This window comes from Gobius niger, assembly GCF_951799975.1.
Source record: "Gobius niger genome assembly, chromosome: 17".
Classification (NCBI taxonomy): domain Eukaryota; kingdom Metazoa; phylum Chordata; class Actinopteri; order Gobiiformes; family Gobiidae; genus Gobius; species Gobius niger.
In genome coordinates this window covers 2255340-2543697 of record NC_136868.1, presented here as the reverse complement: position 1 = coordinate 2543697, position 288358 = coordinate 2255340, and the positions used below count along the sequence as shown (strand labels likewise).

Here is a 288358-nt window from a genome sequence, read left to right as displayed (position 1 = left end):
AATATAATATGGGGTCAATATCCTATAAGTGAACAGTGCACGTTTAAGTCTTTAGGATTTGCTTTTAACTGGTCGCCCTCGAACAACTTAATGCTCTTAAAGAAGCCCTCAGCTGAAATAAGGTTGGTGACCCCTGCTCTAGAGCCAGAGGCCCTTCTGTGCTCCTCCAGAATGGACATATGGCCAGTCCGCCCCTGTGGATCGGGATTAAAGCTACAAGCAGCGATAAAGGCCAAAGGAAATCTCTATTTCTGTGAGGTGGGTCTGAGATGCTTTAAAGCCCTAACAGTGTCATGTGATAAACAAGCAGCAACTTCTCTCTCTCTTGATACAGCAGTGTTTTTTTGTACATCTTCAGTTCAGTGGATTTTTACTTAACCCTCCTGTTGTTTTGAAGATCTAGGAAAAATAGTCAGTATGAAACTTCTTCTGCTTGCCTTATTTAGTGCAGTCGTTCTCAACCTTTTAGAGCCGCGACCCCCTTTATAACAGTTAATTAGGATCGTGACCCCCACTCGGGTCAGACCATGGGAAAAACAGGGACATTAACCCCTTAACTCCCGCCTGAACCAAGCACATTTTCTCCAGTTTGGCTTTACCCCAATCCAAAAGCTTCTGGAAAAGAGCTGTGAAGATAGCAACAAAACTGAGACGAAAACAATGATGGAAATGTGACAAAAAAGTGACGAAAAAATTATGAAAAAGTGGCAAAAATGTCACAAGAAATTGACAAAAAATTGGGGGGAAAATGACAAAAATGTGACAAAAAATGACAAAAAAAATGACAAAAAAAATTACCAAAAAATGACAAAAATGTGACAAAATGTGACAAAAAAGTGATAAAAAAGTGACAAAAAAATGACAAAAATTTGATTAAAAAAATGACAAAAATGTGACAAAAAATGTCTTTTTTTTTTTTTTAAAGTCACAAAAAATGAGTTGAATACCCAACAAAAAAATTATGGAAAAAAAATCCTTTCGGTTCAGGCGGGAGTGAAGAGGTTAAACTATATAACTTTTAAAATACAAAGAAAAAACAATGGCTAAAACAAAAATGAATTAAATTCAGAACAAATAATGGCACCCTGGTAAAATAGCATGTACGCTACAACACCATAATAATATTAAAATATATATTTTATCCATATGCTCTGGCGACCCCCCAAATTTGTCTCGCGACCCCCAGGTTGAGAACCCCTGCAATAGACCCCACCAAACCCAACAGAACATCTGCAATGCTATAATCAGGATAATCAGAATATTAGGTCACATGACTGAACACAAAACCACTGGCTCTGGCTCGACTTCCTGTTTGACTGTTTTTATGTCTGTGCAAATCAATAAAAGTCTGATAAGTGAATCGGACAGAGGAGGAATGTGTTCACTCTGAAGTCAAAGCAGACGCCTCTTCATTTGATTGAAGCAGCCGTGGAGAGTGAATGTGCAGTGAGGGGTGAGAGAGCCCCCTAGAGGCTAAAAGGTAGAACAGCAGAATGTACAGACCGAAACACACTGCCTGACCACAAACATGATCGATTTAACTCACGGTTCTGATCTGGGGTCGCTGCTGCTGGCCAGGGTTCAGCTCAAAGGATGAGATCAGCTGATGACCTGAATGACCAGGTTATTCCATCCGTGGTTTCTTCTTCCCTGATGGTATTTGGCACTTTTCAAGCACAGGGGCGGCGTCTGAAATCATCAAATTATCGCCTCTAAGCACTAACACACTGCAAAAAGTGCCCGACTAAAAACAAGGAAAAAAATCTTAAAATAAGACATTTTGTTTTGTTTTAAGGAAAAAATTGTGCCAATGGGGTCAGTGTTTTTTTCTTGCTAAGAATTCTTATTTCTAGAATATTTTTCTCTTCATAAAACAAGAAAGAAACACTTAATTTAAGCAAATAAATGACTAGAATTAAGCAAAATGTCCTCAGAAAATGAATAATTTAAGGAAAACATTCTTATTTAGTGAAAAATTGTCTTAAATGTTGCTTGATTTAAGTAAAATGTTCTAAATTACTCACATTTTGGAGCAAAATGTTCTTAATAAATACTAATATTTAAGGAAAGTATTGCCGGCGCCCGGAGACCCGTCTCCATGATGTGGAGCCAGGCTGATGGTCAGAATCACCTGCTGGAGGATTCACCTATTGTACATGTTTTTAGTGGTAGACACGGGGAGAACATGCTCCACACAGAAAGGCCCCTTTGGGAATCGAACCCAGGACCTTCGAGCTGTGAAGCTGAGGCTCTAACCGCTGTGCCACCGAGCCGCCCACTTTAAAGAATGGAATGTTTTATCTCTCTGTGAGAATCAGTTCTTACATTAAGAGTTGTTGATCTTAGTTTTTCCTAAAATAAGAAAAAATATTCTTTGTCTAAAACTGAAGAAGATTCAAAAAGTTTTCCTTTCTTGTTACAAGAAAAATTCACATGTTTTTAGCAAATTTATCTGAACAAGAAATGGCTCGATTTTATTTCCTAAAATAAGATTTTTTTTCTCAAGAAAACTTTGCTCGGCAAAACATTATTACTTTTTAGGGAAAAAATATGAACTTATTTCTTAAAGACATTTTTTACTTGCTTAGAATCCACTTTTTGCAGTGCACTCACAACTAATCCTGAACCTTTCATGGGGTCGTTAGATCTGTGCAGTTTGTGAACTAGAGCTTCAGCAGAATTTGCACAATCTGTCCATCCTTAAACAGGGGAAAGGGAAGTGACATCACCAACAGCTGTTTTTCTTCTTCTTTAAAGTTATTGGTGGAGTGCAGGCCAAACAAAAGTGCATGTCGCCCGTACAAAAAAACAGCGGCGAAACTCAACTACGAACAAAGTGCAGTTTCTTTATTTAATCTCAAGTGTTTTGTTTTTTTTTCTTCTTTTTGCCTGGACAAATAACAAAGCTTCATGTTTTTGGCTTTTCTCAAAATGACAGCTGCAAAAAAAGAAAAAAAAAAACCCCAACATATTGGCATTTATAAATACAGTATCGTCTTTCTCATATTCTACTATTTTTCTACTGTGTTCATCTGAAGTGAAAGGCCATTAACGGAAACAAAACACTGTAGAGGACTGAACCGTTTAGCCCTGAGACTTTCCAAAGTCCACGGAAGGAAAACGAGAGCTTAATGAGAGCAATAATACATATTTTTTTATATCCTCAACCCCCCACATTTCTAGAACATGTTTCGTATAAATATTTAACATTTTTCTGTACAGCATTTCCCGTAAAGTGGAGACTATGATGGCAACTTTTGAGCCATACGGTGATAGTAGATTTATCGCTCGGCTACTCTACATATCTTTGCACACTGAACTTGGCTTGAGAGTAAAAAAAGTAGGTTTTTGACTTAAACTTATTCTGCAAAATGGACTTTTTCAAGCTTTCCATCATGTTATTCTGTCACTCCCTCATTAAAAACATGGCTGAAGTGTTGCCTTGGCACATTCACGTATTTCTGAGTCATCTGTAAAAACTCTGATGGCGGCCATTTTAGGGATAGGTTTGCCCGAGTCCTCCTAGGAACGCCCCCACCTCCTGGAGACGCCTCCGAGCTTTCGGAAAGGCTCAGAGGTTCTTAAAGAGACAGAGGCCTATTTCAAGACATTCACCACAGCCATTTTGAGAGAGACATTTTATACAAGGCAGTTATTCTAATTTACTGCATTTACAGACCAACAGAAGGTTTGCTCATCAGTGTAGTGAGATATAGACTGGTGCTGTGGGACTGAAAAAAGCAGAACACCCCCTCTTTAAACTAAAGTTGAGCTGATTAACACCCGTCCTGGTGCGGATTGGTTTAAACTAAAGAGGATACTTTTACAATGTGTCGGCCACTGTCAGACTTGTGCTTTCTTACTTAATTCCTTCAAGGTAAAGTATCGCAGTACGTACAGTATCGGGCTACGTATTTTGCATCGTCCCAGCCCTCGTGAACGCCAGTCGTTTTAGGCAGCCCTTAAAGTTTAAGTCTTTGTCACATTTTAGTCATTCCTTTAGGGCAGGGGTGACAAACAGATGATTTAATCCGGCCCCGGCCCTGTAGAGCAGTGATTCTAGAGTATGTATATAAAAAAAACAAAAAAAAAACAAAAAAACAATTGTCTCTAGCCCATTCCTGTGCGGAGTTATTGATTTTTAAAGAATAACCAGCTCATTCTAGCCATTAGGGGGCATTAAGTTAAAAAAGGGGCCATACCAAGTTCCACACGTGTCCAGCAGAGGGCTTGTAAAGTGCAAAACAAGTGCAAACCGTCGTTATTAATGAAGCTACAGTTTAAGTTGGGGCTTTGACCAAATTAGGGCTGCACGATATCGAAGTGACTTGCGATATGCGATACGGCTGTGCAATATCGCGATAACGATATTATTGCGATATTTCACCAAACACGATATGTAACATTTTTTTTCAGCAAATTGTGTCAAAAGAAGACTTAAAAAACACCCAATCAGGACCAAAACAAGGGTAGAATTTAACAAAGCGAGTAAATGTTAAACTAAAAGTGAACTTTTACACATGACTTCAATGCATGAGTTTGAGTTTACAAAAAGAAATGGGTGGATCTCAGTCAGATGAAGGCTATGGTGATGTTGCGATATATTGTGGCTTCTCGCGATACAGATATTGCATCAGCTAATATCGCGGTACGATATTTTTCGCGATATATTGTGCAGCCCTAGACCAAATCACAGCTTATTATTATTTATTGGAAACATTTTCTCTATTATATTTGGGACCCATGATGAGTTTGACACCCCCGCGATAAACGAGGGACCACTGCACCGAAAAGAAATATCTCATCTTTATATTGAAGCTTTGATGCTGTTGTCCAACAAAAACAATAAAGAAAAAGTGTGGAAAAATTGTCAATTTGGGAAAAATTGGGGAAACATTTAGAAAAAAAAAGAGAAAAAAAAGAAAGAAAATATTGCGGGAAAAAACTTAAATAATTTTGGGAAATTTAAGATTTTTTTGGGGGAAAAAATAGGAAAAATTAGGCGGGAAAAATGTCTTTAAAATGGGGGAAAATGCAAGAAATTAAATGGAAGGAAAAGGAAAAGGAAACACTAGTCAGTTTGATGGTTCTATATAACAATTAACTTAGGTATCTCGGTATCGTTCAGAAAATCGTTGAGGCATCTCTATTGAAAACAAACCCAGCCCTGCTCTTACTCTATTTCCTTTTTTTCTTCCTTGACTAGTTTATTTTTTCAAACAAAAAGCATAAATCAAGCCCAGTTTTCGTCCCTCTGAGGCCACCATAGTCTGCTCCTTTAACGGGCAACACCGCTTTGCTAAACTAAATCGCAATTAATGATAAGAAAGACGCAGGAAACCGATGGGAGTGTTTTAAACTTCAGCGTGGATCGGTTTCGAAGCCAGTTTTTTGTCACCACAGTGATGCCTTTTGATAAACCGCGCTCTGCAGTGCCGGTCCAGTGCAGCTGCAGAAAAGGCCAGTCTCTCCCCCGAGCACTTCTTCAGGCTTTTGTCGCCCCCTAGAGGCTTGATTCGACACCACCTCGAGAAGCAAAGCCCGATCTTTCCAGTGTCTGAAACCAGCGTCTCCGTTCTCGTCTTTGGCTTGTGCGGCGATCGTGAGCTCCGGAGTTGAGCCTGTGGGAAAACAGTGGCGACCCGTGGGGGTGGGGTGAGGGGGGGGGGGGTGGCGTTAATCCCAGTGCACTTGAGCGCCGGTGGAGTGGCGTTTGGCCTCGCGGATGGTGAAGGCCTCCTGCTCCTCGCTCAGCTCCGTCAGCCTCTTCTCCTCCAGGAACGACACCAGGGAGTCCCTCATGTCCACCACCTCCAGCATCTGCTGCAGGATGCTCTCCTCCTCGGCCTCCTGCTCCGCCGTTTTGTCTGGCGAGAAAGAAACAGGAATGGGCGGAGGTAAATGTAAACGTAAAGGGCTGGGAGCCAATTGTACAACTACGCACTTCACTGCCCAATCCTTTACTCAAAAATGAAATCACCCATTACAACACTGGAATTACTTTACTTTATTTGACTAAGACCCAGATCCTCTCTTTTTCTCTAGTTTCATGGATTCACTCCACTTGATCCTGAAGAGCACTCTGTTACTGATGCTCTCACCTTCTCTCCTCACCATTTAAATACTAGCTGAAAAAAGCAACACTCCAGATATTTTAATGGACAAAGACTAAATAGAAATGAAAAGAAGGGACTAAAACCTGTGAACCTCATATCCCTTAAATTAATAAGAAAGAAACACATATATGGTCATGTTTAGATCTTTCTCCTCTTTGTTTCCCCCCCCCCCCCCCCCCAACTGCTTTAAACTTTCTCCAATTATTCAAAAACTGCTTTAACAAATACTGAATTATAACTACAGATTTCTACTAAATAAACATACTAAGACATATCCTATAAATACATAAATAACTCATGCTACATGCTAATTCCAGCTACTACAGCTGTTTGTTTGTGTCTTCTGTACAATCTGCTGTGACAAAACATCCATGTGGACCTGATTTAGACCTGACTTTATTTGCGTGTGATAAACAAGTTTAGATTACGCCAGAAAACGGCCAGAAAGAGTGAAAAATGTTGTTTCTCTAAAGATTCTATTTTCCCCCTTGGCGAGGCCACGCCCCCTTCTATGACGAGATGCCGTCTGTATCTACAGGGTTCTAGACTGCGACCAAAATGCTCGCATATGCGACTATTTTTAGAGAATGTGCGAGTAAAAAAAATAAGTGGTAGCATCTGTGCGAGCAAAAAAAAAAAGAAAGTCTAATAGGCTTTAAGAGGAGTGCTGCAAATAACGTTATAAACAGCGTCTCCAGAGCACTCCTCTGAGAACACACACACACGCGCACACGCGCGCACACGCGCGCACACGCGCGCACACACGCGCACACACGCGCACACACGCGCACACACGCGCACACACACGCACACACCACCCAAGCTTCCACTATTATTGAAGAAGTCAGCTGGCAGTTTAGGCTAAACGTTTTGTCCAGGCAAGTGCCCCGCTCTCCCTGTTTGTCCGAGGGACAGGTGAAATACAGACAGCAACAGAAGCCACATGTCCCGACATGAATTGACCTTCTATTACTTTCTGCCAATGCGCACTTTCCGACAGTTTATTCCCCAAAGAAGTGTCTATTTTCACTTTTATGTTCGCCTTTTGGGGCGGTAGCGCTGCAGCCGAGCAGCGAGCTCACGAGCGCCGGTCAGAGAGAAGCACGAGCACGAGAGGAGACCGGAGAGACTGGAGAGGAGGAGACAGGAGCAGAAAGAGTTTAGCGGTTTATGTTCCTACCTGAGCTCGCTCTGATCTCCTCGCGGTCAGAAAAAGCTTGTTTTAGAGCGCAAACGTAAAGCTAACAGAGAGCTAACGTAAAGCTAACAGAGAGCTAACGTAAAGCTAACGGAGAGCTAACGTAAAGCTAACGGAGAGCTAACAGCTGCTCTTGTGGCCCGCCCTCCCTCAGCCGCAGCAGCAGATTCAGCTCCTGTATTTTATTTAGGCTTTAGGCTAAAACAGGTACTTTTTTGCCTGTGGTTAATACAGTCTTTATTGGCAGTAATACATAATTTTATAAGTGAATATCCTGCAAGTGACAGTGATATTGCAGATTTGGAAAGAAAGAGACAAACAATTGTCTAGGAAGATGAATAATAATGGATTGAAAACACAAAATTAAAGCAGAACAATGCAAAAAAATATATAATAAAACTATATAAAATCACTATTATTAATATGAAAAACTCAATTTTAAAAAGTTTTAACACTATTTTAATCATTGTTAGGATCAATTATAAGTTATATCGAACATGTTTATAATTGTCCTTGTTTTAATTTATTAAAATGGTGAATTTTGATATTGTGTCTCGAGTCTGTGCGACCAAAATATATTGTCTGTGCGACCAAATGAAAAAGTTGGTAGCACCAGCGCTACCAAAATAAAAGTTAGTCTTGAGCCCTGATCTATGTCACTTCCTGTCAGTGTCCAATAAGGAAGTGAAACTATAAACATCACAAAAATGGTCAAACTAAAGAAAGCTGACCGCTAAATCTGAAATATAATTGTGCTAACTATGTTTTAGTCAAACATCTGTCTAATATATCCTGCACTTTAAGTAAGGGATAATGTATAGAACGCTGGTCATTATCAGGAAAATAAGTAGGCCTACCTGTCGGTACTTATTTTCCCAATAATGACCAGCGTTCTATACATTATCTGCTTATTATTCGGCCATTTGCCAACTGAACACACACAACATAAACTTCGTACACTTTTAAGGTCGAAAGGTTTATTTAATGACTTCCGCGACAAATAGTTCCCAAAAGTTTGCGCGTTGCTCGGTAACGTTTGGCTAGGCTAGAAGCAGCAAGGCTAGTAGCTAGCCTAGCTACATAGCTGAAGGCGCAGTTGGAGGAATGGTGGTGAATCTCTGGGTAAGTTGAAAGTCAGACTCACGCTAACTTTACGAGCGATTCCCCGACTTCTCTCTCAGTGACGGGACAGATAGTGTCGCTGCTACGTACGTGAGGAGTGATATGAAAGAACCAACTCTGTTAACATTGGCAGCGTCATTATTTTTCTCAGAGGTCCTTTATCAGAAAATAATGACCGGGAGAACGTTGGGAAATCCCATTCAAATCAACGGAGCTTCTACTTACGTTGTGAAGAGCCGGATAATAAGGCCATATATAAAAGTACTGAGAAGAAGAATATGTGACATGACAGAAAGTGAGCTCTGTACCAGCGATCTCCATGTATTTGCGGAGCTCCAGTTCCAACGCGCTCTGCTTGTCCTCCAGCTCGAGCTGACGAGACCTGAGTGGAAACAAACAAACAGAGTCAAGCCAAGGTCCGGGGGCTTTGTGCATGTGGATTTTTCAGTCAAAAATGTACGTTCCTTTTACTACACCTCTCTCTATCTCTGTGGTGAGTTTTATCATTTCATTGCCTAAATCTACAGTGGGATCATTTGGTTGGTTTTGAGAAGTTTATTTGCGTTGCAGTCGCGAGAGGAACCTCCTTAACGGGACGCACATTTTAAGGTTGTTTAGTAATTGTACAAAAGTTCCATCAAGTTGTAAACGACAAGATTAAAGCGTTGAGTGCTATGAGGGGTTAGCTTGAATTCGGCAGGAACACGGTCTTGACCCAAAAGTCCTGGGCCGATTTTTCCTGCCAGTCCAGCCCTGACGGTGGAAACTTTCCAACATCACGGCAATGATGAGGAATTTTAAAAACTGTATATATTTAGGGTCAGAAAGTCTCTGTGACCAGCGTTTCCTGCCGCACCACAGATCAGATCAGAGGTGCTAATATTAGTGCTCGGCTTCTGTCCTCGTGTGAACGTGTGACTGCCGCTCTGTGCCGGTACAAAGCTCCGCTGTGTCGCCCGAGCACCCGACAGAGGCGCTCTGTGCTGCCACTTACGCCACCATGAGCTCAGACTCCTCCGACACCAGCGCGTTCTTCTCGTGCACCAGCTGGATCCAGTGCTCGATCATGTCCGAGGAACCGTTACTGCCTGAGAGACGAGAGGAAAGACATTTAGAGGCTTTTTCAAGAAGTAGCAATAACAAGGCAGTTTCAGATTAAGATCAAGAGCAGAATATGCAGCAAGATGCTTGAAACTCTGCAATATCTTGATACTGAATCATTTTTGTCACATCATTGTTTTCGTTTCAGTTTTGTCGCTATTTTCACAGCTTTTTTCCAGAAACTTTTGGAATGGGGGTAAAGCCAAACTGGAGAAAATGTGCTCGGTTCAGGTGGGAGTTAAGGGCTTAAAAGAAAAGCATCCAAAAACAAAAATGCGCTGGAAAAGCAACAAAAAAGTGACAAAAACACAACAAAATGTGACGAAAACGTGACGACAAAGTAATGAAAAAAGCGATGAAAAACAACAATAACATGACAAAAAAAAACGAAACGAAAAAGTGACAAAAAAGTGACGAAAACACGGCAAAAAGCCACAAAAAAGTAATGAAAAAGCAACAAAAACATGACAAAAATGCAGCGACAACGTGACAAAAAGTTACCATCACTTTTCTAGATTTTAGCTTTCAAATGAGGCGTTACAGTGTTGCTCTCCAGTTGAGAAGCTTTTAGATTTGGGCAAAGCCGAACAGGAGGAAATGCTCTCGGTTAAGGCGGGGGGTCAGAGGTTCACATATGTATTTGTGGAAGTGTCACATTTACGCTAATTTGGGCCAGGCTGACCAGAGTCCAGGGCTGGTTTTCAGTCCCAGTCCGACCTTGGATAAATGTCGCAGATGCCAAACTAGACGCCGACAGTGTTATTTGGCAGAGGATTAGCAAAATAAAGGATTTTTGAGGTTGGCTGTAACATCTCCATGGAGACGAGTTGGTGAGGTCCCATTAAAGTTACGAGTCGGAGGAAAAGTGAGCCGCTCTCATTGATGTGAAGTAAGTACCTGTTATACTAAATAATTATTAAGCCCCTCCCTTTGCTGATCTCAGTGACTAATTAGAATCCCAGGTGCCACAACATCGACCAATGAGACGACGTTTTCCTATAAACTGTCCCGTCAGCTGACAGCTCACTTTTTAAATATCTCTCTCTCTCCTCATATTACAAACAGATAATGACCAGCGTTCTATACATTATCCCGCTTATTATTCGGCCATTTGCCAACTGAACACACACAACATAAACTTCGTACGCTTTTATGAAGGTCGAAAGGTTTATTTAATGACTTCCGCGACAAATAGTTCCCAAAAGTTTGCGCGTTGCTCGGCAACGTTTTGCTAGGCTAGAAGCAGCAAGGCTAGCAGCTAGCCTAGCTACTTAGCTGAAGGTGCAGTTGGAGGAATGGTGGTGAATCTCTGGGTAAGTTGAAAGTCAGACTCACGCTAACTTCACGAGCGATTCCCCGACTTCTCTCTCAGTGACGGGACAGATAGTGTCGCTGCTACGTACGTGCGGAGTGATATGAAAACACCAACTCCGTTGCCATTGGCAGCGTCATTATTTTTCTCAGAGGTCCTTTATCAGAAAATAATGACCGGTAGAACGTTGGGAAATCCCATTCAAATCAACGGAGCTTCTACTTACGTTGTGAAGAGCCGGATAATAAAATGCAATAACTTTTAGTACTTTTTATTTCTGAATTTGTATGTGGTTACTGTGTTTAACTTTTTTCAGAGAGACTTCCTGGCTGAATGAGATAAATATACTGTATATTTGTTTTTAACAAACACAAATGCATTTCAGATCATGTTTGTAAAGGTCTAAACGACAGGGTTGCCAGGTCTTACAATCAGTAAGACGAGCCCTATGGTTGTCTGGCTATGTTTTGACATAAATAATTACAGAGGAGGACAGTGAAGTTCTTACCAGCCTCCCCACGAAGACTCCTCTCCAGGTGAACGCCTTTCACTTCCAAATCCTTAAACGTGACCTCGATCTCCTCCAGTCGCCTCTGGATGGACTGCACAGAAGACATTTAAATAGATCAGATATGAAAGCATGTGCTACACCGCAACAACATGATCGGTAAAAGAGGCTGACCTGGGCATTCCTCAGCCGCTGCAGTTCGCTCGTTTTAGCTCTTCGCTCCAGAGTCCTCATCTTCCGCAGCTCGAACTTCTGCGCTTCCACAGGATCCGACGGCGAAGACTGGAACTGGGCAGACAAGTCGAGTCAGTGAGCGAACGCATCCCATTTCCCCTTGATTTTTGGGGACAATAAAGCAAACCGAAAGACTCTGCCCTGACTTCCCAAAGCTCCTTGTTTTGGTCTTACCTTATCGTCGAACATGTCGAGGTCAGGAAACATGTCGTCCTCCTCTTCGTCGTCGTCATCCGCGTCGTTCTCCGAGACGCAGTGAGCGTGTCCGAACGTGGTTTCTGTGGGAGACAAAAGGGCACATGTGAAGTCTGCAGTGACACACACACACATGACAAAACAAAAACTAAGTGCTCTGACAGGAGAGCGACCAACCGGCGAAGCAAAACGTTTCCAAGGAAGGAAAAGACAAGCTAGTTTTCCATTAGAAAGCATTGCACTTTAGACGTGTACGTTCTGTAAAGCCTTTAAACCTATATATTGCTCCTGTGATAACACCGAGTTGGTTACAATTAAAGGAATCCGCACAGTAAAGTGAAGATTACTGCGCGAATTTCAAATTACTCCTGGTATTATTACGCCTTACAATATAGTCCACCCTTTTATCCGCTTAGAAAATCCACATTGTTTAATTTTGTGCAATTATACTTTGTAGTGGAACACTTCACGTAACCATATTTAAATAGGGAAAACGTGGAAGAGCTTGGTAGCTTCTATCTTGACCTGTTTTGGAGCTATAGAGGAGAGAGGGAGAGGCTAAATGCTAACGCCGTCTGCGCTGTGTTTACGTGACTGAAGATCAGACAGGTCCTAAAGAACTCGTCAAAGCTCAGGTAAGAACATATCTCAGTGTGTAAAAACTATTCCTTTAAGTGTAAATATCTGGTCAGATTTCTTAAGACTTTCAAGGACAAAAGCACTTATTTCAACATTACTTTCTGCAGTGTAATGATAATGGGACATAAGTGCCTGCAAAAAAGCACAATTTTATTGAAATTATCAAGTTTGTCCTCCTTGAGTAATTATTTAGAAATCTATCTTTCTCTGAAGTCACCAGCTGGTTTTACTGCTTTGTAACGAGGAACAATGGCAATAAACGCCTTATCTTTGAGACGACTTCTATCTCCAGTGTCTGCTTCGGCGATATCCAAATATCTCTTCTCGCGTGATACAAAAGAACCAGGTCCTAACAATGGCCAAAACCTGACATTTAGTTGGTTCATTTATATACATAGAGTAGCCAAAACAATACTTAAAGGGACTATACGGAGTTTAAACATGTGTTAAAACCAAGCACAAGCTTAATATAGAAACTGCAGGTATGCGTAAAACCTGAGGTGGCAGTAGTGAGTATTAAGAGACCAACTTGCTCTGTAAAAAGTGAATGAATGGGGTACATTATTTCCCAGCACATCCCAGTCTTATATTTTTGTTGCACCAGTGTCACCTTGTAAAGTCGAAACCCACTCACCCAGTCTCCCGGGATGGCTGAGGACGCTGAGCTTGCCGTCGCGGCTGATTCTGGGCGAAGACAGATTCCACGGTGAGAATTTGGACCTGGATTTGGTCTGCCCCCCCGGGATCTCTTTCCTTTTGAAGCAGCGCCTGTTCCTCTTCTCCCTGAAGTTGCTGGCCGTGCTGCCGCTCCAGTATCCGTCCTCCTCCTGCGATTTCGTCACCGTGGCCGACGACGAGGAGCAGGAAGACGACCCGCACGGCGTCTCCGAGTCCGAGTCGGCGCTGAAGAAGTTCTGCAGACTCACGAGCTGGCTCTTCTCCTCGTCGGTCAGCTGGAGCTTCTTCATGGATTGCTTGGGATTGGGTTCCTTCGACGGCGAGGACAGGTCGTTGCTGCTGAGGTGGATCGTCCGCGGTTTGGCCACCGGGGTCGGAGGGCTCGCCTGTCGGGATAACCGCGGTTTGGGGACGGGGTAACACGCCGCCTCCTCCTCTTTGTGGGGTCCCGATGGAGAGGTCAGCAGTTTAGGGTCTGGTGGAGGCGGCTGCGGCTCGGTCAGGGTTATAGATTTAAGATTGTCCGGCACTTTTAGCGATCGTCTGGACGGAGGGCAGTCCAGAGTGTGTTCGTATTCTTCTTCGTCAGACGGAGAGGGAGTGTAGTCGCTGGACGCGTCGTTTTCGTCATTTGTGTTTTTGTGATTGTCCGAGACCTGAGGACAGAGGAGGTACATTCAGTTTGATCATCAGATTTCCATGATGTTGCTCAGACTTTTGTAGCCCCGGTCACCAGTACGAAAGAGAAAGAAGTGTTCCCTCAGCCCAAACCTAGTGGTATTTTCTAGACTTATACATTATCTACAAACTGCACTATATAGTAGACTTTATAGTGCACTGATTTTGTTGGCAATTAAGCAGTGTTAATTTTGACAACATATTTTAATTTAGTTTTAGTCTTTTGATGAAAATGTAATTTAATTTTAGTCTAGACTAAAATTGAAGATATTTTTTTGACTAAAACTAGTCAAACTAGTTTTTATAATATTCATTATAATCATATTTAATGTTGTTCCTCTGCTTCATGTTTCTGCTCCACATGAACAAAGCTCAGAGCTGATCCTTTGGCAGAGAATTTACCTGATCTGAGGCTCTTTCAGACGCTCAATACAAGTTTGGATGATTTTAGTCTCTCCTTTTCATTTTTATTTCGTCTTATTTTAGTCGACTAAAATATTTGGACATTTTAGTCAAAGTTTTAGTCTCAAGAGAAGCTTTTAATTTAGTTTTAGTCCAATTTTAGTCGTCAAAAATAACACTGATATTAGATCAGCTTCATTTAATATGGATTTTACATGAATGAAGAAAACTGCTTGGATAATTGTATTTTGGTCTGAGTGGGGCGCTATCGATCCTTCGTTAGCAACTTTTCACCATAACAATTTATATTCAAGTGGTGCATTTGGTAATAATACCGGAGTAGTTCGATATCCGTGCAGTAATCTTCACTTTACTGCGCGGATGCCAAACTACTCCTGGTATTATTACGCCTTACAATATAGTTCCCCCTTTTATCCGCTTAGAAAATCCACATTGTTTAATTTTGTGTAATTATACTTTGTAGTGGAACACTTCACGTAACCATATTTAAATAGGGAAAACGTGGAAGAGCTTGGTAGCTTCTATCTTGGTTAGTGCTAGATCGTATGCTCCAGAGGGACGGTCTGCTGTGAGTTTGTATAGATTTATGAGTTGGTTTGTCTAAAAATGCAAATAATCCTAATCCTTAAGGTTAACCCCTTAACTCCCACCTGAACCGAGCACATTTTCTCCAGTTTGGCTTTACCCCAGTCCAAAAGCTTCTGGAAAAAAGCTGTGAAAATAGCAACAAAACAATGATGGAAATGTGACAAAAAAGTGAGAAAACATTGACAAAAAGTGATGAAAAATTTATGAAAAAGTGGCAAAAAATGTCACAAGAAATTGACAAAAAAATGGACGAAAAAATGACAAAAATGTGACAAAAAAAATTGATAAACAATTGACAGAAAAATGTCAAAAATATGACAAAAATGTGACAAAAAATTGATTAAAAATGGACGAAAAAATGGACGGAAAAAAAAAGACAAAAATGTGATAAATTACAAAAAAGTTACAAAAATGAGTTGAACACCCAACAAAAAAATGTTGGAAGAAAAAATCTGATGACGTGAGGAAAAAGATCCTCTCGGTTCAGGTGGGAGTTAAGAGGTGAACCATTTCCCTGGCCCTAATTTGTGTCATGATATCTCACGTTTTCACAGCAGACTGTCCCTCCGGAGCATACGATCTAGCACTAACCTTCTATCTTGACCTGTTTTGGAGCTATAGAGGAGAGAGGGAGAGGCTAAATGCTAACGCCGTCTGCGCTGTGTTTACGTGACTGAAGGCACGGGGGAAGATCAGACAGGTCCTAAAGAACTCGTCAAAGCTCAGGTAAGAACATATCTCAGTAAAAACGGTGGCCTATTCCTTTAAGCCCCTTGATCAGAACGCAGCACCATATAAATACAGACAAAACAGAACATGTATGGAGCAACTAGAAGCTAAATCATTTTGTCGTCTCATCTAAAAAAAGGAACCAATTTAATTATTTAACTAAATATAAAGCGCCACAGCGGAATCTACTGTATCGTTTACTGCATTTGTCTCAAAGCTGTTACACAATCCAATATTGCTCACTGCACATTGAATAAAGCACGCTGTATTGAGTGTGCAGTGAGCGGCTCTCGGCTCAGTGACCCACCTCACACGGCGCTTCTGCAGGAAACACCAACGCTTCTGAGTGCAGTTCACAGTAAAACCTCCCTGTGGGAACATCACACACGCCACCGTCACAAAAGAAAGAGGAGAAAACTCTTTAGGTTATGAAAGATGCATGTTCACCCACTTCTACCAACGCCACCACGAATTATTCAGCAGCGAGGCCACATAAAAGCATGGAAAATTACAATTACGTCTTTGCGTCGGTACCTGTGGCCTGGTCGTAGGTGTACCCCCCGAGCCGGAGCGTGAGGGAACAGCGATGGCACTTGAAGCAGCTGCGGTGGAAGAACAGCCCCTCCGCGCTGATCCTCTCCAGAACGTACACCCGCTTCCCACAGAAGTAACACTCCTCGCTGTGGGCCAGGGAGTCAGAGGCTGGAGAAGGAGTTTCCCGGGCTGAAGAGTCCCGGGCTGAAGCGTCCCGGGCTGGAGCGTCCCGGGCTGGAGCGTCCCGGGCTGGAGCGTCCCGGGCTGAAGCGTCCCGGGCTGGAGCGTCCGGGGCAGCAGGGGACTCATGAAGACCCCCGGGGGAGGGCTCCGGCACTGGGTCAGGTTTGGGCTTGGGCTCGGCAGGCACGCTGGGTGTCTACAAGAGGCACAAAGTCACAGTTGAAGGGACGTGATCATGACAATGCACAGACCAGAGCCGTGGGAAGATGTTTTAGTTTAGGGGGCGCTGAGGGACAAAATTTACCCCCAAAATTCTTTTTCTGTGGATAAATCCTAATTATTAACCTTAACTCCCGCCTGAAACGAGAGCATTTTCTCCAGTTCAGCTTTACCCAAATCCTGTAGGCCAGTGTAACGCCTCATTTGAAAGACCTACAAAACTAAATGGATCTTTTTCCTCACATCAGACTTTTTTTCACCACTTTTTTGTCACTTTTTCGTCAAATTATTCACATTTTTTTATGTCAAATTCTTATCATTTTTTCGTCCATTTTTTCCTCCATTTTTCTTCAAATTTTCTCACTTTGACAAAAAAAATGAATAATTTGACGCAAAAGTGACAAAAAATTTACAAAAAATGACAAAAATGGACAAAAAATGGACAAATTCTTATCACTTTTTCGTCCTTTTTTTCCGCAATTTTTCTCACTTTTTTTTGTCAAATTTTTGTCCATTTTTGTAATTTTTTGTAAATTTTTTGTCACTTTTTCGTCAATGTTTTCTCACTTTTTTCACATTTTCATCCTTGTTTCCGTCTCAGTTTTGTTGCTATTTTCACACCTTTTTTCCAGAAGCTTTTGGACTGGGGTAAAGCTGGAGAAAATGTGCTCGGTTCAGGTGGGAGTTAAGGGGGTAATATTGCCTGCAGTTCATTAGCTATCCACCAGGGGGTGCTGCAGCGCCCTCAGCACCCTGGGTTCCCATGGCCTTGGCACAGAGTAATGTTAATGGGGCATGAAAGCCAGCAAAAAGTCGAGTCGAGATATCTACATTGAAACAAAATACTCCTTTTTAATTTAAGTGTAAAAACTTGCCTCTTGGACTGATTTCCTGAGGTTGTTTACTCAAGTCAGGGGCAAATTCATTTATTTCATGTAAATTTTACTAGATTAAATGAGTGGTTTACTGGAAAGAACAAGAGCCCTGAAGAAGGCTGAAGCTAACCAGAGGATGAGTAATGAACACATGAGCGTGATGAAGCCTTTTGATTGAGAGGCAAAATGTCTCCTCCTCAAACAACCCAGTCCAGCTGACAAAGTGAGTGCTTAGTGGCCACATAGATTTTTGGGGGGGTCCATTTCAACATGAAAAGGGACCGACTGAATGAAACGTCTGTGCATTAGCCTGCAGAAACAAACTAAGGCTACAGGCACAACATACTTACATTGACCTCATCCCCCATTCTCCTGTCTCTCAGCGTGGAGCGTTTCTGAGAGGCCAACTTCTCCTGCAAGAACAGAATCATCATGTTTTTGTTGTGAACGGCTGATTTACGCGACAGAGAGTTCCTGGAAACTCCTTGTTTAACATAGAACTCCCTCATAATGAATTGTTTTGTTCAGCTCCATGTGATTTCTATTAAGAGGCTAAAGAAGCAATAAATTAACTATGAAGGTGTCCTCATTTAGCTTCACTTCTTGAGCTAAACAAGTGGAGACTTTTTAAAATCCGCTGACCGACTAAAGAAACAAAACACGCTGAAACTAGGGAGAGAAAAAATAAGTGGTTCAGTAACGTTCCATGAATTTTACACAAATGGCACCAAAACGAGGAAAATCATGACTAAAACTGAACAAAATAAACTAGAGGACATTTTTAAATGGATAAAAGTTCTCTCTGACTGTGCCATATATTGTGGCGTTCATGGATGTTGCTATAACGAACATTTGGAGGTTTGGTGTGGGGGAATTGTTCCAAACTCCAACATATAAATGACTGTAAAGGACATAAATACCTTCTGTCTCTGTAGCGAGTTGTGCTTGAGTTTGTTGAGGAAGAAAACGGCGGATTGTGTTTGCGAGAGGGTCAGGGGCTTCTTTGATAGAGCCTGGACACCCACTGGGCCTGCAGTCAACAAGCACAAGCAGAGAGAGGGTTAAGAAAGGCACTTAGAAGCCAATTCATCCCATCTAAAAATAACATACAGGGGAGTTTACAAAAGCACAAAAGAGATGATATCAGCGTTTCAGGAAAGACAACATCCGGGGTAGTACAAGAGTCAACTGAATCGATGCAGTTGTGACATTTCTACACTAACGGGGCAGACGTTTCATGAAAAAACTAAATAAATCTCTTCACAAGGCCAAAGATGTTAAGTCCCACCAGGTATAGATACAGACGGCATCTCTGGAATCGCCCATATATGGTCATGTTTGAAAACAGTTAAGGGGGAAAACAATTTTGAAAAAAATCTAAACTTTCTCTAATTATTCAAAAACTACTTTTACAAATGCTGAATTATGAATATAGTTTCTACTAAAGAAAGATACAAAGACATGGGGAGGAGCAAAGTGGTTCAACAGCCCATAAATACATAAAAAAAACTGAGAATGCTAACAGGATGCTACATGTTAGCATCGGGCTAATGCTAACTGTTCTCGTTGTATGTGATAAATAAGTTCATATTCCACCAGAAAATGGCTAAAAAGAGGGAAAATTTGTGTTTCCTAAAAGATTCTATTTTCCCCCTCGGCGAAGCCACGCCCCCTTCTATGACGAGTTGCCGTCTGTATCTGTACGTGAGTTTCCAATGACATCAAGGATACTTTTGGCTTCCATTTTGAATACCAAAGTAGAATTATGCAGCACTACAACATATATATATCTGTACTCGGGATGAAAATGAAAGACAATTGAGCGACAGAGGCATTTTTATGGACTCGGAATCATTGCTCAAGAAGGAAACGGTTAAAACACGGCCACAGAGACTCACCTTTTTATGTGATACAAGCAGCAAATGTGTCACAGACGAAGCAGCTCTGTCTGTCGAGCTACAGCAGGATTTACTAAAGATCTGCTTCACTCTGAAGACTAAATGAACACATCAAAGAGAAAACATTTCTCTGTGATTTTTACAGTTTGTCACGTCAACAGAGTCAGTTAAGCTGCTCAAGACGTTAGCATGTTACCGGTTAGCAACTGTCAATAGATACAGACGCATCTCGTCATAGAAGGGGGCGTGGCTTCGCCGAGGGGGAAAATAGAATCTTTAGAGAAACACAATTTTTCCCTCTTTTTAGCCATTTTCTGGTGGAATATCAACCTATTTAACACATAAAGTCAAGTGTAAATCAGGCCCATATGGATATTTTCTCACAGCAGATTGTTCAGTAGAAGTGAAAAAACGGCAGTTGTAGCAAGCGCTAGCTAACCGTTAGCATTAGCCTGATGCTAACATGTAGCATCAAGTTAGCATTCTCCGTTATTCATGTATTTATGGGCCGTTGAACCACTTTGCTCCTCCCCATGTCTTTGTATCATTATTTAGTAGAAACTATATTCATATTTCAGCGTTTGTTACAGTAGTTTTTGAATAATTAGAGAAAATTTAAATTTTTTCAAAATTGTTTTCCCCCTTAACTGTTTTCAAACATGACCATATATGGGCGATTCCAGAGATGCCGTCTGTATCTATGGCGTCAACAGTAAACACATGTGTGGCTCACATACGAACACTGAGGAAACACTACAGTAACAGCTCTGACCTCTGTCACATGTTGTATCCAAGGCCAGATGTTTGAGGTTCAGGGCTTTCTCTTGGAGAGGTCAGAGCTGAGCTGTTGAAGCTAGATGCTAACCGGTAGCATGCTAACGTCTTGAGCAGTTTCTTCACATAAACGTGCGTCTCTGGGGTCGTGTTTTTACCGTTTTCTTCTTGAGCAATGATTACGAGTACATAAAAACGCCACTGTCAATCAGTCGTCTTTCATTTTCATCCTGAGTAGAGATGTTGTTGCATGTTGTAGTACTTCGTAATGCTACTTCGGTATTCAAAATGGCCGCCATAACAACAGAAGTCACATGATTGAAAGGGGGCGGTGCACATTCCGGGGCACAGGTGTTGAGAATTGCCAGAAATTCAAATTCAAGCCAGAAATCTCACTCGTAAAGAACAAACATTACATCGAATCGATCACGGCTGGACATTTCTACATTCAGTTTGTGATTAGACCCAGTGTATGTTTTCAAATCCGTGTTGAAATCGGAGGACACATCCATTATAAGACCCCACTAGATGTTTGACTGATGTTTGCAGGAGACATGATGTAGAAGATCTTAAAACAAATGCAGTCTTGGCTTTTTGCAACCTTTAAAATACCAATCATTCAGTTGAAATTAACCGTCCATCCCCACCAGCCTTGTAAACGAGCATCAGCCTCATGAATTTGCGTCATTTTCCCCCTCGCACGTTGCACTCGGCGGCATCCTCAGGTTAAATAATCCCACTGACAGCTCCCTCCTGCTGCACATCAGTGAAGGGAGCACAGCACTGCACCTCTCACACCCACCTCCAGCTCAGCCACTGCATCTCAGCGGCTGCAAACGCCGCACACGCTCTCAGAAAATACATACCGAGGCCGGGGAAGACGATCCTGTCCTCGTGCGCGGCGTGAACAGCCTCCTCCTCCTCCTCCCCCCCCCCTAAAGCCGCTCGTCCCCCGTCAGGCGCCGCTTAAGCCCCGCACCGCTCGGACACAGCCTGCTCCGCCTGCTCCAGCTTCAATGCAGGAGAGCAGCAGCAGAGCAGAGGGACGAGCCACTTAGAGCTGAGGGATTGTGGGTAACAGGCTCTTAAAGGGGCAGCACGGCTTGTTTTCTTCACTAGAGGTCTGTGTGACATTGGGTTTTGATAACGCAATAAGTCTTTTGTCGACAACGTGTTAAATTCATAAACCTTAGTCAACTTAAGATGTATTTAATTGAAACAAATCAAATTGCACTGCTTGCTTCTCCCGCATGAACAAAGGTCTGTTACTTTGCCAGTGGATTTAAATGACATGAGGCTCGACAGAAATATCTGGAGATTTGTGTCATGGTTTTAGTCTCATGAACTACTTTTGATTTAATTTTAGTCAAAAACAATATTACTTTGACTAAAATGAGGATAGTTGACACAGTTAACACTTTGTTTTAAAATTAAGTTTCAGATTGCGCACATTAAAGGGGCTAGATGCAAGTTGGCCATTTTATACTCACTACTGCCACCTCAGGTCATACGTGTAACTGCAGCTTCTATATTAAGCTCGTGCATGACGGCACTTCGGACCCGAATGAACACCTTTGGGCTCATTCTACACATTAGGACATTATTGAAACATGTAGGGGGCATTTTTAAACTCCGTATAGTCCCTTTAAAAGAAAAACAAAAAAAACAGCACAAGAATAGCAAGCATTTCGGAATAAGAACATGTTTGTGGAGATCTAAACTAGACCTCCACCTATTCCTGCTTTTTTTGCTTCTGATACCGATACTGGGAATCGTGAGTATCAGCCAGTATCCGATATTAACCGATACCGAGAGACTTCTTAAAAGTGGCTGCTGTGAGTGAAAAGTGAATCGTCCTCTTTTCTCCATTGTGAGATCTATAAAGTCTGATCTTTTCTTGCAAACGAAATGTTATTAATTACAACTATCTATTAAAGGCACACTGCGCAACATTTGGGACTATACTGTTGCCATCAGTACAAAACATGCTTCTAATGAGCAGCTCCACACAGAAAACTGCAGTAATCAAAGAATGGATTTGGATTTAAATCTCAAATACTGCTGACTTTAGTCACATCTCCATGGAGACGAGTTGGAGACAGGACAAAAGAAGAAGAAGAAGAAGAAGATCTTTATTTGTTTGCTGTTACTTGTATTTAAATTTTATCTATAGGGTAAAATTCTACGCGCTGCGGCTTTAAGAAACTGTAATGGAAAAACATTTAAGAATGACTGGACTTTTCCACACTATCCTCTGGTATGTATGACAGGCATTAATATAAACTACTCTATGTAACAAATATGCCAGATCAGTTAAATACAAACACTCGGCCACTTATTAGGCTAATTTAGGTGATCCAATTTGATTAGTTGACATTAGCATTAGCATACTGCCTCTAGCATTCGCATACTGTTGCAGCATTTTGCGCAGCAATCAAAAATACATTTGCGGAGGTTGAAACTAACTGAGCGATTGAATTCTCCAGGTTCTGCCCTTCAAAATGAGGTACACATGCCCATATTCACTAGATTTAGTTGGTGAAAGTTGTGTTTTTAGCCAATAGCCATGTATATTTTCCAGTCTCGGTTCTGATATCCGATACCAGTGTCGTTTCGGTGCGTCCCTAGTCTAAACTATGGAGGCTGTGAACAAAATAAGAACCTATGAAACTTTTTTTCCAGAATTGGAATGTGGCAACTGATTTCTATACACATTAATCAAGGACAGGAGTTGAAAATCAGTGCGTAAAGTTCTCTTTACGCTTCACTCAGGCTGCAAACTTTGAAGCGACAGTATGTCCGACTGGTTGAGGTTACTTTGTTCCCTTAGTTGGATATTTTGAGCATAACTGAATAAAGTGACAAAAATAAACTAACAGTTAAACTTAACTATCCCGGGTTAGTTTTGTTTATTTGTTTGGGTGATATTTCACTTAAAGCATCACACAGACAATATATAGTTTAAAATCTGTATTTTGTTCAAAATGTTCCTTTAGTTTGTAAAGCATTGAACTCATCACAAATGGGTAACACTTACCACCTGGTCCACAAAGAGGAGGTGTGTCCTCGTTGGCGGCCATTTTAAAATCTCGGGGCATTCCATGAACAAGTCCATGTACAGGGGGGAACTGGTTTTGTGTTTATTGAACATTTGTTTGATTTTGTTTCGGTATTTTGTGTTTGATTGTTTTCAAAGTCTAAACACATAATTGGGATGGAAGAAACCCGTGAGAATATTATAGTAAAAGAAACCTAACCTGTACATGTAAACCGTATACTTACCTCTTGGTAGGATGTACTTACCGGGGGGAGGGGCTTCCTGCTATAAGAAAGGTCTCGCAATCAGTCAGGAAGACACATGTAGCTGCTGGGTGCACGGGGAGGTTTCCTGAGTTCTGTTTGGTTGATTTTGTTTACATTTTTTTGACAGTTCTTTTTTCGTAAATATGTAAAGTTTGATTTTTTCCCACGGTGCAATAAATGGGAGTTTTGGGTTTGCCTACTTGACCGCATTGGCCAGCTTCCCCACACAGGGTTTATACAGAAAACAGCAAGTCAAATGTAATGCTTTTGTATGTCATTTTTAAAATATTGTATTTTTATCCAGCAAACTCAAGAAAACTGCTTTTCTGTTCCATCCAGCAGAGAGATGATGGGAAAGGGGCCACTTTAGACCAAAAAACTACAATTCGAAAGTACAGGTCGAAGGTATTATTGGGACATATTTGTTTAATTCCCAAAGAATGTCGCTTAATGCCAGATGGAATGAAATTAGATGCCATTTAAGGCCACAATTAATTTTCCTATTAAGGCGAGACACTGCAGGTGAATAGGGAAAATAAATAAATGTAGAGATGTCAATTTGAAGCTTTTGCTGAACATCACAGATATAAATATGAGAAAAAAATGTATTGCATTTTTTCTGTCATTTTATGTTTTCACATAAAAAATAAGGCATTTTGAGCATTAAAATGGCCAAAATTGCCTATATTTTGGGCAACGAAATCAAAATAATGAATTGAGCCAGATTAAATTTTATGGCTTTATTTTATTGACATATTAGTAACTAAGATTTTTTCAGAGGGGATTTTGGATATTTTGTTTAGTTTTTCAATAAACGAATCATCAGTGAAAAAATCAGTAAAAACTCAAATTCCGCCTGTTTTTTTGGTTTCAAAGCTGAATAAATCAGGCTAGGAATTAGATATTAAAAAATCCCTCTGAAAAAACCTTCAAAATGTTGTTGTGTCTCAGCCTGTAAAGTTTGGAGTCTGTGGGAGCTTCTATAAGGGCTCAGGCTCTGCCCGAGTGCGGCTTCTCTCATTCAGAGAAAACCAGCCCTGAAGTTTTGTAGCGAGTGCTCATGCTCGGCCCGTTCTTCCACTTTTCCGCTCCAGCGTCTCGTAGGAGGAAAAACACCATATTTGGGTGAAAGCGTCATCACGGGGCCCCTTAGCAGGACACGTGGATGTCAAATCTGTCAATATTTATGAATGAAAACCCACGGGAAAGACGGCCTTTCTACTTCCGGGTCGCCCCCACCTCGCAGACAAAACATCATAAAATAAACATCATCATTTTTATATCTGACATGAAAACTAAGATGTAAAGGGAGGAAAATAGATACAAATCTCCACTTCCACCACTGCGTGAAAAATCAATACTTTCACCTGCCGCGTCTCGCCTTAATATGAAAACCCTGACAATAAATTAATACATTAAAGAAAAAGCTACAGGTTATTAAATGGGAGTAGATTTATGCAACAAAAAGTTAAACAAAAATTATAATTAAAAGTTAAGTTTCAACTTCAGAGAGTCAAAACAATAAGTCTGTCACTGGAGGGAAAAACCACATCCTCATTAATCAATATTTACAGTCCCCCAGTCTCTTAAAGGGAAGGTGCTGATCGACTCACTCACTAACGCAGTCCAGTGGGAGGACGTTGCGCCTGCTCCTTTTACGGAGGTGCTGTGTATCTAAGCAACACAATTACGTAAGATCTGTCACTTCTTACAAAGCGTTTTTTCAAAGAGGAAACAAACATTCCATTTCAAAGGGATCACTGTAACACTCGACATGAAAGTGGGGCTGAATGAGTAATTACGATTTGAAAGGTTGCAATTATCCAAGTTGTGTTCTGTCCTCTGCAAACGATAATATCATTTCCTTTTTCCCACAATGCTGCTGACCTTTGGCGGGAGCGGAGACAGCCTTCTGGATCTGGGTGAGGTACAGGACCATGGAGAGTTTGTCGACTTTGCCCCCGTTGGCGAAGTCGTCCGGGGACATGACGCGGGGAACGCCCAGCTCCTTCTCCACGACGCTGAAGGCCAGCTGGTTGTTCTGAACGCCGTGGGACTCGTTGAGAGCGGACATGTCTCTGTGGGAACATCATCCACAAAAGATCAGTTTGAAATAACAGGAAAATGACTTGAGATTTGCATTTTATGGAGGTGGCATTGTAATAGAGGTCGACCGATATATTAGGCCGATATTTGGGTGTTTTACGATCTCCAAAACTGAAAGGGAGAGCCAGTTGTGTAGGAAAAAGCTCAGCCTTAAAATGAGCCTCCCACAACTTGCTAGGCCTCATGGGAGCGAAGAAAAGTCAGTGAAAATCCGTCAAGTTCCTCGGATCATATTTAATATTTTATGTTGCAGACTTTTGCTCATAAATTTTGGAACCATAAGAAATAGAGACTTACTGTTTTTGGTTTTGGAATCTGCTGATTTGTGTGTGTGAAGTATCTACTAAACATGAATATCCAGAATAAATCAGCCCTATATCTCCAATAAAGCGCCCCCTGCAGTCACAGTTCAACACTGATACATTTTATTGTTAAAGGGGCTGGATGCAAGTTGGCCATTTTATGCTCACTACTGCCACCTCAGGTCATATGTGTATCTGCACCTTCTATTAAGCTTGTGCATGATGGTTGCCTGGCTCTGCCACACTCTTCCCTGTCTATTCCACGCAGGGAATTAGTCTGGTCACGGAACAATTGGAGCAGTTTGAAGGGGCGGGGCCTAACGCGCACAGATTGTCAGTGAAATAAACCAATAAGCTTGTTGCACAATGTGGCTACGCTAGTTCCTCTGAGCTGAAGCTGTGGGCGCTAGCACTTCCTGTCTGTATTAATTTCCATTAAGATGAGCTTAGACTCGTTCGAATCATCGTATTTCCTACAGACTCTGGTGGACAGTGAGTTCCTGGTAGATGATCACTTACTTCAGGTTAATGAGTTGCTGTACAATGTAAATTAGTGATGCACGATAATGCCAATTTGAACCGATAACCGATAATTCCGCATGTCCCGATACCGATAACCGATAATGACACCGATAATTATGTATATATATTTGCACTTTATTTTTTGACAAGAACTCACTGTAACAGTTCACAGTTCTGCCCAAAATATATTAACTCTACCAAGCAATATACAAGTGTATAAATATAAATCAAATAATGAGTTTTCCTTTGGGTTTGGGTCTCCACCTTTTTCTAAAGCTCTGTCTTATTTAAAAAAAGAAAAGAAAAAAAAGAATAATATTACTACTACTACTTAATTCCCAGTATTTTTCTTTTTGTTGACATCATACTAATGAATTCTTATTTACAATGCTGGAATATAATCCTGCATTGGGCTCATTTATGCATTTGTGCCTCGTGTGGTAAAAAAAAAAAAAAAACACGAGCAGCGTGGCTCATTTCATCAATGTAAAACATCTCTCGTTCATAGCACTTTAATCGCGGGGCTATCGTGTTTATTTGATCAGAAATGCTAAGATAATACATGGGTGTTCAGGCCCCGCTGTGTTCCAGTAATGCTCACTTACGTGAGTGCGGGTCCGCGGTTCACATTTCCTCGTCTTTTTCTCATTTTGTTGCGGTGCTAATGTTGAAGTTACTTCGATGTAAAAAGTCGAAAAACTCTTCCTTCACGGAGAGCGCCTGCACAGCTGTTTCGCTGGAACACTCGTCGCATTTTTCAGCTAAAGCCGTGCAAAAGTCGGCCGTGGAGAGCGTATATCTGCTGCTGTAAACGTGCTGTCCTGAGTCTGCAGCAGCTCCGGGCTGCAGGACGTGCGGGGCGGCGCCGCCGAGAGAAAGGCAGCGAGCTGGAGCCGCAGATTCAATGTAATTTGAGTTTATAATTATCGGGCCTAATTATCGGCCGAATTTTTTTTATCGGCTTTATCGGGGATGGCGCCAAAATGCCGATAAATGCCGATAATTATCGGCGGCCGATATTATCGTGCATCCCTAATGTAAATATTTCCGTAGAGGAGACGTCTGTGTTTATAAGGATCAGTGAGTTTGTCTTGAAGCTAAAGACTAACATTCATTTCATTCATATTTGTATTTTATTATAAAATTTGAAATAGTGCCTCAAATATAAACTAATCTGCATATAAACCATCTTGTCCTACTTTAATTTTTTTATCGCTATATATTTTTATTCCATTTTTTATAGCATGTTAGCCTTTAGCTTCAAGACAAACTATCAATCCTTTATGATCACAGGCGTCTCCTCTGAACTCGTTACAACAACATTTGAACACACAGTAAATGATCATCTACGAGGAAACTCACTGCCCACAACATAATCTTTACACAATATGATTATTATTCCAGCAGGTCTGAGCTAATCTCTATAGGAAAAGAATACAGACAGGAAGTACTGGCGCTCACAACTTCAGGTCAGAGGAACTAGTATAGCCATACTGTGCAACAAGCCAATTAGCGATTAGCGGACGTGACGACAGCTGTGTCCAATTAAAAAAAATATGAAGTGAATATAAACTCACGCGGAGAACACGAGGCAAAATCCTCGACTACTTCATCCATGATTAGTTTTGGCTGATGTTAACGTTAATTGAACTAAAAACATAGTGGTGCAGCGAGAGACGTAACCTTCTCATTTCTCTGTGACGGTCGTGATTGGTTCGGCCTTAGCCGCCAATCAACAACTTGTTTACCGTATGTGGCCAGACCCCTTTCTTTCGTGCAGAAAGAGGTGGGTGTGGTTTATCAGGCTAGCATGACGGCACTTCGGACCCGAAGTAACAACTTTCTGAGTGACAGGGCAGGATTTTAGAGGCAGTTGTGGTGAACAGGTCTGAGCTCATTCTACACATTAGGACATTGTTGAAACATGTAGGGGGACAAAAATACATAATTTTAACATTTTTAAACTCTGTATAGTTCCTTTAAGCTTCATACAAAGGATTATAGACAAGACTTTTGGAAAAATCGACCAAACATTTGGCCGAGATCTATCGCATATCGGCGTTAGAAAAAGCAATATCGGTCAATCTCTAATTGTAATGGTGCATTTTCTTCATTCTGCACAATATATTTGCAAATGATTACTACAACACTAGCTGACGCAACATCCATGTTACAAGAAGCCTCAAAATATGGCAAAATCATCAGTTACAAAAACACCACACACTGTATCGCTCAGAAGAGTGTGTTGAGCTGAGTGTGGCTGCGCTCACATGAGTTTGGGTCTGAAGTGGTGGATGAGAGCGCACAGAGCCAGTCCAGACCTCCAGGACTGAGTGAAGTCTGTCACGCTGACGTTCCTGTACCCGGCCGTGTGCTTCTGACACCAGCGCAGCAGCTCCTCGAACCCACTCACCGAATCTGAAACACCGTTCACACACGTTTGTTTGTTTTTTCCCACAAAGGCAATAAGCAAACTTTCAGAGCCGAGACTCGAACTCACGACGCTGCAGCCTTAACCACTAGACTCTCACATACACCTGTATAACAAAACATTTATCTTGATTTTTCAATTCTGTAATGTTTAATTCAAGAGACTAAATGCAAGTTGGCCATGTTATACTCACTACTGCCACCTCAGGTCATATGTGTAACTGCACCTTCTATATTAACATTTTTAAACTCCGTATAGTCCCTTTAATGTTTAAGCTATTCTCTAGCCATCTTTTGTCAGTAGGTGTCAGGAGTAAACCCTGCTCTGCATCCCCCTCACTCTACCCCCTCACCCACTCCCCTCCACATACTGCTCTGATGGTGCGTTCACAGGGAAAGAGAGATCAGATTTGAATAAATAAGAAAAGTAAACAATTTGAAACTCACATTTATTTTCTAAGCTACAACTAAGACTTTAATGACAATGAAGAAATGTAAACTCTATTCATTATTGTGCTGTGTTTAACCTCTTAACTCCCGCCTGAACCGAGAGATCTTTTTCCTCACGTCATCAGATTTTTTTTTCTTTTTTTGGGGGGTATTCAACTCATTTTTGTAACTTTTTCATCAAATTTTTGTCATTTTTTTGGCAAATTTTTGTCATTTTTTCGTCCATTTTTGTCACATTTTTGTCATTTTTTCGTATTTTTTTCATACAATTTTTGTCATTTTTTTGTCAAATTTTTGTCTTTTTTTCGTAATTTTTTCATCAATTTTTTGTCTTTTTTTGTCAATTTTTTGGCGTTTTTTCGTTCATTTTTTGTCACATTTTGTAATTTTTTTGTAATTTTTTCATCAATTTTTTGTCTTTTTTTGGTCATTTTTTCGCAATTTTTTCATCACATTTTTGTCAAATTTTTGTCATTTTTTTGGGTCATTTTTTCGTCCATTTTTTGTCACATTTCTGTCATTTTTTTGTAATTTTTTCATCAAATTTTTGTAATTTTTTTGTCACTTTTTTGTAATTTTTTCGCAATTTTTTAATAATGTTTTTGTCATTTAAAAAAAAAAAATTGGTCATTTTTTCGTCCATTTTTTCGTCAATTCCTTGTGGCATTTTTATGACATTTTGCCACTTTTTCATCCATTTTTCCTCACTTTTTTGCCAATGTTTTCTCACTTTTTTGTCACATTCCCATCATTGTTTTCGTCTCAGTTTTGTTGCTATTTTCACACCTTTTTTTCCAGAAGCTTTTGGACTGGGGTAAAGCCAAACTGGAGGAAATGTGCTCGGTTCAGGTGGGAGTTAAGGGGTTAACAGAGACTGTGCACAGGTTTGTAGCTAACGAGCAGATTTCAAAGAGAGATCGGATACATTTGGCAACTTGTTACAAATATAAATCTTCATTCAACAACGGTCTTGAATCTTTTACTGTACATGTATCTGAAACCAGAAAATCAGGTTTGCTTTATTGTAGCTACGGTCGATTGTCTTTTGACTGCAGGGAACCTCTCCACTCATTTAAATACAATGAATGAAAATATCAAACAATGTCCTTTAAATGTAGAACAGCTGAGGAACTGACCTTGTCTCACGGGACTCGGTTTGTTCTTCTGTTTATTGTTCAGCGAGCCGCCTTTGTCCACGTCGTAGAGATGCTGCACCTGAAATGACGAGCAGAAGCAGAAACTGAAGCGGCTTTCTTCTTCTTCTCTGCTTTATTTGTCAGAAACACGGTGGAATTGTTCAGTGTGTGTGAAGCGAGCGCTGACCTGGTGAGGCTGGATGGACGAGGGGTTGATTCGCGTGTACCGTGTCTTGGGGTTCAGGCTGTAGGCGGCGTAGTTTTTACTGGTGTTTTCTGGCGTGGTCTGAGACAGGAGCTGGTACATGCTTTCCCTTTAAACAAGAAAGATGAGAAGACATGTGGTTTAACTGACTGACGACGGGCCTCCCAGACGGTGCAGTGGCCCAGTCAAAGAGGGAAGAACAAGGTGGATAGTTTGTGAACTGCAGGCAATGTTAACCCCTTAAACTCCCACCTGAACCGAGCACATTTTCTCCAGCTTTACCCCAAGTCCAAAAGCTTCTGGGAAAAAGGTGTGAAAATAGCGACAAAACTGAGACGAAAACGAGGATGACAATGTGTAAAAAGTGAGAAAACAATGGCGAAAAAGTGACAAAAAATTTACAAAAAATGACAAAAATGGAAAAAAAAAATCACGGAAAATTGCGAAAAAAGGACGAAAAAGTAATGAGAATTTGACAAAAAAATGTGAATAATTTTACGAAAAAATGACAAAAAATGACAAAAATGGACAAAAATTTGACAAAAAAGTGAGAAAAATGTGACGAAAAATTGCAGAAAAAAAAGGACCAAAAAGTGAAAGGAATTTGACAAAAAAAATGTGAATAATTTGACGAAAAAATGACAAAAAATTGACAAAAAATTGACAAAAATGGACAAAAATTTGACGAAAAATTTAGAAAAAATGGACGAAAAAATGATACGAATTTGACAAAAAATTGGAATAATTTGACGAAAAAGTGACAAAGAAGTCACGAAAATTTGACAAAAATGAGACGACTGCCGAACAAAAAAAGTGATGAAAAAAATCCGATGTGAGGAAAAAGATCCATTTAGTTTTGTAGGTCTTTCAAATGAGGTGTTACACTGGCCTACAGGATTTGGGTAAAGCTGAACTGGAGAAAATGCTCTCAGTTCAGGCGGGAGTTAAGAGGTTAATAAACAGGATTTATGCACAGAAAAAGTATTTTCAGGGTAAATTTTGTCCCTCAGCGCCCCCTAACTAAAACATCTTCCCACGGCTCTGGTGAAGAACGTTAAAGTGAACATGCATCATAATGAGGCACCAGCATTAATAGCTTACATTTTACGACACTTGCACTGAGAGATGGGGTCCACAAACCGAGAACATCGTTGGCTACCGAGGGTGTTCATGATTATTCGTCATTTTGGGCAAAATATTGAATCGTTCTGCTTCATGTTAGGGGAAATTGTAGTATAATCGAAGTGCAAATAGGCATAAAATGTGGTATCTGCGGAAGTTTACAAACCTATACGTTTGTGCTTCCGGGTCCGCAGATGTGCGAGAAACTACAGCTAATAAGTATTGCATCTGTTTTTAGGATCTCATGTGCAGCACTTTGGAAACTATACAAATAAAGTGGATTGGATTGGATTAAAACTACAAAAAAACTCTTTAATACCACAATCAATATTTCTGAAACTCAACAGAGAGTTTCTGAACATACTTATTTATCAGGCCCATTAGCCAAAAGTGCTGCACCTACTGCTAGAAAAGCAATACTTACCAAAATCGCTACATCCAGGTTAGTGAGATAAATGCTAACAGCAGCTACGCTAACCCCGCTAAACTCCTTTTTTAACCCCTTAACTCCCACCGAGCACATTTTCTTCTTTACAAAAATATGACAAAAATTTGATAAAAATTAGGCAAAAAAGTGACAAAAAATTGATTAAAAAACCCAACAAAAAAAAATCTTTTTAACGATGTTTCATGATTATTACTGGTACCATATGGAATCGCAATGAACAAAAGTTTGCCCTGGTGAAGACACGTCTGAGGCAATATGTGTAGGCAGTCCACGTGAATAAAGGACTTTCATCACACATTGAATTTTTCTGACCTCATCCTTGAAGAGGATCCGTGGGCGACATTTGAACACATACAGTGGACGTGTATTTTCTACTGTAATGAGCACACCTTTGGGGGTCATTTACCAAGCGTTTGCTCACGTACAAAATGAGTAGCACTAGCATTCTCTCATATGACTGGGCAATTAATCCAATTTTAACAAGGGTCGATCTCGGGATCTCGAGGAAATTTATGGCTGGATTTTTGAGGCTGCAGCTGAAAGAAGAGTGGATTAGCTGGACTTCTGACCGTGAATTGCAAGATTGAGCCGTCTTTTATACTTATAAATGTGCTGTATGTCTTTATGTACCAACTAAGCAGAAGTCGTGGCCCTGTGAGACCAAAATAATCACCCAGCCCTCATTTACGTATCAGATTTGCAGCCTCACGCAACCTCAAAAGGTAAATTAACAGCAACACGAGCTCAGAACCGATCACATGTTGCATTACGGCTTTAAAAATGTGGAGGAAGGTTTTGTGTTTCTTCCGAGTGTGACACAACGTCGTGAGCTGAAGCAAGCGGTGCACAAGATTACTCAAACTCTGTGAATAATATACTCAATCTCCTTCCTGTTTGGTAGGTTTTTCACAATTCAGACGAAAATAAACAATGAAAAAGAAAACTGAAAGCAAGAGACATTATCTATAGGTTGTAATGTTGATAAGAATGAAGTCAATGATTAACTGGACTGGAAAAGTTGAACCGACACGGAAAAGACCAGGTGACTCACAGGACTTTCCAAGCACAATCAGGAAACTCATGACGTTCTGACGTAAAAGATGAATTTGCCAATTGATAAGAGCGTCAGACGGGAAAAACACGACATGTTAACGGCAAAACCATGGATTGAATGATTGATAAAGTCAGGATTAGCATAAGAGCTGTGTGTTTTAGGAGAGTGTAATGTGTTGCGATGTGACAGAAGGCTCACCTCTCTGCCAGGATCTTCAGGTGCGGCGTTCCCAAGCCCCAACTCCGGACCATCCAGGCCGTGTCGAACGCAGCCAGGAACCCTCGGGCGATTCCGGTCCCGAGCGGCCAGAATGGCTGAAAAATAAATAAATCACATCAAAACAACAACCATCTACACACGCGGTTACCTAATGACCATTTTAGACTAAAAATATGTATAAAAAGCGGAGTGGAGCCTCACAAGGCCACAAATTCACAGGGTTTTGTGTGATTATGACTATAGAGAAACAACAATGCATTTAAAACTTATAATACAGGGTTTCTAAAAGGTGGCAGCAAGTCAAGTTTAATGCTTTTCAAGCTCTTAACTTCCACCTTTTCTCCAGTTTGGCTTTGCCCAAATCTAAAAGATTCTCCACTGGAGCTTACAGCCTATAGGCCAGTGTCACGCCTCATGTGAAAGGCCGACAAAAGTGATTGATCTTTTTCCTTGCATTGTTGCCATGTTGCCGTCACTTTCGAGGTTATTTTTCACATTTTTTAATCAATTTTTGTCACTTTTTTGTTTAATTTTGTCATTTTTTTGTTTAATTTTTGTCACTTTTTGATTAATTTTTGTCACTTTTTTGATTAATTTTTGTCACTTTTTTTGTTTAATTTTTGTCACTTTTTTGTTTAATATTTGTCACTTTTTTGTTTAATATTTGTCACTTTTTTGTTTAATATTTGTCACTTTTTTGTTTAATATTTGTCACTTTTTTGTTTAATATTTGTCACTTTTTTGTTTAATATTTGTCACTTTTTGTCACTTTTTTTGCATAATTTTTGTTTAATTTTTGTTTAATTTTTGTCACTTTTTGATTAATTTTTGTCACTTTTTTGTTTAATTTTTGTCACTTTTTTGTTTAATTTTTGTCACTTTTTTGTTTAATTTTTGTCACTTTTTTGTTTAATATTTGTCACTTTTTTGTTTAATTTTTGTCACTTTTTTGTTTAATTTTTGTCACTTTTTTGTTTAATATTTGTCACTTTTTTGTTTAATATTTGTCACTTTTTGTTGAATTTTTGTCACTTTTTTTGCATAATTTTTGTTTAATTTTTGTTGAATTTTTGTCACTTTTTGATTAATTTTTGTCACTTTTTTGTTTAATTTTTGTCACTTTTTTTGTTTAATTTTTGTCACTTTTTTGTTTAATTTTTGTCACTTTTTTGTTTAATATTTGTCACTTTTTTGTTGCATTTTCGCCACTTTCTCATTTGGCTTTGACTTTTAGGGTAATGCCGAACTGGAGAAAATGTGCTCGGTTAAGATGGGGGTTAAGAGGTTAATAAATACTAAATACTTTATTTTTCTGTCTCTAATGCCAGCTTTAATAATACTTTATAATGGAAACCATAAATCCATATCATGACACTTTATATCCCTTGTGATCCTTTGACAGCTCGTCCGTGGCCATATGCATGTCTCACTGTGTGGTTTACATTAATCGCAAAGTCAACAGGCTGATTCTCTTCCCCCGCCAAAGTCTGACTTCCTATTGGTCATGAAGCCAGAGAACTGACAACTTCACCGTAACAAAAAGAACCAACTGAGGCTTAAACAACTGGAAAGCCTTGGCGTTGCATCTGTACGCACCTCCACCAGGCAGTCTCCCACCAGAGCCACCAGCAGCTTCTTGCCCCTCCTCTCCCGGACGATGGAGGCGTTCTCCGCGCGGTGCATGCAGGTGAAGTCGAACATGGCCACGTCCTTCCTCCCCTTGCTGTTCTGGACGAACTGCAGGTCGGGCAGTTTCCCTCCGGTGGAGAAGTCGGCGGCGTCGTGCGCGTACTGGCACAGGGCCTCGTAGTCCACGTTAGCGGGAGAGAGGAGGTCTTCTGCGTCGCTGTGGTCCTACGAGGAGATCAGAGACGTTTTAACAGAGGACAGGAGCACCGTGCATGGACGTGGTGTGTGAGTGAGCTGTAAAGGACATTGGCAGAGAATAAGAGGCCCGGATAAATGGACTACACGCTTTTCCCTCCTTTACAAAAGACGTGTTGGCCCTCTTCTGCCAAATCCACAGGCAAACAATTTTAATTAAGTGTGAGAGAAGTTCTGAGAGTCTTTTGAACGAGTGCCATGGAACAAATTTGCATCTGTGATCGGAGATGCAAAGGTTTTGGGATTGGCTGCAGGCAAACTCCCAGACACTCCTGCATTCAAACAGAAAGCGGGAGAGGCTGGTCGGGCTAGTAAAGAAGCTTTAATCTAGAACCGAGCTGGCCAGATTAGGTCACTGCGCATGGTTTAGGTTGATGGGAAAAACCAGAGCACCCAGAAGATACAAACAGAGCAGCCTTTGATTAAGCAAGATGGATCATATTTAATAGAGGTCGACCACTATATTCGGCCGATATTTGGATATATTACAATATCGGCCCAAATAATGCCGATAAAAAGGCAGATATCTCCGGAACCGAAAGTAAGTACCGAGGCCACAGGGGAAAAAAGGGCCAAAAGTTTGTATACCTCGGAGGCTGTAAATGTATTGGATGTATTTGATGTATAAATAAAACGTAAAAAATATCTGTTTTATTTTTTTCCGTATTTAACCTCTTAACTCCCGCCTGAACCGAGAGGATCTGTTTCCTCACGTCATCAGATTTTTTTCCCCATCATTTTTTTGTTGGGTATTCAACTCATTTTTGTAGCTTTTTTGTTGTTGTTTTTTTTGTCATTTTTTTGTCAATTTTTTTTGTCAAAATTTTATCAATTTTTTGTCATTTTTTGGTCAAATTTTGTCATTTTTTTTCGTCCATTTTTTGTCATTTTTTTGTCATTTTTGGGTCAAATTTTCATCACATTTTTGTAATTTTTTTTGTCACATTTTTGTAATTTTTTTGTCACATTTTGCTCATTTTTTGTCACATTTTGGTCATTTTTTGTCACATTTTTGTCATTTTTTGGGTCAAATTTTCATCACATTTTTGTCATTTTTTGTCACATTTTTGTCCATTTTTTGGTCAAATTTTTATCACATTTTTGTCATTTTTTCATCAATTTTTCGTCACTTTTTTGTCAATGTTTTCTCACTTTTTTGTCACATTTCCATCATTGTTTTCATCTCAGTTTTGTTGCTATTTTCACAGCTTTCTTCCAGAAGCTTTTGGACTGGGGTAAAGCCAAACTGGAGAAAATGTAATCGGTTCAGGTGGGAGTTAAGGGGTTAAAGCAGTACTAAGTAACTCTTCCCCCTAGAGGCCAAAAGCGCAACTGCAGGTGTTGTAGCAAGTTACGATTTTTTAACTCATTAATTGTCCGTGAGAGTAAATACTACGCTGACAGAAAAGGCGAAGGGAGAGAGGGTTACTGTGCATCCAATTACACAATAAAATATTTTTTTTCACTCAAACTTGGCTGTAAATACTGTTTAAAGTGACGTTAGCCCGCAGTTAGCTTTGCCCGTTAGCCTGTTAGCTTCTTCTTCGTGATTCTATTAGTGTGTATTGGTGTCTCCGGTCCGGTGGCAGTCAAGTTGCAATTGTGGTTTTCTGGCAAGAGACACCGGGGGGAGATGAAAGACCCTCCAATCATCCCATCAACACTTGTATTACCCCCAGAGGGACTACGGAAAGGATTTATTATGGTAAACATAGTATTGCTTTAAAATGAGCTCACTCTGAACATGAATGTCCCTCTGGCCCTAACGAAGCGCTCCTGCCGTCACAGTTCAACACGGACACATCTTACAGTTTAGAAGCATCATGCACCATATAGGACAATAATGATACAGACCCAGTGTTCTTCTATTTCATGTCCTCTGAGTCAGGGAACATTACGGGCCTAATTCTCACACTTGGACACCCGCTCGTGTTTTGTCTCACGCTCTGCCTCGGTGATGAAGTGCTGCGGGGGCTTTACCTGTTTAATGACCCCCTTCTTCAGCAGGCTCTTCTTCTTGGCCGTCATCACAAAGTAGTGCGTGTCGTCTTTATAGTAGACGATGTTCTCCAGATCGATGCCTGAGGGGAAGAGCAGCAAAGTGCTATTGTGAATAATACATGTGTCTAAATTACTTCAGATGTGAGTGGGAACAAAAGGTAGCACGCCATTCCCCGATCTTTCTACAACGAACCAAGACTCCCAACCTTTAATGTCTTCATTGATTAAACGTTTGCTGGGTGCGTGAGGTTTTTATCGATACTGGCACTTTAACGATACTTGGTTTCGATACCGACGCCTGAACGATACTTTCTCCGATATCTAGACTACAATATTTGTCGTCTAGAACCAGAAAACGGAACAATAATGTGTGGAAGGTACATCTCCAATGTCAGGAAATGTGTGGAAAACGGGGAATGGTTTGGGGAAAAAATGTGGGAAAATTGGGAGGAATTGTGGCAAAAAAAAGGGAAAAATGTGTAAAAGACATGGGGAGAAAACAGTGAAAAATGTTGGGAAAATTGAGGGAAATATTACAAAAAAAAGAGCAAAAATGAGGGAAAAAATCTTGTAAAAAAAAATTATAAAATGAGGCTAAACAAATTTAAACAAATAGAAAAAAATAAAACAAAAATTGGGCAAAATGGGGGAAATAATTGGGAGAAAAAAAATCTTATATTTGAGCTGAAACAACCAAGTCACTTCCTTTAAAGTGCATATGACAGGCTTTTGAACATATGCCTTATTTAGATGATTATAATCTGTTTTCTCTCTTTTACTTCAGTGAAGCAGCATTTTAATAAACAAAACTTAGGCAGAAAAGTTTTTTTTTAAGCTACCGGGGAGGTGACATAGAGAGAGGTAAAGCTCCATAGCAGTTTGACTCATTGGCCATTAGCATAACACGGTCGGCACAGCAACAGTTTAAAATAGTTGTCCTCTATCTATATCACTTCCTGTCAGTGTCAAATAAGGAAGTGAAACTTTAAACATCACAAAAATGGTCAAACTAAAGGAAGCTGGGTACAATCTTTAGCAACATCTAAATATAATAGATACAGACGGCATCTCTGGATTCGCCCATATATGGTCATGTTTAGGGGGAAAACAATTTGGAGAAAAATCTAAACTTTCTCTAAAGGGGGGGTATTATGCAAAATGGACTTTTTCAATCTTTCCATCATGTTATTATGTCATTCCCTCATTAAAAACATGGCTGAAGTGTTGCCTTGGCACATTCACGTATTTCTGAGTAATCTGTAAAAACTCTGATGGCGGCCATTTTAGGGATAGGTTTGCCTGAGTCCTCCTAGGAACGCCCCCACCTCCTGGAGACGCCTCCGAGCTTTCGTCACCAGCCGAGTAACCAACCACTGCTCCTCAGCAGAGCCCCCTCCCCACTGATGCCACAGACAGCGTGTGGAGGGGGCGTGTCTAAAGGCTCAGAGGTTCTTAAAGAGACAGAGGCCTATTTCAAGACATTCACTACAGCCATTTTGAGAGAGACATTTTATACAAGGCAGTTATTCTAATTTACTGCATTTACAGACCAACAGAAGGTTTGTCATCATTGTAGTGTGATATAGACTGGTGCTATGGGACTGAAAAAAGCAGAATACCCCCTCTTTAATTATTCAAAAACTACTTTAACAAACACTGACATATGAATTTAGTTTTGTACTAAATAATGATACAAAGACATGGGGAGGAGCAAAGTGGTTCAACAGCCCAAAAATACATAAATAACGGAGAATGCTAACTTGATGCTTCATGTTAGCATCGGGCTAATGCTAACGGTTAGCTAGCGCTAGCTACAACTGCCGTTTTTTCCACTTCTACTGAACAATCTGCTGTGAGAAAATATCCATATGGGCCCGATTTACACTTGACTTTATTCATGTGATAAATAAGTTCATATTCCACCAGAAAATGGCTAAAAAGAGTGGAAAAAATTGTGTTTCTCTAAAGACTCTATTTTCCCCCTCGGCAAAGCCACGCCCCCTTCTATGACGAGATGCCGTCTGTATCTATTGGATCTAAACCTGCTTTCAATACTTTCGTTAGTTTCAATACCCGTAGTACCAGACTGGTATTGTTAAATGGTGACCCTACCCTACATATAAAACCCATCCACTTCTCTGTCGTTTTGCTCCAGCTATGGCTACAGGACGATATTAATAATCAACAACACAGAAAAATGGATGTTTCCCCTCTCGCTCTGTAAATGGGAAAACAAGCACGAGCATGACTAATGTGTTCTGTTCTCCACGGTGCAAATTATGTCACAACAAACTCTGACCTCCCCGTTCTCGTCATCCATTTCTCATTTCCTGCTCGTGACTAAAAGTAGCGACCGGCCGTCCTCATGTAAATCTGGCCGCTGCAGAGAGGAAGTCGTGAAGTCATTTTTTACTCGTGTGAGTCGTTCCTCCTTTGCGGTGTTCAAAAATATCTAGGGCTGAAACGACTAATCGACGACTAATTGATTATTGAAAGAGTCGACAACTATTTTAGTAATCGATTAATCGTTTTCTGGCTCACACAGACTAAAATGGAGCAAAAATGACCAAAAAAATGTAGTATTTTTGATGAAAACCTACTTTGATTTTATATTTAGGGTCTGTAGTGTTTTGTACAATGTAAATGTCATGAATAGAGCCTTCAAAAAACATTTCCCTTTAGTTTACTCCATCAGCACTTCCTTAACCCCTTAACCCCCGCCTGAACCGAGAGGATCTTTTTCCTCACGTCATCAGATTTTTTTTCAACTCATTTTTGTAACTTTTTTGTAATTTGTTTTGTCATTTTTTATCACATTTTTGTAATTTTTTTTGTCACATTTTTGTAATTTTTTTGTCCATTTTTAATCAAATTTTGGTAATTTTTTTGTCATATTTTTGTCACATTTTTGTCATTTTTTCAGCAATTTTTTTTGTCAATTTCTTGTGACATTTTTGCCACTTTTTCATCAATTTTTCGTCACTTTTTTGTCAATGTTTTCTCACTTTTTTGTCACATTTCCATCATTGTCTCAGTTTTGTTGCTATTTTCACAGCTTTTTTCCAGAAGCTTTTGGACTGGGGTAAAGCTCGGTTCAGGTGGGAGTTAAGGGGTTAAACAGCGCGACTTAAGCTATAATGTGATAAAAAAAATTGAAAAAATAAAACTTTACTACACCATTCACAGCCAAGCGATTAATCGATTAATCGTAAAAATGATCGTGAGACTAATCGATTACAAAATAATCGTTAGTTGCAGCCCTAAAAATATCCTTCGTCTCTTCCGGTTCTCACGTGTTAATTAATCGACTCCTGAGGTCAAAGAATATCTCAAACTACAGAGACTCTATCTGTGGGACTGCGCTACAAGCAAAGGCATTGTGTAAGTAATCATCCCAAGCCAAATGTGGACCTCTTGTTGTGTGCAGTTCCTGGAAGAACTTCTGGTTGTAGATGCGGGCGACTCCGCTGATCTCCTCCACCTGAGCCTCCGCCGCTGACTTCTTGTTGACGAAGTTGGCAGTGATCCCAATGGCCAGTTTCCCTCTCAGCTCCTTACGCTTAAACCCTGTCACAACAAACAGATTTAAGCAAACACTGTGTAGAGCCAGCGAGGGCGGGACGCTGCTATAATGCTACTATGCTATTATAGGGCAGTGCGGCCTTTCTCGAACTTTTCACCTTGTGTGAACTACATTTACTGGATAAAAACAGCAGAAACTATGGCCCCTTCTGAAACGAGCAGATTGGTAAGAGGTCTTAAGCAAAACCGGATGTGCATGAACGCCCGCCATGATGAGAAGCGTCCGAATTGGGCTGGCAATTAGGAAGGAGTTAGGAAAAGACGCCTTGATGCTAACTATCATAGCCACTTTAGCATAGGGAATCTGATGATAACTGACCGGTGATTAGGAGCTATGTGCCATCCCATAAGCCACTGCGCCACCAATCCCGCCACCCCCCTCGCCCCCACCCTCCAGTGATTCATGCACAACCACTATTGATTAAAGGGGGAAAATTTAATAATTAAAATAATTAAAGGGGGGGTATTATGCAAAATGGCCTTTTTCAAGCTTTCCGTCATGTTATTCTGTCACTCCCTCATTAAAAACATGGCTGAAGTGTTGCCTTGGCACATTCACATATTTTTGAGTAATCTGTAAAGACTCTGATGGCAGCCATTTTAGGGATAGGTTTGCCTGAGTCCTCCTAGGAACGCCCCCACCTCCTGGAGACGCCTCCGAGCTTTGGTCACCAGCCGAGTAACCAACCACTGCTCCTCAGCAGAACCCCCTCCCCACTGATGCCACAGACAGCGTGTGGAGGGGGCGTGTCTAAAGGCTCAGAGGTTCTTAAAGAGACAGAGGCCTATTTCAAGACATTCCCTACAGCCATTTTGAGAGAGACATTTTATACAAGGCAGTTATTCTAATTTACTGCATTTACAGACCAACAGAAGGTTTGTCATCATTGTAGTGTGATATAGACTGGTGCTATGGGACTGAAAAAAGCAGAATACCCCCTCTTTAAAAAAAAATAAGATTCTGCACAAGCCAAACTTTATAAAAGTGAAAAAATACATGTTGTCGTCCCCACAGCTCGGTCACATGTCAGTGTTAAAGAGTAAACTCGGGAAACGGATTAAATGAAGGCAGTTTGTGCTTTTGTTTTCATTTAGTAGAAACTTAAGCCACATGGATCATTTGCTACTGTAGCTTTATGAAACAGCTGTTGAGATAAAATAAGGGAAATGATTTTCTTTTTTTGCTGCCTTAAATGTCTTTGTTTGGACACTATGTTGTTGTTGGACACTACACAGTAGGGGGCGACATGCACTTTTGTTTGGCCTGCGCTCCACCAATAACTTTAAAGAAGAAGAAAGACAGCTGTTGGTGATGTCACCTCCCCTTCCCCTGGGTAAGGACGGTTGAATTGTCTGACCTTCAGGGAGGTAGCTTCCTCCTCCAGCAGAGATGAACACGTCGAACTGGAACGTGGAGGTGGGATGAGACGTGGGCTTTATCTGCGCCATCCAGCCTGTTACGAGGACAACACAGCTTCAGATCAGTGTTCGTTTAGTGCAGAAGCAAAGCTGTATTAGTCACAGATTCATCATTTATCATCTGACTGTTGCCAGATTCAATAGGTTCAAACTTGATAACTGCAGTTTCTGGTGCACTGATCGGGGGGGGCAGTACCGTTTTCTCCTGAAGGCTCGACCAAACCCTGGAACTCCACCCCAGTGTGCACCTCCACCCCCATCAGCAGGGCCACCTTCAGCAAGATCAACTGCAGCTGCCGAATACCTGAGCAAATGTAATGACAAAAAGATCAGGTTTTTTCAAAGGAACAGTCAGAGTTGTGCTGCACTCACTGATGTGGTCCAGGGCGCCGGAGCAGAATTTGCCGTAGAACCTTTTGGCACATAACCCGCGCAGGTCGACGATGGTGTAGGGCCAAAGGTGGAGGACGTTGTTCCTGGAGAAAGACTCTCTCTTCTCGATCACCACGACCTGAGCCCCGAGCAGAGACAGCTCTATGGCCGTCCTGAGTCCACATGGCCCCGCCCCCAACACCAGGCACTGCAACGCACAGATGGGGCAGACAGTATGTCAAATTAAGCATTATTCAGGAGTTCGAATTAGATGAGCACGTTCTCTTCTGGATTTTATCATTTAAAACAGCATTTTTGTAGAGTGGGAGAGCATGATTTTGAAAAAGATATCTGTTCTAATAATCTTTATATTATATACTTAAAGAAGAGGGTTTTACAGGCAGCAAGAAGTCAAATTTAAAGCTTGTTTATGTGAATTTAAAGGCCAAGACGCAATAATTATGATGTCACAAATGCAAGAATATAGAATGCGTTCATATTTTTTCAAGACTTGTTTGCATTCCAGTGAAGAATGAAGAATGACGGAAAATGTGGGATCAGGAAATGTGTTTTGAATCATATTGTTTTGATACAATTCTTTACCTGGGTTTGCACAGATGATGCTTTTTAATGCCTTTTAATGCCTAAACACTACATTTTAATGCCTCAAAAATAATGGAGGCATATTTGACTCCATGAGACAATCGATCAAACTGGGGAAAAAGGTGAAATTTTGATATTCAAAACTAAATTGGACACATCAGAGAGTCAAAACTGCTGCTGAATTAGTTTTAGACCAGAGTTTTTGTGAATGCAGTAAAAATAGTTGAGCAATGTTATGCAATGTTAAAGGGTTCTGCCTCCAAGGAACAACTGTATGTCCAATGAAATTTAGATTTCGTTTTAATCTGATTTAAAGGAACAGGCCACCGTTTTTACATACTGAGATATGTTCTTACCTTAGCTTAAACAATACTGCGCGGATTTCGAACTACTCCTGGTATTATTACGCCTTACAATGTAGTAGCATTGTTTAATTTTGTGTAATTATACTTTGTAGTGGAACACTTCACGTAACCGTATTTAAATAGGGAAAACGTGGAAGAGCTTGGTAGCTTCTATCTTGACCTGTTTTGGAGCTATAGAGGAGAGAGGGAGAGGCTAAATGCTAACGCCGTCTGCGCTGTGTTTACGTGACTGAAGGCACGGGGGAAGATCAGACAGGTCCTAAAGAACTCATCAAAGCTCAGGTAAGAACATATCTCAGTATGTAAAAACGGTGGCCTATTCCTTTAATGCTTTTTAATTACATTCATGGCCTTAATTCAGGCATAATTATTTACTTTTAATGCTTGTCCACCCTGTATATTAAGTTGAGTAATGTCCATATATCCAAAGAAACTTGCATTAATGGTCATTGGAATCAATGTCATTACTTTTTAAGTTGTTGTATAATGACAAATAAAGCACCTCATCCCATCCTTCCTTTTGGCACCATTCATTCACTGACTTTCAATAGCTCATGGAAAAAGTTACATTTATAAGATAAAAGAACGTTGTTACTTTTTACATGTGCATTTGATTCTATCTAGGCAAATAACATGTTACATTAATACTAATGTTAACTCAGGCAAACGCCTAGTTTTAGTCGAACAAAATCAACATCTGTAGAAATATAGCACAAAATGTAAACAACAACAGCAACACCTGTATCTGCAGCACCTACAGTGACTTTGCCTCATTCATTCAGTAACTCACAGAAAATGCCGAAGCTATTAGATCATTTTGAAAGTGTCAGTTCAGCATAAATTCTTTTATAAGTCGATTTTTAACACTTTTCTTTGTTGACGTCAACAACCTTTGAAATAAAAGTTGGAAGACTGATACTACACCGCTCTGATAAAAACCCAGACATCACAACAGTGTTTCCTTAACTTGACGAAAGGAGTGAAACAGCGCCCCCAATTTGACGCGAGTGGTCAAAAAGTGTACTGCATCCATATTTAACATTGAGAATGAATGAGAAGAGTTAGTGTTAACCATATTTTGCGTGCAAAATACCCCTGGGTTAGAGGATACTTGAAACAAAGTCAGGGCCATTTCCATACACAAAATTTTCTTATTATTTTTTTTAACCCAAACCATTTTTACAGCAGTCTTTTCTCATATTTACCAAAGGATCCAATCTCTCTTAATTGCTGGGTTGCAGGTGACATCACAGCATTCTAAAGGCCTATACTGTTATATAGAGGAAAAATTATTTTGTTTTTGAGGAAATTTTTGGTCTTGTACAGAGAGATCTTTGACCCAGTGACTGATATTAAAGATCATTTTTTAAATTCATATATTTTCTTTTTAGCTACGACTTGTGAAAGTGTAATGTTATTAATAGGAAAAACTGGCTCCTGCCCCCCGCTGGGTCCGATGACATCATCACATTCTAGAACCTGCAACCCAGCAATAGTTTAAGTTCACTCATGACAACTTAAGCGCATTAGTCACAGAAGCAGTCCTTCTGGTTCTATGAGTTCATTAGTTATATTCATATTCCAGTGACAGCATTACCTTGTTCTTGGAGCAGACCTTCCCCTGCTGGTAATCCACGTGCGACGCCCTCTTATCAAACTTGGTCCACAGCGCTTTGGCCTTCCAGAAGTTGAGCTTCTCCTTCAGCGTCCTGTAGAAGTTCCTGTAATCTCTGGGGTTAATCTCCAGCTGCCTGCAGAGCTCGGCGAAGTGCTGTCTGACTTCTTTGACAGTTTGCGCTTGGATGAAAAGCTCGAAAGTGGCGTGCGACGGGTTACTGCCGGCGTCCTCCTGACTTTGAGCCATGGCTGATGCTGGCGGGCGGCTCTCCTTCACTCGCTCTGTGGGGAATCTGTGAGAGAAGCAGTGTATATGTCAGCGCTTTAAAACAATCTTCCTGGAAAGTGAATCACGGGAGGCGACGCGCTGCTGATAATGAAGGTTTATGGCGCACTTTGCCTTTGTTGTTAGTTTTACAGCCAGGTTTGAGCAGCACGAGGCTGACTTCACACTGTGCGCTATTCCCGCCTTCTACGTATACGGTTACACTAGGCCGGGTTCATGTCACGTCATTGCTTTGTGGATTCCATATAAGCAGAAGAACAGGTAAGGGTTCTTTAGAAGGATGAATCAGACCTGTCGACTGGCTCTGTCAATATGAAAGGAAAGTGTAATGTTTCTGGAACGCACACATTACATTTTCATTTGGGGCCATGTTGTTGTTGTTGTTGTTGTTGTTGTTGTTTTTAAGATGACTTTTTAATATCTTTGTATCAATTAATTAGTCGCTTTATCACATGATTATTAAATAACGGTTCCAAGTGTTTTACATTTTACATAAACTATACTTTTTTTCCAGCACAATAATGAACCATCATAAGAAATGTTGGATCATTATTGTCTATACACACATTTTAGACCAAATTTTGTTTATTTGCGCTTCACACAGCCCTTTCATACAGCAGAACAATTCATCGTTAGTTTCTGTGAACCGATAAAGCCCTTGATGGTGATGAATTAAGCAATTAAAGGGATATTTCAGGATTTTTGACATAGGGCCTCATTTCCTAGTTATCCAGAGTGTTGCTGATTTCTGGAGTTATTTTTTTGTGTAATTCATGCAGTTCTTATATTTGAAGAGTTTCGTGGTGCTAGGCTAGTGCTAGGCTAGTGCATTTCTATGGTATCAGCTAGCCTGCATTAAAAACAGTCTGACCCGCTCCACAGAGCACCTGAGGCAAACCACTTATAACACCACGTTATAAGTGGTTTTAAATGCAAAATGGTTAAAATGATTCTATGGACACAGGTATTTATATGGTTAGTCTGGTGTTATCAGTGATTTGCCTCAGGTGCTCTGTGGAGCGGGTCACACTGTTTTTAATGTAGGCTAGCTGATACCGTAGAAATGCGCTAGCCTTGCACTAGCGCCACGAAACTCTTCAAATATAAGAACTGCATGAATTACAAAAAAAGGATCTCCAGAAATCAGCAACACTCTGGATAACTAGGAAATGAAATAAAACATAAGGGAAACTTGCCATATGCTATAACTGTAAATAGCCAAATTCACACACCAGATGACTGGGGTCTTGGTGTGGCCCTTCCTCCCCTGTCACCTGCTTTTGGACAGGTTGCATGTGGTTTAGTCCTTGGCTTGATATGAAAGTGATAGTTCTACTATTCAAAATGCACCGTGTATTTTGGTGCAGCTCTCTGACTCAGTTCAGGTTTCTGATGTGGCCCACCCCTGCTCTAGAATTCAGTCACTGAACACGTTTTACAGTCAGGAGATTTTAAGCACAGTATATGGCATAAAACAGCCCTGTTAAGACACACCATTGCTCGCTTAAAGTGCACATCAAATGCATTTATATTTATATAGCACATTTATAAACAACTCTTGTTGACCAAAGTGCTTTACAAAAGGTCTACAGTACATAAAAAAGACAATATACGAGCAGCAAAGCACTAACAGTATAAACTTCGTAACGTTCATTGTGTCTACTTGTGTTCTAGTATCACTTTTTAGGTTCGTTTTGAACTGATAAGTGACACGTCACCGCACGCCGGTGATACTTCTGATGACGGCCTGCAGATGGCGCTGAAACATGTAAAGGGAAAAGATCTTTAACATCTCTAACCTTAGTGTCTGACAAAACGAACCTCAAAAGTGATACTAAAGCACTAACAGCTCAGATTTTGGCCATGATATGCGCGAAACAGTGTTAAAAGTGCCACCATGTTATATCAATGAGAAATCAGTGAGTCAGAATTCAATGGGACCTGCATTCATGAGAACCGGGGAGCTGGTTTTCCCGAGATGTGACGTCATTGTCCCCAGTTGTTTTATGTTCATGTGGTTATATCGGAAAGTGGGGATATTTATGTGATCAAATAGAAACGCTGCATTGAACAGAGTTAACCATTTAAATTTGGAGTTAACGTCTCAAAAGCAAAACTTTCGTTTGTTAATTTGATAAAAATATCATGTGAATTTTGTTTTTTGCTAGCATAATGTTGGGCATTTCTCACAGTTATGTCACGCCGAGGACGACAGCTCACGCTAAAGTCAAGAAAGTAACTCAAAAGCTCACATTAGACGATAAATGAACAAATCAGTCGTTTTCCCCAGTTGAGAGAGTGTACATGAGCAGCTCCAGAAGAACACATGAACGCAGCATCTCACACATAACATAAACATTCATTTGCTGCTTCACTTACATAAAACTATGATTATTACTAACAACAGATGTTATCCATGTAACTAAATCTTGATTAAACATTTTACACTATACAAAGCCTGGTCACAAGTTACTATTGAGCCACTAACTTTATAAAACAACACTTTGACTTTGCCTTTTTTGCATTTTATTTTATGAAACGGCTGTAACTGATGTAACATTGCCCTATTGTAATGCATCAGGTTAAAGGAACAGGCCACCGTTTTTCCACACTGAGATATATTCTGAGCTCAGACGAGTTGCTGTCCGGTCTTTGTGTGTGCCCTCAGTCACGCAAAATGACCAAAGATGTTGCTAGCATTTGGCCTCTCCCAATGTATTCCTATGGCTCCAAACGGGGGTGAAGTTGGAAGCTACCACGCTCTTCCACAGGCACAAAGACCAGACAGGTACGCATCAACTCGTCTAAGATATAGAGTTAGAGGCGCTCACTGCAAACCAATTTGTGAGAAGAACAAGGCCTCCTGGTATCGGCTTGTATCAGGTATTGGCTAAACTAAAACCCTAAATATCGTTATTGTTAATAAAACAGCTGGATCAGAGCGTCTCTATCTCATCCTGCTGCTTCACTGTTCCACAGAGTCTCTCTTCGTGCTGTGACAGAGGGGACTTCCCGCCTCCTACCTTTATAATTACACACTCAGCTTTAGCCCAGAGCCGCCGCAATCACCTGGTCGCCTGAGTCACTCCTTCCTCAAAGCCTTTTCTTTTGATGACAGCGAGCTCCCCACACACGAAGCATGCGTCATTCTCACACACATGACTCCAGGACGCGGAAACAAGCAGTTTCAGGACAAGACGGTGTCGACAATACACATTATGTTCCCGGAGGCTGAAAATTCTAACTGCACTAATCCCTCCTCGGGCACTTTGAAACTGGAAGGAAAAACACATTATTTAACGTTGTATAGAAGAAGTAAAGCAATGTATGTGTGAAAATGGCTTGCAGGTATTTTGAGGGACAAAATCAGATATGGAGAGAGATAAGTTTAGATTTAAGGGGTTACTTAATTGCGATCAGGTACAAATAGGGATGTCACAGTTACCGGTGTAGCGGTAAACCCCGGTAAAAATGTTGGCAATAATTACCGTCTTGTTTTTGAAAAAATATTTTACCGCGGTGGATTACGGCGCCCGCGGTTTAGGCAAAATGAGCCTCATGAGGCGCCGTCTCCTCTGCTGAAGCTGCCGCAGGCGCCTCTGGAGCTACAACCAAAACTAAACTTTCTCTGAGCTGGAATCATGTCCGACACGACAGCTCAGGATCAGCCTCAGAGACCGAGCCTGAAGTCTGGACATGTTTTGTGTATTTTAAGAAGCTGAAGGACAGTTGATAGAGACAGTTTTCCTGTTTGTGGAGTGTAAAGGAATTTTTTTTTTTTTCAAAAATCGAGCAGCCCTTATTACAGGGATTTTAAATATCTTTTTTTGGAGGATTAAAAGGTCAGTAGATCAGTCAGGAAATGGGATATCAACAAAGTCTTCAATAAAAACCTTCCAAACGTTGATATTTCCGAGACTGAATGAATGTGTCTGTAGATGTTACTGCCTTTTATCATACGGCTCTTCACAACGTAAGTAGAAGCTCCGTTGATTTGAATGGGATTTCCCAACGTTCTACCGGTCATTATTTTCTGATAAAGGACGTCTGAAAAAAATAACGACGCTGCCAATGGCTACGGAGTTGGTGCTTTCATATCACTCCTCACGTACGTAGCAGCGACACTATCTGTCCCGTCACTGAGAGAGAAGTCGGGGAATCGCTCGTGAAGTTAGCGTGAGTCTGACTTTCAACTTACCCAGAGATTCACCTCCATTCCTCCAACTGCGCCTTCAGCTAAGTAGCTAGGCTAGCTGCTAGCCTTGCTGCTTCTAGCCTAGCAAAACGTTGCCTAGCAACGCGCAAACTTTTGGGAACTATTTGTCGCGGAAGTCATTAAATAAACCTTTCGACCTTCATAAAAGCGTACGAAGTTTATGTTGTGTGTGTTCAGTTGGCAAATGGCCGTATAATAAGCGCCCTTACTTAAAAGTTACAATTTCTCATTTAAATCTATGAAGGATGGTTTATTTGGTGAAAAAATAAAGAGTTAATTGTGCATCCAGGTTAAAGCACAAGTTTAGAGAATAAAAACACGTGAATAAAAACTAAACTGTGAACTGCATTTGTCCTTGTATCGTAAAGCTGTTCCTCAAACTGTTTACTCAATGCTCCCATTTCCACCTGACTAAAAACCTGCTTTCACTGGTCCACTTGATGCAGCTCATAAGGTTTCAGTCAACATTTACTCTTCACATGTGTGGCATCAGTAAAGCACAAACACAGCAGCTCCGTGTGGTTGACAGTGTTTCCTGTGAACATCGGCCACATCACTTCCGAAAGATAAATGTTTCATCACGAGTCCCCGGCACATTTCTGCACTCGGGCTGCAAAGATGTGAAAAACAACACCTCCTGGCTTTTCGTTTTGACTCTTGTACCGTAAATGAATCTCGACATCACAGAGTTAACGACTGATATCAAATATTGCACGTTGCTCTGGACCAGCCTCCACCTGAAGTGCACACGTGTCCCACTCGGAGCATGACGACACTTGTTTTGAGGCTGAACGCATTCCTTCCAAACATTTCCCCTCTGAGCAAGAAACAAGAGACGACACGAGACGAGACTCTGGATGAATCACAGAAACCCAAAACAGAACAAATAAGTGTCCATGTTTTACTCTCCATCTTTGCTGTGTTTTGTTCATTCCATATATTTGCACTTCCCACTTACTTTCTGGACTTTCCTGTCTGCGTACTGTACACTAAATCTATTAAGAACTGCCACAATATGTTTTTTTCCCACTGATTGATTAATAAAGTTTGATTATCTTGGGTACATAGTCTGTTCATGTTTATTACCTTTGGCAGAAGTTGGTTATAGATACAGACGGCATCTCGTCATAGAAGGGGGCGTGGCTTCGCCGAGGGGGAAAATAGAATCTTTAGAGAAACACAATTTTCACTCTTTTTAGCCATTTTCTGGTGGAATATGAACTTATTTATCACATAAATAAAGTCAAATGTAAATCGGGCCCATGTGGATATTTTCTCACAGCAGATTGTTCAGTAGAAGTGAAAAAACGGCAGTTGTAGCAAGCGCTAGCTAACCGTTAGCATTAGCCCGATGCTAACATTTGCTCCTCCCCATGTCTTTGTTTCTTTATTTAGTAGAAACTATATTCATAATTCAGCATTTGTTACAGTAGTTTTTGAATAATTAGACAAAGTTTAGATTTTTTTCATAATTGTTTTCCCCCTTAACTGTTTTCAAAAATGACCATATATGGGCGATTCTAGAGATGCCGTCTGTATCTATACACTACAAAAAACACCTGAACATTGGTCATTCCATCAGTGGATTCTTTCTCCCTCATGACAGGCATATTCCAACATGACAATGCCAGGATTCGTGAGGCTCACATTGTCAAAGAGTGGATCAGGGAGCATGAGACGGCTTTGCTTTGCGCTCACACTCTCCCATCATCAATTTAATCATTTCATCATTTGGTTTGAGCAATAAATTACTATAATTATTAGGGCTGGGACAAAATATCGCATCGCATGGCAATACTTTTTGTTGCAATACCAAGTATCCGTGTTTTATTAAGCGTTAAAGGAACAGGCCACCGTTTTTACATACTGAGATATGTTCTAAGGCGTAATAGTACCAGGAGTAATTTGGCATCTGCACAGTAAAGTGAAGATTACTGCGCTGATTTCAAACTACTCCTGGTATTATTACGCCTTACAATATAGTTCCCCCTTTTATCCGCTTAGAAAATCCACATTGTTTAATTTTGTGTAATTATACTTTGTAGTGGAACACTTCACGTAACCATATTTAAATAGGGAAAACGTGGAAGAGCTTGGTAGCTTCTATCTTGACCAGTTTTGGAGCTATAGAGGAGAGAGGGAGAGGCTAAATGCTAACGCCGTCTGTGCTGTGTTTACGTGACTGAAGGCACGGGGGAAGATCAGACAGGTCCTAAAGAACTCGTCAAAGCTCAGGTAAGAACATATCTCAGTATGGAAAAACGGCGGCCTGTTCCTTTAATACTTTCAAGATTTGTATTTGGAGGAATTTTTATCACGTGCTTTGTTTTCCAGTAACTGCTACACAGCCCTGTGGGGATCACTTTATTTTACAGTACCTTGACACAAAAAATGACAAAAAATGACAAATAAAATGCAGAAAAAATGACAAAAAATGACAAAAAAAATGCAGAAAAAATGACAAAAAATGACAAAAAAATGACAAAAAAATGACAAAAAAATTACAAAAAAAATGACAAAAAATGACAAAAAAATGACAAAAATGGACAAAAAAAATGACAAAAATGTGACAAAAATAATTTAAATATGAGAAGTATTTCACAACAAATTTTATGACATTTGTCTATTTGAAAACTAAAAATAAATAAAACAGTTAATGGGATGAGTGGGGGGTCTTTCATCTCCCCCTGATGTCTCTGGCCAGAAAACCCCAATTGCAACTTGACTGCCCCCGGACCGGAGTCACCAATACACACTAATAGAATCATGAAGCAGAAGATGCTAACGGGCAAAGCTAACTTTGGGCTAGCGCCACTTTAGCAGCATTTACAGCCAAGTTTGAGAGAAAAAAATGATCTCCATTGTGTAACTGGATGTACAATATCCCTCTGTCCCTTTGCCTTTTCTGTCAGCGTAGTATTTACTCTCACGGACAATTAATACGCTATAAAGAGTTACTTAGCACTGCTTTAACTTCATGAAATGATAAAAGTGTATCGTCGCTAATAAATACATGTACACATTTCAAACAGTGCATGAAATATTAATGACTGTGATGATTTATGAACATGTTTCTGATCAATATAATGATTTGTAAACAGATTGATGTAACAGAGCACATGTCTGAAGCGTTACGTGGCCTGTTAGCTATAAGTTTGTTATATTATATACATCGCGCCTCCTTTCAAAGCCTTACTTTGTAGAAAACAATGGTAAAGCCGTAAGACTGGTCAGACTGGGCCGAGGGATAAAGGGAAATATGACCTGTTAAACTCATACAAGCATCACTTTTCAGTTTCAGAAGTCCCACAGATAGAGGATGTTGTATCTCCGCACAGGACTGTATTATCTAATCCAGGGGTGTCCAAAGTGCGGCGCGAGGGCCAAATGCGGCCCTCAGACTAATTTTTGGTGGCCCTCAGGCTTCTTGTTTTATTGACACATGGCCAGAGATGATAATTTCCCGGTAATTTGAATCATTCCGCACAATTAAAACCTCAAAAATTAAGTTTTATTGTGAGACTGAGCTGGCATAATGCAGGGCCGGACTGGGACTGAAAACCAGCCCTGGACTCTGGTCAGTCTGGCCCAAATTAGCGTAAATGTGACACTTCCACAAATACATATGTGAACCTCTGACCCCCCGCCTTAACCCAGAGCATTTTCTCCAGTTCGGCTTTGCCCAAATCTAAAAGCTTCTTGACTGGAGAGCAACACTGTGACGCCTCATTTTTTTGTGGCTTTTTCGTTGTGTTTTCGTCTCTTGTTATTCGTGGGTTTTTTTTCATGTTATTGTTGTTTTTTCATCGCTTTGTCGTCACGTTTTCGTCACTTTTTTGTTGCTTTTCCAGCACGTTTTTGTTTTTGGATGCTTTTCTTTTAACCCCTTAACTCCCGCCTGAACCGAGCACATTTTCTCCAGTTTCGGCTTTACCCCAATCCAAAAGCTTCTGGAAAAAAGATGTGAAAATAGCGACAAAACTGAGACGAAAACAATGATGGAAATGTGACAAAAAAGTGAGAAAAGTTTGACAAAAAAGTGACGAAAAATTGATGAAAAAGTGGCAAAAATGTCACAAAAATGACAAAAGAAATGACAAAAAAAGGACAAAAATGTGACAAAAATGTGACAAAAATGTGACAAAAATGTGATAAAAATGTGACCAAAAAATGACAAAAATTAGACGAAAAAATTGCTAAAAAATGACTAAAATGTGAAAAAAAATGAACAAAAAAATGAGTTCCAAAAATGAGTTGAATATCCAACCAAAAAATTATGGAAAAAAAATCTGATGACGTGAGGAAAAAGATCCTCTCGGTTCAGGCGGAAGTTAAGAGGAGATGCAGCTTTGGGATTGTGGTTTGTGACATGATTTAACAGAGCAGTCGTCCAAAACAAGGCACCAGTAAATATCAGTGGATACATCTCAGGTACAATGTCTGATCTTGATCATTAACTACTGCAGAAGTTGCCAAGCACGTAACGCACGCACCTTTGCTCCAAAGTGACAAACCTCCATGTCCAGGAAGAGCTTCCCCTCCCACCAGGCAGACAGTGCAACACGATGTAACCAAAGCTGTAGAACACGACCAGTGTGTGTTTTTGAGAAGTGGCCCACGGAGACGAGCTGTCGGGCTAAAAATAACTCCGACCATCAAACTGACTCATGTTTTGTTTTTTTTAATAATTGCTTTAGCGAAGGCATTGTGGCCTATTTATACTCTGGCCTACATTTGGGTCTGGAAAACAAAAGACAGCGAGTTAAAAGATACTATTATCGCTCAGCTGCTTTGCTAAAATTAGTTGAGTGCACGCAATATTAATATTCATAAGCCCAGAACACAAGAGGAACTTACATATTGTCAGGATAAATCTGTTTTTATTTGACTTGATTGAGCCAATTCACATTAACAACATAATACAACAACACAAAATGCCCAAAAAGTTCAGTTTGAGGATTAAAAGTGTAATACAAAACCTATTTACAATGGGTTTGTGGAATTACAGTGTAGCCTTGACCTATTTAAAAGCATTGGTAGTTCTTAAATGGGCTAGACTGAGTTTAAAAATGTTAAAATGAAGTATTTTCTTAAGGTGTAGAATGAGCTCAGACCTGTTCACCACAACTGCCTCTAAAATCCTGCACTGTCACTCAGAAAGGTTTTAATTTGTGTCTGAAGTGCCGTCATGCACGAGCTTAATATAGAAGGTGCAGTTACACGTATGACCTGAGGTGGCAGTAGTGAGTATAAAGTGGCCAACTTGCATCTAGTCCCTTTTAAAATGATGAAAATGCAACAATAACAAAAATACAACAAAAATGTGACCCAAAAGTGACAAATATGTGACAAAAAAGTTGATAAAAATATTGAAAAAGTGACAAAAATGCGACAAAAAAGTGACAAGAATGCGACAAAAAAAGTGACAAAAATACAACAAAAAAGTGACAAAAATGCGACAAAAAAGTGACAAAAATGCGGCGAAAAAGTGACAAAAATACAACAAAAAAGCGGCGAAAAAGTGACAAAAATGTGGCGAAAAAGTGACAAAAATGCAACAAATAAGTGACAAAAATACAACAAAAAAGTGACAAAAATGTGACAAAAAAGTGACAAAAATGCGACAAAAATGCGTCGAAAAAGTGACAAAAATACAACAAAAAAGTGACGAAAAATGCGACAAGAAAGTGACAAAAATGCGGCGAAAAAGTGACAAAAATACAACAAAAAATGTGACAAAAAAGTGACAAAAATGCAGCGAAAAAGTGACAAAAATACTACAAAAAAGTGACAAAAATACAACAAAAAAGTGACAAAAATGCGGCGAAAAAGTGACAAAAATACAACAAAAAAGTGACAAAAATGCGGCGAAAAAGTGACAAAAATACAACAAAAAAGTGACAAAAATCGCTGAAAAAGTGACCCCAAAAAAAAGTATAAAATGGTCAACTTGCATCTTGCCCCTTTAAATATGAGGAGTATTTCACAACAAATTTTATGACTTTTGTCTATTTGAAAACTAAACATACTTGGTAATGGAGTAAGAAGCTACAGAAACTTGAAAGCTATGAAAAAGAAGAACTTAAAAGCGATAATAAACTACTAAAGTACATGATACTACACTAATCTCCATCACTGGAATCTAACAGTGGATGGAAAGTCAAGTTGCAACCTGCACTTTTGACGTTTGGGCGAAAATATAAAAACTACAGGCAACATTTTCTGGTTGGCATTAACAAGATTCTGTGGAAGTTCAAGTTGAAACATGAATCCTCCGTTAGTTCTAGCTGAATCGTAGGCAGTAAGAAGCTGTATTTAAGGCACAGCTACATCAGAGCCAGTGGACGGGATTAAGACTCACCTTTTGAACCGCGTCTCCTAAAGCTTCTGTTTATCCAGGCGTTTGGATCGAGCGAAGTGGCACCAGCGTCCATCCAAAAGGAGAGAGAGAGAGAACAAAGCTTATCAGCCACTGCAGGCATCTACACGAGACATTTCAAACATGGCATTTTCACCACGCTCCAGTGTTGACAAAGAGAGGAAGCCGCTGACAGAAGGTGCGGCAGCTGCTTCAGCGAGAGGAGGCTGTGGTCACGCCGCGTTTAAACTGTGTGCGAAGCCAACGCTTACTTTCAGAGACATCGATTATAGTAATAACCCGGCCGAGTCGCTTTAAAAAAGTATTTAGAACTTTGCACCTGACATTCATTTAACTGCTTTAAGATGGTCATTTTCAGTAATTGTTTAATTGACCCGTACAGGAAATGATTGAGTGGCAATCTAGAGGATGATAAAAGCAATAAAAAGCAAACGCCACTCAAGAAAAAACATATTTACTACAATCAGATTCATTCTAACCTTGTATGCTAAAGGTTAGTATGAGTAAAAAAGGGCTACAACATGTTAAAGGGACAATGCAGAGTTCAAAAATGTTAAAATTATGTATTTTCCTCCCCCTATATGTTCCTGCCGTGTCCTAATGTGTAGAATGAGCCCAGATCTGTTCAACACAACTGCCTCTAAAATCCTGCACTCAAAAAGTTGACAAAAAAATGACAAAAAAATGACAAAAACTGTGACAAAAAATGACAAAAAAATGACAAAAAATGACCAAAAAATGACAAAAACTGACAAAAAAATGACGAAAAAATGACGAAAAAATGACAATAAATGTGACAAAAAAAATGACAAAAAATGACAAAAACTGACAAAAAAAATGACAAAAAATGACAAAAAAATGACAAAAAATGACAAAAAATGACAAAAAATGTGACAAAAAAATGACAAAAACTGACAAAAAAATGACGAAAAAATGACAATAAATGTGACAAAAAATGACAAAAAAAATGACAAATAATTAAAAGAAAATGACAAAAAATGTGACAAAAAATGACAAAAAAAAAGACAAAAAATGACAAAAACTGACAAAAACTGACAAAAAAAATGACAAATAATAATAAAAATGACAAAAAAAATGACAAAAAATGACAAAAAAATGACGAAAAAATGACAAAAAATGTGAAAAAAATGACAAAAATGTGACAAAAAAATGACAAAAAAAATGACCAAAAAATGACAAAAACGGACAAAAAAATGACAAATAATTAAAAAATAAATGACAAAAAACGGACCAAAAAATTGACTAAAATTGACAAAAAATAACAAAAAATGACAAAAAAATGACAAAAAAAAATGACAAAAAATTGACAAAAAATAAACAAAAAATGACAAAAAAAGGACAAAAATGTGACAAAAATGTGACAAAAAAATGACAAAAAATGACAAAAATGTGACAAAACTAGTTTAAATATGAGGAGTATTTCACAACAAATTGTATGACTTTTGTCTATTTGAAAACTAAAAATACTTGATAATGGAGTAAGAAGCTACAGAAACTTGAAAGTATCTCTGGGTCCGAATTGCCGTCATGCAAGCTGCAGTTACGCGTAAGACCTGAGGTGGCAGTAGTGAGTATAAAATGACCAACTTGCAACTAGACCCTATAAAAGGTGCATTCTCCAACTTTCTATGTGGAAAAAAAAGTTGATATTTGTGCGTATTTGACCCAGTGGCATCATGAGTGGTAAACATGGCGCACAGTGGTCTCTACAAGCTCCAGGATCAACTGTCGTGAAGGTTTTCTGGTGAGAGGCTCCGTCAGCAGTGAAAACCTTCCAAACAATTGATTCTGGAGCGTCCTAAAGACCACTGTGATGGAAAGTAAAGGCGCCACGCTGACCACACATACAGCCACTGGGTCACTGAACGGTCAAATACGTGCATATATCAATGTCACTTTTTCATCAAATTATTCGCATTTTTCGTCAAATTTTTCTCACTATTTTGTTCATTTTTTGTCCATTTTTGTCATTTTTTTGTAAATTTTTTGTCACTTTTTCGTCCATTTTTCTCTCACTTTTTTCACATTTTCATCATTGTTTTCGTCTCAGTTTTGTCTCTATTTTCACACCTTTTTTCCAGAAGCTTTGGGATTGGGGTAAAGCTGGAGAAAATGTGCTGGGTTCAGGTGGGAGTTAATAAACTGGGTCTATAATGGTCTGGCACAGATACACCTAAATCTGACTAAATGAAGCCTGATCTAAACCTGGTCTAAATCAGAAAACCACCAAACTTAAATTCGTCACAAAAGCATAACCTGTGTTACTGTGACATGTGTCATTTGAGAACCTTCATTTCAATAATAGCTTAACTCACTGCTTAACTCTTTCAGGAAAATATGTTTAATCCCTTAACTCCCACCTGCACATTTTCTCCAGTTTGGCTTTACCCCAATCCAAAAGCTTCTGGAAAAAATGTGTGAAAATAGTGACAGAACTGAGACGAAAACAATGATGATGTGACAAAAAACGGACGAAGAAATGACAAAAATTTGATCAAAATGTGACAAAAACTGACAAAAAAAGATGACAAAAACTGACAAAAATGTGACAAAAAAATGACAAAAATGTGACAAAAAATGACAAAAAATTACAAAAAAATGACAAAAATTTGATAAAAAATTGATAAAAATGTGACAAAAAAAGATGAAAAAAAAAAAAGACAAAAATTGACAAAAATAACAGAGAAATGACGGAAAAAAATGACAAAAAATAACAAAAATGTGACGAAAAAATGACGAAAAAATGACAAAAATGTGAAGAAAAAATTACAAAAAATTATGACAAAAATGACGAAAAAAATGACAAAAATGTGACAAAAAATTACAAAAAAACGGACAAAAAAAAGACGAAAATGTGACAAAAACTGACAAAGAAAATGACCAAAAAAATGACCAAAAAAATGACGAAAATGTGATAAAAATGAGTTGAACCCCCCCTCAAAAAAAGATGGAATAAAATCTGACGACGTGAGGAAAAAGATCCATTCAGATGAGTTTTCTAGATCTTAGCTTTCAAATGAGTCTTTACACTGGCCTACAGGATTTGGGCAAAGCTGAACTGGAGAAAATGCCCTCGGTTCTGGTGGGAGTTAAGAGGTTAATCGACACAATGGAGAGAGAAAAAGCCCTGGACACTCGTTCCAAACACTCAAACTCGTCGTGAATACAAACCAAGCAGTTATGTAACGTTTAAAGAAGTTGATGAACTAAATGACTGAATGAAGCCTGATCTAAACCTGGTCTAAATCTGAAAACCACCAAACTTAAATTCATCACAAAAGCATAACCCGTGTTACTGTGACATGTGTCATTTGAGAACCTTCATTAACTTCCTGCTTTACTCTTTCAGGAAAATATGTTTAACCCCTTAACTCCCATCTGCACATTTTCTCCAGTTTGGCTTTACCCCAATCTAAAAGCTTCTGGAAAAAAGGTGTGAAAATAGTGACAGAACTGAGACGAAAAAATGACAAAAATTTGATAAAAATGTGACAAAAAAGATGAAAAAAATGACAAAAAATTGACGAAAAAATGACAAAAATGTGACAAAAAATAACAAAAATATAACAAAAAAATGCCGAAAAAATGACAAAAATGTGACAAAACAATGACGAAAAAATGACAAAAATGTGACAAAAATGTGACAAAACAATGACGAAAAAATGACAAAAATGTGACAAAACAATGACGAAAAAATTACAAAAAATGACGAAAAAAATGACAAAAATGTAACAAAAATTGACAAAAAATTGACAAAAAAAATGACAAAAATGTGACAAAAACTGACAAAAAACGGACAAAAAAATGACGAAAAAAGACAAAAATGTGACAAAAACTGACAAAGAAATTGACAAAAAATTGACAAAAAAAGACAAAAAAATGACAAAAATGTGACAAAAACGGACAAAAAATGACGAAAAAAGACAAAAATGTGACAAAAACTGACAAAGAAATTGACAAAAAATTGACAAAAAAAGACAAAAAAATGACAAAAATGTGACAACGGACAAAAAATAACAAAAAAATAACAAAAAAATAACAAAAAAATGCTGAAAAAATGACAAAAATGTGACAAAACAATGACGAAAAAATGACAAAAAATGACGAAAAAAATGACAAAAATGTGACAAAAAATAACAAAAAAATAACCAAAAAATGACGAAAAAATGACAAAAATGTGACAAAACAATGACAAAAAATGACATAAATATGACGAAAAAATGACAAAAAATGACAAAAAAAAAATGACAAAAATGTGACAAAAATTGACAAAAAATTGACAAAAAAACGGACAAAAAAATAACAAAAAAAGACAAAAATGTGACAAAAAAATAACAAAAAAAGACAAAAATGTGACAAAAAATAACAAAAAAATTACAAAAAAATGACAAAAAAATGCCGAAAAAATGACAAAAATGTGACAAAACAATGACGAAAAAATGTCGAAAAATTGACGAAAAAATTTCAAAAAATGACGAAAAAATTACAAAAAAAATGACCAAAAAAATGACAAAAAATGAGTTGAGTTTTGTCCCTCAAAAAAAGATGGAAACAAAACCTGATGACGTGAGGAAAAAAATCCATTCAGATGAGTTTTCTAGATCTCAGCTTTCAAATGAGTCTTTACACTGGCCTACAGGATTTGGGCAAAGCTGACCTGGAGAAAATGCCCTCGGTTCTGGTGGGAGTTAAGAGGTTAATGGACACAATGGAGAGAGAAAAAGCCCTGGACACTCGTCGTGAATACAAACCTAGCAGTTATGTAACGTTAAAGAAGTTGCTGCTGCAGGACGTTGTTGTTGACGTCTCAGAAAGGGGGAAAAAAGCCAAATATATATAAATAAAAAACACTCCAAAGCTTTAACATATGCGGCATTTTCACAGAAACTCAGTCTCTCGAGTCCCACAGAGAAAACCGAGAGACGGCAAACTTTAACCGACCAACTGAAACGTAACGACAAAACGTCACCAAACGCGTCAAATACGGGATGAAAACGCTTCCTTACGTGACCGGATGAGCTCGTGGAGTGGACCGCGGTCGGTAACGGGGCGTCTCCGGGTTCGTGTCCGTGTTTCTGGGGCATTGTTTACAGATTTTTTTTTTTCTTCACAGGTGGAGACGGAGAGAGCGCGCGGGACAGAGGCAGGTGAGCGCACGTTTGCCGACACTTCCGGGAGTTTCTGGCAACACACACCTCCACGCGCCGCGAGCAGAACACGTGACCCACAGCCACAGCGGGGGGCCCAGTGAGGCGCGCGCATGTGTGTGGTGAAGAACAAAAGAAAAAGGTATTGTTGTTTTACATGGATGGACCAAACAAACAAATGGGCAAAATATCTTCAATAAATTAATGAAAAGTTGTGACTGAAATAAAAATCTAGGCTACTCTTCATTCAAGCATGAAAATATTGAAGTCTAGCCAAGCCTGGAGGTCAATTGCAGTGTTAATTTTGACAACATATTTTAATTTAGTTTTAGTCTTAGTCTAAAATTAAATTACATTTTAGTCAAGATTTATAAATAATAATAATAATGCATTGGTTTTATATATAGCTTTTCTGGACACTCAAAGACGCTTTACATTGCACTATTCATTCACTCCATGCTCGGTGGTGGTAAGTCTTGTAAACCAAAGTTTCAAGTTTATGGTTTTGTATGGCCCAATATCACAACAGAAGTGGCCTCACAGCTGCACTGAACATTAAAACAGAGCAATAAATATGACAATTAAAAGTTCAGGTGAATCCAGGCAAATATAATGTCCAATAGGAGGTGGCGACGAGCGGCGTGGGCGTCCCCCGTCCTTAGACTCTCCATCACGGCAAGGGAAAACTCAAAAACCCGGCGGGAGAAAAGAGAAACCTTGGGGAGAACCACAGAAGGAGAGATCCACTCCCATGGACGGACAGGCTATAGAGACCCAGGGCCGAAGGATCCCTCAGCAGACGGGCCAAGATCACAGACCGTCCAGTCCTCAGATTCCAGAATGCAGGTTCCTCCGTTCGATCTAGACAGGCACTCCCGAGGGGGGGGGGGACAGGAGACACCGTGTGAATAGTGATCATGGGTTCGTTCCCCATCCATGCCTCTAAGGATTGTGGGCAAGTTCGAAACACACTCGGGTTACTGTTTCAGCACAGGCCTTTGGAATACAAATGTAAGCTACTATTTTAGCCACAGCTGCCCTGGGGTGGACTGACGGAAGCGAGGCAACCAGTCTGCGCCATCGGCCCTTCCGACCACCACCAACCACTCACTCACTCACTACATTCGCTAGGCTTCCTGGTGTTACTTAACGGTCTCCCATCCAAGTACCGACCAGGCCCTTCCCTGCTGAGCTTCCAAGGTCTGACGGGATTGGGCAGAGCAAAGGCGATTTAGTCAAAAAAAACTTTGCAATTTTAGTCTAGTTTTAGTCGACAAAAATTAAGACTAATTTAGTGGACTTTGCATTGATAATATTCCTTATAATCATATTTAATGTTGTTCCTCTGCTTCATGTTTCTGCTCCACATGAACAAAGCTCAGAGCTGATCCTTTAACATGATCTGAGGCTCTTTCAGACGCTCAATACAAGTTTGGATGATTTTAGTCTCTCCTTTTCATTTTTATTTAGTCTGATTTTAGTCGACTAAAATATCTGGACATTTTAGTCACAGTTTTAGTCTCATGAGAAACTTTTAATTTAGTTTTAGTCCAATTTTAGTCACAAAAATATCACTTTGACTAAAATTAAGACTAAATATTTTAGTCGACGAACTTCACACTGGTCAATTGCAGTCACAGAACATACAGGTGCTCGTCATATAATTAGAATATCATGAAAAGTGCATTTGCTTTTGTTATTCAACTTAAACTGTGAAACTAATATATGATATAGACCAGGGGGAGGCAAGTTTCCTCGTCGGAGGCCGATTTTCTTTATTGTACCAGTGTTAATTTTGTAATTATTTCGTAGTAAAGTGAAGATTACTGCGCGGATGCCAAACTACTCCTGGTATTATTACGCCTTACAATATAGTTCCCCCTTTTATCCGCTTAGAAAATCCACATTGTTTAATTGTGTGTAATTATACTTTGTAGTGTAACACTTCACGTAACCATATTTAAATAGGGAAAACGTGGAAGAGCTTGGTAGCTTCTATCTTGACCTGTTTTGGAGCTATAGAGGAGAGAGCGAGAGGCTAAATGCTAACGCCGTCTGCGCTGTGTTTACGTGACTGAAGGCACGGGGGAAGATCAGACAGGTCCTAAAGAACTCGTCAAAGCTCAGGTAAGAACATATCTCAGTATGTAAAAACGGTGGCCTATTCCTTTAAAACAGCTCTGCTTGTTACAAGTCTTTTCATGGTTTAGCACCAAAGTCCATCTCTGACATGTTAGAGCCGTATGAACCATCTCGGGCCCTGAGAACTTCAGGGAGGGGCCTCCTGGTGGTCCCAGAGTCAGGACTAAACACGGTGAGGCTGCGTTTCAGTTTCATGCAGCTAAAATCTGGAACAGTCTTCACGAGGATGTGAGACAGGCCTCAACTCTGACAATGTTCAAATCCAGGCTGAAAACAGCTCTTTTTACCCGAGCATATGACTGAAAGTATTTTATCTACACTCTCGCCTTTTACTGTAATTGATTAATTTTACGTTGATGTTTTCATTGATTGTATTTGTTTTCTTATATTTATGCAGCTGTGAAGCACTTTGAATTGCCTTGTGTCTGAATTGTGCTCTACAAATAAACTTGCCTTGCCTTGCCTCACTATTGCTGATAAAACACGGCTTTCTCAGCACATCAGTCTGAAAACAACAGGCCGACAAGTCTCAAAACAAATTTTATTCAAACGTATTTTCATTTTGAACAAACTCCAAATCCATGTGGACAGAATAAACAGTTCACATCCCGAAACATCATTCAAAAACAGTAGAAAATGAGTATTTAGGAATGACAAACACACTGCATAGCCTCTGAGTCTGCATACGCTTATTCATGCAGACTTTTTGATCCACATCTCACAGGCTGCTGGAGAAATGCTATGTGTGCTTGGGCGCCCTCTAGAGGAGAAGACAGACCGTTGCTGCCTCGCCACACTGCCATTAAAACATGATAGAACATAAAAGCGATGAAAGAAGCCGACCAGGTGTTATCGTTTCACAAAATCCGAACCTCGAACTCGACGTGGGCTTTTACGGTTTATTGTCAGTCATACAGAATGTACAACCAAAAGTCAATGTTACAAAAATACAGTTTATGTGCTCCAAAAATCACACTCGTAATGCAACTTATACCATGAGAGGATTTAAACATCGTTATTATTATTATCATCATCATCACCCATAGACGTACCAGAGGAAGCACTGCGGAGATACAAACCGGAGGAGGGGAAAAGGAATAAATTATAAAAATCATATGTACACAATATTAAAACAATTGTTATTTACAGTGCATAACGTTCCTGTACTGCCCTCTCCTGGCACCACTTGTATCGTGCGCTCTTGTGTCAAAACTGCAGGAGCCAGACCTACATGAGTTAAATTGATTTATTCGAGCAATTATTTACATTAATATATTCACATTCAGGTCACATGAAGCCAAAGAAAATGGTACTATTGAAATCTGCAACGACACATCTGTGAATCATTGATGGGCAAACTCAGAGTAGTGTGAGTTTGCCCATATATGAGAGAAAAAAGAAAAAGAAATAAATGATGCGTATGAACTTATTTGCAAGCAATGTGAGATTTTTCCTGCTGCTGGACTCATGCGCTTCAAAAATATTTATCTTATATTTCGGTAACACTTTACATTACGGGCCGGTAAGTCCATGGTACTTACAGTGGTAATTCTAGATACTTACGGTGGTACTTACAGTGGGAATTACTAGTAATGACAGTGGTACTTATTGTGGTACTAAAAGTGGTAAGTACTAGTAATTGGGGATAGGCTTAGGGAGTCAGAGTTACCCCTGTATCTCTCATTGGCTTGTTGCACAATGTGGCTACGCTAGTTCCTCTGAGCTGAAGCTGTGGGCGCTAGTACTTCCTGTTTGTATTAATTTCCATTAATATTAGCTTAGACCTGTGAGTTCCTGGTAGAAATATTTCCATAGAGGAGACGTTTATGTTTATAAGGATCAGGGAGTTTGTCTTGAAGCTAAAGGCTAATTTAACCTCTTAACTCCCGCCTGAACCGAGAGGATCTTTTTCCTCACGTCATCACATTTTTTTTCCATCATTTTTTGTTGGGTATTCAACTCATTTTTGTAACTTTTTCATCATTTTTTTGTCACATTTTATTTTATTTTTTTTCGTCAATTTTTTATCACATTTTTGTAATTTTTTTGTCAAATTTTTATCCTTTTCTGTCAATTTTTTTGTAATTATTTTCGTCAATGTTTTATCGCATTTTTGTCACATTTTGGTCATTTTTTTAGTCATTTTTTAAATCAAATTTTTGCCACTTTTTCATCACTTTTATGTCAATGTTGTCTCATTTCCATCATTGTTTTCGTCTCATATTTGTTGCTATTTTCACAGCTTTTTTCCAGAAGCTTTTGGATTGGGGTGAAGCCAAACTGGAGAAAATGTGCTCGGTTCAGGCGGGAGTTAAGGGGTTAATGCATTACACAATTTAAAATAGTGCCTTTTTATGTATATTTTTTCATAGCATGTTAGCCTTTAGCTTCAAAACAAACTACCAATCCTTCATGATCACAGGCGTCTCTGATCTTAACTCGTTACATCATGATTTGAACACACAGTAAAAGATCATCTACCAGGAACTCACCGCCCACAACAAAATCTTTAAAAAATATGATTATTATTCCAGGAAAAGAAAACAGACAGGAAGTACTGGCGCTCACAACTTCAGGTCAGAGGAACTAGCATAGCCACACCGTGCAACAAGCCAATTACTCGGAGACACAGGGGTAACTCTTAGTAATGAAGGTTGTACTTCTATTCACTTTGATACTTACTGGTAATTCAAGGATACTACAGCAGCAGGTAGTAAAGTAGGTAGTAAATGTGGTACTTCTACAAACAGAAGTCATTTCTAGGATTGCGTGACTATAAAACAACATAGAACAGAATTAGGGAAAACAAGAAGTACAACCTTCATTACGAAGAGTTACCACATATCTAGAAGTACATACCTTGTAATTCTCACTATAGTATCCTTTAAGTACCACAATAAGTACCTAGAAATCCCACTGTAAGTACCACCATAAGCACCACTGTAAATACCAAAATAAGTACCTAGAAGTACCACTATTATTACTAGTATTTACCACTGTAAGTACCACCATAAGCACCTAGAAATACCACTGTAAGTACCACCCATAAGCACCACTGTAAGTACCAAAATACTAGTAATGACAGTGGTACTTATTGTGGTACTAAAAGTGGTAAGTACTAGTGATTGGGGATAGGCTTAGGGAGTCACAGAGTTGCCCCTGTATCTCTCATTACTCAGAGATACAGGGGTAACTCTTAGTAATGAAGGTTGTACTTCTATTCACTTTGATGCTTACTGGTAAATTCAAGGATACTACAGCAGCAGGTAGTAAAGTAGGTAGTAAATGAGGTACTTCTACAAACAGAAGTAATTTCTAGGATTGTGTGACTATAAAACAACATAGAACAGCATTAGGGAAAACAAGAAGTACGACCTTCATTACTAAGAGTCACCACTGTATCTAGAAGTACATAACTTGTAATTCTCACTATAGTATCCTTTAAGTACCACAATAAGTACCTAGAAATCCCACTGTAAGTACCACCATAAGCACCACTGTAAGTACCAAAATAAGCGCCTAGAAGTACCACTATTATTACTTGTATTTACCACTGTAAGTACCACCATAAGTACCTAGAAATCCCACTGTAAGTACCAAAATACTAGTAATGACAGTGGTACTTATTGTGGTACTAAAAGTGGTAAGCACTAGTAATTGGGGATAGGCTTAGGGAGTCACAGAGTTACCCCTGTATCTCTCATTACTCAGAGATACAGGGGTAACTCTTAGTAATGAAGGTTGTACTTCTATTCACTTTGATACTTACTGGTAATTCAAGGATACTACAGCAGTAGGTAGTAAAGTAGGTAGTAAATGAGGTACTTCTACAAACAGAAGTCATTTCTAGGATTGTGTGACTATAAAACAACATAGAACAGCATTAGGGAAAACAAGAAGTACAACCTTCATTATTAAGAGTTACCACATATCTAGACGTACATACCTTGTAATTCTCACTATAGTATCCTTTAAGTACCACAATAAGTACCTAGAAATCCCACTGTAAGTACCACCATAAGCACCACTGTAAGTACCAAAATAAGTACCTAGAAGTACCACTATTATTACTAGTATTTACCACTGTAAGTACCACCATAAGTACCTAGAATTTCCACTGTAAGTACCAAGGACTTGCCGGCCCGTAATGTAAAGTGTTACCTATATTTCTACTGTTTGTATTCTCTCACAAATAATCCTGAAGCGCATAATAGTATCTTGAATATGGGGTCGGCACATATAAGCTTTCTTGTTTCGACTCCCTTTGGGTTATTATTTTTTCTTTGGCTTCATGTGACATGAATGTAAATATATTAATGAGTTAAATGAGTCAACCTTTTTCGATTTGTTTGGACTAATGTGTTTTCTTCTCAAAACGGATTCATCTCGACTCAAACAGCACCTGCAGATGCTGGAGCCGCTCTTGTGCCAACACAACTTTGCGGCTCTTTGAAGCCTCTTTTGATACTAGCTGATGAAACAAGTGAACCCAGAATGTATTTCAACAATTTTCATAATTTTGGCATGAATGCATTTGTTCATCATCATACTCTCAATGAAAAGTGTGCCTGCTTTGTTCTTTGTGTTCAAAACTACTACTGTGGCTCTTAAAGGAACAGGCCACCAAGCGAGATATGTTCTTGCTTGAGCTCAGACGAGTTGATGCGTACCTGACCGGTCTTTGTGCGTGCCCTCAGTCACGCAAAAACGACCAAAGATGTTGTTAGCATTTGGCCTCTCCCAATGTGTTCCTATAGCTCCAAACGGGGGTGAAGTTGGAAGCTACGATGCCCTTCCACAGGCACAAAGACACAAAGACAGGTACGTATCAACTCGTCTAATCTCAGGTAAGAACATATCACAGTGTGGAATAATGGTGGCCTGTTCCTTTAAAGCAGGGGTGCCCAAATTTGGCCCGCCGAAACAATTCTGTTGGCCCGCCAGAGAGTGACCTACTAATACAAACTCTCTCCCAGTCATTCTCAAAGGTAAATATGGATGCAGTACACGTTTTGACCACCAGCGTCAAATTGGGGGCGCTGTTTCACTCCTTTCACAGAGTTAAGGAAACACTGTTGTCTTGGTGTTTATCAATTACAGAGCGTTGTAGCATCAACTTTCACAGTTTTCCAACTTTTATTGCAAAGGTTGTTTGCATCGACAACAGTATATGTTAAAAAGTGACTTATAAAAGAATTGATGCTGAACTGACACTTTCAAAATAATCTAATGTGGCGTTTTCTTTGAGTGAATGAATGAGGTAAAGTTACTGTAGGTGCTGTAGATACGGGTGTTTATTTTTTTTGCACTATATTGCTACAATTGTTGATTTTGTTTTACTAAAACTAGGCTCACAGTTACCATTTGTTTTAATATAGCATGTTATTTGCATAGATAGAATCAAATGCAAATGTGGGCTATCGAAAAAATAAATAGTCACTTTATAATTTGCAGTTATGTGTTTTTCTTGCTCGACATCGCCGTGTTTGGCCCGCGACTCACAGGCACTTGTTAATATTGGCCCTCGGAGACAAAAAGTTTGGGCCCCCCTGCTTTAAAGGGACTTTACAGAGTTTAAAACTGCTAAAATGATGTATTTTCCTCCCACTACATGTTGCAGCCATGAGCCCAGACCTGTTCACCACAACTGCCTCTAAAATCCTGCCCAAAAGTTGTTACTTCGGGTCAGAAGTGCCGCCATGCACGAGCTTAATATAGAAGCTGCAGTCACACGTATGACCTCAGGTGGCAGTAGTGAGTATAAAATGACCAACTTGCATCCAGTCTCTTTAAAGAGTTTCTTTTGGTTTAGAACTGACCCCAGTGGCTCTTTTGATGTTGAACATTGCCGACCCCTGTTCTCGCCTGATCTTTATCCTCTGTAGAAATCTATGAAACTAAAAACCTACACATTTAAACCTGGCTCCATCCATTGTTCAGATTTCATTGACACAAATAGAGACACCGTAAGTAATTCACATGGATAAAAACACTTATCTTTGTTCTGTCATGTGTTGGAATAGCAATAAAGTACCTTGATTTGAATGAACACTTGCAATACTTTGGTTACATTTATGTCAGGAAATGTTTCAAATGGACGTCTCAAAACTCCCCCTGATTCATCTGCAGAGCCATTACCTAATAAAGAAATATATGATTCAACATTGGACTGATATTAACTCATGTAGGTGTTGGATGTTGCAGTGCGAGTCTCCAGTGTAAGGTAGTGCCCAAAAACGGCATCAAAAAACAAAAATCTAATCAAAACAATTGAACCAAACCTTAAGTGAAACACGTGATGAAATCGATAGAAAAGTTGAAGCATTTCCTGATAAAGCGGCAGGAAGTGAAACTGCCGAGGAGGAAGAATCTCAAAATAGCAGGTCATCGGTTCAAACGTTGCCTTTTTTTTTTTTGACGTGTTAGAAAGTTGTACCAAAATACTTTTTTTTTTTAAGCGTTATTAAAAACAGATTTAAATCGGCACAAACGTCCATGCAGCAGAGTCGACGTGTTCTCCAACCTGAGATGACCTTTTCGTAGCAAAAAAAAGAAAAAAACGCACAGAAGCTGCAGCGACTTGAAATTCAGAATGTTGCTTTGTTGGATTTAAAGCAGAGCTGTGGAACTTTGGGTTAAGCCGACTAGTGGTCACTGAGGGAACTGCACTGTCGCAAAACTGACCGGCTGTTTGAGAACGATGAGCGTTTGTTTTGGTTTGTAGTTGGCAGGTTATATTGTTGCTAAACTGTGTCAAACATAACCTGCTGTAGCCGGTTTTCTGTTTTTGAGACTCCAAACACAGTGTGCTAGTTTGTAGCGTTAGCTTAAGTTATTTTATTATACGGCTCTTCACAGCGTAAGTAGAAGCTCCGTTGATTTGAATGGGATTTCCCAACGTTCTACCGGTCATTATTTTCTGATAAAGGACCTCTGAAAAACATGATGACGCTGCCAATGGCACCGGAGTTTGTGCTTTCATATCACTCCGCACGTACGTAGCAGCGACACTATCTGTCCCGTCACTGAGAGAGAAGTCGGGGAATCGCTCGTGAAGTTAGCGTGAGTCTGACTTTCAACTTACCCAGAGATTCACCACCATTCCTCCAACTGCACCTTCAGCTAAGTAGCTAGGCTAACTACTAGCCTTGCTGCTTCTAGCCTAGCCAAACGTAGCCGAGCAACGCGCAAACTTTTGGGAACTATTTGTCGCGGAAGTCATTAAATAAACCTTTCGACCTTCATAAAAGTGTACGAAGTTTATGTTGTGTGTGTTCAGTTGGAAAATGGCCGAATAATAAGCAGGATAATGTATAGAACGCTGGTCATTATCGGGAAAATAAGCACCAACATTTATCCCTTACTTACAGTGAGTCAGACGTCAGCTACGTGTCTTCACTCGATGTAGAAGTTTCTCAACCTAATGTAACTACAATAGTAAATGTATTATTCCTTACTAGGGCTGGGAGCTGTTAATTGTTTTACCTATACTTTAAAGCAGCACTAAGTAACTTGTTTACCTTAATAAATCCTTTCTATGGTTCCTCTGGGGGTCATACAAGTGTTAATGAGATGATTGTCGGGGTCTTTCATCTCCCCCTGGTGTCTCTGACCAGATAAATAGAATCACGAAGAAGAAGCTAACGGGCAAAGCTAACTGCAGGCGCCACTTAAACAGTATTTACAGCCAAGTTTGAGTGAAAAAAATTATTTCCATTGTGTATCTGGATGTACAATGTCCCTCTCTCCCCCTTTGTCTTTTCTGTCAGCGCAGTATTTACTCTCACGGACAATTAATGAGTTGCGCTTATGGCCTCTAGGGGCAAGAGTTACTTAGTACTGCTTTAACAATACTTATTTCTATACCCTATACTCAAATATTTGTCATCTAGAAGCAAAACACAGAACAATAATGTTAATCTATTCCATAAAAGGCCATTTCTTTTAAAAATGTCTTTAAGTCACTTCCTTAAAAGTGTATTGATACAGACGGAATCTCTGGAATCGCCCATATATGGTCTTTTTGAAAAACAGTTAAGGGGGAAAACAATTTTGAAAAAATGTAAATTTTCTCTAATTATTCAAAAACTACTTTAACAAACGCTGAATTATGAATTTAGTTTCTACTAAATAATGAAACAAAGACATGGGGAGGAGCAAAGTGGTTGAACAGCCCATAAATACATGAATAACGGAGAATGCTAACTTCATGCTACATGTTAGCATCGGGCTAATGCTAACGGTTAGCTAGCGCGAGCTACAACTGGCGTTTTTTCACTTCTACTGAACAATCTGCTGTGAGAAAATATCCATATGGGCCCGATTTACATTTGACTTTATTTATGTGATAAATAAGTTGATATTCCACCAGAAAATGACTAAAAAGAGGGAAAATTGTGTTTCTCTAAAGATTCTATTTTCCCCCTCGGCGAAGCCACGCCCCCTACTATGACGAGATGCCGTCTGTATCCATAGAAGTGTGACATCATCACATTCTACAACCTGAAAACAACCAATATCGACTCAAACAACCCAGTCCTGTCGAAGATGCTTCAAAACGAGGGAAAACTAAATAAAAAAAACAACAACCTCAACGATACATTCTGATTCCAAGTCGTTTCAACTCATGCGGACTTTCCTTCTTTTTTTTTTTTGCAGCGCAGTGAGATCAGGAGCGATTTGTTTGGAAGTCACAAAAATGCCGCTTGAATCCTCTCTTTCTCTCTTCACGCCGGGAAGGGAAGGCGTGCGTTTGGGTCGGGCAAACGAGCATCCACAAAAATATCATTTAGAAGGAAGAAGCTAGAAAGTGAAAAGACTCCAGTTAATCCCGTTATCATTGGAAGAGTAAAAAGATTCCAAAAAAGTTGCATCAGGAAAAGTGTGAAGTGCTCTCGGTGGGATCCCAAACCGCTTTCTTTTTTTTGTGTTACAATTTAGCAAAAGTCTTTTCTGATAATCCGTTGGTCGTGGCGTCGACGAAGCGAAGCGTCCGCGTGGAAGAAGAAACGTTTCATCATCACGTCTCAGGAAGATCCTCGCTCCGACGCCAACGATAAAAAAAAACAGTCTCTTCCTCTGTTTCTGCGCAGCCCTCGTCCTTGTTAGTGATTGTACTCAAAAGTTAACATCTTACATATATAAATTAGTCCGCACGTCCGCACACGCTTACTCTGAAGTCAGAATCTTGAGTCGACTTGTTTGGAATTTTTACATTTGTTGGAGATTTCTTGATTGTGTAATTGGACAGAAAAACGCCTGAATGTGACAGAGAAGTAAATGGATCAAAAGAAAGCCCAGAGCGAGTCTGTTAAAGGACGAGATTCATGATTAATCCTGAGCCTCACCCGAAAGCATGAACTCTCCCCAGAGCCGCGGGAAGATGTTTTAGTTAGGGGGCGCTGAGGGACAAAATTTACCCCCAAAATACTTTTTCTGTGCATGAATCCTGTTTATTAACCTCTTAACTCCCGCCTGAACCGAGAGCATTTTCTCCAGTTCAGCTTTACCCAAATCCTGTAGGCCAGTGTGACGCCTCATTTGAAAGACCTACAAAACTAAATGGATCTTTTTCCTCACGTCAGATTTTTTTTCATCACTTTTTTTGTTGGGCAGTCGTCTCATTTTTGTCAAATTTTCGGGACTTTTTTGTCCGTTTTTCATCAAATTATTCGCATTTTTTTATGTCAAATTCTTATCACTTTTTCGTCAATTTTTTCTCAATTTTTCGTAAAATTTTTCTCACTTTGACAAAAAAATGCGAATAATTTGACGAAAAAGTGACAAATTCTTATCACTTTTTCGTCCTTTTTTTTCACAATTTGTAGTCAATTTTTTGTCCATATTTGTCATTTTTTGTAAACTTTTTGTCACTTTTTCCTAAATTTTTTGTCATTTTTTACACATTTTTTGTCACTTTGTCGTCAAATTATTCTCATTTTTTGATGTCAAATTCTTATAATTTTTTCGTCCATTTTTTCCTCAATTTTTCGTAATTTTTTTCTCACTTTGACAAAAAAATGTGAATTATTTGACGAAAAAGTGACAAAAAATTTACAAAAAATGACAAAAAAATGACAAATTCTTATCACTTTTTCGTCCTTTTTTTTCACAATTTGTCGTAAATTTTTTGTCCATTTTTGTCATTTTTTGTAAACTTTTTGTCACTTTTTCGTCAAATTATTCACATTTTTTTTGTCAAATTCCCATCATTTTTTCGTCTATTTTTTCCTCAATTTTTCGTAATTTTTTTGTCAAATTTTTGTAATTTTTTGTCAAGTTTTCGTCAAATTTTTCTCACTTTTTTCACATTTTCATCCTTGTTTTCATCTCAGTTTTGTTGCTATTTTCACACCTTTTTTCCAGAGGCTTTTAGATTGGGGTAAAGCTGGAGAAAATGTGCTTGGTTCAAGTGGGAGTTAAGGGGTTAATATTGCCTGCAGTTCACAAGCTATCCACCAGGGGGTGCTGCAGCGCCCTCAGCACCCCGGGTTCCCACGGCCTTGATGTCCCCCTCAAGATTCTGACTTCGAACCACTTAAACAGCAGACGTCCCTCTCCCGCAGCATTATCCGTGTGCATAGCTGATGTAGCAGGTCTGCAGCTCAGAGGTTCTCCCCGGGCTGGTACTGCGGCTCTGTGGAGGTGAAGTAGTCCTCGAGGAAGCCCTGGAGGTACTCGAAGGTGGGGCGCTCCTCCGGCTCTTTCCTCCAGCAGGTCAGCATCAGCTCGTGCATGGACTCCGGGCACTCGGCGGGGCACGGCATCCGGTAGCCGCGCTCCACCTGGTCCAGCACCTCCCGGTTCACCATGCCTGAAATGAAAACACAATGGAGTCCTCGAGGAATAAAGCGTCCACACTCCTCTTGAACACTGGCATAAAATAATGTGTTTGTGATGCTGTTTTCACATCTCCCGTATTTAAGTCTGACAATAACTTACACACTTAAAACCACACGGTAAAAAAATGCTGATTTTGAAATGTAAATCCCAAGTAAAAGTGGACATATCTTGCAAGATCCACTGTTTTGAGCTTTAAAGGAACAGGCCACCGTTTTTACATACATATGTTCTTACCTGAGCTTTGACGAGTTCTTTAGGACCTGTCTGATCTTCCCCCGTGCCTTCAGTCACGTAAACACAGCGCAGACGGCGTTAGCATTTAGCCTCTCCCTCTCTCCTCTATAGCTCCAAAACAGGTCAAGATAGAAGCTACCAAGCTCTTCCACGTTTTCCCTATTTAAATATGGTTACGTGAAGTGTTCCACTACAAAGTATAATTACACAAAATTAAACCATGTGGATTTTCTAAGCGGATAAAAGGGGGAACTATATTGTAAGGCGGAATAATACCAGGAGTAGTTTGGCATCCGCGCAGTAATCTTCACTTTACTGCGCGGATGCCAAACTACTCCTGGTATTATTACTCAACAAAAAAATTACAAAAACTCAACAAAAATGTGACAAAAATTCAACAAAAATGTGACAAAAATTCGACAAAAATTCGACAAAAAATCAACAAAAATGTGACAAAAATTCTACAAAAATGTGACAAAAATTCAACAAAAATGTGACAAAAATTCAACACAAATTCAACAAAAATGTGACAAAAATTCAACAAAAAATCAACAAAAAATCAACAAAAATGTAACCAAAACTCAATTGTGTGTAATTATACTTTGTAGTGGAACACTTCACGTAACCATATTTAAATAGGGAAAACGTGGAAGAGCTTGGTAGCTTCTATCTTGACCTGTTTTGGACCTATAGAGGAGAGAGGGAGAGGCTAAATGCTAACGCCGTCTGCGCTGTGTTTACGTGACTGAAGATCAGACAGGTCCTAAAGAACTCGTCAAAGCTCAGGTAAGAACATATCTCAGTATGGAAAAACGGTGGCCTGTTCCTTTAGAAGAGCTTTTTTAACCTAATTTGTTTTACTCTGGATATGTATTATGTATTGTTTTTATATTTGTTATGGTTTTATGTTATGCTTTTTTAACTGATTATCCAACGTGGAAGGCACTTTGTAACTATGCTTTAAAAAGTGCTATACAAACAAAATGTATTATTATTTTCATTATCATCAGCGCTTCATTCTGTACTTTCTTGTAAAAAAAAAATCATTATTAAAACCCAAAACTGTCCTCTACTTTCTTAAAGCACAAAATCCAACATTTTAGCGGTTCTGCTTAAGGTGAGTTTATGACTTTGTGCTGCAGCAGTAAAATACCCCATAAATTGAAACTGAAGGTAAGTTATCCCTACAGCTGCCAGCAGGAGGAGCCCCAAGTCTTCATCAGCTCTACTGACTGCTTTTCTTGCTATTTAATTCTTAATGTAAAACGCCAAAGCTAAGAACACCAAAATAATAGTTTTACCGTGAATGCTCTAATAGATTTACTCGAGGGCATCCAGGACCAGGCCTTTATTGGAACCAGGCCACAATTAGAGACAGGCCTTTATTTCTATTTGAGCAAAACGGACGACCAGGAAAACGAAGAAAAACGAGATTTGTGTCCATTTGCACCTAAAATATTAGGTTCATTTATTAATGAACATTTCAAACCCTCTCCCAGCAGCTGGAACATTGACGCCTTTTATTTTGTCAGGACAACAGGAAGTGTTTCGTTGCTGTTAGCGGAGCTTTGACATCAGTGTCACTGCAGGTTTCTGTTTCGTTTTTACCACAGACCGGATTATTTGTTGTTATCTTGTGTAAAAGGCGAGTTTAGACGGAGCGTTTGTGTTTGTGATCGATCATGAGACTGACCCGAGAGAAGACGAGACGCTCGCGCTGATGGGAGGAGTTATTTTGAGGCGTGGGACTGACCTGCACACGGAGCAGCTGGACGTGCTTTGAAGACGCGATGGAGACTTTATTAAAACCCTGGAGGGTCACACAACATTTGCCCTGTTTCCAAATATGGTCACAGGAGGTTTGAAAAGTGTCTAAATCTGTGTCAAAGTTACGCTCGCATCAGCTCCTCCGCAGCGTCCCCCTCGGCCCGGGTTCAGTTTGTTACTTCCTGCACGTGAGTTTTCATTTACACCAGTATGAGACAAATTCTTAACATGGGGAATATTTCTACTGTTATAGTTTCTAATAAAAGCCCCGGCCTGTTTTAGAGACCGGCTTTAATTTGCCTCCGCCAGCCGCGAACCCGGCCTCTGTCAGAGACCCGGCCTCTAATGTGATACAGGCCAGTATTAGAGAATTTACGGTATGTCTACTTTAATGCCCCATTATGCACGATAGGTCCACTTTCAGAGACACCAAATCTACTCTTCTCACTTTTCTATCATCCGAGTTGGTTATTTCGCCCAGTGATCTTACCTGGATACGGCACGCGGCCTTTCGTGGCCAGCTCGGTGAGAAGGACCCCAAAGGACCAGACGTCCGACTTGATGGTGAACCGTCCGTAGAGCGCGGCTTCAGGAGCCGTCCACTTTATGGGAAACTTGGCTCCTGCAAGAAAACATTCAGTTACTGCTTCACACAAACATGACCACAGGAGGCTCTTCTTTCCACCACTTTAGACTTGACTTCAGTGATTTTTACACATCGCGTCCCTCACCCTGCCTGGCCGTGTACTCGTTGTCCTCGATGAGCCGAGCCAGGCCAAAGTCGGCCACTTTGCAGACGAGGTTATCCCCCACCAGGATGTTCGCCGCTCGGAGGTCTCTGTGCACGTAGTTCATCCGCTCCACGTACGCCATTCCCGAAGCGATCTGATGGAATACAAGTTTCTTACCGTCATCAGCATCATGAAATATCGATAAGACGGTCTCAGAGGAAGAAGCCGTACCTGTGAAGCCATGTCCACCAGCTGAGGAAGACGGAGCATTTTCCCCATGTCTCCTTTCAGGAAGTCCAGTAAGCTCCCTGCGTGAAAGTAAAGCATCAGGAATTATTTAGAAGAACTTATCGGCCGGGCCTTGATGAGATTCTGAGTTATTACAAAGAAATGTCCAGTATAGTCCCTATAACCCGTCACTCAGTACAGCTGTAGACCCGTAGTAAGTAGACCAGTGGTTCCCAACCCATTCCAAAAACTATGGCCACTACAAATGTTTAAAATAATAATTTCAAACAAACTGCAATTGGAGTGTTTGATGCACCCGGACTCCTTTCGTATATACTACAACGACAATATGTTTGCTAAACTCAGGGAATAGAATTCAAGAGACAGTGGAATATGTAGGCCTATGGATTAATATTAGGGGTTCAGGTCTCATGGTTCGGTTCACGGTGCAGGTCCCGTGGTTTGGTGCATCACGGTGCAAGTACAATCTAAAAAATAATAAGTAGGTTTTTAAATGAAATAGCCTAATGATCGTTGTTAGACAGTATTTATAACCGGAGAATACAATTGGCAATGCTTTCAAAGCCGCTTTATAATGAAATATAGGCCCCCTCTGGGCTCACAATACGTGAAAACAAATGATACAGCAGCAAAGTTAAAAAAAGGGAAAAAAACAAGCAACGCAGAGCAGGCCATGCGCTGGTTAGTTTCGCGGTAGTTTCATTTTCTTTTTTTCCGCACACAGAGCACTCGGAGCAGCGCGTTTGATTTGAAGCTGGTGTTTGAGCAGTTGTTCGGCAACTCTCTGCCTGTACTTTTTTTCGGAGACGGAATGTGGCCAGGATTGGATCTTACGCATTCGTTTGCGCCTCCGACATTACGCAGCGGATCTATAATGAACCACAGCCACGGTCACTGCAGGAGAGACTTAAACAAAGACGCAGATGGCATGTGTTTTGGAGGACGTAACTGTAACTTTTATCCGCTTAGAAAATCCACATTGTTTAATTTTGTGTAATTATACTTTGTAGTGGAACACTTCACGTAACCATATTTAAATAGGGAAAACGTGGAAGAGCTTGGTAGCTTCTATCTTGACCTGTTTTGGAGCTATAGAGGAGAGAGGGAGAGGCTAAATGCTAACGCCGTCTGCGCTGTGTTTACGTGACTGAAGATCAGACAGGTCCTAAAGAACTCGTCTAAGCTAAGGTAAGAACATATCTCAGTGTGTAAAAACAGTGGCCTACTCCTTTAAACTTAGAGTCCAGACTCCGAGGGGAAGAAATGGCCGATGCTCATTCACCGTGGCCATGCAGTCTTGAGTCTCCCCAGGTTGAAGGACTTTCCTCAGCGTACCTTTGCTCATGTACTCCGTGACGATGTAGATGGGCTCCTCTGACACCACGGCGTACAGCTGCACCAGCTTCTCGTGTCGCAGCTTCTTCATGACCTGGGCCTCCTGCAGAAACGCCTCCGGAGACATGGTGCCCGTCTTCAGGGTCTTTATGGCCACCCGCGTCGTGCCGTTCCACGTGCCTGAAATGACAGGGATCATCAGAGACAGAAATCAAGAACTCATTCAGAGAAGTCGATGAGGCTGTGAATCAATCCTGTACTCTCGGTCTTTATAAACTACTCTGAAAAACGATCATAAAGGACTTAAAACAACTTGAATTAAAAGAAATTATCTCAACTTCGACTTCTCAGCTTTTTCTTTTTGCTCTGAAAATGTGATCATGTAACAATAACTTTAACTTATGCCTTATTTAGGCAGTCACATAGTTGGCAAGCATCAAAAGCTCATAGGAATTGATTGAAAATAGTAAAAAGAAAGAAAGAAAAGAAAAAAATAATGTGTTCTTAATGTTTTGCCGGGGAAAATGGAGGTTAAATGAAATGAATAATAACAAAAGAAGCTAAACAGTGAATTGGTAATGCAGTGGGAATTGTTCGTTGTTACAGATTTATAAAGCAACTGTTTTTAACCTCTTACCACCCGCCTAAACTAAATGCATTCTGTCCTCTTTTGGCTGCGTAACACCTCATTTGAAAGCTAAGACCCACAAAACTGATCTTTTTCCTCACGCTGTTGCTGTGTTGTGTCACCTTTTTGTATGTTTTTTTTTTTCTTTCTTTTTTTCATTTTTGTCACATTTTTGTTGAGTTTGTGTTGAATTTTTGTGAAATTTTTGTTGAATTTTTGTTGAATTTTTGTGAAATTTTTGTTGAATTTTTGTTGAATTTTTGTCACATTTTTGTTGAATTTTTGTCACATTTTTGTTGAATTTTTGTCACATTTTTGTCACATTTTTGTTGAATTTTTGTCACATTTTTGTCACATTTTTTGTTGAATTTTTGTTGAATTTTTGTCATATTTTTGTTGATTTTTTGTTGATTTTTTGTTGATTTTTAGTTGAATTTTTGTCACTTTTTTGTCACTTTTTTGTTGAATTTTTGTCACAATTTTGTTGAATTTTTGTCACATTTTTGTTGAATTTTTGTCACATTTTTGTTGAATTTTTGTCACATTTTTGTTGAATTTTTGTTACATTTTTGTTGAATTTTTGTCACTTTTTTGTTGAATTTTTGTCACAATTTTGTTGAATTTTTGTCACATTTTTGTTGAATTTTTGTCACATTTTTGTTGAATTTTTGTCACTTTTTTGTTGAATTTTTGTCACAATTTTGTTGAATTTTTGTCACATTTTTGTTGAATTTTTGTCACATTTTTGTTGAATTTTTGTCACATTTTTGTTGAATTTTTGTCACATTTTTGTTGAATTTTTGTTGAATTTTTGTCACATTTTTGTTGAATTTTTGTTACATTTTTGTTGAATTTTTGTCACATTTTTGTTGAATTTTTGTCACATTTTTGTTGAGTTTTTGTCACATTTTTGTCATATTTTTGTTGAATTTTTGTCACATTTTTGTCATATTTTTGTTGAATTTTTGTCACATTTTTGTTGAGTTTTTGTCACATTTTTGTCATATTTTTGTTGAATTTTTGTCACATTTTTGTCATATTTTTGTTGAATTTTTGTCACATTTTTGTTGAATTTTTGTCACATTTTTGTTGAATTTTTGTCACATTTTTGTTGAATTTTTGTTGAATTTTTGTCACATTTTTGTTGAATTTTTGTTACATTTTTGTTGAATTTTTGTCACATTTTTGTTGAATTTTTGTCACATTTTTGTTGAGTTTTTGTCACATTTTTGTCATATTTTTGTTGAATTTTTGTCACATTTTTGTCATATTTTTGTTGAATTTTTGTCACATTTTTGTTGAGTTTTTGTCACATTTTTGTTCAATATGCAAGAACATATCTCAGTATGTAAAAACGGTGGCCTGTTCCTTTAATCTCCGTGTTTTTGCTGTATGTTTGTGCCTGTTACAGTGGGGGAAAAAAGTATTTGGTCAGTTCCCCACAGACTTTCTATTGGATTTTCCTCCACAGTAAATGTCCTATTCTATTTGTCTTGACATCCACCATCCATGGGACTACGGATAAAAATGAGCCCATGTGGCGAACTGTTGATGTTGATCAATGTGCACTGTCACAATAAAAAAAAAAAAGTCTGTTAGGGAGGAGGGTGTGGAGTTGGGTTTGCTGGAGATGTAGAGCCGAGTGTCGTCCGCGTAGCAGTGGAAGTGAATGTGGTGCTTCCTGAAAATGCAACAAAGCAGGAGAAGGTAGATTATGGAAACCAGGGGACCAAGCACAGGGCCCTGAGGAACCCCTGAAGTGACGGGAAAGGTGATGTGAGGTGAAAGATGATCTGCACTGCCCTCGCGTGTTCATAAGAGCTGCTCTGTCAGTGACCGCAGGCTGGACTCACCCATCCAGACCTCTCCGAAGCAGCCCTGCCCGAGCTTGAGGTCCAGGCGCAGCGACTCCCGGGGGATCTCCCAGGCGTCCTTGGACAGTCCCTGAGTCTGCGGCTTCAGCACGGGGCAGATGTCCGAGAGGCTGTGGCACAGGCCGTCGGCGTGCTCTGGAGGCGGCAGGAGAAGAGGCCGGGGTTATCAGAGCTGCAGGGGGTTTAAAAAGCGACAGAGGGAGGAGGACGCTCACTGCGGTAGTGGTTGACGAGCTGCTGCAGAGTGACGAACTGCGTGCGCGACGTGATGTAGAAGCCGCCGCTGTCCAGTTTCCGGATCTTGTAGTGCTTCACGTTCAGCCCTTTGGTGTTGTCGTAGTCCAGCACTGACAGACAGTAGGCACCTGGGGGACATACACGTTATAAGTAAGAAGGAACTCACAATGCTTCATGGTGATTGGGCTCGACAGAGGGAAGGGTCTCGCTCATGGAAACATCATGATGTATTATGCGAGGATCGAACCAGCTGCTTTCAGGTTGATTTCCAACAGAATGTTAATGAAATGTAAATCAAATTAAAGCTGTAGATATACTACACTCAGCACGTGCACTCCCCCCGCAGCACCTCCCCCCCTGCGCCGCAGTCTGGGAGAACAGGACTGGAACTTTGCACTGCCTTGATATCTACTTTTCATAGTCTATTCTACACTACAAAAAGTAAATATCAAGCATTGGCTTAAATGACTTAAATTGAGGAGATGTTTCTTGTTTTGAGGGGTTTTCACTCATTTAGACACTTTTCCTGATCTGACTAAGATCATTGTGCTTGTTTGAGGACATTTCAGACCAGTTCTATGGTAAATATCACTTGAAATGAGAAAGTAAAACTGCCAATGGGACGAGACCATTTTTCTTACCCCATTGGCAGAGAAACTTACTTGAAATAACGGTGAAATGTATTGAAACGAGTCAGAAACATCTCAGAACAAGTGAAATAATGTAGATCAAATGCCCAACTAAATCTTAACTAGTCAAAATAACTAAAATGTGGATTATTGTGCTCAAATTGAGACATCTAAACTAATCTAGTAAATTACTTTTTGCAGTGTAATCTTATTGTGTTTATTTTATTTTAAATTTTGATTTTCCTATTGTGTATGTTTCTGCCCCTTGAGATTGTTGCTCCTACTCACTATTGCTGGGTTGCAGGTGACATCACAGCGTTCTAAAGGCCTATACGAGGTCACATGTTTTTTCAGATCCGGGGCTCTGTCGACACGACCCGGGGCTTGCTAGCTGCCCTGCGTGTGTTTTATGGCTGTTTTTATTTAGACTGTATTTGTCTGGATTAGTAAAGTCAAACATAAAAGTTTCAGCAGCTGTTTCCATAAACAGTTGAGCTGGTTGAGCTAGCTAGCTTTAGCTTCAGGTTAAACCTTGTAAAAGGTAAATAACTCCTGCCCACGAGTGCCGCATATCGGTGTTTCCTTCCAGGGAAAAGTGTTTCCGGGTTAGTCCTGTTGTGTTGTGATTCTGTGCTGATGTTGTGTCGTTGAGCCTGACTGAGATCCTCGTAATAGCTGCGGAGAATGACTCGCTCTGAGACCAGCCTTCAGTGACCGGCTAATAACCCACACAAAATAGTCCCGTAGTCTGGCAGATTTAGTGACTTTAGTCAATGAAAAAAACATTTATTATGAATGTTACATTTATGGGACCCTGGTATAAGCGGATTAAACAACGAGGAGCCGCGTTAGACGTTATAAAGCAGGAGGAACAACACTGCACATCGTGGTGTTCTTGACTCCGCGTCGTGCATTATAACCGTCTAATGTGGCTCCTCGTTGTTTAATCCTTACTTATTTTAGGAATAAGGGCTGAACTGCGGGACAACTCCTTCATATTATACGATATTCTGGTTGGGCTCGTGCACAAGATCTAAACTCTACGCAGTAAAGGGTAAAAATCTTTAAATTAGCCACATCACTGTATAGGCTGTGTGGTTCTGGGCATGTGAAAAAAGCAGTCAGTGCATAATTAACTTCAACATTCCATCAAACACAAGAAGGGGACATTTTCATATTCAAAAAGTAGACACAATTTGTTGCCATAAAAAGAGTTTCTTCATTATTTTCCCCATTCAATTAAATGCCAGTTGAAATCCGACTCAATAAGCCAGAAGAACGTCTGCTGGTAATAACAGTCATTTTCCCTGTAGATCAGTTTATGCAAATGAAGTCTATCAACGACCCCACGTCACCAGCAGAGGGCAGCATTCACCCACCCAGACGCTCCTCTTTCTCCGGAGCAGCCTGGGCTCTCCTCTGCCTCCCCCCCCCCCCAGTCCTCCCCATCACCCTGACGTCTGAGTGGGGCGATGTTCCCGCCCGGGGTCTTACATTCCCCCATTGACCTAATTCTGTCGAGTTCACCCTCCAATACCTCCGCTCTGCCCTTTGTCTCCTGAGCCCTTTCACTTTGTCTGCAGCTCGCCCTGTTTACACGGGGCAGGACCTGAGCTGTTACTGACATGACGACTCAGATACAGTGATGGTTTATGGAGTTTATGGAGAGCAAAAGTTGACAGGATTATCAAAACTATAGATGAAGGAAACAATTACTACAGATAGAACAGCTGACAATGTCTCCTCCAAGCGAACACAGGTCCAAAGAAAACATGTCTAGTTCTCGATCCTCAAAAACAGAGCCGTGGGAAGATGTTTTAGTTAGGGGGCGCTGAGGGACAAAATTTACCCCCAAAATACTTTTTCTGTGCATAAATCCTATTTATTAACCTCTTAACTCCCGCCTGAACCGAGAGCATTTTCCCCAGTTCAGCTTTACCCAAATCCTGTAGGCCAGTGTAACGCTTCATTTGAAAGAACTACAAAACTAAATGGATCTTTTTCCTCACGTCAGATTTTTTTTCATCACTTTTTTTGTCGGGCAGTCGACTCATTTTTGTCACATTTTCGTGACTTTTTTGTCACTTTTTCGTCAAATTTTTCATCAAATTCTTATAATTTTTTCGTACATTTTTTCGTCAAATTTTTCTCACTTTTTTGTAAATTTTTTGTCATTTTTTGGTCAAATTTTTCACATTTATTTGTCAATTTTTTGTCAATTTTTTTGTCATTTTTTGGTCAAATTATCCGCATTTTTTCGTCAATTTTTTCTCACTTTTTTGTCCAATTTTTGTCATTTTTTGTCAATTTTTTGTCACTTTTTTGCCAATGTTTTCTCACTTTTTCTCACATTTTCATCCTTGTTTTCGTCAGTTTTGTTTCTATTTTCACACCTTTTTTCCAGAAGCTTTTGGATTGGGGTAAAGCTGGAGAAAATGCGCTCGGTTCAGGTGGGAGTTAAGGGGTTAATATTGCCTGCAGTTCACAAACTATCCAACAGGGGGTGCTGCAGCGCCCTCAGCACCCTGGGTTCCCACGGCCTTGTGTGCAATGCTTTCTAATGGAAAACTAGCTTGTTTTTCCGCCAATATATGGAGGTACTAGAGCAATGGCGGCCTCCTAGCTCCTAGCGTCGTAAATAAACAAATAAACAAATAAACAAATAAAGTAAAGTAAACACAGTAAGATCGTACAGAACGTCCTCTTTAGAGTCGTACCTTTGGTGGTCTCGCTCTCTCTCACCAGGAACGTCCCTCGCCTGTTCTCCAAACTGAGCAGCAGCCGCTCCGAGTCGCGCCGAGTGATTTTGCCAAAGAACCACCTGAGAAAGAAAGAAACGCAGGAGCACACGAGAGAAGGGCGGTGAGATTCGGGAGAGACACGCAAAAGCTAGAGGTTTGTCTTATACTTTCAGACAGAAAATAGGATGATCTGCAGGTTAAAATCACAGCAATTCAGGAGAGAGTTTCAGTCGAGACGGAAGCAGCTTTTGAGGGCCATTTTATCGCCCAAATACTAAATGTGTAATGCCACAAACGCAAACATTCAATCAAACACAGGAATGGGGGGACATTTCAATATACTGGACACAACAGGCAACTTTTGAGCAAGTTTTAGACCATATTATATTCTACAACAGTGCCAGAAGTTGACTTTAAAGGAACAGGCCACCGTTTTTACATACTGAGATATGTTCTTACCTGAGCTTTGACGAGTTCTTTAGGACCTGTCTGATCTTCCCCCGTGCCTTCAGTCACGTAAACACAGCGCAGACGGCGTTAGCATTTAGCCTCTCCCTCTCTCCTCTATAGCTCCAAAACAGGTCGAGATAGAAGCTACCAAGCTCTTCCACGTTTTCCCTATTTAAATATGGTTATGTGAAGTGTTCCACTACAAAGTATAATTACACACAATTAAACAATGTGGATTTTCTAAGATTTTTTTTGTCACATTTTTGTTGAGTTTTTGTTGAATTTTTGTTGAATTTTTGTCACATTTTTGTCACATTTTTGTTGATTTTTTGTCACATTTTTGTTGAATTTTTGTTGATTTTTTGTTGATTTTTTGTCACATTTTTGTTGATTTTTTGTCACATTTTTGTTGATTTTTTGTCACATTTTTGTTGAATTTTTGTCACATTTTTGTTGAATTTTTGTTGATTTTTTGTTGATTTTTTGTCACATTTTTGTTGATTTTTTGTCACATTTTTGTTGATTTTTTGTCACATTTTTGTTGATTTTTTGTCACATTTTTGTTGATTTTTTGTCACATTTTTGTTAAATTTTTGTCACATTTTTGTTGATTTTTTGTCACATTTTTGTCGAATTTTTGTCACATTTTTGTAATATTTTTGTTGAATAATAATACCAGGAGTAGTTCGAGATCCGCGCAGTAATCTTCACTTTACTGTGCGGATGCCAAACTACTCCTGGTATTATTACGCCTTACAATATAGTCCCCCCTTTTATCCGCTTAGAAAATCCACATTGTTTAATTGTGTGTAATTATACTTTGTAGTGGAACACTTCACGTAACCATATTTAAATAGGGAAAACGTGGAAGAGCTTGGTAGCTTCTATCTTGACCTGTTTTGGAGCTATAGAGGAGAGAGGGAGAGGCTAAATGCTAACGCCGTCTGCGCTGTGTTTACGTGACTGAAGATCAGACAGGTCCTAAAGAACTCGTCACAGCTCAGGTAAGAACATATCTCAGTATGGAAAAACGGGGGCCTGTTCCTTTAAGCTACGTCATTTAGCAATTAATAGTAGAATAGGCCGCCTTATTTGACAGGTCAATGTATGAAATGATCTTAGCAGCTTGTTTCCCAAATTGCTGCTTTACAACATCTTTTATGGGAGAAAAGAAAACTCTAACACAAGGAAAACCGTAACTGCAGGAGCATTACGTTGTTTCTTTACTAGCCTAATGAGTAAATGAATCCAAATCCATCCAAACTGCTCAAACATGCAGATCGTTACAGTGAATCCAAGTCATCTGAGCTCACGTAGACGTTCTGCAGCGCGAAGCCTCTTACCTGGACTCTAGTGTTAGTCTGAGGTGACTGGAGAAGGCAAAGCAGAAGAAAGAGAAAAAATTAAGGTGGTTAGGATTAGATTCAACTGAGTGCGAGCAAAGCCGGTCACGCATGCAAGACAACGGACACGCCCGACGACAACACCAGCGACTCATTGGGGAAATGGGTTCTCACATGCAAGAGGACGACGGGCGAGACGTTAACGGGAAACACGACGGCCAGAGGTGGAAATGTATTAAAAATCTGAGAGAGCATTCGGTTTGCTTTATGTTGGCTTTATGATCCCAATAAATGTCTAATCTCTAGCTCTGAGTGGGTGGCGCCATCTTGTGTTCATGGCCAGACTGCAGGTCTAACTTGAGCTGACATAGGCTTTAATTTATGATATCGATGCATCATGTGACACTTCTGACAAACCTCACAGCCATTTAAGTGGAGTCACAACAGAAATATGGCTAAAAAATAATCCGAGGTCACATCTTCGTGTCGTCCTCCTCCTCTGTGCCACGGAAACGTATTTCCTTTGAGCTTTTTCGTGAGTTTTCTGTGTAGTCACATTTTATTTTCACACTCGTGGAAACAATTGACAACAATAATGGACGGGGCCCAGCGTTAATTTCGTCGACTAAAATATTTAGTCTTAATTTTAGTCAAAGTGATATTTTTGACGACTAAAATTGGACTAAAACTAAATTAAACGTTTCTCATGAGACTAAAACTGTGACTAAAATGTCCAGATATTTTATTCGACTAAAATAAGACTAAATAAAAATGAAAAGCAGAGACTAAAATCATCCAAACTTCTATTGAGCGTCTGAAAGAGCCTCAGATCATGTAAATTCTCTGCCAAAGGATCAGCTCTGAGCTTTGTTCATGTGGAGCAGCTCCATTAAAGGGACTATACAGAGTTTAAAAATGTTAAAATTAAGTATTTTCCTCCCCCTACATGTTCCTCCATGTCCTAATGTGTAGAATGAGCCCAGACCTGTTCACCACAACTGTCTCTAAAATCCTGCACTGTCACTAAAAAAGGCCCGAAGTGCCGTCATGCACGAGCTTCATAAAGAAGCTGCAGTTACATGTATGACCTGAGGTGGCAGTAGTGAGTATAAAAAGGCTAACTTGCATCTAGCCCCTTTAAGTCGATTAAACATGATTATAATGAATATTTTAAATGCAAAGTCGACGAAATTAGTCTTAAATTTAGTCGACTAAATTGACATGCAATTTTAGTCGACTAAAACTAGACTAAAATTGAAAAGTTTTTTTTGACTAAATGTTGACTAAAATTAACTCACATTTTAGTCAAAAGACTAAAACTAAAATAAAGTATGTTGTCAAAATTAACACTGCTGTATAGTCCCTTTAATAATAATAATCATAACATTACGATTAACAGGTAAAAGAATATTGATATTTGCCCTCTCTGAATAGAACAAGTCCAGATCTGTGTCTCATGAATCGTTATTACAAAAGAATTCCTAAACAAATGACCCGGTGATTTCCGAGCGTTGCCTCAAACAGTTTCACTTTCGTTTCACGGCTTTTAAAGCTTTTTGCTTTTTCAACCGCGGTCATTGTAAAACCGGTTAATCTTGACGTCCCTCGTGCAGATTGGCAGCCTCGCTTTCGTTAGTCGACCCCAAGGGGCAGGTGTGGCTCCAATAGCAGCTTCAGCCATTATTATTATTATACTACTGCATACACCACAAAAGTAGGCGTGGCTGAATAAGGCGAATAAGTGGAAGTCCTTAAGCAGCCATTCCCAAAGTGGGGTACGCGGTCCTCTAAAGGTTGTTTCCACATGATTTACAGGAAACTGAATAGGTCTGAAATGAAATGTATGTGTATTTGTCTTGTTTGCCAACTGTCCATTAATGATGGAAAACATTACACATTCTGTGAAGAGAATGTATCCATATTTTCGGGGGCCTGGTGGGATTTTTTGATGGAGAAGGGGGGGCCGCGATGTGCTGGACTTTGGGAAGAGCTGTCCTTAAAGGAAACTATTGTCAACTCCATTATTAATGGCGGCCCTGTACCAGACTTTTCAAATTGTCAAACTAAAAATAAATGAGCCTAGTTAAGTTTAAATTGTTACGGCCCAAACACATTCCTAACAAGATTCTCTGCGTGGATTAGTTCATGATCACGTTCCTTTCAGGAAGCAGAAAAGCACCGCAGTGTTCACAACAACAAGCCTGACCTGCACCGAGGAACTTCAGGGTTCTACAGGTGAGGGTTTTCATGCCTTTTGAAAGACTTTATCAAAGCAGTACTAAGTAACTCTTCCCTCTAGAGGCCATAAGCGCAACTACAGGTGTAGTAGCAAGTTACGATTTTTTAACTTATTAATTGTCTTGGAGAGTAAATCCTACGCTGACAGAAAAGGCGAAGGGACAGAGTGTTACTGTGCATCCAATTATATATGAAATATTTTTTTTCACACAAACTTGGCTGTAAATACTGTTTAAAGTGACGTTAGCCCGCAGTTAGCTTTGCCCGTTAGCATGTTAGCTTCTTCTTCGTGATTACATTAGTGTGTATTGGTGACTCTGGTCCGGTGGCAGTCAAGTTGCAAACATGGTTTTCTGTCCAGAGACACCAGGGGCGATGAAAGACCCTCCAATCATCCCATACACACTTGTATTACCCCCACAGGGACTACGGGGAGGGTTTATTAAGGTAAACACGTTACTTAGTACTGCTTTAATACCGCAAACAAAAAGTTGTTTATATCATTTCTATACATTTGTCTCCCTCTAGGTCAGGGGGGTCAAACTCATGTTGGGTCGCGGGCCACATATAATACAGACAATGTTTCCAATAAATGAATGATTACAAGCTGTGATTCGGTCACTGTAGTTTCATTAACACACATGCACACTTACACTTATATTGCACTTTACAAGCCTGTGTCACAAGCTCCTCAAAGTATTACATAGTCGTCATTATTCATTCACTCCACACTCGGTGGTGCTAAGCTGTTATTGAAGCCACAGCCGCCCTTGGGCAGACTGTCCATTTGCCACGTGGCTGTATAATGTGTTGTTCATATCCTGAGCTCTAATTATGTCAGTGCCCTCTGCTGGACACGTGTGGAACTCTATCCTTTTTTTTTTGTATTTAATGCCCCCTAGTGGCTGGAACAAGCATTCTTGTTATTCTTTAAAGAGGGGGTATTAAAATAAAAAAAATAAAAATCAAAGGTGTCAATGTTCCAGCCGCTGGGAGAGGGTTTGAAATGTTAATAAATGAACCTAATATTTTAGGTGCAAATGGACACAAATCTCGTTTTTCTTCGTTTTCCTGGTCGTCCGTTTTGCTCAAATAGAAATAAAGGCCTGTCTCTAACTGTGGCCTGGTTCCAATAAAGGCCTGGTCCCAGATGCCCTTGAGTAAATAAAGGCCCCGGCCTCTATTAGAGCATTTACGGACTCCTTTTTAATGCCCAGCACAAACCCCCAATTCTGACTTGGCCATCAGATCTACTTTTGGGTTTATAAAAGCTTAAATAGTTCATAAAACACAGGCTTACCCCACTGTGAAGGTCTCTTTTATCGCCCTAATACACTGCCACTCGCACTCAATTAAAAATCAGTTTGAAAAGTCTGGTAAAGAGCCTTCGATACAGTGGAAGTTTATCACATTAAATTAAATTGTTTTGTTGCAGCACAAGCTCTCGTCTCTCTCTACAGGACTCTCTCTCTCCACCTCTGGCCGGGGCGGATCGAGCTGACAGACACGGGCGGTAGTAAATCGTGGAGGTTTTTTACTCTTCTGCCTGGATGGAGTCCGACGGAGCCACGTAATTGCTGGGGATGTAACCGCTCTCTCCGGTGGTGAGGGAGCGCGCGAGCCACCAGTCGCCCTCTCTGTGAACAAAACACACACAGAAAAAACAGTCAGTTCACGGAGCAGCCGGAGCCGATCAAGGCGAATAACGAGACACACATGACGCAGAATGTGACACCCGCAAGTGGGAATATGGAATCTGGATGGAGTGTTTTAGTGGGGAGTGGGGAGGCGATCGAGTGGCTTTAGCGCTTTTCTGTGTCTACCAAGAACTTAACACATTATCACACAGTTTTAAAGCTACAGTAGATCATTTAACCAGGATCATCTACTACCAGCGCTTTGCAGACTTTACGTGGAAGCTTGACTCGATATAAATGTCTCATCGTAAATGTGTTTGGACGAATAAACAGAATGTCGTGCGCTTTTCCAAACTTGTATGTGGAATAACAGCACACTGGGAACACTTATTTAGTCCAACCCCTTTTAAGTACTCTCAGTATCTTGTCTCTTTGTCTTTTTTTTGCTGGATTTTCGTCTTTTTTTGCTGGATTTTTGTCTTTTTTTTGCTGGATTTTTACCTTTTTTGGCTGGATATTTGTCTTTTTTTTGGCTGGATTTTAGTCTTTTTTTGCTGGATTTTTGTCTTTTTTTTGCTGGATTTTTGTCTTTTTTTGGCTGAATTTTTGTCTTTTTTTTGCTGAATTTTTGTCTTTTTTTTTGCTGGATTTTTGTCTTTTTTTTGCTGGATTTTTGTCTTTTTTTTGCTGGATTTTTGTCTTTTTTTTGCTGGATTTTTGTCTTTTTTTTGCTGAATTTTTGTCTTTTTTTTGCTGGATTTTTGTCTTTTTTTTGCTGGATTTTTGTCTTTTTTTTGCTGGATTTTTGTCTTTTTTTTGCTGGATTTTTGTCTTTTTTTTGCTGGATTTTTGTCTTTTTTTTGCTGGATTTTTGTCTTTTTTTTGCTGAATTTTTGTCTTTTTTTTTGCTGGATTTTCGTCTTTTTTTGCTGGATTTTTGTCTTTTTTTTGCTGAATTTTTGTCTTTTTTTTGCCGGATTTTTGTCTTTTTTTTGCTGGATTTTCGTCTTTTTTTGCTGGATTTTTACCTTTTTTGGCTGGATATTTGTCTTTTTTTTGCTGGATTTTTACCTTTTTTTTGCTGGATTTTTGTCACTTTTTTGTTGAGTTTTTGTCATTTTTGTCACTTTTTTTGGTCAATTGAGCAGTTTTAAAAGTGATCATGCCATGAAGCTTTAGAACAGCTTAATAACGTTCATTCTGTCTACTTGTTACTACTTGTTACAAACTTGTGTGTGGAATAACAGCACACTGGGAACACTTCTTTAGTCCAACCCCTTTTAAGTACTCTCAGTATCTTGTTCTATTTACTTATTATACTTCCTCATAACAATGATCTGAGCACTGTGATCTAAATCCAAGGGATACATTGTGAATACTATAAACCAATCAACATCTGATTTACAACAGCTGAACATGAAAAGTCATGTATTTTCTTCAGATACAAACCTAGAGAAGATCCATTCTTTGTATCGATGCTTAAACTGTCTGATATTTGGACATGGTTTGAGGTGATGTAGTTTATTTTAGGAACATAAACAGAAACCTTTTCTGGATGTCCAGGCGTGGGACATTTTAAATTGATCCAAGCCCCTTATATTGTATTTTCCCTTTTCTCTTTCAGAAATCAACTGCTGCATTTTTAGAGGTAGTTGCTTATTTTTAGCTTTATACATTAACCTCTTATCACCCGGCAAAACCAAATGCATTCTCTCCTCCATGCCATTGTCGTCACTTTTGATTTCCCTTATGTGTTTTTGTCACTTTTTTATTACTTTTTTGCTGCTTTTCTGTCATTTTTTTGCTGGATTTTTGTCACTTTTTTTGCTGGATTTTTGTCACTTTTTTTGCTGGATTTTTGTCACTTTTTTTGCTGGATTTTTGTCACTTTTTTTGCTGGATTTTTGTAATTTTTTTTGCTGGATTTTTGTCACTTTTTTGCTGGATTTTTGTCATTTTTTCTGCTCAATTTTTGTCACTTTTTTGTTGAGTTTTTGTCATTTTTGTCGCTTTTTTTTTGTCACTTTTTAGCTTTTTTTTGTTTCTATACATCCTCATTTTCTTCTCGTTTTTTGCCTCTGTTTTGAAGAAGCTTTTAGATTTAGAGAATTTGGAGAAAACATGTTGTCTATGCCACTGTCGTCACTTTTTATTTCCCTTATGTGTTTTTGTCACTTTTCTGTTACTTTTTTGCTGGATTTTTGTCTTTTTTCTGCTGGATTTTAGTTTTTTTTTCCTGATGAATTTTTGTAATTTTTTCTGCTGGATTTTTGTCTTTTTTTGCTGGATTTTTGTCATTTTTCTGCTGGATTTTTGTCTTTTTTTGTTGGATTTCTGTCTTTTTTTTTGCTGGATTTTTGTCACTTTTTTTGCTGGATTTTTGTCACTTTTTTTGCTGGATTTTTGTCATTTTTCTGCTGGATTTTTGTCTTTTTTTGTTGGATTTCTGTCTTTTTTTTTGCTGGATTTTTGTCACTTTTTTTGCTGGATTTTTGTCATTTTTCTGCTGGATTTTTGTCTTTTTTGCTGGATTTTTGTCATTTTTCTGCTGGATTTTTGTCTTTTTTGCTGGATTTTTGTCTTTTTTGCTGGATTTTTGTCATTTTTTTGCTGGATTTTTGTCATTTTTTCTGCTCAATTTTTGTCACTTTTTTGTTGAGTTTTTGTCATTTTTGTCGCTTTTTTTTGTCACTTTTTAGCTTTTTTTTGTTTCTATACATCCTCATTTTCTTCTCGTTTTTTGCCTCTGTTTTGAAGAAGCTTTTAGATTTAGAGAATTTGGAGAAAACATGTTGTCTATGCCACTGTCGTCACTTTTTATTTCCCTTATGTGTTTTTGTCACTTTTCTGTTACTTTTTTGCTGGATTTTTGTCTTTTTTCTGCTGGATTTTTGTCTTTTTTTGTTGGATTTTTGTCACTTTTTTGTTGAGTTTTTGTCATTTTTGTCGCTTTTTTGGTCACTTTTTAGCTCTTTTTTTTCTTTACATCCTCATTTTCTTCTCGTTTTTTGCCTCTGTTTTGAAGAAGCTTTTAGATTTGGAGAATTTGGAGAAAACATGTTCTCTATGCCATTGTCGTCACTTTTTATTTCCCTTATGTGTTTTTGTCACTTTTTTATTACTTTTTTGCTGCTTTTCTGTCACTTTTTCTGCTGGATTTTTGTCTTTTTTTCTGCTGGATTTTTGTCAGTTTTCTGCTGGATTTTTGTCTTTTTTTCTGCTGAATTTTTGTCTTTTTTTGCTGGATTTTAGTCTTTTTTTCTGCTAAATTTTTGTCTTTTTTTGCTGGATTTTTGTCACTTTTTTGCTGGATTTTTGTCACTTTTTTGCTGGATTTTAGTCTTTTTTTGCTGGATTTTTGTCACTTTTTTGCTGGATTTTTGTCTTTTTTTCTGCTGAATTTTTGTCTTTTTTTGCTGGATTTTAGTCTTTTTTCTGCTGGATTTTTGTCTTTTTTTGCTGGATTTTTGGCACTTTTTTGCTGGATTTTTGTCACTTTTTTTGCTGGATTTTTGTCACTTTTTTGCTGGATTTTTGTCACTTTTTTGCTGGATTTTCGTCTTTTTTTCTGCTGGATTTTGTCATTTTTCTGCTGGATTTTTGTCTTTTTTTTCTGCTGAATTTTTGTCACTTTTTTGCTGAGTTTTTGACTTTTTTTCTGCTGGGTTTTGTCATTTTTCTGCTGGATTTTTGTCTTTTTTTTCTGCTGGATTTTTGTCACTTTTTTGATGGATTTTTGTCTTTTTTTGCTGGATTTTTGTCTTTTTTTGCTGGATTTTTACCTTTTTTTGGCTGGATATTTGTCACTTTTTTGTTGAGTTTTTGTCATTTTTGTCACTTTTTTGGTCAATTGAGCAGTTTTAAAAGTGATCATGTCATGAAGCTTAATAACGTTCATTCTGTCTACTTGTTACTAACATAACTTTCAAGGTTCAAGAGGTGTGACCGTCAGACTGGCCACGCCTCACCTTGAGAGTTATAGTTGATTTATACATACACCATTTCCCTCACTGTTCCACACTGAGCAGCTAAACACGCTAGCAACAATTCAGATTTGACACTCATTTGGCCTATGTTGCTATGCTGTGACATCATTTTTATTCCCTCTATAATATGACACACAAACATGTACACAGTCTTGTATTGAGGAAAGTTGGAGGGATCGGGATAGACTTTCATCATCTGAAGGAACACATGGGATGAGGTGATGGTTACGAGGTCATTTTCACATGACAAGATGGGAAAATGCAGGTGAGCAAACAGCTTAATAATCTTAGAGAAGAGCCACAAACCTGCAGTTGACCTTCCTCCTGCGACGAGGAACGCAGAAACAGAAAAGGGGAAACGGAGAGCGGAGAGAGAAGGTTAAAAAAGTGCACAGATAAAACAGCCCAGAAGAACAGCAGGGGAAACACCGGATCACGCATCTTCCAAAAGACCGACCGTGAAATATTCAAAACCGCTTCGTGATTTGTGGGTTTGAGGAAGAAAAAAAAAACAAAGCTTGAAAACATGAGACGTGACATCATGCAAATTATTAACAGCAGGAGCAGAACAGTGAGCTGAGGAGGGCGCTTGTAAATGTCACGATTAATTTTACACCGCATCACGTCACGCTAGATTACTGTACTTTCCGGACTATAAACCCACACTTTGAATCCTGTGGCTGCTTCATAGGTTTTTACACATCATGGAAAACACACGAAGGTGATGTGAAAGTGCACAGGAGGAAGATGAAGATATTATTGGCAATAGTGTTTTCAAGGGGAGGCAAAACTCAATTTTTTCAGTTCTCAGGTTTTGAGCCAAATTGGTCTCTGAACATATAAGCTTTCACCCGGAAACAGAAAATATGCCTAATCTTCACAATAACATGTTTAAATATCGCGCTGATTCAATGTTCCTCCATAGACTTATATGGGATGCTGGATTTTTGTCTTTTTTCTGCTGGATTTTTGTCTTTTTTGCTGGATTTTTGACACTTTTTTGCTGGATTTTAGTCTTTTTTTCTGCTGATTTTTTGTCTTTTTCTGCTGGATTTTTACCTTTTTTTTGCTGGATTTTTGTCACTTTTTTGCTAAGTTTTTGTCATTTTTGTCGGTTTTTTTGTCACTTTTTTGCTGGATTTTTGTCACTTTTTTGCTGGATTTTTGTCATTTTTCTGCTGGATTTTTGTCTTTTTTCTGCTGGATTTTTGTCTTTTTTCTGCTGGATTTTTGACACTTTTTTGCTGGATTTTAGTCTTTTTTTCTGCTGATTTTTTGTCTTTTTCTGCTGGATTTTTACCTTTTTTTGCTGGATTTTTGTCACTTTTTTGCTAAGTTTTTGTCATTTTTGTCGTTTTTTCTGCCACTTTTTTGCTGGATTTTTGTCTTTTTTTGCTGGATTTTTGACACTTTTTTGCTGCTTTTCTGTCACTTTTTTGCTGGATTTTTGTCTTTTTTTTGCTGGATTTTTGTCTTTTTATGGGAGACTTATATGGGAGAACACAATTTCAAGGGCCTTTTCCTCAAAACACATGTTTCTGTCATTGTGGCGACACTATGTCCACGTCAGTCGGACCTAAAGACTTCACATTTTACAGCCTTGGACTGAACAATATTTGAAAGATTTTTTCAGGGGGATTTTTTATTATTTAATCCCTTAAGCCCCATTTATTGAGTTTTGAATGTCAAAAAATGAGGCGAAAATTAAATTTTTACTAATTTTTCCACTAAAAAACAGCTTATTTTAAAACTAAACAAGAAATCCTGAATCCCCTCTGAAAAGGTCTCGGCAACTCATTCATCAATAACATTAAACAATACATTTGAATGTAGCTCTGTCCATTATTCAGATTTAGTCGCCGAAAAGATGGGAAATTTGTGGCATTTTTAGGCATAAAACACCTTGTTCTTATATGAAAAGATAAAATAACAGAAAACTTGCCATGTATTTTTTTTTAATCACATTTATGCCAGTGATCGACAGCAACAGTTTCAAATTGATATCTGTAAATATACATTTTTTCCCTATTCGCCTGCAGTGTCTCGCCTTAATTCCTTTAACCCGGCGTGTTCCTGCTGTATAATCAGGGATTCAAAGAAATCTTTCCGTGAGCCGTCTTTCTGTGTCAGCATCTCATGTTACAAGTTGGACACTTGCGGTTTACAGTGCGGCCTATATACAGCATGTAAAAATACATTTACATTGAGTTGGCCTTAATTCAGGTGTGCTCAATAGACCGAACATTACGGTTCTATAAAGAAAAGTGGAAGAAATTACCTCTCTTCAAATAACCCCATTGACACTCCCTATGTATAAACGACTGCTAGGAAAGGACTGGTGTTGACTCATAGTTAAAATAACAATGTTGAATTGAATTAGGCCTAATATTTAAGAGGAAAGTCGGTTATTTCCTACATCAGCGACTAAACCAAGTCCAAAACATGAGCTACAATGCTAATGAGGTTTAAACCTTATTAGTGTTTTTCTTTTCTTTTCTTTTCTTTTTTTTTTAAGGAAAGTAATCTTATTGTAGACAGTTCTGCATGTAATCTATACTCAGCCGTTCATATATCGACCTATTGTAGAACTCATTTTTGGAACTTTGACAAAAATGTGATAAAAAATGACATTTATTTGTCACATTTTTGTTATTTTTTGTCACATTTTTGTCATTTTTTTTGTCACATTTTTGTCACATTTTTGTCACATTTTTGTCATTTTTTGTCACATTTTTGTCATTTTTTTGTCATTTTTTTGTCACATTTTTGTTATTTTTTTGTCATTTTTTTGTCACATTTTTGTCATTTTTTTTGTCATTTTTTTGTCACATTTTTGTTATTTTTTGTCACATTTTTGTCATTTTTTTGTCAAATTTTTATCACATTTTTGTTATTTTTTGTCACATTTTTGTCACATTTTTGTTATTTTTTTGTCATTTTTTTGTCACATTTTTGTCATTTTTTTGTCATTTTTTGTCACATTTTTGTTATTTTTTTGTCACTTTTTTGTCACATTTTTGTTATTTTTTGTCACATTTTTGTCATTTTTTTGTCAAATTTTTATCACATTTTTGTCACATTTTTGTCATTTTTTGTCACATTTTTGTTATTTTTTGTCAAATTTTTGTCATTTTTTTGTCAAATTTTTGTCATTTTTTTGTCAAATTTTTATCACATTTTTGTCACATTTTTGTCATTTTTTGTCACATTTTTGTCATTTTTTTGTCAAATTTTTATCACATTTTTGTCACATTTTTGTCATTTTTTGTCACATTTTTGTCATTTTTTGTCACATTTTTGTTATTTTTTGTCAAATTTTTGTTATTTTTTGTCACATTTTTGTTATTTTTTTGTCACATTTTTGTTATTTTTTTGTCACATTTTTGTTATTTTTTGTCACATTTTTGTTATTTTTTGTCACATTTTTGTCATTTTTTGTATGTAAAATAATGTTTAAACCTTATTAGTGTTTTTCTCTTCTTTTCTTTTTTTTTTAAAGAAAGTAATCTTATTGTAGACAGTTCTGCATGTAATCTATACTCAGCCGTTCATACATCGACCTATCGTAGTGTTCTGAGATTCCACCACCTCCTGAAGTCCACTTTAACCACTTCATCGGGATAATCTTTACATTCCAGGAGCACCTCAATCATAAACGTGCACAGCTCCTCCTCCAAGGCTGGTCCCGTGTTGTGGAGTAATCTTGGTCTACGACGTCTATAGAACGAGTGACCCAGTATCATTCAGGTCCGTGGCTTAAGGCGCAGATGTACAATATTAATCCACCATTGTCCCGCTCTGGGCCTTCTAGGTCAGCGCTGGGGGGGGGGGGGCGGGGGGGGCGCACATGCTCCACTGCACCTCCACTGACGCACGGCGCGAGAATCCCATCATGGCAAACAATCAAACGCACTCTCCTCCACTCCGGGACAGGGTTTCACTGACAGAGCTGACTTTTTAGGATGTAGGAGATCATGTTTGAGAGCTCACCTGAGCAACTAGAGGGATCATCTCATTGTACGTTTTTCAGACAAAAGGTAATAAGACTTTTATTTAAAGCAGTACTAAGTAAGTCATGTCCCTAGAGGCCATAAGCGCCACTGCATGTTACGATTTTTCAGTCATTAATTGTCCGTGAGAGTAAATACTACGCTGACAGAAAAGGCGAAGGGACAGAGGGATATTGTGCATCCAATGACACAATGGACACAAGGCCATGGGAACCCAGGGTGCTGAGGGCGCTGCAGCACCCCCCCCTGGTGGATAGTTTGTGAACTGCAGGCAATATTAACCCCTTAACTCCCACCTGAACCGAGCACATTTTCTCCAGCTTTACCCTCAGTCCAAAAACTTCTGGGAAAAAGGTGTGAAAATAGCAACAAAACTGAGACGAAAACGAGGATGAAAATGTGAAAAAAGTGAGAAAACATTGACGAAAAAGTGACAAAAAATTTACAAAAAATGACAAAAATTTGACAAAAAAGTGGGAAAAATTTTACGAAAAATTGCGAAAAAAAGAACGAAAAAGTGATAAGAATTTGACAAAAAAATGTGAATAATTTGACGAAAAAGTGACAAAAAATGTACAAAAAATGTACAAAAAATGTACAAAAAATTTACGAAAAATTTACGAAAAATTTAGAAAAAATGGACGAAAAAGTGGGAAAAATTTTATGAAAAATTGCGAAAAAAAGAATGAAAAAGTGATAAGAATTTGACAAAAAAATCCGAATAATTTGACGAAAATTTGACAAAAATGAGACGACTACCCAACAAAAAAAGTGATGAAAAAATTTAGTTTTGTAGGTCTTAGCTTTCAAATGAGGCGTTACACTGGCCTACAGGATTTGGGTAAAGCTGAACTGGAGAAAATGCTCTCGGTTCAGGCGGGAGTTAAGAGGTTAATAAATAGGATTTATGCACAGAAAAAGTATTTTGGGGGTAGATTTTGTCCCTCAGCGCCCCCTAACTAAAACATCTTCCCACGGCTCTGAATGGACATCATTTTTTTCACTCAAACTTGGCTGTAAATACTGTATAAGTGGTGCTAGCCCACAGTTAGCTTTGCCCGTTAGCCTGTTAGCTTCTTCTTCCTGATTCTATTAGTGTGTATTGGTGGCTCCAGTCCGGTGGCAGGCAAGTTGCAAGTGTGGTTTTCTGGCCAAAGACACCGGGGGGAGATGAAAGACCCTCCAATCATCCCATTAACACTTGTATGACCCCCAGAGGGACGACGGAGAGGATTTATTAAGGTAAACAAGTTACTTAGTACTACTTAATGGTGAGACAGAGGCATCAATTTGAAACTTTTGCTGTAGATTATTGATATAAATATGTGGAAAAAATATATTGCAATTTTTCATTGTCATTTTATTAAAAATGGCTAAAGAGGCCGATATTCAGCTACAAAATGTAAATAATAGACCCAGGTTTAAATGTACGGTTTTGTTTAAGTATTAGCTTCAAAGATATTTTTCAGTTAAATGTTTGAATAAGTTATTTATAAGGGAATAAATGGTTAAAAATGGTTCTAAGCTCAATAAATCAGGCAAAACATTAGATATTTAAAAATCTCTCTTAACCTCTTAACTCCCGCCTGAACCGAGAGGATCTTTTTCCTCACGTCATCAGATTTTTTTTCCATAATTTTTTTGGGGGTATTCAACTCATTTTTGTTATTTTTTTGTCACATTTTTGTTATTTTTTTTTGTCACATTTTTGTTATTTTTTTGTCACAGTTTTCTTATTTTTTTGTCACATTTTATGTCATTTTTTGTCACATTTTTGTTATTTTTTTGTCAAATTTTAGTCATTTTTTCGTAAATTTTTTATCAAATTTTTGTCAAATTTTTGTTATTTTTTTGTCACATTTTTGTCATTTTTTTGTCACATTTTTGTCATTTTTTTGTCATTTTTTGGTCATTTTTTGTCACATTTTTGTCATTTTTTTGTCACATTTTTGTCATTTTTTTTGTCACATTTTTGTCATTTTTTCGTCAATTTTTTATCAAATTTTTGTCACATTTTTGTCATTTTTTTGTCACATTTTTGTCATTTTTTTGTCATTTTTTTGTCACATTTTTGTGTTTTTTTTGTCACATTTTTGTTATTTTTTTGTCACATTTTTGTCTCATTTTTGTTATTTTTTTTGTCAAATTTTTGTCATTTTTTCGTCAATTTTTTATCAAATTTTTGTTAAATTTTTGTCATTTTTTTGTCACATTTTTGTCATTTTTTGTCACATTTTTGTCATTTTTTGTCACATTTTTGTCATTTTTTTGTCACATTTTTGTTATTTTTTTGTCACATTTTTGTCATTTTTTTGTCACATTTTTGTCATTTTTTGTCACATTTTTGTCATTTTTTTTGTCACATTTTTGTCATTTTTTTGTCACATTTTTGTCATTTTTTTGTCACATTTTTGTCATTTTTTTGTCACATTTTTGTCATTTTTTCGTCAATTTTTTATCAAATTTTTGTCAATTTTTTGTCGTTTTTTTGTCACATTTTTGTCATTTTTTTGTCACATTTTTGTCACATTTTTGTCATTTTTTTGTCACATTTTTGTCATTTTTTTTGTCACATTTTTGTCATTTTTTTGTCACATTTTTGTCATTTTTTCGTCAATTTTTTATCAAGGTTTTCTAACTTTTTTGTCACATTTCCATCATTGTTTTCGTCTCAGTTTTGTTCCTATTTTCTCGGTTCAGGCGGGAGTTAAGGGGTTAAAACAAAACACTGTTAAGTTCAAGACTTGGAAGTGCGGAGTCTGTAGGAGCAACTAAAGTGGAAATACTGTTGCAGGAGTGTAAATAAAAACACATTTTGAGAACATAGAGAATATCGCTCCCGTCTTTAGCTTTAGGCACTGCCGTCTCCTATAAAGGAAATGACCATATTTGGATCACAGGGTCAGATCCTTTCGAGCTACTGTCTTTCATTCATTCATTTTTGTTTTAAATCTGACACTAAAATTAAGATTAAGGGAGAAAACTCGACCTGAACACTGATCCCTGTGACACACATCGATGTTTTCACTGTGTCTCGACTAAATCAAGCTGAAGTTTCACGTTGCTGAGTCGTTATTGCAGAAGGAGCTGTGATGAGAAGAGCGTTTGAAAAGAGAATGGGTGGCGCTCGTTTTGGGGGGCGCTGTCCATCAAGCAGCGGGGCACCTCAGCTGGAGCTCGGCCTGCATCGAAAAGCTACTTTATCATTTATGCATTTGGGGGTTTTTCAAGGGTAGAGTCGGCCTCGTGCTGCAGCGCCCGGAACAGAACTCCAGCTCGCAGGGACGACCGGGACGAGACGAGATAAGAGGTAAGATGATCCTTTATTGATCTCACAATGGAGAAACTCACTCGGGACTAAATTAGGAGTTAGAAAGTCTGAGGTCTACACTGTTAAATCAAAACCAAACTAGGGCTAAATAGAGTTGATTCAGACTCACACCCAGAACAGAGAAGAAGCCCACACATGACAGACTCGTGCGCTGGTGTAGGGATTAGAGCTAAGGCTGTCACCATAATCACTATATCGACTTATCGTTCAATAAATAACAGATAAACCATATATTTTTGGGCTCGATATTTATCGTCTGTACATTTATTAGCATTTCCCCCTCTACTTTTTCTTTGCAAAACTTAGATTTTTAACTAGGGATGCACCGATGCTGATACCAGTATCGGGTATCGGGCCGATACCACATGCTTGTACTCATGTTGTTAGTGCTGCAGCGTCTGCAGTGTTTACAACATACAGGCTAACGATGCTAACTCGCGGCTAGCAGTTTTGGCCATTCTGAAGCCGTTTTATGCCCAGGGGTTTATTCATCTGAAAAACTAACCCAGCGACTAAAAAGTCCTCAGAAAATCCAAACTAAAGACATACAGCATGTTTATATTGAGGGAAAATGAGCTGCAGCAGAACAATGAAAACGCTGTAGCTTCTCGCTAAGTTACTACAAACACACGAGAAAATCTACAGGAGCTGAAGTAAAGACGAAAAGAGACCATTTAAGGAACATCTCAATACTATTGTTAAATAAAAACACATAAATGAATAAAGCTCAGGCATTGGGAGCTTTAGGACATGGGCTTTTCTGTCTATGATGGACAGAGACATAAGAATAAAAAATTATATTGAATGAAAATAAAACTAAATAAATAAATGGCATCAGCACAATTCTAACATAACTGCTCTTAAATGTGTCGCCGACTTTACTTAAGGAAATGTACATGAGTAAATTAACTAATTACAAACCAATCTGCTGTGGAAAAGTAAGAATGTTGAAGAAAATGCCTTGTACTCGTATCGGTATTCGGTATCGGCGAGTACTTAAATCCAAGTACTCGTATCGGTTTTAGAAAAAGTGGTATCAGTGCATCCCTATTTTTAACTGAAGCAAATAGAGTTATATTATATTTCATGTTTATTGCAGCTTGTGTGGTATTGTAGGATATTATGATGCACTTTAAGAACAAAGGTTTACTGTCATTTTTATGCCTGAGAGTCGACAGTATCCAGGATCGTTGAGTCAATAATATCGTATATCGCGATACTTTCCTGCCTCAATATATGGAACTTCAAACCTAAATAAGGTTAAGGAATAGGCCGGTGTTTTTCCATACTGAGATATGTTCTTACCTGAGCTTTGACGAGTTATTTAGGACCTGTCTGATCTTCAGTCACGTAAACACAGCGCAGACGGCGTTAGCATTTAGCCTCTCCCTCTCTCCTCTATAGCTTCAAAACAGGTCAAGATAGAAGCTACCAAGCTCTTCCACGTTTTCCCTATTTAAATATGGTTACGTGAAGTGTTCCACTACAAAGTATAATTACACACAATTAAACAATGTGGATTTTCTAAGCGGATAAAAGGGGGAACTATATTGTAAGGCGTAATAATACCAGGAGTAGTTTGGCATCCGCACAGTAAAGTGAAGATTACGAACTACTCCTGGTATTATTACTCAACAAAAAAATGTGACAAAAATGTGACAAAAATGTGACAAAAATGTGACAAAAATTCAACAAAAATGTGACAAAAATGTGACAAAAATGTGACAAAAATGTGACAAAAATTCAACAAAAAATCAATAAAAATTCAACAAAAATGTGACAAAAATTCAACAAAAATGTGACAAAAATTCAACAAAAATGTGACCAAAAAAATCGTAGAAAATCCACATTGTTTAATTGTGTGTAATTATACTTTGTAGTGGAACACTTCACGTAACCATATTTAAATAGGGAAAACGTGGAAGAGCTTGGTAGCTTCTATCTTGACCTGTTTTGGAGCTATAGAGGAGAGGGGGAGAGGCTAAATGCTAACGCCGTCTGCGCTGTGTTTACGTGACTGAAGGCACGGGGGAAGATCAGACAGGTCCTAAAGAACTCGTCAAAGCTAAGGTAAGAACATATCTCAGTATGGAAAAACGGTGGCCTGTTCCTTTAAAATGGAGAAAAGTGGACCATTCACATTTTCACTCCGAGAAAGACACTTTTAAGAAGGTCTCTTGGTATCGGTTGATATCGGACATCGGCAGATCCTCAAACCTCCAAAAGTTTCACAGCTTATTTAATCTAAACTCTGTGTCCAAACAATGGCAATAAAAACTATTCTGATTCTGATCGGGGTCGAAAGCTTGATCGGTGCATCTCACAGTTCAATATTACCTTGTAGACGACATATCGGCTCTAGTTACAGGTCGACTAAAATAGGATTAAATTAAACAAATCATGACTAAAACTGCACATGTTGCCAGATCACATCCTAAATCCCTGGACTGAAGTGAACGGAGCAAATACTGATGAGAGAAGACTTTCCCTAATGACGATTGTGCAGCTCGATGATGATCTAATACACACTTTTCCTTTTCCTACAGCAGGAGTAAAGCGAGGCTAAAGTGGATCAAAAGGACAGAACTGGTGTAGAACTGGCCGGGGTCTCACATGTTGTTGACGATCTGCAGCCGCTCCCCCTTCCTGAAGGACAGGTCTGAGGCCGTCCTGGACTCGTAATCGTACAGAGCCACAAACGTCGTCACTCCCCCTGAAGAAGCACAGAAAAGAAGTGGATCACCATCATTTATCATCAAAGACAAACACTTTGTATCAGTGTTTCACCTTAAATCACAGAATATAAGGCACAGAAACCAGTACAAGCAACTCTGGCCTGTAACCAGTGTGAATGAGAATTGAGTGAATTTTAACTCGACTGAAATCTATAATCCTGACAATTACAGTCAATAACTCCTCTCACTCATGCTCCCTGAACCACTCTTTCACAACGTGAGCCCGATGAATCCTGGCTTTGTCGTCTTGAAATATATCCACGACAACAGGGATGAAGAAATCCATTGAAGATGGACTGTGGGAAGATGTTTTAGTTAGGGGGCGCTGACGGACAAAATTTACCCCCAAAATACTTTTTCTGTGCATAAATCCTGTTTATTAACCTCTTAACTCCCGCCTGAACCGAGAGCATTTTCTCCAGTTCAGCTTTACCCAAATCCTGTAGGCCAGTGTAACGCCTCATTTGAAAGACCTACAAAACTAAATGGATCTTTTTCCTCACGTCAGATTTTTTTTCAGCACTTTTTTTGTTGGGCAGTCGTCTCATTTTTGTCAAATTTTTGTGACTTTTTTGTCACTTTTTCGTCAAATTATTCACATTTGTCAAATTCTTATCACTTTTTTGTCATTTTTTTGTCAAATTTTTGTCAATTTTTTCTCAATTTTTCGTCAATGTTTTCTCACTTTTTTCACATTTTCATCCTTGTTTTCGTCTCAGTTTTGTTGCTATTTTGTTTATACTGATCTAGTTAAATACTTTTTGCAGTGCTGTTTATCGATAATGAACATAATAAACTGCAGTTGTTGTCGTTTACACTGTGACAGTGTAGCTCCGTAAAGTTGTGAATCGCACTTATGAACCCATTCCTTTTTGAAGAATTGAGATGATAGAAACGCGTTAGGAAACCTACGAATGAATTTGGACACACAGTTAAAATCTACACGCCCCCTCTTTCTTTCACTGTGTGTAAACCAACAAAGGTCAGGTAGAACTGGACACAGAGCGGACCCTCACCTGCGATGGTGCACCTGTTGGGCGAGGTCATGATGTTGTTGTCCACGCCCCCGAACAGCTTGATTTCCGGGGTGTTGCCCATGTGCTGGTTGGAGCTCAGGCCTCCGTCGACGGTGGGGCTGCGGTTGGGTACGAGGCCCTGCTGTGCGGAGTTCAGGGGGTGCCCTCCCGCCCCGGAGCCCAGCGTCCCGTCCAGGCTGCGCGTCCGCTGGCCCACATCCTTCGACTTACTCTTGGATCCCCCCATCGCCAAAACCTGCGGGACGGAGAGACGGGGGAAATGTTTAAAGCAGTACTAAGTAACTCTTCCCCCTAGAGGCCATAAGCGCAAATGCAGGTGCAGTAGCAAGTTACGATTTTTTAATTTATTAATTGTCTTGGAGAGTAAATACGACGCTGACAGGAAAGGCGAAGGGAGAGAGGGTTACTGTGCATCCAATTATACAATGGCTGTAAAAACTGTTTAAAATGACATTAGCCCGCAGTTAGCTTTGCCCATTAGCATGTTAGCTTCTTCTTCGTGATTACATTAGTGTGTATTGCTTTCTCCGCACCGGTGGCAGTCAAGTTGCAAACATGGTTTTCTGTCCAGAGACACCAGGGGGCGATGAAAGACCCTCCAATCATCCCATAAACACTTGTATCACCCCCACAGGGACTACGGGGAGGATTTATTAAGGTAAACAAGTTACTTAGTACTGCTTTAAGTACAGAGAGCAAAACGTTTAATGCTTCCTGTTTTCACCCAAAGAGAAATCGATCAGGTTTCCAAACTGACTGCCTATTTTCAAGTAGTAAAAGTTGGTGGTAGTTGAGAACATTTCTTGCAGGCCAAAATCATTATTGACTCTCACAAAACCTTCCAATTCTTCACGTAAATGTAGAAAAGCACATTGTGTATATGTGTGCGACATAGGGCTGGGCGATATATCGATATTGAAGATATATCGATATATTTTTAAATGAGATATGGAATTAGACCATGTTACATATATCGGGAATATTTGCACTTCAGGGGGCCTCCAAAGGTTGTCCAAACATAATTTATACAAAAATGAATGGGTTTAAGATTATCTTTATACCAATCACTCCTCAATCGACTTCAACTGGTACAAAACGCAGCAGCTCGTCTCCTCTCCAACACCTCCAGACACATCAGCCCAGTCCTCCGCTCTCTCCACTGGCTCCCGGTGGCGTTTAGGGCGGACTTTAAGGTCCTGATGTTTGTGTTCAAGGCCATCAATGGTCTGGCCCCGGCCGACCTCGCCGAATTAGTAACGGTCTACGAACCAGCCAGAACTCGGCGCTCCTCTGAACACACCTCCCTCGTCACTCCCAAGTTCAAATACAAAAGGTTTGGAGGCCGGTCATTCGCTGTGGAACGCACTTCCGGTCCAGCTTCGAAACATCACAGAGCTGAGTGTTTTTAAATCACAGTTGAAGACACATCTTTTCAGAAAAGCTTTCGATACAAAGCCACCGACTCGACTGCTGTTTTTATGTGTTTTTGTATTTATTGTCGTCTACTGTGATTCTTGTTTTTATCCTGGAAAGCGCTCTGGGACCTTCTGGTTGTTGTTGGGCGCTATACAAATAACATTTGATTGATTGATTGATTGATTGATTGATATATTTGTTGAATTATAATACATATTCAGCCTGTTTGCAATTGTTTTAATGTAAAATAATCAGAAATGTGTGATGAAAACCATTAGAGAAGCTTTGAAAAGAGTGAATACATAATGTTGCCCCGTGGGAACTGTGGATCGATGAAAGGGGCCGCGATGTGTTGGACTTTGGGAATGGCTGAGAGAAGCTGTTAAGTTAACAAAAAGAAACAGGTTTTTTAAACAAGTTTATCTGAGTACTTTATTTTGTTATCTTATATATAAATGCTGCCCTCAGAAAAAGATTGACCCATTTTATTTTAAAGCCATTTTCACTCATGGAGCTTTGTTATAAAGTGCATATGTTTACATTTTACAATGAGTTTTCAATAAAACTACTCGTATTTGGCTTTGACTGAACATTTCATTTCAGAGCTCTAAATTTGCGGGGGAAAAAATCGGGATATACTATATCGTATATCGATATTCAACCTAAATATATTGGGATATGAGTTTTGGTCCATATCAAGTTTCAAGTTTAATGGTTTTGTAAAGCCCGATATCACAACAGAAGTGGCCTCACAGCTGCACCAAACATCAAGGCAATAAAACAGAGCAATAAATATGACAATTAAAAGTTCAGGTGAATCCAGGCAAATATAATGTCCAATAGGAGGCAGCGACGAGCGGTGTGGGCGTCCCCCGTCCTTAGACTCTCCAGCACGGCGAGGAAAAACTCAAAAACCCGGCAGGAGAAAAGAGAAACCTTGGGGAGAACCACAGAAGGAGAGATCCACTCCCATGGACGGACAGGCTATAGAGACCCAGGGCCGAAGGATCCCTCAGCAGACGGGCCAAGATCACAGACCGTCCAGTCCTAATACTACATCAGGTACTTAATACTAATCAACACAGATGGAGAAACAGCAACAGACTTACAAATTCTAAAACTCAAGATTCAAAAGATTCAAAGATTATATTGTCAATTCATATGAACTGAAAACATGAATATAAAAAAAAGCAGCAAACCCAGGCAAACAAATGCGAACAGCACGAGGAAGTACTTAGGCCTTTATTTAGACGGCCAAGCCAACAGGGTATGTCTTTTATGTTGTTTATGATTTCAAACATGAATACACAGCGCCCCCTGCTGTCACCGTTCAACACTGACACGTATAGAAGCATCATACACAGGATTATAGACAAAACATTAAAAAAAATAAACTTAACCCGATAATATTAGCCACAAATTTCAGCGGTGAAATCAGCATCGACATCGACCCGTTATTCCATATATTTCTGTATATTAGCAAGCTATTTTAAAGATTTTTTCAAGTTAAATTACTTGAAATATCGGCTTAAATATCGACTATCGGCCAGGCCAACCCCCTTCAGTATCGGACCCCAAACCTCCACATGGCTCGGGCCCCGTTAGCGACTGTGCGTCAGTGGGTCTGGTTCTCTCCCAGTGGGAACATTCTTGTCTCGTGTCCAGATGCTGTAACCAGAGGAGGCCCGGCCCTCGCTTTAATCCCACGGAGACGCCGCGTCACTCAGGCTGCGGCGGGTTCACCAACAGCTGCTTCTCCGCGTTCCAGACGTTTCCAACAGAGATCATCCTCCTGCTGCCACCAGCGCCGAGCGAGCGCAGACCGAGAGGCAGACGGGGAGGCCGCCATGTTGGATTCCTGCCGCACGTGTGCCGCCGCAGATGCACAGGGCTGCGTTCCAGAGACGGGAATGATTTAAAAGGGTGTGAGATACAACGGCGTCAAGAGCCATCGCTACGACTACTGGAAACAGACGATTGTAGTTTTGCAGTGGTTTGTCCAGATAAAGCATTTGAAGAGGATCTGAGTGGCGAGGAAAGTTCATTTGAGGGACACGATTCCTACAAACAGTCACTCCAAATGCTTTACAGAGGAGGACTTCATCATCGTCAGGTTTAAAGCCATTTCTTTGGCAGAAACAGCGCTAAGTTTTGGAGAATGGATGAGACAAAAGAAGATTGTTTTGTGTTAAAGAGGGGGTATTCTGCTTTTCTCAGTCCCATAGCACCAGTCTATATCACACTACAATGATGACAAACCTTCTGTTGGTCTGTAAATGCAGTAAATTAGAATAACTGCCTTGTATAAAATGTCTCTCTCAAAATGGCTGTAGTGAATGTCTTGAAATAGGCCTCTGTCTCTTTAAGAACCTCTGAGCCTTTCCGACACGCCCCCTCCACACGCTGTCTGTGGCATCAGTGGGGAGGGGGTTCTGCTGAGGAGCAGTGGTTGGTTACTCGGCTGGTGACGAAAGCTCGGAGGCGTCTCCAGGAGGTGGGGGCGTTCCTAGGAGGACTCAGGCAAACCTATCCCTAAAATGGCCGCCATCAGAGTTTTTACAGATTACTCAGAAATACGTGAATGTGCCAAGGCAACACTTCAGGCATGTTTTTAATGAGGGAGTGACAGAATAACATGTTGGAAAGCTTGAAACAGTCGAGTTTGCGTAATACCCCCCCTTTAAATAAACATTTATTGGACAATTGTTTTGCTGGTTCTTCGAAAGCACACGAAAGAAAGACTAAAACACGATCATCTGCAGTTTGGGCTGAAATTGCACACTTTGCTTTGCTCCGAAGTTGCTTGTATCCAATATGGTGTTGAATATATACTGTACACTATGCCGTTCCAAAGTTTGGGGTCACCCAGGCCAGTTCTAAAGCTTCTCTCAGTTTTCAGCAGTGCTAGCATAATAGCACGAGGGTTTTCGAATCATCAATTATCCTCGAACACGATGAGCTAACACAATGCACCATTACCACCACTCCACCTGTGTATTCCATTCAAAATCACCCGTTCCAGCTAGAATAGGCTTTCACAACAATAACAATGACTGTATTTCTGATTGATTTTTCATGCTGCCCTCATTGAAAAAAATCATTTTACTTTACCCACAAACTTTTGAGCAGTCGTGTATAATTTAACCTCTTAACTCCTGAACCGAGAGGATCTTTTTCCTCACATCATCAGATTTTTTTTCCATCATTTTTTTGTTGGGTATTCAACTCATTTTTGTCACTCATTTTTTTGTCATTTTTTGTCACATTTTTGAAATTTTTTAGTCAATTTTTTATCACATTTTTATTGCATATTTGTCATTTATTTTGTAATTTTGTTGTAAATTTTTTGTCAATTTCTTGTGACATTTTTGCCACTTTTTCATCAATTTTTTGTCACTTTTGAACCGAGAGGATCTTTTTCCTCACGTCATCAGATTTTTTTCCCATCATTTTTTTGTTGGGTATTCAACTCATTTTCATAACTTTTTTGTCAATTTTTGTCATTTTTTTGTCAATTTTTGTATCACATTTTTGTCGCATATTTGTCATTTATTTTGTCATTTTTTTTGTCATTTTTTGTCAGATTTTTGTAATTTTTTGGTCCCATTTTTGTCAATTTCTTGTGACATTTTTACCACTTGGGTATTCAACTCATTTTCGTAACTTTTTTGTAAATTTTTGTCATTTTTTGTAATTTTTTGGTCAATTTTTTATCACATTTTTGTCGCATATTTGTCATTTATTTTGTCTTTTTTTTTGTAATTTTTTGTAATTTTTTTGTAATTTTTTTGGGTCATTTTTTGGTCCCATTTCTGTCATTTTTTCGGCCATTTTTTGTCAATTTCTTGTGACATTTTTGTGACATTTTCATCCATTTTTTGTCACATTTGTGTCGTTTTTTTGTCAATTTTTTATCACATTTTAGTCGCATATTTGTCATTTATTTTGTCATTTTTTTGTCATTTTTTGTCAGATTTTGTCAATTTTTTGTCAATTTCTTGTGACATTTTTGTGACATTTTTGCCACTTTTTCATCAATTTATTGTCACTTTTTTTGTCAATGTTTTCTCACTTTTTTGTCACATTTCCATCCTTGTTCCAGTTTTGTTGCTATTTTCGCAGCTTTTTTCCAGAAGCTTTTGGATTGGGGTAAAGGTGGGAGTTAAGGGGTTAAAACATTTCTCCGTTTGATAGAATGTTTGCAAATCTTAAGAAACTAAACATGAAAAGATTTCTTGCATTTGTGGCTCTAAAATCACATAGTATTTGGACATCAAAGCATCGGACAGTTGTAATTACCCGATATACAAAGATTTGATAAAACTGCTCTTCATCCTTCCACACTGAAGGTGAAGAGGGCAGCCATTGATCTGTGCTGTGGCTTTTGTTCCACATCTCCTCATTCCCCCGAGCGGCTCCGCCCACTCGCGCACACATGAAGTATCTGCGTAATCACAGCTTAGCGCGGGGAAATCATTACGCTAAGCCCCGGATCATTTAGACGCCGCGATCAGGCGTGGATGAAACCACAGGGGGCGCGGAGGAAATGCTAATTAACAGGGAAGCGCCGGGCTGTGCTGGGCTTGCACTTGGATAAGCAGATTCAATGCAAATGAGGGGAGAACGTACACACACTGCCCTGCGCTAATATGGTCCCCTCCATCCAAGCTACGCTGAGAAAAGTCACTTTGTAAGGAGACTTGGAGACTTTCTGCATAGAGGCGACTCACTTGTTCAATTCTCCAGGGACCAAACCGGAACAAAACCATAAACTTTGCCAGGACTGTCAAAGATTCAAGGCTCAAAGCAGTTGTAGTCGATGTAGGAGTCGTGTGTGTCCCAGTTTCTACCCCAGGACGGACCAGGGACAGGACAACCTTACAGTTGAGTGCAACCAATGGCTGCTCTGCTTCGTGACGACGACACTCGGGGCCGCCATTGCTGTAGTACTTCCATATAGCCGCTAGTCTCCCATTGGAAAGCATTGCACTTTAGACACGTTACAAAACAACTTTAAAGCCTGGTTTCTAGTTCCTGGTTTCTACGTAAGGATTAAACAATGAGGAGCCGCATCAGACGGTTATAATGCACGACGAGTCGAGAACACCACGACGTGCAGTGTTGTTCCTCCTGCTTTATAACGTCTAATGCGGCTCCTCGTTGTTTAATCCGCTTATACCAGGGTCCCACAAACGTAACATTTATAATAAATGTGTTTTTCATTGACTAAACTCACTAAATCTGCCAGACTACGGGACTATTTTGTGTGGGTTATTAGCCGGTCACTGAAGGCTGGTCTCAGAGCGAGTCATTCTCCGCAGCTATTACGAGGATCTCAGTCAGGCTCAACGACACAACATCAGCACAGAATCACAACACAACAGGACTAACCCGGAAACACTTTTCCCTGGAAGTAAACACCGATATGCGGCACTCGTGGGCAGGAGTTATTTACCTTTTACAAGGTTTAACCTGAAGCTAGCTAGCTAGCTCAACCAGCTCAACTGTTTATGGAAACAGCTGCGGTGGAGTCGCTCACACCTGGGCCCCCCCAACTGAAACTTTTATGTTTGACTTTACTAATCCAGACAAAGATGCTTCAATGCAGGATCATTTTATGTACGCCTGAAAATGATGAATAGCCTTAACCGTTTCCAATAGAAATGTAAAGCTCATATGTTATTAACAGTAGCTAACCTAGCTGCTCACTCTCCTCTACAAACATTTAGCAAACACTAAATCCATCTCATACGTTCCTGTCAGTCACTAATTACGCCTTTATCTGATTCAGCTGTGTCATGCGTTGCTATGGCGACGCCACAGCGGAGTGATATCCCAGTGATTTAACTACCGGACTACGTGTGCGGTTATACCAAAATAATGCACCAGCCAATCAGAATCCAGTATTCACACAGACCATGGTGTAAAGCTAGATATTCCTCCTGTGATAACGCTGGGTTAGTTACAATTAAAGAAACCAGGCTGGTGTTGGAGGAGTCTGTAAATCCGCCATGATTTCCTCCTCGAACGTAGTTATTGCGTCAAACGGGGAGGAGTGAGGAGGAGTTGTCTATTCTCTGCAACTGAATCATTATTTCTTATTGTTACTGTTTTATTCAAAGCAAAACCAGAGCTACAACAAACCAGAGTAATTATAAGAACTGTGGGCCAAGATCTCACGCGGTAATAGAAGAAATGAGAAGAAAAAGATAAGATTTTTCGTCCCCGAGAAGATTAATATTGTGGATTTATTTATTTTCCTGAGCAGCGTCCCATTATACTCACTGTAGGGTTAGGTTTAGAGCTAGAGTGCCGTGTTCCCCTGGTGTCTCCTACAATAGGTACAATAGGTTCACCTCTGGGGCCAGGACTCTCTTGGAAATGAGACGCCTCATCTCAGTGGGACTTTCCAAGTTAAATAAAAGGATGAATACAATAAAAATCAAGCTCATTGACAGCGTATATGCCAGTTATTAATGGGAAAATAAAACCAACAATAATGTAGGCTACTGGTTTGCGCTTTTTACTGAACAAGACATTTTTATCTTGTTCAGTAAAAAGAAATATTTCCTCTTTCGTACATAACAAACTGTCAACATATTGCCTCTTGTTCTCATGAATCCAATCTTATGTCTTGTCTCGTCTTGAGAACATTTTGCTTTTTACGCGAATACTTGCAAATGTTTGGGTTCAGGAATGAGAAAGTCCTGCAGAAGAATTCGTCACTGTCTAAAGCAGACTTTTCTCAGACTTTTCTCAGACTTCGTTTTAAAACTGTATTTCTCAATCATATCGAGACTCTGTTTTGGGCCCAGACATAAAACACTGGGACTGTTGCTTCCGGTGAGGAGCGTCTGGTTGGATGGAGGCTCGTTTAATTATGCATAAGATCAGGCAATGAATCTGAAATCCTTCAAATCCCCCGAGCATCAGCTGAATGGGCACAGTCTTTTCTAATACGGCTGTCGACGGGTTTTCGGCACATCTTTCTCTGGTGAGAAAAATAATGCAATGCTGCCAGTTTATTACAGTAGGCTGGTTGCCAAAACAGGCAAGAATCTGGAGTCAAATTCTAATTAATCAATCTAGGAGATGCTTTATAAAAAAAAAGACACTGCACAAATGACAAGGCTTGTGTCAGTTTACACCAAAGCTCAGCCATGAAGAAATGCCTGTTCTGGATTAACCAATCAATCAATGTTTATTTATTCTTTCTTTCTTTCTTTGTTTACGGACCTCACATTTACATTGGGCAAACCAGATGCAATGATTTTAGTGCGTTAGCAAAAGTGCTAATTTACAGCACCTGTCCATTAAAGCAACAACAGTACATATTAAAACATGACATGCATGACACGCAAGTCATGACAACAGAAGAAATCATGCATGTTAATCATATTTGTTATTTATGAGAACAATGTTGAGTGGATTTTAAGTAGTGTTTTAATTTCATCTTAAATGTGGTATCGTTTGTTTTTAGTTTTAAGTCTGTTGGTAAATTATTCCAGAGCCTCCGACAGCTGAGAAGCCGACAGACCAAAGCTCGATCTGAACATTGGAACAATACAGTTACCATTGGTGACACCTGTAGTAGTAGCTCAGAATTCAGACACTTAAAAAATAGTTTAAGAAGGTTAAAATTAATAAAGTTCCCGAAAATACTTGTGTATAATTTCACAGTGATGCCAGTGTCGCGGTTTCTTGTCAAAGACCTTAAGAGTTGTTTTGTATAGAGACCATAAGGGTTTCAATGTAGTTGAAGAGACTTGGGACCAAGTGGTGGAGCAATATGAGAAGTGTGAAAAAATCATTGCATTCATATATAATTTGGCTGTACGGTGAGTTGTATCTCTACGAATGAAACGAAAGCAATTCAAATTAGTTTTGATTTTTTTTGCCAAACATTTTGCGTGAGAATTGAATTTAAGAATTATACCAAGATACTTGATTTTTCGTTGACTTGGTGAATGTTCTCACCAAGTCAACGATGTATAGCACCTTACAACAACACGAGGAAGACCAAAGTGCTTCACAGAAAGATAAAACAATATTAAATAATCAATCAATCAATCAAATAAGTGCGATCTAAGTCTTAAAAGCTAATTTGAAAAGATGTGTCTTCAATCTAGACTTAAAGAGGGACAGCTCAGTGAGAACACGCAGACTGAGGGGCAGCTGTTCCACAGTTTTGGCGCTACAACCCTGAAAGAACCATCGCCCCACTGTTTGTACCGGGACCTGGGCACGTCCAGAACCATTTGATCGGCAGACCGGAGACTCTGCTGGGGCGATGTACGGTCACCAACTCAGTTAGACATAACGGAGCGAGGCCTGGTTATGGTTATGGAGGATATTCTAAAACATAAATAATTGCTAATTTACTCACTGCAACCATTAAAATAGCAACAGCTCAGCCCCAGACATGGCACTTTTAACACCCATTGCTTCCGCTCAATATAACAACAACAAAACAATACTAACTGTGAGATTTGTCTGTGTCACAGCTCAACTGCACCACACTCCGCCCTGGTTATTCACAAAAACTGAAGGTCCTACAACTGGGGATGAGGGGGGGGGGGGGGGGGGGGGTCTGTGGCTCTAACAGCTTATTACCCATCCAGCACCGCAGCTCAAACACACAAAGAGCGGCCGCCTCCATCTCCATCTTTGTGTCTGGCACCGTGGCTCCGCCGTGCACTCCCCTCCTGCGACCCCCTTTTCCGCCAACGTGCCCCGGGGCAGAGGGAGGAGGAGGGGGGGCGGCATCGACTGTCCCGCCCTCATTGACCCCACCCCACTTCCTCTTGCCCTCTTTAACGCAGCCTGTACTGTCCCATTGTCTCCATAGCTTAACACATCACGGGATGCTTTAAATAAGACGTTAGCGACTGTTATTGACTCAGATCAGCAGGAAAAAACAGAATAATAATGTACGTTCCAGTTTCTGAATGCATTCCTTGAGTTAAGGCGAGACACTGCAGGAATTCATTTAAAAAAAAGAGACATTTTATGCGTTTTCAGCCACAAAATCTAAGTAACGGATATCACCAGATTCATTTGTATTCATTTTGTTGCTATATTCGAAACAAAGATTTTTCCAGTTGTGGATCTGGTTCAGCTTTTGTGAATGTTTAATAAAAGCACATGTAATTCAGCAGACACAGCCCTGACCCACGCTGTGAATATCTGAAATCGTGGCCCAGACACGCTCGCGCTGATATATTATTCATCAGCATCTCCGTTTCTGATGCTCACCGACTGAAAAATGGGTGTGGACCAATATATTACATGAAACAAAGCAGATGTGCACCACCCACACACACTGATACAAACAGATGTTGTAACTAGGGCTGGGAAATTTAATCGAAATCGCAATCTCTACTTTGGTCAATCTCGATAATCGTCACGGGACTTTATAATCGTCGTTTAGGACTTTGGACGAGACAATGGAAGACTTTTGTGAGTTAAATGAGACTCTATGAAAGCAGTTGAGGTTTGAATAAAAGATGCATCTAATTTTATGAACCAGCAAGATGTATTTACTTTATTATGAAAAAATCAAATGGAAAATCGAGATTGATCAATATGAGCACATTTTCTCCAGTTTGGCTTCACCCCAGTCCAAAAGCTTCTGGGAAAAAGCTGTGAAAATAGCGACAAAACTGAGACGAAAACAATGATGGAAATGTGACAAAAAAGTGACGAAAAATTGATGAAAAAGTGGCAAAAATGTCACAAGAAATTGACAAAAAATTGGCGAAAAAATGACAAAAATGTGACAAAAAAATGACAAAAATTTGATAAAAAAAATGACCAAAATGTGACACAAATATTACAAAAATGTGATAAAACTTGACACAAAAATTACAAAAATGTGACGAAAAATTACAAAAAAATGATACAATGATACAAAAATGAGTTGATAACCCAACCAAAAAGTGATGGACAAAAAATCTGATGACGTGAGGAAAAAGATCCTCTCGGTTCAGGCGGGAGTTAAGAGGTTAAGCTATAATAAAATAAAATCGAAAATCGAGATTGATCAATACGGGAAAAATAATTGTGATTATATTTTTTTTTTTCAAAATCGTTCAGCCCTAATTGTAACTCTTGAGTTCTATAGCCCCCTCCTGGAGCCGCCACCTTAACGTGGTGGAGGGGTTTGAGCGCCCGAATGATCCTGGGAGCCAAGGCCGTGGGAACCCAGGGTGCTGAGGGCGCTGCAGCACCCCCTGATGAATAGTTTGTGAACTGCAGGCAATATTAACCCCTTAACTCCCACCTGAACCGAGCACATTTTCCCCAGCTTTACCCCAATCCAAAAGCTTCTGGAAAAAAGGTGTGAAAATAGCAACAAAACTGAGACGAAAACAATGATGGAAATGTGAAAAAAGTGAGAAAAAATTTACAAAAAATGAGAAAAAAGTGAGAAAAATTTGACAAAAAATGCGAATAATTTGACAAAAAAGTGAAGAAAAAGTCAAAAAAAATCTGACAAAAATGAGACGACTGCCCAACAAAAAAAGTAATGAAAAAAAATCTGATGTGAGGAAAAAGATCCATTTAGTTTTGTAGGTCTTTCACATGAGGTGTTACACTGGCCTACAGGATTTGGGTAAAGCTGAACTGGAGAAAACGCTCTCGGTTCAGGCGGGAGTTAAGAGGTTAATAAATAGGATTTATGCACAGAAAAAGTATTTTGGGGGTAAATTTTGTCCCTCAGCGCCCCCTAACTAAAATATCTTCCCACGGCTCTGATGGGATCTCTGTTGTCGGGGGCTTCGTGCCCCTGGTAGGCTCTCCCAGGGCAAACTGGTCCTATAGGTGACGGGTCAAACACAGAGCGGTTCAGAAGCTCCTTATGAGAGATTTTTTTTCGCAAAGCAGACTTGCATTATTTCACGGCGCTGGGATTATTTTCCCATTTCACGTGCTACGGCTCATGCTTTTGTCTGACATAAAAACAAACCGCGCTGTGTGATGATGTCATCAGGCCGCGCTGCTCAGTTTGCTTGCGCAGGTGTGAAGCAGAGACCTCTCCTTAATCGAGGCAAACTTGAAATCATTTGGATTTCAAGTTTGCTACACCACGAGTAGTTCGAAATCTGCGCAGTAATCTTCACTTTACTGCGCGGATGCCAAACAACTCCTGGTATTATTACGCCTTACAATATGGTTCCCCCTTTTATCCGCTTAGAAAATCCACATTGTTTAATTGTGTGTAATTATACTTTGTAGTGGAACACTTCACGTAACCATATTTAAATAGGGAAAACGTGGAAGAGCTTGGTAGCTTCTATCTTGACCTGTTTTGGAGCTATAGAGGAGAGAGGGAGAGGCTAAATGCTAACGCCGTCTGCGCTGTGTTTACGTGACTGAAGATCAGACAGGTCCTAAAGAACTCGTCGAAGCTCAGGTAAGAACATATCTCAGTATGTAAAAACGGTGGCCTATTCCTTTAAGACCCCAAAGCTTCACAGAGCTTCAAAGTTGGGAATCACTGCAATAGAACGTCAACGTCAAGTGTTCGGATTCGTCTAAAATGATTAATCGTTTCTTTTATGCTTTTCTAATGCCGATCTCTGCATTGAAAGTGACCGACTTTGAGGTTTGTTCAGTGTATGAAAAAACAAATCACTGCTAAGACATACGACATTTTCTTTTCCCTCAACTATTGTTCAAAAAATCAGTCTGAATCCAAGTTTGTGAGCACTTCTATCCTTGAAGTCAAGCCTGTTCTCCTTCCAGCTCAGCGCTCATAAATCTCACAATGTTAGTCAAGAAGCTGCGATGAATGATTGATTTCCCCTGCAGCAGGAATGAGATGTTTCTGTGTGCGCTCAGATAACAGAGACAAATGGTCCTTTGGTCAGTCGGCGAATGCAAAGCTTCTCGAAGTGTCTGTTCCCGCTGTGATTGATGACACAGGTGCAGGCTGCAGGCAGTTAGCCGCTCGCATGCTGCTGTCGGGCCTGGATTTGCATAAGCCAACGTCAACCGGAGTGCAATGACGTGCACGACCCGAGCGGAGCCGGAGACGTCACAGCGGACGGAGAGGGGAAGCAGTCAGGAAACAAGTGGTAAAACCTAAACAAAGGTGACTGGGGTCCTAAATATCTGCCCTTTATCATTTGAGTTGCTATAAAAAGGCCCTGAGAGATATATACACTGTGTTCCAAATTATTATTATGCAAATTACATTTTATTCTAAACCAGTCGTTCTCAACCTTTTAGAGCCGCGACCCCCATTATAACAGTTAATTAGGATCGTGACCCCCACCCGGGTCAGACCATGGGAAAAACAGGGACATTAACCCCTTAACTCCCACCTGAACCGAGCACATTTTCTCCAGTTTGGCTTCACCCCAGTCCAAAAGCTTCTGGAAAAAAGCTGTGAAGATAGTGACAAAACTGAGACAAAAACAATGATGGAAATGTGACAAAAAAGTGACAAAACATTGACAAAAAAGTGACGAAAAATGGATGAAAAAGTGGCTAAAATGTCACAAGAAATTGACAAAAAATGCACAAAAAAAATCACAAAAAATTCACAAAAAAATGACAAAAATGTGACAAAAAATGACAAAAAAATGACCAAAATGTGACACAAAAATAACAAAAATGTGATAAAAATTTGACAAAAAAATTACCAAAAATTGACAAAAAATGACAAAAAATTTGACAAAAACGTGACGAAAAATCACCAAAAAATGATGAAAAAGTCACAAAAATGAGTTGAATACCCAACCAAAAAGTGATGGACAAAAAATCTGCTGACGTGAGGAAAAAGATCCTCTCGGTTCAGGCGGGAGTTAAGAGGTTAAACGATATAACGCTTAAAAAACAAAGAAAAAACAATGGCTAAAACAAAAATGAATTAAATTTAGAACAAACAATGGCACCCTGGTAAAATAGCACGTATGCTACGACACCATAATAATAATATTAAAATATATATTTTATCTATATGCTCTGGCAACCCCCCAAATTTGTCTCGCGACCCCCTAGTGGGTCCCGACCCCCAGGTTGGGAAGCCCTGCTCTAAACTGTCAACTCAAATGAGAGTCAGCATAATTTTCAAGTCTTTAACTGGTAGAGGATCATTTAAATGTGGTGGAAAAAACCTCCCAGTGAAAACTGTGCTTAAACCACAATAAATATAGTAAAAATCTCAAAATCCACTGTTCCAAATTATTTTGCAACTCATCGTTTCAATACATTTTAAAGCTTGTAATAACTGAAAATGGTCATTTGTTGAATTTGTAGCATTAGGATGAATATTTACTGAAATCAAAATCTATTTCAATCAAATACATCTTAACAGGTCAAGTTATATATAGAGTTTCTGCTTGGATTTCTTTGCAGGATGTCAGAATAGCCTCAAAGAGCTGCTGTTTGGACGAAAACTGCCTCCCGCCCTCATAGAAGTTTTGCTTTTCCAAAGGTTCTCGATAAGGTTGAGTTCAGGGGAGGAGGGGGTCCACATCATGAGTTTTTCTCCTTTTATGTCCATAGCAGCCAGTGATGCAGAGGTTTTCTTTACATTCTGGCCCAAAACATGACTCCGCCCCCTCCTTACTGACGTCACAGCCTTGTTGGGACATTGTGGCCATTCACCAACTATCCACTACTCCGTCCATCTGACCATCCAGGGTCACACGGCCTCATCAGTGAACAAGACTGTTTGAAAATGAGTCTCATGTATTTCTGAGCCACTGCAGCCGTTTCTGCTCATCAGCTTCAATGAACAGTTTAGGGGAGGCCCGGATAGAAGGTTTATGCACAACTGCAGCCTCTGGAGGGTCCTACACCTTCATGTTCTGGAGACTCCAGAGGCACCAGCAGCTTCAAATACCTGTATGCTGCTTTGTAGCATCTGTTCTCTTAATCTGATGCGTTTGTCTGGCAGAAACCGTCCTCATTGTGCCTGTGTGTGTCTGAATCAGCCACAAATCTGTTAACAGTGCGATGATTAAGCTTAATCTTTGGTGAAATATCGAAGGTTTTCATACCTAGTCCAAGGTATTCAATTATTTCATGCTTTTCAACAGAGAGATCATTTTTCTTTCCCTTATTGCTTGAAAATGGTGGTCTGCTTCATAATATAAAATGTCCTTTTTCAGTAGTTCTTCCCTTAAGGACTTGAATGGCTAAATAAACTTAATCACATAAATTCAGAAGAAAAAAAAAAACAGATGATTCATGTCTAAATTGCACATCTGTTTTGGCTCCAGATGTAACTTTAAGCAAAGCCAAAAGGACAGTTACACAAAGCAGTTCATCGTGATTTGATCAATTACCGACACCGGCCATCTGTTTGTCCCGTATCGTCTCCATCTCTGGCAGGAGCGTGAGCAGAGCCCGGCCCGGGACGTGAGCGGGGGCCTCTGTGAGCGACATTCAAGGGCCTGATCCGCAGATGCATCTCTTAAAACACATTAAACGGCAGCAGAAGCCGGTGACCTGTGGCTTACGGGGGTTTAACATGTAACATAGACACGTGCCCAGGAGAGATCGAGTGCATGTGATCTGATCCGGGACGAGCGTTTCCTCAGCGCACACTACAAAAACAGGTCTAAAGTGGGGTGATTTGTATCTGTTTTCCTCCCTTTACATCTTAGTTTTCATGTCAGATATAAAAATGATGATGTTTATTTGATGATGTTTTGTCTGCGAGGTGGGGGCGACCCGGAAGTAGAAAGGCCGTCTTTCCCGCGGGTTTTCATTCATAAATATTGACAGATTTGACATCCACGTGTCCTGCTAAGGGGCCCCGTGATGACGCTTTCACCCAAATATGGTGTTTTTCCTCCTACGAGACGCTGGAGCGGAAAAGTGGAAGAACGGGCCGAGCATGCGCACTCGCTACAAAACTTCAGGGCTGGTTTTCTCTGAATGAGAGAAGCCGCACTCGGGCAGAGCCTGAGCCCTTATAGAAGCTCCCACAGACTCCAAACTTTACAGGCTGAGACACAACAAGATTCTGAAGGTTTTTTCAGAGGGATTTTTTAATATCTAATTCCAAACCTGATTTATTCAACTTTGAACCCAAAAAAACAGGCGGAATTTGAGTTTTTACAGATTTTTTCACTGATGATTAGTTTATTGAAAAACTAAACAAAATATCCAAAATCCTCTCTGGAAAAATCTTAGTTACTAATATGTCAATAAAATAAAACCATAACATTTAATCTGGCTCAATTCATTATTTTGATTTCCTTGCCCAAAATATAGGCAATTACAGTACAGTACAGCCTCACCACCCATAATACTTTACATAGTTTAGTTTTGGTTTTAGTTTTAGTTTATTTCTTATTTGGTGTCTTGCACCTGCGCATGGGCTTATAAGACACAAATGCAGGCAGACGTCAGAAAAGCATTAAACAAAGAACGTCCTTTTCCGTGTAAGCGCTTAACAAAAACTTAGACAAGTGAAATGGCTGATACTTGAACAAGAACTTAAGCCTTTCCTCATCGGACATTTCAAACAAACGTAACATCAGACAGTTTACAAAATAACTGCCTTCTCGGTTCATGATACAAAGGACAATAAAACACAAAATGCGATTAATTTTCAATATCATTTAACTGACACAAACAACAAGTCGCTCCTCCTCTGGGACCGAGTGGAATCGTCCCGTCTCCAGAGCCAGGGGCAGAGTCCCGGACCTCAGCTGAGCACAGACTGACCTCTGACCTCTGACCTCTGGACAGGTTCAGGGTCACGTAGGGCTCAGGACCAAAATGATCTTTAATCAAAATATAAGTTCTCAACTTTGGCTTAAACAAGACATCCTTTAACCATTTAAGTTTATACTTTTCAAAGTAGACTTTACTAGGGCTGGGCAATTAATCGAACTTTAATCTAATCTAATTGTGATTTTAATAAAGGTCGAACCCGATAATCGCGTGGTGCGTTTTATGCTTCAATGCTGCAGCGCCTGTCAGGTCAATCCCAGGGAAACACTCGGCCCAAACACACAGGAAGCACAGGATGGCCCGCTACAAAGTTGAGCTAATTCGTAAATGGCAAAACAAAAACATGCGGTGAGCCTCAGAGGACCCGGACGCACAGGGGAGGAAGAGTTTACCTGGAAAGAGGTCGAACTATCGATCTCTATTTGGACCTGGTGTGATTTTTTCATTTCTAACATCCCTCCTCTTCACAGGGATGAGTTTATAACACCGTTTCACAACTTTCAAGGTCTCTGTATCAATAACGCCAACAACAGCTCGCCTGCTACACATTTCTACATCCACAATCTCATTCAACACCATCAGGGCCTTCACGTGTTAATTGTCGTCCAAGCTCTTTCTTAAACCTTCCTGACACATTCCAAACATCCAGATTCTTCGACTGGCCTGGACACTGTGCCGCTTTCTGGTTTATAATCACTTTTTCCCCACTCACAATACACAACAAGACAGAGCTGTGGGAAGATGTTTTAGTTAGGGGGCGCTGAGGGACAAAATTTACCCCCAAAATACTTTTTCTGTGCTTAAATCCTATTTATTAACCTCTTAACTCCCGCCTGAACCGAGAGCATTTTCTCCAGTTCAGCTTTACCCAAATCCTGTAGGCCAGTGTAACACCTCCTTTGAAAGACCTACAAAACTAAATGGAGCTTTTTCCTCACATCACATTTTTTTTCATCACTTTTTGTGTCGGGCAGTCGTCAAATTTTCGTGACTTTTTTGTCACTTTTTCGTCAAATTATTCGCATTTTTTTGTCAAATTCGTATCACTTTTTCGTCCATTTTTTCTCCATTTTTCGTCCATTTTTTCGTCAAATTTTTCTCACTTTTTTGTCAAATTTTGGTCCATTTTTGTCATTTTTCATACATTTTTTGTCACTTTGTCGTCAAATTATTCGCATTTTTTTGTCAAATTCTTATCACTTTTTCGTCAATTTTTTTGCAATTTTTCGTCAAATTTTTCTCACTTTTTTTGTCAATTTTTTGTCATTTTTTGTCACTTTTTCGTCAACGTTTTGGTCTCAGTTTTGTTGCTATTTTCACACCTTTTTTCCAGAAGCTTTTGGATTGGGGTGAAGCCAAACTGGAGAAAATGTGCTCTGTTCAGGTGGGAGTTAAGGGGTTAACATTGCCTGCACTTCACAAACTATCCACCAGGGGGTGCTGCGGCGCCCTCAGCACCCTGGGTTCCCACGGCCTTGCAACAAGATGGACGTTTGGCCATTACATGAACGTAAACGAGCCAACAGCTACTGAACAAGTCTGTTTGTGCAGCTTCAGCAACAGGAAACCGGCAGATGCTGTGGTAGAAACCAGACAAGCGGCGCTCGCATGGGAGGTGCATGAAAGGCAAGTCTTTCATCTCAAAAGATATTCTATTATAATTAAAGCTCTTATTAACGCTCTTTAATCAGAGCATTTTGAGCAACACTTACTTAAACCCTCTGACTTTGTTCAAGAGCAGAGCCGTGGGAAGATGTTTTAGTTAGGGGGCGCTGAGGGACAAAATTTACCCCCAAAATACTTTTTCTGTGCTTAAATCCTGTTTATTAACCTCTTAACTCCCGCCTGAACCGAGAGCATTTTCTCCAGTTCAGCTTTACCCAAATCCTGTAGGAACTGTGTAACGCCTCATTTGAAAGACCTACAAAACTAAATGGATCTTTTTCCTCACGTCAGATTTTTTTTTCATCACTTTTTTTTGTTGGGCAGTCGTCTCATTTTTGTCAAATTTTCGGGACTTTTTTGTCACTTTTTTGTCAAATTTTTCTCACTTTTTTGTCAAATTTTTGTCCATTTTTGTTTTTTGGTCACTTTTTCGTCAAATTATTTACATTTTTTCGTCAATTTTTTGTCATTTTTTGTAATTTTCTTGTCACTTTTTCGTCAAATTATTCACATTTTTTTGTCAATTTTTTGTCATTTTTTCGTCAAATTTTTCTCACTTTTTTGTCAAATTTTTGTAATTTTTTTTTTAATTTTTTGTCACTTTTTCGTCAATGTTTTCTCACTTTTTTCACATTTCCATCATTGTTTTCATCTCAGTTTTGTTGCTATTTTCACACCTTTTCTCCAGAAGCTTTTGGATTGGGGTAAAGCTGGAGAAAATGTGCTCGATTCAGGCGGGAATTAAGGGGTTAATATTGCCTGCACTTCACAAACTATCCACCATGGGGTGCTGCAGCGCCCTCAGCACCCTGGGTTCCCACGGCCTTGCAACAAGATGGACGTTTGGCCCTTACATGAACGTAAACGAGCCAACAGCTACTGAACAAGTCTGTTTGTGCAGCTTCAGCAACAGGAAGACGGCAGATGCTGTGGTAGAAACCAGACAAGCGGCGCTCGCATGGGAGGTGCATGAAAGGCCGATATCTGCAAGTCTTTCATCTCAAAAGATATATTATAATTAAAGCTCTTATTAACGCTCTTTAATCAGAGCATTTTGAGCAACACTTACTTAAACCCTCTGACTTTGTTCAAGACCAGAGCCGTGGGAAGATGTTTTAGTTAGGGGGCGCTGAGGGACAAAATTTACCCCCAAAATACTTTTTCTGTGCATAAATCCTATTTATTAACCTCTTAACTCCCGCCTGAACCGAGAGCGTTTTCTCCAGTTCAGCTTTAACCAAATCCTGTAGGCCAGTGTAACGCCTCATTTGAAAGACCTACAAAACTAAATGGATCTTTTTCCTCACGTCAGATTTTTTTTTCATCACTTTTTTTTGTTGGGCAGTCGTCTCATTTTTGTCAAATTTTCGTGACTTTTTTGTCACTTTTTCGTCAAATTATTCCCATTTTTTTATGTCAAATTCTTATCACTTTTTCGTCCATTTTTCGTCCATTTTTTCTCAATTTTTCGTCAAATTTTTCTCACTTTTTTGTCAAATTTTGGTCCATTTTTGTCATTTTTTGTAATTTTTTTGTCACTTTTTCGTCAAATTATTCGCATTTTTTTGTCAAATTCTTATCACTTTTTCATCCATTTTTTTGTGCAATTTTTCATCACATTTTTCTTACTTTTTTTGTCAATTTTTTGTAAATTTTTTGTCACTTTTTCGTCAATGTTTTCTCACTTTTTTCACATTTTCATCCTCGTTTTCGTCTCAGTTTTGTTGCTATTTTCACACCTTTTTTCCAGAAGCTTTTGGATTGGGGTAAAGCTGGAGAAAATGTGCTCGGTTCAGGTGGGAGTTAAGGGGTTAACATTGCCTGCAGTTCACAAGCTATCCACCAGGGGGGGGGGCTGCAGCGCCCTCAGCACCCTGGGTTCCCACGGCCTTGTTCAAGATGCTACGTTTACAGGTGTTTTAAGCACACACGGAGCGGAAAGGTAGAAATCGCAGCAAACCAGGTCAACAAATCTGGAAAAAGTGGAATAAAATACGTCATCGCGCTGAATTCAAATCATGTTCAGTCACGTTGCTTTTTACAGTGCACCATAATCCTTTGCTTTTCCGCGCAGATTATCGTCAGCATCTCCGCTTTCCCTTTAATCCCATTCACCGAACCCAGGGATGACCCTCCATCTGGGAGCGGGAAACAACCCGGCCATCGCCCGCCGTAGCGAGGGAGGCGGGGCAAACCGGTCAGACCGAACCTGCCCCGACACGGAGGCACGGGGAGGTGAAGACAGACAGTAAACTCCTCAGATGACATCACATTCTTTAGGCCAGTGGTTTAACAGCTGCAGGTGAACACGTCTCTTGCTATTCTGGTGGTTTGTGATGTAGTGTTTAGTTTTAGTTTAGTTTATTTCAGGCAGTATCTTCACACAGACACGACTGACTACAAAACATGAAAACACAGAAACAATGACTGAAAAGGGTTTTGGCTGAAGTGAAACTGATCTAAAGCCAAACCCTATATCAACTTAATTGCAACTTAGAGTCTACAGCAGTTTTAGCATCTGCAAGACGAGGACAAAATGATTGTGTTTCTGTATCAATTAGTTACAAAATTAATTCGCACAAGTCAAACATCAATCAATAATGTAATGTAAAGACAGAATATAGTGCACACAGGAGAGTTTATATGTGAGTTAGCGCTTGTGCCTTATAACTACTAATTACATTAAATTTAAACATTTTTTTGAAAGCGAAAGAGTTTTTGAAGGTGTCATTCAGAATATTCCAGACGTTTCCTCCTCTGACTGAGACACATCTGGCTTTGGTGTTTGTTCCAAATGCACTTTTCTGATAGATGTGAGTTCCTCTGAGATTATAGCCAGTTTCTCTGGTTTTAAACCTTTCTTGTTACATTCAGGAAGCTCATGGTTATGCACCTTATACACAACAATACCTGTGCCAAGATCAACTAAGTCGTGTAGTTTTAGTGTTTTTAATTTTATGAACAAAGGATTTGTTGGGGAATAATAATCTGCACAGCTGACTATTCTGACCCAATGGCCGCTGGCTGCTCTGCTTTATGACCACGACACTGGGGGCCGCCATTGCTGTAGTACCTCCATATCGCCACCTGGCCCCCATTGAAAAGCATTGGAGTTTAGACACCTTAAAAACTACTTTAACGCCTGGTTTCTGTTTTTTCAACACTAGACCAGATCTTCCTCATGAGATAACGCTGGGTTAATCACAATATATGAAACCAGGCTGGTTTTCGTAATATGAATTTTTGAAATCTCGTACTTAATGAGGCTCGGACTGTTAGCATTGGAGCAGCGCGAGCTACACGTCACGCAAGGGCCGAGTCTACGGTGAAAATCCCGCCCTTATGCCCTTTTTAGGAACATGAGAGCTGGGGAGGAGGAGTCTGTGAATCCGCCATGACTTCCCCCTTGACCGTGGTCATTATAGTAAACGGGGAGGAGTGAGGAGAAGACGTCCATTATTTTTAAAGTCTATGTTCTGACCGCTTTTTTTTGTAGGATAAAAATGGGTTGGATTGTACTTTTATAATTATCATACCACACCATCATTTAGGTATGGAAGAATGAGAGCATTGTATAATAAATGGAGTGATTTTTGATTTACGACTGCTTTGATTTTACACAATATGCCAATTATTTCACATAATTTACATTCTTTCATCAACATGTGCTCCCAAAAACTTTGTATGACACACCCTCTCAATTTCCATTTGGTTGATTTTTAGTGTTGTTGGATTATCGATTCTCTTATTACCGAACATAATATATTTTGTTTTATTCACATTCATTGATAATTTATTATAGTCAAACCATCTTTTTAGTAATTCTAGTTCCTTTTCAACTGTGTGCATTAACGGTTCAACATTTTGAGAGTGAGTTGTGTGAGTGCTGTAAATCAGAAGTGACGGCAGAAGAATCTGGTTTGTCGACTCTGCAGTCGCTATAAACAAACCCAACGTGCAAACGATTCCCACCGCTGTGAACAAACAAGTGCGCGCATGTCGTTGTGCTAGGGCTGGGTACCAATAAACGAGACATATTCGGTGTTGGGGAAAAAAGTGTAGGTACTACTGCACTGCAAAAAGTGCCCTACTAAAAACAAGGGAAACAAATCTCAAAATAAGACATTTTTTCTTGCTTTAAGGAAAAAATTCTGCCAATGGGGTCAGCATTTTTTTCTTGCTAAGAATTCTTATTTCTAGAATATTTTTCTTCAAGAAAGAAACACTAAATTTAAGCAAATAAAAAGCTAGAATTAAGCAAAACGTCCTCAGAAAACGGAATAATTTAAGGAAAACATTCTTATTTAGTGAAAAATTGTGGATATTTTACTTAAATGTTGCTTGATTTAAGTAAAATGTTCTAAATTACTCACATTTTTGAGAAAAATGTTCTTAATAAATACTAATATTTAAGGAAAGTATTGCCGCGCCCGGAGACCCGTCCCCATGATGTGGAGCCAGGCTGATGGTCAGAATCACCTGCTGGAGGATTCACCTATTGTACATGTTTTTAGTGGTAGACACGGGGAGAACATGCTCCACACAGAAAGGCCCCGTCCTGGTGGGAATCGAACCCAGGACCTTCGAGCTGTGAAGCTGAGGCTCTAACCGCTGTGCCACCGAGCCGCCCACTTTAAAGAATGGAATGTTTTATCTCTCTGTGAGAAGCAGTTCTTACATTAAGAGTTGTTGATCTTAGTTTAAAAACTGAAGAAGATTTAAAAAGCTTTTCTTTCTTGTTACAGGAAAAATTCACATGTTTTTAGCAAATATATCTGAACAAGAAATGGCTCGATTTTATTTCCTAAAACAAGAATTTTTTTCTCAAGAAAACTTTGCTCGGCAAAACATTATTACTTTTTAGGGAAAAAATAAGAACTTATTTCTTAAAGTGAGACATTTTTTACTTGCTTAGAATCCACTTTTTGCAGTGTGGAATATATTTTAAAAAAAACAGGTATCAAAAATATATAAATGCATATCTTTAGATCCAAGTTTTGATGCTCTGGATCCAGGAACAGCGTTAAAGGAAGCGACTTCAGCTCAAATAAATGATTTTTTCCCCCAAAATTTTTATATTTCTTTCCCCTACTTTTTTTTCTCCAAATGTTTGCCCCATTTCTCAATTTTTTTCTCGTTTTCCCTTTGTTCCCCCTCGTTTTTGCTCATTTATTATTCTCCGTTTTCTCCTTATTTTTGCCCCCATTTCTTTTTTTCTTCTTCAAGATTTCTCCCATTTTTCCCCTGACATTGGAGATGAACCCGATATTGTAAATCTGCAGATCTTCCACACATCATTGTTCTGTTTTCTGGATCTAGACGACAACATTTTTTGTATAAATATCGGAAAAAGTATCGTTCAGGTATCGGTATCGAAAGTGACGTAATTATGAGGTGGACTTTCTGTTCTGTAGCTGAACAGGGAGGGAGTGGTGAGATTTAAACTAGGGATGTTTTTCTGAACTCCATAAATGACTCTGTAAACACTGAGCACCACAGTGTTTAAAAACTGTAAAAGTGTATCTGCAGTTCAAGGCCGTGGGAACCCAGGGTGCTGAGGGCGCTGCAGCACCCCCTGGTGGATAGGTTGTGAACTGCTGGCAATATCAACCCCTTAACTCCCACCTGAACCGAGCACATTTTCTCCAGTTTTACCCCAGTCCAAAAGCTTCTGGGAAAAAGGTGTGAAAATAGCAACAAAACTGAGATGAAAACAAGGATGAAAATGTGAAAAAAGTGAGAAAACATTGACGAAAAATTGACAAAAATTTGACAGAAAAAGTGAAAAAAACTTTACGAAAAATTTAGAAAAAATGGACGAAAAAGTGATAAGAATTTGACATGAAAAAATGCGAATAATTCGACGAAAAAGTGACAAAAATGAGACGACTGCCCAACAAAAAAAGTGATGAAAAATAATCTGATGTGAGGAAAAAGATCAGTTTAGTTTTGTAGGTCTTTCAAATGAGGCGTTACACTGGCCTACAGGATTTGGGTAAAGCTGAACTGGAGAAAATGCTCTCGGTTCAGGCGGGAGTTAAGAGGTTAATAAATAGGATTTATGCACAGGAAAAGTATTTGGGGGGTAAATTTTGTCCCTCAGCGCCCCCTAACTAAAACATCTTCCCACGGCTCTGCTGCAGTTCAATGCTCAGTTGCATGAAAAATTAAACTTTATATGTTTTATTTTGGTCAGGAGGGCCAGCTCCGTCCTGGGGCCCCCTGGACTCTGTGGAGGAGGTGAGCGACAGGAGGGTGTTAGCCAAGCTCACCTCCATCATGGACAACACCTCCCACCCACAGCACGGGACTGTAGAAGAGCTGAGCAGCTCTTTCAGTGGCAGACTGAGACACCCTCAGTGCAAGAATGAGCAGGTCCTTCATCCCCACTGCTGTCAGACTGAACAACAAGACTGTAAAGTAACATGTGCAATAACCCCCCCTTTGCAAAACTACGTGCAATATCGCTGCATCAGCACCACTTTAATCTCTGTATTAGCTTCACTTATGAACAACCTGCACTAGGACTGTAACTGTGCACTGATATCTACTTTTATCATGATATCTACTTTTCATAGTCTATTCTAATCTTACTGTATTTTTCTTTTATCTTTTTCTTTTCTCATTGTTTAGATTCCTGCCCTTTAAGATTCTTGCTCGTACTCATTGCACATAAGTGACCTCCTTTTCTATTTAACTGCACACTTCCTGTCTATTTTGCAAACCTTGAGAGATCTTGAGAGCCGAATGTAACAAGCCCTTGTGAGATCAATAAAGGATTATCTTACACTGCAAAAAGTGGATTCTAAGCAAGTAAAAAATGTCTTACTTTAAGAAATATGTTCTTATTTTTCCCCGAAAAAGTAATAATGTTTTGCCTTATTTTAGGAAATAAAATCTAGCCATTTCTTGTTCAGATACATTTGCTAAAAAACATGCTATTTTTTTCTTCAGCATTAGACAAAGACAACAACTCTTCATTTAAGACCTGCTTCTCACAGAGAGATAATACATTCCATTCCTTACAGTGGGTGGCTCGGTGGCACAGCACACTGGAAAAAATGAAATCTTATCTGAGACAAAAATGACTTAAAAGTGCTTGAAATAAGACTTTTAATGCTGCTTCTGATACGGTTTTGACTTGTCTTGAAACAAGATTGCCAATGGAACTAGACAGATTTTTCTTGTCTTTGACCATTTTGTCTCATTTCAGGTTTTTTTTGTCTTATTTTAAGCGTTCAAGTTAATTTGTCTTATTTTGAGCAAATTAATGCTTGTTCCATTGGCAATCTTGTTTCAAGACGAATCGAAACCTAGTCAAAATCAGCATCAAAAGTCTTATTTCAAGTAGAAATCAAGCTATTTTTCTAAGATAAGATGGCATTTTTTCCAGTGCAGTTAGAGCCTCAGCTTCACAGCTCGAAGGTTCTGGGTTTGATTCCGACCAGGACGGGGCCTTTCTGTGTGGAGCATGTTCTTCCGTGCTTGCATACAAATAGGAATATTTTCCTTAAATATTAGTATCTATTAAGAACATTTTGCTCAAAAATGGGTAGAATTTAGATCATTTTGCTTAAATCAAGCAACATTTAAGTAAAATATCCAAAAAATTTTCACTAAATAAGAATGTTTTTCTTAAATATTCCATTTTCTGAGGACATTTTGCTTAATTCGAGCTATTTATTTGCTTAAATTTAGTGTTTCTTTCTTATTTTATAATAACAAAAATAGTCTGGAAATAAGAATTCTTTGCAAGAAAAAAATGCTGACCCCATTGGCAGATTTTTTTCCTTAAAACAAGACAAAATGTCTTTTTTTCCTTGTTTTTAATAGGGTACTTTTTGCAGTGTATCTTACATAAAATATAAAAGTGGCTTTATCTTTCAGAAAGCCCGACTAACTGCATGATGTAATTGCAGTTGTAGCTATTTCATAACAGAAATGACTCAATGCTCGGTCTACATTCCTGCTGAGTAATGCGAAGGTTGAGAAACTGCAGAACCACCCATGGATTAAAGGTCAAGTGACCTAAAAATGAAAAGAAGATTTAGACATTGTTCAGTATTGCTCAGTTGCAGGGCTGGCTGTGGGCAAAGGCGACCCGGGCGCCATCTGAACCGGCAATATCTACATCAACATCGCTGACTTTTGCACAAAAGCATAGAACGGAAAGCGACGCAGACTTGTGGCCTTTTTGTGCCGGAAACGACTCCCCCGAGAAGCTGCAAGACACCGTGGTGAAACTCTGTGTAACATTCACATCAGAAGTGGAGGCTCGCCCTCAATTATTACAACGATAAGAACATGAAACTAGACTTTTCCAAATCAAACGTGTGTCTGAAAAACAGCAAGGAACCTTTGAAGGAAATAAAATACTGCAAATACTTCAGATCAGTGGTTCCCGACCGTTTGTGTCTCGCGTTCTCCTTTAGTCGTTCATTTAAGCAACAAGTACCATCCATGAGTATCCAATATTCTAACCAAGCGATCAGCTAAACTCAGTGTGAAAGCAACATGGAAATCTACTCAGGAATTATTTTGGATTGATAAAAGGTGGAACTAAGTCGAAAAGCGCAAATGTAATGAAAGTCTCCACAGCCACATTCACACATCATCCTCCACAAAGAAAACCATGTCATCTGGTAAAGACTGTGTGTCTCAAAGGTCTTTAAGGGGAGACACTACAGGCAAAACTCAATTTTTTCAGTTTTCAGGTTTTGGGCCAAATCTGTCTCTGAACATACAAGTTTTCACCCGGAAACAAAAAACATGCCTAATCTTCACAAAAACATGTTCAAATATTGCGCTGATTCAATGTTCCCCCATAGACTTATATGGGAGAACACAATTTCAAGGGCCTTTTTCTCAAAACACATGTTTCTGTCATTGTGGCGACACTATGTCCACGTCAGTCGGACCTAAAGACTTCACATTTTCCAGCCTTGGACTGAACAATATTTGGAAGATTTTTTCAGAGGGATTTTTTATTATTTCATCCCTTAAGCCCCATTTATTGAGTTTTGAAAGTCAAAAAATGAGGTGGAAATTACATTTTTACACATTTTTACACTGAAAAACAGATTATTTTAAAACTAAACAAGAAATCCTAAATCCCCTCTGAAAACGTCTTGGTAACTCATTTATCAATAAAATGAAACCATAAATTTGAATGTAGCTCTATCCATTATTCAGATTTTGTCGCCGAAAAGATGGGAAATTTGGGGCATTTTCAGGCATAAAACACCTTGTTCTTATATGAAAAGATAAAATGACAGAAAACTTGCCATGTACTTTTTTCTCACATTTATGCCAGTGATTGACAGCAACAGTTTCAAATTGATATCTGTAAATATACATTTTTTCCTATTCACCTGCAGTGTCTCGCCTTAATAAAACTCTCGATAGGACGTCATACGTTGTCATACGTTGGAATGAATGGCAATGACAGAAAAATACATTTTTCTCACATTTATATCTGTAATGTTCAGCAAAAGTTTAAAATTGATATCTCTACATTTTTTTTTTTCCCTATTCACCTGCAGTGTCTCGCCTTAAGAGTTTGTGTGTTTTTTTCTTGCATGATGCTTCATGTTAGCATCGTGCTAATGCTAACGGCTAACTAGCGCTAGCTACAACTGCCGTTTTTTCACTTCTACTGAACAATCTGCTGTAAGAAAAAATCCATATGGGCCCGATTCACACTTGACTTTATTTAAGTGTGGTAAATAAGTTCATATTCCACCAAAATGGCAAAAAAAAAATGTGTGTTTCCCAAAAGATTCTATTTTCCCCCTTGGCGAAGCCACGCCCCCTCCTATGACGCGATGCCGTCTGTGTCTATAGTTTCTTTAAGCCTATGTTTCCACAATAACATATTGTAGTGTTGATTTTATTGCTTTCATTCACTTTTTTTTTTTAGCAGATTACAAATACCCAAAATGACAACATAAATATAAACGTGTGAGGGTAAATATCCAAGTGTGATGCAAACTAACACCAGGTTCACAGGGAACATCGAAAACACGGCGCTCCCTAAAATCAGACATTGTTGCTTCTAAAATCTTAGAAATGTAAACCTTGTGTAAACCTGATCCACCCCCCAGACATCCTTAAATAACCGACATCAATGAGGAACAAAAACCATCGTGACTGACTCGATGACTTGTACTCGCGCTGCTCTCGGCCCACCTGTGTCTAAATGTCAGTGCAGTTTCTCTGAGCAAACATAAATAAAGGAAATGTCTGTTTGCACACGCCCACGCGCTGCAGAGACACTTCCCATTTACACGGCAGAGCAGAGACCCAGATCACGGCACGGAAGTCCCAGCACAGACCTCGAACAGAACAGAGCCTTTTACTGTCTATTAAATCATGATCTAAACTGGAAGTCACAGATTAATAATATCAGAATGAAATGATCAAAAGTTTTAGTTTAGTTTAGTTTAGTTTATTTGAGCAATTTCAAGTTCCAAGTTTTTACAAAAGAAAAGAAACACAATAATGCCCAAAAGGGAGTCGGCTGAAGCAAACAATGCTTATTTATGCCGACCCCTTTCAACGTATTTACAAACTTTACAACTGCCGTTCTTTTACATTCCGGTTTGTTCTCTGAGACCAGCTCATTATGGTACAATTAAGGTACAAACATAGGAAATAAGTTTACATTGTCTTTGGTACAGAATAGGAAATAACATAGGAAATAAGTTTATATTGTCTTTGGTACAGAAACAGGTTTGGAATACTGTCTTATTGTACATTCTTAAATATGGAATGGAATGGTGACAGGTTATTGCTGCCGTCTGATGCTGCCCCATATAGAACCATCATTGCTATATTTATATACACTTGTACATGGACAGTACGTGCATATATAAACATATGGTTTCCTTCTTGTGTGTCTTAAATATTTGTCATCTGTGAGTACATTTCAGTGTGTCCTGGTCTATGCGTTAAAGAAGCAAGATTTGGGAAGCTGTTGCCAAAAGGGGGCGCCCTTCGAGCACCAGCTCCAACTCAACCTGTTCTTCATTGTACATTTGGAGGAGGAGCCTTTGGGTGTCCTGGTCTGTGCATTAAAAGAGCGAGATTTTGGCGACCCGGTACCAGGGCGGTCCCACTCGAGCACCGGTTACCTCTTGCTTGCCCTAATATTTTGCTGTATGTATTTGATATATTTATTTAGGTAGGAGAGTAAAAAAGCAATAGCGATGTTATATAAATCCAGATATATCTTAAACAAAGAGAGCTTAATTCTTATATATAACTCATTAATCATGCCATATATCACTTATTGTTTCGAAATTTGGGGAAATAACTATAAATCAAACACAAAAAAAACGTTTCACCCTAAAGAAAGGCAATAAGACTCATCACAGTCTCAACCTACAACCAACCAACCCCTTCCCCCATTCCTAAACCTGCAAACATTGAAATTCAATGATTTAGTAGATTTGTATTTCAAAAAAGCAAAAGCTAAAAAGAATAAAAAGAGTCGTCGTATTTCTGTAAGAGGTGTTAATCTGTGGAAGATCAGTTAAAACTGTCCCAAACAGTCAAAACTTTCAAAAAGTATATTGAAATATTGAAATTTATGTGACTAACTTCAGATAAAGGCTCATTTCTCTTCTGTTTAACACTTGATACTGTTCACTATTAATGTTTGTGTTTTGTTTTTGTTTGTCTCTCGTGGAAGTCTGTAAACTGGGTTAGGGCGTTATAAGTTTTCACTTCAGCCTAAACCCTTTCGGTCGTGTTGTCCACAAAGAATTGGAAATGTTTTTTAACGTTTAAAGGAATGAATGAACTGACCGAATAAACTACTACTACTACTACTCATGATATATACAATAAAATACAAAATCTGTTCACCCTCAGACAGAGTATGAGCTCAGAGGAGATGTTCATAAAGAAAACATTTCAAACAAACACCATGAGATTTTGTGTTTCCATTAAAGCGGTCGATCTCTGGAGTGACTGTACAGAGGATCTCACATCATGTCCCTCTCTCTTCCATCTAAAGGGAATGTATAAAAGGATTATACTTGAAAAATACCTTCATTCTGTTTACTAGTTTGTTTAAGACTGTCAACTTGCTTAATAAAATAAAATCCTTTTGAATGTCTGATGTTATGTTAGAAAGTTTAACAAAAGCACGTGCTGTAAGTTTAAAAAAACCAAGGGTAGGCAAAACAAGCATTAGCTTCAGCCTGTACCTTTTCGGTCATTTTGTATGTTATGTTATGAAGAAGTAAACTTAACTGAATGTAAATCTTATGTCATGATTTTGACCGAATAAACTGAAAACTGAAAGGAATTAGTTGCTCACAAAGAAGGGCCACGTGAAGAAGGAAAAAGACATTTGTGTGATTTAAGTCAATGCACATTTTAAACACAAGAGCGTTGAGAGAAAAGGGAAATATGAACTATGTACTTTAAAATCTAGTCATTATTTGTGCATTTTAGAGTCATTACTAATAGAGACAGAACATTTGAGAATAAACAGAACCTGGGCAGAGACACGTGACATCTGTACAGACTGTGCTCTTCCAGGACGATCAACAGATTAAATAAATGATGATAAATTACTTAACAAAGGTAGGGCTAACTAAGTAGTCCAAGGCTGACTGAATGAAAGTCGTTTATACTGAACATGCAGTAAAAAAATTAAAGCAGAACTAAGAAACTTAAAGGCACACTGTGTAACATTTTGCCGTACAAAACCTGCTCTGAATGACCAGCTCGACACAGAAAATGCTGTTTCTGCAGTGGGTAATCAAAGAAAGCATTTGGGTGACAACCTAACCTGGTAAAATCTCAAATCCTGCCGACTTTAATCAACATCTCCATGGCGACGAGCTGGAGACGCACCCACTCCCGGTAAAGTTAGTCGTGTAGGAGAGGTTCACTGCAAAAGCACAAGTTTGTACTTTTATTTTTCAATATTGAAAACATCGGTCATAAAAGAAATGCTCATTTTTCAATTTTAAATTAAAATTCTAGCTTTGATTATTTTGTTTAGTTTAGATGGCAAAGACCTTTAGACCTGCATAAACCCTTCAATTTTCACAGTTAACTTTGTAACTCACTATCGGGAACGAAGAACTACACTACAAAAAGTGAATACTTTGCTTGTTTGAGGACATTTCAGACCAGTTCCAGGGTAAATCTCGCTTGAAATAAGAAAGTAAAATTGCCAATGAGATAAGACCAATTTTCTTTCCCCATTGGCAAAGAAAATGACCTGAAATAAGAACGAAATGTATCGAAACGAGTCAGAAACATCTCAGAACAAGGGAAATAATCTGGGACAAACGCCCAACAACTTCTTAACTCGTCAAAACAACTAAAATTTGGATTATTGTGCTCAAATTGAGATGTTTATACTGATCTAGTTAAATAAAATGATGTACTTTCCTCCCCCTACATGTTCCAGTCCTAATGTGTAGAATGAGCTCAGACCTGTTCACCACAACTGCCTCTAAAATCCTGCACCGTCACTCAGAAAGGTGTTACTTCGGGTCAGAAGTGCCGTCATGCACAAGCTTAATATAGCCTGATAAACCAGACCCACCTTCTTTCTGCACGAAAGAAGGTGGGTCTGGCCACGCACGGTAGACACGTTGTTGATTGGCGGCTAAGGCCGAACCAATCACGACCGTCACAGAGAAATGAGAAGGCTACGTCACTCGCTGCACCTTTGTTTTTAGTTCAATTAACGTTAACATCAGCCAAAACTAATTATTGGATGAAGTAGTCAAGGATTTTGCCTCGCGTTCTCCGCGTGAGTTTATATTCACTTCATATTTGTTTAATTGGACACAGCTGTCGTCACGTCCGCTAATCGCTAATTGGTTTATTTCACTGACAATCTGAGCGCGTTAGGCCCCGCCCCTTCAAACTGCTCCAATTGCTCCGTGACCAGACTAACTCCCTGCATGGAATGAACAGGGAAGAGTATGGCAGAGCCAGGCAAAGCTTAATATAGAAGCTCCAGTTACACATAAGACCTGAGGTGGCAGTAGTGAGTCTAAAATGGCCAACTTGCCCCTTTAAACTAAGAAAAAACATCCAAAAAATGTTTCCATGTGATTGAAGATTCTGATTTTGAGTGGGATGAGATCTTCTTTTCTTAATTTAACTGTATTTCAAGAACACATGTTGCAAAGTCCCACCACTCAAGCAACAAACATCGATCATGTGACATAAAAGTTCAGAATGTTATTTCTCTTTCCCGGAGAAAGGACGACCGCAGCAAAACCCTCTAATCACCGGGCCCATTATGAGTTATCAGGGGGTCTGCGCCGCCGCCGTCCCATCGGTAAACACACGCCCCCGACCTCACCGCCGGACTTTGCTGAGTCTGGTCCTGAGGTATGTGCGCTGACCACCACCTCCCTGTGTCCTCCCAAAACAGAGGAGGGAGAGACGGAGCGAGAGGGAGAGTCTGCGGAGTCAATGTTTACCACACACACACACACGTCTCCACACACAAACACGCCGCCGTCTCCATGGAGGTGATTCCAGGCATTCCACGAAGAAACGCTGCAGAGACGGAGCCGGAGCAGGAGTCTGCAGGAGAGTCGATGTGGACGCAACAGCAGCTTTAACGAACAGGAGGGATTTCCTTGTGTTCGCTCATGAAACAGTGCTTTTCCAACGACAGTCTGTGAGCCATTATCGCTTTTACTGCGTCTCGGTGCGGTTTCCTCCCGGTGGTGCTGCGTGTGCTCCAGTGCTGAGATGGAGGAGGTAGAAAAATGTCACGACAAAAGGTCAGTTTGATTTGACCGGATAAAAGTGATAAAATAAGGAGAAGTTGAGTCACTAGTTCAGAATAATTTCCGCAAAAGTTTGTGTTGGTCATTTCCTGTTAATATGAGATCAACAAAGCGTGTAATAATAGTGACTGTCCATCCAGCCATTTTCTTCCACTTGTCCGTTGCTGGGTCATGTGACTTTGCACCAGCCCCTATGGCGCCCCCTGCAGGTGGTGTGTCCACAGAAGGACGGCCTCAGGATTCTAACCGGGCCTGTTGGTCTCATGAGGGGCTTCTGAACCGCTCTTTGTCTGACCCGTCACCTATAGGACCAGTTTGCCCTGGGAGACCCGACCAGGGGCACGAAGCCCCGACAACAGAGCTCCAGGATCATTCGGGCGCTCAAACCCCTCCACCATGTTCAGGTGGCGGCTCCAGGAGGGGTAGCAAGAAGGTCCCAGGTTCAGTTCCCTCCTGGACGGCAGTGTTAATTTCGTCGACTAAAATATTTATATATATAATATTTTATATATATATATATAAAATATTTATATATATAATATTTTAGTCAAAGTGATATTTTTGACGACTAAAATTGGACTAAAACTAAATTAAAGTTGTTCATGAGACTAAAACTGTGACTAAAATGTCCAGATATTTTAGTCGACTAAAATGAGACTAAATAACAATGAAAAGGAGAGACTAAAATCATCCAAACTTGTATTGAGCGTCTGAAAGAGCCTCAGATCATGTAAATTCTCTGCTAAAGGATCAGCTCTGAGCTTTGTTCATGTGGAGCAGAAACATGAAGCAGAGGAACAACATTAAATATGATTATAATCAATATTATAAATAAATTAGTCTTAATTTTAGTCGACTAAAACTAAAATTGAAAAGTTTTTTTTTCACTGAATCTTGACTAAAATGTAATTTAATTTTAGTCAAAAGACTAAAACTAAAATAAAATATGTTGTCAAAATTAACACTGCTGGACGGGGCCTTTCTGTGTGGAGTTTGCATGTTCTCCCTGTGTCTGTGTAGGTTTCCTCCAGGTACTCCGGTTTGCCCTACCACTAAAAACATGTACAATAGGTTAATCCTCCAGCCAGGTGTTTCTGACCATTAGCCTGGCTCCACATCATGGAGATGGGTCTCCGAGCGTCCCATGCTCACTGCTCGTACTGGTTGTTCCAGCGGCATGAGGATGGGTCACACTGCAAAAAGTCAATATCAAGCATTGGCTTAAATGACTTCAATTGAGGAAATGTTTCTTGTTTTGAGCGGTTTTCACTCATTTAGACACTTTTCCTGATCGGACCAAGTTTACTTTGCTTGTTTGAGGACATTTCAGACCAGTTCTAGGGTAAATCTCGCTTGAAATAAGAAAGTAAAATTGCCAATGAGATAAGAGCAATTTTCTTTCCCCATTGGCAAAGAAAATGACCTGAAATAAGGACGAAATGTATCGAAACGAGTCAGAAACATCTCAGAACAAGTGAAATAATCCAGGACAAATGCCCAACAACTTCTTAACTAGTCAAAACAACTAAAATCTGGATTATTATGCTCAAATTGAGATGTTTATACTGATCTAGTTAAATACTTTTTGCGGTGCAAATGCAGAGAATGATATTCTCTAAGGAGATGAATTAAGCATAACTTAAAGTTGCACTATGCAACTTTTTATGTAAAAAAATCTAAAAAAAAGATCATATAAGTTCGGATTTTTCAGTGACCCTGTGTGGTTGGTTCGCAAAGTTGCATATTGCACCTTTATTTATCTTAACCCCCACCTGAACAGACAACATTTTCACCAGTTAGGCATTGCTCTTTTGACACTTTTTTCAAGAAGCTTTTAGATTTGAGTGACAAAAATTGGATGAAAACGTAACAAAAAAAAGCCACAATAAAGTGACTGTAGAGCCACAAAAAACAAATCAAAAACGTGACAAAACCGCAACAACTGAAACATGACAAACCATCACAAAAAGATCTGTTTCATCGGGGTGTCCAGTAGGCTGCGGGCCAACTGCGGCCCACGGCCCACTTTTAATCGGCCCGCTGCAAATTCTAAAAACATAATTGAAATATTTTTTTTGCTTCAATTGACTGTATATAAATAGAAAGCTGTGATGAAGGTTTTATTGTTTTACTTTAAGCATATTCAGGGGCGGACTGGCCATATGTCCTGTATTCTGGAAGAGCACAGAAGGGCCACTGGCTCCTGGGCCACTGGTCTGGCCTCTCACTTTACCTTACCCTTATCCCCGGGCGAAACTGAGCTTTACCCAAATCTAAAAAGCTTAAAAGAAAAGCATCCAAGAACAAAAATGTGCTGGAAAAGCAATAAAATGTGACGAAAACGTGATGACAAAGCAATGAAAAAAGCGATGAAAAAAACAACAAAAACATGACAAAAACCCCCCCGAAAAACAAGAGACGAAAACACAACGAAAAAGTGACAAAAAAGTGTCGAAAAAGCAGCAAAAAGCAACAAAAACATGACAAAAATGCAGCGACAACGTGACAAAAAGTTACCATCACTTTTCTAGATTTGAGCTTTCAAATGAGGCGTTACAGTGTTGCTCTCCAGTCAAGAAGCTTTTGGATTTGGGTAAAGCCGAACTGGAGAAAATGCTCTGGGTTAAAGGGACTATATAATAATAAGGAGTAGTAGTATTTTCCTCCCCCTACATGTTCCAGCCATGTCTGTGTAGAATGAGCTCAGACCTGTTCACCACAACTGCCTCTAAAATCCTGCACTGTCGCTCAGAAAGCTGTTAATTCGGGTCCAAAGTGCCGTCATGCACGAGCTTAATATAGAAGATGCAGTTACACGTAAGACCTGAGGTGGCAGTAGTGAGTATAAAAGGACAAACTTGCATCTAGCCCCTTTAAGGCGGGGGGTCAGAGGTTCACTTATGTATTTGTGGAAGTGTCGCATTTACGCTAATTTGGGCAAGGCTGACCAGAGTCCAGGGCTGTTTTTCAGTCCCAGTCCACCCCTGAGCATATTCAATTAAAAAGCATTGTTAACATTTCATTGAATTTGCTAACTTTAATACAACAGAGGTGAAGTTATATATCTGACCTCGCGGCCCAGTTTTTTGCATATTTTTCTGTACGTGGCCCTCAGTGAAAAAAAGTTTGGACACCCTTGGTTTAGAATAATTTTGTAGCCTTCAAATGAGGTGTTACACTGGCCTATAGGCAGCAAACTCCAGTCAAGACATGTTTAGATTTGGGTAATACCGAACTGGAGAAAATGCACTGGGGGGAGAGTTAGTTTTTTGTACAGACTGTGTTGTGGCAGCAGGGCAGAAGGTCCCAGGTTCGATTCCCACCAAAAAAAGTAACAAAACATATGATAAAAAAAGGGCAAACAAGTGACAAAAATGTGACAAAAAAAGACAAAAATTTGACAAAAAATTAACAAAAAAGTGACACAAAAATTAACAGCAATGTGATAAGTGATAAAAAAGTGACAAAAACTTGACAAAAAATTAACAAAAAAGTGACAAAAAAGTGACAAAAAAGTGATAAAAACTTGACAAGAAATTAACAAAAAAGTGACAAAAAAGTGACAATAAAGTGATAAAAATGTGACAAAAAATTAACAAAAAAGTGACAAAAAAGTGACAATAAAGTGATAAAAATGTGACAAAAAATTAACAAAAAAGTGACAATAAAGTGATAAAAAAAATTAACAAAAATGTGACAAAAAAGTGACAAAAACTTGACAAAAAAATTAACAAAAAAGTGACAAAGTGATAAAAATGTGACAAAAAATTAACAAAAAAGTGACAATAAAGCGTTAAAGAACAGCTTTAACGCTCCAGCTGCTTCCTCCTGACCGAGATCCCCTGGTCCAATGTCCTGAACAGGTTTAACCTCAGAGCCAAACGCCGAGGACACATTAAACACTGAATGTTTTGCCATCACCTTGTGTTTACTCTCGCTCGCGGCTGCAGCTCTGACCCTCAGTCAGTCCCGACGCTAAACGCTTACACAGAGAAACGTCCGTGTCCCGAAAACCCAAAAACACAGCGAACACAGGGAGCTGGCAGCCTCCGCGGGTCAGGGATTTCCCGTTATCCCTCGTCCTAATCTGACCGCGACATGCATCAAATTATTTTAGGATTGGAGCGACACAGGAGCGGCGTTTCTTGGTCATTTTTTGCAGTTTTCCGTTCAGGTTCGAGGTCCTTTCTTCAAGCTTTATGAACCTCTTAAAGGGATGTTTCAGGATTTTTGACATAGGGCCTCATTTCCTAGTTATATATAGATAGATTTTAATTCATGCAGTCCTTATATATTCACGCAGCGCACGGACAAAGACCAGACAGGTACATATTGTCTAAGGTTAGGTAAGAACATATCTCGGTATGTAAAAACGGTGGCCTATTCCTTTAAGAATCTTTTGAAGTTTTTGTGTTTCAGAGGGATTGTTCGATATCTTATTCATGAACTCCACTAACTTATTATTGATGACGATTATTCAAAACCAAACAAGATTCAAGAAAATCTCTTCTGAAAATAAAACCATCATTTCAAACCTAGTTCTGTTTTGAATTGTTGCTGAAAACATAAGCCGTTTTATCACCCTGAAGCTCGGTTCGACTCGTTTTTACCTTTTTGCCCATGAACAAGAATCTGCGTGAGGTTAGTGTCGTCTTGCGTAACGCCGTCTTCTGGATTAGGTGGTGGAATTTATGTGATGTTTTGCAACAAACAGGCCGAGCTGAGCGGAGGAAATTGCTGCAGTGTCCTCTGTCTGCCTGTGTAAGCCAAAGGAGATCCGCCCAGTCTGACCGCCTTAGATCCACCACCACCACAGTACTGCTCAGAGTACAGTGTGTGAGAGTGGATGCAAGGTTAGTCCAGTCCTCAGGTAGTGATGAGAATATATTTAGAATTAGAGCAGATGGAGTAAAAACAAAGGCACAGGAAGCTACTTTACTTTCTGTTTGGGTTAAGATGGAGTTTTAGCAGATCTGTGTGTATCCTGGCAGAAAACAGAGAAGATATTCAGTCCAAATATTATTTCTGTAACATCAGTCTGAAATGGCTTCTGTTAAATTGTCTGTGAAGAGGATTGGCTTTTAGAATACCGGAAATTCTCTAATACTGGCCTGTATTCCATTAGCGGCCGGGTCTCTGACAGGGGCCGGGTTCGCGGCTGGCGGAGGCAAATTAAAGCCGGTCTCTAAAACAGGCCGGGGCTTTTATTAGAAACTATAGCAGTAGAAATATTCCCCATGTTAGGAATTTGTCTCATACTGGTGTAAATGAAAACTCACGTGCAGGAAGTAACAAACGGGAACCCGGGCCGAGGGGGACGCTGCGGAGGAGCTGATCCCAGCGTAACTTTGACACAGATTTAGACACTTTTCAAACCTCCTGTGACGATAATTGGAAACAGGGCAAATGTTGTGTGACCCTCCAGGGTTTTAATAAAGTCACCATCGCGTCTTCAAAGCACGTCCAGCTGCTCCGTGTGCAGGTCAGTCCCACGCCTCAAAATAACTCCTCCCATCAGCGCGAGCGTCTCGTCTTCTCTCGGGTCAGTCTCATGATCGATCACAAACACAAACGCTCCGTCTAAACTCGCCTTTTACACAAGATAACAACAAATAATCCGGTCCGCGGTAAAAACGAAACAGAAACCTGCAGTGACACTGATGTCAAAGCTCCGCTAACAGCAACGAAACACTTCCTGTTGTCCCGACAAAATAAAAGACGTCAATGTTCCAGCCGCTGGAAGACACCTTTTTGGCAGTAGTGAGTATAAAATGGCTAACTTGCATCTAGCCAATTTAACATTACCCAGCCCAGACAGAAAGTTTTTTAGTGACTGGCTGTTGGTTCTTTGCACTACATGCTGTGTTTTTTATATCTATTATACACTGCCTGACCCCACCTTTAGCTTTGATTACAGCGTTTATGTAAGCCTCTTTAGTCTCAAAAGATCCAGTGTTGCATTTAGGGCTGGGGCAAAATATCGTTTTTCCGTATATCGCGATACTTTCAAGACTTCAAGAGTGTGAATATGAATAGAAGTTATAAGGCTGAACTACTCAAAATACAGTAATGATGTATTAAGGCGAGACACTGCAGATGAATAGGGAAAAATCAATTTGAAACAGGCATAAATGTGAGAAAAAAATACATTGGAAGTTTTCATTGTCATGTCATTTTATCTTTTCATATAAGAACAAGGTGTTTTGTGCCTAAAAATGCCACAAATTTCCCATCTTTTCAGCGACAAAATCTGAATAATGGATAGAGCTACATTCAAATGTATGGTTTCATTTTATTGATGAATGAGATACCAAGACTTTCTCAGAGCGGATTTTGGATTTCTTGTTTAGTTTTAAAATAAGCTGTTTTTTAGTGGAACATTTTGTAAAAATTTAATTTTCGCCTCATTTTTTGACATTCAAAACTCAATAAATGGGGCTTAAGGGATTAGATAATAAAAAAATCCCTCTGGAAAAATCTTCCAAATAATGTTCAGTCCAAGGCTGGAAAATGTGAAGTCTTTAGGTCCGACCATAGACTGTAGAAAATAATGGACGTCTTATGCTCACTCCTCCCCGTTTACCAGAATGACCACGGCCGTGGGGCAATTCATGGCGGATTTACAGGCTCCCCCTCCCCAGCTCTGACGAAGCATGTTCCTAAAAAGGACATACGGGCGGGATTTTCACCGTAGACTCGGGCCTTGCGTGACGTGTAGCTCGCGCTGCTCCAATGCTAACAGTCCGAGCCTCATTAAGTACGAGATTTCAAAAAATCATATTAGGAAAACCAGCCTGGTTTCATATATTGTTATTAACCCAGCGTTATCTCAGGAGGAAGATCTAGCCTAGCCTAGCGTTGAAACAATTGAAACCAGGCTTTAAAGTAGTTTTTAACGTGTCTAAAGTCCAATGCTTTTCAATGGGGGCCTAGCGGCGATATGGAGGTACTGCAGCAACGGCGGAGCAATGGCGGCCCCCACGTTTGTGGTCAAAAAGCAGGGCAGCCAGCGGCCATTGGGTCCGACTGACGTGGACATAGTGTCGCCACAATGACAGAAAAATTTGTTTTGAGAAAAAGGCCCTTGAAATTGCATTCTCCCATATAAGTCTATGGGGGAACATTGAATCAGCGCAATATTTAAACATGTTATTGTGAAGATTAGGCATATTTTCTGTTTCCGGGTGAAAGCTTGTACGTTCAGAGACCAATTTGGCCCAAAACCTGAAAACTGAAAAAATTGAGTTTTGCCTGTAGTGTCTCCCCTTAAACTGATTCTTTTTTTTTTTGCACTTCCAGTTCAAAGGTGCATTTCCAGACGCAAAGTGTTATGTAAAATGAGAATCTTCGTTCAGGTTTTGCTTGAAATGAAGCTACAGTGTTTACAATAGTTTATGTGCAGTGTGTTTCAAGGAGTTTTTTGTTTTTTTGTTGCATTTTGTTGATCGCTTTTCTATTTCAGGTATTTACAGTTTATCATAATTGCTTCCTAACAAAAGTATTGTAGATGATTCATTACTGTACGATGACATTCAGACTCAGGTGCCTCGCGTTGGTAGAAAATCCCGTGTCATCGTTTTGTTTGTAATCCCGGCACCACCTGCGGAGGGCGAAGTGCCCGAAGTGCCCGGAGCGAGTTCACGGTTAATCTGGAAAACAAAAGCAACGGCCGGAGCTCTGCATCAAGTCACAGCACGACCCGGTTTTAGCGGCGCATAAACAACCGTGTCATCCTCTGTTCTCATCCTCGGCGTGAACCAAACGTGTCGTGACCCGTCTCTGTTTTCGGTTCTGCGCGAAGCCGGATTCACTTTTGAGCCGTAAACCGCGTCAGGAGGCTTTGTTTCATTCAGCTTTTGGATCTGATCTTATCTGGAAGCCTGAGTCAGGATGTGCCTCGTGCTGGAGACGATGGGGAAATACCACGGAGCCACTGCCCTCACAAACCAGTTTTATCCTCAGATACTGATGTTGTGTCTTTCTGCAAGACACTTCCCCACCTGTGCCTCCAGTGTCTGACCGTGATGTGCGAAAGAGGAACAGTGGATGAAAAGGGCTGACGTGGCGCGTTTACAAGCGTGTGTCTCATGTGCTCATGAACTCGCACCGTAAAGAAAGAAAACAGATTTTTTTTTTCACAGTTTTGCTGCGTTTTTGTTCTTTTTCTGTCACATTTTTGTCATGTTTTTGTTTATATTTTTGTCAAATTTTTGTCACTTTTTTGTCACATTTTTCACTTTGTCACTTTTTTGTTAATTTTTTGGTAATTTTTTTGTCACTTGTTTATCTTTTTTTGTCCTTATATTTTTTTCTCCTTTTTGTCATGTTTTTGTCCACTTTTTTGTCGATTTTTTGTCAATTTTTTATCACTTTGTTGTTAATTTTTTTGTCACTTTATTGTCACTTTTTTGTCAATTTTCTGTCACATTTTTATCACTTTGTTGTCACATTGTCGTTTATTTTTTTGTCACTTTATTGTCACTTTTTAGGTAATTTTTTTGTCACTTGTTTATCTTTTTTTGTCCTTATATTTTTTTCTCCTTTTTGTCATGTTTTTGTCCTTTTTTTGTCACTTTATTGTCACTTTTTTGTCAATTTTTTGTCCATTTTTTATCACATTGTCGTTTATTTTTTTGTCACTTTATTGTCACTTTTTTTGTCAATTTATTGTCACTTTTTTGTTTTGTTTTTTTGTCAAATTTTTGTCACTTGTTTGTCCTGTTTTTGTCCTTTTTTTTGGTCATTTTTTTGTTACTTTTTTTTGGTGGGAGTCGAACCCGGGACCTTCTAGCTGTGAAGCACAAGCGCGAACAGCTGTGCCGCTGAGCCGAAATGTTGAAACCCACGGCTGTGCTTTTCAGCCTCATCTCACCCGCTTCACTGACACAGGGCCTCATTTCCTCGTTGTCCAGAGTGTTTTATTACTCATGCAGTTCTTGTATTTGAAGAGTTTAGTGGCGCTAGGCTAGTGCTAGGCTAGTGCATGTCTATGGTAACTAGTAGCCTGCATGAAAAACCTCTTTAAAATCATAAATAAAGTTACGTGAAGTGTTTTCATGCGAAGTATATTTACACAGAAATGTAGCATGTCGATTTCATAAGCAGATAAAAAGGGGGACTATATTGTGAGGCGTAATGATACGAGGAGCACAACGTCCGCGCAGTAACTCCTAAAGACTTCCCCCGCTCACTTCCGTCAATAACCTTTAGGAGTAACTTTATTTAAATAGGGAACACGTGGAAGAGCTTGGTAGCTTCTATCGTGAGCTTTGTTGGAGCTATGTGACATGTGGGAGAGGCTGCGTATGTGCTCCGTTTGCCTGACAGAGCGCACGGACAAAGACCAGACGGGGATATATTAACTCGTCTAAGGTTAGGTAAGAACATATCTCGACGATCACCTTGGGGCTCCAACGTAGGGCTGGACAATCAATCGAAATGTAATTGAAAAAGCAATCTCAGTGATCGTCATGGGGCTTTATAACCGCAGTGCACAAGGCCGTGGGAACCCAGGGTGCTGAGGGCGCTGCAGCACCCCCTGGTGGATAGCTTGTGAACTGCAGGCAATATTAACCCCTTAACTCCCACCTGAACTGAGCACATTTTCTCCAGCTTTACCCCAATCCAAAAGCTTCTGGAAAAAAAGGTGTGAAAATAGTGACAAAACTGAGACGAAAACAATGATGGAAATGTGAAAAAAGTGAGAAAACATTGACGAAAAAGTGACAAAAAATGTACAAAAAATGACAAAAATTTGACAAAAAAGTGAGAAAAATTTGACGCAAAATTGTGGGGGAAAAAAGGACCAAAAAGTGATAAGAATTTGACAAAAAAATGTAAATAATTTAACGAAAAAATGACAAAAAATGTACAAAAAATGACAAAAATTTGACAAAAAAGTGAAAAAAGGACTAAAAAATGATACGAATTTGATGCGAATAATTTGACGAAAAAATGACCAAAAATTTACAAAAAATGACAAAAATGGACAAAAATTTGACAAAAAATTTAGAAAAAATGATACGAATTTGACAAAAAAATGCGAATAATTTGACGAAAAAGTGACAAAAAGTCACGAAAATTTGACAAAAATGAGAGGAAAAAGATCCATTTAGTTTTGTAGGTCTTTCAAATGAGGCGTTACACTGGCCCACAGGATTTGGGTAAAGCTGAACTGGAGAAAATGCTCTCGGTTCAAGCGGGAGTTAAGGTTAATAAGTAAGGGATAATGTATAGAACGCTGGTCATTATCGGGAAAATAAGCACCGACAGGGCGAACCGGACCCCTCCGCTTCGCGTCGGGGTCCGGTTCGCCCTGAAGGTACTTATTTTCCCGATAATGACCAGCGTTCTATACATTATCCCGCTTATTATACGGCCATTTACCAACTGAACACACACAACATAAACTTCGTATGCTTTTATGAAGGCCGAAAGGTTTATTTAATGACATCCGCGACAAATAGTTCCCAAAAGTTTGCGCGTTGCGCTGCAGCGTTTGGCTAGGCTAGAAGCAGCAAGGCTAGCAGCTAGCCTAGCTACTTAGTTGAAGGCGCAGTTGGAGGAATGGTGGTGAATCTTTGGGTAAATTGAAAGTCAGACTCACGCTAACTTCACGAGCAATTCCCCCAACTTCTCTCTCAGTGACGGGGACAGAGAGAGTGTCCGCTACTACGTACGTGCGGAGTGATATGAAAGCACGAACTCCGTTGCCATGGGCAGCGTCATTATTTTTTTCAGAGGTCCTTTATCAGAAAATAATGACCGGTAGAACGTTGGGAAATCCCATTCAAATCAACGGAGCTTCTACTTACGTTGTGAAGAGCCGTATAATAAATAGGATTTATGCACAGAAAAAGTACTTTGGGGGTAAATTTTGTCCCTCAGCGCCCCCTAACTAAAACATCTTCCCTGTCAGTGCAATCACAGTTTCGATGAGGACAACGGGAGATTTCTGTGTTAGTGAAAAGCGTTGACCTGATGTTCACCTAAAAGCTCGGTCCTGTTTTTGCATAACTATGGAAAAACATGATTGAAAATTCAGATTGATTTTGTCCAGCAACACTATAAGCACTTCCATCTGTTACGTGTCACTTTTTTTCCACCCAAAAAAAAAAAAAAAACATTTCAAAAAACATTCAGGTTCTTGAAACATTATCACGGTTCTTTGTTTAGAAGTTGCCTTTCTGCAGCGGCCGGGTCTTATCTCCGGAAAGGCTCGGAGGTATTCGCGGCATTCACAGAGCGCTGCAGGATTCGGCTGATCGTGCAGAGCTTTGAGGCTGAACGTAAACTCCAGGAAGAGAACAGACTCCGCCGCGATGTGGAGATAAAGAAAACTCACACTGTTCAAAGGTAAGTCCCAGTGCTGCATATGCGACACAAAACAACACAAGCAGAACTACACAGACCATGATGCTTTGCTCTCTGTTTCAATCAGCTTTTAATTGGAGTATGTGAATGGCCTCAATACAGCGCTTTTCTACCTTCGTTAGGCCCAAAGCGCTTTAGAACAAGGAACCACTCACCCATTCACTCTCTCATTCATGCACCAATGTCCAAAGACACTGGAGGGAAGGAGGGAAGTGTCTTGCCCTAGGACAGGGGTAGGCAACGTCAGGCCCGGGAGCCAAATCCGGCCCTTCTGCCAAGGACCTGTGGCCCTCAGGATGTTTTTAATGATTTTGAAGATGATCTTATGACACAAATGAGATGATCAAATGCCTGTGAATGCTCTAAAAATGTGTGGAATACAGTGAATCAGGGGCGGACTGGCCATATGTCCTGTATTCTGGAAGAGCACAGAAGGGTCTGGCCTCTCACTTTACCCAAATCTAAAAGCTTAACCTCTTAACTCCCGCCTGAACCGAGAGGATCTTTTTCCTCACGTCATCAGACTTTTTTTTCCATCATGTTTTTGTTGGGTATTCAACTCATTTTTGCAACTCATTTTTTTGGTCATTTTTTGTCACATTTTTTGTTCATTTTTTGGTCCAATTTTTATAAAAAATTTTGTCACATTTTTGTATTTTTTTGTCACTTTTTTGTCATTTTTTGTCATTTCTTTTGTAATTTTTGTGACATTTTTGCCACTTTTCATCAATTTTTCGTCACCTTAGCAGGACACGTGGATGTAAAATCTGTCAATATTTATGAATGAAAACCCGCGGGAAAGACGGACTTTCTACGCGGCGCAGCAGCTACTTCCGGGTCGCCCCCACCTCGCAGATAAAACATCATAAAATAAACATCATCATTGTTATATCTGACATGAAAACTAAGATGTAAAGGGAGGAAAATAGATCAAAATCTCCACTTCCACCACTGCGTGAAAAATCAATACTTTCACCTGCCGTGTCTCGCCTTAAGCTTAAATAAAAGGTGTGGAGCACAATTTAAGCCTCTGCTAGTCGAAGGTTTTGCTGCACTAACCACGGATCTATGGCCCTTCACCCCATGTACGCTTCAATACGGCCCCCCATGAAAAAGGTTTGGACACCCCTGACCTAAAGTATAATAGATAAATAATAATCAAATAAGACTGGCCCCTGCTGAAGTGGCCAAGTGTTTGTATTTTTAGAATTGATATGTTTCTTCAGTTTTTTGTAATTTTTTTGTCAAATTTTTTTCAATTTTTGTCTTTTTTTTTTGTAGTTTTTTCGTCATTTTTTGTCATTTTTTTGTCATTTTTTGTCATTTTTTTTTGTCATTTTTTGTCCATTTTTTGTAATTTTTTGTAATTTTTTGTAATTTTCTTGTCAAATTTTTATCCATTTTTTGTCACATTTGTCATTTTTTCTGCATTTTTTTGTCAATTTTTTGTCATTTTTTGTCAATTTTTTGTAATTTTTTTGTAATTTTTTTGTAATTTTTTTGTAATTTCTTTGTCAATTTTTTGTCACATTTTTGTCACATTTTTGTCATTTTTTTGTCATTTTTTCCGTCATTTTTTTGTCATTTTTTTGTTAATTTTTTGTCCATTTTTTGTCCATTTTTTGTCATTTTTTCATCATTTTTTTGTCAAATTTTTGTAACATGTCATTTGCAAGAAATTATAAGACTTTATTGATCTCACACTGTAGAAAAGAGCCCCAGCAGCCATTTTAAAGAAACCCCCTGGTATCGGAAACAAAAAACCTCCAGTTTACATGACTTTTTGGATGTGTGTGTCTCCCTTCATCGTAGCTTCTTGTGATACAGATAATTGCACAGCCCTCAGAGCAGTTTTCCAACATGTGATTTGAAAACATCCCTGGGTCGCTTCCTAAACCCTGTACACAGACTCAGCGTTATGTGAAGAGATGGAAACAGGGGTCATGAGAAACAGCACGGGGAGAGAGGGGGAGGAAGAGGCTTAATCCTCGAAGGCTCGTCATATCCCCCCCCCCCCCCCCACTGGCTCTTCCCTCGCTCTTCTGCCGCCTTCTGTTCGGGAGATTTCCACCGGGGAGAAGCCGTGCGCGGTTATAAAAGGGGCCGTGTATCTTCTGATGATTCAACGGTATCATGTCTCACAAAAGTAAGGCTCCGGGGAGGGAAAAATCGAAGACTACAATAACACGAGGGAGTCTATCGAGCCGGCTGTGTTACGCAACATACTGTACAAGGAAGGGGAAATAATGAGCTTTTAACTGTACAACAATTCGCCACATATCGTGAGGTAAAGGTAATTTAAGGATTTATTGAACCATCCTGCTTATTTCTGCTCTTGTGTGTTGGAGAAAGAGCCACCTGTAGAAGATTTATCTCCTTTGTGGTTCAATTCAGCGGTTCGTTAAAGGTTCAGCAACACAGGTTACTCAATCAATGGATTCTTCTTCCCTGATGGCAGAGGCAAATTCAAAAATGACAATGCCAGGATTCATCGCGGTCCGGCTGTGGTTCAATGAACATGAGGCAACATTTTCATGCACGGATTGGCTACCAGAATCGAGATCACTATAAGATACTGGCGAAAAACTGACTTTTGACATTGCAGAAGCTTATCTAAACAACGCCACACCCTTCTTTTTTAAATTGCAGATTATTTGTGCATCATTATTCCTTCACTCCATGCGGGGGATGTGCTCAATATATCGTTACGGAGTGTGTGACAGTATGAGTATCATATCGAGGCGCCTCAATCGTGATACGCAAATAGGTTTGTGTAACCATAGTCTTTATTCAGAACTCATCACAACATGGACTCTAACTGCTGCTTTATCCAGGGCCAAGTCACGGAGGCAGCAGCGACTCTACTCCGGGCTCCCCCTGGGTGTCAGAGCTGCTCACCCGGTCTCTGAGGGTGCGCCCAGCCACACTGCGAAAGAAACTCATTCCAGGCCGCCTGTATCACGTTCTCGCACTTTCAGTCATTACCTGGACAAGCCCTGGGCAAGGTTATACTTTTGGTGCCCCCTCCAGCAGATGGCGCTTATACCCAGGGTCAGCATTGGTCATTACCCAGATCTCATGACCATAGGTGAAGGCAGGAGCGTGGATCGAGAGGTAAATGAGCTTTGACCCTCGACTCAGCTCCCTCCTCACCACAACAGTCCAACACTCCCCCAATAAAAGGCTTCGATTCAGCATAATACATTACAAAACCTCCATTTTCTGTCATTTATATATTGTATTATTGCATCTGTCATATACTTGGAATTACAGTTGTTGGCAATACCCAGACCTGCTCCGTACAGTGGTGGTCAGTTACTATTATGTACCCACAGTTGCAAGAGTGCTAATCTGCACCACTTTGACCTCCACACATGCCACCTTCACAGAGGCAAAATCCCTGAGCACTTATACAAGTTGTACTTTATACATTTCTCAAATATTAAATGCTCCTGGTCATGGACGAAGGTTGGTCTCAATACTTACTGCATATGTAGGCTACATTTCTTTGCAAAAAAACGTATTCATTTAATCACTGCACTGTTTCAAAAAAGCATATTTCATTTTCAACTCATGTTTGATGTACAACTTTTTGCACAGTTTGGCCCCTCCTCCACTTCGGGACGTATTATTGGAACAGGGTTCCTCTGTCCATCACTGGTCCCCTTCAAACTGCACCTTTAACAGTGGATGAAAGACAATCAACTGTGCAACACTTTTCATCCAGCCTCTTGTTGTTTTATGCCTTCTTGTAATTGAATGTAAATGTAAGTTTTAATTGTTTCTGTGTCACCTGCTTCAGGACTGCAGATGGAAATGAGCATGTTTGCTATAATCTGGCATATTAACACTGTAACTACAAATGTTCATTAAAATGCACTGTCCCTATTAAAGAGGGGGTATTCTGCTTTTGTCAATCACATAGCCCCAGTCTATATCACACTACAATGATGACAAACCTTCTGTTGGTCTGTAAATGCAGTAAATTAGAATAACTGCCTTGTATAAAATGTCTCTCTCAAAATGGCTGTAGTGAATGTCTTGAAATAGGCCTCTGTCTCTTTAAGAACCTCTGAGCCTTTAGACACGCCCCCTCCACACGCTGTCTGTGGCATCAGTGGGGAGGGGGTTCTGCTGAGGCTGGTGACGAAAGCTCGGAGGCGTCTCCAGGAGGTGGGGGCGTTCCTAGGAGGACTCAGGCAAACCTATCCCTAAAATGGCCGCCATCAGAGTTTTTACAGATTACTCAGAAATACGTGAATGTGCCAAGGCATGTTTTTAATGAGGGAATGACAGAATAACATGATGGAAAGCTTGCAATATCCTTAATCGCGATAAACACTGGAAACAAACAAAGGATGGAGTGATCTGACCAGCAGTGATCTGAGTGTGGACGTCTCCTGCAGCCTCAGTGTGGCGTTACATTAGACGCCCGTGTCAGCGCCGCCGTGACAGAGGCCTCGCTCAGGGCTCAGGAATGCGCAGAGCGAGTTTGAACCGATCGCTCGGAGCCTGGAGCTGGAATGTGAGCGAGGCAGGTACAGGCACCTTCTGCGACGACGTGACACACAGCGCGCCAGGGGAGACGACAGCTACAGTCGAGAGGGGGAGGGAAAAGAGCCAAAAAGATCCTGTTTCAAGTCGAAAGATTACACAACCTGGACTCCACAGAGGTCACTCACTTTCAGATTTCTTGGACGGCTTTAGATTTGATGACGATGCACCTTTTGTTTGGATATGAGCTCCGGCAAAGTCGCAGGATTCTTGTCAGTCCAGTGTCGCACCACCGAGATCTTTTATTGATGATGGGAGAGTCAGAATGTGTGAAAACAAGGTCTCCTGCTCCCTGAACCACTATATCAGGGGGGGCCAACTAGTCAGAGACCAAGAGCCGAAATTTTCAACCTTGATCCTGTGAAGAGCCACAAAGGCACCGACCATTAGCGAGATCCCGGGGCGGGACTTTATTGTGATTAAATAGAATGTGACCGTTTTAGTTAATCACAATAAACTATAACTTTATGCCTTTTGCTTTTTTGGTTCAATAATTGTGTTAGATTGAATGGTTTTACTCCTCACCAAGATTGAAATACATGTATATGAACTGAAATGTTGTGCTTTCTGCTCTGACTGAGACAGAATTAGATTTTTTTTTCTTTTTAATGCTGGGGTGTGTTTGTATGTGGGGCCCTGCCCACTGAGACCCCTTCTCTGATTGGCCCCTGGCCTGTGGCTCAGTGCAGCTTCGTCCTGACTGGAGTGTGCAGAGAACGCACTCTAGGCTGCACAAAGTTCATAAACTTTAACCAGGAGCCTCTGGACGACTGAGAGTCTGTTTTAAGTTGCATCTGTTACAGTTTCAGTCACATGTGAAAGAAAAGTCATGACTTTGTGTATTTACGCGTTATGATGTTGCGCTTCGCCTCATATTCTTCAAAAGAGCTCCGCTTTTTTCTGTGAATATGAGGCCAAATTACATCAAATAAAGAGTAGCTGATCAGAAACCTGAAAAGCATAGAAGCTGATCTCAGTGCCACGATCTGCCTGTTGTTTAACCTACATCCCGCTGTGAGTGAGGCTGCACGGGCTCCTTTTACACACCGCCTTGAAAAGGAGGAGATACAGACTCTCATTCATGTAGAGATGGAAACATGGTCTGTAGGACGATGGTTGGATTTTTGGTCAAAGACTGTTACAGTTTATGGGAAATATTTACCAATTATTTTGCAAAGAGCCGCATTGTATTAAACATCTCCAATCATGCAAAGAGCCGCACTCTGATTGGCCAAGAGCCGCATGCAGCTCGAGAGCCGCGTGTTGGCCACCCCTGCACTATATCATCAGGGAAGAAAAACATCAGGGTCTACACAGGCAGAAGCGAGTCAAATCTAATGCTATTTAATGCCAAAAAGGGAGAAAAAAATTCTGCATGTTTCATTCCTGAAGATTTGCAAACCTTTCATATTTTTGTTACTACGTACAATCTCTAAATTATATATTTGCACTTTATTTTTCAATATATTGAGGCAGGAAAATATCGCGATAAACAATATTATTGACTCTGACAACTTTGACAGTATTGTTCATTTGGGTCCGAGGTGCCGTCATGCATGAGCTCAGTGTAGAAACTGCAGTTACGCGTAAGACCTGAGGTGGCAGTAGTGAGTATAAAAATGTCAACTTCCATTTAGTCCCTTTAAAAACAGTTTTACAGAGAACAATAGGGGGGAAATGCTAATAAATCTACAAACGATAAACATTGAGCCCAAAAATATATCGTGTTATCGTGTATATATGTGTTGTTTATTGAACGACAAGTCGATATAGTGATTATATGTTCACACTTCTGCCCAAAATGTGTAAACTCAACCAAAAAAGTGTATAATTATAGATCAGTTAGATTTCACTGGGTTTGGGGCTTCTTCTTTTTTTTTTTTTAACAATAATAACATGACTTTCTTCTTAGTATCTTTCTTTTCCTTGACATCACACTAATCAATTCTTAGACACAAAACTGGTTGAAGAATATTTCACCGAGTCGAGAGGCCGTTTTGTGCTGTGCTGCTGTAGCCTGACAGAGTTTGCATTGTGCACGAAGTAGATAAGATAACCACGATAACACCAAAGCGACGCTCTCTCCTCTGCGCTGGGCTCATGTGTGCGTCGTGTGGCGGAAAACACAAGGTCACGTGATCAGCGGACCTGCTCTCGAGCGCAGGTCCTCGCACTTCCTCGTAAGTGAGCAGATGCTGTGGCCAGACTGAAAACTGCAGCTGGTCTGTCAGAGAAGGTTTTTAAGGAATGATTTTAACATAATTTAAACTGAGGTTGACGGTCCGTGGTTTGCTTTTTGTATGTTGTCAGTGTTTGGATGTGTCTGCTGTGGTCACTGTTGTGTTTGTGTATCTCCACTCACTGAAAATGAATTTCCCCACGGGGACAATACAAATTTCTACTAAAAACTAGCTGAGACCCGGCCTTCGGCCGGGCCTCGCTAGTCTCCACATTTGATATTCAGAGATTGTGAGTGACTACAAAGAAATGTCCAACCCGTCACACAGTTCAGCTGTAGGCCAGTGGTTCCCAACCCATTCCAAAAACTATGGCCACTACAAATGAGTAAAAGAATGAAGGCTCTAAAAAATTTCAAACAAACTGCAATTGGAGTGTTTGATGCACCCGTGCTCCTCTCTTATAAAGTACGACAATATTTTCGCTAAACTTGGGGAACAGGATTCAAGAGACAGTGGAATAATGATGGATAAATATTAGGGGTTCAGCTGTAACGGTTTGGGTGACGGTGCAGGACCCGTGGTTTGGTCCATCACGGTAGTGTACAAAAAAAAAAAAAATGAGTAGGTTTTGAACAGAAATAGCCTAATGATCGTTGTTAGACAGTATTTATAACCTTACAATAAAATTGGCAATGCGTTCAAAGCTGCTTTAGAATCAAATGTACCTCTGGGCTCACAATACGTGAAAGCAAAATAGAAAACAAATGGTACAGCAGCAAAGTAAAGAAAAAACAGGAAAAAAAACTACGCAGTGCAGGCCATGCGCTCGTTAAGTGGTTTCATTTTCGCTTTGACTCACACGGAGGATAAATCAGTCGGAGCAGCGCGTTTGATTAGAGGCGCGTGTTTGAGCAGGTTTTGGGCACGCACACACATACACACATACACACACGCACACACACGCACGCACGCGCGCACACACACACACACACATGGCCCTGTTTGGATGCGCGCACACGCACGGCAGTCAGATGTCGTGCACTCGCGTTTGTGTGACAGCGGGTTGTCCTCGGACAGCAGCACCGCGGTCCATATGGACCCGTGGCCAATGCCCGCGGCCGGTGGGACCGTCACGTGGGGGCCGGCCGCGGATGTAATAATAATAATAAGAGTAATAATGCACATCAGCCCCCAACACCAACCACGCACACACTCAGTACTGTCGCCAGGCTTCCTGGTGTTCCCAAACGGTCTCCCATCCCAGTCCTAACCAGGCCCTTCCCTGCTTAGCTTCGGAGGAACGGTCTCCCATCCCAGTTCTAACCAGGCCCGTCCCTGCTTAGCTTCAAAGTCGGTATGGGAAATAAACATGGCGGCGCCCAGGCGGCGGCCATTGAGATAGCGTTTTCTATTATAGATGTTTTTCTACTATCTTGAGGTCGTCAAACCAGCTCCTGCTAGAAGTGCCCAGGACCGAGCACAAGCACTGGGGTGATCGGTCCTTTTCAGCAGCTGGACCCAGACTCTGGAATAAGCCGTCCCCTGATATGAGCGAGTGCGCATGCTCGGCCCGTTCTTCCACTTTTCCGCTCCAGCGTCTCATAGGAGGAAAAACACCATATTTGGGTGAAAGCGTCATCACGGGGCCCCTTAGCAGGACACGTGGATGTCAAATCTGTCAATATTTATGAATGAAAACCCGCGGGAAAGACGGCCTTTCTACTTCCGGGTCGCCCCCACCTCGCAGACAAAACATCATAAAATAAACATCATCATTTTTATATCTGACATGAAAACTAAGATGTAAAGGGAGGAAAATAGATACAAATCTCCACTTCGACCACGGCGTGAAAAATCAATACTTTCACCTGCCTTGTCTCGCCTTAAGATGTCCGTCTCTTTGCTGCCTCTTGCAGATTTGCCTATTGCTGCTCAATGAAGCAATGTCTCAAGTAGGTTTTCGGTCAAAATCGTGCAGCTTTAGCTTGAATCATCTTGTCAAAAAGTGGGTGAAGTTTGTGGTCGAGACTCTGAGCCACCGACACCCAATCATAGTGTTGTTGTTTTTTGTATGTAACGGTTCAGAGCTCACGAGGAGGTGATGTAAAACTCAAATCTTATCTGGATTAGCAAACGAAAAAGGAAAAACTGGTCCCACTGGTGCCACGGGGTTAAACAGTAACTGCTCTATCAGTAATTCCATTCATTTCCACGATTCTTCCACTGGCGACAAAAGCGGCGTAAAAAGCGGCGGGGCATTTTCAGGGGACAGTGCGGAGAGTTTGAAAAGGGAACTCTGTGCTCAGCTGTAGCCCAAACAAGGCCTGCTGTTTCATCAACGCCACAGCTGCTCAGGCGTAATCAGAGCGAGGGGAGAAGGAGAGACGCTCGCCAAGACAGCTCAGTGTTCGGCCGCACAGTTTAAACATCCAATTATAATGGTTCTGAGGAGCATTATGATGTGCATTTATAAACTCCAGATACACTTCCTGCAAACATTGAGCATTTACCACAGGGTTGTGTTCACTTGAGGTCACAGCATTCTAAAGAGCACATAGATACAGACGGCATCTCTGGAATCGGCCATATTTGGTCGTGTTTGGAAACAGTTAAGGGGGAAAACAATTTTGAAAACATTTAAAGGTCCTATATCATGCAAAATCGACTTTTTGGAGCTTTTAGCCATGTTGTTATGCTATTTCCTTATCAAAAACACCCCCAGAGTGGTTTGTGGCTTCATTCACGCAGCTCTCAGTAATCCTCCTGAATCCTGCTCTCTGAGCAGCTGCTCCTCCCTCTCCTCGTGAACGACTGAGTGTTCAATTGTGTCGTAACAACGGCGGAACGGAAGTGCTCGACGTCTGTAATGTAATGTCTTAATTCTATGCTTACGGCCTGATTTTAATTTGTAAAACAGCGTTTTCATTATTTCTGTCATAAGAGAGAAACAAAGAGTAAAAAATGAAAAAAAAAAAAAAAAAAAAGGATGTGTCCGAGGTGCTTCCAGGTCAGCTGTGGCCAAAACAAACACATGGCTTCTGAACAGATCAGTCATATTTGTGCTGCAGCTGAAGATGGAGCTCGTTACCTATTCTGGACACAGCTGTTATTTATTCTTAACTAACGATAATGTCACGGACGGAGAAAAAGAAGCGCGTTTGGCTACGAGGACGAGGAGTTTATATTCAACCCTTTTCAGGAAGAGGCCACTCAGCTGTTTTTTTCTCCGGGATTCAGCGACTATCAGCCAAAATATTGTTTTTCTGTGACTGTCTCTGATGGATGTTTGGGGAACCTTCGCCAGAATCAAAGTGGATTAACTTTTATAACCAACGCGAGTCCCATAATGTAAACAACGATGGACCAGAGGGTGAGTCAGTCCAAACGCGGGTTAGCTTGTGTGTTAGCATATTAGCATGTGTGTTAGCCATTTATGAAGCTGTGTTGCAGATGTCAACTCCTTATAACTGCATCGTGAAGTGACTTCACTTATTGCTGTTTATTTATATTACGGTAAAGTTGTATGCGCGGAGAGAGGGGGCGGAGTTAACTGAATCGAAGCGTTCTGTCTTCCGGGTTTGAAAAATACCTCCAGAAAACACTTATATTTATCACAAAAATGAGTGCTCCATAATGGTAGAGGTACAATATATCATATAAATGCCTATACTTAACTTTGGAATGGCTAAAATAGCATGATATAGCTCCTTTAAACTTTCTTTAGAGGATGTATTCTGCTTTTTTCAGTCACATAGCACCAGTCTATATCACACTACAATGATGACAAACCTTCTGTTGGTCTGTAAATGCAGTAAATTAGAATAACTGCCTTGTATAAAATGTCTCTCTCAAAATGGCTGTAGTGAATGTCTTGAAATAGGCCTCTGTCTCTTTAAGAACCTCTGAGCCTTTAGACACGCCCCCTCCACACGCTGTCTGTGGCATCAGTGGGGAGGGGGTTCTGCTGAGGAGCAGTGGTTGGTTACTCGGCTGGTGACGAAAGCTCGGAGGCGTCTCCAGGAGGTGGGGGCGTTCCTAGGAGGACTCAGGCAAACCTATCCCTAAAATGGCCGCCATCAGAGTTTTTACAGATTACTCAAAAATACGTGAATGTGCCAAGGCAACACTTCAGCCATGTTTTTAATGAGGGAGTGACAGAATAACATGATGTAAAGCTTGAAAAAGTCGATTTTGCATAAACCCTCCTTTAATTATTCAAAAACTACTTCAACAAATGCTGAATTATGAATATAGTTTCTACTAAATAAAGATACAAAGACATGGGGAGGAGCAAAGTGGTTCAACAGCCCATAAATACATAAACAACGGAGAATGCTAGCATAATGCTACATGTTAGCATCGGGTTAATGCTAACGGTTAGCTAGCGCTAGCTACAACTGCAGTTTTTTCACTTCTACTGCTGTGTAGAAGTGAAAAAGTAGAATCTGCTGTGAGAAAATATCCATATGGGCCCGATTTACACTTGACTTTATTTATGTGATAAATGAGTTTATATTCCATCAGAAAATGGCTAAAAAGAGTGAAAGATTGTGTTTCCCAAAAGATTCTACTTTCCCCCTCGGCGAGGCCACGCCCCCTTCTATGACGAGATGCCGTCTGTATCTATCGGGCTAGTGCTAACGGTTAGCTAGTGCTAGCTACGACTGCCGTTTTTTCACTTCTACTGAACAATCTGCTGTGAATAAACATCCGGATGTACCAGATTTAGACTTGACTGTATTTGTCTGTTATAATAAGTTTAGATTATGCCAGAAAATTGTTAAAAATGACGCGATGCCGTCTGTATCTAAAACGCAATAAAAAAGTGACAAAGGAACAAAAACGTGCCGGAAAAGCAAAAAAAAAAAGACAAAAAAGCGTGAAAAAAGACATGAAAACTCAATAACAATGTGACAAAAACGTGGCAACAACGCAACAAAAAAGTCATGATCCATTGTGTGGGTCTTAGCTTTCAAATGAGCCGTTACCCTGGCCTAGAGGCTGTTGGCTCCAGTGGAAGAGGCTTGTAAATGTGAGTAAAGCTGAACTGGGGGAAGGTGGGGGCTAATGCTTTTTAATGACAGTCAATTTTTTTCTCATCATATTGATCGATGTCGATTTTCGATTCCATATCATTTTTTCAGAATAAAACAAACCTTGTAGCTGATTCATGGACATCGAAAACCTCCCGTTGTCTTGTCCAAACTCCGAAACTAGGAGCTGTTTCTGACTGTAAACCTGATCAGTAGAAAGTCCCAGGACGATTTTTGAGATTGACCAAAGTAGGGATTGTGATTTCGATTCTAATCTGATTAATGGTTCCCCTCTGGGGCCAGGATTCCCCGGTGAAAGAGATTCTTAATCCCAGTGGGACTTTCCTGGTTAAATAATGGTCCAATAAAATACAATAAAATATCCCTAACTAACTGATAGAGAAATGCTGCTTAAAATCAACATTCAGACTCTCTGAGCAGCACTGAAATAAACTGCGTTGGTCTCGGTAAAAAAGACTTCAGTGAATTTGCAATAAACATTGGGATTTCTATTCAGTTTGATCACACAGTATGTACTGCCTATGTACTGCCTCGTATCACACAAATAAGACAATAACATCAGTCCCCACAGTTCTCTATAAAACGTTTAAAAGCATCTCATCGCTTTATGAAAACTTAAAGCTCGTCTCGGCCGCTGCTTTTACAGAAACACTGAGTCTGTCTCAAACCTGTGCAGCTCCTCCTGATTTCAATATTCAAATGTGCTCTTATCATTCACACGCAACAGTTTTCCTTTGTCTAGACAGAGGAATGTGTCAACAAACAACGAACTAAGGGAAATTATAAACCAGTGAATAGAAATAGGACGAAAATCATCAGTATTATTTAGCTTAAAATGAGATCAATTGTCCAGCTGAGCATCTAAAATATAAAACAACGAAACTTAGACTAAAAGTCAAAGGTAAAAACAAAAAGAAAACATGCCCATTTTTCATGTATGAACTGGATGTGAGGTATATGGGAATTCACGGGAATATATGAGAATAAACAGGGAGTTAACACAATTTAAGGTTTACATCTTTACAGACAAATATAAACTGAAGCATAAACATTTGATCTGAGATAATAAGAAAAAAGTCTCAAAGAGGAAAGTGTTTCAGGTTGTGGCCAATTCAAAGAAGGAAAAAAAAACTCATTCCATGTTTGTTTCCATCTTAAATATCTGACCTGAGATAGAGACGGGTGAGTCTAACCAGGCACAGTGAGATGAAAGAAAATAATGATGTAAAACTGCTGTTCGTCCCACCACGAATCACACAAAGGTTTATCCATATCAAATCGAAATGGAAGTTTTGACACTACAATAACCAAACATCAAGGGGCTGAGGTTGGTTTGCCAGAGACAGTTTTTTTTTGCCTATAAGCTTTTTAATAAACAGCACTTTCTGCTGTTGCTCCTAATCCGACATGTCTCTGTCTCCATTGGGCGAGTGTTTCTGTCATAATGATTGTGATTTTCATTCTAAACTTCATCGTGTCCTTGGTTCTCTCTGGGAGACGCTCAAGCTCCCAATTAATACGTTTACATTCCATTGCAGGCAAACATTTTGGTGATGTTGCATCAGGCTGGCCCGGTCAGCCTCGACCCGCACGGTCAGGTCTCGTGCGCTCGATTCTCCGGGCTGGAGCTGGCGTGGCTTTAGCCGAGGCGTCCCAGCTCGTCAGCTCGTCTGGACGTCTGGAGTCATAGTTAGTGTGACGCTCTGTAAAGCCTTATCGAACAGACCTCAACATCACGTTTATTTAAAGATGCATTATGCTACTGATATTTACAGACCTAATCACTCAGTACAGACTGTAATCTGCTCTGTTGCTGGGTTTCAGGCGACATCACAGCGTTCTAAAGGCCTATACTATTATATAGAGGAAATATTATTTTGTTTTTGAGGAAATGTTTGGTCTTGTACAGAGAGATCATGGACTCAGTGGGCCCGATCTTGTGCATGAAAACGGAGACGATAGCGTGACATTTTGCCTCAGTAGGAGACACTTTGTGATCTTGCCACTCCAGACTTAGCGCATTTAAGTGGGTGGAGACACACATTTTCCTCCAACCAGATCGACTCCGCCTCCAGGAGAGTGGTTGTGTGGGAGTGGGGGGTGAACATGTGCTTTTGTTTTGCTTGTAGCTGTAGCTCTTTTTCTCTGGAGACGTGAACATGGTTTAGCTCACGATGGTTTAGCTCACGATGGGGTAAATAAAGTTTTTAGTTTGACCTGTGAGAGCCTAAGGCTTAAGAAAGAACGCAAGACAGCGCAATGTAAACCAGGAAGTGAATGTCAGCCGTGTTTCCATCAGTGCAGTCGCCTTCTCTTGTGACGCCCCCTGCAGGTGGTGGAGGCGAATGGCACATATAGCGCCGCCACTCGGAAAATAATTCACCAAGAGCCTGCGCCGCCCCGTGCGCCGCCACAAGATCTGGCCCAGTGACTGATATGATCACTTTTTAGCAGTGTTAATTTCGTCGACTAAAATATTTAGTCTTAATTTTAGTCAAAGTTATATTTTTGTGACTAAAATTGGACTAAAACTAAATCAAAAGTTTTTCATGAGACTAAAACTATGACTAAAATGTCCAAAAAATTTTAGTCGACTAAAATGAAAAATGAAAAGGAGAGACTAAAATCATCCAAACTTCTATTGAGCGTCTGAAAGAGCCTCAGATCATGTAAATTCTCTGCTAAAGGATCAGCTCTGAGCTTTGTTCATGTGGAGCAGAAACATGAAGCAGAGGAACAACATTAAATATAATTATAATGAATATCATCAATTTTGCCGATTAAGTGACAAAAACTCTACGTCGCCTTCTTTACAACAGTTGCTGATGTGAACAAAAGTCGTATCCGAAGGGAAACAGTCTCTGCTGTTATTGTTGCTTTCTCGCTCTTTTCTATCAGATGGAGATTTGGAGATTGATTAAAAAGTCGACAAAGCTTGTGGTTTGCCAAAAAGAATGACTTTTTGTTTGCATCAAGTAGATTGGATTAAAAATTAAAACTCGACCGAGTGGAAATATGTTTAAAAGTGAAACAAAACACTGAGTCACTCCACAGGCGCCCACATAACCATCATTGTGAAGCTGAAAATAGATGAAGAAATAACATGTTTTTTTCAAATTGTATTTCCATCGTGACTGTACGAATAAAGTGATTTGAACGCAGTGTTACAGACCCATGCGTAAACTTTAGAGGTGAATTATTAATGTGTGCTCGGTTGATAAGGAGTTCACACTCTAGCCTCGCCACAAAAAGGTCACGGGAGCTTGTTTACCCAAAACATGAACAACAGGCTGAATAAATGCCGGAGCCAGGTGCTTCTGTGGTCTCCTGTGACTGTGTTTCCCAACCAGGGGAGCGGGAACTGCCTCAGATTAAAAACAAGAAGGAGATGCAGAGTACAATTTCAATATTGCTTTCAAAGAAGTAAGTTTTAAGGATGAATGTCAGTATAGGTTTTGAACATAAGGCCTCATTTCCTAGTTATCCAGTGTTGTTGATTTCTGGATTATATTTTTTAAATTTTTTTATGAATATAGTCCTTATGTTTGAAGAGTTTAGTGGTGCTAGGCTAGCGCATGTCATATCTGATTTGTAGAAAGCTCCTTTGTGAATCCCACGTGTAGTGATGCGGCCGCGGGTAAACAAACTACTGTAGATCCGGTGACCAAGCAGATCACTCCGCCGCTGCGTAGCTACAACCAGGAAGCTGATGCTGCTGTAATATAAGTTATTTTAAATGCAAAATGGTTATATTAAAAAGATTATTCTGTCAACACAGACGTTTATATGGTTAGTCTGGTGTTATTAGTGATTTGCCTCAGGTGCTCTGTGCTTGGGTTGGACTGTTTTTAATGCAGGCTACTAGATACCATAGACATGCACTAGCCTAGCACTAGCCTAGCACCACTAAACTCTTCAAATATAAGGACTGCATAAATAAATAAAAAATCAGTCCAGTCAATCCAGAAATCAGCAACACTGTGGATAACTAGGAAATGAGGACCTATGTCAAAAATCCGGAAACTTTGAGTAAGTTAATGCCTCAAGGGGACGTGGGGGAAAAAAAGGTCGGGAGCCACTGATCTATGATGTTGAAAAATGGGTCAAATGAAGAGGACAAATTTCTCTGACACCTAAACTTTCACAATGAAGCGCACAATGTTACAAAATCAAGTACAGTAACATTATGTCACCTTTACTATAATCCATTTCCAAATGTAGGAATATAAAATATGGCATTGTAAAGTACCTAAACAGTCGCCTTTGACGGCATAATTATTCAACTTGAATTCTCTTACAGCACCACCAAGTAACTTGTTTACCTAATAAATCATTTTCGTCGTCCCTCTGGTGTGTCTGGCCAGAAAACCACAATTGAAACTTCCCTGCCTCCGAGTAGGAGTCACCAATACACACTAATGGAATCACAAAGAAGAAGCTAACAGGCAAAGCTAACTGTGTGCTAGCGCCACTTAAACAGTATTCACAGCCAAGTTTGTCTCCCTTTGTCTTTTCTGTCAGCGTAGTATTGACTCTCACGGACAATTAATGAGTAAAGAAAAACAAAACATGCTGCTGCAGTGGCGCTTATGGCCTCTAGGGGCAGGAGTCACTTAGTACTGCTTTAAAGTGCATATGACACATTAGACACAATTTTTGCTCAAACTTAGTAACACAATTATATTTAAGATTTTACTAAAGATTGTATTCAGTTTGTTAATAGTAGGGATGCACCGATACCTGTATCGGGTATCGGACCGATACCACATGCTTGTACTCATACTCGTACTCATTCATGAGGTCCCGATACCAGAAACCGATACCATTAGACATGCGGCCAGCGCACCTACGAGGCGCAGCTACGAAGCGCAGCTACGAGGCGCAGCTACGAGGCGCAGCTACGAGGCGCAGCTCTCAGCTGAGGAGAGAAGAAGCAACAAACTGGAGAATTGTTTAGTGTAAACACAATAATCCACATAGAGCTGACTTTATTACAGACTGCGCTCTCTAAACCAGAGTCTGAGCTGGATTTAACCAGAGCTTAATGTTGTTCGTGCTGCAGCGTCTGCAGTGTTTACAACATACAGGCTAACGTTGCTAACTCACGGCTAGCAGTTTTGGCCATTCTGACACCGTTTTAAGCCCAGGGGTTTATTCATCTGAAAAACTAACCCAGCGACTAAAAAGTCCTCAGAAAATCCAAATGAAAGACATACAGCATGTTTATATTGAGGGAAAATGAGCTGCAGCAGAACAATGAAAACGCTGTAGCTTCTCGCTAAGTTACTACAAACACACGAGAAAATCTACAGGAGCTGAAGTAAAGACGAAAAGAGACCATTTAAGAAACATCTCAATACTATTGTTAAATAAAAACACATAAATGAATAAAGCTCAGGCATTGGGAGCTTTAGGACATGGACTTTTCTGTCTGTGATGGACAGAGACATAAAAATAAAAAAATATATTGAATGAAAATAAAATAAATAAATAAATGGCATCAGCACAATTCTAATATAACTGCTCTTAAATGTGTCGCCGACTTTACTTAAGGAAATGTACATGAGTAAATTAACTAATTACAAACCAATCTGCTGTGAAAAAAGTAAGAACGTTGAAGAAAATGCCTTGTACCTTGTACGGTATTCGGTATCGGCGAGTACTTAAATCCAAGTACTCGTATCGGTTTTAGAAAAAGTGGTATCGGTGCATCTCTAGTTAATAGTTTCAGTTCTTTATTGGACAGGAAGTGACAACGATTGAGGCAAACGGTTGCCGTGCCGACCATGTTGAGTCAAAGGAAAATGACTCAAACTGCTCTGGAAATGTTCTGCCCAACAATTCTTCATTAAAATAGCTGCTTCACTGAGTTCACCCTTCTAAATAAGTCATATTTTCAAAAACATTAAAACCTGTCACTTTAAGGCTTCTACATTCAATTGATATGATTAAGTAAACTGTAAGCAGAAATGATGAGGAATAATAATCCAGGGACAGTTTTGTTTCATCTCGGAAGGGATTTCTATAATCGCTTCGTAAAAGTGGCATAAATGGCACTTTGAATTACCTATACATCCACTTGAATTACTCAGGATTTCTGTCTCAAAATGAGCAGCTCATTCTTGCTTTTTACAAAGTGTTACCAACACAAAGCATCAGGAAAAAGATCAAATGTGAACGTCATATTCATCCGTTTGTTGTCCAGGAAAGACGTGTATTCTCCACCAATAAAACACCAGTGTGAACAACAATGTTAGAGCTGCATCTGATCTATTTGAAATGTAAAGCAAGTATGGCCACATCTTTTTGTTCAGACTTTTGTCATCTCGTAAAAGGAGCTTTCCGCTCGTGTCCTCTCGCCCCTGCATCTCATCAGCCGAACCGGGACGGCCACAGCTGCACCGACACAAAGCCGGGCACACAAGCATCTCTCATTCCAAATGCCAAAGAGCGCTTTTCCTGTCACAAAGAGACGCGCATCGGGGAGAAGAAGAAGAACTCGGAGAAGAAGAAGAAGAAGAAGAAGGAGAAGGAGGAGAGAGCTCGCCGCGTTTGGGATTCCGGGACCCGACGTGACTGGCTCCTCCGCGGGCGCGAGCGGGGAAACAGTGGGGGGATTGAGGAGGCGATGCGTGGTCCGTGTCGCCCCGGAGCATTCCCAGAGCGGCGAGGCAGGAAGTGGCCCGGGACCCTGCCTGGGAGAGACAAGCCCTCCTCTGTGTCACTGTATGGAACTCCATCACGCACTATTCAAATGACCGGGACAAAGGGGGACATACAGAGGGTCAGTGGACTGCGCCCGCACTTCACTGACCGACTGAAAACAGGGAAGGATTATTAAAAACGGCAATGAGAGAACCACAAAGGAAAAGGGTTGTGGATGTGGGATATGCTGCAACTTTAATATTAATTATTTAGCGAAACTTCAATGGATTGGTCTGATTATTGGGCGTCAAAGACATCTCCATGAATCAGATGTATCGAAGCACGTTTTCTCTCTGTGCACCAACACACTGAGTTTACTGAACATGTGGAGAACAATTAGCAAACATTAAAGGTTAAGGTGACCTGAGCCGTCCTTCAGGAGAGGTGAGTGAATTCCTGGCTGGCAGATTAGCCTGCTGTGCATGTTTTGGGTTTGGGGGTGAAGGATGTGAACTTATAAGTTTCAAAACACATCAGTTTGAGTGTTTTAAAGGGGCTAGATGCAAGTTGGCCATTTTATACTCACTACTGCCGCCTCAGGTCATACGTGTAAATGCAGCTTCTATATTAAGCTCGTGCATGAGTGACAGTGCAGGATTTTAGAAGCATTGTTGGAACATGTAGGGGGAGGAAAATACATAATTTTGACATTTTTAAACTCTGCATAGTCCTTTTAAGGTGGATTTTCATTAGAGTGAAAAAGCTGATCTCTCTACAATCTAGGAACCGAACCGGCAACGATTATTAATACTGCTGTGAAGCACAATTTTGTCTTTAACAAAGTCTGTTTGTTATGTTAACGCAGGTCGTACAGAGAGACGGGGACAAAGGGTTAGAGAAGAACTGTCGCACGACCAAAGACGAGCTGCGACAGACACCAGTCTGATCAGTCTGATATTTGGGAACTAGGGCCAGATCCCATTGTACATTGTTATTGCGATTTAATTTCATATCGTTGTAATTTTTTATATCGCTGTGGACACAATATCCTTTATGTCACGCTCAGTGTAGGACACAGGGACAGTGCTTCAGTAGATCATATTTACGAGGAAATTAGTATGGCGCTAAAAAAAAAAGAATGAAATATCTTTGCATTAATGTTTCCAGTAGGCATAAGGCTGGAATTTTGCTGTGATATTATTATATATCGTGATAGAGATTTTAGGCCATATCGCCCAGCCCTATTTGTAACATTAGTTTCATAGTGACAGTGAGCCTCCTCTCGCCACAGCGACGATCTCAGTCACCAATATTCAAAACTGCCGCTAAGGCTGAGCAATATATTGCAAAAAATATTGTTTCACGACATTGGGTGATGCAATATCTGTATCGCACAAAGCCACAATATATCGCAAAATCCCTAAACTCTGTGATATGATTGATTTTGTCATTGTTGTTGTTTGATGACTTCTGCTGACTGAAAAACCTTCGATTTGTGTTTGATTTGAATGGAACATGTCGTGTTGAAATGGTTTTGTAAAATATCGGACTATCGTATTTTGCATCGCCACATCGCATATCGCAAGTTACTTCATTATGGTGCAGCCCTGACTGCCAGAGTCAAAGCAACAGAGCCGAGGATTGAACAGGATGGAACATTAAACCACCACAGCTAAACACGCGGCGTCTGAAGCCTCAAACTCAACAAACTTTGGTCACACGACTCTCTCTTTGAACCATTGCACCGAGGAGACGAGTTCACAGTTTGTCATTGTGTGTGAGTGTTTAAGCTGCTCAAGACGCTAGCATGCTACCGGTTAGCAACTGTCGTCAACCAACTGTCTTTGGCTTCAACACGATAAACACCTGTGTGTCTCACATGAACACTGAGGAAATACTACAGAAACAGCTCGGCTCTGACCTCTGTCACATGTTGTAAGCCTAGATGTTTGGAGTGTGGTTCAGGGCTTTCTCTTGGAGAGGTCGGAGCTGAACTGTTGAAGCTAAATGCTAACCAGTAGCATGCTAACGTCTTGAGGAGCTTGAACACTGACTTACTGGTTATATGACATAAACGTGCGTTCTCTGGGGCCGTGTTTTTACTGTCATCTTCTTCAGCAATGATTACGAGTACAAAAAAAAGCCAGAGTCGATCAGTTGTCTTTCATTTTCATCCCGAGTAGAGATATTGTTGTAGTACTGCACAGTTCTACTTCGGTATTCAAAACGGCTGCCATAACAACAAAGGTTACATGAATGAAAAGCATGTATAGAACTACTGTTCTTTTTAGGTCGCCTGGATATCCCAAAAAAACGACTGGAGGAAACACGCACAGGCACATGGAGACATACAGGGTCTGGATAAAGGTGAGGCGAGTGTTGTTGATCGATCATCCACATACCCAGAATTTTGTCAACAAGACTCAAGTTCTAAGAAACCAGCACTGATTTGGTCTTATTCTCTTCACAAGGAAACTGTTGCGACGCGAAGTGAACAGGTGGCGGCCGCAGTGCCATGTTGGAGCATATGTCCTTGAACAGAACGGGCACTAATTAGCACCAGATCTGGGCCAAAGCGACAGAAGCGCCGTTTCTGACACATGAAATATTCACAGGGCTTTTGTTGTGAGAGATGCCATCACACGAGCGTCCCCATCTTCTCCACACAATGTTCTCGGCCCCTTTCGGTGCATCAGACTCGGGTTTTTGGCGAACAGACGAGGGTCCACGCTGGGTTTACGAGTGCTGGGTCTGTTTGTCGTTCCAAAAAGCCAAAAAAGGGAAAGAGTGCTGTTTGAACAAAGTGAACAAACTGATGCGGTGCTACAATCACAGCCAGGAAACTGAATCCACACGCCGTCTTTGGAAGTGCAGTTAACAACACCAGATCAAAATGAAAATCTTGGACTACTGAAGAGTCTTTGAGGATCTGCACTTTACTTGAGTAGCATTTTTTGTTGAGAATGTATTATTTTTTACTCCACTACATTTGAAAGATAAACATAATACTTTCAGCTCAAACTTCTCTACAGTTTGTCCCATTTAAAGCCTTTTAATTCACACATCAGAACAGTAGTTGGCACTGGGCAATTGTACAATCAAAGACACTAATATAAAATGATTTATACTTTGAATACTCCGTAGAGAATACTTCAGTACTTTCACTAAATCATTTCACAGAGCAACAACTTTTTTTATTGGAGTAATGTTGGACCAGTAGTATCTGTACTTTTACTCTAGTAACAAAAGCCACTGAAATCACTCCAGAGTGGTATGTAAATGTTGGTCTCTTTCAAATACAAAAACTGTAAAAGATCAAAGATAAAACAGACTAAACTTATAACATTTCTCCCCACAGTTCTCCATTCATTTCTGCTTATTCAGGTCTGGGTCACAAAGGCATTAGTCACAACACCAACACGCAGACTTCATTCTCCCCAGACACTTCCTCCAGCTTCACCAGATCGTCCCAAAAAGGTTTTCAGGACACAGCGAGACATCGTCCAAAGTCTTCCCAATCAAATAGGAATAACTTCTACACATCCATGTATGAAACATAAACCGCAAATCCAATGGCATTCACTAAAAACATGTACAATAGGTGAATCCTCCAGTCAGTGATTCTGACCGTAAGCCTGGCTCCACACCTGGAGATGGCACCCACTGCTCCTGACGGGTTTCCCCATAGTGGCATCGAAGTTACATTTACTCATGTACATGACTTTTTGAGGTAATTGTACTTCTTAGAGTACCTTTTACCATATGGTACATCTAAAGAAGAACAAGAAGAAGAAGTAGAAGAAGTAGAAGAAGTAGAAGAAGTAGAAGAAGTAGAAGAAGTAGAAGAAGTAGAAGAAGTAGAAGAAGTAGAAGAAGTAGATGAAGAAGTAGAAGAAGTAGAAGAAGTAGAAGAAGTAGATGAAGAAGTAGAAGAAGTAGAAGTAGAAGAAGTAGAAGAAGTAGAAGAAGTAGAAGTAGAAGTAGAAGAAGTAGAAGAAGTAGAAGTAGAAGAAGAAGTAGAAGAAGTAGAAGAAGAAGTAGAAGAAGTAGATGTAGAAGAAGTAGAAGTAGAAGAAGTAGAAGTAGAAGAAGAAGTAGAAGAAGTAGAAGTAGAAGAAGAAGTAGAAGAAGTAGAAGTAGAAGAAGAAGTAGAAGAAGTAGAAGTAGAAGAAGTAGAAGAAGAAGTAGAAGAAGTAGATGTAGAAGAAGTAGAAGAAGAAGTAGAAGAAGTAGATGTAGAAGAAGTAGAAGAAGTAGAAGTAGAAGAAGTAGATGTAGAAGAAGTAGAAGAAGAAGTAGAAGAAGAAGTAGAAGAAGAAGAAGAAGTAGAAGAAGAAGTAGAAGAAGTAGAAGTAGAAGAAGTAGAAGAAGAAGTAGAAGAAGAAGTAGAAGAAGAAGAAGAAGTAGATGAAGAAGTAGAAGAAGAAGTAGAAGAAGTAGATGAAGAAGTAGAAGAAGAAGTAGAAGTATATAGCGCCTTTCACAGACATAGTCACAAAGCGCTTTACATGAGACAATTGTACGTTCACTCCATACTCGTTGGTGGTAAACTACGTAATACTATAAAGAAGTATCTGTAACTGCTACAAACTACTTTAGTAAAAATTGTCACTGGTTCCACAGTGAGTAAATCTCTAAGTGGCAAAAGCTTCGTGTGACACATTAAATAGAAGTGTTTGATGTACTTTATTCTTCAGAAATAAAGCACATTATTCATTAGTATTTTCAAAGGCACTCCCTTTGAAAATGTACTAGGATTTTTTCATCAGTTAGACTTTTACGCTCAGTTACTCAGTACGAGTAAATACCGTTTTCCCAGCTTGAGTAATTAATTGAATAACCACTTTTTATTTATTTATTATTTCAAAGTAAAGTTGCTCGACCCTCCTCTTGTTCTCCTCGCCTCATCTTCAATGCCTCTCAATCATACCAAAGTTGTGCAATTCTAACGACGGTCAACACATAATAATAAATTCACATCGAAGTACACCGTCAGTATGTGAAAATCCGCTTCTCGCTCGTGAGGCCGATGAAACACCTGCTCCATGAAAACGTCACGGTTACAGATGTCCTACTGCGGTGAATGCCAATTAATCCTGATCTGACCCAAAGGAAAGTGGGACACGGCGAGATCAGATGATGAGCTCAGCAAAGCGCAGCTGACAGCCGCCGTCTAACGCCAGCTCTCAATTCGCCACGATGCACTTAAAAGACTCCGCGCAGACAGAAATCCCACACACTGGCTGTCCGAAGGCTGAGCGGAGAGGCTGGAGAGGCGCTGCAAGACAATATGTCACGCTAAAGTGGCTGTTTTCATAAGGGCTGTGCTAATGTAGGAGAAAACATGATCGTGTAAGTTTGCTAAACCATTTCATCATAATTAGAGGGCGACCAATATGGGCTTTTCTGAGGCCGATGCTGTTCTTATAAGCTCAGCCAATATTTTTGACCAATATTTTGGCCGGTTTTTCCACATGTCTGGTCTATAATCCTGTAAAAACATAAATACGGCCAGTCCAGCAGTGTTTAGTTTTTCAATAAACTAATCATCAGTGAAAAAATCTGTAAAAACTCAAATTCCGCCAGTTTTTTTGGTTTCAAAGCTGAATAAATCAGGCTGGGAATTAGATATTAAAAAATCCCTTTGAAAAAACCTTCAAAATGTTGTTGTGTCTCAGCCTGTAAAGTTTGGAGTCTGTGGGAGCTTCTATAAGGGCTCAGGCTCTGCCCGAGTGCGGCTTCTCTCATTCAGAGAAAACCAGCCCTGAAGTTTTGTAGCGAGTGCGCATGCTCGGCCCGTTCTTCCACTTTTCCGCTCCAGCGTCTCGTAGGAGGAAAAACACCATATTTGGGTGAAAGCGTCATCACGGGGCCCCTTAGCAGGACACGTGGATGTCAAATCTGTCAATATTTATGAATGAAAACCCGCGGGAAAGACGGCCTTTCTACTTCCGGGTCGCCCCCACCTCGCAGACAAAACATCATAAAATAAACATCATCATTTTTATATCTGACATGAAAACTAAGATGTAAAGGGAGGAAAATAGATACAAATCTCCACTTCGACCACTGCGTGAAAAATCAATACTTTCACCTGCCGTGTCTCGCCTTAAAGAAGTAGATACAGCATGTTTGGCTCATGGGCCTGAGAAATAAGTCTGTTCAGTAACTCTCTGTTGAGTTTCAGAAATATTGATTGTGGTATTAAAGAGTTTTTGTAGTTTTCTCGCACATCTCGGGACCCGGAAGTAGAGCTGTGACGATGCTACTTATCAAACATATAGTTTCTGTCCCAGCTTTGATTAGCTACCGTTAGCGTTAGCATACTGATGCTAGATGCTGCATTTTTGTGCGGCGATCCATAATACAATTGCGGAGGTTGAAACTAACTCAGCGATTGACTTCTCTGGGTTCTGTGCTTCAAAATAACAGTCCACATTCACTGAGGTTTAGTGAAACTTGTCGCTAACCAGTTTTCATTGCAATGTTTCTCTGTTCCCCTGAGGGAAGCCCTGACTTCACTCTTTCCAATGCAAAAAAACTGGAAATCTGCCCGATGTATTGGTCCAGCTCTAATCATAATAACTTGGTCACGCTTTAATCTTATTTATGAGCGTTTGCTGTTGTATTTGTTAAGTTGTCGCCTTAAACAGCCAACAATGCAGTTTCAATTCTCAGGAAATGCAACAGAAATTGGGAAGTGAACCCGAGTGTGTTTCAGTCCGTACTCCTTAACCTCTTACCACTCGCCTGAACCAAATGCATTCTGTCCTCTTTGGCTGTTATATAGGCCTGTGTAGCACCTCATTTGAAAGCTAAGACCCAAAAAACTGATCTTTTTCCTCGCGTTGTTGCTGTGTTGTCTCACCTTTTTTCTGTTTTTTTTTTTTTTTTTTAATTTGTCACATTTTTGTTGAGTTTTGGTTAAAAAAAAATAGTTTTTGTCACTTTTGTTGAATTTTTGTCACATTTTTGTCACTTTTTTGTTGAATTTTTGTCACTTTTTTGTCAAATTTTTGTCATTTTTTTGTTGAATTTTTGTCACTTTTTTGTTGAATTTTTGTTGAATTTTTGTTGAATTTTTGTCGAATTTTTGTCATTTTTTTGTTGAATTTTTGTCACTTTTTTGTTGAATTTTTGTCATTTTTTTGTTGAATTTTTGTCACTTTTTTGTTGATTTTTTGTTGAATTTTTGTTGAATTTTTGTCACATTTTTGTCACATTTTTGTCACATTTTTGTCACATTTTGGTCACTTTTTTGTTGAATTTTTGTCACTTTTTTGTCGAATTTTTGTCATTTTTTTGTTGAATTTTTGTCACTTTTTTGTTGAATTTTTGTTGAATTTTTGTTGAATTTTTGTTGAATTTTTGTTGAATTTTTGTTGAATTTTTGTTGAATTTTTGTTGAATTTTTGTTGAATTTTTGTTGAATTTTTGTCACATTTTTGTCACATTTTTGTCACATTTTTGTCACATTTTTGTTGAATTTTTGTCACTTTTTTGTCGAATTTTTGTCATTTTTTTGTTGAATTTTTGTCACTTTTTTGTTGAATTTTTGTTGAATTTTTGTCACATTTTTGTCACATTTTTGTCACATTTTTGAGGAATTTTTGTCACTTTTTTGTAGATTTTTTGTCACATTTTTGTCAAATTTTTGTCACTTTTTAGTTGAATTTTTGTTGAATTTTTGTTGAATTTTTGTTGAATTTTTGTCACTTTTTTGTCGAATTTTTGTCATTTTTTTGTTGAATTTTTGTCACTTTTTTGTTGAATTTTTGTTGAATTTTTGTCACATTTTTGTCACATTTTTGTCACATTTTTGAGGAATTTTTGTCACTTTTTTGTAGATTTTTTGTCACATTTTTGTCAAATTTTTGTCACTTTTTAGTTGAATTTTTGTCACATTTTTGTTGAGTTTACATCCTTGTTTTCTTCTAAAGAACTAACATTGGTATGAGCGCTCTCTGGGTCCAACATTACACCAATCCTTCCTTGATCCAATAGTTATTTACCGTATTTTCCAGACATCACTCCGGAGCATAAGACGTACCAGAAAAAAATGCCTAATGAATAAAAAAACAACAGGCTGAATTGGCGTGCGGTATGCTAGCACAACACATTGACCTTTAGCTACACGAAGCATAAACAACAAACTAATTAGTCTGGTATGTTAACGTCACTAAACAGTTCACAGAACTATAGCATAAAGTACACACCAAACTCGACCCGGGCACAGAGGCGTAGCTGCACCGTCGACAAGCCTCTCCTGGCAGCACGTTTTTCAAGCTCTCATTTGCGAACTCGTTCCTCCAGCTGTGGCTCGAGCTTTTAGCGCGTGATTAGCTTTGTTTTGTTTCCTTCTCTAAGGCTGTATCCGAATGTCCACACTATTCCCTATATAGTGCACTATATAGTGCTCACGCCATTTTGTAGGGGTCTCCGAATGTCCAGAGAGAAAAAAGTAGTGCACTCGAAATTTCCCACAATGCATCTGGAAAAGTAGTGAGCATCGATGGTCACTAAACGGGTCAATATAGACCACAATGCATTGCGAGAGTCGGAGAAGAGCCTGACAGCGACAGGTCTTTGAACAACAACAACACGACTGAAGTAAATCAGCCGTTTCAGTCGTGTGTTGCATATTTCTCATGAATAAACGACCAAAATATAACCGGTTACGGTGAAAAGATGCTAACGTTAGCTGCTAACCTTTAGCTTGCGCTGTTAAATGACCGACAGCGTCCTCTCGAATAATCCAAGCCATTCACGTAAAATCCATGTGAAGTAAAAGCGTATCTGACTCGTATTTATCCATAAATATTCCACTGTCTCATGAGTCTGGTTGGTCTTTATCGTAGAAATACATTATTCCCGGAGTTTCGCGAACTTTTAGCAGATGTAGTCGCTCAATCTGCTGGCGCTTCGGACACCGGGCTCTGACCTACTTTCGGCGTCTCTGAGCTCACGCTGGGGTGACTTTTTTTTTTTTTTTTTTTTGCTTTTTTGTGCTGACAGTAACGCCTGTAAAGGTGCCAAAACAGTCGTTCTCTTTCATAAAATAAACGTTTGTACCAATAAATAAACTCAGATTAAAAAAAAACAAAAATAAACGTATCTGCAGCCGCAGCGCGTGTGACGTCACGCAGCGCGGAGAAAGTAGTGGCTTGTGTCCGAATCGCCAACAGAATCAGTGACTATATAGTCGACTATATAGTGCGGGCCTATGTAGTGAATGAGGGGTTAGGGGCTAGGGTGGACATTCGGATACAGCCTAAGAGTAACCTCCGCTTCTCGCTCACTCCAAACTTTCTTTCTGCCGCTCGATTACCCTGCAGTGCCCTCTAGCGGCATGTGAAATTATATATTTGAATTTAGAAAAAGGGTGCAACTTCTAGTCTGGAAAATACGGTTCATGTTGTCACAAAGCATATGTGTGTATGACCTCATCATGATCCTTTGACTGAAGCAACAATCGACCAGTTGATTTGACCGCAGGTTTTGCACAGCTCAAAGTCCAAGCCACACAGTAACATGCTTTCCATATTTTCCATATTTAAAGAGGGGGTGTTCTGCTTTTTTCAGTCACATAGCACCAGTTTATATCACACTACAATGACGACCAAACCTTCTGTTGGTCTGTAAATGCAGTAAATTAGAATAACTGCCTTGTAGAAAATGTCTCTCTCAAAATGGCTGTAGTGAATGTCTTGAAATAGGCCTCTGTCTCTTTAAGAACCTCTGAGCCTTTAGACACGCCCCCTCCACACGCTGTCTGTGGCATCAGTGGGGAGGGGGTTCTGCTGAGGAGCAGTGGTTGGTTACTCGGCTGGTGACCAAAGCTCGGAGGCGTCTCCAGGAGGTGGGGGCGTTCCTAGGAGGACTCAGGCAAACCTATCCCTAAAATGGCCGCCATCAGAGTTTTTACAGATTACTCAGAAATACGTGAATGTGCCAAGGCAACACTTCAGGCATGTTTTTAATGAGGGAATGACATATTAACCAATGTAAAGCTTGAAAAAGTCCATTTTGCACAACACCCCCTCTTTAAAACATAAAACATCTCAGCAAAGGTGTTCAAAGGTGTCTCTCCAGCCTCCTATACGCCCACACTGCCCCCCCCCTTAGAGCCTTTGGGAGGAGGTGCACAAAGGCAGAGCTGAAAGTGGAAGTGACTCGTCTTAAAAGCCCGTCAGTTCTGTAGGGCCGGAGGAAACAAGCGCCTCATTGATGCCACTTTTCCAGCCCTAAGAAGCACGGACCACTGGGGTGAGAGCGGACAAAAGGAACCCGGCCACACCAGCACTTTGGCAATTAGCAGGAATTTCAGTCTCAAGAGCTACTTTCCGACCAATCGCATCTTAGCCGGCACAAACAGCTCCTGAGCATTCACGGGATTCCAGCGGGCATTAGGGTCCCTTCTGTGGGGTCGCGAATCCGGCGGAGTCCGAAAAGTGACACGTCGCCTGAACGCCGTCACCGAGCGAGGCCTCTTAAACCGTCACCGGTGGAGGAGATGAATAAACACCACACGAGAGACGACAAGAACCAACAGAGAATGGTTATTGGATTGTCAAAACAATTGTAGTCTTCGAGATTAAGAACTGAACACAGATAAGGGTCAGCTGGAGTGCATTGTGTTTGCCCTGCAGCCAGAGAGTCGCCAAAGTGTAAATCTTGTGTCATCGTTTTACCCATGCAAGAAACAGTCAAAATCCTGAATGAAGGTAAAAAATTTAGGTCTAAACATTGATTTTTTTTGAGAAATTTATGTCATTTTTCTCCCTTAACATCTTAGTTTAGATATCAGTAAAAAAGACAAAGACATCTTCTTAAATGGAAACATAAAGCACCTCCAACAATCAATAACTGGCTGCAAGAAGTTTTACAATGTAAACAGATGGAAAAAATAAGGTCCTCCATTGTTGGATCCCATAAACGGTTCTACAGCACATGGAACCCGTTTTTATTCATGGGTGGGAAGGGAGCTGGGAGGGGGGAAAGGGTTTACTGAATGGGTTAGAGACAGGACAGGAGACCTGAGTGGTGGGGACATTTTTTGTTATAATTTTCTTTTATTGCTTACCTTTTTCAGACCGATATATTGTCCTCAACTCCTGCCTGTGTGAAATTTAAAAAATGCCAATAAAAATAGTTTGTAAAAAAAAAAAAAAGACATAGAGCACCTCACCCTTTGCTATGCTTCATTTATGTCGTAATATCATTATGTCAAGCACAACATGGCGCACTCCCTTGTCTTTCCCTGCGTTTATTTATCCACAAATACTGGCATGTTTGGCATCCACGAACACGAAAGGCGAACGAGATGACGCTGTAATCCAAACATGGTCATTTCCTTTCAGGGAGACAGTCGCGGCTAAAGACGGGGGAATATACACTCCCATGCTCTCACGTTACAAAAGTTTAGGACCCATTTTTTGCAACAACATCTCCAAGGTTTGATTACAGAGGGATTTGTTTTAACCTCTAATTCAGTGATTCCCAACTGTTTTTGTCTTGCGGACCCGTTGTACATTTAGTAGTACTCTGTATACCCCCGCCCTCAGGAGTTGTTGCACTTTAGCAGTACTAAGTCATTTGTTTACCTCAATAAATCCTTTTCCGTAGTCCCTCTGGGGGTAATACGTAAGTGTTAATGGGATGATTGGAGGGTCTTTCATCTCCCCCTGGTGTCTCTGGCCAGAAAACCACAAATGCAATTTCGCTGCCTACGGGTCAGAGGCGCAATACACACAATGGACTCACGAAGAAGAAGCTAACAGGCTAACAGGCAAAGCTAACTGCGGGCTAGCGCCACTTAAAACAGTATTTACAGCCAAGTTATAGTGAAAAATACATTTCCATTGTGTAACTGGATGTACAATATCCCTCTGTCCCTTTGTTTTTTCTGTCAGCGTAGTATTTACTCTCACGGACAAATAAGGACAAATAATGCTACGACACCTGCAGTGGTGCTTATGGCCTCTAGGGGCATGAGTTACTTAGTGCTGCTTTAAAAGGACTTTGTGAGTAAAAAGACAATGTCGTGTTCAAAATAAACCTAAAATGCTCCCAAAACTTTACACTTAACTGCAGCGTTGCCTTTCAAAACAATGGTCAGTTTCACTTGCCCGACTTAGCTTTGAAGCAAACAAAAACAAGTTGAAACTAGACTTTTTCCACTTGTAAGAGCTTATTCAAAAACGATATCCCAAATCCTCTCAGAAAAAAACACTTTCACACTCATGCATCAGCAAAATAAAACCATGAACTCTGTCCATTATTTAGATTTTGTTGCTGATCATACAGGCAATGCAGCCATTTTTATGCTTAAAGTGCCTTTCTTTTATGACAGGAAACACATTCTCTTCTCATATTTATATCAGTAATCTAGGTTTCAAATGGACATCTCTATTTTTCTTCCCCTGTTCACCTGCAGTGTCTCGCCTCAATGACTCAACTCTAATGAAGCTAAATGGAATCCGGTGGCATCACAACCCACTTTAAACACATGAAAACCTCCGAACTGACACAAAACCAGCGAGTCAATATCACGGGACACGCCCCTTTTGCCCCGGAGCCTTCAGACGACATCCTCTGCATCCGCTTCCATGTCATTGACCCAAAACCCAAATTTGGGACAGGCCTCTACTCTCCATCCAGCGCATAATGTTTCTGTTGAACTGCTGCCAAACAGTTTAAATCCTCCGGGAAAATACAAATAAAGCAAAGAAGCTGAATCTGGGGGGGGATTAGTTCAAATGCGGTGCCTCAGATCAATGCCCGACGCTCGCCTGAACTCACGGCTCTTTCATCTGTACTGAACTTACAATGCTGTAGTTCTGCGAGGCTGTGAAGGAACTTGGCACATTCAGGGCTGGCAGTGTCAAAGAGGGACGAGGATGAAACACTGGAACCCATTTTTGTTTGTCTTGATGACTGGAGGATCCTGAGTGGTTCCCAACCTTTGTGTCGACACAGCGATGCAAAAAACAGTCGGGCTGGGACAAAATATCGGATCGTGTCACAAAACTTTTAACCGCAATAGCAAGTATCGATATTTTATCAAGCAATACTTTCAATACTTGTGTTTGGAGGCATCTCGCACTCCTGTGTTTTCCAGTATCAGCTACACATCTGTTACATTTTGTTAATGCACTTTTCAATCTTAACTTAAATAAATGTTTATTATGTAAGGGATCATGTATAGAACGCTGGTCATTATCAGGAAAATTAACGTCGGGGTCCGGTTCGCCCTGTCGGTGCTTATTTTCCTGATAATGACCAGCGTTCTATACATTATCCCGCTTATTATTCGGCCATTTTCCAGCTGAACACACACAACATAAACTTCGTACACTTTTATGAAGGTCGAAAGGTTTATTTAATGACTTCTGCAACAAATAGTTCCCAAAAGTTTGCGCGTTGCTAGCCTAGCTGCTTAGTTGAAGGTACAGTTGGAGGAATGGTGGTGAATCTCTGGGTAAGTTGAAAGTCAGACTCACACTAACTTCACGAGCGATTCCCCGACTTCTCTCTCAGTGACGGGACAGATAGTGTCGCTGCTACGTACGCGCGGAGTGATATGAAAGCACCAACTCCGTTGTCATTGGCAGCGTCATTATTTTTCTCAGAGGTCCTTTATCAGAAAAGACCCGTAGACCCGTAGAACATTGGGAAATCCCATTCAAGTATCACTTTTTAGGTTCGTTTTGTCAGACACTAAGGTTAGAGATGTTAAAGATCTTTTACCTTTACATGTTTCAGCGCCATCTGCAGGCCGTCATCAGGAGTAGGTAAAAGATCTTTAACATCTCTAACCTTAGTGTCTGACAAAACGAACCTAATAAGTGATACTAGAACACAAGTAGACACAATGAACGTTACGAAGTTTAAATCCCATTCAAATCAACGGAGCTTCTACTTACGTTGTGAAGAGCCGTATAATAAAATAATATATTGGTTTATAAATTTTGGACACATGAGACGTGACTGTTTTCTTTTAACCCATAAGGTAAACATATTACTTATCGTCATAATTACTGTATAGCAATGATGGCAGGGCGATATGGCCTTCAATCTACATCACGATATAAAGAAGAAATATCACGATAAGGATACATTTCACCATACTCATTTCCTCACAAATATGATCTACTAAAGCAGCACAGTGTTCTACAGTCAGTGTTTGTCCACAACGATATGAAAAAATGATATCATGTTAACAATATTCAATACGATATGGCCCCCCCCTAAGCAATACACATCCAATCGGCCCGAGTATCGTGATACGCATCGGATCATGACTGAACTGTATCGTCCCAGCCCTAGTTTAAGTGTAATGGTTTTGTATAGCCCAATATCACAACAGAAGTGGCCTCACAGCTGCACCAAACATTAAGGCAATAAAACAGAGCAATAAATATGACAATTAAAAGTTCAGGTGAATCCAGGCAAATATAATGTCCAATAGGAGGCGGCGACGAGCGGCGTGGGCGTCCCCCGTCCTTAGACTCTCCAGCACGGCGAGGAAAAACTCAAAAACCCGGCAGGAGAAAAGAGAAACCTTGGGGAGAACCACAGGAGGAGAGATCCACTCCCATGGACGGACAGGCTATAGAGACCCAGGGCCGAAGGATCCCTCAGCAGACGGGCCCTATAGATAGTGCTCTTGAAGGTCCCGGGTTTGACCTCAGGCTGTGTGGAGTTTACATCTTCTCCCTGTGCTTGTGTAGTTTTCCTCAGAGTCCGACACTAGGACATGTACAGTAGAGACTCCTCTGGGAAACTGTATTTTTAGACTCAATGAAAGTCTTTTGAGCCAGACCTTCACAGGAACAGGCCACTTTTCACACACTGAGATATGGTCTCACCGGAGCTTAGACCAGGTGGTTGCTTCTAACTTCACCCCGTTCGGTGCCATAGAAATACATAGGGAGAGGCCAAACGCTAACAACAACTTTTAGACCAGTCCGGTACACATCAACTCATCTAAGCTCAGGCAAGAACAAATCTCAGTATGTAAAAACGGTGGCCTGTTCCTTTAAGGCGTTGGAATTGTGTAATGGTATCGCAGCAATGTCCGCCCCGCCATGAGGACCAAAGGGAAATGCTTTCCTCGCCCATTGTTGGTTTTGAATGGTCTGGTGATTTGGAAATACATCGCTTATGTATTGAGAACTATTTGATGCACTGCTTTTACTTTATTTCTGATGTAACATTCACTTTAAAGAAACAAAATGACACGTGCTCATTCAAAGCAGCACCTGGCCCTGCTACGTTATTCCATCCACTCTGTCCATCTCTAGTAATTTACCTTCAAAACACTGCATTTGAAGCCAAAACACACAAGAAGCAAAGAAACCCCATGACCCGCCTCGATAAAGTGCAGCTTATCGAGTTACTTTTAATTCTCTGTACACCTAATTCTGGCTCTTCTTAGTAACCTTTCCCTGCTGCACATTTGGGCCGGGCTGAGCGGGAGAGGGCCGCCCTAATCCTCTGAATATGACAGGAGTCTAAACAGTGTGCGCGAGACTCTGGGAAGAAAAATCTGTGGTATTTCAGCAAAGCAAGTAAAAACCTGCATTGACAACAGCGAGCGCTATTGGGAAACGCCGGAACGTCAAGCGCCTCGAGAGAAAGTACACACAGACGGCAGTGGTTCGTAGTATTGGGCAAGAACAGCAAAGATGTCAATGAACATAAAAATGACATAAGTCTGAAAGTACATCACGGTGAAGACGAGGAAAATGATGCTACTGTTTTTAAAGTAAGGATTAAACAACGAGGAGCCGCATTAGACGGTTATAATGCACGACGCGGAGTCAAGAACACCACGACACAGTGTTGTTCCTCCTGCATTATAACGTCTAACGCGGCTCCTCGTTGTTTAATCCGCTTATACCAGGGTCCCACAAACCTGACATTTATAATAAATGTTTTGTTCATTGACTAAACTCACTAAATCTGCCAGACTACGGGACTATTTTGTGTGGGTTATTAGCCGGTCACTGAAGGCTGGTCTCAGAGCGAGTCATTCTCCGCAGCTATTACGAGGATCTCAGTCAGGCTCAACGACACAACATCAGCACAGAATCACAACACAACAGGACTAACCCGGAAACACTTTTCCCTGGAAGGAAACACCGATATGCGGCACTCGTGGGCAGGAGTTATTTGTGATTTTTTGTGAAATATTTGTTTAATTTTTGTCACGTTTGTCGCGTTTACATCCTTGTTTTCTTCTCATTTTTTGTGGCTGTTTTGGTGCTTTTTTCCCAAGAAGCTTTTTGATTAGGGTAAAGCCAGACTGGAGAAAATTGGATCCGTTCAGGTGGGAGTTAACAGGTTAAGTACTAATCCTTGCTAGTTTATCACAGTGCACACGTATCACTTCAACTAATTACATTGCAATTGTTTTAAATGTTCTAATTTGGAGTAACTCACTGCACAAATTAAAGGTCCAAACTCTATTACATGTGTCTATATAATATTATTTTGTCCAAAGGGATTAGCAGGATCATCAGCACAGAATCACAACACAACAGGACTAACCCGGAAACACTTTTCCCTGGAAGGAAACACCGATATGCGGCACTCGTGGGCAGGAGTTATTTACCTTTTACGCTGTTTAACCTGAAGCTAAAGCTAGCTAGCTCAACCAGCTCAACTGTTTATGGAAACAGCTGCGGTGGAGTCGCTCACACCTGGGCCCCCCCAACTGAAACTTTTATGTTTGACTTTACTAATCCAGACAAATATGCTTCAATGCAGGATCATTTTATGTACGCCTGAAAATGATGAATAGCCTTAACCGTTTCCAATAGAAATGTAAAGCTCATATGTTATTAACAGTAGCTAACCTAGCTGCTCACTCTCCTCTACAAACATTTAGCAAACACTTTGTTTTGGCCAAAAACGTTGAAATTAACACAAAATCCATCTCATACGTTCCTGTCAGTCACTAATTACGCCTTTATCTGATTCAGCTGTGTCATGCGTTGCTATGGCGACGCCACAGCGGAGTGACATCCCAGTGATTTAACTACCGGACTACGTGTGCGGTTATACCAAAATAATGCACCAGCCAATCAGAATCCAGTATTCACCCAGACCATGGTGTAAAGAAACATAAACTACACACGGATCAAACTGGGATTTCATGAAGTCACATTTGACTCGTCGTTGTTAATGTTTAACTTCACACAGAAGTTTACAAAGTTTATCTACTCGAGCCTCAAAGCAGCAAAGAAAGTGAAACCACCAACATTTCAAACAGACGGTGCCGACATAAACCTTACACAGGCCATAATAACTCAGTTGTCATGGATACGAGTAATACGCTTTACTAAAGTGAAGGAACTGTACTTCTTCCAGTAGTAGTAGAAGTTACTCTTTCCTCCATGAGTAAATGTTTAAAGGCACACTGCGTAACATTTTCCCCCCCCAGTAAATAAGAGTAAAATACTACATGTGTTTGCTTCCTTACGGGTGTTTACATTGGTGAAAAAAATTCTAAAATTATTTAAAGCAGTACTAAGTAACTCTTGCCCCTAGAGGCCAAAAGTGCAACTGCAGGTGTCGTAGCAAGTTACGATTTTTAACTTATTAATTGTCCGTGAGAGTAAATACTACGCTGACAGAAAAGGCGAAGGGAGAGAGGGATATTGTACATCCAGTTATACAATGGAAATAATTTTTTTCACTCAAACTTGGCTGTAAATCCGCGCAGTAATCTTCACTTTACTGCGCGGATTCCAAACTACTCCTGGTATTATTACGCCTTACAACATAGTTCCCCCTTTTATTCGCTTAGAAAATCCACATTGTTTAGTTTTGTGTAATTATACTTTGTAGTGGAACACTTCACGTGACCATATTTAAATAGGGAAAACGTGGAAGAGCTTGGTAGCTTCTATCTTGACCTGTTTTGGAGCTATAGAGGAGAGAGGGAGAGGCTAAATGCTAACGCCGTCTGCGCTGTGTTTACGTGACTGAAGATCAGACAGGTCCTAAAGAACTCGTCAAAGCTAAGGTAAGAACATCAAGTATTTTATGTAACCCACAATCTTGGGATTATATTATATTTATCTATTTTCCCTTCTCTGCCTGAATTGACCAACCCACTTTATTTAGACCTTAGCGCAAGGCTAGCTTAGCCGGGAGTTAGCAGTTTGTTCATTTGATTCATATTTGATTCATATCAGTGTCTGGAGGTGAACCTCAGAGTGATTCATTTTCCCAGTTCATTAGGGCTGCAACTAACGATTATTTTGTAATAGATTAATCATCAATTATTTTTTTACGATTAATCGCTTGGCTGTGAATGGGGTAGAAAAATTGTATTTTATTTTATTTTTAATCACATAACGCTAAAGGATGTGTTGATGGAGTAAACTTAAAGGGGCGAGATGCAAGTTTGCCATTGTATGCTCACTACTGCCACCTAAGGTCTTGCGTGTAACTGCAGCTTCTATATTAAGCTCGTGCATGACGGCACTTCAGACCCGAAGTAACACCTTTCTGAGTGACAGTGCAGGATTTTAGAGGCAGTTGTGGTGAAAAGGTCTGGGCTCATTCTACACATTAGCACAAGGAGGAACATGTAGGGGGGAGGGAAATACATCATTTTAACATTTTTAAACTCCCTATCGTCCCTTTAAGTTTACACATTATCCAGAGGGTTTCATGCATCTGTACTGTGAATGCCGTGACCCGACTCCTAACTTTACCGGGAGCGGGACGTCTCACCTGCTTTGCTCTAACTACAGGAAGCAAAACATGAGGTTTGAACAAGGTCCTCTAACAGAACCAGGACTGCCGGTGTCACATTGAGCACCAAGCACATCTTTATATGTTCATTTCTACAACAGCTCATCTGCTCTCATGAACCAGGGGATGTTCCGCAGTGTCGCTTTAAAGCAGCGAAGTCAAAAACGTACAGTACAAGTTGCTCTCAGCGCACAAGAGAAAAAAAAAACGCACAGGCAATTTCAGGACAAAGCTCCAGCAAAGCCAAACAAGCCATAAAAATCGTCCCCAATTTCCAACTCCCCGCTGCAGTGTGTGCGCGCGCGCTCTCAGAACGAGGTCAGGCGTGATTTCAAGTTGCTTCTTACCCTGACGTTCGCTACGGGAGGTTTCTGGCGTCGTGGCGGCTGCTGCGCGTCCTCCGCTTCTTGCGCTTCCAAACCGAGGAGGGGAGGTCGTTTCGGGGGGGGGGGGAGTCAAACCATGAATAAACGTCGCTTGAGGAGACGGTTCTTGACGTTCGATAGTCCTAGTCCGGTGTGGAAGCGGCGGCGCGGGGAGAGACGCTGTGGATCGCGGTGCCAACAGAAAAAAAAAAGAACGCGAGCGACGTGAGAGCGCGAGCCCATTCAACTAAAGCACAAGAAGGCGGTCTGTGGAAGTCATGACGCCGAGAGGAAGCTGTCAACTTCAGGGGTGAAAAACTCCAGAAGGGACAGCCGGGAATGCGGGGTTTAAAAGGGGGGGAGGAAATGAAAACGCGTTTTGGAGACGTGCGTAATTGCGTACGGGGCGACGCGCCGCGGTGCTGCCACGCTGCGCAAAAGATGATCCACGCACGAAATCAAGACCAAAACAGTGGAGCTGATGTTGGAGGGCGGGGTTAGGGGCGGGACTCCCCGGGCTGGAGAGGAGCTGTGATTTGTCGGATTGGCTTTGGAAGTGATTATTGACCTATGGTTTCGAGCGCGACGCTGTGGTGATGCGTCGGTAAAGGTCAAACACTGGGAAAAGGAGGTGGTTTTAACCGCTTAGCCCCCGAGTGAACCGAGCACTTTCTCCAGTTTGGCTTTGCCCGAATCTGAGAGGTTCTTGTGAAAAGTGTCAGAATGGATGAAAACGCACTGGGAAAGCAAGAGTAATGTAATAAAAAGTGACAAAGACACGACAAAAAAGCAACAAAAAAAGCGATAAAAAAACAGGAAAAAAATTACAAAAACACGACAACAAAATTACAAAAACATGACAAAGAAGCGACAAAAACATAATAAACAAAGCGACAAAAACCCGGAAAAAAAATGGACAAAAATACAACAAAAGAGCGACAAAAACATAATGGAAAATTTGACAAAAACACGACAAAAACATAATAAAAAAGTGAGAAAAACCCGGGAAAAAATGACAAAAACACGACAAAAAAAGTGATAAAAAAAATGAAAAAAAAGACAAAAACACAACAAAAAAAGCAACAAAAAAGCGATAAAAAAACAGAAAAAAATTGACAAAAACACGTCAAAACAGTGACAGAAACCCGACAAATATCTGGCTTTTTTTTACAAAAACCCGGAAAAAAAATTGACAAAATAGTGACAAAAACACAATGGAAAAAGTGACAAAAACACGGAAAAAAAATGACAAAACACGACAACAAAATAACAAAAACATGACAAAAAAGTGACAAAACCACAAATATGCGACGAAAACAAAAGCATAAAAACACGTCAAAACAGTGGCAGAAACATGACAAAAAAGCAACAAAAAAGCAATGAAAAAAGCGATAAATAAACAGAAAAAAATGGACAAAAACATGACAAAAAAGCGACAAAATCATAATGAAAAAAAGCGACAAAATCATAATGAAAAAAAGCGACAAAAACCCGGAAAAAATTGATAAAAACACGACAAAAGAGCGACAAAAAACACAATGGAAAAAGTGACAAAACCCCCCCAAAAAATGACAAAAACACGACAACAAAAATACAAAAACATGACAAAAAAGCGACAAAAAAGCGATTAAAAAAACAGAAAAAAATGGACAAAAACATGACAAAGAAGCGACAAAAACATAATAAAAAAGTGACAAAAACCTGGAAAAGAAATGGACAAAAACACGACAAAAAAGCGACAAAAACATAATTTTAAAAAGTGACAAAAACCTGAAAAAAAATGGACAAAAACACGACAAAAGAGCGCCAAAAAACACAATGGAAAAAGTGACAAAAACCTGGAAAAAAAAGACAAAAACACGACAACAAAATTACAAAAACATGACAAAAAAGTGACAAAAAAGTGACAAAAACACAATGGAAAAAGTGACAAAAACACGAAAAAAAAAGACAAAAACAAAAGCATAAAAAACACGTCAAAACAGTGTCAGAAACACGACAGAATTCAACAAAAACATGACCAAACTGCTACCAAAATGCTGCAAAAAAGTCTGTCTCCGTTCTGCAGGTTTTAACTTTCAAACGACGCTGAAGCTCCAGTCAAGAAGCTTTTAGATTCGGGTAACGCTGAACTGGAGAGACTGTGTTGTGTGGAGGGTAATAAGCAAAAGTCTGATTTCAGGCGGGATTTCGGTTCCATCGGCATCAGTATTTTTATCATATCTCACATTTGTTCAAAACCAACTCAATTTCAGCATAAAGAACTTTTATTCAAGCAATTTTAAGTCATTTATCTGATTGAAGATGGTCCTTTTTCCAGATAAAAAGCCTTTTTGAAATACTGAGGTGAGGTCTGTGACGTTAACACCTCTTTTATTACTCATGGACGGACGGTTTTGTTCTCGTTTCTGTCCCGAGTGTAAATTTGGCTCAGTCTAATCATAGGCCTTCAATAGCCTGATCTTTATTTTCCTCTTGTAGTGGAATAAAAAAGTTCTCCAGTCTATTCAGAGGAGGGTATATTAGCCAAAACATTTACTCAAGTAAGTGTAATGTACTTTTTACTCCAGTATAAGTAAAAAGTATGATAAATTAGATGCATAGCGTGACCTGAACAAATGTCTGCTTTTACTAAAACAGTGAAAACAAATTTGATTTAACTTTAAAACCTGTTTCTTTCCTAACATTTTGTAAATAATCATAGGGCAGAAAGATCCGCATTTCTGAATAATATACATGTAATTTATACATAATACATAATGTTTGGTTTGTGTTGCAAAGGAATCAGGACTTGAACCAGCTGTAAGTGGCACAATGCTGCCCTCTAGTGTTCACAGAATGAAAGGGAGACCGAAATATCAAGATTGCTTTACTTTAAACCAACAAAAAAATAACACAACTAAAACAATGGACAGTTTTGACACTTGCACAAATCAAGGCAGTAAAAAAATGTTTGATTTTTTACAGGGAATTGGCTCGGAGGACAGCAGACAGTTTCCATCAGAGAAACGATGCTCCAGTGAACAAATGGGGGGTCACTCCGGGGTCGAAGCGGATCCTCAGGGACAAAGACAAAAAGCAAAGTGAAGTACAGCGTCTGCCAGAAGCTGAAGGTCCGCGAATGCATTAACTGTCTCAGAGTAACACACGGGAAACGTCAGGGCAGAGTTTATCCACAGGAGGGATGTGCTTTTGTCATTCCAGCAGAGGCCTTGGAGGTGAAACCTTTCAGCGTGAAATAGGAATGTTTCGAACTGTTTCTCTTCTACCTTGACACTCTTACCTCGATTTCAATGAGAGAAACTTTCCAAATTACTCGTAATATTAGAACAGCTACACACACTTCCTCCTACTTTCATAAACCCGGAAAAAAAAATGGACAAAAACACGGCAAAAGAGCGACAAAAACACAATGGAGAAAGTGACAAAAACCCGGAAAAAAAAGCGACAAAAACACAATTAAAAAATTGTCAAAAAACCCGGAAAAAAAATTGATAAAAACACAATGAAAAAAGCGACAAAAACATGAAAAAAAAATGACTAAAACACGACAACAAAATTACAAAAACATGATAAAAAAGCAACAAAAAAGCAACAAAAAACAAACAAAAAAAGATTTTTTTTTACAAAAACATGACAAAGAAGCATCAAAAACACAATAAAAAGTGACAAAAACCCATGAAAAAAATTGACAAAAAAAAAGACAAAAGAGCGACAAAAACACATGGAAAAAGCGTCAAAATAGATGAAAACGCACTGGAAAAAACAAGAATAATATAATAAAAAGCGCCAAAAACACGACAAAAAAGCAACAAAAAAGCGATAAAAAAACAGAAAAAAATTGACAAAAACACAACAAAAAAAGCGACAAAAACCCGGAAAAAAATGGACAAAAACACGACAAAAGAGCGACAAAAACACAATGGAAAAAGTGACAAAAATCCGAAAAAAAAAAGACAAAAACACAACAAAAACATGACAAAAAAGGGACAAAAATGTGCGACGAAAACAAGAGAAAAGCCATAAAAACACGTCAAAACAGTGACAGAAACACGACAGAACAAAAACACGACAAAACTGTTACAAAAATGCTGTGAAAAAGTCTGGCTCCATTCTGTAGGTTTTAACTTTCAAACGACGCTGAAGCTCAAGAAGCTTTTGTGAAGCTTTTTTTGAAATGTTCGGCTTCTCTCATCTAAAACCTTCGGCGAATGGTTCTTTCCCCAAAACAGGTCCAGTTTTTGACCCCAGAGAGCCAAATAAAACAAGACAAATGTGGATCGTGGTCATGAAGGCGTTGGTCAGGCTTAAAGCGGACATGTCATGCATAAATGTGGCTCAGAAATCCGCCTCAGCATTGTGTCACGTTCTAATACCTGCGGGGGACCCCAAGGCTCAATCTTAGGGCCAATTCTTTTTCCACTGTACATGCTGCCAGAAGTAAAACATTCAGTTCCAATGCTTTGCAGACGATGTACAGATCTACTTTCCTTTGGACCTTAAATCTAACTCATCTGCCACCTTATTGACATGTCTTAAGGCGAGACACTGCAGGAAAAAAAAAAAAATGTAGAGCTATTAATTTGAAACTTTTGCTGAACATCACAGATATAAATATGAGAAAAAAATGTTTTGCATTTTTTTTCTGTCAACGAAATCAAAATAATTAATTGATCCAGATTAAATGTTATGGTTTTATTTTATTGACATATTAGTAACTAAGATTTTTTCAGAGGGGATTTTGGATATTTTGTTTAGTTTTTCAATAAACTAATCATCAGTGAAAAAATCTGTAAAAACTCAAATTCCGCCTGTTTTATTGGTTTCAAAGCGGAATAAATCAGGCTAGGAATTAGATATTAAAAAATCCCTCTGAAAAAACCTTCAAACTCTTGTTGTGTCTCAGCCTGTAAAGTGTGGAGTCTGTGGGAGCTTCTATAAGGGCTCAGGCTCTGCCCGAGTGCGGCTTCTCTCATTCAGAGAAAACCAGCCCTGAAGTTTTGTAGCGAGTGCTCATGCTCGGCCCGTTCTTCCACTTTTCCGCTCCAGCGTCTCGTAGGAGGAAAAACACCATATTTGGGTGAAAGCGTCATCACGGCGCCCCTTAGCAGGACACGTGGATGTCAAATCTGTCAATATTTATGAATGAAAACCCGCGGGAAAGGCGGCCTTTCTACTTCCGGGTCGCCCCCACCTCGCAGACAAAACATCATCAAATAAACATCATCATTTTTATATCTGACATGAAAACTAAGATGTAAAGGGAGGAAAACAGATACAAATCTCCACTTCCACCACTGCGGGAAACATCAATACTTTCACCTGCCGTGTCTCGCCTTAAAGAAGTCAAAGACTGGATGTCGCTAAATTGTGTCAGTGTCAGTCCTTGACCTGGCTCTCTGCAGGGCCGGACTGGGACTGAAAACCAGCCCTGGACTCTGGTCAGCCTGGCCCAAATTAGCGTAAATGTGACACTTCCACAAATACATATGTGAACCTCTGACCCCCCGCCTTAACCCAGAGCATTTCCTCCAGTTCGGCTTTGCCCAAATCTAAAAGCTTCTTGACTGGAGAGCAACACTGTAACGCCTCATTTTTTTTGTTACTTTTACATTACTTTTTTGTTGTGTTTTCGTCTCTTGTTTTTCGGGGTTTTTTTTCATGTTATTGTTGTTTTTTCATTGCTTTGTCGTCACGTTTTTGTCACTTTTTTGTTACTTTTTTGTTGCTTTTCCAGCGCATTTTTGTTTTTTGGACGCTTTTCTTTTAACCCCTTAACTCCCGCCTGAACCGAGCACATTTTCTCCAGTTTGGCTTTACCCCAATCCAAAAGCTTCTGGAAAAAAGCTGTGAAAATAGCGACAAAACTGAGACGAAAACAATGATGGAAATGTGACAAAAAAGTGAGAAAACATTGATGAAAAAGTGGCAAAAATGTCACAAAAATGACAAAAGAAATGACAAAAAAGTGACAAAAAAGTGACAAAAAAATTACTAAAATGTGACAAAAATTTGATAAAAATTAGACGAAAAAATGACAAAAAAATGACAAAAAAAAAAGTGGGAAAAAATGACAAAAAAAAGTGGGAAAAAATGACAAATGAGTTACAAAAATGAGTTGAATACCCAACAAAAAATGATGGAAAAATAATCTGATGACGTGAGGAAACAGATCCTCTCGGTTCAGGCGGGAGTTAAGAGGTTAGGCTTTTAGATTTGGGTAAAGCTCGGTTAAGGGTAAGGTAAAGTGAGAGGCCAGACCGGTGGCCCTAGAGCCAGTGGCCCTTCTGTGCTCTTCCAGAATACAGGACATATGGCCAGTCCGCCCCTGCCTCTGCTGCCCCCAGTGTCAGTGTCAGTCCTTGCTCTCTGCTGCCCCCAGTGTCAGTCCTTGCTCTCTGCCGCCCCCTGTGGCTCCAGCGCGTCGCTCTCCAGGGACAGCTCGCTGCCGAGTCCCGCCATGCGTCCGCGCAGCAGGCAGCGCGTGCGCCTCTGCATCGCCCGCTGCTGCTCCTCCTTCAGCTCCAGGTACGAGCGCGAGAAGGTGTGGAAGATGGAGGTGACGGGGAAGGCCATGAGCAGGATCCCGCTCAGGATGCTGCTGAGCGCCACCACCTGGCCCGGGATGCTGCGCGGGACCATGTCTCCGTACCCCACCGTGGTCATGGTGATCACGGCCCACCAGTACGTGGCCGGGACGCTGCTGAACTCCTGCGCCGTGGCCATCTCGTTCTCGATGAGGAACAGGAGCGGCGAGTACAGGGCGATGGCCACGCACAGGAAGAGCAGGAGCAGCCCGAACTCGCGGGTGCAGCGGCGGGCGGTGAGGCCCAGCGTCTGCAGCCCCAGGGAGTGACGGGCCAGACGCATCACGTACAGGATCCGGAGCGCCCGCAGCACCCGCAGGATCAGGCCCACTTTGTCCAGGTACGAGCCGCCCGACTGCTTGGAGGTGTCCACCAGCAGGGAGATGTAGTAGGGCAGGATGGCCACCAGGTCGATGAGGTTCAGCGGCTGGCGGAGGAAGGACAGCTTGTTGCGGTCCTGGATGAAGCGCAGGGAGAACTCCAGGGAGAACCAGCCCACGCACACGGACTCCACGATGAAGATGTTGTAGCAGCGCTGCGAGCACGTGCCCTGTGGGAGAGACGGAGAGAAGAGCCTTCAGAGGAGAGGAGCTACCGCGGGCCAGAGTTACTAAATAAAAACTATGCCTGGACAAAAGAGAGGCTTTGCAGTGATAAGCTTAAAGGAATAGGCCACCGTTTTTACATACTAAGATATGTTCTTACCTCACTTTAGACGTGTTAATATATCCCCGTCTGGTCTTTGTCCGTGCGCTCACACATACGCAGCCTCTCCCACATGTCACATAGCTCCGAAAAAGCTCACGATAGAAGCTACCAAGCTCTTCCACGTGTTCCCTATTTAAATAAAGTTACGTGAAGTGTTTTCATGCGAAGTATATTTACACAGAAATGTAGCATGTCGATTTTATAAGCAAATAAAAAGGGGGACTATATTGTGAGGCGTAATGATACGAGGAGTAAAACGTCCGCGCAGTAACTCCTAAAGGTTATTGACGGAAGTGAGCGGGGGAAGTCTTTAGGAGTTACTACGCGGACGCTGTGCTCCTCGTATCATTACGCCTCACAATATAGTCCCCCTTTTTATTTGCTTATAAAATCGACATGCTACATTTCTGTGTAAATATACTTCGCATGAAAACACTTCACGTAACTTTATTTAAATAGGGAACACGTGGAAGAGCTTGGTAGCTTCTATCGTGAGCTTTTTCGGAGCTATGTGACATGTGGGAGAGGCTGCGTATGTGTGAGCGCACGGACAAAGACCAGACGGGGATATATTAACTCGACTAAAGTGAGCTAAGAACATATCTTAGTATGTAAAAACGGTGGCATATTCCTTTAACATATCAGACAGCAAGGATCACAAACGCCTGCTGCTCTCCACCACATACGCCTTCACAGAAGTCGATTCCACTATTGACAAGAGTCCTGTCCTGGTCCCTCTATGGCATTAAGTTTCCTTCAGGCAACAAACCACCCTTTGGCTCTAACACTGGCTTTTTTTTACATATCATGTTACCAGACATGTTTCTGTCCAATGAAATCAGCGGCTGAAGCAGCAGGAGCATTTGTGGAGCCGTCCTTTCAGGGAAACATGTACAGCTGACACAAAAAAATAATATGCATAGCAGTGTTATTTTCGTCGACTAAAAGATTTAGTCTTAATTTTAGTCAAAGTGATTTTTTTGACGACTAAACTTGGACGAAAACTAAATTAAAAGTTTCTCATGAGACTAAAACTGTGACTAAAATGTCCAGATATTTGAGTCGACTAAAATAAGACTAAATAAAAATGAAAAGGAGAGACTAAAATCATCCAAACTTGTATTGAGCGTCTGAAAGAGCCTCAGATCATGTAAATTCTCTGTTAAAGGATCAGCTCTGAGCTTTGTTCATGTGGAGCAGCTCCATGAAGCAGAGGAACAACATTAAATATGATTATAATCAATATTAGCAATGCAAAGTCCACTAAATTAGTTTTTTTTTGACTAAATCAAGACTAAAACTAAAATAAAATATGTTGTCAAAATGAACACTGTGTGCATGTGCATGAATATGTCAAGAGGCACATTAGATTGTTTACATGTTGTTTGTTTGTATTTATTTACTAAAACTGTCCCTTCCCGGAGCCGCCCTCTTAACGTGGTGGAGGGTTTGAGCGCCCGAATGATCCTGGAGCTCTGTTGTCGGGGGCTTCGTGTCCCTGGTAGGGTCTCATAAGGGGCTGGTGCCATGTGACATGGGCAGCTCAGACAGCTGCCCCCACGACCCGGCAACGGACAAGTGGAAGAAAATGGATGGATGGATATTTAGTAAAACTGTGCTTTTTAAGTTGCCTCAAGGCAATGTTGTGCAGTTGTGGGACTTTTGTTGGAAAAAAAACAAAACAAAAATAATGTTGGAGATGGGGATGAGCTAGAATGGAAACATTTCACCAAAAAAAATGCCATCATGTTGTTGTTGTTCTTCTATTCTGTTCTGTCAACCCAAAAAGTGGGTTGGAATAGTTTTTCCCCCCAAAATAAAAAGTCAGGCCATAGAGGGTTCAGTCACAGGTGCATCTGTCATTCGGTTTCAGCTTTTTTTCAGTTTTTGGTTACTTTTTCTTTTCTCTCTAGGTAAAAGTTTGCATTTCCTTGCATATACAGTACTTCCTATATCACAGTACAAATATGATCTGTCCCATGTATTGTTATATCTTAACACAGCGTAACATTTTGCATCATGGAGCTCAAGAGTCCTGCCCCGGCCAGTCCAGAACTAAAAACCACATCCATATATACAAACGCTTGTATTTCCATATTGTTTATTGAGTGAAATGCTACGCTTTGTGGCTTTAAACTCTTGATATTTGAGGTTTTCAAAAGATTTATGAGAAATCTGTATCTGGAATTTTCACTTTCAGAAAGAACCCGAAGTGGGCGGGGCTGTTGAGCTCTAAACAAAACGTGCTCCTAACCGGTCAGACACAGAAATGAAAATACGACATCCTTCAGTCTTAAATATTTTTAACATTGTTATATTTTACAAACCTGTTTCAACAATGCACTTTCCATCACATTTAAACAAAAAGCTTAAGCGTGCTAAATATATACTTCACCGGCCCCAGTGAATAAACACTTTTTTATGTTCAAAGAGAATTTTGATGAGAATTTTCTTTTCTTTCATTCATTTGCAAACGAGGTTAAAGTGGAACTAAACCAGGAGAAATTGTGAGACATTTTTAAATTGTCAAGCATGTGGCCACATATTGCGCATCCGTGATATAAATATTTGCAGATTGTTTCCAACAGTGACTTTAAAAAATGTGAAAGTGAAACCTTGAACCACTAGAGGGCGACACAGGTCCATATTGTGAGTGTATGAATAACAAAAGCATAATAGTAACAGAGAGTAATGTTAGAATTATGCTACACTGCAAAAAGTAATGAACTAGATCAGTATAAACATCTCAATTTGAGCACAATAATCCAAATTTTAGTTGTTTTGACTAGTTAAGAAGTTGTTGGGCATTTGTCCTGGATTATTTCACTTGTTTTGAGATGTTTCTGACTCGTTTCGATACATTTCGTCCTTATTTCAGGTCATTTTCTTTGCCAATGAGGTAAGAAAATTGTTCTTATCTCATTGGCAATTTTACTTTCTTATTTCAAGCGAGATTGACCCTAGAACTGGTCTGAAATGTCCTCAAACAAGCAAAGCAAACTTGGTCCGATCAGGAAAAGTGTCTAAATGAGTGAAAACCGCTCAAAACAAGAAACATTTCCTCAATTCAAGTCATTTAAGACAATGGTTGATGTTAGAAAATGTTTCAAAGTAAGTGCGTTTTTGAACAGAAGCCTTTAATCAGCATGTTCAAAAACACAACAATGCAAACTAATTGAGAAGAATGATTCTATCTGAAGGCACCATCAATATTGTAAAAGAATTGCTCCGCACTTTCATTAACAGCCTTTTGTTCTTCTCTGCTAGAAATCGTCACGAGGCTCAAATATTGAATTTCCAGCGCACAACAAAAGACAGCGGGGCGCGACTTAATGACTGACTCGTTTCATAAAAGCGCCGTTTGAAGCCCCTAACGTTGCCTTTTCTAATCCGCCGAGCGCCGCCTCCTCTGGCTTTGAGCGCCGACGCCGCCTGACAGACCAGCCCTGCCCCTGAAGCTCCTATAAAAAGAGGCTTTTCAAAACGGCTGTTGGCCTTTTGTGTGAAGACGGATTGACACCGGAATCACAAGATAAAGTGCGTTTTCTGTCGAGCCTGTTCAGCAGCAAAAGGTTAGGAGACACAACATAATGTTTCACTGCTCTGTTTGGGTTTTGATATGTAAATTACTGCTCACTTTGGATGAAAGAAGCATCTCTGATTAGACAGACTGTCACTGTAGCCGCACTGTGAGTTACATTGATCGGTATGGAGAAGGTGATTGGTTGTATAAGCTCCCATCTCTCCAGGTCCTGAACACCTGCAGGACTCGGAGGTGTGTAGGTGGGATCACAGCTGACCTTTCTCACCCTGGACACGGATTGTTCACCCCCCTCCCCTCAGGCCGCCGAATGAACAGTTTTCCTCTCCGCCATCAGACTCAGGAACACTAAAAAAGCACCCGATCACTCTCCAACTCATGAAATGACCTGTTCCAGCCGTTTGCACTATTGCACTATGTCAGTGCTTTTCTCAACCTGGGGGTCGGGACCCTCAAGGGAGTCGCGAGACAAATTTGGGGGGGTCGCCAGATCATGTAGATAAAATATACATATTTTTATTAGCGCATAATATAATATTTGATTGTATCAGTGCCATTATTTGTTTGCAATTTGATGAATTTCATTTTATCCATTTGTTTTTTTTTCTTTGCTTTTTCAGAATTATGTAGGCCAGGGGTATAGGCAACATCTTTTGGTTCCGGGGATGTCCTTCAATTTCATTCCAGGGTCATGGGTCCAGTTCGCGATGCAGTTCAGAACCTGGGAGTCATCTTTGACCGAGAGCTGAACTTTAAACAACAAATAACAATGTTGATGCTTGTTTTTAAAGCCCTCCATGGTCTCGCTCCGTTATATCTGACTGAGTTGGTGACCGTACATCGCCCCAGCAGAGTCTCCGGTCTCTGAGCAGATGGTTCTGGACGTGCCCAGGTCCCGGTACAAACAGTGGGGCGATGGTTCTTTCAGGGTTGTAGCGCCAAAACTGTGGAACAGCCGCCCCTCAGTCTGCGTGTTCTCACAGAGCCGTCCCTCTTTAAGTCTAGATTGAAGACACATCTGTTCAAATTAGCTTTTAAGACTTAGATCGCACTTGTTGTTTGGTCTTCCTTGTGTTGTAAGGTGCTGTATGAATAAACTTTGATTGATTGATTGATCAGGCCCGAGGGCTAAATCTGGCCCTCCATTCATAGAAGCTCTGGCCCTCAGGATTTTTTTAAATTATTTTGAAGATGATGTTACTGCACAAATCAGAGGTCAGATTCCTGTTTGAATACTCTAAGAATGTGCAAAATACAGTCAAATCTTTCAACATGTCTAAACAAAACTTTAGGTCACGTATAGGGCTGTGTACGATGCTTTATTCTATATCTATATTCAAATATTGTGGTGTCTAGAAGCAGAAAACAGAACCATCATGTGCGGAAGGAAAATGTGGCTAAAAATAAGGAAAAATTGTGCTAAAATTGTTTTGGGGAAAAAAAGGGCCAAAAATAGGGAATCAATTTAGGAAAATTAGTAAGACGAAAAAAACAATTGCGAAAACTTGGGAAAAAGAAAAAAGAAAAAAGATTGTGTGAAATGGGGAAAAACAAATCAAATTTTATTTGAGCTGAAACAACAGTGTCTTCCTTTTATGTTGTCCCTGGACTAACAGCATCAAAGCCTGTTTTTTGTTTTTCTCTCGGTACCTGCTTTAGATCTGTAGAACTTAAACTTTTTTCCCTGATACCAGACTGGCGTTGCTTAAGTACGGCCATAATCATGTACAGAGAAGCTGCCATTTGTAGAAAAATGGTGCTTTGCTTTGGGGTCCGGCCCTTGGTCTTTTTACAATGAAGAAAATCAAAACAATAATTTTTGCACTGTCTAAAAACAGGCTTGTGAAGTCGTAGCAGATCCTGTATATGGCACGTGCTCAGTGGGTGGAGGCAGTCTGGAAGATATACAAATTAGAGGTGGACTGATGTGGGTTTTTCTAAGGCCAAGGCCGATTTTGGGGATTTTCATGGACTGATGCCGATATTTATGCCCGATTTTCCCACTGATTTTTCCAAATGTCTCGTCTATAATCCTGTATCTGATGCTCACAGACTTTCAGGGAGGAGATCTGCGGAATCTACGGGCCACAGTTTCATACACAAGGCCATCGAGAAGCTGAACTCCCTGCCCTCCCTCTCACCCCTCCCACCTGGTATGTATCCATCTCTTACGGTTCCTAAATTATAAGCAAAAGTCGACAACATAAAAATATATAAAAACAATCCTAGATGTACAAAGCTGTGAGATCATTCTCAGCCCCTGAAGCTGCAGAAGTTGTTGGAGGGCTCATCTTAAAGCTCTGACTGTGCTCTTTCCAATGCAAAATGATGAGTCTATCACTTTCGGTTCCGGAGATATCGGCCAATATCGACTCTCTGATACATCCAGGGGCGGCGCCAGGGGGGGAGATTGCCAAAGCACCCCCAAAAAAGTTGGCCACTAAATCAAAGGAGCACTAGTTATCTCTAGAAACATTCCTCAGATGTTTAACATTAAAAGGAGTGAGTAGGACAGGTTCTTTGTCCGAGGCCCACTGATGTTCATGCGTCAGAGCGCACGCTCCGCCACAGCAGGTCAGTATTACAGTCAAGGCCGGTGTAACAGGCCAGAGTATACCCCCCATCTGGACTACACCCGGGTATAAAATAGCCTAGGCCATAATATACCCCGGGGTATATTTTATTGATTATTATTATTATTTTTTTAAATAACCACTTTGAGCCCCAGGCTACAATCCGGTGTGGCCTTATACTTTGGCCTAGGCCAAAGTATATGGGCAGTGGTTAATTTAGCCTGTTACACCAGGGGCTTTCAGGGGCTCAGGAGAAAAGGAGAGAGTTCCCTCTCTCTTTGCAGACTCCCTCACATGTAGGGCTTGATCAGATGACTTTGTACCTGAGACTAAACCAGGAATAAACTGGGTCTAAACAAGGTCTGAGCCATTATCATTGAGTTGACACTGGGAGAAAATATGCACCTATTGGTCTTAAAATGCATGAGAATGCACGAAATTGTGCCCCCCTCACCCGTCTGGCAGTAGCAACGGTTCTTCCGCTCGGGCCATGGAGATCATTACTGTATGTTTAACTGTTTTTTGTTTTGCTTTTTTAACTAGTGCCATGTTTAAGAAGAAGTTACTTCTGGATGTTCAAATCTAAAAAAAAAAAAAAAAAAAAAAGCATTAATTTATCTTTTCTTTATAGAGAGAGAGAGAAATCCGACAGACCCACATACAGTATATGGGGGGCCCTGAAAAAACTTTAGCCCCGGGGCCCATCTTACTTAAATCCGGCCATGACTGCAGTTGTTCACTAAAGTTGATCAATGAGCTGAACTTAGACAGACGTTCTAAAGTCAGACTCTGCTCCTCCGGCTCTGAACAGAAATCAGAGCTTATTATTGTGCACGTTTGATACAGCGACATGAGGCGGCTGAAGCTACAGCACGAGAACAGAGCGAGTCCTCCAGCAGCGACAAAGAGTCTGGACCAGGAAACTATGCAACAGCGGGAAAAAGTTGACTTCAGTCATGAGTGAGTTTCCCTTCTCTCAAGTCACGAGCATCCGTCTGATCATCAACTCAACTTTAACAGTAACTGTGTGAGAGCGTTTGAGATAGAAGCGGCTCCAGGCTGCAGAGTGTGAGAGCAGAGCCACACATTCACCAGGACCTGCTCCTCTGGCCACACGTCCTCCCGGGGCCCCCCCTAAGCCCCCCCGGGACAAATGTCTGGCGCCACCGCTGGATATATCGCTCGACCTCTAATACAAATTTTCACTAGTGATGCGCGGGTTGCGGTTCCACCGTGGATCAGGTTGGCTCATGTGATCACGGGTCGGGTTGGGGCGGGTCAAAAAAATGCCGGTCGCCGGAAATAAAACAGAATTATGCACAACTGCAGCCTCTGGAGGGTCCTACACCTTCATGTTCAGGAGACTCCAGAGGCACCAGCAGCTTCAAATACATGTCTGCTGCTTTGTAGCTGCTGTTCTCTTAATCTGATGTGTTTGTCTGGCAGAAACCGTCCTCATTGTGCCTTTATCTGCACAAACCCGAGTGTGTCTGAATCATCCACAAATCTCTTAGCAGTTTGATGATTACGTTTCATCTTTCATGAAATATCGAAGGTTTTCACACCTAGACCAAGGCATTCAACTATTTGACGCTTTTCATCAGCAGAAAGACCCTTTTTCTTTCCCATATTGCTTGAAAATGATGATCTGCATAATAAAGTGGAACACCCTTTTTCAGTAGTTTTTCCCTTAACTGGGCTTAACCTGAAAACTAATTATCCCATCACAACAGTTTGTAGTAATTTGGCATCCACACAGTGAAGTGAAGATTACTGCGCAGATTTCGAACTACTCCTGGTATTATTACGCCTTACAATATAGTTCCCCCTTTTATCCGCTTAGAAAATCCACATTGTTTAATTGCGTGTAATTATACTTTGTAGTGGAACACTTCACGTAACCATATTTAAATAGGGAAAACGTGGAAGAGCTTGGTAGCTTCTATCTTGACCTGTTTTGGAGCTATAGAGGAGAGAGGGAGAGGCTAAATGCTAACGCCGTCTGCGCTGTGTTTACGTGACTGAAGATCAGACAGGTCCTAAAGAACTCGTCAAAGCTCAGGTAAGAACATATCTCAGTATGTAAAAACGGGGGCCTATTCCTTTAAGCTGAGGACACACTACACGAAAGTTTGTTTGTGGTTGAGATCTGGCTGGAAAAACAGCTTTTTGATGTCGATCTATAATTTTGTGGGATTTGCCGTGATCTGTGTGAATCTGTGGGCGCTGCTTTGCTGTTTATGATGCGATGGGAGCGATGGCTATTTCTAAGTTTGTTCCGGTCTGTTATTGGCCCCTTTCTGCGCCTCAGAGCTCCCCTCACCTGCTCCTCCTCCTCTCTCATGGCGGGCATGGTGCTGATGGACAGAGTGACCGCGGTGATGGTCACAAACAGCACCGACAGGCAGGCGAAGATCTTCCCGGGCAGCCCAGACTGAGGCTTCTCCACCATGTCCCGCAGCTGGGCCATGCACCTGTTGGCCCTGGACTCCCGCGGCCCCTCCCTGCTCTCCGAATCCAGCATCATCTCCTCCAGCAGCTCCTCCTCCTCCGCCCGCTCCAAGGCCTCGAACTCCTGCACGCGCTGAACCAGCCGGCGCCTACAGCACCACTCCAGGCTCTCCTCCGGGACGCCCCAGTACAGCAGCTCCTCTCTGAACGACAGGGCGCACATGTCCCGCACGGAGCGGAGTTTGCCGGCCCGCAGGAACGTCAGGATGGTCCGGAAGGCGCACGGGCTGCGGTCGAAGAAGAACTCGTTGTGGGTGACGTCGTAGTCGTCGCAGACCCTCATGATGTCGTCGAAGCTGCTGCAGAGGCTGAGCTGCCCGAGGCGGGACAGGGGGAAGTCCTCCAGGGTGGTCCAGGGCAGCTGGTACCGCAGGCCGCCCACGTTTATGATGGCGTAGAGGCGGTGGGCGCTGGACAGAGGGGTGTCTGTAAGTCAAGGGAATGTTAATGTTAATATATCTAACGTCAGGTTTCCCTGGTGTGGACGTCTTTTGAGGACTTTATTCAAAGGATGGGCCGTTATCTTCTCACTTCCTCTCTTGTATTACTGTCATTAGTAACGACTTTGAATATGGGGTCGGTGTACATTAACTTTATTGCTTCAACAAACTCCTTTTGAGTTCTCATTGCCATGTAATGATGTGAATTTTGCAAACTAAAAATGAGAATTGGTCCTGTAGGTACGGACACTCTGAGCTGCCAGTGTGAGTGAAACATTTTTGACTGCGCGTAAACGATGGTAAATGTAATACCATCTCGTTCAAACGAGTTGCCAAAGTATCAAATTTTTTGTCACATTTTTGTCACATTTTTGTCACTTTTTTGTCATTTTTGTGACATTTTTGCCACTTTTTCATCAATATTTCGTCACATTTCCATCATTGTTTTCGTCTCAGTTTTGTCACTATTTTCACACCTTTTTTCCAGAAGCTTTTGGATTGGGGTAAAGCTGAAACTGGAGAAAATGTGCTCGGTTCAGGTGGGAGTTAAGGGGTTAAAAGAAAAGCATCCAAAAACAAAAATGCGCTGGAAAAGCAACAAAAAAGTGACAAAAAAGTGACGACAAAGCGATGAAAAAACAACAATAACATGACAAAAAAAACATGCCAAAAAGCCAAAAACATGACAAAAATGCAGCGACAACGTGACAAAAAGTTACCGTCACTTTTCTAGATTTTATCTTTCAAATGAGGCGTTACAGTGTTGCTCTCCAGTCAAGAAGCTTTTAGATTTGGGCAAAGCCGAACTGGAGAAAATGCTCTGGGTTAAGGCGGGGGGTCAGAGGTTCACATATGTATTTGTGGAAGTGTCACATTTACGCTAATTTGGGCCAGGCTGACCAGAGTCCAGGGCTGGTTTTCAGTCCCAATCCGGCCCCGATGAAAGGGGAGCTGCTGCTTAAACTGCATCGATCCTCCTAAGATTCTCCTTGATTTAGTCCTGGTTTGGGAGCCTCTTTCCCCTCACCTGTGTGCTGTGGAGCGCGCCAGGCCCTCCTGTAGAAGACGCCCTTCTCAGGCTCGAGCTCGTGCAGGGGGGGAGGGTCCGAGGAGCAGCTCACAGCACTGTAGCTGTACTCCGAGCCCTCTCCGGTCAACAGAGTCATCTTCACTGCACCATCTCTAATCACCGGCCCGTCAGCTCACAGGCGCCTGCGGACACGGAGGAAACCTGCACCATCAGCCACCTCGATCAGTTTACAACACAGACATGAACGTCCCAGGACAGACAGTAGTGTTTAGAGCTGTACTCTCTTGTTTTAAAGCAGTAAAGTGGTGTGTGTTTCATTGTTTTGACCCACTTCACTTAAAGATGAAAGAAGAGACTGCTGTTGGGCCTTGGATTCAGTGTTCAGTGGACCAGACTTCCTAACCTTTTATCTTAAAGCCCCCCTGCCTGTGCTGGCCACTCAATCCATCACCGCTGCTCACACAAATGCATCTCAACATACAAATAATGACCAATACACATTCAATACACCTGTTTTCAGCATATGTAGGCCTTTCTCAGTCAGATGTGATGCTTTTTTACCTTTTAATTTGTGCCAATACTAGCCCTCTGATCATAAAAGGAGACAGTGCAAATGTATGTAAGAAAGAACTCTTCCATTGTAATGGGTCTTTTAGGCTATATCCACACGAAGACAAAACGCTTATGTTTTCAGAAACTTAAGCACGAAGCAGCTCAGTAAATGTGTGCTTCCACATGGGTCGACTCAGGTCTGTGAAAACGACGCGATTCATCTTCCAGGCCTGTGTGAGGCGCTGTGACGCTAACACAGATGATAGAACAAGATGTAGAGGCGCATGAGCAGTAAACTTTTGTGGAATGTAAACAGTGAAAATGAAACTGATTCAAGGATTTAAGATCTACAGAAGAGAAGAGGAGGAGAGTTTATTCTTCAGACGTAACGGGACTAAAGCAGAAAAACCTGTCATGGACCGGACTTTTACTGTCAGTCCAAAACCACAGACTGACTCGTGTTTTTCCTCTTGTCACCTGTGGCTTGTGGCAATGGAGCAAAGAGGGGCGGAGTCAAACCATCATAGATCCATGAGTAAAACTCATTATAAGGTCAGTAGATCATGGATCACAGACACCACTCTGGAGCTGTGATGTCATCGTTTTAGCAAAAGTTGCGGAGACGACTTAACAACGGAGCCACGTAAACGGCATTTTGAGATCTTTCCACTCTGGGACCTAGTTTGGAAAATGTTGATTGATAAAATATCTTTGTGTTTGGTCCTCAGCTTGACTTCGTGTGGACAGGGCCTTAGATGCATCGAAGGCGTTTGACAGAGTAAACCACCATACACTTTTTGTCAAACTTAAGCAGAGGGGAGTACCTGACAGCACTACGAGAACACTGGCCTGCTGGTACTCTAAGCAGAAGATGCAGGTCAAATGGGGGAATACCATCTCCGCCTCCTTTGGGGTCAGCAATTTCATGCACGCTGATGATCTGGCCATTGTTTCTTTCAACAACTGCTGAATGTTTGCTCGGAACATGGACTCAAACATGACCTCATACACAGCGTGAAAAAGAGCGCTGTGCTGATACGTCGGTCTAAAGGAGATCAGGACCTCTGTTTCCCACGTTTCTACCTGTCTGGGCAAAGTCTTACTGTGTGCAACAGGACAAAACACTTAGGTCACTTTATTACAGACTGCCTTTGTGATGATATTAATCGGCAGTGTCGTATAATTTATGCCCAAGCAAATATTCGTAATTAATCTGTTCAGAAGTTTCTGCACACCTCTGTACACAGCTCCTCTGTGGTGGAAATATAAAAAAGCCACGCTACAGAAGCTCAAAGTCGCATATAATGATGCTTTTAGGATGCTATTAAAAAGGCCCAGGTCCAGTAGTGCCAGTCTGCTGTTCTGCCAGGCTCGTGTCAACAGCTTCCAGGCACTAACCCCTTAACGCCTATTGGTACATATTGACGACATACCTCTTCTTGCCAGACTGTGGCTAAAATAAGGTATGTTTTCCCTTGTTTTGCAAGCACGAGTTTCTCGTAGGACCGGTCAGAGAAGGAACCACAACCGGGTCATGGGAGGTATTTAGCGGAAATAGCACTTCTGCAAATCGAGGCAGCAACTTTGATGAAATCTTCAAATGTAAATTGAGTTGTGCTAAAATAAAATAATGTAGCAGCTCATTGTGTCCATCTTTAGATTATTGATTGGAATGAACTTCGTGTGATGGATTTTTTTTTTGTTATTTGAAGATTTCAGTACGTTGTGAATCGGAAACATCAGGCCATAAAGGAAAACTGCAATAGCTCCATCTGGTGGCCACAGTGACCGCATTCTAGTAGTATTTAGATTTATTACAGCTAAAACGTTTTTTAGAACATCCCATTTTAGTGAAATTCTATAATCATTGTAACAATATCATACAAGCATATTAAAAAAAAAGTTATCCCTTTTTTTACACAGAACAAAATGAAACCGTTGGTGTTGTTTGCAAAGCGACCACAAGGTGGACCTACTGGACCACAAACAAGAGTTCCACATCTGAAAATAATGTGCAATTATAATATTGTTTGCAAATAAGTAATGGTAAATAGAGGTATCTGATGTACAATGTATTATAAAACCTCAGGAAAGGAGCAAAATATGATAATTAGTCATACAAACTGTAGATGTTTGGTAGATATTTTGTCTGCACCTTTATAAAGTGCTTTTTTTTCTCCTCCCTACATCAGGTGATGAAGCAGCAGCAGCAGGGAAGGCACTGATGACAGGAACAGCAGTAATGAAGATGTTACTGAACATCCTGATGCCCTTCCTGTTACCAGTGCTCCTGCTGCTGCAGAACGGCATCAGCTGCTCCAAATCAACACTTTACAAGCATTTAGTGAAAGGCGTTAGCTCTGTTTACTGTTCTAATATCCTAACCTGATACACAAGTGCTCAGTGTATCTTACAGTGCATTTGGAATCATTCAGAACAAACACATTTTGTCATTTTAATACATTTACAACTTTTGCCTGTTGTTGCCAATTTGCAACATACCTAAAACTATATCTGTACTATGTGCGACGTAAAAATTAACAATCTCCACTTAATTTAGCATCAGCTTGAAAGCAAAAACACTGATGATATATTTTTTTATATAATTGGAAATACATTCAGGCGTTAAGGGGCTAATGAGAACTTTGTATTTTAATTCATCTGTCGCCTCAACGATTCTGTGAACTCTTTGGTGGCTCTGGTGAACCCCAGGTCTTGGGTTGGTATGTATTGTTTATGTGAGCCTTTTTATACTATGGACCTCGAGTCTGAATAAAGAATGATGATGATGATGATAAAAAGCCCCAATGCAATTCCAGGAATCTCGGGATTGGCAGCCACTGCAGTACTAGAGCACGGGGACAGGCAATTAACATGCAAGACGCACGTTTTCCAACTGTTATGGAATTGAAGTAATGTTGTTTATGTATAATTATCACTACAAATATTTCGTGCCAAAGCTTTATTCCCTCACGCGCTGAACTTACCAAATACGAGCAGATACGAATGGCTTTGCAGTTCTCTGGAGAAATCAGTCAGGTTTTTGTCTGCAGTACTGGAAGCATCCTACAGGGAGCAGTCCTCGCCTCGCTCCTCTTCACGCTTCACACACAGCAGACTACAACGCGAGACGCTGCAGGTGAAGAGGGAAATCAACTTTTCATTTTTGCGGTAGATTATGTGATTTTATGTTTCCGTAAGGCAGTTTATGCTGAAAAACGTATTAGTACTTTTTACAAATACTTTTTTGAGGTACTTTGGATATCTTATCTTATAAATAAGGCTATGAATTAGATATTTAAAAATCCCTCTAGAAAAACCTTTGAAATATTGCTCAGTCCATGTTTGGATAATTTGAAGTCTGCAGGTGCTACTTATGATATGTGCCCTTGACAATACCCCAAATAAATCTATGGAGAAATATTGAATCTGTGCAATAAGTGCACGTTATTGGGAAGACCAGGGTTTATTTTGTTTTCAGGTGAACGTTTTTTGGCCCTTGAGAGTTGGACTATATAAAAGGCAGACAGAAAGAGAATAGAGGCTTTTGAACTGTGGACGTGGAGGAGGATTCTACAGTGAGGGAAACAAACCAATGGGTCCAAAAAGAAATACAAGTGAAAACATCTTGACAGAGTGGAACAGACTTTCTCTATGTGATTGACTTTAAAGGAACAGGCCACCATTTTTCCATACTGAGATATGTTCTTACCTTAGCTTTGACGAGTTCTTTAGGACCTGTCTGATCTTCCCCCGTGCCTTCAGTCACGTAAACACAGCGCAGACGGCGTTAGCATTTAGCCTCTCCCTCTCTCCTCTATAGCTCCAAAACAGGTCAAGATAGAAGCTACCAAGCTCTTCCACGTTTTCCCTATTTAAATATGGTTACGTGAAGTGTTCCACTACAAAGTATAATTACACACAATTAAACAATGTGGATTTTCTAAGCGGATAAAAGGGGGAACTATATTGTAAGGGGGAATAATACCAGGAGTAATTTGGCATCCGCACAGTAAAGTGAAGATTACTGCGCGGATTTCGAACTGTGTTTACTGTGTTCTGTGTTTACGTGATTGAAGGCACGGGGGAAGATCAGACAGGTCCTAAAGAACTCGTCAAAGCTAAGGTAAGAACATATCTCAGTATGTAAAAACGGTGGCCTGTTCCTTTAAGATCTTGATGCTTGTGTTTAAATGTCTTCATGGATCTGCTCCTGAGTATCTCTCTGAGCTTTTGTCCGTTTATGCCCCAGTCAGATCAGTAAGGTCTGCGAACCAGCTGTCTCTGAACGTGCCCAGATCCCGTTTAAAGGAGATCGAGCGTTTAGTGTGGCTGCTCCCAAACTCTGGAACCGTCAGAGCTGCTCCGACCATAGAAACCTTTAAGACTGCCCTTAAAACACATCTGTTTGCGTTGGCGTTCAATTGAAGTTGAGCTGTATTTTAACTCTATTGTGTGTGCTTCTCTTGCTGTGCTGTACTGTAATTTAATGTTGTGCACCTGTATGTGAAGCACTTTGGGCACCGAGTGTTGTTGTAAACGTGCTATACAAATAAAGCTGACGTTGACATCAGAGCAAACGACAGTGTGGAGAAAACCCTCATGCAACGGTCCATGAGGGAAAGAGAGGCAGAGAGATGGACAATCGTCATCATCATCCTCATCATCACACTCTTTATTGCAGACATGAGGTCCAGTTAAGAAACAAACAAACAAACACTGTGCTGGAAACGCTGGGAATGACTGTGAAGAACCGTGTTGTTGGGCCGGAGACAGGACGAGATGGAGACGCCTATAGTCGATTTGGTCACCAGGGGGATCGGAAATATGGATGGTAGGAAATTGTGACATGAGTGGTAGTGGTATATTAAATTAAAATGCCAGACAACGCCATCCAGTAAAACATGTGAAAAATGCGCTTTAAGGCACACAGGTTCGACCCATAAGGACAGAGGCAGCATGTTCCTTTTTCACAGTTTAGTTTATTTCTATGAGGTACTTTTATCTTTCAGTTTCTTGCTTCATACTTTTTGTTCGCATTAGACATTGCGCCGTTCTCGTTACATTAAGTCGAACCGCTTGTACACTTTAAGCCTCAGTTGGTTCACAGTATTTTCCTTAGGTCACGTTAGCTTTTCAGTTCGTACAAAACAAAACGATGCAACAAGAGAAGCAAGGGAACCAAGAGAAGCAAGACAGCAGCAGATGGGTCCACCTAAACGTAAATATAAATAAAGTTAGCCGCGGAGCAGTTCTCCTTCTGCAAAAGGCTAACCCCGAGGCAAGGCAAGCTTACCGTCGCACGCCCACATCGAACTCTACCCGGCCGGTGCGGGGCTTCGAGAGCCTCCCGGTTACGCGAGGGCCCCAGCCGACCCCGGACCAAACACACCGAGAGAGCCATGCTCTCTGTTTTAAAAAACATTGGGCCAGATCTTGTGGTTCATGGTGCAGGCTGTAGAGAATAGGAGGACGCAGATGGTGGCGCTCCCTGCAATCTTCAGTGTCATACCTGGTGCAAAAAGTGGGCAGGACAGGAGGGGGGGACAGACTCGCATTGCGATGTTGTGGTGCCGCCCCCTCCCCATGCTTTCCCCAGACCTGAGGAAGGCGGTGGTTTGCAGGGAGGGGTTCTCTTGTAAACGCGTAACATGCTGATGCAGCGCAATGTTTAATAAAGATAAAAGAAATAAAACTGTTCCTCCGCTGCTGCAGCCACTCACTGCAGATCCAAGCTGAGCGGGCGGGACAGAGAGGCAGCAGCCTCGTGTTGGACACCGTTCGAATGCGCAAAGTTACGAAATGTACAGGATTTAACTGATCAGAAACTGTCATATCGGCTGTGGAGGATTTGCAGAGTTATGCAGTCGTTGCAAGAAAACTGTGGCGTATTGGAACATTTGCGCTACAGCTGCAGGATTTTTGGAGTGGCTGAAAAAAAAAGTTGCTATGCGCCCTGTAAAATGCGCGTCTTCCTTTTGGACTGAGCTGTGGCTCCACAAGGAGCATCATCAGGAGGTGAAGACTGACACACGATGGAAATGTCTCCTTAAAACGCAGATCAGACCTGGTGTTGTGGCACTTGAGGCACGTGTGGTTTATTTATGGAAAACTGTTGTTGTTTTGGTGTATGAAGTAAACCCGTGCGTATCCTACGCTCAAACAGACTTTTTTCGCTTTTGTTTTCAATTTAACGTTGATTCTAAGGAAGAAGACAAGGCAGCGCGATGTAAAGAGGAACATAATGTGAAGGTTGCCATAGAAGAGTAGCGCAAGTCCTGCTTGTAATGAACCATGCCTTAGTCGGACTCTTTTTCTTAAAAAAACGCCCTCTCCCTTGTGGCGCGGCAAACCCTGCGCCACAAGGGAGATTGCGCGTGTACTATGTTGCGTTTAGAGTTGCGCACGGACTGCGCCAGTCACAAGATCTGGCCCATTAAGTTTTATTAGATTAAAAGGCATACCTAAAACTGATAATGCCACAAAATGGAAAATCACTGCAGTTATTCAGGTCATATATCTAAAGCACAAAAAGATTGTTGGATGACTTTAGTTGTGTGTGTCTTCCCTCCTGGGCGTGTTGAACATGTGCAAATCTAATCACACTTTTCGAGCCAAATCGCCAAATTAGGCACATTATCCTTTCATATCACGAACCGTAATCACTCCCAAACGATGAGCATTGTAACAAACAGCAGCGGCGGCGTGAGGATCCTCTGGCCCGCGTCCAAACTAATCGAATGAATTACAGAGATTTGCGGGAGGCGTGTGTGAGATGTCGCCGAGCGGGTCTGAATCAGAGGAGGGAGCGAGTGCTTATTAGCCACCTGCACTGTCGGCACCGAGCCCTGATTAAAGACACAGCCCAGTGACACAGATAACACGCTGTCAGAGGGAGGATCTGTGACACGCGTTTGACTCGCTCGGATGTTTGGTCGTAGCGGCTTTTGGCTTCGACTGTGGCGTTGTTTCATTAAGCTCCTGCAATGTCAAAAGATCCGGTGTTGCATTCATTTTCCACCAAGATCTTGAATTGATGCAATCAGGGAAGAGGAAATCACTCGTCAACTGATCTCATTCTTTGGGGACATAGACCTGAGCGACTGCAGCGACGCCAGATCCTGTCAGACAGAGCAAGACCTCTTGTTTTACCTCTTAAAGGGATGTTTCAGGGTTTTTGACATAGGGCCTCATTTCCTAGTTCTCCAGAGTGTTGCTGAGTGATTTCTGGAGATATTTTTTTTGTTATTCATGCAGTCCTTATATTTGAAGAGTAACGTGGCACTAGGCTAGTGCATTAGCCTGCATTAAAACAGTGTGACCCGCTCCACAGAGCACCTGAGGCAAATCACTTATAACCCCAGACTAACCATATAAATGGCTGTGTCCATAGAGTCATGTTTGGAATATAACTGACCTGCATCACATGAATGATCGCATTTTAAGGGACTATTTTCTAGCAGATCACTCCGCCGCTGCGTAGCTTATACAACCACGAAGCTGATGTTGCTCAAATATACGTTCTTTTTAGGGATGCACCGATACCGATACCAGTATCGGGCCGATACCACATACTCGTACTCATTCATGAGGTCCCGATACCAGAAACCAAAACCATTTGACGAAGAAGCAACAAACTGGAGAATAGTTTAGTGTAAATCCAATAATCCACATAGAGCTGACTTTATTACAGACTGCGCTCTCTAAACCAGAGTCTGAGCTGGATTTAACCAGAGCTTAATGTTGTTAGCGCTGCAGCGTCTGCAGTGTTTACAACATACAGGCTAACGTTGCTAACTCGCGGCTAGCAGTTTTGGCCATTTTGACGCCGTTTTAAGCCCAGGGGTTTATTCATCTGAAAAACTAACCCAGCGACTAAAAAGTCCTCAGAAAATCCAAATTAAAGACATACAGCATGTTTATATTGAGGGAAAATGAGCTGCAGCAGAACAATGAAAACGCTGTAGCTTCTCGCTAAGTTACTACAAACACACGAGAAAATCTACAGGAGCTGAAGTAAAGACGAAAAGAGACCATTTAAGAAACATCTCAATACTATTGTTAAATAAAAACACATAAATGAATAAAGCACAGGCATTGGGAGCTTTAGGACATGGACTTTTCTGTCTGTAATAAAGTGCAAAATAAAATATATTGAATGAAAATGAAATAAATAAATAAATGGCATCAGCACAATTCTAATATAACTGCTCTTAAATGTGTCGCCGACTTTACTTAAGGAAATGTACATGAGTAAATTTACTAATTACAAACCAATCTGCTGTGAAAAAAGTAAGAACGTTGAAGAAAATGCCTTGTACTCGTATCGGTATTCGGTATTCGCATTGAACAATATCCATGTCTGTCATTGTTTTTACACAGAAACGTTAATTGAAAGAAGCTCTCGGCGAAGACAAAACAACACCGGGTTTATTCCTTTGTTTGTCCGTGAGGCTCTGCTCCAGAAAGTCCTCTGAGATCCATTTGTGGCATATTGAAAACACGCTCGAACCGAAGGCCCACAGAGCGCCACGTCCTGTTATTTTGCTGCTACAAATGTGACATGTCTGTGCTCTCGCTGCATGTGACGGGCTCAGCGCGACGCCCACAGCTCACCCTCTGCTCTCGCTCAGAAGAAACGCTCCACGGCCGCGGCTCCGTGAAGCACGTCTACCTCGGAGTTCAGAGGATTGTGTGTTTTTGCGCTGGAGCCTTTGTGGAGGCTTGAAAAAAAAAAGCGCATTACAATGGACTATTTATTCACTCAGTCCCCACAGATGATAAGACGCCTTTAGGCTCGGACTAACAGGAGCGAGGCCAATCTCACACACAGGAAGTGTCTTGCCCAAGCACACATCAACAGCATACACAGTTAGTTAAATCCTTGTGGTGACTTTTGTTTTGTTTTGATCATGGTTAATAATAAAAATCCATCCATCCATCCATCCATAGATCCATCCATCCATCCATACATTCATACATCCATAGATCCATCCAAAGATCCATCCATCGATCCATCCATAGATCCATCCATCCCTAGATCCATCCATAGATCCATCCATCCATCCATCCATCCATCCATCCATCCATCCATCCATCCATCCATCCATCCATAGATCCATCCATCCATCCATCCATAGATCCATCCATCCATCCATCCATAGATCCATCCATCCATAGATCCATCCATAGATCCCTCCATCCATCCATCCATCCATCCATCCGTCCATAGATCCATTCATACATCCATAGATCCATACATCCATCCGTCCATCCATAGATCCATCCATCCATAGATCCATCCATAGATCCCTCCATCCATCCATCCATCCATCCATCCATCCATCCATCCATCCATCCATCCATCCATCCATCCATAGATCCATCCATAGATCCATACATCCATCCATCCATCCATAGATCCATCCATCCATAGATCCATCCATCCATCCGTCCATCCATCCATAGATCCATCCATCCATCCATCCATCCATCCATCCATCCATAGATCCATCCATCCATAGATCCATACATCCATCCGTCCATCCATCCATAGATCCATCCATAGATCCCTCCATCCATCCATCCATCCATCCATCCATCCATCCATCCATAGATCCATCCATCCATAGATCCATCCATCCATCCATCCATCCATCCATAGATCCATCCATCCATAGATCCATACATCCATCCGTCCATCCATCCATCCATCCATAGATCCATACATCCATCCATCCATCCATAGATCCATCCATCCATAGATCCATACATCCATCCGTCCATCCATCCATCCATCCATAGATCCATACATCCATCCATCCATCCATAGATCCATCCATCCATAGATCCATACATCCATCCGTCCATCCATCCATAGATCCATCCATAGATCCATCCATAGATCCCTCCATCCATCCATCCATCCATCCATCCATCCATCCATCCATCCATCCATCCATCCATCCGTCCATAGATCCATCCATCCATCCATAGATCCATCCCTAGATCCATCCATCCATCCATCCATAGAAACATCCATCCTTTAGGCACAGACTAACAGGCGCAAGGCCAATCTGACACACGGGTTTCACAAGGTGCGGGAAGTGTCTTGCCCAAGCGCACATCAACAGTATACACTGATCAGAGGTGCCATCGACCCTGTGATTACTCCTGAATATTGTAGTGTTGGACTCAGTGTTATCTTCGCGAGTTCCAGTGGACTAAATGCCTGGTCTGTCAGTACTAAAACAAATATGGCGGCTAATGCAAGTACAAAAACATGAAAAATAAAAACTGCGCCATCTTCTGCCAAATCGATTCAAATGATCCACTAAACTCTCTACAGTGGAAAAAGAATTATCATCTTAAAGGGAACGGATGCAAGTTGGTCATTTTATACTCACTACTGCCACCTCAGCTCTTACGCGTAACTGCAGTCTCTGTAAGTATATACTTACTTAATTAAAGCTTGTGCTTCGGACCCGAAGTAACAACTTTCTGAGTGACAGTGCATGATTTTAGAGGCAGTTGTGGTGAACAGGTCAGGACATGGCTGGAACATGAAGGGGGAGGAAAATACTTTTAACATTTTTAAACTCTATATAGTCCCTTGAAGAAATGACATACATGGACTTGAATTAAGGTGTTAAATCTAAAGTTTGGAAACGTTTGGACTCGTCTTGATGAGATAAAACCTCCTATTGCCAATGGAACAAGCACATTTTTACGAAGGAGAAGGAGGAAAGTTCGATTGTAAACACGATTTCTCCAGTTCAGTTCCATTTTAGCCTTGTTTTGGTCTCGATTAAGTTTTTTTTTTAGTCTTGTTTATTATGAAAGATAACAATTAAGATGATTATGCATCATTTCAAGTGAAAAAAGAAATATTTCTAAATTTTAAAGTGAATTTGTCTGATTTCAAGTGAGATTTCTGCTTGTTCCATTGGCATTAGCTCATCTTCATCTCGTCTTAGACTCAAACTCAACATCAAACATTCGTAAGTCACATCTGTTGTGTTTGAGCGTAAATTTATTTTGTTTAACCTCTGAACCCCCGCTCTTAACCCAGTGCATTTTCTCCAGTTCTGTATTACCCAAATCTAAAAGCATTTGAAAGCTAAGACCTACAAAAGCGTTTCTGGCATGCTCTTGTGTCACTTTTTTGTCGCTTTTTTCTCAATTTTTCACAGCTTTTTTGTGGCTTTTTGGTCGTGTTTTTTCGCCTCATTTTGTCACTTTTTTGTTGCATTTTTTGCTTTTCCGGCACGTTGTTTGTCGCTCTTTTGTCGCTTTTTTGCTGCATTTTGTGCTCTGCTCTGGTGGGAGTTAAAGGGGGGGTATTCTGCAAAATCGACTTTTTCAAACTTTCCATTATGTTATTCTGTCATTCCCTCATTAAAAACATGGCTGAAGTGTTGCCTTGGCACATTCACGTATTTCTGAGTCATCTGTAAAAACTCTGATGGCGGCCATTTTAGGGATAGGTTTGCCTGAGTCCTCCTAGGAACGCCCCCACCTCCTGGAGACGCCTCCGAGCTTTCGTCACCAGCCGAGTAACCAACCACTGCTCCTCAGCAGAGCCCCCTCCCCACTGATGCCACAGACAGCGTGTGGAGGGGGCGTGTCTAAAGGCTCAGAGGTTCTTAAAGAGACAGAGGCCTATTTCAAGACATTCACTACAGCCATTTTGAGAGAGACATTTTATACAAGGCAGTTATTCTAATTTACTGCATTTACAGACCAACAGAAGGTTTGTCATCATTGTAGTGTGATATAGACTGGTGCTATGGGACTGAAAAAAGCAGAACACCCCCTCTTTAAGAGATTAAGCGACTTAATGCTTCTTCTATTGGTGATCTTATTTCAAGACAGTCCAAGCCTGCTCCAAACCAGCATTAAATGTCTTAAATCAAACCTTTTTAAGCCATTTATCTGAAATAAGATGGCTTTTTTTTCACAGTGAAGATTTTAATTTGACCTGCCCCTTTAAGTAAAGGCTTTTTCATAAATACAAATAGAGAATTTTGATTCATGAAAAAGGCCTTGCTTTTTCTTTTCCTAGGGCTGGGAAAATGTAGCATTTGAGCAAAGTTATGTTATAAGTGTGGAGACTTTCAGTGTAGGGTTCAATCAAGCCAATCCAAAAATGGGAATTTATGTAAGAGAAACATTTTAGCGTTTAATTTTTGCCCTTTCCACTGTTTTTATTTATGCTGAAACAAATTAATCACATAAATAACCTTTGCCGCTCTCTCTGATCTCTGATCGGCGAGGCTTGGCTGTTGGCAGCTCAGCCGCGGGGCCTGTACTGCAGATTGCCTGGTGACTCATGCCGTGAGTCTGATGTTGCTTTGGTTCGGTTGTGCATGTGTTTTCTACCCAGCCTGTCGCCCAAAGCTACGGCGGCCGGAGCGCTGTGGCTTTCATTGATTTAGACGACTTTAATGAGCTGCCTGATCGATGGGGAAAATACCACAACAAACATTATTACTTCATATGATGAGTACAATCCAAACACACTGCCCGAACAAAAACAAGGTACACGCTTTAATGTTGTTTGTTCTGCCTTTAGCGTTAATTACTCAGTGGCATTGTTTTAACAAGCTTCTGCAATGCCCAACAATCCAGCAGATCCCACAGATTCTCAATGGGGTTAAGTCGATCCACAACGTCTCGTGCTTCACAGTGTGAGCCAGATGAATCATAGCATCGTCATCTTGGAATATGCAGGTGCCATCAGGGAAGAACAAATCCGTCTATCAGTCAGTCCATCCATCCATCCATCCATCCATCCATCCATCCATCCATCTCTCTATCTATAGTGTCTATAGTGTCTATAGTGTCTATCTATCTATCTATCTATCTATCTATCTATCTATCTATCTATCTATCTATCTATCTATCTATCTATCTATCTATCTATCTATCTATCTATCTATCTATCTATCTATCTATCTATCTATCTATCTATCCACAACACATGGTAATTTCCTGAGCGATAATGACATTTTACCACTATAATTATGTGATTTGTGATGTGGTTCAGTATTTTATTGAGTCTTGTTTTGACACAATTTATGACAGAACAAATTGCTTACGATTTTAATTTGCCTTTGACGAAATGTGCTGTTATTACAATGTCTTAACCTGAGCAAACAGGGAACAATTTTTCGAGTCTTAAAAGATTTGGTGCCGGATGGGGGATCCACACAAAGTTGCCACACAGCCACTGAGACTTGTCGAGCGGACACTACATGAGTCTGTTGTAATGCAGCGGTGCGTCTCTGTCTTTGGAGGGGAGAAAAACTGAGCCCGTCCCTGTTTGTGAGCGTGGGAATCACGTCCCAATCGGTCAACAGTGTCATGTGATCACTGTTCAGGCAGGGCTGGACGGGCCATCGGGAACACCGGAGTTTTCCCAGTGGGCCGACGTACTTTTGGGCCGGTTGGGCCTGTCAGATCGAGACGAGAGATAAGCCCTGTTATTCATTACACCGGCCCACAATAAGTGCCAGTAGTTATCAGCATCCCTATCATTATATAGATGCAATTACGCAATTCCTTTATTAGACGGATGTGACACCTTTTTACCCCTCTGGTGGCACTTTCTTGAGTCATGGTTCCCAGATTATCTCGGATAGTAAGCAATGGGCCTCTGGGACATAACACTCATGCCCCTCACATCATATTTGCCAATACAAGAAGAAATAGTTTATTGTAAAACCCTCCAGGACCCACAGGGGAACCTCAGACCTCTATTCTTTATACATTTTAGACAGATGTTTTTGTTGTCAGGTGACTCGCCCTCTCGCCCCTCGTCTCACTGGATGCGCAGTTTGGAAATAGTTTCTAGATTCCATTGAAAGGATTTACGATGTTTTGGCCTGTTTTGGGACTTCAATTTACACAACACACCTCTATCTCTGTGGTGAGTTTAATCATTTCATTGCCTAAATCTACAGTGGGATCATTCGGTTGGTTTTGAGAAGTTTATTTGTGTTGCAGTCGCGAGAGGAACCTCCTTAATGGGACGCACATTTTAAGATTGTTTGATTAAAGTGTTGAGTGCTATGAAGTGTTCGCTTGAATTCGGCAGAAACAACAGCAGCTGTTGTCCTGGAATCGTAGCTTATATTGTTTTAGTTCATGCCAAGGGCTTGTTGTTTTGCTCATCACCTCGACTATTGCATTAAATATGTTATTGAAGAGCCGGTCTTGACCCAAAAGTCCTGGGTCAGTCCGGCCTGTGCCCACGTACGAGTCTTCCTTGTTTATAGTTTTATCAAATGGAAATTAAAAGCAGGCGACACCAAGAAGCTGGATGTATTTCCGGTGGATTCAATAAGAAAAAGAGGTGGACATCAGCCTCATGACGGTGGAGACAGCAGAGAGAAGTCGCTGCGCCGTCCCAACACAGTCAGTGCCACTAAACTAATGTAGCTGTTAAAACCTGTTAAGGACCACCTATTTTGATGTCCTCTCGCCTGGCTACATTAAACAGTCACCTCTCCATATTAAAATTACTGTTAAAACAACATGCTTTGTCCAAATTGCTGATGTGAACCATCATAGGAATCAGGACAAGAAGTAGCTTCTTTGTACATTTAGAAGGACATTGTGACAAAAACATGTAAAACAGTTCTTTAGTTATAAAATGAATAAAAATGTAGCTTTTTTATATATCGAAAATGACACATAAACTGAAATGTCTTTCCTGAAAATATACTTCATAGCACACACTCCAAATTGAGTACAGTTGTGACCTTACTGGTGCTCAGCATGTGTGCAAAATTTCAGAAGTCTTGGTCCAAGTATGTTGGATTTGTAAACTTAATGAGCCAAATTTTCCAAAAAAGAGTATTTTGTTGAAATTTTTGTTGAATTATATTTTACTTGAGCATTTTGGACCAAAATAATTAATATTAATCCATATTAATTAATTAATATGGATAAGAAATGCTTAATTTTAATGATCAATTTTCATGTTTTATTTTTATTTTTCTGTCCTTAATTAATGTTTTGATTTATGTGATGTCGTTCCATGACTGGAATAGATGTTTTGGGGAGAAGTGCCTGTTTAAAAATCTGTGCCCCATGTTTATATTGGTCGAAATATAATTTGCCTAAATACTGCAAGTAAATGGAACTGGAATCAGCCCCTGATCAGGGACGGCGCTCCTGAACAGGTTAAAGGTTCTTGTGAATGTTGTGCTGTTTGGCGTGGTCTGCGTGGGGCTTTGGCCAATAATTAGTTGTTGCTGCTGCTGTTATGACAGAGAAATAAAAAAGGGAAGTAGCTGAGGCCTGTGTAGCCAATATTCTCCTACATTCTACAATAACTACAAGAGCTCGATATAACATTGGGAAACAGGATCCGGTGACGTCAGAAACTCTGCCATAACAAAAACAACAAAATGAAGGTGCTGAAGAGAACGCAGTCTCTTTCTGTCAAACCCATCCACCCTTCAGTCCACGCACTCCCAGACTCTCCCATTCTCTCAGTATCAGCGTAACACTTCTAATGGACCGTAAGAGGCTGCGTTTCCTCAAATTGACTCAAACCGCAAAAGCTGCCGAGAAAAAAAACACCTCTGCCCAGTATCGCTTTCTCCTTCTGCAGTCGGCTGCCCTCCGTCTCTCTCTCTGCTTCTGGGTAAATGTTGAGACAGAAAAACACACCAGCTTCAGTAACTTCAATCCTACATATCTTATAATGAAGGTGGTGCAAAAAAAGGTAATGTCCGAGGCACTCTGATACTGCAACTCCATTTGACAGATATAACACTTTCTACCTCACTACATCTCTATAAATTCTCCTTTTGCTTTTACTGTAGTAATATTTGACCAGTGGTATCTGTGCTTTTACTCAATAATGAAATCCAGTACTTTGAGCAGCACTTCAGGAGACTAATGTAATCCAAACAGAGCTGAAGAAGCCTCTGGCACACGTCGTGACTGCCTCTGGGACACTGTATGATGGAGAGCTCCTGGGCGACAGAGAGCGCTCACTTACCTCCTGTGTTCCTCCATCGCTCGCTCCCGCCTCTCAGCGCTGTCGCGACGCCGCCTTTGCCCCTTCACCCGCAGACACCTGGGAATAGCACCTTATAATTACTTTGCACATTCTTTTTACGGACACTCACTGTTATCTGGGAAGGAGAGTCGTTAGTTCACCTCATTACCGACCCTATTACCCGCAGGAGTATGATGTATTTCATATATCACCCATCACAGTCACTGCTCTCGCGGGCGCCTGCTGTTTGGTGATAGATCGGATTCAAAAAAAGCTTTGGTACAGTGTAGTTTGTTACGACCCCGGCTCGTGAGGCCGCAACAAAAGAGAGCAGGACGCAGAACACGGGTTTTAGCCCAGCGGCATTATCTTTTATTATAAAAAAGTATCTTTAGTTGAGGGCGGCATGCTGGCGCGGCTCGGCAGCCCGGGCGACCCGACGTGCGCCCCGACGTGCGCCCCAACGTGCGCCCCGGAGCCGACACAGGGAGACAGAGAGCGCCATTCCACCTCCGCCGTCCTTAAAGGGCCGCAGCCTCATGGCAGCCAATCAGCGCCACCTGCAGCCTGATGAGCACAAACATGACCAGGAGCGAGCGCGCACTCCCCCCGCCCACAGGTGGAGGAGAGGACAGGGCTTACGCGAGGGCGTCACACCCCCCTCCATAAGATGGTGCATGGTGGGGAAAAATGAGCCACCAGCCTCCAGAAGGCCAAACAAATAGCCCCAAGCGGAAGCCAAATGCACAGCCCCCCAAATTTTCCATGTTTCCAAAAGTTAACCGCCAACTATAGAACAGTGCCCCTGACGCACAACAAAAACCAGCGACCCAGGCCAGACCCTCCAACTCAGCAACTGGTGTCCAGCACCAGAGCAAACTTAAGGCCTCTTCATGCTCCACAAGACGCGAGAACTTTGTTCTTGTTCTTGAGGCAAAAAGAACAAGAACAAAGTTGGTCTGAGCTCTGACATTTCATCCTCCACAAGACGTGTTTCTGCCGAACGGCCACGCCCCCTTTTTCCGCAGCCAAAACAAACAAGGAATGACCGAAATAAAACGAGCTATTTGAGTTTAAACTATTATAAAATGTGTCAGTCACGGTATTGCAAACATTTTGAAGATTTCATGTTTAGCCACATCTCCCGCTGGTTTATTCTGTCCGTGTGTTTCTCTCCAGGACTTTGTTGCCATGTGCGTGTCCTTGTCCTTCAGCGAAGTATTTTACTGCCGCGAGCGGTGCTGCAAAACTAGCCATGTTGTCTCCGTTTTCCGCACTGGTGTTAGGACGTAAACATTGGATTCTCGCGTCAAAATAACCCCGCCCACTAAAAATGATGTCATTTGGTTCTCGCAGCTCTGGGTGCGTCTTGTGGAGTGTGAATAGGCCTTTAGGAGAAGGAAAGGCGGCCCCAGTGAGCAAACAGAGCGAATGAAACAGCCAAGTCACCAAACTTCAGACATAACCTAAACAGTGCATAACACCCAAGCTCACAGAGGCTTCAGCGGACAAACCACCGCGAACAACAAGCCCTGGACAAAAGGCTAGAGTTTAGCCTGTCACGCCACACGAGAAGCTCAGACCGCAGTCGAACAGCAGCAACTCGGAAAAAATAACACTGAAACGGAGAATGCCCCTCGTCACTAGCGAGAAACCATTGATCCCACGACACGCGCGTACAGCTCGCGCACACCGGCCGCTCCCGAGCAGCAGCACCAACTCCATATCCACAACACGAGCGTGAAAACAGGACCACGCGTACAACCCAGAGACCAGGGCCCCCCTCTATGCTTTCACTGACCGATGGAAGCTCCCCTGCCTGTCTAGACCCGAGCTCTTCACATGGTTCGGCAGTGGGTAGATTAAGGACAAAACCAGCGGCCTGGACTTGGCCACGGAGTCATGAATACTGAACACCAATGAACACCAGCCACAGCAGCCCGAGAGCCGCACTCCCCCCATGACACTACCAAAAAAAACAAAAAACAAACAAGTGATGCATGAAGCAGCAACACTTCCACAGTGTTTGTGTTGAAAACTTTTACTCCACTACATTAAAAAGAGAAATATACATAATACTTCCTACTCCACTACATTTGTGAAAAGGCTCTACATAGCACCGTGACGAACGCTAGCTATTAGTATTATTATTATTATCATTATTTATTGAAACAGGGACAATGTACAGAACCATTAGTCTTTACAAGAGGAGATGGTTTGTACCAGATTTAGCTCGGCAGCTCTTTTCCATCCGCAGTCCCTGGACAGGTGTGAACATAAAGCATTACAATTACAATCTATAAATCCAATCTACAATAAAATCACTGTGTAAAATACGTTCTATGCTTTTCCTAAAAGTGTACACCCAAAAAAAACGAAACAATCTCTATAGTTTACAGTACATTCATTGTTGACGATATTTGCATGCCAAACAATGGAGGCTGCTAAAAGAAGTACTTCAGAGACCTATAACTACAGTATCTTATTACACTCGCTGCCGTCTTTCTCTCCTTCCTCCTCTTTATCCTCCTTTTCTTTTGTTTTTGCTGCCAGAAGCAGAACTTCCCCACATTTTGTCGGAGCTGTGTCTCTGTATTTCCAACACGTGCTGCTGCAGTGACTGTATTCTCTTGGTCGTTTCAGTCAAATCTGTTGGCCCTCTGGGGGCCCCTGCTGGCTTGGGGGCCCCAGGCAGCTGCCTGCCTGGCCTAATGGTGAGCTGCACGTCTGCGTAACTGTCTGGTCTTTGTGCCTGCGCTCAGTCACACAAACAGACCAAATGTCATGAGCTCAGACCTGTTCACCACAACTGCCCCTGAAATCCTGAACTGTCACTCACAAAGGTGTTACTTCAGGTCCAAAGTGCCGTCATGCACGAGCTTAATATAGAAGCTGCAGTTACGCAAAAGACCTGAGGTGGCAGTAGTGAGCATAAAATGATGAACTTGCATCTAGCCCCTTTAAAGACTAGGCCAGCGTTTTTACACACTGAGATATGTTCTTACCTTAGCTTTGACGAGTTCTTTAGGACCTGTCTGATCTTCACCTGTGCCTTCAGTCACGTATTATGGTATTACTACGCCTTACAATATAGTTCCCCCTTTTATCCGCTTAGAAAATCCACATTGTTTAATAGTGTGTAATTATACTTTGTAGTGGAACACTTCACGTAACCATATTTAAATAGGGAAAACGTGGAAGAGCTTGGTAGCTTCTATCTTGACCTGTTTTGGAGCTATAGAGGAGAGAGGGAGAGGCTAAATGCTAACGCCGTCTGCGCTGTGTTTACGTGACTGAAGATCAGACAGGTCCTAAAGAACTCGTCAAAGCTCAGGTAAGAACATATCTCAGTATGGAAAAATGGTGGCCTATTACTTTAATATAGAAGCTATACAGTTATGCATAAGACCTGAGGTGGCAGTAGTGAGCATAAAATGACGAACTTGCATTTAGCCCCTTTAAGCCTCTTCCAGCATATGTCTATTTAAATACAGTAACGTGAAAAGTTACAAAGTATAGTTACACAAAATGAAACATCCAAACTTCACCCCAGTTTGGAGCTATAGGAATATGCTGAGAGAGGCTAAATGCTAACAACGTCTTTGGTCTATTAGTGTGACTGAGCACACGTTTAAAGACCAGTCAGTTACACATCAACTCGTCTAAGCTCAAATAAGAATATACCTCAGTGTGGAAGAACGGTGGCCTTTCACCTCAGTGGGACTTTCCTGGTTAAACAAAGGTCAAATAAATATTTCTTTGCATAATTAACATGATGACTTTTCGTGTCCAGCTGAAACCCTGTAATATTTAAACTTTTAAAGCAAAGCTGCAATATCTCCATGGAGACGAGAGGTTGATGTCCTGCTCCCAGTAAAGCAACAAGTCAATCTGGAAGAGAGACGAGCCGCTCACAGCAAAGATTCCTGTTCATGAAAGTGATTTTTCAATAAAAAGGTTCATAATTCTATAAAAGCTTGTATCTTGTTCTCGCTGACGTATCACACAGTGCGGCTTTAAGCACCGGAATAAGGAATAAAAGACATTGCTCAGTACCCAGCCCCATGATGCTTTTGCATAGTGCGCCGCTAATGACATTACCAGCCACTAACATCATATTCAAACCACGCGCTGCATTAAAAAACCTCTCCGGTAGCATTTCCCTCGAACGCAGCATTAGCCATTAGAGGCCCTTTTTGAGGAAGCACCGCGGCTCTTCTCCATTTGAAAAAAAAGTTTACGAAAAGATGTCAATCAGATTCCGTGTGATCCCGACTGTTTGGAGGCTGGAGCTCACGCGAGGAGAGCGTAACGTTGACAGCGAGGCCCGTGCAGCCTGTTCCCATGGAGCACGGCCACGCAATCCAGCGTGTAAATGACAGTCATCTGCCACGGGCCACACGAGCGCTCATGTGACGCCACGGCGAGAGGCTGTGCAGTGTGGCGGCTAAAATATTACCATCGTTTTAGTCAAAGTGATGTTGTGCAGACTAAAAATAGACTAAAACTAATTAAAAAGTTGTTTGTGAGACCAAGCCTATTATATTTTTCTAACCCAGCTAAAAAATGACTAATTAAGAATGAACATGTGTCCAATGACAGCTAGAAAGAGCCTCATATCATTTAAATTCACTGCCAAAGGTCTTAGCTTTGTTCATGTAGGAGAAGATACATGAAGCAGAGGACCTTAAAGCAGCACTAAGTAACTTGTTTGCCTTAATAAATCCTTTCCGTAAGTCCCTGATGATTGGAGGGTCTTTCAATTCCCTCTGGTGTCTCTGGCCAGAAAACCACAATTGCAACCTGACTGCCACCGGGTCGGAGTCACCAATACACACTAATAGAATCCCGAAGAAGAAGCTAACAGGCTAAGCGATATCCCTCTCTCCCTTTGTCTTTATATGTCTTTTAAGTAATTTTAGATTGACTCGTCTAAATTTATATGCAATTTTAGTTAACTAAAACTAGACTAAAATTGAAGAGAATTTTTCCATACTTTTGGCATCCGCACAGTAAAGTGAAGATTACTGCGCGGATTTCGAACTACTCCTGGTATTATTACGCCTTACAATATAGTCCCCCCTTTTATCCTCTTAGAAAATCCACATTGTTTAATTTTGTGTGATTATACTTTGTAGTGGAACACTTTACGTAACCATATTTAAATAGGGAAAACGTGGAAGAGCTTGGTAGCTTCTATCTTGACCTGTTTTGGAGCTATAGAGGAGAGAGGGAGAGGCTAAATGCTAACGCCGTCTGTGCTGTGTTTACGTGACTGAAGGCACGGGGGAAGATCAGACAGGTCCTAAAGAACTCGTCAAAGCTCAGGTAAGAACACATCTCAGTATGGAAAAACGGTGGCCTGTTCCTTTAACTAACTGGTTCTCATCTGGGGTTCCTGCAGTTGGTCAGGTCTAGGTTCAGCAACACAAGAATGAGAACATCCTGAATGACCAGGTTATTCCACAGCTTTCTTCTCCCTCGATGGCACAGGTATATTCCAAGACGACAATGCCAGGATTCACGGGGCTCACGTTGTGAAATCGTGGTTCAGGATCTTAAACTCAGTGAGAATCTTTGGGATGTGCAGGAGAAGGCTTTGCGCAGTGGTCACGCTCTCCCATCGTCAATACAAGAAGCAACACTGGATCTTTTAACATGGCAGAAGCAAATGGTGCAGAAATCAAATATTAGAGCATGTGACCATTTATATTGGTTTCAATCAGGAAGTTTTCCGTCATCGCAAAGGGGTTTTAAGTCATCGTCAACCAAGCTTCCTTTTTCCTACATTTCTTTCGGCCCAAACAAGCCGAAACAAGCTGATGCATTTGTCTTATATAGTTTGTTGTCTTGTATAGAAATTAGGGATGCACCGATACCTGTACCAGTATCGGGTATCGGGCCGATCCCACATGCTTGTACTCATACTCGTACTCATTCATGAGGTCCCGATACCAGAAAACGATACCATTTGACCTACGAGGCGCAGCTACGAGGCGCAGCTACGAGGCGCAGCTACGAGGCGCAGCTCTCAGCTGAGGAGAGAAGAAGCGACAAACTGGAGAATAGTTTAGTGTAAACACAATAATCCACATAGAGCTGACTTTATCACAGACTGCGCTCTCTAAACCAGAGTCTGAGCTGGATTTAACCAGAGCTTAATGTTGTTCGCGCTGCAGCGTCTGCAGTGTTTACAACATACAGGCTAACGTTGCTAACTCGCGGCTAACAGTTTTGGCCATTCTGACGCCGTTTTATGCCCAGGGGTTTATTCATCTGAAAAACTAACCCAGCGACTAAAAAGTCCTCAGAAAATCCAAACTAAACACATACAGCATGTTTATATTGAGGGAAAATGAGCTGCAGCAGAACAATGAAAACGCTGTAGCTACTCGCTAAGTTACTACAAACACACGAGAAAATCTACAGGAGCTGAAGTAAAGACGAAAAGAGACCATTTAAGAAACATCTCAATACTATTGTTAAATAAAAACACATAAATGAATAAAGCTCAGGCATTGGGAGCTTTAGGACATGGGCTTTTCTGTCTATGATGGACAGAGCAATAAAAATAAATAAATAAATGGCATCAGCACAATTCTAATATAACTGCTCTTAAAAGCATCGCCTACTTTACTTCAGGAAATGTAAATGAGTAAATTTACGAATTACAAACCAATCTGCTGTGAAAAAAGTAAGAATGTTGAAGAAAATGCCTTGTACTCGTATCGGTATTCGGTATCGGTGAGTACTTAAATCCAAGTACTCGTATCGGTTTTAGAAAAAGTGGTATCGGTGCATCCCTAATAGAAATGTGGAACCGAAGAAGCCTTTTGGGATGAAACGTCTTCACCTCTGAACCTTTACTTCGCTAAATACTGAACACTTCTGTCGTTATCAACAAGAAAACAACAGGTTTCGCATCGTCTTCATGTGGAGCAAGAGGAATATGAAGAGTTTTAGTGAACATTGTCAAGTCTAATCAGTCTTTCCAGTATTGTGTAGAAGAAATGAATATTCACGACAGCGCTCTCTGCTCGTTTTGCCTTTTAATCTTTGTAGGAGAGGTTTCCAAGCCCGTCAACTGGACTGGGTTGTTTACTCACCAAGTTTGATCCGGCGAACGTGAAGAAACCTCTAAGAAGCGAAGCCAAATGTCCTCGTCTTAACCCAGTCAGGCTGACGACCTCGAAAACCTCCACCACGGCGCCATTTCACGCATTTTTATCAGCACCTGCTAGTTCTGTAAAGCACCTTGAACTACTTTGTCTGCAAAACGTGGATTCCCAGATAAAATGCCTTGATAAAGATGGCTGCACTTGAGTGGAAATGCTGTTTCTTCAAAGCCCTGTGGTAAGTTGATGTTATAAATAAAGTGAAATACTCACAGCGTGAATCATGTCCGAGCTTCTGTTGGCGCAGGCTGTGTCGCTCCTCTGGCTCCGGCGCTGCTTCACTCACTGCGCCGGCTCCTCAAGTCCCTTATTTCATTATGAGGAGCAACAGGCTGCGCTCCCGAAACCACGCCTCCCTCCCTCCCTCTCTCCTCTGCTCTCCGTAATCCATCCTCTCGGCGTTTCCTTGCGGCACCGGCAGCACGAGGACGGAACAAAGACGACGCGAGGCCGGGGCTGAACCGGGACTGAGCGGAGACTGAAGCTGAACCGAGGCTAAAACTTGAATCAAGCAGGTTCGGATGGTTCATATCTGTAGGTGGAATGGGTTTGCAGCTGAGAGTTGGCTTGCAAGACATGAATATGTAGTATACCGAGGGGGCAAATTACCAGATCACAAGGTAACACAAGGTAAGTTTCTGATAAAAAGGACAGAGACGTTGACTTCCAATTCGAAGCAGTTTATTAAAAAGTGATCTAGAGTAAAATCTTCATGATTGGCTGCAACACCAGTTAAGGCAGGACACTAAATAAGGAAACATAGGAATTTAATTATCTACAACAAAAACAAGTTTAATTACAAATTCATTTTATTTAAGATGAAAATTTGAATATTCCTATAGTTTAAAAACACTAAAAGCGAACCCAGTTGGCTAACAAAAAATGGCAAAGATTAACTAGGGAAAACCATAAGTTACATCAAAAGGAACAAACGTAAACTAATGGCAAAACAGCAGCAGGTTAGCCTGTAAAAAGGAGATTAGTTGTTAGAAAGGCTCAGCAGACCAAAGTATGTTCATGGCACTCTAACTTACCACCCTTGACGGTTCACAGGACCCTGAGGGTAAACCAAAACCCATTTAATTTAGTTTAAGTTTTTAACATACATATTAAACAGGGACTTTTCAATACCTCCTTGTTAGGAACTCACAGCCACCACTCGAACCACGTTGCAAACGGGGCACTATGGTAAGCTAGAGCCAGCACCAAGGAGAAATAGTTTTAGTAGAACATTAGCATTTTACTTTTAAAGAAAACAGGGGCTTTGATACCTCAATGCCAGGAGTGGAGATAACCAGAGAACACCCAGCTAGTCTCAGCGAAAGAGGGCACCATATTGGAACCAGGTGTCTTAAATAACCTTCCTAACTAGGGGGAGCACTTCAGAGGCTAGAGGAAAAAGAAACCACCCCACTACAAATACAAAACAAGAGAATAGAAAATTAGCTTTAGGTTACAATCGAAAGTGAGGACCACGCATTAAAAACAAGGCCCGTCTTCTTCATCTGTAAACTTGTATTTGGAATAAAGCTTTATCTAAACCACTGTTCAGTTCAGTTTATTATGAATATACAGTAAAAACATTTACATATTCGTTCAAGGAATAATGTATATTCATAAATGGGACACCCTTGAAGCAACAAGGGGGAGGGCTTGTTGGTTGGGGCTATTGCCCTTTCCTAACTGGCCCACAACACACCCTGGCTTTTAATGCACCACACTATATAGGACAAACAAAACAAAAAAAATTAAATAAATAAAACAACTGTACATAAAAATATTGTAGTGGCAATGGTAATGACAACAAATGTTTTATCAGGATCTCAGTGTCTAGTAAACAAGATCCCTCTTAATCTCGGAATATTAAATATGCCTGTATAATAGTATAATATTGTAATATTATAATATTAATTCGCAATATCTAGGATGTCATCAAAAATAATAAAACAAATAATGTATAATGATGGTAATAACATTCAAATATTAACAATAATAACAAATGCATTTGTTTTGTATGATGATAAATGTAAATCTTAAACGCAGTTGTATGTGCCTGGGTTTGGAAAATTGAATACATGAATTTTCTTATTTTCTTGTTACTTGTTTAGTATCTAATAGGAAATGCTATGGAGTCTATGCGTTCCACTCATGTAATTTCATTTTCCTTTTATGTGCAAACTTCTCCTTGGTCGTGGATACAGTCCTCATGTATTTCTGTAAATGGTAAATGTTGATTATGTTGAATGTGGGGCAGGCGCTCATGAGCTTCTTGCTTCAGCCGACTCCTTTTGAGCATCTGTGACTGGTTGTATATGTGTATTTGTAAATCAGGTAAATTTAGTTGCTCAAATAAAAAAAATAAACTAAACTAAACTAAACAGTTAGCTTATATATGGGGCCCAAGATAAGACACAACATTAAAAAACACAAACATACATTTAAACATTGGTAACCTAGGAAACATTACCTTTGCTACCTATTTCCTACCCAACCTAACCAACCTAACCTACTCTAAACCAAAACTACCTTACCTTACTTTTACTCTAATCAAAAAGGGTACACACTATATGCTCACACACTAATTTTTATTTAATTTTTTATTTATTTATTTTATTTTAGAGCTCCAGCTAGGGTTTATTGTATTTTCCTAGAAGCTCAATTTGTAATTTCTTTATAAAAATGGCCAAAGATGTTGCAGCTTTAATGTCAGTGTTCAGATTGTTCCGCCACACTAAGACTTGTACACTTGAGAGTCCTCGTTTTTCCCTTTAAGAGGGTTTTATGTCTTGTGTTGTGATCAGGAGCAGGTGTAGAGGTTGGGATGAGTTGAGCCAGTCTATCCTTAGGTCTAGACATGACAGTACACATTATACATGCATTTTGAAAGAAGTTGCCCTCCGTGAGTTTCAGCAGCTTATATTTATGGAAAAAGGAGTCAGTGGGGCTGTTAAACTTGGCCCAAGAGACGGCTGGAATGGCTTTCTTTTGTTTGGCTTGTAATTTCAAAAGATAGCTGGGAAATGTGTTGCACCAGATCAAAGTGTTTAAAAGAGTTTCAAAGTGTAAAAGTAAAAAAAGTGTTTGAAAGATTAAAACTGTGTGAACTAAAATCCTTTGTTCAGACGGAAGATGTTCAAAGTCTTGGTTCAAAAGATGTGATTCATCGATAAGACGGCTCTGACTAAGTGCTGGAGCCTGGGTGTGTAAAAGGATGCAGCTGTGAATGTCCAATCAGCCTCCATCCATCCATCCATCCATCCATCCATCCATCCATCCATCCATCCATCCATCCATCCATCCATCCTCCATCCATCCATCCATCCATCCATCCATCCATCTTCCATCCATCCATCTTCCATCCACCCATCCATCCATCCATCCATCCATCCATCCTCTTCCGCCTTATCCGGGGCCGGCAGTCTGAGCAGAGATGCCCAGACTTCCCGCTCCACACACACCACCTCCAGCTGTTCTGGGGGGGACCCGGAGGCGACACCAGGTCAGCTCAGAGACATTGTCCCTCCAGCGTGTCCTGGATATGAAGGAGCAGCGACTCTACTCTGAGCTCATCTCGGGTAACTGAGCTCCTCACCTTGTCTCGAAGGGTGCGCCCAGCCACCCTGCGAAGGAAACTCCACCGCTTGTGTCAGGGATCTTGTCCTTTCAGTAATTGCCCAGATCTCATGACCACAGGTGAGGGAAAGAACGTAGCTCGGCCGGGGCTTTTATTAGAAACTATAGCGGTAGAAATATTCCCCATGTTAGGAATTTGTCTCATACTGGTGTAAATGAAAACTCACGTGCAGGAAGTAACAAACGGAACCCGGGCCGAGGGGGACGCTGCGGAGGAGCTGATCCCAGCGTAACTTTGACACAGATTTAGCCACTTTTCAAACCTCCTGTGACGATATTTGGAAACAGGGAAAGCAACAAATGTCGTGTGACCCTCCAGGGTTTTAATAAAGTCTCCATCGCGTCTTCAAAGCACGTCCAGCTGCTCCGTGTGCAGGTCAGTCCCACGCCTCAAAATAACTCCTCCCATCAGCGCGAGCGTCTCGTCTTCTCTCGGGTCAGTCTCATGATCGATCACAAACACAAACGCTCCGTCTAAACTCGCCTTTTACACAAGATAACAACAAATAATCCGGTCCGCGGTAAAAACGAAACAGAAACCTGCAGTGACACTGATGTCAAAGCTCCGCTAACAGCAACGAAACACTTCCTGTTGTCCCGGTTTGAAATGTTCATTAATAAATGAACCTAATATTTTAGGTGCAAATGGACACAAATCTCGTTTTTCTTCGTTTTCCTGGTCGTCCGTTTTGCTCAAATAGAAATAAAGGCCTGTCTCTAATTGTGGCCTGGTTCCAATAAAGGCCTGGTCCCAGATGCCCTTGAGTAAATAAAGGCCCCGGACTATATTAGAGCATTTACAGTAACTCAAAAGACAAAATGTATTCAATAAAACGTCATATAAAGTGCAAACGCTGGCGACCCCAAAATGAGATAACGTGCACTTTCTTTCTACACTTACATGAATATTGTATTATTCCCAATATAATGATTAGGTTAGCAATAAATATCTTATACTACTCATTAAGCTATGTTTTAAAAATAAATGAATAAATCCAAGAGCAATATTTGGTACATTTGATAATTGTTTCATACACTATAAAGCATTTCCAACATTTCAACATTGGGTTGCCGAACAAGACCAAAATAGTTGAGGTACACTTTAGGGTTGGGAAGGCAAGGCAAGTTTATTTGTAGAGCACAATTCATACACAAGGCAATTCAAAGTGCTTCACAGTTGCATAAATATAAGAAAACAAATACAATCAATGAAAACATCAACATAAAATGAATCAATTACAGTAAGAGGCAAGAGTGCAGATAAGATTCTTTCAGTTATATGCATTTTTAAGTCTTGTTTTGATTCGCTCTGTCTTGAGCACTATTTTTAAGTCTTGAGCACTATTTTTAAGTCTTGAGCACTATTTTTCCTTGCTCGTTCACACAAAGTTTCCTAACCTCTGTTTTGTCGCTCCTTTTCCTCTGGACATCAAAAAAAATTAATCAATTACAGTAGCTTAAAGGCAAGAGTGTAGATAAAATACTTTTTAGTCATATGCACGGTCATACGAACCCCAATGAATAAACGGTCTTTGTTTGTACAGCAGCTTTTGCAAACATGGTCACAAAGAGACAATTCTCAGTCGCTCCACACTCGGTGGTGGACTGATGGAGATGTGTGAAGTGTCTTGCCCAACGACACGACACATCTGAGCCACTGAGCTCGGACCAGGCGAGAATAGATGATCAAGAGCAGACATATGCAAATTCTGTCGACCTACGGCCTTCATCTTCTCTGCTAATAAAAGCTCGCTCTTCCTCGATCCCTCGTTTCCTCCCGGCGCCGATGTCACAAGTGGGAAGTGTCGGTGGAAACCAAAAGCGTCTGAGGAGGGAAACCCATGGCAACGACCGCTCCTCACAGCGGCTAAACGGGAATAATCAGCTTCTTTTGATTGCGGGATCAAACAAAGGTCTGTGTAGTGGCTGTTTGTCCATCACTGCAAAAAGTGCCCGACTAAAAACAAGGGAAAAAAAATCTTAAATAAGACATTTTGTCTTGTTTTAAGGAATTTTTTTGAAAAATGTCCTCAGAAAATGGAATAATGGAATGTGGAGCCAGGCCGATGGTCAGAATCACCTGGAGGATTCACCTATTGTACATGTTTTTAGTGGTAGGGGAAACGTACACAGACACGGGGAGAACATGCTCCACACAGAAAGGCCCCGTCCTGGCGAGACCTTCGAGCTGTGAAGCTGAGGCTCTAACCGCTGTGCCACCGAGCCGCCCACTTTAAAGAATGGAATGTATTATCTCTCTGTGAGAATCTGTTCTTAAATTAAGTAAATATTAATCTTATTTTTTCCTAAAATAAGAAAAAATATTCTTTGTCTAAAGCTGAAGAAGATTCAAAAAGTTTTTCTTTCTTGTTACAAGAAAAATGAGCATGTATTTAGTAAATATATCTGAACAAGAAATGGCTAGATTTTAATTCCTAAAATAAGATTTTTTTTTCTCAAGAAAACTTTGCTCGGCAAAACATTATTACTTTTAGGGAAAAAACAAGAACTTATTTCTTAAAGTAAGACATTTTTTACTTGCTTAGAATCCACTTTTTGCAGTGTGCTGTGTTGGTGCACATGTTTGGGAGGAGAGGGAGGAAAAGCGTCTTGTCCAATTTTAGACCGAGGCCATGATGAAGCATGAGAATCAGATCTAAACAACGTACAGCACCAACTGCAACAAGGACATTATGGACCAGATGAAGACTAAACTTGGACTAAACAAGAACTGAACTGGGACTCTGTAAGGATTTACAGGGCGACTGCGTTGTCTGAAGTTTTGTTTTGGCTTTTTCTTTATGGCTCGGAGAGTAGAGCTCATGACTGGAATTCTGGCAATACGAATCCCAGCTCTCCCAAGTGCAGACGGTTGGGTCCACTTCACCCACCTCGCCCTTGTGAATACAGTGTGCGAGTGAGTGAGTGAGTGAGTGAGTTGGTGGTCGGCGGATTTGGTGATGCAGATCGGCAGCCTCGCTTCCGTCAGTCGAACATATAAAGAATTAATTTGCAAAAGCAGAAAAGTGCCATAAAAACAGAGAAAGAGTGCTTGTAATGTTCTCTTTGTGTTAAAATATTTCTATTGACCAGAGTTGTATTAGCGTCATAAAAAAGATCTTAAAGGAACAGGCCACCGTTTTTACATACTGAGATATGTTCTTACCTGAGCTTTGACGAGTTCTTTAGGACCTGTCTGATCTTCCCCCGTGCCTTCATTCGAGTTGTTTGGCATCCACACAGTAAAGTGAAGATTACTGCGCGGATTTCAAACTACTCCTGGTATTATTACGCCTTACAATATAGTTCCCCCTTTTATCCGCTTAGAAAATCCACATTGTTTAATTTTGTGTAATTATACTTTGTAGTGGAACACTTCACGTAACCATATTTAAATAGGGAAAACGTGGAAGAGCTTGGTAGCTTCTATCTTGACCTGTTTTGGAGCTATAGAGGAGAGAGGGAGAGGCTAAATGCTAACGCCGTCTGCGCTGTGTTTACGTGACTGAAGGCACGGGGGAAGATCAGACAGGTCCTAAAGAACTCGTCAAAGCTCAGGTAAGAACATATCTCAGTATGGAAAAACGGTGGCCTGTTCCTTTAAGAGGCTCGAGTTGAGACCATGTGGTGGGACAGTATGAAAGGTGTGGAAAGATCATTGCGTTCGTGTATAATTGAGCCAATGTATTACTCAAACATAATACAAGTGCACTCAACAAGAACTAAGTTGAGATTCAACCGGTGTTTGGATTCACGGACATGGAGCAGGAGTCTTGTGTAGCTTGGATGCTCCTAAACCAGGTCTAAACAGGGAAAAACCTAGGATTAATTGAGTCTTAGGGCTAAACCGGGACTACACAGAGCAAACCAGGTCTAAGGTTGAGCTAAAACGGGGACAAAGCCCGCGGAAAAAGGAGGAGACGCCGCTCTCGCTAATACTGATGAACTGCTGCCATATTCCTGTCTGTCTTAATGAAAACATATGATGAGAATTAACTTCGGATTTGCATTGAGTGAAGAGCAAATCAACACGACGGTGCAGATTCCAGACACGTCCACGAGCACCAACGTTCGAGAGAAGAGTGAAATATAAACTGCGGAAGTAATACAAGGATAACATGAGTTCCAAAATGTGATTGTCGAGGCCTAAAGTACAAGAAGGTTTTACAACGCAACCTTCTTCAGTATCTGTCTGAACCATGGCAATTAAAGTAACACTGTGGAACATTTCAGGGCATATTGCTCTGTCTCTAAAGCAACTAAGTGGATTTATAAAAGCTCCACATGCACGAAGGCCACTCAAAACGTGCTCCAAACGCTTAGATATACACAGACAATGCTTTTATTGCCGTGGGTTATCAAAACGAAGCATTTGGAAAAGGAGGTAATGTACTTAGACATCCTGCTTGGCGCTCGGCCACCTGTCATCAAAGCAAAGCAGCATGATCTCCATGGAGACGAGGTCCCGCTTCAACAAAGAGACGAGTCTGGGCTCAAGACGTGCGTTCTTAGATTATTATGGCCTGTGTGGTGGACTCAAAGAGCAGACAGATAGCAGGGAAGATTTGAACAGTTGTTGAGAAATGGCAGTAGGCTGGTTGAGCGAGGCTTTGGAGCTGGTAGATGGTGGAGGCTGGAGCCAAGAATCAGGAGTGGAGCAGGTGAGTGATAAGTAAACCTGGTTATAATGACAGATAAAGCATCTTAACCCTAAGGTTTCCCATATCCAGCACGGCAGTACAGTGGTTAGCGCTCGTGCTTCACAGCTATAAGGTCCGGGTTTGATTCCCACCTGGACGGGGCCTTTCTGTGTGGAGCATGTTCTCCCCGTGTCTGCGTAGGTTTCCTCCGGGTACTCCGGACAGGAGCACATTTAACAATAAAACTTCTGCACAAGCCAAACTTCATAAAAGTGACAACATGTGTTAAAGAGTAAACTCAGTAAACGGCTTACATGAAGGCAGTTTGTGCATTTGTTTTCATTTAGTAGAAACTTAAAGCAGTACTAAGTAACTCTTCCCCCTAGAGGCCATAAGCGCAACTGCAGGTGTAGTAGCAAGTTACGATTTTTTAACTTATTAATTGTCTTGGAGAGTAAACACTACGCTGACAGGAAAGGCGAAGGGAGAGAGGGTTACTGTGCATTCAATTATACAATAGAAATATTTTTTTTCACTCAAACTTGGCTGTAAATACTGTTTAAAGTGACGTTAGCCCACAGTTAGCTTTGCCCGTTAGCATGTTAGCTTCTTCTTCGTGATTCCATTAGTGTGTATTGGTGACTCTGGTCCTGTGGCAGTCAAGTTGCAAACATGGTTTTCTGGCCAGAGACACCAGAGGGAGATGAAAGACCCTCCAATCATCCCATAAACACTTGTATCACCCCCACAGGGACTAGGGGAGGATTTATTAAGGTAAATAAGTTACTTAGTACTGCTTTAAGCCACATGGATCATTTGCATAATGTAGCTTTATGAAACAGCTGCAGAAATAAAATAACACTAAAGGGAAATGTGAAGAATCATTTGGATTTTTTTTCTCCTTAAATGTCTTTGTTTGGACACTGTACAGTAGGGGGCGACATGCACTTTTGTTTGGCCTGCACTCCACCAATAACTTTAAAGATGAAGAAAAACAGCTGTTGATGATGTCACTTCCCCGGGTAAGGACGGTCAAATTGGGAAAATGCTGCTGAAGCTCTAGTTCACTGACTGCATAAAGATCTAACATAACGATAAACCTTGCAGCCTAATAGTTGTATGAATGCAAGAGTTTCATACTATTTGTACAGCTTTAACTACTTCACAGAATGGTTCAGATTTTGCAACAATTTGAAACTCATTTTCACCTCTGAAATTAAATCTTTCTTTCTTTCTTTCTTTCTTTCTTTCTTTCTTTCTTTCTTTCTTTCTTTCTTTCTTTCTTTCTTTCTTTCTTTCTTTCTTTCTTTCTTTCTTTCTTTCTTTCTTTCTTTCTTTCTTTCTTTCTTTCTTTCTTCCTAACTTGTCCTTGACTCCTCGCGCTGTAGTTGTGTATGAAACTCTTTCTTACAGTTGTGTATGAAACTCTTTCTTGCAGTTGTGTATGAAACTCTTTCTTGCAGTTGTGTATGAAACCCTTTCTTGCAGTTGTGTATGAAACTCTTTCTTGCAGTTGTGTATGAAACTCTTTCTTGCAGTTGTGTCTGAAACTCTTTCTTGCAGTTGTGTATGAAACTCGTTCTTGCAGTTGTGTATGAAACTCTTTCTTGTAGTTGTGTATGAAACCCGTTCTTGCAGTTGTGTATGAAACCCTTTCTTGCAGTTGTGTATGAAACTCTTTCTTGCAGTTGTGTATGAAACCCTTTCTTGCAGTTGTGTATAAAACCCTTTCTTGCAGTTGTGTATGAAACTCTTTCTTGCAGTTGTGTATGAAACCCTTTCTTACAGTTGTGTATGAAACCCTTTCTTACAGTTGTGTATGAAACTCTTTCTTTCAGTTGTGTATGAAACCCTTTCTTGCAGTTGTGTATGAAACTCTTTCTTGCAGTTGTGTATGAAACCCTTTCTTGCAGTTGTGTATGAAACCCTTTCTTACAGTTGTGTATGAAACCCTTTCTTGCAGTTGTGTATGAAACCCTTTCTTGCAGTTGTGTATGAAACCCTTTCTTACAGTTGTGTATGAAACCCTTTCTTACAGTTGTGTATGAAACCCTTTCTTGCAGTTGTGTATGAAACTCTTTCTTTCAGTTGTGTACGAAACCCTTTCTTGCAGTTGTGTATGAAACTCTTTCTTGCAGTTGTGTATGAAACCCTTTCTTGCAGTTGTGTATGAAACCCTTTCTTGCAGTTGTGTATGAAACCCTTTCTTACAGTTGTGTATGAAACCCTTTCTTACAGTTGTGTATGAAACCCTTTCTTTCAGTTGTGTATGAAACCCTTTCTTGCAGTTGTGTATGAAACCCTTTCTTGCAGTTGTGTATGAAACTCTTTCTTGCAGTTGTGTATGAAACTCTTTCTTGTGTTGTGTATAAAACTCTTTCTTGCAGTTGTGTATGAAACTCTTTCTTGCAGTTGTGTATGAAACCCTTTCTTGCAGTTGTGTATGAAACCCTTTCTTACAGTTGTGTATGAAACCCTTTCTTGTAGTTGTGTATGAAACTCTTTCTTGCAGTTGTGTATGAAACTCTTTCTTGTGTTGTGTATAAAACTCTTTCTTGCAGTTGTGTATGAAACCCTTTCTTGCAGTTGTGTATGAAACCCTTTCTTACAGTTGTGTATGAAACCCTTTCTTGCAGTTGTGTATGAAACCCTTTCTTACAGTTGTGTATGAAACTCTTTCTTGCAGTTGTGTATGAAACTCTTTCTTGCAGTTGTGTATGAAACTCTTTCTTGCAGTTGTGTATGAAACCCTTTCTTACAGTTGTGTATGAAACTCTTTCTTGCAGTTGTGTATGAAACTCTTTCTTGCGGTTGTGTATGAAACCCTTTCTTGTAGTTGTGTATGAAACTCATTCTTGTAGTTGTGTATGAAACTCTTTCATGCAGTTGTGTATGAAACTCTTTCTTGCAGTTGTGTATGAAACCCTTTCTTGCGGTTGTGTATGAAACTCTTTCTTGCGGTTGTGTATGAAACTCTTTCTTGCAGTTGTGTATGAAACCCTTTCTTACAGTTGTGTATGAAACTCTTTCTTGCGGTTGTGTATGAAACCCTTTCTTGTAGTTGTGTATGAAACTCATGCTTGTAGTTGTGTATGAAACCCTTTCTTGCGGTTGTGTATGAAACCCTTTCTTGCAGTTGTGTATGAAACCCTTTCTTACAGTTGTGTATGAAACTCTTTCTTGCAGTTGTGTATGAAACCCTTTCTTACAGTTGTGTATGAAACCCTTTCTTACAGTTGTGTATGAAACTCTTTCTTGCGGTTGTGTATGAAACTCTTTCTTGCGGTTGTGTATGAAACTCTTTCTTGCAGTTGTGTATGAAACTCTTTCTTACAGTTGTGTATGAAACTCTTTCTTGTGTTGTGTATGAAACTCTTTCTTGCAGTTGTGTATGAAACTCTTTCTTACAGTTGTGTATGAAACTCTTTCTTGCAGTTGTGTATGAAACTCTTTCTTGCAGTTGTGTATGAAACTCTTTCTTGCAGTTGTGTATGAAACTCTTTCTTGCAGTTGTGTATGAAACTCTTTCTTGCAGTTGTGTATGAAACTCTTTCTTGCAGTTGTGTATGAAACTCTTTCTTGCAGTTGTGTATGAAACTCTTTCTTGCCGTTGTGTATGAAACTCTTTCTTACAGTTGTGTATGAAACTCTTTCTTGCAGTTGTGTATGAAACTCTTTCTTGCAGTTGTGTATGAAACTCTTTCTTACAGTTGTGTATGAAACTCTTTCTTACAGTTGTGTATGAAACTCTTTCTTGCAGTTGTGTATGAAACTCTTTCTTGCAGTTGTGTATGAAACTCTTTCTTGCAGTTGTGTATGAAACCCTTTCTTGCAGTTGTGTATGAAACCCTTTCTTGCAGTTGTGTATGAAACTCTTTCTTACAGTTGTGTATGAAACTCTTTCTTGCAGTTGTGTATGAAACTCTTTCTTGCAGTTGTGTATGAAACTCTTTCTTGCAGTTGTGTATGAAACCCTTTCTTGCAGTTGTGTATGAAACTCTTTCTTGCAGTTGTGTATGAAACTCTTTCTTGTAGTTGTGTATGAAACCCTTTCTTGCAGTTGTGTATGAAACTCTTTCTTGCAGTTGTGTATGAAACTCTTTCTTGCAGTTGTGTATGAAACTCTTTCTTGCAGTTGTGTATGAAACTCTTTCTTGCAGTTGTGTATGAAACCCTTTCTTGCAGTTGTGTATGAAACTCTTTCTTGCAGTTGTGTATGAAACTCTTTCTTGTAGTTGTGTATGAAACCCTTTCTTGCAGTTGTGTATGAAACTCTTTCTTGCAGTTGTGTATGAAACCCTTTCTTGCAGTTGTGTATGAAACTCTTTCTTGCAGTTGTGTATGAAACTCTTTCTTGCAGTTGTGTATGAAACCCTTTCTTGCAGTTGTGTATGAAACTCTTTCTTGTGTTGTGTATGAAACTCTTTCTTGCAGTTGTGTATGAAACTCTTTCTTACAGTTGTGTATGAAACTCTTTCTTGCAGTTGTGTATGAAACTCTTTCTTGCAGTTGTGTATGAAACTCTTTCTTGCCGTTGTGTATGAAACTCTTTCTTGCAGTTGTGTATGAAACTCTTTCTTGCAGTTGTGTTTAAAACTCTTTCTTGCAGTTGTGTTTAAAACTCTTTCTTGCAGTTGTGTATGAAACTCTTTCTTGTGTTGTGTATGAAACTCTTTCTTGTGTTGTGTATGAAACTCTTTCTTGCGGTTGTGTATGAAACTCTTTCTTGCGGTTGTGTATGAAACTCTTTCTTGTGTTGTGTATGAAACTCTTTCTTGTGTTGTGTATGAAACCCTTTCTTGCGGTTGTGAATGAAACTCTTTCTTGCGGTTGTGTATGAAACTCTTTCTTGCAGTTGTGTATGAAACTCTTTCTTGCCGTTGTGTATGAAACTCTTTCTTGCAGTTGTGTATGAAACTCTTTCTTGCGGTTGTGTATAAAACTCTTTCTTGCGGTTGTGAATGAAACTCTTTCTTGCGGTTGTGTATGAAACTCTTTCTTGCGGTTGTGTATGAAACCCTTTCTTGCGGTTGTGTATGAAACTCTTTCTTGCGGTTGTGTATGAAACTCTTTCTTGCAGTTGTGTATGAAACCCTTTCTTGCGGTTGTGTATGAAACTCTTTCTTGCAGTTGTGTATGAAACTCTTTCTTGCAGTTGTGTATGAAACTCTTTCTTGCAGTTGTGTATGAAACTCTTTCTTGCAGTTGTGTATGAAACTCTTTCTTACAGTTGTGTATGAAACTCTTTCTTACAGTTGTGTATGAAACTCTTTCTTGCAGTTGTGTATGAAACTCTTTCTTGCAGTTGTGTATGAAACTCTTTCTTGCAGTTGTGTATGAAACTCTTTCTTGCAGTTGTGTATGAAACTCTTTCTTGCGGTTGTGTATGAAACTCTTTCTTGCGGTTGTGTATGAAACTCTTTCTTGCAGTTGTGTATGAAACTCTTTCTTGCAGTTGTGTATGAAACTCTTTCTTGCAGTTGTGTATGAAACCCTTTCTTGTGTTGTGTATGAAACTCTTTCTTGCAGTTGTGTATGAAACTCTTTCTTGCAGTTGTGTATGAAACCCTTTCTTGCAGTTGTGTATGAAACTCTTTCTTGTGTTGTGTATGAAACTCTTTCTTACAGTTGTGTATGAAACTCTTTCTTACAGTTGTGTATGAAACTCTTTCTTGCAGTTGTGTATGAAACTCTTTCTTGCAGTTGTGTATGAAACCCTTTCTTACAGTTGTGTATGAAACCCTTTCTTGCAGTTGTGTATGAAACTCTTTCTTGCAGTTGTGTATGAAACTCTTTCTTGCAGTTGTGTATGAAACTCTTTCTTGCAGTTGTGTATGAAACTCTTTCTTGCAGTTGTGTATGAAACTCTTTCTTGCAGTTGTGTATGAAACTCTTTCTTGCCGTTGTGTATGAAACTCTTTCTTGCAGTTGTGTATGAAACTCTTTCTTGCAGTTGTGTATGAAACTCTTTCTTGCAGTTGTGTATGAAACTCTTTCTTGCAGTTGTGTATGAAACTCTTTCTTGCAGTTGTGTATGAAACTCTTTCTTGCAGTTGTGTATGAAACTCTTTCTTGCAGTTGTGTATGAAACTCTTTCTTGCAGTTGTGTATGAAACTCTTTCTTACAGTTGTGTATGAAACTCTTTCTTGCAGTTGTGTATGAAACCCTTTCTTACAGTTGTGTATGAAACTCTTTCTTGTAGTTGTGTATGAAACTCTTTCTTGCCGTTGTGTATGAAACTCTTTCTTGCAGTTGTGTATGAAACCCTTTCTTACAGTTGTGTCTGAAACTCTTTCTTGCAGTTGGGTATGAAACTCTTTCTTGCAGTTGTGTATGAAACTCTTTCTTACAGTTGTGTATGAAACTCTTTCTTACAGTTGTGTATGAAACCCTTTCTTGCGGTTGTGTATGAAACCCTTTCTTACAGTTGTGTATGAAACTCTTTCTTGCAGTTGTGTCTGAAACTCTTTCTTGCAGTTGTGTATGAAACTCTTTCTTGCCGTTGTGTATGAAACCCTTTCTTGCAGTTGTGTATGAAACTCTTTCTTGTAGTTGTGTATGAAACTCTTTCTTGCCGTTGTGTATGAAACCCTTTCTTGCAGTTGTGTATGAAACTCTTTCTTGCAGTTGTGTATGAAACTCTTTCATGCAGTTGTGTATGAAACTCTTTCTTGCAGTTGTGTATGAAACTCTTTCTTGCAGTTGTGTATGAAACTCCTCTTCCAGCGGAGCAGCTGATCAGTATGCGCCGCGCCTCACGCAGCCTGTGCAAGAGGCTCCATTATCCGTTTATTGATCCACCTGTCTGAAAGGGAAGTGCGCGAGTAAACACACAAGACGAGTTTCTGTTCGCGCCGATGACTTTATGACATCTGTGCTACGAGCAGAACAGAAAACCTGCGCTGGGGAAACCAAATGGGAAAGTTGCAATCTGAGTTTGTTGTGGGCAATGGAGTGTGATGGAATACGTCAAAGTAATGTGTTATGATTCGCCCGTGTTGTTCGGAGCGAGGGGGGCACGTCGTGGAAAGGAAGTAATTGAGTTTTAAAAATGGATGAGACTGTCCGAGCGCAGTCTGTTTCTTTTAGTGCAGATGATCCTATTTAAGAGCAGACGGACGGCGGTGTCAGTGAAAAGGGTCAGTGAGATGTCAGTGGACGCATCCGACGAGTTAAACCAGGGTTCTCAAACTCTCTGGGCTGAATCACAAAATATGAATCAGACCAGGATGAAAATCACAAATAAACTGGGTCTGCAATATCCAATCCAATCCAACTTTATTTCTATAGCACATTTCATAAACAAGAGTTTCCAAAGTGCTGCACAAGAAAATAAAAACAATAAGAATAAAACATTAAAACAATAAAACAATAAAAAGTTAACAGGTAACCTTGTCTTTCCTCACAAATATTGTTAATAAGCTCAAACCCTCATCTAGCCCCACAGATCCTGTTCCCCCAGGTCTTTTTAAAGAGGTTTGGACTACTATTGGCCCTTACGTCCAAACAAAAGTTAATAGTAGCCTCACCTCAGGGACTGTGCCAAAGTTTTGTAAACATGCTGTGGTTGAGCCGTTACTTAAAAAAACCCAGCCTACGCAACCCAGTTACGTGAAGTGTTCCACTACAAAGTATAATTACACAAAATTAAACAATGTGGATTTTCTAAGCGGATAAAAGGGGGGACTATATTGTAAGGCGTAATAATTCGAAATCCGCGCAGTAATCTTCACTTTACTGCGCGGATGCCAAACTACTCCTGGTATTATTACGCCTTACAATATAGTTCCCCCTTTTATCCGCTTAGAAAATCCACATTGTTTAATTGTGTAATTGTGTGTAATTATACTTTGTAGTGGAACACTTCACGTAACCATATTTAAATAGGGAAAACGTGGAAGAGCTTGGTAGCTTCTATCTTCACCTGTTTTGGAGCTATAGAGGAGAGAGGGAGAGGCTAAATGCTAACGCTGTCTGCGCTGTGTTTACGTGACTGAAGGCACGGGGGAAGATCAGACAGGTCCTGAAGAACTCGTCAAAGCTAAGGTAAGAACATATCTCAGTATGGAAAAACGGTGGCCTATTCCTTTAAATAGTGCCTAAAATGCGCCTGTTATATCTGTGCTGCTGCTTGTCTTATCCTCATCCTCGTCGAGTGTAATTAAATGGTGACTACTAAGTTGATTTGTGTAGTCTACCGAAGCAATGAAGAGCTGGTACTGGATAATGAACTGAAATTATGGACTATTAGCACTGAAGTTACATAAAGGGAACTAATTATGCGCTTTGAGATGGAAATCAACAAATATGAAATGATGTCTTAACTTTTAGTAAAATAAAGAAACCTTTGTAATCTGAACATTGCCTGCCTGTCATTTAACATCAGAACGAACTTCTGTAGTTTAGCTAAATCTCCAGGTGAAACTCCTGGGGTGACGTTGTGGCATTTTAAAGCTAAAGTAAAATCAAAGTAAACCCTCGCCTTGCCACACATGTAATCCATGTTTAATCCAGAAGAACTCAGAGTCAGCGGCAAAAATGATTATATTTAGCAGTGTGTCTTTTAGGTACCTCAATATAAAGGCTAATTCTCCAGCTGGTCCCGGGTTTGTAATTGCCCCATCTCGCAGAGACGCTTGGGTTAACCCGCTCTACAGTCAGTGCAGGGGATCTAAAAAAGATAAATCAACTGTTTAGCTCGATGGAGGAAACTGGATGAGCCAGAGGAACTCCGTCCTCTGCTCCTGACGGGTTCAACCCCAGAGCAGCGCTGTGCAATTAATAGAATTTAAATCGAATCGTGATCTAATCTGTGGTCGATCTCAATTATCGGCATGTTTTTAATCAACAGCCTCTTGCAGCAACTACAGCTCACTGTTGTGGAACTAAAGCAACTCTTTTGCAGGGTGGACTTTTTGGCCCATATTAAAGCATTGCAAATACTTTCAATGGAAACCTGGAGCCAACACTTCCAAACAGGTGGTACAGTGGGCGTCTTTGCCAAGAGTTTGGCAAAGACGCTCGGATGTTTCTCTCTATTTTAACTGGGATTGGCAACCAATGATAAAGAGCATTTCCGCCCGGCGCCCACTATTGCTCAGGAGTACGATTCACAAGAATTAAAGAAATAGGCCACCGTTTTTCCATACTGAGATATGTTCTTACCTGAGCTTTGACGAGTTCTTTAGGACCTGTCTGTTCTTCACCCGTGCCTTCAGTCACGTAAACACAGCGCAGACGGCGTTAGCTGTGAAGCAAGAGCACTAACCGCTGCGCTACCGTGCCGCCCATTTAAATATGGTTACGTGAAGTGTTCCACTACAAAGTATAATTACACATAATTTTAACCATTTTGCATTTAAAACACCTTATATTTGAGCAGCATCAGCTTCGTGGTTGTATAAGCTACTATACAGGTGGAGTGATCTGCTAGAAAATAGTCCCTCAAAATGCGATCATTCATGTGATGCAGGTCAGTTATATTCCAAACATTATTTTATCGACAGACATTTATATGGTTAGTCTGGTGTTATCAGTGATTTGCCTCAGGTGCTCTGTGGAGCGGGTCACACTGTTTTTAATGCAGGCTAGCTGATACCATAGAAATGCACTAGCCTAGCACTAACCTAGCACCACGGAGCTCTTCAAATATAAGAACTGCATGAATTACAAAAAATTTATAACTCCAGAAATCAGCAACACTCTGGATAACTAGGAAATGAGGCCCTTTGTCAAAAATCCTGAAATATCCCTTTAAATAAGTATGAGACAAAATTATTAGTCTTCTGTTTTTCGTACTGTGTTTGACTGAATTGGTGTTTCCATTTTTCAGCTTTTTAATCAACATACAGAGTAGAGAAAGAGCTCGGAGCTGCCGGGTCGATACAAGAAGCTCTATCAGATAAAGACATTTATTAGTTCCATACATAATAAAATGAAACTGATTTGACAGCCACGATCGATCAATAGGATGAAACATATTTCGATTCATCGTTGCTGTAGCTCCCAGGCTCACACCGCAGTGAAATGCTAAATCTAAGAAGCCCCTTAAACGTCAAAGTAAAGTAGAGAAATGATTGATTTAGATTGGAGGTTCTTATCTTCCCGTCAACAATAACGCCGCTGATTGCTCCTTCAGACTGAACTGTATGTTCAAGTATTGATTGCAGCGATATGATTATCCTTGATTTTCCTCAGCCGCTGCACTGGGGGGGAAAAAAACAAGATTATACGTGAGGAAAATGACTTTAAATCAGTAGAAATGATTAACATGATGGAGGTGGAAAAGCTGCTCATGGGGAGAAAAAGGAAAAGTGTTATTTCATTTTGTTTTTGCAAAATGTGCCCAACTAGAAAAACCCTCCAGGACGTCGCTGATGTGATCAAATATGAATATTATAGAAGGATTAGAATGAGTTTGGCAAAGTTGTCTGGACTTTAAAACACAGAGGAGCTTTATGGATTTTGTTAAATTACGCATAGGATTTTTAAAACTATAATCTCGGTCTCATGAGTAATTGTTACTTTATCAATTTGCGTCTTCCTTTCCTCATTGTCACCATTTATCACCGGGTCAAATACATTCAAACATTCAACACAAGCCCCTCCCTCTCTCTTGCTGAGTCACGCCTTCATCTCCTCCAGGTTGGACTCCTGGTATGCACTCCTCATCGCTGGCAGGTGATTACAATGGATTACAATTACAATTTTTGTGAAATTTGGTATAGATGTAATTCATGGCCAGAAAAGCCAGAATTTCACATTTTAAAGCAAGACACGGCAGGTGAAAGTATTGATGTTTCACGCAGTGGTGGAAGTGGAGATTTGTATCTGTTTTCCTCCCTTTACATCTTAGTTTTCATGTCAGATATAAAAATGATGATGTTTATTTTATGATGTTTTGTCTGCGAGGTGGGGGCGACCCGGAAGTAGAAAGGCCGTCTTTCCCGCGGGTTTTCATTCATAAATATTGACAGATTTGACATCCACGTGTCCTGCTAAGGGGCCCCGTGATGACGCTTTCACCCAAATATGGTGTTTTTCCTCCTACGAGACGCTGGAGCGGAAAAGTGGAAGAACGGGCCGAGCATGCGCACTCGCTACAAAACTTCAGGGCTGGTTTTCTCTGAATGAGAGAAGCCGCACTCGGGCAGAGCCTGAGCCCTTATAGAAGCTCCCACAGACTCCAAACTTTACAGTCTTGGACTTAATAATATTTTGAAGTTTTTCTCCGAGGGATTTTTTTATATCTAATTCCTAGCCTGATTTATTCAGCTTTGAAACCAAAAAAACAGGCGGAATTTGAGTTTTTACAGATTTTTTCACTGATGATTAGTTTATTGAAAAACTAAACAAAATATCCCAAATCCCCTCTGAAAAAATCTTAGTTACTAATATGTCAATAAAATAAAACCATAACATTTAATCTGGCTCAATTCATTATTTTGATTTCGTTGCCCAAAATATAGGCAATTTTGGCCATTTTAATGCTCAAAATGCCTTAATTTTATGTGAAAACATAAAATGACAGAAAAAGTGCAAAACATTTTTTTTCCCCATATTTATATCTGTTCAGCAAAAGTTTCAAATTGATTTATCTACATTTATTTTGTTCCTTCACCTGCAGTGTCTCGCCTTAAACTAATCGGAGATTAGTATTTTCGAGATACTGAATTACATATATACCAAATTTCACAAAAAATGGAGAGGGTGAGGTTTAACTCATCGGGTGAACTGAGATGGACTGACCCAGCTGCCTGTGGCCCCCAAAAATCAAAGGTTATTCAGAAGCCTGCAGCAAGCGCTTGATATATAATGATTTTGGTGATGCAGTTACATCAACTCTCCACCAATGCTGTGTGGCGCTGTTCATGCCCATCCTGCTGCTTTAGTGAGTCATGGTTCCCTATTGTTAACTTTAATGAGCAGTGGACAGATTTTTTTACTCACGGCTCCTCCAGATTATAGTGAAATCAGTTTATTGTAATACTCTTCATGACCTAAAGAACCTCAGCCTTTTGTTCTGCATTATGGGAGTTGTCAGGTGACCCACTCCTGCCCAAATGATGTCCTCTCTCCCAGTGCGCAGTACAACAAGTGTCCACCAGAGGACCCCCCTACCGACATCCATGCTTTGGGCCCCTTGGTACCCTTGCTATGCCACTGCGGCTGGGTTTTTTCCGATACCGATACCTGAACGTCGTCTAGAACTAGAAACCAGAACAATGCGAATTTGTAACATTGAGTTACCGTAAATGCTCTAATATAGGTCGGGGCCTTTATTTGCTCAAGGGCATCTAGGACCAGGCCTTTATTGGAACCAGGCCACAATTAGAGACAGGCCTTTATTTCTATTTGAGCAAAACGGACGACCAGGAAAATGAAGAAAAACGAGATTTGTGTCCATTTGCATCTAAAATATTAGGTTCTTTTATTAATGAACATTTCAAACCCTCTCCCAGCGGCTGGAACATTGACGCCTTTTATTTTGTCGGGACAACAGGAAGTGTTTCGTTGCTGTTAGCGGAGCTTTGACATCAGTGTCACTGCAGGTTTCTGTTTCGTTTTTACCGCGGACCGGATTATTTGTTGTTATCTTGTGTAAAAGGCGAGTTTAGACGGAGCGTTTGTGTTTGTGATCGATCATGAGACTGACCCGAGAGAAGACGAGACGCTCGCGCTGATGGGAGGAGTTATTTTGAGGCGTGGGACTGACCTGCACACGGAGCAGCTGGACGTGCTTTGAGGACGCGATGGAGACTTTATTAAAACCCTGGAGGGTCATAAACATTTGTTGCCCTGTTTCCAAATATCGTCACAGGAGGTTTGAAAAGTGGCTAAATCTGGATTAGCTCCTCCGCAGCGTCCCCCTCGGCCCGGGTTCCGTTTGTTACTTCCTGCACGTGAGTTTTCATTTACACCAGTATGAGACAAATTCCTAACATGGGGAATATTTCTACCGTTATAGTTTCTAATAAAAGCCCCGGCCTGTTTTAGAGACCGGCTTTAATTTGCCTCCGCCAGCCGCGAACCCGTCCGCTGTCGGAGACCCGGCCGCTAATGGAATACAGGCCAGTGTTAGAGAATTTACGGTACTCTCCAATGGCAAAAATGGGGAATCATTTGGGGGAAAATTGTGATAAAATGTGGCAAAAAAAGGAAACATTTTGTAAAAAAATATTTGGGCAAAAATAGATAAAATTGGGTAAAAAAAAAAAAAAAATGGGACGGGAGGAAATAGGGAAAATATTAGTAGTAAAATATGAGCAAAAATTAGGGGTAATAATTGGTAAAACAAGAAAAATGTCGAAATAAGGGAAAAAAAAAAAAAAATTGGGGAAACTTTGGGTTAAAATGGGGAAAATAGAGAAATTGACATAAATGGTAAAAAAAAATAAGGGGGAAAAATCATTTATTTGAGCTGAAACAATGAAGTCACTTCCTTTAATGCTGTCCCTGGACCACCAGCATTAAGCATCAAACTTGGATCTAAAGAACACTGTAGAAATTGGACCCATCATTTCCTCATTCAGCCAATATCAACAAACTGATTTACAAAAACCTTCCATACAATCCCATGAAATGTGCCCATCAGTAAACAAAGGAAGGCAGCGCAGACGTCGCCTTGACTTATGAAACCTTCTGTTGCCGCTGGAAAACAGACGCTGGGCCCTGCACAATGTAATGAAACAACTCGATAATCATTCTTACTTACTCCTCCTACACATGTTCACTGTGTAAATCCATCACGGCACAAGTGGACCAGGAAACAGTACCTCCAGCCATTTCATCTGATTACAAACGCGTTCACGTCACCCAGACGAATGTGGTCAGAGGACCTGCCTTTGGAGAGACGAGAGGAAGGAAAACAAACAAAACAAACAAACAAGCACCGTAAACTATCATGGTGGTCGCAGCATATTGAAGAAAGCAAGGTTTATATTTTAGAGCTGCTACTTAAAGGGATTTTGCAGCAGGTGTCTGGGCTACAAAACTACTTCCTTGTTGTGAGTCGGTGGCATTTGACAACTTGACAATTTGACAACAAACATATACACAGCGCCACCTACTGATTTCATTTTTTTATTTATTTCATTCATTTAAAGGTCCTATATCATGCAAAATTGACTTTTTGGAGCTTTTAGCCATGTTGTTCTGCTATTTCCTTATCAAAAACACCCCCAGAGTGGTTTGTGGCTTCATTCACGCAGCTCTCAGTAATCCTCCTGAATCCTGCTCTCTGAGGCTCCGCCCTCTCCTGGTGAACGACTGAGTGTTCAGTTGTGTCGTAACAACGGAACGGAAGTGCTCGACGTCTGTAATGCAATGTCTTAATTCTATGCTTGCGGCCGGATTTTAATTTGTAAAACAGCTTTTTCATTATTTCTGTCGTAAGAGAGAAACAAAGAGGAAAAAATAAAAAAGAGAAAAAATAAAAAAAATAAAAAGGATGTGCCCGAGGTGCTTCCAGGTCAGCTGAGGCCAAAACAAACACACGTCTGAACAGATCAGTCATGTTTGCGCTGCAGCTGAAGATGGAGCTCGTTATAACCTACTCTGGACACACCTGTTCTTTATTCTTACCTAACGATAATGTCACGGAGAAAAAGAAGCGCGTTTGGCTACGAGGACGAGGAGTTTATTCAACCTTTTTCAGGAAGAGGCCACTCAGCTGTTTTTTTCTCCGGGATTCAGCGACTATCACCAAAATATTGTTTTTCTGTGACTGTCTCTGATGGATGTTTGGTGAACCTTCACCAGAACCAAAGTGGATTAACTTTTAAAACCAACGCGAGTCCCATAATGTAAACAGCGATGGAGCAGAGCGGTGAGTCAGTCCAAACGCGGGTTAGCATATTAGCATGTGTGTTAGCATATTAGCATGTGTGTTAGCATATTAGCATGTGTGTTAGCCATTTATGAAGCTGTGTTGCAGATGTCAACTCCTTATAACTGCATCGTGAAGTATCTTCACTTATTGTTGTTTATTTATATTACGGTAAAGTTGTATGCGCTGAGAGAGGGGGCGGAGTTAACTGAATCGAAGCGTTGTGTCTTCCGGGTTTGAAAAATACCTCCAGAAAACACTTATATTTATCACAAAAATGAGTGCTCCATAATGGTAGAGGTACAATATATCATATAAATGCCTATACTTAACTTTGAAATGGCTAAAATAGCATGATATAGCTCCTTTAAAAATGCAACAGCAGCATTTAGCATGAATGAAAAGGAGCAGAAAGAAGTAAAAACTTATAATGTCTGCCCCTTATCAACACAAAATCATTTACAGTTCCAGTTCATTTAAGTGTTAAACTGTCTCATGCAGCCATCTTTTTTATTTTTTTTATTGTCCAAGACATCAAAACACAAAATACAAAATACATAAATAAAGTTGATCTGCTACTCCGCAGTGTCATATTTTTGTAACATTGATAATTTTACATACTTCTTAAACACATCAATAGACTTTGAAGTTTTAACTTTACAATCAAGAGCGACTCCTTTGATTGAGAAACATCTTTCCTTTGCTGTCGATTGAAACCTGGGTTTTGTAAAAACCTCAGTACCTTTTAGTTCATATCTGCTTTTTCTCTTATTGAATCTGCTTTGTAGATTATTTGGTAAACTTTCCAGGTGAGCTTTATACATGTTTTTTAAAAGGTTAAACTCTACTAATTCACAAAATGTCAGTGTTTTTAGTTGTATGAATAAAGGATCGGTCTGGTCTCTGTATCCACTTCCACTGGCGACTCTAATCGCTCTTTTCTGTAACAGAAACATGTGATTAATGTATGTTTTGCAGGCACTTCAATGCAATAGGTCAGATATGGAACAATCAATGAGATATACAACAAAAACAATGCATTCTTACTGAGAGAATCTTCGACTTTATACAGCACAGCTATTATCTGGGACACCTTTACTTTGACATTATCAACATGCGATTTCCATGTCAAGTGTTCATCAATCATGATGCCTAGAAACTTAATCAGGTAAGATCAGGTTCAGGTAAGATTGTCTCGGACTACCCACACGGGGTTCCCTCAGGGCTGTATACTTTCCCTTCAGCTCTTCTCCTTGTCCACAAACTGCTGCCCCGGTCACCAGACGGTTAAACCAGTGTTTCCAACCAGGAGGACAACTGACTATTGAAACTATTTCAGATTGAAAAAAGGGGGAAACTAAACACTATTTTTTGTAGCAAAAGCTATATTTTGCAGTAAAATGTGTAGTTTGGGAGGATTTTTAGGTAAATTTGGAACGCAACTTTGTCTTTTTACTCACAAAGAGCGCTTTTAAGTGATTGCTTTCTAAATAAAATACATAACAGCCTTGAGGTAGGGGGAACATGGACTACCACTGAGAGGCCCAAGGCTGCAAGACAAAAAAGGGTCAAAACCACTGTGTTAAAAGTATAGGCCACCATTTTTACATACAGAGATATGTTCTTACCGTAGCTTAGTAAAGTGAAGATATTACTGCGTGGATGTCGAAGTACTCCTGGTATTATTACGCCTTACCCCCCACCAACTCAAATCCTCCCCTATCTCTGATATTTCATTCTCTGGAATCACCCTCCCCCTTTCCTCCACTGTACGTAACCTGGGAGTCATTTTTGACCCTCTTTTGTCATTTGAACGCCACATACAAAATCTCTGCAGAATCTCCTTTTTCCATCTCAAAAACATTTCCAAACTCCGCCCCAGTCTCTCCCCCTCTGACGCTGAAGCACCAGTTCATGCCTTTGTCTCCTCCAGGCTGGACGACTGCAATGCCCTCCTCGTCGGGATCCCGGCAAAAAGTCTTCAAAAACGTCAGTATATTCAGAACGCCGCGGCCAGGATCCTGACGAGGACGCCTGAGCACCAGCGCATCACTCCAGCCCTCCGTGACCTCCACTGGCTCCCGCTCGGTCAACGCATCAACTACAAAATCTGCCTGCTCACCTGTCAATGCCTCCATGGACCCGCCCCGGACTATCTCACTGAACTCCTCACCCCTCCGCCCATCACCAGAACACTCAGGTCCACAGACACCAACCTTCTCTCCGTCCCCAGAACAAAACTCCGGACAATTGGTGACAGAGCATTCCAGGCGGCTGCTCCTAAACTGTGGAACGCCCGACCACTAGACCTGAGGGCCCCACAGCCTCTGGAGACTTTTAGAAGAGGACTCAAGACTTTTCTATTCCCTTATTAACATTTTTAACTCCAACTTTGTGTGCTTTTTTCAAGAAGCGTTAAGTCGAACTGGAGAAAATATGCTCGGTTCAGGTGGGGGTTAAGAGGTTGAGGGATTCAATCTAACGTTCGATTAGGTTTGATCTAGCCTGAGATAAAACATTGTTGCCCTTAATTCAGATTATTCTGTATCATTTCAAGTGCTTGTTTCCTTGACATTAGCATCTTTTATCTCAAAACATAGAATTCCTTCATTCAATTATCTTCAGGGTTTGGCTTGCATTGGTGTGTAAAATGGCTGTGGGATCTGTTTTGGTAGGCGAGAGCTGAAATATAAAAGCCTAAAGCCACACAGCGTGACATTTTGGATTATACTGTTGGCAGCAATACAAAACACGCTCCTATAATGACCAGCTCGACACAGAAAGCCATTTTCACTGAGCGTAATCAAAGAACGGATTTGGATGAGGAGTCTCACATTTGGCTGCCTTTAGTCGACCTCGCTCTCTCTAAAAGAAATGCTTTTATTCCATCTATAAATAGCAAATTAGTGCTTCCAAAATTCAACCTGTGAATCCTGTGCAGAGTGATACCTGCAGCAGCTCCCTCGCCTCGCTCTGTTCCTGTCGAAGACTTTGCGTGATGTTCTGCACGTGTTCTGTCACATCGGGCGTCGAGGAAGTGTTTGTCTCCTGAATTACACGTTTGAGCGCGGAGCAGATAATGATGATGATCAGCGCAGAGGGAGGCTGCAGCTGAGACTGTGCTCTGACGCTCCACAGGAAAAAAAACACACACGCTTCACTTCAACCGGAGCAAGGTTATTAACAGAGATGAGGAGTTGATCGTTTAAACTGACGCTGTTGTTTTCTTTTAGCTCGATCTCCTCATCTTTTAGTTACATGTGCAAGGCCATGATAAAGTCCCTCCACACACATGACATACCGCAAATGCTCTAGTATAGCCCAGGCCTTTATTTACTCAATGGCATCTGGGACCAGGCCTTTATTGGAACCAGGCCACGATTACAGACAGGCCTTTAATTCTATTTGAGCAAAACGGACGACCAGGAAAACGAAGAAAAACGAGATTTGTGTCCATTTGCACCTAAAATATTAGGTTCATTTATTAATGAACATTTCAAACCCTCTCCCAGCGGCTGGAACATTGACGCCTTTTATTTTGTCGGGACAACAGGAAGTGTTTCGTTGCTGTTAGCGGAGCTTTGACATCAATGTCACTGCAGGTTTCTGTTTCGTTTTTACCGGACCGGATTATTTGTTGTTATCTTGTGTAAAAGGCGAGTTTAGACGGAGCGTTTGTGTTTGTGATCGATCATGAGACTGACCCGAGAGAAGACGAGACGCTCGCGCTGATGGGAGGAGTTATTTTGAGGCGTGGGACTGACCTGCACACGGAGCAGCTGGACGTGCTTTGAAGACGCGATGGAGACTTTATTAAAACCCTGGAGGGTCACACAACATTTGTTGCTTTCCCTGTTTCTACAAATAGTCACTAGAGGTTTGAAAAGTGGCTAAATCTGTGTCAAAGTTACGCTGGGATCAGCTCCTCCGCAGCGTCCCCCTCGGCCCGGGTTCCCGTTTGTTACTTCCTGCACGTGAGTTTTCATTTACACCAGTATGAGACAAATTCCTAACATGGGGAATATTTCTACCGCTATAGTTTCTAATAAAAGCCCCGGCCTGTTTTAGAGACCGTCTTTAATTTGCCTCCGCCAGCCGCGAACCCGGCCTCCGTCGGAGACCCGGCCTCTGATAAAGACCCGGCCGCTAATGTGATACAGGCCAGTATTAGAGAATTTACGGTAAGCATCCGGAGCACTGCCCACACTCTCCCATCATCAACACAAGATCGACAATAGAAAAATAATGCAAAATTGGATCTTTTGACATTGCAGTTGTAGAAACATATTTAAATAAGGCCAAAGCAAACGCCTGTTGTAATCAGAGCCAAAGATGGTCCAACCATATTAGAGCACGTGCCCGTTGTTTGTGCGACTTTTTGTCAGGCAGTGTATATAAAAGATAACTGAAGTAAGAGGGTCAAACCGTCATCACACGAGGACCGAGAGTAAGTGCCTGTTGAAATATGAAAGTCCTCGTATCCTGCTTCACTTGACCTGCTCACCGTGTCCCTCCCAATGGCCGCTGGCTGCCCTGCTTTTTGACCACAAACGTGGTGGCCGCCATTGCTCCGCCGTTGCTGCAGTACCTCCATATCGCCGCTAGGCCCCCATTTAAAAGCATTGGACTTTAGACACGTTAAAAACTACTTTAAAGCCTGGTTTCAATTGTTTCAACGCTAGACTAGGCTAGATCTTCCTCCTGAGATAACGCTGGGTTAATAACAATATATGAAACCAGGCTGGTTTTCGTAATATGATTTTTTGAAATCTCGTATTTAATGAGGCTCGGACTGTTAGCATTGGAGCAGCGCGAGCTACACGTCACGCAAGGGCCGAGTCTACGGTGAAAATCCCGCCCGTATGTCCTTTTTAGGAACATGCTTCGTCAGAGCTGGGGAGGGGGAGCCTGTAAATCCGCCATGAATTGCCCCACGGCCGTGGTCATTCTGGTAAACGGGGAGGAGTGAGCATAAGACGTCCATTATTTTCTACAGTCTATGGTCCCTCCTGTCAGAGCGCCACTTCCCCCGTCAGCTGCAGAGAGCGGCGTTAAAATGAGCGAGTGTTCAAAAAGCATTTCCCACATGACAGATGGGTCGTTACCTGCCGACGAGATAAGAGAGAATAATCCCGGGCAATTTCAGCGCATCAGATCCAGACCGACGTATCGCGTTACTGCTCGGAATGCTATTTCAGAAACACAGGTAGTTCATTAAAACAGGATGTGATAAGGCTTTCATTGTGAGTCACGGTGATTATGTTACTGTTTTTCAGTATTTAGGGCTGCCAGATCGTCAAAACCCAATTATCGTACAAACAAATATCAGATTTGGGCAAAAGTTATAAAACAATGACAAGGAAAGGATAAAAATGCTCCAAAATCTGTTTGCAAAGTCAAAAAAATCGATTAGATTACCTCCATGCACGATTGCACATATAGCACACATCAAAAAGTAAATATCAAGCATCGGCTTAAATGACTTGAATTGAGGAAATGTTTCTTGTTTTGAGCGGTTTTCACTCATTTAGACACTTTTCCTGATCGGACCAAGTTTACTTTGCTTGTTTGAGGACATTTCAGACCAGTTCTAGGGTAAATCTCGCTTGAAATAAGAAAGTAAAATTGCCAATGAGATAAGAACAATTTTCTTTCCCCATTGGCAAAGAAAATGACCTGAAATAAGAACGAAATGTATTGAAACGAGTCAGAAACATCTCAGAACAAGTGAAATAATCCAGGACAAATGCCCAACAACTTCTTAACTAGTCAAAACAACTAAAATTTGGATTATTGTGCTCAAATTGAGATGTTTATACTGATCTAGGTAAATAGGACTAAACCAGGACTAAACCAAAACTATATGAGGCACACATCTCCACAGCCAGAGCCTCATGCACCTGCCAGATCCCCAAAGCAAAACAATGAAGGGCCACCTTTTTGCACAAGGTGAGCCCGAACTCTCAGCAATACATGAGTGGGACGCTTACAGATCAGCGCGGGGCAAACCCTTCCATTGATGAGATGTTAAACCAGTTACTTACTGCGTTTAGTGGTGTCGAGTTGCGATGCTGCTCCTCTGATCAGGGCCCCACTTCTTCTCATTTGTGGCAACATTTAATATCCATTTCCATCATAAGCTGCCTCCAAAGTGCACAAACACAAGTGCAGATTGGGGAAGATGATTTGACATCTGTTAAAAGCAGGGTGTGCAAGATGTTTTTGTGAATATTTAATCAACATCAGAGAGATAAAGCTTCCAGGCACGCTGATATATGTCCAGTAATTGAACCAACAGGATTTTCTTGACTTTGTGCCAACGTTTCGCCACCAAACACTTGGATCACACACAGCAGGTGGTTTCTAATGGGTGAAGAAAGCATCGATAAAGATGTTTTAAGGCGGAGTCACTTCCGGCATAACCATGTTGCCACAGGGAATCTTTCTGATCAGCACAAACACAAATCTCGCTGAAATCATGACGGATTTACTAACGGTTTGGTTTCTCACAAACGTTATTAACGTGGCTATAATTCTGAAAGCTGGAACATGTTGATTATGTTCATGTTCATATGTCTGCAGTGCCATATTTACATCTCTGATGTTTATAACAAACCAAACCGTTTGAAAATCAGTAGAAAATTGAGCAAGTTATGGTTATTTAAAAGTACAAGCACCAGAAACACAATGTTAGGAGTGAGCGAGCTCTTGCCGTGTGCGGAAGTCGCCCTCCATTAGCCAGCAGTGCGTGCGAGACATCTAGCCTTTATTATATGATATCTATGGAGGAAAGTGCTTCTCTTTGGTCCTCATGGCTCGGAGCCGACATTACTGCAATACCATCCCCTGGTGGCCAGGGCCGACTTCAAAATAAACTTCTAAAACGGATTCCAATGGAGACTTTAGCCTTGCTCCAAAGAGTTTCTTTTCTAAAAATCACTGTGACCCATCTGCCTGTTACGGGCTGGTATACTGTATATTATTTTTATATTTTTAACCACGCTGGTTCTTGTTCTGTAGAATTAAAAAGTTTAAGCCTGTGGCTTTGATTGACAGGAGCACTGTGGAGGCTTGTTGCTGCTCAGCCCGACCCACGGGGGCGGAGCTTCTTTTTGTTCTTTTTGTTTCTTGGAACATGCTCTGTAGGAGGAGACTGATCAGCCTCATGGATTATGGATTATTTTTTTGAGTGAGCGATGACAGTCTATTAATATTAAGTCTCTGGTGGCATGTACTTTTAAGATCATGAAAGTGCACAGGTGTTTTCTCCACAGTCACAAGGGAAACACGACCTAATTCTGAATAGGCCTTGAGTGAGGACAGGTGCAGGGATTATGGAAGTTGGAGAAAGTCCCTTTAAATTCATTCCTAAACTTGTTTAAGCCACAGAATCAGGTCATGCTAATTGTCATTTGCTTTTGGATTCTGAAATATTTTCCAAAAAACCCAACTCACCCCGAGAACATTTCATAGTTGATAGAAAAGTTGATAAAAACCAATAAAAGAGACATTTCCCTCTTTAGCTTCACTGGTTTTCATTGAAATAGCAGGAAATAAAGCAGTGCGCACATGTTCCTGCACATGTGGCAGGAGGATTGTTTGAACATCGCAGTGACCTGGCAGCTGAAACAAGCCGAGGTCACACTCCCCTCCCACACCGTCCTGCGTCTGTCTCTCCTCCAGCGCCTGCAGACTGAGCTCACGTGATCTGCGAGTAAAGACACAGTGTTGACTCTGCGGCCGCTGCCAAATCAAGTCGGGATTAACGGAGATCTCGCGTTAAACAGAGGCAGCTGCGGCTCGGCTCAATCAGACACTCGGAGTCTGGCAATGTTTCTAGACTTTTTTAGAAGCGCTTTTCCGTTGTACTGCCATATAGGATCATTTGGCACGTTTGTGAAGTCTCTGGTTCGATTACTGAACTGTGTGGGTCACATCAGAGTGGATTCTTGCTTCCTTTGGTATATTTAACATCCACCTTCCACCTAGAAGGAGTTCAAATAAATCAGGTATATGAAGCCAAGCTGCTGGGAGTTTTAGTGGATTGTAAATTAAACTGGACCAAACATATAGAAATGATGGCAAGGGCAATCTCAATGATAAAAAGATACAAGCACTGTCTTACACATTAATCTACTAAACTAATCACACAAGCGCTGGGACTGTCCTACTGGGACTATTGTCCAACAGTCTGGTCAAATGCAACATCTGAAGGGATAAAAACCTTACAAGTAGTTCAGAACCGAGCAGCTCGAATGGTGCTGTGACTACATGACGAGCACAACAGAAATGCTGAGTAAACTAAAATGGTTGTCAGTGAAAAACAGACTCTTGTACTCTTTGTTATCCTCAGTAAGAAGTATTATGTCGACTAGATGTCCAATCTCCTGTTCAGCCACGAGAAACACAAATATAAAACCAGACATGCAACGGCCAGAACATTTCTCTTGCCAACAGTAAGATCGAATAGCATCACGAGGACCTTCACATACAGAGAGGACCTTCACATACAGAGAGGACCTTCACATACAGAGAGGACCTTCACATACAGAGAGGACCTTCACATACAGAGAGGACCTTCACATACAGAGAGGACCTTCACGTACAGAGAGGACCTTCACGTACAGAGAGGACCTTCACGTACAGAGAGGACCTTCACGTACAGAGAGGACCTTCACGTACAGAGAGGACCTTCACGTACAGAGAGGACCTTCACGTACAGAGAGGACCTTCACGTACAGAGAGGACCTTCACGTACAGAGAGGACCTTCACATACAGAGAGGACCTTCACATACAGAGAGGACCTTCACATACAGAGAGGACCTTTACATACAGAGAGGACCTTCACATACAGAGAGGACCTTCACATACAGAGAGGACCTTTACATACAGAGAGGACCTTTACTTACAGAGAGGACCTTTACATACAGAGAGGACCTTTACTTACAGAGAGGACCTTTACATACAGAGAGGACCTTCACATACAGAGAGGACCTTTACATACAGAGAGGACCTTCACATACAGAGAGGACCTTCACAGACAGAGAGGACCTTCACATACAGAGAGGACCTTTACATACAGAGAGGACCTTTACATACAGAGAGGACCTTTACATACAGAGAGGACCTTTACATACAGAGAGGACCTTCACATACAGAGAGGACCTTTACATACAGAGAGGACCTTCACATACAGAGAGGACCTTCACATACAGAGAGGACCTTCACATGTTTATACTTTTTGTGAATGGATTTAGTGGGACCCCAGGAAGAATAGCGACAGCATGACTCCGCTAATGGGGATCCTTTCAATAAACACTGAACAATAAACCTTCTTCCACTTCTCCATTAGCGGCGTTTACACAGCTGCAGCGACCGGCCCCGACTGCACAACATTGGACTCAGCACCAGGCGACGTAACCGGCCATGTTGGTGCTTCTGAACCATATAAACATTAAGTAAGTGCTTTATTTGTTATTGTACAACCATAATGTTTAGGTGTTAGTCCTGAGCCGCTGTGACTGAGCCGCGTCACCACTGTGGGTCGACCTGACCCGCATGTTTTTTGGAGGTCGAGGAAACTGTAGCACCCGGAGGAAACCTGGCTGCCTTCAGTCTCCTCTGAAGCGATGCAGCGCCTCCTGGGTTTGTCCCTTTTTTCAGAGCGTGGTGTCCTGCACTGGTCAGCTCCTCCTACTTCCTCTTACTCCTGCGCAGCTCCCTCCACTCCACAACAGTCTTTCACCATCTTCTGTGATTATAGAAGTTCACTGTCTTATTCCACAGTGAACGTCCATTAGCCAGAACAAGAGTAGGGACAGAAGATGTGAGTCAGTGTTAATTTTGACAACATATTTTATTTTGGTTTTAGTCTTTGTCTTTTGACTAAAACGTAGTTTAATTTTAGTTGAGATTTAGTCAAAAAAATAGTTTCAATTTTAGTCTAGTTTTACTCGACTAAAATTGCAAGTAAATTTAGTCGACTAAATTTAAGAAGAATTTAGTCGACTTTGCATTGATAATCTTCATTATAAATTAGGAACAATATTAAATATGATTATAATTTATAATCATATTTAATGTTGTTCCTCTGCTTCATGTTTCTGCTCCACATGAACAAAGCTCAGAGCTGATCCTTTAACAGAGAATCTACATGATCTGAGGCTCTTTCAGACGCTCAAGAGAAGTTTGGATGATTTTAGTCTCTCCTTTTCATTTGTATTTAGTCTAGTTTTAGTCGACTCAAATATCTGGACATTTTAGTCACAGTTTTAGTCTCATGAGAAACTTTTAATTTAGTCTTAGTCCAATTTTAGTCGTCAAAAATATCACTTTGACTAAAATTAAGACTAAATATTTTAGTCGACGAAATGAACACTGATGTGAGTCTTGTCTGGATGCCTCCTCATTTGTCCCTTCCTTGTTTCCTGTAGCTTCTCCACTATGCTCCAGGTTCAGGGCGGCTCTTTGTGCCTCTTCAGTGTTTCAGAAAAGACATTTGTTGGTCTCAAATGGGTTTAGCTCATAAGCTGCTGTGTACTTTTAAAAAGCTGCTTTCTTCAGGACCATTACAAGAATAAGAATATTAAGGCCTTACACTTGTGTTGCGCTTTACAAGCCTGTATTACCAAGCTTCTCAAAGCGCTACACTGTCGTCATCATTTGTTCACTCCATACTCTGTGGTGGTTAGCTGCTATTGTAGCCACCGCCGCCCTGGGGTAGACTGACGGAAGCGAGGCAACCAGTCTGCGCCATCGACCCCTCCGACCACCACCCACCCACTCACTCACTACATCACCAAGGCTTCCAGGTGTTTCTCAAACGGTCTCCCATCCAAGCACCGACCAGGCCCTTCCCTGCTGACCGGGCAGAGCAAAGGCGGTCTGGCCTTATGGACTCTCCACTGAGCCCCACTAAAACACGGCAATACAGTTCACAGGAAAAGGCGAGAAAAAATGCAGCTGTACCATGAAAGAGGGAGTTTGCTGCTTGTTTTATATACAGTGCCTCTCGAAAGTATTCATACACCTTGAACTTTTGCACATTTTGTCATGTTTACAGCCCTAAACATAAAGATTTTATTTTGTTTTTTTTACTGAACGTTCACACACAAGTAACAGACGACTGTGAAGTGAAAGCGAAATGATACATGATTCTGTTAATTTTCAAAAAATAGAAAACCGAAAAGTGGGGCTTGCATAAGTATTCATACAGCATGAATGAATACTTTGGGGAACCCCTTTTGCTGCAATAACAGCAGCAAGTCTTTTGGGGTTTGACTCTACAAGATTTGCACATGTAGAGACTGACATTTTAGCCCATTTCTCTTTACAAAACAACTCCAGCTCTGTCACATTAGAAGGAGAGCGTTTGTGAACAGCAGTTTTCAGGTCTTTCCACATGACAAAATGTGCAAAAGTTCAAGGTGTATGAATACTTTTGAGCGGCACTGTACTATATAGAATGTAGCACATATTATAATAACAGATGAATAAATAAAAAAATACATATATGAAGGTTGAGATCAGGTTTAATATTTTTATTCTCAGGCATAAACTTCTCAAGTCAAACATTGTTATTTTGAATTCCAAGTTCTGTCTCTCACACGAACCGTCTTCAAATTCTCCTCCTTTCATTTCACTTTGCACCTGTTCGGTTTATAAAGTCTTTAGTGTCTCCACTCTCTCACTTATTTCCCTCCGGTTTCAACTTAAAAGGCCAAGCCTTCTCTCCAAACTGCTCTCCTCCTGGGCCTAATATAATCCCTGCCTATTTCACAGGTGCCTTCATCTCCACAAAGATCATGTGAAAATGAGATTGGAAATGTCAGCGTGTCTCTCATCTCAATGTTCTTTTACCGACTCCAGTGTCTACAGTGATTCACTTTTATTACTTGAAAGGTGGGTTTAATATTTCTCTCAGTTGCACAAGAGTTTTCCACAGTAGACAAATGTTTTGGAGTGTTGGACATTTCACCTTTTCTTTAGCAAAATACTAAAACAACAAGTATAGATGATGGCTTAACAACCTTTGTCTTTTAAGTTGCATAGTGCACCTTTTAAGATGACAACTCTTTTTCCAAGAACTTTATTCTTTATAAGGATCTCCAATAGTGTTTGGGATCACAGGGCTGACCCCAATCAGGACTAGGGATGTCACGGTTACCAGTGTAGCCGTAAACCCCGGTAAAAATGTTGACAATAATAATTACCGTCTTGTTTTTGAAAAAAATATGTTACCGTGGTGGATTACGGCGCCCGCGGTTTAAGCAAAGTGAACCTCATGAGGCGCCGTCTCCTCTGCTGAAGCTGCCGCAGGCGCCTCTGGAGCTACAACCAAAACTAAACTTTCTGGAAGCTGGAATCACGTCCGACACGACAGCGCAGGATCAGCCTCAGAGACCGAGCCTGAAGTCTGGACATGTTTGTGTGTTTTAAGAAGCTGAAGGACAGTTGACAGAGACAGTTTTCCTGTTTGTGGAACGTGCAGGAAAAAGTGTCTCTAAAGCAGCAAGACTTCGAACCTGTGACTCTCCTGCGTGACCGTCTCCCACAGCTCTATAGCAGGAAGCTAACGTTAGCGTGACCGTCTCCCACAGCTCTATAGCAGGAAGCTAACGATAGCGTGACCGTCTCCCACAGCTCTATAGCAGGAAGCTAATGTTAGCGTGACCGTCTCAGCTCTATAGCAGTAAGCTAACGTTAGCGTGACCGTCTCAGCTCTATAGCAGTAAGCTAACGTTAGCGTGACCGTCTCCCACAGCTCTATAGCAGTAAGCTAACGTTAGCGTGACCGTCTCCACAGCTCTATAGCAGGAAGCTAACGTTAGCGCTTTAGCTGAAATGCTGATGTGGGACTTTGGGTTGAGGGAGAACGTAACGAGTCGCCCCATAGTGCGGCTGCAGCGCCACCGCCAGCATAAGCCGTGTCCGGATACCTCCGCACAACGGCACAAACATTACGGGGCTCCCAGTGCAGATTCACTCTCGCCGCAGTTTTATGAATTTAACACTGATCACTGTCTGAGGCATTTTCCCAAATCTGCAAAGCGAAAGCTCACTGGAAGGACAACAACAGTTTTCCTGATATAGACGGTTTATCTTCGTTTCTGACGCTATAAATACTCCATGTAAAACCCTCGAAACATCAACAACACATCTTTATAGTTCCTTTACTTTGATGTGAAAAGGCTTTGTCTGTATTTTGTTTATGTAATAAGCACTGTTAAACTTTATTGAAACTATTTCAGTTTGTGTAGGACAGCAATGCTTTCTGAACATATTAACACACATTTAAAAAAAAATACTGCGATAAAACCGAAAACCGTGATAATTTTGGTCACAATAACCGCAAGGTAAGATTTTCATACCGTGACAGCTCTATACTAATCAGGACTAACCGAAACAAGAGCAAGAGGAACCAAATACAAGGGCCCAGTATTTCTCCTGCGTTTGCTTTCTACCTCGGAAACGCTCTGTCTTTTGCGATTTCTTTTCATGCCCTGACGCCTCGATCGTCTTTGTTTACAGTTATATTTAACCGCTGATCGGCTGCACTTCGTTCTGAACCAGGCGGCCCGCTTCAGAGCAGGGCTTAGTCAGACGCTTCACAGGGACCACAGCCTGCACGAGTGGGAGTCTCTATAGGCTGCTGGGCCTCGGCCAGCCATCTGCAAGGTACGCACCGGATCAATCTACAAATACACGCTTTCACTGCTGCCCAGTCTGTACATGGTGATCTTACAGACATGGGTTCATGGAGGAAGACGGTGTCAGGGTTGTTTTGGAAAGCTCCTCTCTGTCTTGTGTTGTGGCCCAGGGGCGGACTGGCCATGTGTCCTGTATTCTGGAAGAGCACAGAAGGGCCACTGGCTCTAGGGCCACCGGTCTGGCCTCTCACTTTACCTTACCCTGACCCCGGGCGTGACCAAGCTTTACCCAAATCTAAAAGCTTAACCTCTTAACTCCCGCCTGAACCGAGAGGATCTTTTTCCCTCACGTCATCGGACTTTTTTTCCATCATTTTTTTGTTGGGTATTCAACTCATTTTTGTAACTTTTTTGTCATTTTTTGTCACTTTTTTGTCATTTTTTCGTCTCATTTTTGTCATTTTTTGGTCACATTTTTATCAATTTTTTGTCACTTTTTTGTCACATTTCCATCATTGTTTTCGTCTCAGTTTTGTCGTTATTTTCACACCTTTTTCCCAGAAGCTTTTGGATTGGGGTAAAGCCAAACTGGAGAAAATGTGCTCGGTTCAGGCGGGAGTTAAGGGGTTAAAAGAAAAGCATCCAAAAACAAAAATGCGCTGGAAAAGCAACAAAAAAGTGATGAAAACACAACAAAATGTGAAGAAAACGTGACGACAAAACAACAATAACATGAAAAAAACCCTCTGAAAAACAAGAGACGACAAAGTGACAAAAAAGTAATGAAAAAGCAACAAAAACATGACAAAAATGCAGCGATAACGTGACAAAAAGTTACCATCACTTTTCTAGATTTTAGCTTTTCAAATGAGACGTTACAGTGTTGCTCTCCAGTCAAGAAGCTTTTAGATTTGGGCAAAGCCGAACTGGAGAAAATGCTCTCGGTTAAGGTGGGGGGTCAGAGGTTCACATGTATTTGTGGAAGTGTCACATTTACTCTAATTTGGGCCAGGCTGACCAGAGTCCAGGGCTGGTTTTCAGTCCCAGTCCCGCCCCTGGGCAACACGTGGGGAAAAACCTCCTTCCCCACTGTGAGTCAATGGCATTTCACAGAACACCTGCACAGCGCCACCTGCTGTCCATAGAGTGTGCATTACTAGGCTTTTAAAATAAAAAAAACAGTGTTATTAACGGTGCAGCTCATAATCTCTTTTGCAAACCTGGTTTTAGAGAAATCACCAGCAGAATCCCTGAATCTCATTACATCGTCGCATATAACGTCCATGACCCTTTGACCATGATGTAAATTTAATGCAGAGAGTGAGAGGTCTTTGATGCATGAGCCACAGAAGGAGCCGGAAGTTCCTGTGATATTTATATATATGGAGATAATTAGTTACTGTCCATCACCGAGGGTTCTTTTTTTACTCCGGAGACAGACGAGGAAAACACCTCAAATGTTGCCAAACGGTGGTGCATGCCCAAGAATGTGCCAAAATATATGTGAGAAAACGGCAGGAATGTTTTAGAAAGACCAGGGTCGTGTGCTGCCCCCTCTGTAGCTTGTCACCGATTTTATTAACGTCTGACAGGGACTAAACTGGCACTAACGTTATTTCATTTCATTTCATTTATTAATTTATTTGAATGGGACAGTGCGTATTAAAGGTCCTATATCATGCAAAATCGACTTTTTGGAGCTTTTAGCCGTGTTGTTCTGCTATTTCCTTATCAAAAACACCCCCAGAGTGGTTCGTGGCTTCATTCACGCAGCTCTCAGTAATCCTCCTGAATCCTGCTCTCTGATGCTCCGCCCTCCTGCTCTCTGAGGCTCCGCCCTCCTGCTCTCTGAGGCTCCGCCCTCTCCTGGTGAGCTACTGACCTGTTCAGTTGTGTCGTCACAGCGGAACGGAAGTGCTCGACGTCTGTAAAGCAATGTCTTACAGCCTGATTTTAATTTGTAAAACAGCTTTTTCATTATTTCTGTCGTAAGAGAGAAACAAAGAGAACAAAAAAGAAAAAAAAGGATGTGCTTCCAGGTCAGCTGAGGCCAAAACAAACACATCCCTGAGCGTCTGAACAGATCAGTCATGTTTGCGCTGCAGCTGAAGATGGAGCTCGTTATAACTGGACACACCTGTTCTTTATTCTTGCCTAACGATAATGTCAAGGAGAAAAAGAAGCGCGTTTGGCTACGAGGACGAGGAGTTTATTCAACCTTTTTCAAGAAGAGGCCACTTGAAGTTGTTTTTTTTTCCGGGATTCAGCGACTTTCACCAAAATATTGTTTTTCTGTGACTGTCTCTGATGGATGTTTGGTGAACCTTCGCCAGAATCAAAGTGGATTAACTTTTATAACCAACGCGAGTCCCACAATGTAAACAGGATGGACCAGAGCGGTGAGTCAATCCAAACGCGGGTTAGCTTGTGTGTTAGCATATTAGCATGTGTGTTAGCATATTAGCATGTGTGTTAGCATATTAGCATGTGTGTTAGCATATTAGCATGTGTGTTAGCATATTAGCATGTGTGTTAGCATATTAGCTTGTGTGTTAGCATATTAGCTTGTGTGTTAGCCATTTATGAAGCTGTGTTGCAGATGTCAACTCCTTATAACTGCATTGTGAAGTATCTTCACTTATTGCTGTTTATTTATATTACGGTAAAGTTATATGTGCGGAGAGAGGGGGCGGAGTTAACTGAATCGAAGCGTTGTGTCTTCCGGGTTTGAAAAATACCTCCAGAAAACACTTATATTTATCACAAAAATGAGTGCTCCATAGTGGTAGAGGTACAATCATTCATATACATGTCTATACTTAACTTTGGAATGGCTAAAATAGCAGGATATAGGACCTTTAAGCGCAGTGGCACCAGCGAAGGCCCAGGCCGTGAAACATTACACTCTACACTTTTGTTTTTGCTCTAATGTTACACTCAAAGACATGGATCTTTTTTCTATGAACACAATACACCCATTTCCCTCAAAGATTGTTTGAATAATCTGTGTTAGTGATCACTTCTCCTTAAAGAGAATCCATCCCCCGTCACAGATGTGGCAAAACAAGATGCTGATCAGACGTATGAATATTGCACTGGTGCCCTAGACTGTCTACAATAAAAGGACTGGGAGGGTCAGAAAACCAGATAAGAAAAGATAAGCCTTTATTGATCTCACAATGGAGAAACTCACTTGTGTCGGTCAGTCTGGTTTGAGCGTTTGCCTCCCGCGGTGCAGCACATGGAGTTGATCAGGTTATTGATTTGGATAATGGACATGGTATCGATGGCTTTTTGAATGGCATGTCCCCCATTGAGCATGTTTGGGAACAGTACAGCCTGTTCCTGCCAATATAGGCTATTTTCCCAACAAGGATTAGCAGCGATGTCTTGCACACGTCGAGGAATAGTTCAAGAAAACATCACGGACACTTATGGAATTCACTGGTTGTGTGTTAAAAACATTATGTTGGAAAATGCAAATACTTGACGCCTAGTCCCAAAAAACAACACCACAAAATCAAACAACTAGAAAGTATTTATACTGAACACAGGCCGGTTATTTCTTGAGCGGCTTTATTTCATTGTGTATTTAGCGTTAGCCGTTAGCTTCAAGACAAAAACACTGACCGTGAAGAGCACCAGGGACTCACTGCCCGCCATGTAAACCTCTTAACCCCCATCAGAAACCAAGCACGTTTTCTCCAGTTTGGCTTTACCCAAATCTAAAAACTTCTTGGGAAAAAAAGTGTCAAAATAGCAACGAAAATGAGACAAAAACGAGGATGAAAATGCCACAGAAAAGTGACAAAAGAGCAACAGAAAAATGGTGGGGAAAAAAAAAGGTGGTGAGCAGAGGCTGGCCAGAGGAACAGGTGAAGATCTGAAGACAGGGGAAAAAATCAGGTAAGTACTTTTTGGCAAAATCACAGGAACAAGATCTCACAGATTCTTCCATGAATGATCCAGAAAAAAACGATGGTCTGGCAGGGTCTTGTGGCTGAGAAGGTTCCAAAATACTATACACGCGTTTCCAGTGACATCACGCATAGTTCCGGTGGCCATTTTGAAAACCGAAGTAGCATTATGCAGCACTACAACATGTAACAATGTCTCTACTCAAGATGAAAATGAAACACAACTGACTGACAGTGGCATTTTTATGTACTCGTAATCATTGCTCAAGAAGAAAACAGTTAAAACACGGACCCAGAGACTCACATTTATGTGATATAAGCAGCAAATGTGTCACAGACGTAGCAGCTCTGTCTGTCGAGCTACAGCAGGATTTACTAAAGATCTGCTTCACTCTGAAGACTAAATGAACACATCAAAGAGGACACAGAAAATCTTTCTCTGTGATTTTTACAGTTTGTCATGTCAGCAGAGTCTCAGTCTGAGTCGGTGTTTAAGCGGCTCAAGATGTTAGCATGCTACCGGCTAGCAACTGTCAACTGACTGCCCATGGCTTCAACACGATAAACACATGTGTGACATCTATGAACACTGAGGAAATACAAAAGGAACAGCTCAGCTCTGACCTCTGTCACAGGCAGAGCCGTGGGAAGATATTTTAGTTAGGGGGCGCTGAGGGACAAAATGTACCCCCAAAATACTTTTTCTGAGTATAAATCCTATTTATTAACCTCTTAACTCCCGCCTGAACCGAGAGCATTTTCTCCAGTTCAGCTTTACCCAAATCCTGTAGGCCAGTGTAACACCTCATTGGAAAGACCTACAAAACTAAATGGATCTTTTTCCTCACATCAGATTTTTTTTCATCACTTTTTTTTGTTGGGCAGTCGTCTCATTTTTGTCATATTTTCGTGACTTTTTTGTCACTTTTTCGTCAAATTATTCGCATTTTTTGTCAAATTCTTGTCACTTTTTCGTACATTTTTTCTCAAATTTCGTCGAAATTTTCTCACTTTTTTCTCATTTTTTTTTCCATTTTTGTCTTTTTTTTTTTAACTTTTTTTTTCACATTTTCGTCAATTTTTTCTCAATTTTTCGTCAAATTTTTGTCCATTTTTGTCATTTATTTGAAAAAAAATTGTACATTTTTCATCACTTTTTCGTCAATGTTTTCTCACTTTTTTCACATTTTCATCCTTGTTTTCGTCTCAGTTTTGTTGCTATTTTCACACCTTTTTTCCAGAAGCTTTTGGACTGGGTAAAGCTGGAGAAAATGTGCTCGGTTCAGGTGGGGGTTAAGGGGTTAATATTGCCTGCAGTTCACAAACTATCCACCGGGGGTGCTGCAGCGCCCTCAGCACCCTGGGTTCCCACGGCCTTGGTCACATGTTGTATCCAAGGCTAGATGTTTGGAGTGTGGTTCAGGGCTTTCTCTTGGAGAGGTCAGAGCTAAGCTGTTGAAGCTAGATGCTAACCGGTAGCATGCTAACATCTTAAACACTGACTCACTGGTTTCTTCACATAAACGTGCGTCTCTGGGGCTGTGTTTTTACTGTTTTTTTCTCGAGCAATGATTACGAGCGATGATATTGTTGCATGTTCTACTTCGAGATTCAAAATGGCCGCCACAACAACAAAAGGGGGGATTCTCTGACCATGGAGAAGTGCTCACTAACACAGATTCAGACAGATTTGTGAACAAGATTTGGGAGAAATGGGTCTATTGTGTTTATAGAAAAGGTTTATTGTCTCAAAAGTGTTGTGTTGTTTATGGACGTCCATACTGCGAATCCCTGCGTACGTCCCTGCCCACTCGGTTGTGGAAATGACATCCAAAAATAACAGCTGTCGCCCTGCTTCCTGACCACATGTCATCCTGTCACATCATTTGGCCACAGCGGAGTCTTGTTAATGCATTAGTCACACCTGAGCTCCTCTCGGTGTCACATTCAAATGTCAGCTCCGCGTACGGCCACTGTAACCTTTAGCCTCCGTGCAGTACATGAAGACGATCTGATAAACCACAGGCAGCGTAACATCGTACTGTAGCTCAACTGCAGGAAGATCATGTCGTGAAACTAGGAATCGTTACTGTCTCCGCTTTGAATGTCAAGTGGATTCATTTTTTTCCCTGCAGACGTCACTGGTTTGTCCAAAGTCGTCATGAGGAAGAGAAAACCGGCGTGTTTTCTGGCTCTGTTTCCAATTGATAATGACCAACAAGAAAAAGAAACTCAATCCAAAAGCCATTTATGTGTAACTGCAGCTTCTATACTAAGCTCGTGCATGATGTTGGAACTTTTTGCGGGAGGAAAATGCATATTTTTAACATTTTTAAAGGAATAGGCCACCGTTTTTCCATACTGAGATATGTTCTTACCTGAGCTTTGACGAGTTCTTTAGGACCTGTCTGATCTTCCCCCGTGCCTTCAGTCACGTAAACACAGCGCAGACGGCGTTAGCATTTAGCCTCTCCCTCTCTCCTCTATAGCTCCAAAACAGGTCAAGATAGAAGCTACCAAGCTCTTCCACGTTTTCCCTATTTAAATATGGTTACGTGAAGTGTTCCACTACAAAGTATAATTACACAAAATTAAACAATGTGGATTTTCTAAGCCACATTTTCTCTTACTGCAGACTTTGTCTTATCATGATACAATATTTAATTTATCTGTAGTCTGTTCATCACTATTCACATGGTGTCTCCTGTCCCCCCCCCCCCTCGGGAGTGCCTGTCTAGATCGAACGGAGGAACCTGCATTCTGGAATCTGAGGACTGGACGGTCTGTGATCTTGGCCCGTCTGCTGAGGGATCCTTCGGCCCTGGGTCTCTATAGCCTGTCCGTCCATGGGAGTAGATCTCTCCTTCTGTGGTTCTCCCCAAGGTTTCTCTTTTCTCCCGCCGGGTTTTTGAGTTTTTCCTTGCCGTGCTGGAGAGTCTAAGGACGGGGGACGCCCACGCCGCTCGTCGCCACCTCCTATTGGACATTATATTTGCCTGGATTCACCTGAACTTTTAATTGTCATATTTATTGCTCTGTTTTATTGCCTTGATGTTTGGTGCAGCTGTGAGGCCACTTCTGTTGTGATATCGGGCTAAACAAAACCATTAAACTTGAACTTAAACTTAAACTTAAACTTAAGCGGATAAAAGGGGGGACTATATTGTAAGGCGTAATAATACCAGGAGTAGTTCGAAATCCGCGGATGCCAAACTACTCCTGGTATTATTAGAGGGGGGGAGAGGCTAAATGCTAACGCCGTCTGTGCTGTGTTTACGTGACTGAAGGCACGGGGGAAAATCAGACAGGTCCTAAAGAACTCGTCAAAGCTAAGGTAAGAACATATCTCAGTATGTAAAAACGGTGGCCTGTTCCTTTAATGGCCTGATTCCTCTCACTAACAAGCTGCTGCGGTGCACAGCGATATGGAGATGGGCTCCATCCTGTGACGCTGGTGAGCAGCTGATGACCTTTCGCTCAGTCTTCCCTGAGGAAACATGTCACACGCCCTGGACCTGTGAAACTCCTCCACTCAACTGCTCCGACAAACAGGGATCTCAAAAGTCTGGATGAGTCCATATTAGTCGTTGTCAGTCACCTTGAGTCTCTCTCTCTCTAAAACCAAAAAAACAGGTTAGAAATCTAGGAGTGATCATGGACTCAGACCTGAACTTAAACAGCCACATCAAAGCAACAACATCAGCAGCTTTTTACCATCTGAAAAACATGGCTAAGATCAGAGGAATAGTGTCAAAACCAGACTTAGAGAGACTTATCCATGTGTTTGTCTCAGCAGGTTAGACGACTGTAACGGCTGCTCACTGTCAGAGCTGCAGAACATCCAGAACGCTGCTGCTCGAGTCCTGACAAGAACCAGGAAATACGACCATATTAGTCCAGTGCTCCGATCTCTGCACTGGCTTCCTGTCACTCAGAGAATAGACTTTAAAATGGTTTAGTCCATCTCTGACATGTTAGAGCCGTATGAACCATCTCGGGCCCTGAGAACTTCAGGGAGGGGCCTCCTGGTGGTTCCCAGAGTCAGGACTAAACACGGTGAGGCTGCGTTTCAGTTTCTTGCAGCTAAAATCTGGAACAGTCTTCACGAGGATGTGAGACAGGCCTCAACTCTGACAATGTTCAAATCCAGGCTGAAAACAGTTCTTTTTGCCCATGTATATGACACTTAAAGTATTTTATCTACACTCTTGCCTTTTACTGTAATTAATTGTTTTTTATGTAAGCGGTTTATGAATTGATTTGATCTGTTTTCGTGTTATTTTATGCAACTGTGACGCACTTTAAATCGCCTTCTGCATGAATTGTGCTCCCCTCCTGGAACCGCCACCTTAACGTGGTGGAGGGGTTTGAGCGCGATGAAAGTAAACTTTGTGAAAAGTATCTTTCCTGTTTGATCTGAACTGTGGAGACAGATCCAGACACTCTGCATGTTGAAGACGAAGAAGAAGAAAAACACTGATTGTACATGACACTGTCTCTCTCTCTCTCTTGCCGAGGGAAAGGTTCTTACTTGACCTGGGAGGAGCTTGGAGTCGAGCCACTGCTCCTCATCATGGAGACCAGCCAGATGAAGTGAACCATGGGGAGACTCTACAGAAAGACTGTGCCTCTCTGTGGTCTGGGAACATTTCTCCCTAGAGGAGATGGAGTCAGTCTTTGAGGAGAGGGAAGTCCTAGTTTCGACTTCTTTATGTCTAAACAAGGGCAGCTCAGCTGCAACTTGGGAAACGAGCTAAAAGCAATGTGTTTTGTGCTTTCAAATATAAACGAACACAATCAGAAGTAAGGTTTTTGTAGTTTATTTTTCCACAATTAAATAAGTGGGACAACAGCCCATTTTACTGGAATCTGACCGGAGAGTTCATGATCCAAATAAACTACAAACATGTGCAAGGCGGGAAAACACCACACAAGGTCAAAAACACGCAAATATCAAGTTTTTTTCCAATGCACCTTTAAGTGAAAGTACTTTAGTATATGTAGACAATACTTAAGTATTCAAAGAAGAAAGTGCAAATCTATTTGAATGAGTGTTATGAAAAATGACTTTGCAGTTTCAAAAACATCAATTGCGCCTGTTGTCTTCAGCAACACAGCAGGACAAATCTTCTTCCTTGTTTTGAGTTAGTTGCATTGACAGATTGTCATCTGCACAGCGCCACCTACTGTTCAAAGGGTGTGCATTTCAAGGCTTTTAAACATAAAGAACACATGATTAAATGTAGTTAATACTTCTGTGTCTTTATCAAAATGTATCCGAGTACGTACTAGTATATAGTTTAAGTGCAGCGCCTAAATACATTTACTGACCTGCTCCGTCTCTTCCCTGTAATAATTATTTATTCGTTCCATGTAATGTTTTTGTCTGCCGACCTTTAGTGCATCCATTTACATGTACAGCGACTATACAACATGATTATTATTCCTGTATGGATTTAAAGCCCATGACGTGACCTTTGCGGCGCTGGTGAACCACAGCGGAGCTAATTTTACATCCGCAAAATGGAAACTCATGATCTCTTTTTCAGAACTTGCCAGAAATCCTCCTCCAGCTTCAGAGATGAGACACTCGGCATCGCAGCGCGTCTATTTAAAGGATGTTGATGCAGAAGAAAAGATATAAATACCAATTGTTGTAAGTTTATTTCAGTTTCCATGGTGACAGGAGTGTTGCTTCCATGGTGATGCGCGTTGAAAGTGTCAGTTGCGTGTGAAGGCATGAAACAGACGGACGCGATACAGTAGATATAAAACAAGTCTGATCGTTTAGTGATCATTTATCCTCACATGAAGAGGCCTGAACATCAGCAACAATACAACACAATACAACGTCATAACTTCTTCCCTTTGACCAAAACTGAATGCATAATATTACATTGTGAAGAAGAGTGTTAAGAAAAATCTTTATTGTCCAACCCAGAGGAGACAGAAATGAATCTTGACACAGCTTTAAAAGACATTCAAACACCAAACAAATACATACACTACAAAAAGTAAATATCAAGCGTTGGCTTAAATGACTGGAATTGAGGAAATGTTTCTTGTTTTGAGCGGTTTTCACTCATTTAGACACTTTTCCTGATCGGACTTTGCTTGTTTGAGGACATTTCAGACCAGTTCTAGGGTAAATCTCGCTTGAAATAAGAAAGTAAAATTGCCAATGAGATAAGACCAATTTTCTTTCCCCATTGGCAAAGAAAATGAGCTGAAATAAGGACAAAATGTATCGAAACGAGTCAGAAACATCTCAGAACAAGTGAAATAATCCAGGACAAATACCGAAGAACTTCTTAACTAGTCAAAACAACTAAAATGTGGATTATTATGCTCAAATTGAGATGTTTATACTGATCTAGTTAAACACTTTTTGCATTGTAGGCCACAAAGACACTGCCTGATCTGATCTGGGGTCGCTGCAGTCGTTCAGATCTGGGTCAGTGACACTTTGTGCCCTAAGAATGAGCCACACTCTCTATTGGTATCGAAAAAATGAAATATAGAGATCAAGTTTTGATGCTTTAGGTCCAGGCATTAAAGGAAGTGATTTGTTTGTCTCAGCTCAAATTATTGATACAAAGAAACTGTATTTCATGGGATAAATGAACATTATTGTTCTGTTTATGGTTCAAGATGACAAATATTTTATCGGTATCGGGGAAAAAAATACTTCAAGGGACTATACGGAGTTTAAAAATGTTAAAATGTTCCAGCCATGTCCTAATGTGTAGAATGAGCTCAGACCTGTTCACCACAACTGCCTCTAAAATCCTGCACTGTCACCAGGGGCGGACTGGCCATACGGCCCTAGAGCCACTGGCTCTAGGGCCACCGGTCCCGCCTTAACTGAGCTTTACCCAAATCTAAAAGCTAAAAAGAAAAGCATCAAAATAGCGACAAAAAAGAGGATGGAAACAAAACAAAAAAAAGTGCCGGAAAAGCAACAAAAAAAGTGACAAAAAATGTGATGAAAACACAACAAAAAGCTGCAAAAGTTATGAAAAAACAACAAAACTATGATAAAAAATGAGGCGACTTGACAAAAAGTTACAATCACTTTGTAGGTCTCAGCTTTCAAATGAGGCGAGAAGCTTTTAGATTTGGGTAAAGCCGAACTGGAGAAAATGAGGGGTTCGATTCCCACCAGGACGGGGCCTTTCTGTGTGGAGTTTGCATGTTCTCCCCGTGTCTGTGTAGGTTTCCTCCGGGTACTCCGGTTTCCCCTTCCAATAAAAACATGTACAATAGGCCAGGATGAACGTGAGTGTGTTAGAGAGTTAGTCCAACACCCATGTATGTTCTTTAACATGCACTGTTCTGACCAAATAAAGCAAATACATACATTAAATTACACCTGATCTTTTGACATTGCAGAAGCTCATTAACAATCCAACAACCAAATATTAAAGAGTGTGATTTTATTTTCTGGCAACTTTTTGTTTGTTCGGGCAGTTTCTATTTCTGTATCTTCTATATAAGTTATTTGAACTTCTTCCTGCTCCTTTTAAGCACAATAGTCTTGGTGTTTTCTTCTTCTGTGGAACGTGTTTGGAGAACTGTGCTTCTCAGATGATACATAATCAGACTGAGATTGACGTGTAAAACAGCCAACAACAAAAACATCTGGGAACTTTAGAAATGAGCTTAAAGCAGAACAAAGTAACTCTTGCCCCTAGAGGCCATAAACGCAACTGCAGGTGTCGTAGCAAGTTACGATTGTCCGTGAGAGTAAATACTACGCTGACAGAAAGCCTGCAGTTAGCTTTACCCGTTAGCATGTTAGCTTCTTCTTCCTGATTCCATTAGTGTGTATTGGTGGCTCCGGACCGGTGGCAGTCAAGTTGCAAACATGTTTTTTTGGCCAGAGACACCAGGGGGCGATGAAGGACCCTCCAATCATCCCATTAACACTTGTATTACTCCCACAGGGACCACGGGGAGGGTTTATTCAGGTAAACACGTTACTTAGTGCTGCTTTAAGTCCAGTTTTAGTCATGATTATCCTATTTTAGTTCCGTTATTACCTCGTTTTGGCTTGTTTTTGCATCGGTTTGCCAAAATCTGATGAAAAAAACAATCTGCTTACTGTTTTTGCTTGACTTTCATGGACCAAACTACCTTGAACTACAGAAAACTTTACATGTGTGAAAAGTTTGAGAACCACTGGGCCACATGAAGCAGAATCAGATCATTTATATTAAAAACACACTATTTCCAGAGAGTCCAGAGATGCGTAATTCCTCAGGTTCATGAATCCCCTGAAGCTGCAGCTCACAGCCTCTGTTTGCAACACTGTGACATAACATATTACTCTGATCTCAAATTAAAACACACATCACAACAAACAAATGGTCGCAATGGATAAAAAGACTTTTATTTCCACGGTATGTGTAAAAAAACGACCCGTTTCGACTCTCAGGGCCTCGCAGGACGTGATTATTTTGGTCTTTTTGCGGCGGCTTGTGGTTCGCAGACGTCTTCTCTGCTGGACGTAAACGATGTCAGTAATGTGACAGCAGGCAATAGGCCGCCTTCTCTGCTCCTCCACGGGCAGATGGAACTCCAATATGGCCGACCAGAAGAGACGGTGACGACGGCTTTAGTAAAGGAAAAAAGGCATATTCTATACACGTTACTGTAAGTAGAGCAAGTGGGTTTAGTGACCTCCTTTTATTTGCCCTGCAACAGTTAGTTAGTTAGTTAGATTTGGTAACTATGTGTTTGGTGAGGCTTGAACCTGGCTAGAGGGTGAAAACTATCACTCTAAATCATGGGTATGAAACTAATTTTGGGTCGCGGGCCGAAATTCAGCTCCCAGGGCGGCTCTCGGGGCGTAATAATAGAGAATATTAATAAATGAATATTAATAAGCTGTGATTCGGTCAAAGCCCCAACTTGACTGTAGCTTCATTAATAACACTTACACTTGTATTGCACTTTACAAGCCTGTGTCACAAGTTCCTCAAAGTACTACATAGTCAGTATTCATTCACTTCACACTGGGCGTGTCATGATTTGTCGTTTGTTCCTCTGTTTTTGTATGTTTTGTCTTTGGTCTAGTCCTGTGTTTTATTTTGACATGTGCTCTGTCCTTGTGATTTTGCGTTACTTCCCTCGTTACCTGCCGGCCCCGCCCTGATGTGTTTCACCTGGGCCTCGTTGTGTTTCACCTGGGCCTCGTTGTGTTTCACCTGGGCCTCGTTGTGTTTCACCTGGGCCTCGTTGTGTTTCACCTGGGCCTTGTTGTGTTTCACCTGGGCCTCGTTGTGTTTCACCTGGGCCTCGTTGTGTTTCACCTGGGCCTCGTTGTGTTTCACCTGGGCCTTGTTGTGTTTCACCTGGGCCTCGTTGTGTTTCACCTGGGCCTCGTTGTGTTTCACCTGGGCCTCGTTGTGTTTCACCTGGGCCTTGTTGTGTTTCACCTGGGCCTCGTTGTGTTTCACCTGGGCCTCGTTGTGTTTCACCTGGGCCTCGTTGTGTTTCACCTGGGCCTTGTTGTGTTTCACCTGGGCCTCGTTGTGTTTCACCTGGGCCTTGTTGTGTTTCACCTGGGCCTCGTTGTGTTTCACCTGTGCCCCGTTTCCTCTTGTATTTAAACCCCTGTGTTTCCCTTGTCCTGTGTCGCGTCATTGTCTATTTCAGCCCCGGTCTGTTTTAGTTTTGTCTCTGGATTTTGTTGTTTTGGTTTTCATCGTTCATTAAACATCACCAGTTTTGTTGCAGTCCTGCACTTTGGGTTTTTATTTTCTTCACTCCACCTCCAATCATGACAGGGTGTTTGTTACCAAACCGGTCTTCACAAGATAAAACATGGTGATTAAAGCAGACCTAAGTAGCTTGTTTACCTAATAAATCCTTTCATTTCCCTCTGAGACTAGTGTTAATGGGATGATTGGGGGTCTTTCATGTCCCACTGGTGTCTCTGGCCAGAAAACCACGCTTGCAGCTTTCCCTGCTCCGACCCGGAGGCACAATACACACTAAAAATGGAATCTGCGCTAGCGCCCGCAGTTAGACTTAAAGCACTTGAACAGTATTTACAGCCAAGTTTGAGTGAAAAAAGTTATTTCCATTGGATGTACAATATCTCTTTCTCCTTTTGTCTTTTCTGTCAGCGTCGTATTTACTCTCACAGACAATGAGTAAAAAATACGCAACACAACACCTGCAGTGGCGCTTGTGGCCTCTAGGGGCACGAGTTACTTAGTACTGCTTTAAAGGGGGGGTATTATGCAAAATGGACTTTTTCAATCTTTCCATCCTGTTATTCTGTCGCTCCCTCATTAAAAACATACCTGAAGTGTTGCCTTGGCACATTCACGTATTTCTGAGTAATCTGTAAAAACTCTGACGGCGGCCATTTTAGGGTTAGGTTTGCCTGAGTCCTCCTAGGAACGCCCCCACCTCCTGGAGACGCCTCCGAGCTTTCGTCACCAGCCGAGTAACCGACCACTGCTCCTCAGCAGAACCCCCTCCCCACTGATGCCACAGACAGCGTGTGGAGGGGGCGTGTCTAAAGGCTTAGAGGTTCTTAAAGAGACAGAGGCCTATTTCAAGACATTCACTACAGCCATTTTGAGAGAGACATTTTATACAAGGCAGTTATTCTAATTTACTGCATTTACAGACCAACAGAAGGTTTGTCATCATTGTAGTGTGATATAGACTGGTGCTATGGGACTGACAAAAGCAGAATACCCCCTCTTTAAGTATAGTTCTTACTACATCAGGGATGCAATGATAATGTTACATCGACATAACACTCAATATCAATATGGTTATTCATTTTAGATCTTGAGACATGTACTACGACATTTTGTACTAAAACATGCAAATATGTTCCAGTTCCAGTGTGGTTTATGTGTTTTATTCATGTTGCAGCAGAGTTGAGAGCGTTTCTTTTTCATATTGAAAGTTTTCGATGGAACGTCGCTCGGTGCTGATTACAGACATTTAAGTTTATATTAATAATAGCTTCATTAATATAAAATGCCATGGACTCATTACACTCATCAGTACAAAAACACGCCGTTATTATCATTAAGACCCTCGGAACATCAGTGCAGCCGCTCATAATCATCTCAAATGTTCTCATTATAAAAATGCAGAGAGATGTTCAATAAAACGCTGATGTTCACCAGTCGCTCCCGAAGACACATTCAAAGACAAATTTTAAGTAGTACTTTTGTTGAACGTATTACTCTTACTCCACTACCTTTTAGAGATAATGATAATACTTTAGCTTCTATATTTAAAAAAAAACAGTAAAAAGTTATTTTGTCCATGTGCTTTGTTTATATTAATAGCCTTAAAATGCACACTCCAGAGCAGCAGGTGGCGCTGTGCAGATGTTCTGTCAATGTTATTGTTTCAAGACAAAGAGCGAGGTTTGTCCTCGTCTTGTTGCCGCACGGGCAGTGAATTCGGGCACATTTTTCCTGATTCTGAAGCTGCAAAGTTATTAAACAAAACTTATTTCAACTGATGATTTTCACTTTTTACTTTGAATACTTAAAAGGTGTTATACTTGATTTACTCATTTTTTACAATACAATTTACAATGAAAGAGGAATTCACTAAATCAAAATGTTAGTTATTTGTACCATCCCAAATCTTCACAGGGACAAGTTTAAAGGCACATGTCATAACTTAAAGCTGGATCTCCTACCTTTGTACACGGTGAGCTACTTTTACCAAAACTATCCGGGAGCTACTTTCGCTTCAAAGACACTTTTGTAACTATGAGACTTAGTTCACCCGGGTGAGTCTGTCGCCAAGATATTTCAATAAATCCATCTAATATTGACGTCACAAATGCATGAACAAATTAAGTGCTGAGTTAAACGACTTCCGGAGCTGCTCGCGGTCGCTTAAGTTGCAGCGATAACAATGGCTCAAAGAAACGCCCCAGCTGCTCCAAGTGCTGCTGTTGTGGAGCTCGTTGTTAGACTAACACACAGGCACAGCCGGACCTCAGTTTTCACCAGGAACGCACTCTGTTGCTCTGGGTAACTAAACTGGAAAAACTTTAATGTCTCAAATTGCCCAGTCTGTGTTTGAGAGGGCGAGCGAGAGGCTGTGCGTCAATAACATCAGAGAGGAAGAAACCCGGATGTTTCTGAAGGAAATGAGAATGTGAGATCACACATTAAACTAACAGCATAAAAAACAATCTGCTGACTGAGAAACATCACACAATTGTAATGCAGATACAGTGGGGCAAAAAAGTATTTAGTCAGCCACCAATTGTGCAAGTTCTCCCACTTAAAATAATGACAGAGGTCTGTAATTTTCATCATAGGTACACTTCAACTGTGAGAGACAGAATGTGAAAAAAAAAATCCAGGAATTCACATTGTAGGATTTTTGAAGAATTTACTTGTAAATTATGGTGGAAAATAAGTATTTGGTCAATAACAAAAATTCAACTCAATACTTTGTAATATAACCTTTGTTGGCAACAACAGAGGTCAAACGATGACTATAGGTCTGTACCAGGTTTGCACACACAGTAGCTGGTATTTTGGTCCATTCCTCCTGCAGATCTTCTCGAGAGCAGTGAAGTTTTGGGGCTGTCGCCGAGCAACACGGACTTTCAACTCCCTCCACAGATTTTCTATGGGGTTGAGGTCTGGAGACTGGCTAGGCCACTCCAGGACCTTCAAATGCTTCTTACGGAGCCAGTCCTTCGATGCCCGGGCGGTGTGTTTGGGATCATTGTCATGCTGGAAGACCCAGCCACGTTTCATCTTCAAAGCTCTCACTGATGGAAGGAGGTTTTGACGATACATGGCCCCATTCATTCTTTCCTTAACACGGATCAGTCGTCCTGTCCCCTTAGCAGAAAAACAGCCCCAAAGCATGATGTTTCCACCCCCATGCTTCACAGTAGGTCTGGTGTTCTTGGGATGCAACTCAGTATTCTTCTTCCTCCAAACACCACGAGTTGAGTTTATACCAAAAAGTTGTACTTTGGTTTCATCTGACCACATGACATTCTTCCAATCCTCTGCTGTATCATCCATGTGCTCTCTGGCAAACTTCAGACGGGCCTGGACATGCACTGGCTTAAGCAGGGGGACACGTCTGGGATTCCCTGTCGTTGTAGTGTGTTACTGATGGTAACCTCTGTTACTTTGGTCCCAGCTCTCTGCAGGTCATTCACCAGGTCCTTCACCAGGTCCCCCCATGTGGCTCTGGGATTGTTGCTCACCGTTCTCAGGATCATTTTGACCCCACGGGATGAGATCTTGCGTGGAGCCCCAGATCGAGGGAGATTATCAGTGGTCTTGTATGTCTTCAATTTTCTGATTATTGCTCCCACAGTTGATTTTTTCACACCGAGCTGCCTATTGTAGATTCACTCTTCCCAGTCTGGTGCAGGTCTACAATTCTTTTCCTGGTGTCCTTCCACAGCTCTTTGGTCTTGGCCATAGTGGAGTTTGGAGTCTGACTTTTATACAGATAACCAGTTCAAACAGGTTAATACAGGTAACGAGTGGACGACAGAAGAGCTTCTTAAAGAAGAAGTTACAGGTCTGTGAGAGCCAGAGATCTTCCTTGTTTGAAGTGACCAAATACTTATTTTCCACCATAATTTACAAATAAATTCTTTAAAAATCCTACAATGTGAATTCCTGGATTTTTTTTTTTCACATTCTGTCTCTCACAGTTGAAGTGAACCTATGATGAAAATGACACTCTGTCATTATTTTAAGTGGGAGAACTTGCACAATTGGTGGCTGACTAAATACTTTTTTTGCCCCACTGTATATTGTAAACAGTGTGTTGTTCTTAGTACGACTTTTGTCTACTTTTGCAAAACCAAAAAACAGTACTTTTTACTACGAGATAATTTCACCACTAACTAGTCTGCAAAACAAAACCAATGTGCGTACATGGAAATGACACGTCGTGTGCTTTACTTTAAAGGGACACTGAGTAACATTTTGGCCTATACTGTTGCCATTAGGGCAGCAACGATTATTTTGAATCGATTTATCTACCGATTATTTTCACGATTAATCGATTAATCGATTGGCTGTGAAAGGTGCATGGAAATGGTATTTTTTCAATTGTTTGACCACATGACGCTAAAGTGGCGCCACTTGAGGACGTGTTGATGGAGTAAACTTAAAGTAAACATTTGTAGGAGGCTCTTTGTGCTAATTCTGCTTTCCGATTGGACGAGGCAAAGACAGATATTTATGAAATTTACGATGTACAAAACACTGCAGAAGCTAAACTTTAAAAACAAAGTAGGTTTTCATCCAAAACACATAATTGTCATGTCATTTTTGCTCTATTTTAGTCTGTGTTTACTAGAAAATGATTAATCGATTACTGAAATAGTTGACAACTATTTTAGTAATCGATTAGTTGTTTCAGCCCTAGTTGCCATTAGTGCAAAACTGCTCCTATTGACCAGCTCGACACTAAAATACACTATTACTGCAGGGAATGATCAAAGAATGGATTTGGATGAGGACCTAACCTGTTTTAATCTCAAATTCTGCTGACCTGAGTCACATCTCCATGGAGACGAGCTGGGCTGGACTGGCAGAAAAAATCGGCCCGGGACTTTTGGGTCAAGACCGGCCCTCTAAAAAAAAAAAGTCATGTTCAATGCAATAGTCGAGGTGATGAGCAAAACAATAAACCCTTGGCTTGAACTAAAACAGTATAAGCTACGAATCGAGGACAATAGTTGCACTGTCCTCTTTTCATACATATAAACAATGCCGAATTCAAGCTAACACCTCATATCACTCAACACTTTAATCTTGTCATTTATAATTTGAAGGAACTTTTGTAAAATTCCGTTAATGAAGTTCCTCTCGCGACTGCAACACAAATAAACTTCTCAAAACCAACCACATGATCCCACTGTAGATGAAGATGAAACGGTAAAACTCACCACAGAGTTACAGAGGTGAGGAGTGAGAATAGAAATCACAAAAAGGTCAAACTTTGTAAATCCTTTCAGAAGAAGATTTACAAACTGCACTGACGACGAGGGGCAAGACGGAGTCACCTGACAACTCCCAGCATGCACTTCTTTGCAAACATTTGTCTAAAATGTATAAAAAATTGAGGTCTGAGGTTCTGTGGGTCCTGGAGGGAGTTACAATGAACTATTTCCTCTTATATTCGCAATGTGAGGGGCATGAGTGTTATGTCCCAGAGGGACATAAAAGGCGTCACATCCCTCTAGTGGAGGAATTGTGTAATTGCATAAATGTAATGATAGAGATTCTGATGGCTTTTGGCGTTAATTGTGGGCCGGTGTCAGGTATAATGCGCCTTATTTCGGTGTGATTGGCCCATCTGGCCCAAAAGTACGTCGGCCCACCGGGAAAACTCCCGAATCATCGCCGCTCACAGCAAACACACACGTTTGTTTGTACATTTGTGAGGTATTTTTCCAATGATCTATTATAAAACAATTGCCACTATTGAAATTTTACGTAGTGTGCCTTTAAAGGAACAGGCCACCATTTTTCCACACTGGGATATGTTTTTACCTGACCTTAGACGAGTTGATACACACCTGGTCTTTGTGCGCGCCCTCAGTCATGCAAAACGACCAAAGATGTTGTTAGCATTTGGCCTCTCCCAGCATATTCCTATAGAAAAACGGTGGCCTGTTCCTTTAAAGCCCATTATTCTTTGTACTGTCACTTTTAAAATAATCAGGCACAAGCTTAATATAGAAGGTGCAGTTACACGTATGACCTGAGGTGGCAGTAGTGAGTATAAAATGGCTAACTTGCGTCTCCTTTAAACTTTACAATATTCTATAAAAGGACCCTTCTTTGTCCCATTAAGAGAAAAAAAAAAGGTGTAGAGTACTTTCACTTAAAGGTGCATTACGCAACTTTTATGTGGAAAAAAAAGTTTTGTTTTTCACACAAGTTATATAATGCACCTTTAAGCAAGAGAGAATTTGACAAAGATTTGACTTTTATTGGAGACATATTTAGCAGTAGTTACTCAAATAGTGGAACCAAGTACCGTAAAGTCTCTAATATAGGCCGGGGCCTTTATTTGCTCAAGGGCATCTGGGACCAGGCCTTTATTGGAACCAGGCCACAATTAGAGACAGGCCTTTATTTCTATTTGAGCAAAATGGACGACCAGGAAAACAAAGAAAAACGAGATTTGTTCCATTTGCACCTAAAATATTAGGTTCATTTATTAATGAACATTTCTTTTATTTTGTCGGGACAACAGGAAGTGTTTCGTTGCTGTTAGCGGAGCTTTGACATCAGTGTCACTGCAGGTTTCTGTTTCGTTTTTACCGCGGACCGGATTATTTGTTGTTATCTCGTGTAAAAGGCGAGTTTAGACGGAGCGTTTGTGTTTGTGATCGATCATGAGACTGACCCGAGAGAAGACGAGACGCTCGCGCTGATGGGAGGAGTTATTTTGAGGCGTGGGACTGACCTGCACACGGAGCAGCTGGACGTGCTTTGAAGACGTGATGGAGACTTTATTAAAACCCTGGAGGGTCACACAACATTTGTTGTTTGCCCTGTTTCTACAAATAGTCACAGGAGGTTTGAAAAGTGTCTGTGTCAAAGTTACGCTGGGATCAGCTCCTCCGCAGCGTCCCCCTCGGCCCGGGTTCCCGTTTGTTACTTCCTGCACGTGAGTTTTCATTTACACCAGTATGAGACAAATTCCTAACATGGGGAATATTTCTACCGCTATAGTTTCTAATAAAAGCCCCGGCCTGTTTTAAAGACCGGCTTTAATTTGCCTCCGCCAGCCACGAACCCGGCCACTGTCAGAGACCCGGCCACTAATGGAATACAGGCCAGAATTATAGAATTTACGGTACTTCCTTTAATGAGCACTTGAGTGATGTTTTGCATTCTCTTTGTAAACTAAACAATTAGCTAATTTTAGGGAAAAAAAAGCATCACACGTTGCAGCAACATATTGTCATCATGAGTTATTTGCATTGTTCAGTTTATTGGTGTTTTACAGACAGATCAAAGCTTCAGTCTGTGACTAAATGCAGCGCTGTCCATTTGTCACAGTCAGAGATACTCGCTGCGGAGGGAGTAAAGTAGTTTGTTAATGGAATGCCAGATGAAGCTGCTCTGGTTTCCTCTGAGTGCATTCATAAAACTGCGGTCTCAGGGAGAGGACTTACTGGCATCTGCTGCAGCGAGCGAGGAGGTTTTAGAGGAGCTTGTGCAGCAGCGACACTGGGGTTCATTTGTTTTAGGGATGCACTGATACCACTTTTTCTAAAACCGATACGAGTACGAGTACTTTGATGTAAGTACTCGCCAATACCGATACGAGTACAAGGCATTTTCTTCAACAATCTTACTTTTTTCACAGCAGATTGGTTTGTAATTAGTTAATTTACTCATGTACATTTCCTTAAGTAAAGTCGGCGACACATTTAAGAGCAGTTATATTAGAATTGTGCTGATGCCATTTATTTATTTATTTTTATTTTCATTCAATATAATTTCATTTTTATGTCTCTGTCCATCATAGACAGAAAAGCCCATGTCCTAAAGCTCCTCAATGCCTGAGCTTTATTCATTTATGTGTTTTTATTGAACAATAGTATTGAGATGTTACTTAAATGGTCTCTTTTCGTCTTTACTTCAGCTCCTGTAGATTTCCTCGTGTGTTTGTAGTAACTTAGCGAGAAGCTACAGCGTTTTCATTATTCTGCTGCAGCTCATTTTCCCTCAATATAAACATGCTGTATGTCTTTCATTTGGATTTTCTGAGGACTTTTTAGTCGCTGGGTTAGTTTTTCAGATGAATAAACCCCTGGGCTTAAAACGGCGTCAGAATGGCCAAAACTGTTAGCCGCGAGTTAGCATCGTTAGCCTGTATGTTGTAAACACTGCAGACGCTGCAGCACTAACAACATTAAGCTCTGGTTAAATCCAGCTCAGACTCTGGTTTAGAGAGCGCAGTCTGTAATAAAGTCAGCTCTATGTGGATTATTGGATTTACACTAAACGATTCTACAGTTTGTTGCTTCTTCTCTCCTCAGCTGAGAGCTGCGCCTCGTAGCTGCACCTCGTAGGTCTAATGGTATCGGTTTCTGGTATCGGGACCTCATGAATGAGTACGAGTATGAGTACAAGCATGTGTTATCGGCCCGATACCCGATACTGGTATCAGTATCGGTGCAACCCTAATTTGTTTGTAATGAACTGCGATCAGAAGAAGAGACAAGAAGCTCATGGGCTTGATTCCCGGACCAAAGTAAGGGGACACATAATTCAAAATCAACTTCCCTGCAGATTAAGAGTGGTGCACTGAATGGGTGCTGCTGCCGGATGCTCTCATCGAATGCAATTTCTCCATCTGTGAGATCAATAAAGTATCATCTTATGTTATCTTATCTTATCTTAAAAAGGGGGTGTTATGCTGTTTCCCTGGGATTGACCTGACAGGCGCTGCAGTATTGCGCCGTCTATTTTGAAGCATTTTTTCCATAATGCGATAGGATTTTTATCACATTTTTGTCATTTTTTTCACTTTTTCATCAATTTTTTATGTTTTTGGTCACATTTTTGTCTTTTTCTCTTTTTTTTTGTCTATTTTTTGTAATTTTTGGTCAAATTTTTATCATTTTTTGTAATTTTTTTGTAATTTTCTGTTCTTTTTTGTCTTTTTTAAAATCATTTC

At 40.7% G+C, this 288358-nt stretch overlaps 3 protein-coding genes across 6 annotated transcripts; all 3 read right to left on the bottom strand.

The window, feature by feature from the left end:
- Positions 1-5569: 5569 nt before the first annotated feature.
- Positions 5570-56227, bottom strand: mical1 (microtubule associated monooxygenase, calponin and LIM domain containing 1). Its single transcript, XM_079575438.1, has 24 exons — positions 56008-56227; positions 45125-45437; positions 42560-42767; positions 42384-42491; positions 42127-42222; positions 40598-40753; positions 37166-37266; positions 34898-35155; positions 33281-33396; positions 30441-30567; positions 30254-30332; positions 28508-28655; positions 25195-25385; positions 18253-18362; positions 17683-17745; positions 16056-16434; positions 15829-15890; positions 13060-13759; positions 11766-11869; positions 11532-11645; positions 11358-11451; positions 9431-9524; positions 8745-8818; positions 5570-5867 (listed from the first exon to the last, which is right to left on the bottom strand). Exons 2-24 carry the CDS (start codon positions 45389-45391, stop codon positions 5677-5679), a joined length of 3840 nt encoding a protein of 1279 aa, XP_079431564.1. The 5' UTR covers positions 45392-45437; positions 56008-56227; the 3' UTR covers positions 5570-5676.
- A 17619-nt stretch (positions 56228-73846) lies between these two features.
- src (v-src avian sarcoma (Schmidt-Ruppin A-2) viral oncogene homolog) lies at positions 73847-188007 on the bottom strand. 4 transcript variants are annotated; one of them, XM_079574936.1, is made up of 14 exons: positions 187851-188007; positions 105349-105604; positions 104211-104310; positions 94563-94580; positions 90172-90270; positions 86396-86422; positions 84579-84682; positions 81211-81360; positions 80975-81130; positions 78494-78673; positions 77141-77217; positions 76910-77063; positions 76669-76800; positions 73847-74148 (listed from the first exon to the last, which is right to left on the bottom strand). In XM_079574936.1, exons 2-14 carry the CDS (start codon positions 105593-105595, stop codon positions 73940-73942), a joined length of 1653 nt encoding a protein of 550 aa, XP_079431062.1. In that variant the 5' UTR covers positions 105596-105604; positions 187851-188007; the 3' UTR covers positions 73847-73939. The 4 variants fall into 4 exon arrangements, with proteins under 4 accessions (XP_079431062.1, XP_079431064.1, XP_079431063.1 ...); XM_079574938.1 differs by lacking the exon at positions 86396-86422; XM_079574937.1 differs by lacking the exon at positions 94563-94580.
- Positions 188008-194252: 6245 nt separating this feature from the next.
- On the bottom strand, positions 194253-229307 carry kcng1 (potassium voltage-gated channel, subfamily G, member 1; the record flags this gene model as incomplete). The annotated part of the gene is made up of 5 exons (XM_079575437.1): positions 229214-229307; positions 221826-221903; positions 205256-205440; positions 203601-204214; positions 194253-195005 (listed from the first exon to the last, which is right to left on the bottom strand). Exons 3-5 carry the CDS (start codon positions 205392-205394, stop codon positions 194253-194255), a joined length of 1506 nt encoding a protein of 501 aa, XP_079431563.1. The 5' UTR covers positions 205395-205440; positions 221826-221903; positions 229214-229307.
- Between the last annotated feature and the right edge of the window lie 59051 nt (positions 229308-288358).

What these genes read in the sequence shown, in the direction of transcription:
- mical1 (XM_079575438.1), bottom strand. Translation starts at nt 45,391, where the DNA reads ATGGCTCAAAGTCAGGAGGACGCCGGCAGTAACCCGTCGCACGCCACT. An exon ending in AGGTCTGCTCCAAGAACAAG is followed by an intron (nt 42,768 to 45,124) that starts GTAATGCTGTCA and finishes TGTGCGTTGCAG; the next exon opens with TGCCTGGTGTTGGGGGCGGG. An exon ending in CAGCCATCCCGGGAGACTGG is followed by an intron (nt 11,870 to 13,059) that starts GTGAGTGGGTTT and finishes TGTCTCCCACAG; the next exon opens with AAACCACGTTCGGACACGCT.
- src (XM_079574936.1), bottom strand. Translation starts at nt 105,595, where the DNA reads ATGGGGGGATCCAAGAGTAAGTCGAAGGATGTGGGCCAGCGGACGCGC. An exon ending in AGAGAGCGAGACCACCAAAG is followed by an intron (nt 81,361 to 84,578) that starts GTACGACTCTAA and finishes TATGTCCCCCAG; the next exon opens with GTGCCTACTGTCTGTCAGTG. An exon ending in CACGGAGTACATGAGCAAAG is followed by an intron (nt 77,218 to 78,493) that starts GTACGCTGAGGA and finishes ACTTTCACGCAG; the next exon opens with GGAGCTTACTGGACTTCCTG.